At 41.9% G+C, this 243793-nt stretch overlaps 6 protein-coding genes across 13 annotated transcripts; 4 read left to right on the plus strand and 2 right to left on the minus strand.

Annotated features, from left to right (window-relative positions):
* The first annotated feature begins 4543 nt into the window (after positions 1-4543).
* On the plus strand, positions 4544-16745 carry LOC115652828 (protein FAM47E-like). 2 transcript variants are annotated; one of them, XM_030565350.1, is made up of 8 exons: positions 4544-4760; positions 6693-7071; positions 8479-8636; positions 10425-10581; positions 11175-11381; positions 12556-12708; positions 14346-14423; positions 15389-16745. In XM_030565350.1, the coding sequence occupies exons 2-8, from the start codon at positions 6706-6708 to the stop codon at positions 15518-15520; spliced, it is 1251 nt and encodes a 416-aa protein (XP_030421210.1). In that variant the 5' UTR covers positions 4544-4760; positions 6693-6705; the 3' UTR covers positions 15521-16745. The 2 variants fall into 2 exon arrangements, with proteins under 2 accessions (XP_030421210.1, XP_030421211.1); XM_030565351.1 differs by having other exon boundaries at positions 10428-10581.
* Positions 16746-18987: 2242 nt separating this feature from the next.
* JCHAIN (joining chain of multimeric IgA and IgM) lies at positions 18988-28028 on the minus strand. The gene is made up of 4 exons (XM_030565170.1): positions 27883-28028; positions 22903-23035; positions 21752-21832; positions 18988-20785 (listed from the first exon to the last, which is right to left on the minus strand). Exons 1-4 carry the CDS (start codon positions 27944-27946, stop codon positions 20584-20586), a joined length of 480 nt encoding a protein of 159 aa, XP_030421030.1. The 5' UTR covers positions 27947-28028; the 3' UTR covers positions 18988-20583.
* Positions 28029-37869: 9841 nt separating this feature from the next.
* On the plus strand, positions 37870-39497 carry UTP3 (UTP3 small subunit processome component). The gene has a single exon (XM_030565171.1). It carries the CDS (start codon positions 37989-37991, stop codon positions 39429-39431), a length of 1443 nt encoding a protein of 480 aa, XP_030421031.1. The 5' UTR covers positions 37870-37988; the 3' UTR covers positions 39432-39497.
* Positions 39498-50159: 10662 nt separating this feature from the next.
* Positions 50160-130455, plus strand: RUFY3 (RUN and FYVE domain containing 3). 5 transcript variants are annotated; one of them, XM_030565172.1, is made up of 19 exons: positions 62798-63498; positions 77258-77311; positions 90673-90846; positions 92864-92981; positions 95491-95592; positions 97449-97572; positions 100083-100144; positions 101807-101872; positions 101974-102043; positions 104923-105015; positions 105461-105544; positions 106229-106396; positions 107974-108071; positions 112010-112129; positions 114816-114939; positions 116818-116897; positions 121453-121480; positions 123451-123525; positions 127664-130455. In XM_030565172.1, exons 1-19 carry the CDS (start codon positions 63321-63323, stop codon positions 127805-127807), a joined length of 1962 nt encoding a protein of 653 aa, XP_030421032.1. In that variant the 5' UTR covers positions 62798-63320; the 3' UTR covers positions 127808-130455. The 5 variants fall into 5 exon arrangements, with proteins under 5 accessions (XP_030421035.1, XP_030421032.1, XP_030421036.1 ...); XM_030565175.1 differs by lacking the exons at positions 62798-63498; positions 77258-77311 and adding an exon at positions 50160-50240; XM_030565174.1 differs by lacking the exon at positions 77258-77311 and having other exon boundaries at positions 62836-63498.
* Positions 130456-131997: 1542 nt separating this feature from the next.
* On the minus strand, positions 131998-149288 carry GRSF1 (G-rich RNA sequence binding factor 1). The gene is given in 16 exon segments (XM_030565178.1): positions 131998-132158; positions 133999-134083; positions 134446-134581; positions 136400-136462; positions 136465-136526; positions 136639-136687; positions 136689-136754; positions 136756-136824; positions 139940-140079; positions 142348-142438; positions 142440-142495; positions 143784-143898; positions 143900-143926; positions 143928-143941; positions 146220-146373; positions 148980-149288. Coding segments are annotated over 15 exon segments (1395 nt in total). The 5' UTR covers positions 149274-149288; the 3' UTR covers positions 131998-132158; positions 133999-134024.
* A 4375-nt stretch (positions 149289-153663) lies between these two features.
* MOB1B (MOB kinase activator 1B) lies at positions 153664-230361 on the plus strand. 3 transcript variants are annotated; one of them, XM_030563536.1, is made up of 6 exons: positions 153664-153696; positions 208383-208549; positions 213982-214075; positions 225922-226055; positions 228171-228334; positions 229072-230361. In XM_030563536.1, the coding sequence occupies exons 2-6, from the start codon at positions 208495-208497 to the stop codon at positions 229147-229149; spliced, it is 525 nt and encodes a 174-aa protein (XP_030419396.1). In that variant the 5' UTR covers positions 153664-153696; positions 208383-208494; the 3' UTR covers positions 229150-230361. The 3 variants fall into 3 exon arrangements, with proteins under 3 accessions (XP_030419396.1, XP_030419394.1, XP_030419395.1); XM_030563534.1 differs by lacking the exon at positions 153664-153696 and adding an exon at positions 164071-164144; XM_030563535.1 differs by lacking the exon at positions 153664-153696 and adding an exon at positions 181049-181118.
* The last annotated feature ends 13432 nt before the right edge of the window (positions 230362-243793 follow it).

Consider the following 243793-nt stretch of genomic DNA (forward strand, 5'->3'; position numbering starts at 1 on the left):
TGAGTTGAGAGGGAGGAACTGGAGTCTGTAGCACTAAAGCAAAAGCTTATATTTTAACCGTTTTTTTTTTCTCATATGCTTTATTTTCTTGTTATATGGCAGCTTTGTCACTGGAGGTTTGCAACCTCGGCGACCCTTTGGCATGAGCCTCTGCTAATCTTTGGATGAACAGGCCTTTTGAGCCAACCAGAATACCACATCATCCATGCAAGATCTTCTTTTTCTGCTACCAGCTTTCCCTTCCAGCGCCGTAAGCATGCATTGCCCGCTGACCTGAGCACGTCCATGGGTTGCAGATAGTGGAACGATCTTCGGATATGGAGGTTCTTTAGGATATCAGCAGAGAAACCTTTCAATTAAGCAGTGTAGCAACATGATGGCATTACTAACACCTACCTATAAAATACCACCAACGTCCAAAGACAGTATTGTGACGCAACGGGGCCAGCCACCCTGCAATCAGCCTGCAGCCAAAATTCCTGCTGCTTTCTGGCTAAAAGTGAGGTTCTACACTGAAAAAGTGGCTGCAGTTGATTCTTGGGTCCTTTGTGCAGTATTAGCCCCAAAGTTACACACTGATAACCCATTATACCATGCTTCATCGTTTTCCAACAGATTATCTATGACAGAGGTCAGCAACCTTTCAGAAGTGATGTGCCGAGTCTTCATGTATTCACTCTCATTTAAGGTTTCGCGTGCCAGTAATATATTTGAATGTTTTTAGAAGGTCTCTTTCTATAAGTCCATAAAATATAAGTAAACTATTGTTGTATGTAAAGTAAATAAAGTTTTATAAATGTATAAGAAGCTTCATTTAAAATTAAATTAAAATGCAGAGCCCCCCGGACCAGTGGCCAGGACCCAGGCAGTGTGAGTGCCACTGTGGTCTGAAGATCCTAGGGAAAGGAGTTCTCTGCTGCCATCTACCGGTAGTCTGGAGGAAGAGACAGAATGAGCCAGACCTCGGTTGCAGGGTTGACAGTAAAGCTGGGCAGAAAATGGTTTTCATGTCCCAAGTGAGGTCCTTGGCCTAAGAATACAATAATTCAACAGAGATTTGTATGGCACAATATCCAGGAGCGTAGATGTGGGGAGGGAGGAAAGCAGGATATATCTTAGGAGTTCCAGTTACTGGTTTTATCTTCCCCTGATTCCTCTGTATTTCATGGGCGTCAGGAAGACCTGCAGAAGCCGCCTGAGAGCTGCTTGGAGGGGCTATCATCACTCACAAGCAATTACAGCCATCACCCATATGGAGTAGGCTTCAGTATCTTCTCTCAGTACCTTTGGAGGCAGCTAAGTGTTCAGTGTTGTACAATTTCAGTGACGTTTGAGAGGGGATTTAAGTGCAAGTTAGTTAGTCCCCGGACTTTCCCAAACCATTCCTGCTGGGCACCTTCATTCCCAATTAGAAATTGTTTTTAATCATGGAAGTCACTCCTTGTTCTGACATGACACAGGGAACTGCGGGTGTCTCAGAGGACTCTGAATTCTAGCAGGTAGGAAGCTGCACTTTGCTTTGTCTTTTTCTGAAAGAAACCCCCTGTGTAGAGAGTGAGATGTCACTCATAGACTCATAGGTCAGAAGGGACCAATATGATCGTCTAGTCTGACCTCCTGCACAAGGCAGGCCACAGAACCCCAACCATCCAATTTTATAACAACCCCTAACCCAGAACCGAGTTATTGAAATCTTCAAAATTGGTTTGAAGACCTCAAGCTGCAGAGAATCCACCAGCAAGCGACCCTTGCCCCACGCTGCAGGGGAAGGCGAAAAACCTCCAGGGCCCCTGCCAATCCGCCCTGGAGGAAAATTCCTTCCCGACCCTAAATATGGCGATCAGCTAAACCCTGAGCATGTGGGCAAGACTCACCAGCCAGCACCCAAGAAGGAATTCTCTGCAGTAACTCAGTTCCCATCCCATCCAACATCTCCCCGCAGACCATTGAGCAGACCTATCTGGTGGTAATCCAAGATCAATTGCCCAAATTAACGATCCTATCATAACATCCCCTCCATATACTTATCAAGCTTTGTATTAAAGCCAGAAAAGTCTTTTGCCCCTACTACTTCCCTCGGAAGGCTGTTCCAGAACTTCACTCCCCTAATGGTTAGAAACCTTCGTCTAATTTCAAGTCTAAACTTCCTAATATCCAATTTATACCCATTCGTCCTCGTGCCTACATTAGTACTAAACTTAAATAATTCCTCTCCCTCCCTAACGTTAACCCCCCTGATATATTTATATAGAGCAAGCATATCCCCCCGCAGCCTTCTTTTGGCCAGGCTAAACAAGCCAAGCTCTTTGAGTCTCCTTTCATAAGGCAGTTTTTCCATTCCTTGGATCATCCTTGTAGCCCGTCTCTGAACCTGTTCCAGTTTGAATTCATCCTTCTTGAACATGGGACACCAGAACTGCACACAGTATTCCAGATGGGGTCTCACCAACACCTTATATAACGGTACTAACACCTCCTTATCCTTGCAGGAAATACCCCGCCTGATGCATCCCAAAATCGCATTTGCTTTTTTAACAGCCGTATCACATTGGTGACTCATAGTCATCCTGCTATCAACCAGTACCCCAAGGTCCTTCTCCTCCTCCGTCGCTTCCAACTGATGCGCCCCCAACGTATATCCAAAATTCTTATTATTAATTCCTAAGTGCATGACCTTGCACTTTTCACTATTGTATTTCATCCTATTTCTATTACTCCAGTTTACAAGGTGGTTCAGATCTTCCTGAATAGTATCCCTGTCCTTCTCCGTGTTAGCAGTACCCCCCAGCTTTGTGTCATCCGCAAACTTTATTAGCACATTCCCGCTCTTTGTGCCAAGGTCAGTAATAAAAAGGTTAAATAAGATCGGTCCCAAAACCGATCCTTGAGGGACTCCACTAGTGACCTCCTTCCAGCCTGACAGTTCACCTTTCAATACGACCCGCTGGAGTCTCCCCTTTAACCAGTTCCTTATCCACCTTACAACTTTCATATTCATCCCCATCATTTCCAATTTAACTAACAATTCCCCATGTGGAACCGTATCGAACGCCTTACTAAAATCTAGGTAAATTATATCTACCGCATTTCCTTTATCTAAGTAATCCGTCACCTTCTCAAAGAAGGAGATCAGATTGGTTTGACACAATCTACCTTTAGTAAATCTGTGTTGCAATTCATCCCAATTACCATTGACCTCTATGTCCTTAACTACTTTCTCCCTTAAAATTTTTTCCAAGACCTTACATACTACAGACGTCAAGCTAACAGGCCTATAATTACCTGGATCACTTTTATTCCCTTTCTTAAAAATAGGAACTACATTAGTCCTAAATCCTAATGTCATGACATTTCCCCCACTTTTCCATGTTGGTACCAGTATTAGTCTAGATAACTTCTGCTCCATTATTTTCCTTCCATTGGAAAATACAGTTGGAGGTGACAGATGTGTACTTCTCTCGTGTCATAAAGATTCCTCCCTTAAACACCTTTTGAAGGGAGAGAAACATCTGAAGTTGCTATCCTTGTCCAAAGATATTATGGCATTAGATGCTGACTGGATCCGATTGTGCTCTTGCAAAACATGTTGTTACAATGTGCTGGTGCATTACTAGAGCACATGAAGAACCATTTCTTGCTGTAAAACCCCTGATGACTTACAATTCCTCTGGACTGTGGTAATAGTTTGAGTCAGTGAAAACCCCACTTTCAATCAAGCTTGGTCGAAACAGTTGCTATATGACATGGAGCATTTCTTCAGTTGCAGGAATCAGTTGTTGCTTCTAAATTGCAGCTTCATTCAACTGATGCATGTCAACACAAAAATGAACCTCTGAATGTTAAGGAACTACTATTCAGTAATCACCATATGCTCATCCACTCTGGTGGCGCTTTAAAGGGCCCGGGGCTCCGCGGTGCTTTACAACGTTATATCCGAATTCGTGTTGTATCGGGTCGCGTTCTATTGGGGTAGAGGTGTACTGATTTTTAATTATTATAGGTCACATGATTGTCTAGTTTCTACATACAAGGGGATCTGCAGTGGTCAGGAACTAGCTGGATGTGGCCTAATGCCAACTTAATACTCCCTTTGGGCTTGATTCTGTGACATTTGCTCACAAGAGTATCCCTTACTTACACAAGTAGTTCCCATTTAAGTCCATGCGTCAGTGATTGCATTTTCCCTTGAAGTCATTACCGGATCAGAAATTGTTTGTTTTATTCTTTAAATGAACATTCCCCCACATGTGTGGAGCAACACTGAAGACAATTTAGCATAATCGTGTGAAGCAAAACATCACTGAGGGAGAACATGATTTCATTTTATAAACATTAGGGACGAATTGCTAGTCAAGTTTTTAATTATAACACTTCATGCACGAGAACCCTACTGGTGTGATGAAATCAAATTTAGCTTTTAATTCTTAAGTTGCATTTCACAATAAACTGTTCAAGAATTCTCTGTGTGTGTGTGAGAGAGAGAGAGAGAGAGAACACTTGTAAGTCTATGGGATTTGGTTTCCACAACAACCAGCTCCAAACATGCCTGCAGTATGCAAGATGCACTGGGAGCTTAGCACTGGAGCTTGCCTGCCCTGAAGCAACACTGCAAGAGTCTGTATATTTAAAAATGTAGCTACACACATATTTGCACTGTCATTGAATGGGGAGCATTTTATAAATCCAATCCATGCATCAGTGACCGAGCTAGATGCCATCTTGCATGTGAGAGTTTTACCCTGAGTTGTGCAACACGTAAGGTATGTATTTTGATTTTTGCAGTTTTAGTTCACAATCAAATTGCAAATACCATGGTATTCTAGCTAAATATTTTAACATACTTCTGGAATTAAACTGTCTGATGCTCAGAGTAAATTGCATGTTTCCTGGAAACTTTTGGTTCTGCCTGAAGTGACACTGTGAAACATCTCAATCACTCCTCTAAAATTGAGAGCTGATGCTTGCCTCCCTCTCAAAATGGGGCATGAGGCCTTCCTCGGTATTAATGGTTGTGAAGTGCATTGAATTATTAACACCAGTCTGTTGAAGAGGAGAGTCTAGTAGTCAGGGTCTCCTGGTTCCCAGCCTAGTAAACCTTCCCCTAGAAGAGAGGGGAGCAGGAGGTTCCATTTTGTCTGTATACTCTCAGAAATGTCTGTAGGGCTGATGCAGTCTCACTGGGGTTTGAGAGCATGCATAGTGAAGATTAGAATTTAGAAACAAGCCTCAAATTCATATGCAAATAGTGATTTTCTGGGTCTTATAACTTAGCCAAATCTGGTGGATTTTCATGGAGATAGCAAGAGACACCTCATACCACAGGACCATCTTCCTGCCAAATTGCAAGTTCTGTTCCAAACCATGGAAGCATTATGGGCAGCAATTGTAAAATCACTTACCTCATTAAAAGTTACTGGCACTTAGGTTCCTCATTGTCTAAGTCTGCTTTGAAAATGGGACCTTGGTGCTTTTGAAAAAAATTGCCCTAAAGCTTTTAAAAAAACAAAAACAAATAAACTCTAAATTGGTAAAACTACATGTTTATCCTGATCTCGTTCTTAGAAATGACTAAATCATTTTCAGTGAAAGTTAAAAAAAAAACCAGTTTGAGGCATAAACCATGAGTGAATGATTTCTGCAGTTAGATTTTGCCAAAGTTCTGGGCAATTGAAGTTGCATAGTAATGAGCAGTAATGACAACCTGAATAGTAGAACTGGTCAGAAATTTTCCAACCAACAGTTTTCCATTTAAAAAAAATACATATTTGACAAAATCTAAAAGCGTCATGGGAATGTGTCAATTTCCACAAAACTTTTCTTAGAATTATCACAACATTTCATTTTGACTTTATCATTTTGGTTTGACTATCACTTCAATTTTCATAATAAAGTAGAACCTCAGAGTTATAAACATGACGGGAATGGAGGTTGTTTGTAACTCTGAAATGTTCATAATTCTGAACAAAACGTTATGGTTATTCTTTCAGAAGTTTATAACTGAACATTGACTTCAAACAGCTTTGAAACTTTACTATAAGAAAAATGCTGCTTTCCCTTGAATATTTTTAGTAGTTTACATTTAACAGAGTACTATACTGTATTTGCTTTTTTTTTTTTGGTCTCTGCTGCTGCCTTGCATACTTCCAGTTCCGAATGAGGAGTGTGGTTGACTGGTCAGTTCATAACTCTGGTGTTCGTAACGCTGAGGTTTTAGAGTATATAATATACTATACATTAAATAAATCATAACATACAAACCATAATATATCAGTAGAAATGATAAAGTAGAAACAAAATGTTTCAACCTTATCTAAATCAAGGCTTTTGATAAAAATGAAATATTTCAGAATATTTCATCTTGCAAAAAATTCCCAGATTTGACTTTTTTTTAAACCAAATTTCAACATTTCCCCAGGATGGCAATTCCGTCATTTGGCCAGCTCTACTTCATAGGATCACTACCAGCTTCCCCTAGAGCAGTTCTTAGGGCCAGGCTTTTCTCTGAGGTTGAGTGATGGAGCAAGCATGCCTCCTGGACAATGTGTGCCAACGTGGTGGAGTTGCATAGTGATTTGGAATTTGAATATTTAACAACACTACAAATAAGAACACCAGAGAGACTCCAATGATGTTCATGTGCGTCATTAAAAGCCCCATTACTTTCAGCACTGCCCAGAAATGTTTGCTTTCAGGTACCAGAAGAAAATGCCGTCTAAGTACTTTCAAGAACACAACAAACGGAAGTTCTCAGATTCCCTTAACAGCCAGCGTTGGAGATTCTTGAAAAGTGGCCTGGATGATTTCAGAAGCGGCTTCCCTCCACCGTCTGACAACATCATCAGCTGTGGCACAAAGGGGCCTGTACCGATTGTTCTGCGTAATCGAGCACCTGATGCTTCACGCATGGCCCAGCAGAAGGGAAGGAAAAAGTGCACCAAAACCCAAGTCAGTCCTTCCAAGCTCAGTCCATTGCAGAAAGCCAGACGGGATCACATTGCACAGACAGAACACTGCCTGAGCCTGCACCCCCTAGCACTCTACCCTCACCTGGAAGAAAGCATCCCTCCTGAGGTAAAGTCCCCATCGTTGCTGCTGTTCTTCTTTCAGACAAGTGCCTTTCTGGCAAGTTTAAACACAAAAATAATTCAGTTGTCAGCTGTTCCCTTCTGAAGATTTTCTGTATGACTCATCATGGCAAGATGAATGATCTTAAACATAGCAAGAGAGCTGAACTGGCGTCAGTTTTGAGTTTTGTCACATTATTTGCAGTCAGTGAACCTGTCCCCATTCATTTGTCAAAATGTAACATGAGACAGCATTCTTTTTAAAGGGCTACTGTAGAAGTCAAGCACATGGAGCTGTATTTAGGCAGTGTGTGTAGCCAAAATTAAGTTATTACCAGACATCAAATATAACAGGATATTCCATGACAATGTCTCTGCTCAAAATTAAAGAGGTAAGAGTTTGACCAAGACACCAGAGTGAGTCCTGACCTGATCCAACTCCCATTCTTCCCCAGCCTGTCTCTCGAACAGCCCCATCTTCCTCCAGCCTCTGTCCCTACCCATTCTCTGCTTCATGCAAAGAAGCAGCAAAGAGTAGTCAGCACACAGTTCTACCTCTGGTTTGGGGCAGGGAGCTTCTTTTACAGAGCTCAGAGGGACTCTGTACTAAGCTGGGGGCAGACAGTGAAGGTAAGTGGGAGAGTTAGCATGATCATTTGGAGAGGAAGGGACCAGGCAAAGGGACAGGGTTAGTCTTGTGTTGGGAGAGAGGAATTCATGGCAAGCATACTCCTCGTCAGGGCAGAATGCTATGAGGGAACATACTGGGGTAAGGATAAGAAACAGTAAGATCATCAAGAGAGTGTATTTAGTGTGTCAGGCAAACTCTTTGAAATTTGAGGGGTAAATGAGGAATCTTGGGTGTGATCAATGAGACCCCAGGTCACAGCGTAGACTCAACTTCTGTCCTTGGGTTATGAAACAGAGGGACTTTTGATGAGATTAAAGGCAGTAAATTCAAAACCAATGAAAGAAAAATATTTCTCACAATCTATAAGTAGACTGTGGAACTCATTGCCACAGTATACTGTTCAGGCCAAGAGCTTAGCATGAGTCAAAGAAGGACTGGACATTTATATAGATAACTATCCGGAGATACAGTAGTTAATGCTAAACAAGGTTTTGGAAGGGATGTTAAACCTTGTGCTTCAGGTATGACACCAATCTCTAACTATTGGGGGATTGTAGGAGTCCTTCATGGGGAGAGATTATCCCACATCTGCCAACTCAGGGGTTTCTTGCACCTTCCTCTGAGGCATCTGGTGTCTGGGACAGGTGAGTGGACAATAGGACTGATTCCATCTGTTCATCGCTATGCTGTCCAGGAGCTCTGTTTGTAATCTGTCCCCTTATGCTGTCTCCATGGGAACTGTGCTGGTGTGAATACTGTGCTCTGTTCTTGTTTGGCTCTTAGCTTTTCAAAGAGGTTGTGGGCATCCTGGATCCTGAGATGTGCTTGAATAGTGAAGGTCAATACAAGGATTGTGACCAGGACAGCCACACCCCTCAGCAAGTGCTGTATCAGCCGGAGGATGGGAAAAGTAAAGAAGCATGTCCCAGGTCATCAGCCCTGTGAGTACTGGACAGGACAGAGCGAGTAACACCAGGCCACCTGAATCCACCTTCTGCTGCTGGGCCTGGGTTCAGTTCAGTCCAATCTCTCTCTTCTGAATGTAGCTGTATTGAAAGAGAGGAATTCCCAGTTTCTAAGGCTGGGGGTACTCCATACTCTGTGCCAATTCACCTTCAGAGAGTCTTGCCTGTCACAGCATGTTTCACAGCCATGCGGAAGAACTGGGTCAGGGAGTGACTGTGGGAACCCATGTTCCCCAGATAGGTGGAGAACAAACATGGCCAACACTTGACTTTTAAAGTGTCTATTTACACAGGTGATATGGTAACAATGCCAACTAGGGCCAGACACAGGTGAATTCTCTGCTGATGTACACCCCAGGAAACGCTGACAAAGTCAGTGGTGTTTCATGGGACAAAAGTCAGCACAGAAACCTGGCACATGGCGCAAAGCAAGTTTCCCCACATTACTCTCTTCTGCAAATACATCTTAATCCTGACACATAGCCCCCGGATATATCAGTCCAGGTACTTTCCTGTGCAGAGAAGGACAGTTGTCACATTTCCTTTCCACATTTGTAACCTTTGTACTGTATTTTGACTGGTGTGTCCAAAAAGAGTTTGGGAGTCATCTAGACCTACATAATATAGCTTGAGGTGATCAGTGTTCTGAGAAACACCTCGTGTCTTTTACTGAAAAAATATTTATTGGGTCAACCTTTTCAACAAAATCTGATACTAAAGGGACGGTATTTTTAGTCTTGCTTTGAGCAGGGGATTGGACTAGATGACTTCCTGAGGTCTCTTCCAACTCTGATATTCTATGGTTCTGTGATCACAAAATACCCTTACCTGCATCCTTCAGATCAGGGGTCGGCAACCTTTCAGAATTGGTGTGCCAAGTCTTCGTTTATTCACTGTAATTTAAGGTTTCGCATGCTAGTCATACATTTTAACATTTTTAGAAGGTCTCTTTCTCTAAGTGTATAATATATAACTAAACTATTGTTGTGTGTAAAGTAGATAAGGTTTTTAAAATGTTTAAGTGGCTTCATTTAAAATTAAATTAAAATGCAGAGCCCCCCGGATTGATGGCCAGGACCCGGGCAGTGTGAATGCCACTGAAAATCAGCTCACGTGCCACCTTTGGCACACATGCCATAGGTTGCCTACCCCTATTTCAGATTATACCGAGTATAAACTGATGTCCTAGAATACACTAGTTAGTCTTGCCCAGAGGCCGCTATCAGGAATGTGATCACATTGTGCTGGGTGCTGTACAAAACCACAAGGAGACAGTCCAGCTCCAGAAGAGTTCACAGTCTAAACCAAGACAAGACATTCAGTAGTGATACAACAAGCAGGTAAGGGAGGATGAAGGTTCCAGTGACAGAACAGTGTAGTGACAGACATGTATCGTGCCAATTTGAAGCGTTGTTTGTTTTTAGCCAGATTACCTTTTTCCCTCCAGAAAAATGCAGATCTGAACATAGGCCTGGCCTTCAAACCATGGGACTTTCGATAGGAGCAGGATAGGTGGCTTCCCTATGTTTGTGAGACCAGTTTGAACCAAGTCCTCCAGAGGTGAATGTTTAATGCATGAAATCACCGTGCTATTTTAGTCCCAACTGTACAAGTCATTTGGACCATTTGTGAGCCAAAGCAAGATAAACACAAGTTTTATGTGCCCCTCTGTAGTAGTGACAGTGCCGTGCCAGTTATTACTGGGTCTTGTTTGTGCTAACCAAAGACATTTTAGGTGTTATTTTATAACATAAATATCTTAAGCAGCAAGGAGTCCAAGGGCAAGAATCCGCAGTACACCTACCTGTCCAAGAAAGAGGTAGCAGCAAGGGAAAAGGAGGCCAGTCTGAGCTACGTTCCACCCCTGGATGAGAACGTAAAGCGAGTGACTAAGGAGTTTTGTGACTGGGTGGATTCTTTGGTAAGTAAAGAACCTGTAAAACCCAACACTCTCATTCCAGAAATGCAATGATCAAGACTGAGGCCAATGTTCTCCAGACTTGAGAACCTAAATATGACTTTGGATGCTTAGCTTCAGGCACCCAGGTCTGAAAACGTTCATCCTAATGTACAGGAACGTTTGGGGCGTAACTGAGGTCAACCAGTTGGAAAGCAAGCAAACAACAAGTGACTTATTCTGGAATACTGTCAAGTCAATTTGTTTACTCAGAGCATTTCTCTGCAGGAGTGGGACATAGTGTACTTGTCAGATTTCATGTAGCTGCTCCATTCTTGAGTCACATCCATTTATTTGATCAACATTAGTTCACCAGTTCATGGATGGTTGTTAAATCAACTTTAAATGTGCCTACAGATTACTATGACGGGCACATGTTAAACATGTAAAAATCAATCGAATCAGCAGAAACCAGCTGTGGCTCAAGAGATATACCTTGGTTGTCCTAAGGAAGATGAGGTCTGGGGATATGAGTGCTGGGCTAGCAAAATAAGAATGACAGGGAGAAAAGCCACTTTTTCCCACTCTTATGCTGTGCAATTGGGTTATTACTGCAGGGAGGAGAAAAATACAAAGTGGACGAAGCCACCATTCTGAGCTTATTTGACACTGGATATGAAACCAAGCTGGTGCTGTCTGTGCCCATCCATGTTGTGGAACTAAACAATGTGCCAGCAGAACTGAGAAAATATATGGGTGTTTCACTTCCACCAACCACTGTCAAGAGTCCTCTTCAGAACAGCTGCCGCCCGTGCCTTGCCAAGGTAAACAGGCCTAGACCTACATTTTCAGATGTTTCTACTTATTTTAGGAGCCTTAATTTTTGGGTGCCCATCTTGATACATTAAAGGGGCCTGGTTTTCAAGAAGTACTGAGCACCCGCCTTCTGAAAAACAGGTTCCTCTAAGGTGTTTGAAGCTGGGCACCAAAAATTGAGGCATTCACAATCGCTGTCTGTTTTGAACATTTGTGACTCACAAAGTTTTGCTTGTATAAAGTACCTGATCCAACACCCGCTGATGTTAATTGAAAGCCTGCAGTTGAATTGAGTAAGCTTTGGATCAGGTCCAGAATTGCAGGATCCCAGCCAATGGGCCAAATTCAGCAGTGGTGTGAGATGGTATATGTAGACCCTCTTAAACCTATGCTGGTGTAACTCACAGACTGAGGACTGGGGAGCAAGTGCAAGTTAAAAGTACAGGATGACCACCTTTTAACTTACAAAGTCTTGCCTCTCCTGTTCATGGCTTTTCTTGCTACACGCGTTCATCTTAATCACCTAAAACTTGGGCAAAACATTATCTACTAGCCACACACCACTTGTGTCAAACCTGAAGAGGAAGTGACATTTCTGTCAATTTTAGGGGAGAGAGCAAAGTTGGGCTAGATCTAGGCTTATATCAGAAAGCAAATCACAAACGTAGCTACGTAGAGATTACTGCTTCTCCAAAATTGTTGCTAGTTTTGCTTTAAAGACTATGATGGAAAGACATTCACTAAGTCAGTGACTCCAGAGCTGTGATCCTCTGAGACATCCTTGGTCATCCACAAAATTAACAAGTCTGAGATGAGAACCAAGCAGTGGTTGCCTGCCTGGAATGAAGGGAGAGGTTCTGTGAGAGGATTGCTGTCTTGTGTGGATCCTTGCCTAATGCTGTTTGCAATACAAAGAAAAGTCAGTGCAAGCTGGTAATTATTAGAGATAACCAATGAAACATTCACACTTATAGCAGGGCTAGGACTTATACCTGCTGTAGAGATCAATAGAAGACATGATCAGCTGTACTCAATCCATCTCACATTCAATGAGTGCCGGACCCCATCCATTCATAAGGTCTGACATTCCACCCAGAAAAAAGCAGTGGTTCACATACATGTGGTGGGAGGAGAGGCAAATGCAAACATGACTAGAGAGTATTACCAATTATCTTTTTACAGGATCCATCCCAACCAAAATGGGAGAAGATCAGGTTTGGAGCCTGGTACCTGGAACCAAAAACATGGAGAAAACAAAGAGCAAATGAACCTTTAGAGGATCCAAACACAGCAGTGGATACCGTTCAGAATTTAAGGAACCAGTTTAGTGAAAAGGTACCGCAAGCACCCCTGGAATCTCTGTGGTATAGTTCCCAACCAAGTGAATGGGCTTAAATTGTTACTGGAATACGCCTGCACACCATATATTGTCTGACGCAGTCACAGTGTGGGGAATGGTTTATATTATCCACTCTACTCCCAGTTGTGGTCCAGACATGGCAGTTAATTTAGCCCACACTAAATGGTGGAACAGCAATGCCTGTACGTGGCCTGCGATTGTAAAAGGCAGCTACACACAGACCAGCAGTTATTCTGCAGGATTTTGTTTTAATTCAAGTGATTCTTTAATGCAGATGAGAGTGTTTTGCTTCATTAAATAAGCAGATTAACCAGATATTTTCCAATGTGGCAAAAATTCATTCCCTGGGAGGGATCAGGCATGTGACAGGTCAGTTCAGAAAGCATTGGGTTTTGGCTGCAATATCCACCTATAAAAATAAGGGCTCAAATTCATCACAGATGTAAACAGACAACTACCCCTTACATACATTAGGGGATGTGATGAGTCGTAAAAAATCCTATGATGAAGTGCTACAGAAGGTCGAGCATTATTATCAGACTGATGGTGAACAGCAGAGGGGCTCATTCTGCAACCACTGCATTTACGTTTTGTTCTAGCAGTAGCAAACAAGTGTCAAAGTGGTGCTAACATCCCCCAGATTCCCTAGATTTATGCTTAAGGAACAGTAAAGATACTCCTGGCCCACTAGAGGGCAATGCTTCCGAAGTTCAATCCAAGAGTTTAGCAATTGCTCACTGTGAAAGAGGGGACCAGATTTTTAAAGCAATGATTGTTATACAATCTTGGTTTGTTGAATTACAGTGAATAAGTGGCAGCCTCATTGTTTTCTATTTTAAAGCTATCAGAAAGCATCAGGTTCTAGGACCCAGATGCAAAGGGCTTCGTTTGACTCACTCTGATGTCAGACCAGATGGGTTCTGTTAGCTTCAGACCAGGAGTACAAGAGGGTTTGAATGTCTCTGAGAATGAAGGTTAGAGACAGAGGAATCCTGCAAAGAAAAATTGGTGGAGACAACCAAGTTCAATAGAATGCGTAGGTGGAGAATAAGATTTGGGTTTGTCAGTACTGTTTAAGATGATAAAGGCAAAGCCTGGGGAGAGGTAAGTTAGAAACAGATCCTGTGTTGGGAGCAGGATGGGAAATCTGCTTCATCCGAAAGCTTTACAAAATCTGTTGATCCAATGAGGCATTTCTTGAAAAAACAAGGTACCGTGCAGTTCAACCACACGTTACTGGGCTCGATAGTGTTCACGTACATAGTAAGGAAGAATAATTTCCTCTTCTGCAAGAATTCCTGGGTGAGTTCTATGGCCTGTGTTATACAGGAGGTCAAATTAGGTGACCGAAATTTGATTATGATCTGTTTTAAAAAATCACACTTCAGGGTTGTGAAGTAACCGGATCTCTATAATAGCAGCAAATCAGAAATCAGTTAAGCTAATTAAGATACTTAATGGTTAATTGGTGTTTGTTGTAGTGATGAGAATGTCACAGAAATCCCCTTGTGGTTGACTCAAAGAGGGTGTAAATAAAAATAAGTTTCACAAGCTTGTTTTAAGTTTTCCCTTCCTATGAAGCTGTTCAAGTCTCTTTTGGAAATTCCCCTAGGAGGCAGAGCTCATGCAGCTCCATGGAACACATGCTTTTAAGGAATTCCTCGAAACGAAGGGCTACCGGAAGCCTGAGGTAAGTCAGTGAGAGTGTTAACAGCTGGTCAACATGATCGCAACAGCATGGGCTGTGGTGCCCTAGGCCTGTGCACTCAGGAATCAGAGCTGTGCTTGCTGTAGCTCTGTTCAGGCACCGTTGTTTCTAGCACTGGCTCCCTGGCCCACATGGACAGGGATTTTTAGTCTCAGACCCATACAAGAAGCTGGTTATACAGCCTTTCTAGCACAGGCTCCCTGACCCACATGGACAGGGATTTTTAGTCTCAGACCCATACAAGAAGCTGGTTATACAGCCTTTCTAGCACAGGCTCCCTGACCCACATGGACAGGGATTTTTAGTCTCAGACCCATACAAGAAGCTGGTTATACAGCCATGCTGTGCACTAGCTAAGGGTGTAATTTATAGGCCTCATCCACACAACAAGGTGTAACATATCCAGGTACCATGCTTTAGTGTGGTTTGGTTCTGCTCAAGCAAGCCAGGAACAGTGCTCTTAGCTTGGGGGCCAGATTCAAAATCCTGATGCAAGTTTATGCCATTCCACGCAGCCAGAGTGCTAATATCAAGACTGCATTTGTCCTCAGGGCAGTTAACACAGCTTGGATAGATCAGTTGTCATTAAGAAAATGAACTAAAAATACACCCTGCTCAGGGAAACAGCTTAAACCCATCTGTTAATAGCTTGTTGGAACAGTGCTGCTGTCATTTGGACAGGATTGTTAAAAGGTGTAAGCATAAGGGAAGCTTGCACTTCTGTTGTTACCCATATGGTAACCGTGCATATACAGAACATCTCATTATCGTGGGGTATCAGGCACCATTCCATCAGGTCTAAACTGCCTTCATTAAAAAAAATCTCTATGTAAACACAAATCACATTGGTTTCTTGATCCCCTGCAATTCCTTTAAAATATTTTTGTATTAAACAGTCAGCCATTTAAGTGCATTGCTAGTAATTGTGTGTGTGTGTGTTGTTTTAGTTCCTCCTGCAGATGCTGGCTGCAGGGGATGTTAATGGAGCACAAGAGCGAACTTCAAAAGGCTACAAGAAAGAATCTCTGAAGAGACCCGAGGGAATCAGAGAAGGATCTTCCTCCACAATTGTTAATTAACACAGAGTTCTGACTTTATTCACAAGAAACAGAAGCACTAGTGAAACTGCTCCTGGAAGTCCCCAAAATAGTAATCTCAAAGATAGGTTGATTGTTTCCTTCTTTAGAAATTGCTAGTCAAATATAGTTTAAAGAGATCTACTTGGATTTATGAATTCCAGACGCATGCCAGCTGTCCTGGCAGCTCAGCCATGGTACAGGCTGGCTGGGACACCTAGCTCCGTACTAGAGATTTCGGCTCGACTCTACTGCACTCATTTGGTTAAGAATCATGGTCTGGTTTGTTACTTGCTAAGCACCAATGTTATGCGCAGTTCTGTGTTGTCCTTTCCCTCAAGGAGCTTGCAATCCAACAACTAGATTATTTCTTTAGGTGCATAAATGTTACCAATCTAGATGTCCCCAACAGGCATAGTGTCTCAAACCAAGTCTACACCAGAAAAGGTTTGCCTTCCGAGGAAACCCTCCTAGTGCTCTTGGCAGTGTAGCTTCTACCATTCCCCAAGTGAAATAAGCTTTACGGCAAAAGCACTTTTATGACACTGTCTACGCTATGGCTTCTGCTGGTATAGAAATTCATTTTAAAAGAAAAATCACCTCCTTTAATCAATGTTGTTATATCAGCAAGAGTTCTAGTGTAGACCTGGCCTCAGAGCAGCATTTCTTCCCTGATTACTGTTTGCACCAGGCATAGGTACTGGAAGGAGGAGTGCAGGGGGTACTGCAGCACTCCCAGGTTTTGCGCCCACCGGCCCCGCACCCCTGCTGCCCGCCATCCCAGTCACTGGCCCCTGCCACCCGTCGTCCTGGCCACCATCCCCGCTGCCACCCGGGGGCTCTGCTGCCAACCCCAGGTCCCACTCAGCCACCCACCCCAGGTTCTGCTCGGCCACTGGCCCCATGCCCAGGGGCTCCGCTGCCGGCCCGGGGTCCCGTTCAGCCACTGGCCTCAGGGGCTGCACTGCTGGCGTCAAGGTCCCACCCGGCCACCAGCCCTGGATGCAGGGTCCCAGCCGCTGGCCCCAAAGTCCTGTCCACTGACCCCTGGATCTCAGCCATTGGTCCCTGGGTCCTGGCCACCAGCCCTGGGATCCTGGCCCCTGGCCCCACGTGAGAGGTCTCAGCTGCTGTCCCGCTGCCTGGGGCTCCGCAACCGTCTCTAGCTGTGGCCTCAGCCTGTCATAAACAGATAGCTAAGGGTTAATGTCTCTTTCACCTGAAACACCTGACCAGAGGACCAATCAGGAAACCGGATTTTTTCAACTTTGGGTGGAGGGAAGTTTGTGTCTGAAGTCTTTGTTTTCTGGCTGCCTGCTTTCTCTGAGCTTTGGAGAAGTAGTTCTGCTTTCTAATCTTTTGTTTCTAAGTGTAAGGACAAAGAGATCAGCTAGTAAGTTATATGGTTTCTTTTCTTTGGTATTTGCATGAATATAAGTGCTGGAGTGCTTTGATTTGTATTCTTTTTGAATAAGGCTGTTTATTCAATATTCTTTTAAGAAATTGCCCTGTATTGTGTCACCTTAATACAGAGAGAACATTTGTATGTATTTTTCTTTCTTTTTTTTATAAAGCTTTCTTTTAAGACCTGTTGGAGTTTTTCTTTACTTCAGGGAAATTGAGTCTGTACTCACCAGGGAATTGGTGGGAGGAAGAAATCAGGGGAGATCGGTGTGTATTGAATTGGCTAGCCTGATTTTGCATTCCCTCTGGGGGAATAGAAAAGTCCTTTTTGTTTCCAGGACCGGGAACGGAGAGGGGGAGTCACTCTGTTTGGATTCACAGAGCTTGTGTCTGTGTATCTCTCCAGGAGCACCTGGAGGGGGGGAAGGGAAAAAGGATTATTTCCCTTTGTTGTGAGACTCAAGGGATTTGGGTCTTGGGGTCCCCAGGGAAGGTTTTTCAGGGGGACCAGAGTGCCCCAAAACACTCTAATTTTTTGGGTGGTGGCAGCAAGTACCAGGTCCAAGCTGGTAGCTAAGCTTGGAGGTTTTCATGCTAACCCCCATATTTTGGACGCTAAGGTCCAAATCTGGGACTAAGGTTATAACACAGCCTCAGCCCCCTTATCCCTGTCTGCGTCCCCCCTTCCTGAAACCATGGCCCTGCTCCTGGCCTCAGTTCTAGGGGGTGGTGAGGGGCACAGACAGGGATAAGAGGGGTGCAGCTCTGCAACCCCACTCCAAAAACTGTTCCAGCCCCGCTGGCACCGGAAGGAGGGGAATGTAGAAATTTGTGACCAGCCTATATGTCTGCAGCTCCCAGTGGGGCACTGTAGCTCGGCATCACCTCCTGTGTTTTACAGGCACATTAGAGGGAAGCAGAGGAGGGAGAAGGAAGGAGGAAGGAATAATTTTGTGAGGGGAAGAAAGCTGGAAGCAGGGCCAGCTTTAGACCTATTTCACCAATTCCCCGAATCGGGCCCCACGCCTAAGAGGGCCCCACACCCAGTGAGAATCCCTTCCCTGGCTAGCAGTGCCTTTTTAATTGTTACTCACTTGGCGGCACTCTGGGTCTTCAGCGGCACTTTGTCGGCGGGTCCTTCGCTTGCTCTGGGTCTTCGGTGGTGGGTCCTTCAGTGCCGCCGAAGACCTGGAGAGAGTGAAGGACCCGCCGCTGGAGACTCGGAGCACTACCCGGTGCGTACAAGCCCCACATGTTTTTTTACATGTGGTTTGTTTGTTTTTTTTTAGTCATCCCTGCCGGGGCCCCATTGAAACTGTTCAAATTGGGCCCCGCACTTCCTAAAGCTGGCCCTGGCTGGAAGAGCAGAGTAACTGGTTGAGGGGAGCTCTGGGGACAGAGCTGAATGCAGAATGTGCATTACATTATAATCCCTTAATGTGCTTTTTCCTTGCAGATTTTTCCTGCCATCTGGCCTGGCCAGCCTTGGTTGATCTCTGTTGTCCACACTTGGTTTGCTGCAGTCTGGCAGCGTCTTTGAGGAGCAGGACCCTATTCAATTAATCTTGATGTACATTTCACTCTTTACTGCAGATTGTCCAGCCAACCCTGCTTCCAGCTTTGGAATAAGTGTAGATTTCCCTTTACTGAAAAGGTCTCTAAAAAGATAGCAAAAATCTCTTTCTTAGTCTCAAACTAGTGGGAGCAGCACCACACAGTTACAAATTAGAATGAGGACAACAAACTCACCCCCCTGGAGTATTTAGAGCAGGTGAGCTTAGGACACCTTCAGTTTGTTAAAAAGCCAAGCTCTGAATACTTTGTGCAGTGTCTAGGGACAAAAATGCTTGGGCGTCCCTGGGATCAGCCACACTGGCCGCCGCAGAAATCACAGAGGTCATGGAAAGTCACGGAATCTGTGACTTCTGCTACCTCCGTGACAGAAACGGAACCCTAACTATAGTCAGTTATTTAATGCAAATTCTTCTTCTTCACCTGCAAGATTGGAAGAAAACCAGTACAGACCAGACTCTTCCTTTTAATGCCATTTAAATTTCACACACAGATAGTTGCAGAAAAATCTATTTAATTACTTCAATCTTGCTAACAAAGCTGAAATCATGGATACATGGGTCTTGCTCTATTTTGTTGCAACATGAAATATGCCAGGGTTTCTCAAAATAGCCTAGGGATGTGCAACCAATTTTTATAACAGGGAGGAATGTATCAGCCTTCTCAGGGGTAATGCTGCACACAGTTTATGGACTTTCATACATGACTGCTTAGTGAAAACACAAGGGATGATGCACTCAAATGTGACGAACAGTGCAATGCAATATCAGCCTCTTTGATGAGCGAGAATTCCTTCTACAAACAAGAGGAAGGAATCTAACTAGGGCCCCATTCTTGCAATCAAAGTCGTGCAAACCCAAAGGCTGCCAATGCACTTCTGAATGCAGAATCAGGGCCTAGGCCATTTATTTATTTAAACTGAAAGAAATAATTTGTTCTCCCCAGTGTTGGATGAATTGGAGAAAATATTAATAATTGTCAGTATGGAAACACAGAGCAGTGAAATATCATTGGTAAGTAGCTCAATCTCAAATATATAGGGAAAGAATAATTTACCATTCCTGTAACACATGGTATTTTGGCACCATTTAAAAATACTCAAGAGTAGCAGCATCCTCAGTCTTCTCTAAATATGCAGGGATACACTGAGAATGTAATTTTCAAAGCCACATACGGGATTAGGATGCCCATTAAAAATGAATAGAAACAGGGTTTCCAAATCCCATAGACATTTTTGAAAGCCCCATTCTGAATGACCTCCTTCTCAATAATCAGAGGAGTAGCCGTGGAAGTGGGTATTCACCCACGAAAGCTCATGCTCCAAAATGTCTGTTAGTCTATAAGGTGCCACAGGATTCTTTGCTGCTTCTCAATAATGGCACTGATTTCTATTATGCTCACAGGTGGGAGTGTAACAGTATGGTCTTGTGTTACTTAAAGTTTGTGCAAAGAATTATTTTAGATCATTTAAGTGGGGTTTTCCAAAAGAGCACAAACAAGGGGCCATCTCAACTGGCACACTGATATTTTATGTGCAGGAATGCTGTCTCTCTGGGCTAAAAGGTATTGTATTAACCAAAAAGACCATGACCCTGGAGAAGTTGCTTTGGAAAACATAATCATGGAAAGCGGAATCCAAACACTGGCATGGCATTTGGATGTCACTGTTTCTGTATATATAGAGAAGAACAAATCCTGTCCTTATTACTAGGGCAAAACTCCCACTGACTTTAATGAGAACCTCATCTGAGGCAGGACTGAATGAAGACTGTCCAAGCAAGATCCCCCGCTGGTGTAAGTCAGTGTAGTTCCTTTGATTTTCAAGGCACTTACATTGATTTATACCAGCTGAGGATCTGCCTCACAGTATAGGATTTTGCCCACCATGCATAATTGGCTGAGTTATTCAGTTAGATTTATTACCACCGGGTGCTATAGAAGGAAGGCGTTACTTTTCACGTAGCTAGCATGTTAACTGTGAGGCGCTGATATTTCAGACACTGTCTTTCTTACCATGCTAATATAAATGTGTTTTAGTCTGTGGGGGCAGATGACAGTATAACAAGGCACTCTAAGAGCAGTGGTTTAATCTAATCAGCGTAGCAGGATTCTGGAGTCAAGGCTGCTTGGACGGTGTTGATCTTCCCGTCATAGAAAAACGGGAAGGTTTTGGTGTAGCATTTATTCCTGTCATAGGTGTAGCAGGTATCGGAGCTGCTGCAGTTGTTGCTCTGCTCAGCAGTCACTATTCGGTCACCCAGCTCCACTTCTATGGGATCACATTTTTTGCAGCTGGAAGACAGATAGGATGGAATGCATGTTAGGCAGAAGTCACTGAAAGAGGACACCACATGGGAGAGGGCTCAAGTCCTCACTGCTACTTTGGCAGTCACACGTCAGTCGGGCTTTGCTGTCTCTTTAGGCTCTGGAGCAGCTAGGGCCTATCCTGATTTAAGAGCAAATGGCCCAATTCTCTGGCACCAGGGCCCAGCCCCCAAACCTTCAAAAATGATGAGTCAGGTCCCCAAAATGATGAGCTTGGTTAGCAGTAAATGTGAGGTTCTTTTTATTTGCTTTCCGGTTTTGAGTGTGCACTTGAGTGACTTCTTCGATCTTTTCTTTGCAACCACGAGGGCTAGAAATTCACTTTTGTCTTTAATGAATTCTGGGATTCCCTGTAATCACATGACTCCAGGAGCTGCGACTTTACTTAAAAGATGAAATATTTCAAGACTCAGGATAAAATCATGAGTTAGAGCAGCAGAGAATTTGACCCAACATCTTACATTTACGTAGGGTGAATCTCACTCACATTGGATTAAGCCTCAGCAGGGGTGAGATTCCTGCCAGCTTCATCACTGTTTATGCTAGTAGTCAAGGTCTTGTTTTGCCCCATGAGCTCACATGGGTATTGGATTTTAATGTATTGGTGCTATATGCCTCATGGCATTATTTTAAAAAATGACATTTTATGAAGGGATTTGTTTAGTTTCTACATCTAAATTCACCATGGTAAATCCTGAATTTCCTCTCTATAGGAAGGACAGGCGTGTGGTTAAGTCACTGGTGTGGAGGTTGGGGATTCTGTTCCCAAGCTCTGTAGCAGAATTCTTGTAACCTTGGACAAGACACATAACTTCTGCCTGAATTCCCATATCTGTCTAATGGGATGTGGTGAGGATTAATTCATTGCTGTTTGGACAGTAAGAAGGAAGGGAAAAGTGCTCTGAAATTAATGCAGTAAAGAAAATTACTCACAGCTCAGACAGCCGGTAGACAAAGGTGGTTCTCACTGGTGAGGTGGGATCAGAGATGTTCTTTCTGCTCATCAGGGGGACTCTAAGGGCAAAAAAAAAAGAACAGGACTGTCAAGTGACCACACATTGCTCTAACGAATTCTGCAAGCTCCATAATGTGTCATGATTATTCTGATTTATCTTGTTCTGTGTTCAGATATTTTTATCTCTTCCCCTTCCACTCCCCGTGATCTGTAGAATGGATAAGTGTTATACCTGGACTGAGCCTTCACTATCCTGTAGAGCGACAGGGTCTTTCTTGCATCATTGCCAGACACCACCAGGGAAAGACTGGAGGGTGTCAAAGCACTGCATCATGTTAGGCCACTAGTGAGTGACAGAACGAGTTCCACAAGTGCTACTTGCCACAGATGATGCTTTCAGTAATGACATTGTGGCACTGATGTTCCTCCTGCCCTCTCTTGAGCTGGTGGAAACCAGGACACAACACATATGAGACTAGCTCACTTTCAGATGGGTGGGTGGGTGACTGACTTGCTCACTTTCCTGAAGTGATCTCTTCCTGAACTCCCATGGCTCCAATGCTGCCCTTCATACTCAGTCAAAAGATCCCTCACTCGGTGAGAGTAAAGAATGCAGAATTAGTCCCTGTGAGCGGACAATTAACTAGCTAATTGCATCATGGGAGTTTGGCATTGGCCTCTCCCAGGGACAAAATCTCAGACTTGCTGGACCAGGGGTCCACTCTGGAATGGCAATCCTGTGCCAGCCAGTGTCCCTAATTATCAGGAGAAAGGCTACTCTTGTCTCCGTCAGTGTATCTTACAAAGCTACTGTCAATCCTTCAGAAACATTTCTGAGCTGTCTTTTGGACTGATAGACGAAGCACCATGCAGCTGGAATGCAGCAACATGTAGTGTGGCATGGGCCATTTTCCACTAGTGTACAGCACTGTATGCTACAGGCCATTGGAGCACTAGGTGGGTGTCAATTAAATCGTCATTACTTACACTATGACATGAAAACCGGGACATAATGAAACCCTCTCATGTCCCTTAACTAATATGCTGAAGTGAGACAAAGAAAAGGAACCTGCTGTGCCGTGTCACCTCATCTTTCCCTGCTTCAAATCAAGCATTGTTTGCCACTTACATGACTCGTATGTTTCTCACCAGGACTTCTTCCTCAGGATTGTCTTTAGAAGGGACAAACTTTGAGGTCACCCTCGCACATTTACACTTGTTATCAACTAGGACATGCTCTTCCGCCTCCTCATCCTCATAACCTGGGAACACAGGATGGGTTTTAAAAGGATAGAGAAACAAGAGAAAAGAAAATTCTTGCCGGTTCCTGGAATTGACGTACTGTATTTTTCAGGCATCTTATCAACCACTCAGTAATGTACAATGTGGGTCTCCTCTAACATCTGCTCAGTCATTGCAGGCCCTCCTGCAAAACTGAATCCCCCACTGCTTAGCCCCAAAGTCAGTGTGATCTCCTTCCATCACTTACTCAAAGAGCTGGGTCTGAAAGGGTGGGGCAGTAGGGAATGAAGCCACAAATTATGCATAGCTGGAGAGGGTCTGAGAGACAAAAGGTGCAGGTTTCTGGTTAAACAGGAGTGCAGAACCTGTGCCAATACCCCAGCTTGAGCCAAGGAAGATGTTCTGCTCCACACCAGGCAACTCAAGGATTGTCTTTTGTTCCTTATGCAGAATACAAAGGAACCACAATGCACCAAGTATGGTCCAAATAACTGTGTATCCTAAACATAAATAACATGCAAGGCCTAGCCTCATGTATACTTTAGCTTATGAAACAGAAGACCACAAGGGCCAAAAGAGAGCTCATAAGCTATTTAAAGGGAAATCACTACCCCACTTCTATGCGCTATATCAAGTTAGCACCAACACAGAGCTCTGCCATCCCAAAACATGAAACATGAAAATCCCACCAGCTCCTCAGGGTGGTGGGGTCTGCCCAATGCTGGGCAGCTTCAGCAGCATTGTCAGAACCAGTCCTGACTTCATAGTTACTCCTCCAAAGCAGAGGGAGAACACAGTGGTCAGTGAGGAGTTCCCACTGGCAATTCTGAAACTCTTCAACTAAAGTTTGGTCATTTTTATAGTTCCTAAGTAGTGACTTTGTCTTTACACAGCCAAATTCACCCATAGCAGAAACAGATCCATAGACTTGACCCTCCAACACTCAGGGCCAATTCTCCAAAGGTAGAAACCAACTTCAGTGCAATAAAATCCCTTGGTTTGCATGTCCCGCCAAAACTGCAAACCTGTGTGCAGACTGGCGAAATACAGCTCCAGATAACTAGCCAGTTTGTATTTGGGCACCTCTGGAGCATTCACTGGGTTTGAAAGAAGACTCTGGCCATTGGGGCTGAAACTACTTGGTTAGAGTCAGCCTCAGGAACCTTTCCCACTCCTAGTTTGTTTGGGATCAGGCAGGAAAATGAAAAAATTCAGATTGGCTGGGTGGGAGGGAAAGCCACTATAAAAACAAGGACCCAGCATTAACAATGGACCAGCTGGGAGGGTTTGAGCCAATGAACAGAGGTGGGTGGCATAGGGAATAAGAGTCAGACTGAGATGTGGAGAGAGAAAAGAAAGAGCTGAGCACCACCACCATCCTCCTGAGTTGGGGAGAGACTGAACCTGATTGAGTTGCTGCTTGGAGAGCTGCTAGCTGCTGCAGTATGCTAAAGGGGACTCTTCCTGACACACAGCATGGAGGTAGCAAATCTGAAACCACAGGGCAAGATACACCAATCCATGTCAGCCTCAGAGTGCGTGGACAGGTTTGACTGGCCCCAGAGAGGAGAGGTGCAGGACAGGAGGGGTGCAGATGTGTAACTCCTACCAGGGAGCCTGACCTGGGTCTTGGTGCTTGTGCCGGGGGTTGACTCCCAGCCTCCTAGGAGGGAGGTTTATTGCTGTCTGTGCAGAGGCACATGGCTGGGACTTGAGACCCCTCCCCCAACTCTGGGAATCCCCCACCTCACGGACTGTGCTTCCTAGCTGAAGCAGACAGACCTCAGATGTGCTAGCTCAAAAATAGCAGAGTGGTGGCCACACCAGCGCTGCTGGCAGTTTGTATCTGGGCGGCTGGGCAGGTGGGTAGTCAGCCGGCCAGCCCCTGCTAACCCTGGCCACACCGCTATTTTTTAGCGTGCTAGCTTGAGCAGAACTAGCACGTCTGTCTGTTTGAGCTGGGAAGCAGCTGCAGTGTAGATGTACCCCTTTGGTCCCACTTAAGCCCTTACTTTTTCATGGGACTGAAAATCTCTGTAGTCCCAAAGTGGCCCTGTGAATATGGGAGAACTGCATTTTTTGAGTTACCAAAGAGCTAGCTTCCTGCGGGGTCCCCATTTTGCATACAAAGTTTTGCACTTGAGTGCACCTGCAGGAACGTTTTGTGCACTGTCACTGGCTAACACAAGTAACAAATTCTATGGGTGGCATGTGCATGGGCTTGTACTCAGTGTGTGAGTGCAAACTTAGAGGCAGCATCTGATTTCAGATGCTAAGAGTTGCCTGGGATTCAGAGCTTCCCATTCCTGCACATTCCAAAGACTTTCCTTTCTTAACTGCCCTCTGATGCTGTTTTTAATCCTGACTGAAGCCTCTGCCAGGCCATCCCTCACTAGAAATAAAGGCGCTGTTATCTAGCAGCTAGAGCACTTCCCTGGGACTCAGGAGTCCTGTGTTCTGTTCCTGGCTCTGCCACTGACCTGCTGTGTAACCTTGAGATAGTCACTTCTCTGTATGCCTCAGTTTCCCATCCCCACCCCTGTGCAGTCTATTTAAGCAGTAAGCTCTTTGGGGCAGGTATTGTTGTGAGAGAAAGCACCTAGTGCAGTAGGGCCGAACTTACTTAGGGACCTGTAGGCACTAATGTAAGGCAAATAATGTAGGTAGAGTATAATTCTGCTTACACTGTACTCCTCTGATGCCACAGTACTTTCATATCCCCTTACTAAGGCCCAAAAAATACAGAACTCCATAATCGTATTTGACATATAACTATGATTCAGGTTTCATGGCCCTTTTCCTTCTCTGCTTTCTGCTCCCTCCACAATCTAGTTAACTGGTGAAACAAGAATCCTTTTCTCTGAAAGAATAGACCCTTCCTGTGTCTCTGCCTCAGTGATTCTTGATCTCTTTTCAGATTTCACCTCTAGAGCCTTTTCTTCTTCCTCTCCATCTCCCTCTGCTGTTCTGTAACTGTGTTATGTATTGCGTATGTAACTGTCCTCTCCAAGGGTTTCCTCCAAAGGCCATTGAAGTCAGTAGACTCCCACTGGCTTAGCGAGGCTTTGGATCAGGCCCTAATTCTGTAACTATTATTCAAACCGCATCATGTCTTCCTAAATGTTCACTAAAGACTATTATGGTACACTAAAAATAATGGGCCACATTCATCCCCGGTGCAACTCCATTGACTTCACTTATAATAATAATAATAGCAAATGTAATTATGTTTAATAATTGCTCTATAATTTTTGTAAAATTTAAAACCTCTTATAAATCACAAAAGTGAAAAGACACCATCATCCCAGGCTCTTCAGCTCTATAATAATATCTCCATGTCCCGGTGAAGCAAACAAAGACTCCTTAGGAAAAGCAAAGTTTAGCAGGGGTTAAATAGCGCATTGGGAGAGCTGCTTATGATGCCTGGAGGTTGGATAAATCTATTCTGCATGCGGCTGAGTGTAAAATGGATTTTCATGAGAAATGTCTCACTTAACATTGGGTTGTCATGTAAAATGCCATGATATTTGGATGTGGCATTCAATAAAATCAATAAATAATCATCTGCAGCATATTAAAGAAGCAAAGAAATTGCAAAATGGCTGCTCACATACTGCTGAATTTTAAACCATTTCCATTATTAAAGCAAGAACAAATTCAATTAGACACAAAATGGATTCATTTAAAAACAAATGGGCCAAATTATGCTCCCAGAGAGGCGCTTAGCTCACATACACCTCACTGTGAGTTGCACGCACATTAGAGGCTGTAATAATTACAGTGAGAAGAAGCAAGTTCAGCTCTTAGTTGACCTGGTGCATATTTGACAATTGACCACTGTCACCGATTCCTGTACACTTCTGCAGCCAAATTCTGCACTCAGCTACATCGCTATGAAATCAATACTTTTACAGAAGTTATAAATTAATGCAAAATGTAGCCCTTAATGTTATCAAGATTAGAGAAAATGCAGGATGTAATGGACCCTGGCAGTGTACTGTTCCAGTTAACAGCAGAATAGAATACAGAATAGAATTTGACCCAAGTTACACCACTGTATAAAAAAGTCACATAAATAGTCAGTATGTACTACCTGTCAACTATTTTTACTATTCTCTATGGACAAGATTCTTATCTCACTTAGACCAGCGTAACCCAGGAATATCTCCATTTAAATCAGCAGAGTTCCGTGGTGTAAAATTATAATGAGATCAGAATCCCCTATTTTAACAGCCAGATCCACTCAGAAAGAAGTGTTTAGAAGCCTTTAATTCTAGCTAGGCAAAGTCAGTCTTGTGAGTTTCCTGGGTAGGAGGAAGAGAAAACACCTGGACTTTCAGCTCATTGATGCAGAACCTCTGATTAAAAGAGGGGTTCTCAAACTGGGGGTCGGGACCCCTCAGGGGGTTGTGAGGTCATTCCATGGGGGGTCATGAGCTGTCAGCCTCCTCCTCAAACCCCACTTGCCTCCAGCATTTCTAATAGTGTTAAATATTTTTTAAAAATTAATTTTTAAGGGGAATTGCACTCAGAGGCTTGTTGTGTGAAAGGGGTCACCAGTAGAAAAGTTTGAGAACCACACAGCTAATACTAAGGCATTCCTGAGTAGTTAGCGATCACTCTCGTAGCATTGCAATAGGGATTTTTCAAAACACCACTCTTTAGGTGCAGAGACAGACAAAGGCCCCAAATCAAGTCTGGTAAAGACTGATTTCAGTGGGTGTTGGGTCCGGACCTAGCAGAGGGATGCTTGTCTTGCCTGCCTATTAAGATCACTGTTGCCAGGTGGCTGTTCAGCCGAGCTACCCAAATGCAAGTTTATATTTAAGCATCATTTATAATGGTCTTCATTTCATTTCACACCTACCTGCCACAAGAGCAGCCCCCAAGAAAACTGCCAGGACTCCCCACAGTAACAAAGAGGTCTTCATCCTGCCTTCCCTTCTTTTGAAGAACTTGAGTTTAGAGGAGTGTCATCTGCCTATAAGGGTGTGTGCAAATGACAGAGCTATTTGTTTCCTAAAATAACGGCCCAGAGTGCTAGCTCTCTAACACCGCTGTAAGATGTGGTTGGGCGTGTTGAAACCAGACACTGCTATTGGTTTAATGCTCGAGTGAAGATTTTGGTTCTTTCAGAGATCTACTGATGGGTAGAATCATTGCAGCACTTTTAACTCGGTGTGCTGCCAAGCAAGCAGTAGGACAGCAAAGGATTCCAAAGGGCCACCAAATTATGCTGGCACTAGGGCCAGGATGGATCATGTTCATTCCTAGACCAGTGACACGTTTACAGGCAGTTACGCAGAGGGCTAGGAATGGGTGTGGGGCGGGAGTGATTCCCAGATTGACAGTGGAACGCCACTCTTGCTTCTAGTCCTGAGATGTCCTGAGAAATCTGACTTTAAAATCACGTGTTCGGGCTTCTATTCTTTGTACTGTAGTAGCAGCTGGAGGATTCAGGCTCAGAGCCCCATCGCACTTGGGCACTGTGCAGGCAGGGGCAGCTCTACGTATTTTGCCGCCCCAAGCATGGCAGTCAGGGAGCCTTTGGCGGCCTTTCTGCGGGAGGTCTGCCAGTTCTGCGGATTCCGCGGCGGTTCAGCGGGTGATCTGCCGGTCCTGCAGATTCTGCAGCGGTTCTGCGGGTGATCTGCCGGTGCTGCGCCTTCAGCGTACCCGCCACCTAATTGCCGCTGAAGCCACAGGACCTCCTGCAGAAAGGCCGCCGAAGACTCCCTGACTGCCGCACACACACCCCCCCCCGGCTTGCCGCTCCAAGCACATGCTTGCTGTGCTGGTGCCTGGAGCTGCCCCTGTGTACGGATACATAAGAAGAGCCAGTCCTTGCCCAGAGAGTTTGTAATCTAAATAGACAAGATGAAGGATAAACAGAGGTGAAGTGACAGAACTGGAAATAGAACTCAGGTTTCCTGAATCCCAACTTGGTGCTTTATCTGCTCCAGAGCACTGCCTCTCTGCTTAGGCAAGCTAAGAGATGAGTAGGCATTAGTAGTTGTACCTTGCCTGGCCTGTTAATGTCTGCATAGGCAGACTGGCGAACCCCTGTTCCCTTCTGATGCCTCCACAGGATACCAATGCACCTCAGTTATGGGGTGTATATCCCATGATCAACTCAGTGACGGGTGTAATTTCAATGGGTGACTTTATGACAACAGTGTCCATCTCCTCTCCTGCACCCCCATTCCACAGACTTAGGGTATGTCTACACTACCTGTCAGATCGGCGGGCAGCGATCGATCCAGTGGGGATCAGTTTATTAGTCTAGACGCGATAAATCAATCCCCGAGCGCTCTCCCATTGACTCCTGTACTCCACCGCAGCAAGAGGCGCAGATGGAGTCGACGGGGAGCAGCAGCAGACGACTCACCGTGGTGAAGACACCACAGTAAGTCAATCTAAGTACGTCGCTGAAGTTGCGTAACTTAGATCGCTCCCCCTCCCCAGTGTAGACCAGGCCTAAGTGACGTGTCCAACCTCATTTCATTCACAGGTCTCAGAGCATCTTACAAAAGAGATGGTGAAAATTATTCCCCCACCTCCACTTTACAGAGGGCAAAAATGAAGAGCAGCAAAACAAGTGAATAATAGAGCCATGAACAGAACACCGTCCAATCTCTTCACTCCCATTTTAGGCTGTACCCACCTGACCTTGCTGCCCAGGAGATCTAGATTTAGTGTTTGTGAATGGAATGTGTCTTGGACATATACTGCCCTAGGTAAGATAACTACTCACATGCTCTTTTCCTTCACTGTACATCTCACTAACTGTGACCCGGATCCTGTACCTATTAGAGTCAATGGGAGTTTTGTCATTGATTGTAAGAGAGGCATGACTGAACACAGATGCATCTTGGGACACTAATACAATGCAAAGAGCATTTGTACTGGACTAACAAGTATCTTTATGGAAGGCTTCCCCAACGGGGGGGGGAACGGGTGGTTGTCAGTCACAAAACTTCTACAACAGAGGGAGGGATAGCTCAGTGGTTTGAGCACTGGCCTGTTAAACCTGGGGTTGTGAGTTCAATTATTCAGGGGGCCATTTAAGGATCTGGGGCAAAAATCTGCATGGGGATTGGTCCCACTCTGACCAGGGGGCTGGACTAGGTGACCTCCTGAGATCCTTTCCAACCCTGATATTCTATGATTCAGTTTGTCACCATTCTTTTGGCTTAGTCCCACTGTGTCTCAGATCTTTGCAGCCCCCAGTACAGTCAGTCAGTCAGTGGGGCTGCCTGTCTGTAAAAGCAGAAGTTGCCCTTCTGTCTCTTCTTCTGTATACCAAGATATCTAGAAAGCGTTTCTATCTAGATGTTATATGACACTTTCTTATGCTATCGGATGCATGCTGAGCTCCACCTTTAGCACAGGTTTAAAAATAAGCTTGAGTTAACCATGAGGGAGTTTCTGTTCGCCAACTGCTATTTTTTTCAGTCATTTGTTCCATAATCCAAAGATAGGTTTTAAAAAAAAAGAAAACGAATGCAGCAGAAAGCAGAATATGCAAAGAAAGCTAATTCTGGCCAGCTCTGCCTAAGCAGGAGGGTTTAATTAAAAAAAAAATCAAAGCTCAACATCCATGAATATTTTAGAACTATGTAGTCCCCGAGGGCAAAATTAGGTGCTGATTTACATCCTGGGTGATCCTGTTGAGTTCAGTAGGCAGCACCCCTGGAAATCAGGCCTCATATTTAGGAACCTAAAGATGGATTTAGGAGGCTAACTTTAGGCACCCTGGCAAATTACATTCTTGAGAGCCTAATCTTGACTGCACGCATACCCTCTCCCCTCCACCCCTTCACACTCAGATTGGACCCTTATTTTGGGATTAGACTCTTTCATCTGCATGCCAGGCACTTTACTTTTTAAGTATTTACTAGTATCCTAACAGCTTTGCCTCTGAAGTGAGGAATGTGATTATAGGAGAGTCTCAGCTTTAATTTTTTTTTAAATTGAAGTTTCCAGCCTTCAGGGTTGCAGCAAAACTCTTTAAAACATAAGCCCTAAAGGATCATGAAGCAAAAAGGCAAATAAGATGAACCCAACCTTTACTGATTTATTTTTTTAAAAACCTCAAGATTTTGGAAGCCTGACTCACAATTTTTGAGTTCCTGGGACTGGCAGCATTGCAGTGTGGGCCATATAGGGGCTGATCTTTCTCCCACTAAAGCCAGAGAGTGAAATCCAGGCCCCTGCCCATTGACCCATCCTGATCATTGAAGTCAATAAGAGTTTTGCCATTGACGTCAATGGAACCAGACTTCACCCCCTGGTTTGTTCTGACTTCAGTGACAGAAGGCTCAGGCTCGCAGCTTTTTTGCCAGTAGGGCCTTGGTTCTCTGCAGGCTGTAAGAGGAAGTCCCCAGGCCCAAGCACAGCCGCATGGGACCCACACTGATCATGGCACTGACACGGGCATGGTGAAAGCAGGGGCTGCTCAGCAGCTGTTCTTCCATCCCACCATGAGTGTAATTGGGCAGCAGGGGGTGGGTTGGAGAGAGGTCAGAGCCTTGGCTCCATGCCCCTCGATGTGCCAGTCAGTGAGCTGGCCTGGTGCGAGAGAGGAAATAAGCAACACCTCAGTTCATGGTGCTGCCACCTCCTTCCCACTCCAAGCAGGAGGACTTTGTCGCAACTGTACCCCCTGGATGCTTGCCAACCCTTACTCGGGAAGGTGAGCATGTGAAAAAAGGATGATAACAGAAACTGTTTTGCAACCTTAACTACTAGCATCCACTATCGTTATTAGACATAAGAAGAAGATGGGAACATTTAGCTTGTGGCAAAGTGGGATGTAAATCTACCCCACGTTAGCCTGCCATGCATTAACTGTGTGTATGGACCCCGCTGCCACGCACAGCAGTTCCTTAGTGCATGGCAGCTACCTCACTTTGAAACAGGGCTAGATCAAAATCCACGAAGGAAGTGTTAGCACATGTCAGCAGGGGCCACACAGCCAATCAGTCAGTGGCAGCTAGTGTGGGTTAGATTTACACCCCTGTTTACTAGCCATTAAATGTTTCTGTAGACAACCTCTGAGTGAAGGCTGGAGTGTCAACCTGAATTTTCAGCCTTAAATCTATATTACTGAATCTTCTTGTCTAAGTCAACTTTAATGTTAATTTGAAAGGTCTCGTTTTCCCCCCGTGGTTAAATATTTATATTAATAAGAAAAGCTGCACCTGTTCCGTGGTTTGGTTTTTAAACAAACTAGCACCTGCGCTTGTTTCACATAGAACTGTTGCTGGATATGGTATGTGTCAGCTTAACTCACCAGATCAGTTTCTGAGTGCATCAGACATAATTTACTATGACTCATTCTGCCATCTGACACGCCTTTCTGCATTTGTTAATGACAGAATCACTTCAGTCAGTTTGTGTTTGATTCCCTCCCATCCTTTGAAAAGGGTGGGAGAATAGATAAGCTGCCTCTCATGACTGAGAGTGGAAACTATAAAAGGAAACATTCATGTAGACAAAAAGGAAAATAAAGATGGCTTAAAAATTGCACTGGCTAAGGGCCACATCCTTCATTGGTGTTAATCAGCATAGCTGCATAGACTTCAGTGGAGCTATGCCAGTTTACACCCACTGAAGAGCCAGTCCCAAAACAGAATTTGTTCAAACAGTGTAGCTAAAGTACGCACTGAAGGAGTCTGGGCACTGCCCATGGAACGCCACGTTAGGCCCACTGCATTACCCAGTTATGCCAAATTTTAGACACCGTTGTATTTTGTAAATTACATAATAGAAACAGTGGGCCTAATCTGGCATAACTGCTGAAGTTAGTTATTCTAGGTATTCCTCTTAGTGTATGCACAATGTACTCCAGGTGGTTGAGACCAGGATTCATCATCACTGAATTTGGCCCACTGGTTGCATCATTGGCTTTCCCAACCTGGGCCGGGTACTGAGGGGGAGCGTGACATGAACATTGATCTGTGCTCCCCATTCTATTACTTTGTTCTAGTGTCTCTGCAGGTGTCCCCTGGGCAGGCTATGATCTCACAGGCTCTCATAAGCTAAGCACTGCTGGGTCTGGACAGCATTAGGATGAGACCTCCAGCACCAGAGAGGAAATATCAGTGTTGCAGAGGTAGTGTAGCAGGTGCTGGCATAACTTGCCCCTGCGTAGGGATGGGGTGCTATCCTGATGGAGGTGCTTTCTTTCAGATGAGAGTTAAAATGGGGATTCTGATCTCTCATGACAATAAAGGTCCCATGGTATTTTCACGAAAGTAGGGATGTTTCTTGGCCAAAGTCCAGCCCACAGTTGCTTATAGGCATCCTCCTAACCAGTCTCTGCCATCTCAACTGGATGCAGTATGCTTCTCCACTCCTGTCCTACACTGCTGTGCTTGCTTTGCCAGGTGCTGTGCTGGTCCCCAGAGCATTTCAGTAAGGGGTAGAGGGTAAAATTCACCTCTGTGCATGGGTAGCACAAGGCCTATGCACCACTTACATCTCTGTTAGGTCCCCAGAATAAGGAGGCTTCCGGAAACAATCACTAATGAACCTTTTCAACCAGTGAAGGATTGTGTGCTAGGTGCTGTAAAAAAGAAGTTAAGAGCTAGAGAGGGATGGCCTTCAGGACACTGCTTCCTGACCTGCACTCGGCCCCTGTCTCCCTACATCAGCTACTCACAGGATCCTCTCTGCACCTCCTTTCATGTGGCTTCCTCCCTCCCGCAGCTCATCTGCAAGGGACCCTATCCTGCCTACTTTAGGGTTCTATGCTGCTTGCAGTAGACTTGAATATGCATTCTCTCTTTGCTATTCCCCTTCCCCAGTCTCTGTCTTCTTATCTCTGTTCCCTTTTAGATTGTGAGCACCTTGGTGAAGGACTGCCCCTTCTTGAATGTTTGGAAATCACTTAGCATGTAGTGGATGCTACCATAAAAATAAAAGCTTGATAATACTTATATATATAACATGCATGCAGTGCTGCAGGAAATCCAACATGCACAATTCTTCTCTCGCACAAGTTTTACCACTTCATTCCATTGACTTCCATGGAGGTACTCCTGACTTACACCCATGTGCAGTGAGATGCAAAGCAAGCCCATAATGTGTTACGGCACCTTTGGCAATGGCCAGTCCTAACTTCTCCATAGCTTACAGCGTTTAGCAAAGAAAAGCAACAACATGTTAGGTGAGTTACAATTTGAGAAAATAAAAATTCCTAAGAGGTCAACTTTATGTAATAGTTGCTTCTTGTTTCCAGTAGTACCTATAGCATGCTAGGTGATGTACAAATATAAATGAAGGCACAATCCCTACCCCAAAGAACAAAATCTACTACCTGAGAGATCTAAGAAGGTGTATATACATACAGAAAAAAACATAGAAAGGAAAACTTGAATTGCAGGGAGCATTCATCATATCTATTGTAAGAAGCATTTACATGTAAATAGGGGGTCTTTCTAAAGGGCAAGAGGTCAGGACAGTTCTTGTTTTGTCCCTCTTATAAGTCCAGATAATATTTCAAGTATTGTCTTGTCCGTCATCTGTGGTCTTCTAGAGTGTGAGACACTTTGGCAGTCTGGTTACAGACAATCTGGCAGAGAGCAGTTTCAGTCAACACGCAGTCAGATGCCAGGTGCACTTCAGATCTTCCTCTTTCTGTTAGGCTAAATCCCGGGAAGCTATTGCAATGGTTGTTACCAAAAGGCAGCTAAAAAATGAGCATGTACTTTTAACACCAAGGGGGTGGGGAACTCGTTTCCTCTTCAAAAATCCCCCTCCACGTGGCAGCATTCATTGCGGATCCCTGCAGGGTCACAGAGCTGCCAGCTCTAACCACAGTTGAGCATTTTTAGATCAGTCATTCTGATTAAAAAGGATTCCTTTTATAATAATGGTGTTAGTTACACTCTAGAGCAACCTGATAATGATTCCATACCTGATCTAGTTACTACTCATCCAGCACAGATGAAGTTTCATTTCAAGACATTATAAAACTTAACTGGAGAATTAGCATTTCATAATGCTTTCTTAGAGTTTGTATCACGGATTCTGCCCTAAGGGAATACAGCTTATTATTTGTATTCTGGTAATGCTTGGGAGCCTCAGTCAGCACCCAGGACCTTGTTGTGCTAGGTGCTGTACAAACAAAGAAGAAAAAGAATGCCCCTGCCCAAAGAGTTTACAATCTATGGAACCTTCCTTAATATGCAACTTTAGGGCCATATGTTTAAAATATGGTCTTGAATATTGTGTGTGTAACTTACGCACACACATATGTAGCTGCAGTCACTACACTGGCATTCAGTTACTTGACATATGAATGCAAAACCTGCACACTCAGTCAAATTTTAAAGCTGGGCTGAAGCCATCTGAAAATTTGACCCCTTGCCCCCTTGTCTGCCAGATGGAGAACATATATAATAGAAAAGATTAACCAGTTAGTGACGTCCCTGCATGGTGTCTAGGCTTACTGATGGCCAAATCCTGCTTGTATTACTTAAACACAAAGCGTCCTATTGATATCCCTGGATCTACTCATTTGAGTAAGGTGAGCAAGATTTGGCCCTGCCCGGGCAACACACCCATTGTCACAGGCAAGACTCAAACCAGGGCCTTCATAGCATGAAAGCAGCTTTTATGAAGTGCCCTTGGGCCAAACTGGACCATTCCTCTGGCCAAGTCAGGAGGTAAATCACTCAAAGTCCTGCTTTCCTTATCTTACAGCAGTGTCTGATTTTCAAATGAGCTGTCATCTTCTAACCAATTTTCCACCTGTATTAACTGAGCCGCAAGGTCGATGGGTGGCCCATAGCTGACCAAGAGGAATGGGAAACTCAGCTCAGATTTGAACTCTGAATTCACCATTCACAATTAGGGAGGACAAACCTAGAGAACTCTGGCTTCTGTCTACAACGTTCATTGAAGCTAAACACTAATCAAAACCTTTCCCCTGTGCTCAAAAGAGTGAGTCCTAGACCACAGGCCTTTTCTGAACTTGCAGCATGACACAACAGTGTTGTACTTCAATATCACAGTGTTACATGAGCTGAATGAACCTCCTGTATGAATGATGGAATGATAACTGCAGCCAATTCATTTTCTCACCCCTACGGTTCATCCAGTGCTATTTCCCTCTGTAATTAATGCATACCAGCACTTTTCAGGAGAAAGGAGGGTAAGATAGTGGCAAATAAACCAACTATCCAAGCATAATGAATAGCTTCATGCAGCTACAAACTGAACATATATTACTGCTGTCAAGTATCAGAGGGTAGCCGTGTTAGTCTGGATCTGTAAAAGCAGCAAAGAATCCTGTGGCACCTTATAGACTAACAGACGTTTTGGAGCATGAGCTTTCATGTCATGCTTCTGAGGAAGTGGGTATTCACCCACGAAAGCTCATGCTCCAAAACGTCTGTTAGTCTATAAGGTGCCACAGGATTCTTTGCTGACTGCTGTGTATCTGGAATGCAGAAAGCATGTGAGTGGTGCTCTGCTGAGAGATTTGAATTTATTCCTTATTCACTTAAGCTGGCAAACACAAACAGAAGTTACAATAATGTCTTAAATATCACATCTGGAAGTGGCTTTACTTCATCAGCTTGGTTTCACTAGCAATGGCAGCGGTAGCTAACACTAAGTACACTTGATTGTATCACTTGACATGTTGAAAGTACTTTGTGCTGCTATGATGGAGATGCCTTAATGACAAAGTAGCTGCCAATTTCTTCTACAGTACTCTACGTCATATTGATTCTACATCATTTCATTGGTTTGTTTTTTTTGGCACCATCTGTTACAATTATGTCTCATTTTTTGCTTTTCCTTAGGATATTTTAGTTTCATTATTACATCTTGAAGAAGTCTGAATTTACTCTCTCATATCCATACACATTATTGGAGTAGCATAGTGTTAGTAACGATAGAAAACCCTCCCGGGCCAAATTTATCCCCACAGTAATCTCATTGAAGTCAGCGTTTTCCAGTTTTCCTCATTGATTGAGCCATCCTGACCAAATCTGGAAATACACAAACTCTGTTTCTAGTATGAGATCTTTGTTATTAATTATACTTAGGACTCCTACTAGGTCTGTAGCTCTCAAAGCACTACACAAAGGTGTGCAAGTCTTGTTATTTTTATTTTACAGCTGTGGCTAGCTATGACATAGAACAACAGAGTGATTTAGCCAACATCACATTGTGGCAGGGCTAGGAATAGAGTCCAGGCCTCCGGGCTCCCAGGCCTGTCCTCTAGCCATTGAACCAGCCCCTCTCCTCTCCTTTTGCTGTTGTATTTTGTTAGCAAGATCTACAGGGACTAAATTGGCCCAACTCTGCTGAAAACAGCCCTCACCGCCCGGGTGGGCACCACGTAACATTTCCTTTTAGCTGAGCTGGCTACAGCCTGGGCCAGGCTGAGGGGCGCCCCTGGGGGCCGTGACCCCTTGTGCTGCCAGAGAACCCCGCCAGCCAGCGCTGCTGGAGTCACAGGAGCCACTGGGGCTTTGGGGGGGCTGTTCGAGCCGCTCTGGGGCGCCGAGTGCCTGCCGGGGCCAGGCCCGTCTCCCCGGCGACGCCCCCCCGGGAGTAAAGGCACCACACTGTCCGCCGCTGGCTCCTGCCTGGCCAGGGCGCAGAGGCCCACGAGTGGCGTAATGGCAGAAGAGCGCTTGGCCCTGTAGGAGAACGCGGGGCAACCGGAAGTGGGGAAGGAGATCGCGGCGGCACCACACTAGCGACCGGAAGAGAGGAACAGCATCACTATGGCACGCGGTGCGCTACCGGAAGTGGCCCGAAGAAGACGAATGGTGACGACGGTAATCGCTTTGGCTCAGGGCTGGAGCCGGAAGTGGGGAAGGGAATGGCGGAGGCGTACGCTGGGCCGGAGCCGGAAGTGGGGAGGAGAATGGCGGTGGCGCACGCTCTCCGGTGCCGGAAGTGAGGAGGAGAAGCGCTGGGACAGGACGCGCGCGGGCAGCACGCAGCATGGGTAGGCCGCGCCGGGCTGCACCGCGTCGGAGGCTGCCGAAGGTGGAGGAGGATGCCGGGGAGGAGCCCGCCGGGCCTGAGCCGGGTCCGCTGGCCTCGCAGAGCTTCACGGACGAGGTGGACGATTTCCACGAGGCGCAGTTCGAGGCGGTGATGGGGGCGCTGGGGAGCGAGGAGGAGGCAGAGGAGGAGGAGAGCGAGGAGGAGGTGCTGGGCCTGCAGCTGCCGTCAGAGAGCGAGGAGGAGGAGGAGGAGGAGGAAGATGATGGGGACCTGTCTATGCACAGTGACCTGGAGGAGCCAGTCAGGGGCTCCGACCTCCCCCACGAGCTCGCTTGGGGGCAGCGCAAGCAGGTCTATTATCAGACAGACTATAGGGGTGCTGCCAGGTCGAAGAACAAGAAGAGTCTCAAGGAGGTCGAGGCCGAGGAGCTGGAGGAGGAACAGGAGGCTCAGGCCATCCAGAAGCGTCTGGCGCAGGCCATGGGCGAAGACGACTACGGGCTGGACCTAGTGCAGGCCTACGCTGATGAGCAGCGCAGCACCCAGCTGCTGGAGACGGGGCCGAAGATCGCCAAGGATTTGAAGACGCTTTCCAGAAAAGAGCAACTGAAGCTGCTGAAGCAAGAGTCACCCGAGCTGCTGCAGCTGATTCAGGACTTTGAAGCCAAGTTAACTGAGCTCAAGGATGAACTGGATCCACTCATGCACATGGTCCGGAATGGGATCATCCCGAAGGGAAAAGGTAGCCGTTACCTGCAGACCAAATATCATCTCTATTTGAATTATTGCACCAATATTAGCTTCTACTTGGTTCTGAAATCAAAGAGGATTCCAGTTCAGGGCCACCCTGTTATTGAAAGACTGGTTGCTTACAGAAATTTAATTAATGACTTGGGGATTGTGGATGAAAAATTGTCATCAGAAGTCCAATGGCTCCTTAATGAGCTCCACAATACTGAGAGAAATGATGTAGGAGGAAAGAAGAAACCCACAATGCTGCTTCAGAGAACTGTTAATAAAAATAAACCAAAATCTGTTCCTAAGATTTCTACTGTTGAGGCTGCTGCTAAGGAACCAAGAGATGATTCAGACTTAGATGAAGAGGCTGCCTTGAAATTTTACAGGGAGATGGAGGAGAAGATGAAACTCAAGAGGAAGAGAAGAGAAGATCAGAATGCTATGGAAGAGGGAATGGTTCTCGAGGAAGATCCAAATATAAAGAGAGGTATAACATATCAGATTGCCAAGAATAAAGGTCTTACACCCAGGAGGAAGAAAATTGATCGTAACCCAAGAGTCAAGCATCGTGAGAAATTCAGGCGTGCGAAGATTCGTAGAAAGGGCCAGGTTCGCGAGGTTCGAAAAGAAGAGCAAAGATATGGTGGTGAACTGTCTGGCATTCGTGCTGGAGTTAAGAAAAGCATAAAGCTTAAATGAGTCCCTCTGTGATTTGTGGACCTGAAGATAGTGGATGTGAACACAATAAATCATTTCTAAATAGAACATTGTGGGTTTTTAAATACTTATTAATGTAGAAAGTGTGTGTGTGTGTGTATATATTTTAACAGAATGTACAACCAGCCCTTTAATTGTACACCTCTCTAAAAATAACCCTTAACACTCACTCCTGTGTACAGGAGCTATTCCCTGCATCACTGTATCTTACTGTAACTTTCCCTGTATGGTGTCATTCTCTGAGAAGCAGAAAAGGTTGTGAAGGAAGGGAGTGAAATGCAGATGACAGGGTGGGAATCAGGTTGGGTAGGACTTTACAGAAGGTGCCAAAGGATTTGGCAATTGGGAAAAGACTTGGCAGCATCTGCAAAAAGATTCTGTGTGGAGAGGGAGTTGGGGAGTAAAATGTGTGCAGCTACCATTGCCAACTCCTTTACCTATTTTGTTGCCTGTTTCTCTGGTTCAGTAACTCTGATGAGCAGTACAATTAGGTGACTGCTATGGTAGTTCCTCTAATGGCTGCTATACTTTGCTCCCACCTTTCCTGTGGTTCTTTGGAAAATTGTAGATGAGATAAGAATAAGATGATAATCTAATTATACAAGGGAATGAATCACTACAAAGAAAAGAAAAACTTAGATCTAGTAAGCAATAATTAGCAATTCAGTGGAAAGCTGCGACCTACACAAGCTTATGTATTTTCTATACTTAGTGGGCCAATTATTTAGTGGTTAAACACTAAACCCATTGGAAGAAAAGGAGTACTTGTGGCACCTTAGAGACTAACAAATTTATTTGAGCATAAGCTTTCGTGGGCTACAGCCCTCTTCATTGGATGCATAGACAAAGTGGGCTGTAGCCCACGAAAGCTTAGGGTCAAGTAAATGTGTTAGTCTCTAAGATGCCACAAGTACTCCTTTTCTTTCTGCGAATACAGACTAACACGGCTGCTACACTGATACCAGTTTAACCCATTGTTACCGTATTTCTTTGACCTGGGCTGTACTACCATTTTAGTAATTGGTTGTCAGCAATCTATTATTTGCATTGGTGCTGAGCACAGTTGAGGTATAAGCAGAGACAAGGGCAAATTGACCAGCACCAGTTCATTTAAAATCATTAACCTTTGCTATAAACCCTGCTCTGATTTGTCCTTGTCTGTACTTATAGCTAAATCATGCTTACAGCAACTTTCAAAGTCTCCTATTTTTCCCATGCATTCTAATGGAGAACTGCATTTCCTGTGTTTTAATCTGACTGAAAGTCCTGCTGGGAAGTATCAATAAAATGACTATCGTTTGAGAGACCACTCACAGTTCTGGTTATGCTAAAGTAGTGACAGGTGTTTACAGGGTCTCATTTTCAAGAGAGATTTATAATTTGTACCACTGTGAGCCATATCCTGAGAGATGCTGAACATATACAAGTCCAGTTAACTTCTAGTTTTGGGTGCTCATATCTCAGGATGGCAAGTCTGGCTTGATTTTTGTCTCATGTTAGCCGTGTATGAAAGCCATTATCCAGTGATTTATGTGAAAATGGTGGATTAGTGGACATATGTCCACATTACAAAATCGCTATTGTAATTAGTAACCTTGTGACAATCTCCATAAGGAATCCAAGATTTGAAAGTGCATCCATAACTAAAGCAATATTCTGACTTTTAGGCTGTGACAGGTTAACAATAATCTAAATATATGAGCAGTCCATAAATGGTATATACAGCATCACTGAAATGTGTAGCAATGATGCACAATGGTAATGTGTCAGTGATGCAAATCTGTTTTGCACACTCATTGGCATAGTCTTTGGTTATGTAATAATACTGCAGAGATGACACTTTCTCTTAAATATGTGTGTTTGAGTTCAGCTCAGTCAAATTGCTTTTTCCTAGAGGAACAAGTTCAGAAATTATGTGCCACTTACTTCTAGTGACCAGTCGTGTTTCCCTCCAGAGTAATGTACATAAGCTTTTCTGAAAGGAAAAAAAAAAACAGGTGGGAAAACAAGCATAGCAGAAATATAATCAGACTGGAACATATGAAAGGAGATTGCTTTCAGCTTGTGTACTAATCACAGAAATTACTGCAGAAATTGGAGCTATGCAGTGTGATTCTAAAGACAGAATTTATCTCAGTATGTGGATACACAGGGACAGATCCTTGGTAAATCCATATAACTTCATTGCCTTCAGTGGTGCTGCACGTGTTTGCATCTACGAATGGTTTGGCTGATGATTAAATGCAGCACAGGAATACATGTTTACACCATACAAATACCATTCATATCATATAGCAGCATTCTGAGTAGAACCAGTAGTTAATTTGACCTTGGTAATGAACTAGTATTTTTGTGTTTCAGTAGTGGGTATGACAGAGAGAACTTGAGCTTGATCTGGCCACTGAGCAGTGGCATCTTAGAAGCAGGATGAGAGCCAATGCAGACTACTCCAGAGGGCCAGGGAGCGCTAGTGGCTGGCAGCAGCGGGGGCGATTTTCACACCTCTGTCTTCTCTGTGAGATTGGGGTCCATGCTGCAGCAACATCTCAGAGAAAGAGGGAGGACTGCAGGTAGGTGTAGGAGTGAAGCAAGGGATCCCTCAGATCCTGGAATGATTATTTGTGACCCTGTGCATGTTTTCTGCTGGTACAATCCACACACAAACAGTTTACCAAATTTCCATTGAAAAGGGTCTTGTGTAAAAATAGGGTGACCAGATGTCCCAATTTTGTAGGGACAGCCCTGATATTGTTTTTTTTTTCTTATATAGGCTCCCACCCCATCCCGATTTTTCACACTTGCTGTCTGGTCGCCCTATGTAAAAATCCCAAATATTAGTGGATTGGGGGTGCTATTGAGCCAACAAGTTTCTTCAACTCTGTTTCTTATGAAAGATGCATTTATTACATGTTTTATAGAATGGGATTTTCCAAGATGCTCGGTGGCCTAACTGCTGCAGTTGAAATCACTGGAAATTTCACTGTTGGCCATTGACTTCAATGGAAGAAGAAATGGGCCAAACTGCTTTTGAAAATCTCACCGTTGAAGGTATTCTGGCTCTGAATTATGTCCTCTAACATGGCTGTACATTGTAAAACCTGTCTGTATATGAATGGCAAATGCTTGGGCTGTACACTCAATCCTTGTAGCGTCACTGCCAGTGGGATTGAATAAGAATAAGTTAATGTCAATAGTGAGCAATTTGAAGTCCTTTGCTCTTGTAGCAGACACAGAAATGTCTCCTTTATTTAGTGTTGCTCATCTTAAGCCTTTTATGATGGGAACCCAGGTTTAGCCTTAAATATGGAGGGAGTGTAGTTAGGGTGACCAGATGTCCTGATTTTATAGGGACAGTCCTGATATTTGGGGCTTTTTTTCATATGGGCTCCTATAACCCCCCACCCCCTGTCCTGATTTTTCACACTTACTATCTGGTCACCCTAAGTGTAGTGCACCTTCATAACTTACCTTTATTTACTAAGTGTGCTGGGAGCATGATAAAGCAAAAAAAAATCATTGGCATTTCACAGCTGGTATTGTTTCAGTACATTAGCTGCACTCCTGGAAAGACCTCAGTTATAGGTGACTTTTAGGATTTTTTTTTAAATAGGCCTGTATCCTTTTGGAGGGAAAGGGGGGGGTGGGGAATGGGGAAGGGAATATCAAAACCGCAGCCCAACTGGGTGATTATTACCAGTTGTGTAAAAAATTTGAAAACAAATTGATCTTATTACTCAGATAGCCACTAACTGAAATGCTCATTTCCTGTAAAGTTGATTTTCATATTACCATTCAAGGTAGATTTGATTTAAATCAGTAGTAGTCAGGAAGATCATGGTTTTCTACATAAAAGTGCATTCTTGTGAAGAATAAGTATTAAGGTTATAACAGCCCACAACTCAGAGATAGATGTAAGTTTAATTTTTAGAAGGTACATACTATACATTTTTAAACAGTGATTTATTTTGAAAACTTTACAGATTCGTTTTACAGCTATATCAGAAAATGAATGATTGTTTGGTTATTTCATTTACCAAAGGTAATTGAAGCAGATATTTATGAAGTCATTGGGAGGTGAACTACCTCCAGTTCAACCAGTTAATCATTAATATTTGGAGGATTTTCTTGCCATGCTGTATCAGGAGCAGAACATCACCAGACAGACATTTAAATTGTTTTATTTAAGTAAAACAACAACATTAAGCATTCTAGATTTTTTCTTCAACAGCAAACATAATATTTTAACAAAACAAGCACATGTCCCTCGCTTCTCACATTTATCTCCAGACTTCTCCTTGTCCAGATCTATTCCGCCCCCAACAATCTTCTGTTTATTGACAGTTTCTACGGAAAAGGATAAATGGACACAAATCAGATATTAGGAATGGCAATATACAAAAACCTGTAGGAGAACACTTCAACCTCCCTGGCCACACAATAGCAGATCTTAAGGTGGCCATCCTGCAGCAAAAAAACTTCAGGACTAGACTTCAAAGAGAAACTGCTGAGCTTCATTTCATCTGCAAATTTGACACCATCAGCTCAGGATTAAACAAAGACTGTGAATGTCTTGCCAGCTACAGTACCAGTTTCTCCTCCCTTGGTTTTCACACCTCAGCTGCTGGAAGAGGGCCTCATCCTCCCTGATTGAACTAACCTCGTTATCTCTAGCCTGCTTCTTGCTTGCATATATATATCTGCCCCTGGAAATTTCCACTACATGCATCCAACGAAGTGGGTATTCACTCACGAAAGCTCATGCTCCAAAATGTCTGTTAGTCTATAAGATGCCACAGGACTCTTTGCTGCTTTTTTGAAACTTTGCACTTTTAGAGAGGGTAAGGGATTTACTCAGTGTACACAAATTTGCACAGGGACAATAGAGTTGAGATCTGTTATTTCTCACCTCTAGATTTTATTTATTTATTTAAAAACATTTTTGCTGTTAACCAGAACGTTACCTCTGGAGGCACAAATCCACAGTTTGAGAACTGCAAAACTAAGCATCTCTGATGGTATCTTCTAGACTGAGCACTGAGTCCCATTGGGTAGATAGAAAGATTAACCTAATTCTATACAGAAGCCTGTGGAACCCCATAAAATTGGGTCCCTAATCCACGAACTATTGGAACTCATTTACAAAACTTTTCTTAAACATTACATTACTATATTCTCTCATACTATAGAATTAAAATTTATAATCCCTATTCCATGATCATATCTGAGCTATAATGTATCTTAATTAAAACTATGTTTAGATAAAATGTTTTTTGAGGAAAACTATCAAAAAAATCTGATTTAAATTAAAAAAAAATTGCTTTTTATCCACCCTTTTACCATTCATATCCTTAAAGGTGTAGAACATACACAGCTAACAAATTAATGTGCAAAATCTGAGGGCAAACAAAGTATGCAGAATGCTGTGTGATAATGTATAAAATTGATGGGCCTTTGACAACAAGCAGATGTATGGAAACTGATGATAATGCATTTCTCCCTTTTTCAATATCAAAAATGTCTTTGCCTCTAGAAATGGTAGGCTTATAACTTAAGCCAACATTAATTTAGCATACTAACTTTAGCTTGTACCTTTAGTCTTTCAGGAAATGTTATACCACAGTCCAGACAGTAGATGGTGCACATAATCTTGTAGACTTGAAAGTAGTGCCAACCTGTTCAACCTGAAAATTAAATCTCTTGGGATCTTATTTACAGTTTGCTAATTCAGAACCTAGACAGTCTTCATTTTTTAAAGATTAAATATTTTTAATAGGGGCTTTTAAATATATTGAATAAGGAAGGGCTACTGAACACTACAAGGCAAGTAATGTAATTATGTCTGTAAGTGGAACTAAAAGACATTTCTAGCAGGCTACTGATGACACTGATGGTAAATGATTTTAAATACCTCATAAGAGAGGATGTGTGTGATGGGTTCAGTCACAGAGACCCCTTGGGACTGTCCTTGATGTGCTGAAATTACCTATGACTCAGGAAGGAAGCTTGGGAAGAAATTAGGGAAATGCTTTACAGTGACAAAGAGAGGCAGTGGATTTATGGATAATGTTTTCCTTATTCTAATGAAGTTCCTTGTTCTCAGAAAAAACTGACACATCTAAATTATCGTTGTTACATGACGTTATACCTCTGTCACAAAGTACGTCCGCTTAATGATTGGCCTGATGCACTGCTTAGGAAGGAGTTGGGCCATGAAACAGCATGGAACTTCGGTAAACTAATGGCAAATTTTGCAAAGCCCTTGCCTTACTGTCTAGTCACCACCTGTTCAGCAAACAAGATTTTTAGTGAGGGGATTCATTGGGGGCGGGGGGAGGCTTTAATATGTCTTCTCATCCAGCTGTAATTTCTGTGAGTAAGCTGGACCAGATCATTTGCAAGTTCTAATAATCCTTTATGTTCAGGAATTACACACTTGAAGCTGCATGACTCACCAGAACTTTTCTTTTTAACCTTTTTACAAAAATATATATTTGAAAAACACTAAGACCTGTAATACCACCATCTAGCAAGAGGGACAGGACACCAAAGATTCTGGTAACTTCAGCCAGAAAGGAGACCAGCACCTATTGTGGTTGGCTTTATTTTTGTGTGTGTCTCCTTGGCTACTGAGCATATGTTCCCCATTGCTAAGACAAAGTGAGCAAGAGAAATATACAGATAGGTCTACCTAGATAGAATTAAACCTTCTAAACATCCACACCCCTCACTCACAACAACCTGTCTACTCTCTTGTTAATTATTCTATAGGCATCCAGACAGCATCAGCATTTGGATGTGTGAACAGACAATACAATGGAGGGTAGAAACCCAACAGACCATTCTAAATCAAGTGTGTAGGGAAGTAAAAGTAAACCTGCGGCTGCCTAAAATGATACAAGTGCATTGCATCTTCTTTCTATGGAACTTCTAATAGAAACAAAATATCAGGTACACTCAGTGATGAGCTGCCAAAATATTAACAGGTTCCCTCCTCCTCACCCCATGAGGGGGTTGTGGCTGCTCCCCCGGAACTCCTGCCCCCTCCACCCCTTTTCCCTGTCCCCTGACTGCCCCCTGCTGTCCCATCCAACCCCTCCTCTCATTCCTCTTATTCCTTTACTCTTCCTATCACTGACAAAACCCATTGAAAACTCTGCCATACTGGGGTAGCAAATAATTAGTGGCAGCACTAGAAAAAAATTAGTCTCCAGGAATGAGTTGTCTTGAGGTTGCCACTTTTCCAATTTTGTCCTGTGGGAGAAAATAATATTACATTGCAAAATGACATGATGTTGCAACATGATGCAAAGAAAGATTGTAGACAGGATATTTTTCAGAACCTGTGAATTAGTGTGGCAAGATTCAAGAAAAATGAACGAAGTTGGTAAAACGTGGGAATCCTAAAATAGCAGCAACATTTATTCCACCTCTGAAAATCGTAATAAAAACTCTTCATGCCCACCTTTTACAGCTAAAATTTTCTGATTAATATGTGAGCTAGTTATTTGTCTTAGATAATATAACTTTGCACTTCTGTCCAAGGATCTGAAAATGCCAGATAAAGAAAGCTTTGCTACACTCCTGGAGTATATATAAACATTCCCATTTTGCAGCTAGGAAATTGAAGCATAAAGCAGACTTTCTTGTAGTTGCATGAGGATGTCTATGACACAAATAGAATGTAGATCTTCCCATATAAGAACTGATACAACAAGGTGCTGAGTGTCTTCAGCTCCCACGGAAGTCATTAGGAGTAGATGATACTCAGCACCTTGCAGGATTGAGCACTAGATTATCCTTTCCTCCTTATATATGTTAACCTTTGTTTTGGGAAGACACACTAGAGTACACATGAAAGGACAATGTTTTCTTTTAGGTTGCTGTTCAAGCAGCAAGCAGTTAGGTGATGTCCTTTTAACAGGAGAAAGGAAAGGGAAGTTGGTATTAGCTTTTTTGTCAGGTGTTGGTACTGATTAAAATTTGGGCACTGGAGAGAGAAAAAAGTAGGCACTGCAGAAAATCCTTTCTTGAGGAGAGAGGCATTTAACCTCTGCTTCAGTTTCTCCATTTGCAAAGTGGTGATGATCAAGTCTTCCCTACTTCAGAGAAGAAAACTGAAGATTTACTAATATTTGTAAAGCCCTTTGAAATCAACAGGGGTACCATGAAAGGTTATTTATTGTTATCAACAAGTGCAGGGGCAAAGGAAAGGTTATTTATTATTATTATTCCAAATAAAAGCTAGAGTTGATTGTTTGTTGCAGGCTATATAAATAGTATTCTGTTCTTAAAGTAGATTTATGTAAGTTGTACAGAAAATCTGTTGTGCAGAATAGAGCCTAGATTGCCTCTCAACAGCAAGTCCCTTTTGTATTTGTTCTTGTGGTAAGGTATGATATGTGTCTTCTGTAAACATGCAGGATCCGAATCAGCTGTATAGACTAACCAGTGAGGTTCAGTTACACCTCTACCTCGATATAACACTGTCCTTGGGAGCCAAAAAATCTTACTGCATTATAGGTGAAACCGCGTTATATCAAACTTGCTTTGATCCACCGGAGTATGCAGCCCTGCCCCGCACTGCTTTACTGTGTTATATCCAAATTCATGTTATATTGGGTCGTGTTCTATTGGGGTAGAGGTGTACTTTAGTCAAGATGGCACACCAACTTCCATAAATCTACTTTAAGAACAAAATACTATTTATGTAGCCTACAACAAACTTATGAAATGCTGTAGAATAAAAGTTTAGTTTGGTGTGGATGTTTTGAAAAATAGAAAATACATCTTGTTAGATTATATTGGAAGCTTCTTCACAAACAATCCATAATTGTGACCTACAGCTGAAGACTATTTTGTCTTTTGGAATTGCATGTTTGTATTACTCTCTGTTCTCATCTTATTTATACTAGGTACTGTTTGTCTAGTTAATTAAATGTGTAAACAATCAACTCTAGCTTTTATTTGGAATAGAGACATTGGAAATTCAGATAACTTAGGCAGAAGTTAAACCTCCCATGTCACTGAAGTTTTGAAAGTAATTCTTAATACTTATGTAGTATGATAGATGATACAAAGGTAAAAACTTGGTCAACAATACCTCTTGCTATTAGTCCTTAAGAAAAACCAGTATTGGTAAATAATGTATGAGAAAAAATAACCTGAGGCCTAAATCTGCACAGTTTACTCATTCCTCACAAAGGGGGAAAACTCCTCATGTGACAACCTGCACAAATAGCAGTTTAGTCCCCTGGTTTGAAAACAGAGGCAGTGCTAAAGTTGTCATGTTTATAGTTCTGTTGTAATTTGAATGTTTGATACTGTTTTAGGAAGGAAATTAGTATTTATAATGTGCTTGGAAAACAAAAAGCTTTATACATGTGTGTTATATATAAGTATTATTCAGTATTGTGTATCTGTCAAGAAAAATGGAGAAGCAAAGACAAAATAGCTATCAGACATGGTGTCATATACTACAGTGATGAGGGCCATGTAAGCACATTAATATATTGACAGAGAGAAAGAGGTACAGCAAACTCAGCAGTCATTTTAGAAATGTACATATTTAGGAGGAAAACAGCATCTGCTAGGTTCTGCTCTAGTAAACTAAATCAAAATAACTGTGCTGGAAATCATCTCTGAAATATGAATGGAGAGCTTCTCACTATAAAATAAGATCTATGTACACTTGTTAATTAATACTACTTAGTAGATGCAGTGCAACTTTGTTTAATAAAGCAACTTGGACAAATTGCCCTCTCCCACCCCAGACTTCCAGCATTAAATCACACAATGAAGAAGTTAAAGGCTAGAAAGGGAAAAATACAGGCCAGTGAGAAACCTAGATCTTCGCAGCACCAAGGAGTGACAAGTTTAGAGGAGGAATACAGAGGGCGTAACAACTTTTATAGAGGTGGATGAATAATGTCCAAATATATTTGTCCAAAAAATTGTAGAATTAATTTCATGAAATGAATTAAACCAAGGGGAGAGGGAGAGAAACTGGACACCAATGAGTGAGAGAGCAAGTGTGCCGAGGGGTCAGTGGGGCCGGGAGCCCCCCAGGAGAGACTTTCTAACGCTCTCCCACCAGTGTGTGGGGAGTTCAGACACCTGAATGTGCGGGGGAGATGGGAAGGCGACCCCCCCTTGGAGTTGAACCCCTCAGGGGCTGGGGTGCAGAGGGGTCTGTGGGGGGAAGGGAGGCGGTTAACAGTTAACAGCCTCAGGCGCTGGGGTGGTTGTGGGGACGGGAGTGGGGGTGAGAGGCCAACCCCTGAGAAGTGGGGTGCCAAGAGGAGACGGGGGTGGGGCTGTGAGGCTGAATTAGCCCCTGCAGCGGGGCGGTGCTGGGGTCTAACCCCCCGGAAGGGGGGGTAGTGCGGGTGAGGTGAGCTGGGGGCGGGTCCCCGGGGCGGGCTGCGGGCGGGGCCGGCCGTTCCGGGGCGGGGCCGGTGTCCATGGCGGAGGCGGACTCGCAGCAGCCGCTGCGCCCCCAGGTCGGCCGGGAAAGTTGCCCGGACGGAGCCGGCGCGGCGCGGCCCCCTGCCATGGAGCCGCGGGGTGGGCGCAGCCCCTCGGCCCGGGCGCTGGAGGCCGCGGACGGGGAAGCGGCGGCGGAGGAGGCGCCCCCCGAGTCTCCCCCCTATTTCCTGCTCTATCCGGGCCATCGAGGCGCCGGGCTGCCGCCGCAGAGCGTGTGGAGCCCCCCCGGCGGCGGCGGCGCCGCCCTGCCCGTGCTGCTGCTGAGCTCCCCGGGGCCCGCGTCCGGACAGGACCGAGCCGGCACCCGTGAGTAGCCAGCACCGCCTCCCCTCGCACCCCCGGGCCGGCACCCCCGTCCTCACACCGCACCCCGGGGGGCTGGTGCCCTGCCCGTCCCCAGCATTGCTCCTCCCTACTGCCTGGGAGTGTCCCCCCCAGCTCCCCTACACAGGGATCCCCTGATCCCTTCTCGCCCCCAACCCCAATTCACGGCCCCAGATTCTCTCCGCCCCAAACTGCCCTGGACTTGAACTTGGGTCTTGAGAGTGGTTGTAGCTGCAGAACCTTCCTTCCCCCTTCTTCCCTCGGGCTTACTGGCTCCCTGTCAGCAAGGGGGGCTCCCAACCAGAATCCCCTTGGCCAGTGATAAACCCCTGGGGCATGGGGATGTAAGTGGCAGAGAGTGAGGTAAGAGGCAGGGGGGTTTGGGGTTCCTGCTTAAACGAAAACTAGTTTATTTGCCAAGGAAGGAGGTAACACAACTGGCCAAGGTAACTTATATTCAGCTGCTCTCTGGTGGAAATGTTTGTACTTTTGTTTCTGAAAAATATATTGACTATTATATAGCATGGTGGGCTGACTGCGGTACTTTGTAATCAGAAGAGGAGATAGCTGCACTTCTGGAAATTATTTTTGATTTATTGCTTTGATTCATTCCATTCAAATTTGTATGAACTCTGGGGATCCGTCATTTCTGGCAGGGAAGAGTTAGCAGTATCCAGAGAGTAATGACTCCATTGGATATGGGGAAATCACACCAAAACTCCTTTGAACTTGGTGGCCGAATCTTCAGAAGAAGGTGGCATATAGTTCTCCCTCCATCATATTACTGTCATCACCCCAACAGGCAAGTGAAGTGTGTGTATCTGAGCTGAGGGCGGGAGACAGGAGGACTGTGATGCGGCCTCGAAAGTTGTGGAAGATACATTGGAAGGAGATGCTTCGGTATGCGTGCCTTCCTGAAATGCTCATTCAGAAACTCAGCTACCACATTAAAAATAATCACAAGCCTCGCTCTCCACTTCACTCCACTCTGCTTGTTCTGGGGAAGGAGCTCTCAGTCCTTTTGAAGTTTTAATTGAGTAGCTACACTGCCATCCTGGTGTAGAGGATGGGTATGGGTTCTCAGGGATAGGCTGGCTTTGACTGCCCACCTCCTGCCACTGTGTCCTAAAGCAAAGTGGTATTATATAGGGTGTTTTTCTCCACTTGACATGGTTATGTAACTGTGTGGGGTTATTTTGCAGTCTGTTTGTGACAGGGGATAGGTTATTTGTGTATTTTAGCAAAGACTGGTTATAGGATGGAAGTGTCTAACCTGCCCTATTGCAAGCATGCAGTGTTTACAAAGAGGAGTTTAGCATACTCCAAAGTTTTCTTTTTCACATGTAGCATTTTATATAGTGCTTTTAATCTTCAAAGTGTCTTGCAAACACTAATTTTTACAACACCCTTTTGAGTGGGTCTCTATTGTGCAAATGGGGAAACTGAGGCAGGGAGCTTAATAGGTTTGCCCAAGCCTCAGGGAGTCAAAGCGGGTATAAGAACTCAAGAGTCCCTAGGTCATTACCCTCCTCTCTTCCTAAGTGTTGCTCTGCAACAGCTGTTGGTAATACAGAAGTCTTTGGAAGAAGCCTAGTAAAAAACCAAACACATTTTTTATATATATGGTGCACTGTGCTTCTCTACCTGCACGGTGATAGCTGTTTATGTGATAACCTGTGTCAAGAGTTGGATTCCTGCTCACTGACTGAGAGACTGATATAGTGACATAGTGGGAAGTAAAGCAAAGAGGAAATATAAATTGTTCCCATGGTGCTGCTTGTCTGCTTCTCCTGAGTCAAACTTGCATGCAGGTCAGCATTCTTCATCCTCGCTCTGTCTCACTTTCTGCATCACAGGCAGTAGCAACACCTGCTCATTCATTGTCTGGGCAGTAACAGCAAACTTTTCTGCTAGGTCTCATTTCTTTTATTAACAATAAACCATTTTTTTTCTGAAGGGATTTATGTTTCAGTTCGGGGACTAGCCTTACTTACCTGCAGATTCTGTGGCCTGAGAGGCTTCACAGCTTCTTAAGGTATCCCTGAGTAGCTATAATTATTATAGTAGAGGTACAGTGCTCTGTGAGGTGGGTGTATTTATTGATGGGGTGGTCTATAAAGATGTTGTAGGAATGCCTTGAATGGTGGGTCTGGCTTTCATAAAACAATTCACACGTGCTTTCTTATCTAGCGTGAAATAAAAGTTTTGTTTGTCCTCTCCTGAGCTGGAAAAGGATGTGTGCCAAAACATTCCAAACATAAAAATCCCAAAGTCAACATTCAGGTTCCCCAGCCAGGTTTCTTCCTCCAGTGTGCTGTGCCAGCATAGGAAGCTTAACTGCCCCAGCCGGTTCAGGAGGCCAGTAGTTTGCAGTGTTTGATTTACACCCTCCCCAAATTTAGAAGAGCTGTTTTTATCTTCTCCTGATTAGCCCAGACTCTGCTTTCCTCATCAAGCCTCACTTATGCTTTCAGGATTAAACAGCGTAATTAGTCCCTGTCTCTTTCCATCATTTCTTTTTAAGACCACCCAGTTGATTCCCAGGTGTCAGGACACTCTGGTGCTCATTTGTTTCCCGAAAGAAAGTGAGAAAGGAACTGGAACAGAGAGAGGCTTCAGCATAAATATATATAAAGCAGAGGGAGGAAAGAAAAGAAAAAGATGATCTTTGATAAGCTATTTGTATCAAAATCATACAACATGCAATATGAGTTTTATAGACTACAGAAACCTCCCCTAACATATATACCCCACAAAGCAGCAGGCCATTCTATCCCAAAAGACCTCAGTGTTGATAATAGGAGAGTCCATATGTGACGGTGAGCTCCAGCCTTGTTTCACTGAGACTTTTAAAATATCTTATTCATATTATCATGGCTTGAGGCAGCCCCTGCATCAGACAATAATTTTATGCCTTACAATTCTACACAACCAGAATTGAAACTTTTGCTTGCGTGTGTCGTTCTCCTGGGTTTCCTAACCTTTGCTACCACTATCATTTTAAAAATTAGGTTAAACTAAGGGGTAGTAAGATTACTTCTATATTTTGCATTTACAGTGTCTTTCAGTCAAGAATCTAAAAGCACTCTGTAAATCTTAATCCCTCTTGCACAGCAGTAAAGGGGGAGAAGAGATTTAAGTACAACTAATGGGAATGGTATTTTCTGGCAGTTGATGATCATGGGAGTTCAGGGATTGAGATGTATAAAGGACCCTTTTCCCAGCAATTAATGATCAGCTAGGGTATGTCTGACATGGAGGTAATGATTGTTATAAACAAGAAAATAACTAAATTTCAGCAGAATGTACTTATGTCATGGATATGGCATTCTGTGTACATTATAAGGCTCTTACTAGTAAATGACCAGTTAACAAATCATCAGAAAAACTGTACATTTAATTCTTGGTATTCATGTTGTATTTAACTGTGTTCTTTCATATAGGAGTCCGTTGGTGGGAGGAAATGGTTTTTACTTTATAGTGAGATGTGTACTAATGAAGGGGGTAACTTTACACTGGTCTGCAGTCAAGCTGGAAATTGAAATAGCCCGTAGCTTTGTAAATTGCATGAAGGAATGCTGTAATACACTGGTTTTCAACCTGTGGCCCATGTACCCCCGAGGGTCTGCAGGCTATGTCTAAGGAGTGCATGAAAGGTTGTCATTGTGATAGAACAGTGGTTTTCAAACTGTCACATTTCCAAAGTGGTCTGCATCTCCATTTGAAATTTTTAGAGGTCTGCAAATGAAGAAAGGTTGAATAGAAGAGGGAAGGATGTAGATAGTGTATTTTATCAACTGAAGAAAGTGAATTGTATGCATTGAGATGAAGGGGGTTGGACTAGATGACCTCCTGAGGTTCCTTCCAACCCTGATATTCTATGATTTGAGCTGAGAATTGAGTTGCAGTTCAAGTAGACATGCGTATGCTAGCTCTGCTTGAGCTAGTGCCATGGGCAGTGGGTGAACTCCCACTTTGGGGAGACTAGCCCACTGGCTGCACCCCCATCTGTCTGAGGCCCTGCCCCCCTTGAGTCCCGAACACACACCCCATAACAGGAGGAGCCCAAAGGCCCTCTCCCTGTGACTGGAGGAGCCCCAGACACACCTGGTCATCCTCGAGCGCCAGTCTGGTCCCAGCCACACGGGGTTGAGCCACCATCCATGCCCCAGCCATGCTGAGCTGAGCCAAGCTGAGTCATTGACTATGTCGGGTGGCATCGCCGAGGCGAGCCACCGGACCCCCACCTGGCCAGCCCCAGCATATGGCTGAGCCACCTCGCTCCCCGGGCAGACCCTCCCACCTACTGCTGGCTTGTAGCATTACTTCCTCACTCCCCCACTCCCGAGGACGAGGGACACAGTGAGCTATAGCAGGCGGGCAGCAGCAGACAGTGGAGTTCTCAGGAAAGGGGCAGGGCCACCACGGCCCAGGTGTTAGCCTTCCCCGGCTCATTATACCTGCCACCCATGGCTAGAGCCTAAAAATAGCTGCGTGTCCATGAAAGCACAGATGACCGCCTGGGCTAGCTGCTCCAAGTGCAACCCTGCCTGACCCCTGGGTACATGGTCGGGTGGCTAGCCGGAGCCACTGTGGGCACTCTGCTATTTTTAGGTGCTAGTCTAAGAAGAGCTGCCATGGGTACATCTACACAAACTGGGAATCAACTTCCGTCTCAATGTAGATGGGCCTAGTATGAATGGAAAACTTGAGGAGACTGGGGAAAGAGAGACTAATAAACTGTAAAGCTACTTAAGTTTAGAGTTGAAAATTCTGAAAATATGAAGTATGTTCATGATTTGTAAATGACTATAGTCTTGGTCGCTGTTTGACACTGTAGTTATCTAGCCATCATGTACACAATATACACTATGCTGCTACTTTTACAAATAAACTGAACTGAAGCATGGGCTATGTAGGCTCATTAATTACACTGGTCTACAATTTTTGAGAAGTCGTCTGCTTCAGAGATAACGTGATATTTATTATGTATTTTGATGTGCTGAATTCAAATATGACAATTAAAACAACTGGCTACTGTTTCTAAGATATTTAAGTTTTTACATTTTATGTCTATGTATATTATGTAGATAGTAGAGTTTTAATCATAAATTGTAAACCTAGGTCTTTTCATGTGTTTGTGGTTGCTTTACATGATATTATTTCACCTGTCCTGTTTATGTAACACTTTAAAAATCAGCAAAAGGGTTTTATAAATTAAATGTATTATGAAACAAAAGGCAAAAAATTATTATGTACATAGTTTAGTCCTATTCAGTGTCTACTCGGTGCTTCTTGGCTTGTCTCTTGTATTCATTAAATGGAGCATCTCTTGTCACTGTCCAGCAATAGTCTGCAAGCATTGATGGGCTCCATTTGCCCTGATAGCCTGCCAGGAGATTCCACTGCTGTAGTCTGGAGCCCAACAGCTCTGCCTTACTCTTGGGTAGTTCCAAATCCCTGACAAGGTCATTCAGTTCACCTTGTGTTATGAGCTGTGGTTCAGAGGAGGAGGATGGGAGAAAATGTGGGTCCTGTGACATTGATGGTTCAGGACCAGAAGTTTCATCCTCTTCCTCTTCCTCGTCTGACTCAAGTGAGAATGATTCTGGTGCATCAGGAACCGGCAGTCCTTCTCCGTGGGGTACTGGGCGTATAGCTGATGGAATGTTTGGATAATGCACAGTCCACTTTTTCTTCTTTGACACACTTTTCCCAAGTGGAGGCACCACACAGAAGTAACAATTGCTGGTATGATCTGTTGGCTCTCTCCAAATCATTGGCACTGCAGAAGGCATAGATTTCCTTTTCCTGTTTAACCACTGGCGAAGATTTGTTGCACAAATGTTGCAGCATATGTGTGGGGCCCACCTCTTGTCCTGATCTCCAATTTTGCAGCCAAAATAAAGGCGATAGGCTTTCTTAACCATAGTGGTTATACTGCGCTTTTGTGATGCAAAAGTCACTTCACCACAAACATAGCAGAAGTTATCTGCACTGTTCACACAAGTACGAGGCATCTCTGCTCACTTTGGCTAAACAGAAATGTGTCCCTTTGCAAAATCAAACACTGACAAATAAGAGAGCACGACACTGTATGATTTCTAGAGCTGATATAGGGCAATTTGTTCAGCAGAGTGATGTAAGCTTCGTTATGATTGCATCATCCATGACTTCTAGGAATAACAGGATGCAATTCATATCATGTACCAGCTTCAGATTGCATCATTCATTGTTTTGCCTAAAAACCAAGTACTGTCCAAACCCAGTCGTAGATTTATTCATAGATCCAGTCAAAGATGTATTTTAGTCATTTCTGGTTCAAATTGAGATCCCTTCCCTTTATAACTCACTTCTCCTCCGCCATTCCCAAGTCAAGGGTCATATATACTGACCCAATAGCATATCTTGAAAACTAGAGCCAATCAACAATTTTAAGCATCATTTTCATTCTCAGTGACCCAGAATTAGTAAAGTTGGACTACATTTATTTCAGAAGCATTTTGGCTGTAGAGCAGTGTTATAACATAATGTTAGTAATACCAGAGCTGCAGGTCTGAACTCCATGCTTGCCATGTGCTGATAACGTTGGGCCCATGGTGACAGGTGTGCTCAAAATAGCATGAAGATATTCAGAGATGCTGAAGAACAGACCTGAAGAATTTATCATACGGTATAACAATTTTATTTTGTGTAGCGACGACTTCTTCTCATGTCTTTGTCACAAACTAGATGTTTTTCCAAAACCATGTACAAGCAATGGCTCTTTCCATTGCAGCTGTGAGGTCCTCCTGCGTACAGGTCTCCCCAAGGAGTAGGCAAATGAGCAGGTGCTCCGTTGTCAGCGCTTCACTGCACTCACATATATGTGTAGTGGTTTTTTTGTTGGTTTTTTTAATTCAACAGTAACATGGTCTGGGATACAATATGTACAAGTCAAGTGTAGTGACTTACACATATTGTATCCCAGACCACATTGCTACTTTTTTTTTTTTAATTCAACAGTAGAGTGAGAGAAACAGTAAGGGCAAAGAAAGGCAACTTATGTCTTCTGTTGAAACTTGAACTGAGATGAAGACTTAAGACAGATCATGAAAGCTGTTCATGCCAACAGGAGCTGCTCTTGGATGAATGCTAGTGACACTCTTCCTCCAAGAGGCAAAGATGCAGCCAGTGTTAGACAAGTGGAGAGAACAGGTAGGAGAATAACATTTCTTTAGGAGAGGTAAGTTGCAGTAAATCTATAGAAGGTTTTTAAAGACAAAAACTAAACCTGATTGAGCTGCCTTTACTCTGCATAATTCCTGTTAGCTTCCAGTGGGAGGCCATCTGATCATGATGGCTCTGGTGGCTTCTTCCTTCCCCTTTTTCAGTTGTACTTTTAGTAACATCGGTATTCTAAATTCTGAAACACCTTTGTTGCACAAAGAGAAAAGTCTGTCTTTTTCCTTGAGCCTAGTAATGGAAGTAATGGATTCCATCTTTTTCCTTGAGCCTAGAAAATTCTTCACTCCTGCCCTTTTGTATTTTTAACCTGCTGGACTCAAATTGCAAGAGACGTACTTCATGTGTGCCTCCTATACGGAAGGTGAAAATCCTGGCTACCTGTCTGACTGCAGCAAAGAAATGAAGGGTTGGATCCTGCCTATGCCCCCATTCAGGGTGGAGGCTGATTATCCTGCAGTATGTCACCTGTAGAGCGGGTTGGCTGGTGAATATTTTATACAGAAAAGAAAGTTTTGGGGAGTGTGTGTGTGTAAGATATATTAACTCTTGAACTGGGAGCGAGGAGGGCATGCTGCCATTGTCATTGAGGTACAGCATTGAAAGCAGGAGCAGAGATATGAGGGAAATCATCATTTTTGCCACCTGCCTTTCTATATCTCAAGTTAAAAGGTAAAGGAAAAGATACTGGACACTAGGAACAGAATATCAAGGTTGTGGTTCCATCTGCAAGTGGCATAGCTGGGGAATAGGGAAAACTGGTTATCAGGATTTATTTAATTTGGAAACATAGGAGCTGCCATTTTGGATCAGACTGATGTCCTGTCCAGTCCTGTAGCCTGTGTGTGGCCATGTAGATTCATCAGAGGGGGACACAAGAAACCCTGTGGTGAAAAGTATGAAGTTACTTGTCTGTAGGGGAAACTTCTTCCTGATTCCTGGCAGTTAGTGGTTGGCTTTCCAACTCTATGAACCTTGTAGACATATATGCTGCACAATTTTATCCTGTTGTTTGCAGTGTTGCCTGGGTCGTCTTTCGGAGTGGTTACAGTTAATTTAGAACCCATTATTATGTATATGAGTACTTTATCTTCATTGAATCTCATCTGTCAGTGTTGTATTTACCTAGCGTTGGTCGGTTGTTTTGTAATTCCTCAGTCTTCTCCTGTCTTGAATAACCAAAATAATGTTGTCATCCCAAAACTTTGCCATTTTATTCTACACCGTTTATGGCGAGTTGGTAGGCTCTGTATGGTTAAGGCTGTAACTCAGTTTTTATTGCAAGCCTGGTTTTTGGCTTCTGAACTAAAAGTTCACACTAAGTATTGCCTTTAGAAGTCATATGTGAGGTCTGTGCGTAAGTTAGAATTTATTCCTCTACATCAGGGTTTTTCAAACAGGGGTCGCTGCTTGTGCAGGGAAAGGCCCTGACGGGCCGAGGGACGTATTGGCCGCCGCTTCCAGCAACTCCCATTGGCCCGAAGCAGTGATCCGCAGCCAGTGGGGCCGCGATCGGCCGGACCTGCGGATGGGGCAAGTAAACACACCGGCCTGGCCCGCCAGTGGCTTTCCCTCCAGAAGGGGGCGACCCCTGTTTGAGAAACCCTGCTCTACACCTGAAGTGGACAATGGATTCCTGATTTGTCACTTTAAAAGTAGAGGTTCTTACTGGAGTTTAAAAAGTTCTTTTTTGTCACTTTGTAATAAAAAAGAAAGGACAAGAAAGAAAAATATTGGCCTGACCTATTGGACTAATCTAGTTGATATTTAATGCACAGGATCAAAGTTTAAAGTAAGTCCTATTATCTAAAGTTAACATTTTAAATAGTAATGGTCGAATGAATTGGCTTGCTTTCAGCTATTTGATTTATTTAATAAAATTGAACTTAATTTTTAAATTCTTGTCTTAAATTTTTTTACAGAACTGTGTTTGTCACTTGCGTAAATCTTTGATCTGAAATTCCTAGCTTTCAAATATTTTGATAATGCCAGCATTTTTGCAGTACTTTTAACATATTATAGCTACTTGCAGCTTAATGAAGTGATACCCACTATTAGCCTCCTTCACCATTTAGTCCTATACTTTTGTTTTCATAGAGTCATAGACTTTAAGGTCAGAAGGGACCATTATGATCATCTAGTCTGACGTCCTGCACAACACAGGCCACAGAATCTCATCCACCCACTCCTGTATCAAACCCCTAACCTATGTCTGAGCCACTGAAGTCCTCAAATCATGGTTTAAAGACTTCAAGGTGCAGAGAATCTTTCAGCAAGTGACCCATGCCCCACAATGCAGAGGAAGGCAAAAAAAAAAAGAAACGGGGCCTCTGCCAATCTGCCTTGGAGGAAAATTCCTTCTCAACCCCAAATATGGCGATCAGATACACCCTGAGCATGTGGGCAAGACTCACCAGCCACCCAGGAAAGAATTCTCTGTAGTAACCCAGATCCCACCCCATCTAACAACGCATCAGGCCACTGGGCATATTTACCATTAATAATCAAAGATCAATTAATTGCCAAAATTAGGCTATCCCATCATACCATCCCATCCATAAACTTATCAAGCTTAGTCTTGAAGCTAGATATTTCTTTTGCCCCCACTATTCCCCTTGGAAGGCTGTTACAGAACTTTACTTCTCTAATGGTTAGAAACCTTTGTCTAATTTCAAGTCTGAACTTCCTAATGGCCAGTTTGTATCCATTTGTTCTTGTGTCCACATTGATATTGAACTTAGATAATTCCTCCTCCTTGACCAGTTTCTGAACCATGATTAAGTTTTACCTCTTGCCCTGTGATTGCTTTGTTTTTTAATATCAAAGTGTTTATGGAAAAACAAAAAAATATTTCTCTAATGTTCTCTAATAGCTTTTGAGACGCAATGTTCGTATACAGAAGCCATGTTTGCCTCAATTTTATTGTGTGAACATGTTTGTTTTATAACTCTGTTTTTAGTTGTTTCAACCAATTTTCCAAAATTAAGGTTCTCTGGGTGGTGAATCCCAGGATGTTCACCCCTTAGTGCTCTTTTAAAGATAGCAACAGTTTTTGCTCTCCAGTATAGTAGCTGATTTTTGTCATACAGCACAACATATACTTTTGGTAGCAGCTTTTCCATGCTGTTCTTTCATGTTGAATGTTGTCGATGTCAGCTTACACTTAGAATATATTTACAAAGAAAAGGCCTAAACATTTTTTTTTTAAGTAAAAGGTCAGGACTCAACCAGAACTTCCATGTATACCAATTCCAGAGAACGCTGAAAGAATTCAGAGTGGTAGCCGTGTTAGTCTGTATCGGACTAAAAGAATTCTCAGCGATTCAAAAACATGCATCGAATACCTTTAAAAATAACTTGGCCAACCTTTCAAATAGAATACTCAAAGGGTCCATTCTTTGTCGAAGATGACTGGATAAAATTAGAGTTTCTAGGTCAGGCGTAGCTGAGATTGTTTTAAAAAGGTAGGACAGCTTTACAAAGAAGAAAAAAAAAAGATCCATTTTACAAGTGGCACGTTACAAGTGCCATTTAAGAACCACCATTGGTCGAAATTCAGGTTTTGTATTAAAAGAACCAACGAAGCATAATTAGGTTTAACAAAATAAATTTATATTGCTTAATTTTGAGAGGCTTTTGTTGTTCAAACATTCTGCTCTGGTATTTAAAGTATAAACATTGAAATATTATGATATTGTATTTGAACTTGAAAACAAGACTGACTAAATAAAGAGACTGACCCATCTAGTTTCATTGTCCAGGGTGATGGTGGTGATAAAATCCAAACATTAAAACTGGAGATACTTGCTGAGGTTCTTATACTCTTTCATCAACATGGTAAACTACTGTTAGTGTTTTTAAAGAAGAGTTGCTTTCTCTCAGAAAGCTACCTGTACTTTTTGCCATGAGTGCTGTGCGTATTATATTACTGTAACAATACACTGGAGAACTATTTATTTTACCTTAAATAGGACTGCATACATATTCTAACTAATCAGTTGTCACACTTCTGGTCAATATCGGTAAGCAACTTCTTTTCTTTGCCTGTTGTTAGAAGTAACTGCTGTAAACTATTGCTGACTTCCCCCACAGTTCCATAAATACAGTGAAAACTAACTTGGTGACTGTTTTCTGTTCCCTTTTTTGAGTCATACTTATTGGGGAACTGAATTTTGTAGTGAAGTGTCATGTGATTCTGCCTTTCAAACTACTAACATTTCTGTGCATCCAAATACATCATTCAGGTGTTTCTGTTTAAATTTGATTTTCGAGGTTGGGGGAGGGAGGGCAGTTTTCTATGTAATACTTTTTTATTAATGTAGTTTTCAATGTAAAATGCCTCTAGGTTGCCCTTTTGAGTTGATGTGGGGGCAGTTCATTCATCTGTAACATTGCAATCACTGAGGACTAGAATTAATATAAATCTTATTTAAAATTATTAAATACCACATGAGGTTATTGTTTGGTATTATATATACCTTAAGTGGTGGTTATGTAGATTACCGTGGTTAGGCAGTGACCTTGAGGTCACTGGTTTCTTGAGGTACCAACTTGGGTAGAAGGTGTCAGGCACAGAGCAGACTGCAATTCTCATCTCACAGGAGGCATGTTAAGGTTAAGGGCACCAGCAGTCAAATTACCTGAAAGGTACCAGGCAGGGTTACCAGTTTATTCTTTAAAAAGTATCTTTCAATTTTTACTTCGTTCAGTGGCAACAGCTTTTATTTGGATTTATCCAAAGTTGCACCAGTTCTTAATGGATAATTTTAATTTTTAGTTAGCAATCTGATCTTTATAATGTATAATACCACAAAAAAAGCAGAGGCTAAAATCTGAGTCAGTGATGCACTGCAAACACTTCAGATTTGAACAAACTTTCTAGGTGCGTGTGTGTGTTGTTTGTTTGTTTGTTTGTTTGTTTGTTTGTTTGTTTGTTTGTTTGTTTGTTTGTTTGTTTGTTTGTTTGTTTTTTACTATCTCAGAGGGTAAATCCATGTAATATTTGTTTAGTTGGGAAAGTTCAGTTGAAAAGGTATTTTTTGAGAAACTTAAACTCACTGAAAGCGAGATCTCAATCATAATTTGCACACCCAATTTGATTTATATAGAAGCACCTAGGCACATGAACGGAATACAAATCTCTCTTTGTAGTAATCAAATAGACACTCCACTCCTTTGTACTATGAGAGGAACTGATGAGAAATATGTGTATTATGTTGTGCCTGATCGCAGATTGACTAGCATAGTCTGAAAAGAGGCTGTGGATGGTGAGAGCAAGATCAGCCTAATTGCTCTCCCTGTATCAGCAGCATCTATATAGCATCCTGGGAATTGCTTGCCCTACGATCTGAGCAGCTGGTCACATGAGTCTGAATTTTCAGTTCAGTTCATTAGTCAGCCATTTTGGTCAACACCCTGCTTGCTGCGCACAACCAATCCTATTAGCACTCTGTGTCCTGGCTTCTCTGGAGGAGAAAGAGACTAGTAGTGATTCTAGCAATTCTGGATAGCTGTTCCTATAGACATATATTATTTTGGTTTTTCTTTTCTTAGTTTTGGTAACGAGCAAAGGAAGCTTTTTCTTTTATGCAGTGACCAGGTTTTCTGTGGTTGCTTAGGATTAATAGCATCTAGCACAGCTGAAGAAAAAGATAGTTGGGGAAGAGAGGAGGAGGAGACTGAAGAGGAGCATCATTTATACCTTGCTGTATATATGAAAAAGCTTTTGCAATTTGTGTGATTTGAGCATATTTGTTTCTACACAGCAAGGTATTTCTTCTTATCTTCCTCAGAAGGCTTTTCCTTTTAGTTCTTTTTTGTTGTGCCAGCTGAGTCATCATGTCTGCCTTGACGCCTCAAAGCGATATGCCAACCCCCACTACAGACAAGATCACGCAGGCTGCCATGGAGACCATCTATCTTTGCAAATTCCGAGTGTCTATGGATGGAGAATGGCTCTGCCTGCGCGAGCTGGATGACATCTCACTTACCCCCGACCCAGAACCTACCCATGAAGGTATGGTCCAATTCTCTACCTTGAGAGCCCTGCAGCCATCTCATTGTTACAACTACAGAGTGTATGTGTATGGGGCAGGAGGGGCTTCACCATTCAAGTGCTTACATAATCTGGAAAACATGGCCAAAATTGTATCTGCCTTAGCCAACAATTTTTATAGATAAAATTCTGACAAGATTTTGAAGTATCTTTTAAAATCAGACTTCTTTCTAGAGGGTCATTGTGGTGGTGGTGTTGGGTTTTTAAATTTAGAAACCCAAAATTGCATCATAAGAGATGAGGATCTGTATTGTCATATCTGCACATAAAATAAAATAACCTTAGTATTTTTGTTAATGACACATTTTATTTTGATTTCCGTATTTAAACATTGATTATTAAGAAATTTACAGATGTCTTGTAAATAGGCAGAGTTAAAAAATGGAGCACATCAACAACATTCTGATTAATATGTGATATAGGGAGAATTTTGACAAGCCCCAAGGAATTTTGCAATACGGCTCATATCATATGATGATACTATCAGGAATCTTGTGCCATTATTTAAGATGGCTTTGAAGCCTGCAATATGGATACATAAAACACATTTCTCTCTTTAATTTTCTAAGGGAACTAATGATTCTTTGTGGTCTAGCTGTGATGAAAGCAATTTAATGTACAGGACAAGTACAGTGAACTTGGGAAACAGAAAGAACCAATGTAAAGCTTTGCAAGAATAAAAAACAAACCAAAACCCCCCCACATTCTCTTCCAAAAAATAATAATAGTAAATAATGCGTAGAAGCATTTTACTCTGCTTACTTGTGATCCAGTAGTCACTTAGTACTGAATCCTGCAAAGTGCTGAATTTCTGTTGAAATGACTGACACCAATTGGCATATACCTTTCAGTATTAGGCCCCCTATTCAGTAACTATCATGATGTAAATCCATGCCAAGCCACTTGACATTGTCATTGTCAAATAGTAACATCATCTTTCTTTGATATTTTGCTAGATGGGATTTCTTTTGTGTGGAATTGCTCTTGAAATTAAATAAGATTCTCCTTGGTTTAAAAAAAATATAATTTGAACTTTACCTGTCAAACGATTTCAGGGATAAAAATCCATTAGCTCAGATTTGCTCACAAAGGCAAAGTAATTCAGCCTGACAGTAGTAAGAGGCTTCAAAATAAGAGGCTGAAACTCCATCTTAAGTGTGTCCCACTGTGCTTAGGTGCTGCAGCACGCACATTTGAGATTCCTACAGTATCTGAAGTAATACAAACAATGGGAGATGTAAGAATGAACAGATGTACTTGACTTGGAATTTCCTTACTGTTGTTTCTCTGTATGTCAGCCTTAACCTTACTTTAATATTCTTTGAATTTGTTTCATTTTTTTCTTACGGTATTTGCTTTTCATAGAACATTCTTTGGAGTAGTGTGGGTTGGTGTGTTTAAAGTATCGCTACCTGTTTGAGCTGTTAAAGTACATTATCTTGATGCTGTTTTGGAAAACTTTGAGTATTTCTAATAGTGGAGATGGAGAAACAGGAGGTTGTTGTGGCTTTGGAAAACCTGTTCAATCAGATCTAGATTCTGTAAACTATAGGTTGTTTAAATCCAGGTCCCACTGCATAAAAACCCCAAAGTTAATGATGGAGTAGAATTTGAATTATTTCAGTTTTGGCCCTCTTCTGCTTAACGAATTTCATATTGACTCAATAGTACCATTCACAGAAGATGTTGAAAATATATCCTACTTACCTAATATGATTGTGTACTAGTTCAAACCATGTAAATATCTCTAAAGACAACTTTAAGCATTAATACCAGGAGAAAAACCTTCTACCAATGTAATTAATTTGCATGCATAGTAAGTAATCTAGTTTCTAGATCTAGTTGTTATGATAGCTATCTTTTAAACATCAGAAGCTATTAGAAAATATTGTGGAACATTCCACAGACACATTTGATTTTTAAAAATCCTTTTTGAGATATGAATTAATATATCATAAAACTAGCATTACATAGATGTTTATATCTCTATGATTAAAAAAGGCTAGTTTATTTGTTGGGGGATGGACACTTTGTCTGCGCTGTCATGCCTTACTACAAATAAAAGTGGGTAGTAAATCCCACCCTGGTCCAGATACTTTAGGCTTGGCACCCTAGAACCAGGGATGTGCTTCTATCCTGGCACCAGACTGCTTCTCCAAGGCCATTTTATCTCTTTGCATCCCTTCATTGGCTCCCTCTTATCTATTGCATCAAACATAAGCTACTTGTCTTCACTTACAAGGCCCTTTGCACTCTATCCTGACCCTGCCCATCATCTGTCATTTACTATTGAAAGGTTGCCCTCTGCCTCCCAAGGATGCCAGCATCCCTCGCTCACTTGTTAAATATTCAAACAAGCACCTCTGTGGTTTTTCCATGCTGTCCCTCACACTTGGGAGGAGCTCCCCATAAACATCCACAAACTACCTCATTATCCTCTGTCCAGGCTAATCCCCATTCTGTCACTTTGAGTACAGAAGGTGGGGGCCCACAAGGATTCTAAAAATTAATACTTGTCACTCCAGGCTTGAATTAAACTCCCAAGGTTACAGCTTTTCTCTGACATTGGCTTGGTAAACACTGCCACCACCCAAATGCAAAAATAACCTCTTGCACCCAGGAAGGAACACCTGCGAATTCCTCCCTATGGGGTATCCTCCAGCTCTTTCATCCACCCCACCCCCAATGTGGAAGAGCTGAGAGAGAAAACAAAGGAAATTAGCTGTGCTATCAGCTAATCAAACAACATGCACAAACCTCCTAAGACACCAAAAATCCAATCTTATTCTTAAAAAAGGTAAATTTTATAAAAAAAAAAAAAAAGGAAAAAAATACATCTGGAACTTAGGCTTTTGCTAGATTTTAAAAGAGCAATTCCTAAAATTAAGCACCCAAACTAGCTTTCTTGGAGGTTCATATTAAAGGTTACAAGCAACCAAAAGCATCAGGGGTTAGCACAGAGCCACAGGCCAAAATAAGAAATAAATGTGATTTGTGTCTGTCTAAATATTCCCTATCCAAATAATTTCTTCCAGGTATGGAAGATACTTTTTCATACCTGGTTCAAACCTTACACAGCGTTGTTACTTATAGCATTGCTTCTCCGTGTCCCTGCAGCCCAGAGAACAACAGACAATGGGAAAGTTTCTTCCAAATTTTTAAAAGTTCTAGCCTTCCCTTTGGTTCTTTTGGTTAGGTGCTCACTTTTTTAAAAAAACCTAGGGGACTTTTTACTTGCTTTACTTGTAAAGGATTAGAGCTCGAAAGGCCATCATTTTATCTAGATGCAAAGAATAAAATTAGTTTTAGCCATTGTTGTTTTTTATTTTGGCAGAACAGTAGTAGGTCACTGAAAAATTGGAACATGCTTTTTAAGCAAATAACAAAAAATAATGAGAGAAGCAGCTACAGGTTTTTTTGCTGTTTTGTTTTCAATACAGTCAACCTTTTTATGGGTTAAAAAGTAGAAATCATTTGATTTTTAATGACTAATTTAGAAATGTGCATGTGAACAGATAGTATTCAAATGGAATTGAGAGTTGAGCTTTCGTGGATAATTGTAAAGTGCAAAATAGTCATGAATTTTCATAAGGATAGCTGAAGATGAGTGCATCTGAGGTGGAGTGAAAGTTCTGTTGAGTTTCTCCCCTCTCTCTTGAAAGACATGACTTCACTAGCCGGAGTTTCACGTTAGGTTAATAATTTTAGTACTGATGGGATCAGTTTGTAATTGAGAGCATGAGCAGTATGCCTCACAGCCTTATTATATGAGACTTATTTGATATGAGAGAATTTATTGTATCAAATACACTACTTCACTTATCTTTAAAATGCTATATTTAGACAGCTGAATTATAGTGATTCAGTTTCATGGTAAAAGGGTACATCTTTCATGTTAATCTATTTTTTTGGCAATTTAACATCAAATCAGGATGAATCTTTTTCTTGCTTTTGGCCAGGGGTTTTAAAAGTTATTAATGCATTTTTGTCTGAAGAAGAATTTATGTAGATAGTTCAAAAATAAATGCTTTATTTAAATGTTGCCCATATATTATTACTCCATTAACATAGTGCACCATGTATTGAGCAACCTTTTTAAACTGAAAATAGTTTTTCTGTAGTTTCTTTACTAGTGTTCTTCCATCTTTTTAAATTCAAAATAAAACAGTATCTATTACTTACTTTATCATTACAGAATCTTCAAACCAAGTAGCATAAAAGGATGGGAGTTGCCTTACCAAGTGTGAGCTCAGTCTAACGAGACAACTGTCTGAAATGGGCTACTCTCATTACCACTTCAGAAGTTTTTTCTCCCTTGGTATCCTGCTGTTAATTGATTTGTTTCATTAGACTGACATTACACTTGGTAAGGCAACTTCCATCCTTTCATGTATTTATACCTGCTTCTGTATTTTCCACTCCATGCATCTGATGAAGTGGGTTCTAGCCCACGAAAGCTTATGCCCAAATAAATTTGTTAGGGCTTGTCTACACTTAGATTTTATAGTGCTCTAACTTGCTGGCTCAAAGGAGTGAAAAATCACCCCCCTGAGCACAGCAAGTCTGAGCACTTTAAAGCACTAGTGTAAATGGGCTCCAAGCACTGGGAGCCGTGCTCCTAGCGCTCGAAGCTAATCCCCTTGTGGAGGTGGATTATCAGGAGCGCTGGGAGAGCTCTCTTCCAGCGCTCGTATGTGATCACATTCACACTTCAAAGCACTGCCACGGGAGTGTTCCCCTGGCAGCTCTTTGAAGTTTCCAGTGTAGACATACCCTTAGTCTCCAAGGTGCCACAAAGGCGCCTCGTTTTTTTCCCCTCTACTGTTACTCATACCTTCTTGTTAACTGTTTGAAATGAGCCACCCTGATTACCACTACAAAAGTGATTTTTTTTATCCTGTTGATAATAGCCCACTTTAATTGAATTGTCTCGACCCCCCCCCCCCACTTGGTAAGGCAACTCCCATCTTTTCATCTACTGTGTATATACACCTGCTACTGTATTTTCCACTCCATGCATCTGATGAAGTGGGTTTTAGCCCCTGAAAGCTTATGCCCAAATAAATTTATTAGTCTCTAAGGTGCCACAACTACTCCTTGTCCTTTTTGTTAGGACAAAAAGGGGGGTTAGTGGGTTATAGATTGTTGTAATAAGGCATAAATCCAATGTCTTTATTAAGACCATGATTTTTAGTGTTTAGCAAAGTTATGAATTTAAGCTCCCAGGCTCATCTTTTGAAAATGTTGTGCATTTTGAGGATGAAGACTGATAGGTCAGATATAGAGTGATCACTTTGAAAAGTGTTCGCCCACAGGTGATACTGTGTTTTTGTCTGTTATAATTTTCCTGTGTGAGTTCATTCAAGAGTGTAGTGATTGTCTGTCTGGTTTCATCCATGTAGGTTGCTGTTGTTGGGGCATTTAATGCACTGGCTGAAGTACACATGTTGTGATAGACATATACAGGACCCATGGATCTTGAAAAGTATGTTGTGGTGGACGTTAATTGTTGTAGCAGTGGAGATACGTCTGCAGGTCTTGCATCTCTTGTTGTAGCAGTGTCTGATGACACTTTCCACATGGAGTGTCCTAGTCTGTGGGGAGCTTGCTTCTGATGATGAGATTGGAGAGTTGTTTGAAGGCCAGAAGAGGGGGTTCAGGGAAGAGTTATTTCAGGATGGGTTCCCCGTCAAATGTGGGTTGTAGTTGTTTGATACCCCGAAAGGGTTCCAGTGTGGGGTGGTAGGTTATAACTAGGGATGTGTGGTCAGAGGGGGTTTTATTTCTGTATTGAAGCAGATTCTCTCAGGATATTTGGGTTGCCTGTTCCATAGTGCAGTCTACTTCTCTGGAGCATCCTAGTTTGGTGAAGGCAGCGTTAAGGTGTGTATTCCAGACTTTGTCCTTGGACCTTATTGTGTGGTATCTGAGTGCCTGGCTGTAGATAACAGATTTCTTGGTGCGTTTGGGATGGATCTGTGAAGATGTGTGGTGATCTGTGGGTTTCTTTTATATATAGTTGTCTGAAGGGTTCCATTGCTGAAGCTGATAGTGTTGTGCAGGAAGTCGACGCTAGGGTGGGAGTGTTCCAAAGAGAGTTGAAGTTGTTGTGGAAATCTATGAAGGAGTTTGTCGTCTGTCCAGAGGATGAAAATAACATCAATGTATCTCAGGTATATCACTGGTTTCATGGTGCATTTGTCCAGAAATTCTAATGCAAAGTGGTCCATGAAGAGGCTGGCATATTGAGGAGCCATCCTCGTATCCGTGGCTGTTCCCATGGTTTGGACAAAATGTTTGTTATTGTTTGTAAAATTGTTGTGGGTGAGGATGAAATGGATGAGTGGGGTGTTACTTGGGGTGAATATCTGAGGGTTGTTCATTGTCTTGTAAATATTGGAGTCAGGCAGCTATGCTATCTTTGTGAATGATGTTAGAGTATAGACAAGTGACATCCTTGATGGCAAGGATGGAGTTCTGAGGGAGGTTCTTAATGTTGCAGAGTTTATGGAGGAAGTTGGTTGTGTCTTGGAATAAGCTGGCCCTTTGTGTCATCTGTGGTTTAAGGATGGTTTCCATGGGTCCTGATAGTCCTTCAGAAAGAGTGCTGTGGCCAGATAGGAAGTGTCTGCCTGGGTTGCCTTGTTTTATGTATTTTGGGAAGCACATATAAGGTCCCTGCGATGGGTTCATGGGGGATGAGTTTGTAGAGTTTCTCTGGGAAGCTCTGCAAACTAGAATGTGAAGCAAGGAAGATGGTTTCAAAAGTCTCTGGAGAAAATGGTACAATGGCTAGGAAAGCAAAAATGGTTCTTTCAGAATAATGGCATGAGGAATAAGAAAAAGATGCCTGTGTTGCTGTGGTAGGAGGAAACCTCTGATAAGATTAACTCTCATCTGTGGAGGCCAGATTACACCAGGGTCAAATAATGTCAGCAAAAATGTAGCCACAGTGCTACAATGGGAACTGTAAGTTCCCAGATCCAGGGGTTTGGCTGTGACAGATGTCTTGTTTCCTTTTGTACATTGCTACTTTTAAAGTTTAGTTTAGTATTCAGATATTAGCTTGGTTGATGCAGTGATGTTTGCTTGGAAGGAGTTTTTGTAATTGACACGTTGTGGGCAACTTTATGATCTTTAAGGCATTTTTCCTTTTTGCCCTTAATATATGTGCAGGAAAGCTTTAGATTTTTGTTTATGAAATTCTCAGTTTTGTTTATACAGTCTACCCTTTCTGGCCTGTTAAGACATTTTTACTAGTGTTTTTGATTATGTAATTTCCCCCACTCTGTTTCCAATCTTTTCCTTTTGTTTTTTATGATTCCTTGCTGTGAAAATGTAACACAACAGTTCACAGTTTATAGTACGCACAGATGTTGAATGGACAAATGGGAAATATTCATAGATAAATGCAAAGCAGTTCAGACTTACTTCACTTTTTATTGCAAACAGGAAAATTAGGCCCACTTCTGAGAAAATTACTTAGGGTTATAGTATCTGAGATTATTTTTAAGTGGAGAAGGGACCAATTTGAGGCATAAGATACGTTTACCTAGATAACAGAAATTAATATAGTTTCATATTTTAATACAAAAATAGGTATTTTTTCAGTATTGTGCATAAGTTGAAATGAGAGGACAAGTTTCACTTGATGTGAAAAAACTTTTTAATTTTGCATTACTCTAATGCTGAGCAGTCTGCTAGGCATTAGAGTATTTCCATCCTGCATATGGTTGCAAAACGGAAAGAAAAGGAACTGAATAACACCAAATCTCTTGGATTTTTTTCAATCCCTTTATTTTTCCAACCACTCTTAGTGTGAATTCTGGTTGAAATGAACCTAGACGTGTTGTCTTCTGCAGCTTAGTCCATAGATTCCCAGATAATTTTTGTCTGCAGTATTTCTTTAATCTTGTATACATTGGTTATTGGTATTTTAAATTAATGTTTCCAGGTCAAGCATTTCATAGTAGGTAACAACAAGCTGGTTTAAAGGCCCTCAGATTCACTTTTGCTTAAATCCCGCATCATGTTCATTTCATTTTCCAACATGATGATGGGTGGTATTTGGTTTGTCCTTTTTAAACATAGCATACCTTTCTGGTTCTCCTTAAGTGTCTATTAGGGTCATAATAGATATGTACAAAATATTTATTTCCATTTAAAGCATGTTCAGAGGAATGAGAATCTGACATAACGTTTTAAGGCTGTGTAACACTTTTTTGGTGAATTTCCATGAGGACTCCAATTCCACAAATGCCAGACCATCGTACTAAATTATGGCAAGCCATTCTCTTACATCCGCATAACAGAATGTTAGAAAATACGGTGAGCCTGGGCAGGTGAGCTATGGAAAATAGAAAGCAATAGCAAATCATTGTGGAAGTCACAGAGCCCAGTGCTCTAACATGTGGACTTAGTACAACAGTGGGAGCCTGGCTAAAGGTCCTGTCACACAGTGTGCTGAGCCCCCTTGATATCTTTGAGTAAGAACTCAAGCAGAGAATGGTTATCTTGTGCCTTGCGTTAGGTTTTTTAAAACTACAATTTTGAAGTCTGCTTGATTTGAAATATATACACATATACTCGTTCATTAGCCCATTTGTTTATAAGCCAATGCCTCAAGATGGTTAGGTAAAAATAACAAAAACTGTATGACCCTTTCATAAGCCGACCCTATATTTCAGGGGTTGGCAAACTTTGGCCCCCGGCTGTCAGACTAAGCCGCTGATGGAGTGGGACGTTTTGTTTACTTGGAGCATCTGCAGGCATGGAGCCCCTCAGCTCCCTGTTGCCACGGTTTGCCATTCCTAGCCAGTGGGAGCTGTGAGAAGTGGCATTATTTCCCTCATCTCCCATTGGCTGGGAGTGGCGAACCTCAGCCACAGGGAACCGAGGGGCTCCATGCCTGCAGATGCTCCAAATAAACAAAACGACAATGTATTAGATATTCAATTCAGTGATTCCATAGAGTTTTTAAAATCATCAAATTTTGATGTAGACCCATTTATAAGCTGACCCTTGCTCTTTGATATGTCATTTTTTTGCCAAAAATATTCAGCTTCTGAACGAGTATGTATGGTAGGTATTTGTGTGCAATTCAGTGCTATAGGATTTTACTCCGCTTTTTATGAGGAGTATAATGGGATATTTAAATGAAGAAACTTAAAGGAATACCTGTCCTAGGCTTGATGCCCTGTTGCTGTCCCTTTCCTCCCATCAATCAGAAAAACATGTAAATCAAAGCAGATATTTCATTTAACTCTGGTTCTTCTCACTAAGTCACAGGATACATTCCCTCCCCCCGCTTCCTTAATTTGTAGTTATGTCATTCATGTAGTGGGGGGTTTTGAGGCTGTGCAGTGCTATGGAATCTCACTACATTTTCCCCCCGTGTGGTCTTTTTGACCAGTTTCTTACAACTTATGTTGTCTCTTCTTCACAGCACACAAGCCAAGGTAATGAGTGGTGGGTTTGGGAAAGCATTATGCTAAAGTAGATAGTCACAATGGGCTTGGGCCTGGGCACTGGCATCATAGTGCTCTGGACTTAAAATATTTTAAGGGGTTTCTATGTCAACCCAAGTCTGTCTTCATCATAATTTTGATTTTTAGAAAACTGTACACAGCTGTTATGTAATATTTCTCCTCACTAATTGCTTTTAAAAAATTGGTATGTTAGCAGTCAACAGAGCTGTTAGAAGCTTATTGGACACTCAGCTCCTTTTGGGTTTTTTTAATCTTATTTGCTTACGAAAAAGCAGCTTTTTTTAATGCCCTAGTATTTTCTGCTTTTTAAGAATTTTTTCTAAAGGCCTCGTCTCATACAGGAGAACACATGTATGATCAAGTTCCATTATTAGCTGCACTGCTTACTATGAGTTTTGGTATACGTGACCTTTTAAGTGTAGTGTCTGCTTTAGAATCTTAAAGGAAAAAATTGCAAATTTGAATGATCACCCCCATAAAGGCAAGGGGGGGGGCAAAGGATTTTTTTTAATGGAAATATGTGCAGACCCTTCAGGAGTAGCTACCATTTCACAAGATTCTTTGTAGCAGAAACGAAATGGTGGCACAGAGGACATCTGCCCTGTTATACACACTCATTCTGTCATTGCCTATACATTTCCTTGCTCGTTCAATCAGTGTTTATGAATACTTTTTAATCAAGGTCAGGTAGAATTTACCTAAAATCATCCTTATACACTGGACAGAACTGTCTTTACAAATTGTATTAAGTAACTAAAGGAAAATTTAAAAAATGCAGAAGATTCTTTGACACTAGTGTAAAGATACTTGGGGGGGGAAATATTTCTGATGAATGCAGTACTGTGTACTGCAAAAGAGCCACTTACTACTGACTAGTAAGCAAAGTATATATATTAAATGTACACACACTATCAGAAATAATTGTTTGTGTCTGGGGGTTGCTTCAGTTCATACAGCCTTTTAGTTTTCTAATTTTTTTTAAGCAGCATGCATGTGTGTTCTGTGGCACAGTAACTTTTACCTCATACTTCTGCTGTGTATTATAAGTAGCAACACCTCTCTGATTTGGGAAATAGATGAAGACAGACTTACTTAAAAATAATTTTTTGTATTTATACAACTTGTAAAAGTCACAGTATTTTTCTCCTTAAAACACAGGCAGCATTGATACTCAGTATATTAGATGGTTTTAATATGAATTTGTCCTTAAAGTTTTTTTCTTCCTGCACTTTTCCGAAGAAAAGAAGCTTCACAGTATGCTTATTTTTATCTAATATTAAAAATCCATAACATTAGACTTTTCAAGATTTTAATTTGAACTGTGAAACTTTTTTTTCCCCCAGTCTTGAACTGAAGTATTGATCTTTCTATACTCTGAATTAGGTTGATATACAGTAATTAAGACTTGGAACATTGATGTTGGCAAAAGCAGAATCAAAGTTGGAAATGTTGTTAGAGATGCCATGAAGATGAAATACTTTCACGTAAAAATGAATTTTAAGTATTTTCACTTACTACAGCTGTCCCAGCATTTACAATTTTGAGTGTTTCCCCTCTCTCTCAACAACAACAACAACAACAACAAAAAAGTTTCTGTTTTTTGCTGTGTGAGAGACCCACACAAATAGGAGAAAACTGATAACACAGAGTTAACACAGAAACTGACCATACACAGAGTGCTGTCAAGTGAACTGAGAAATAAACAGGAAACAAATAAAAACATTTTGCTCTAAATTTGTTAAACTGATGTTGGGTGTTACCTGTAGTAAGAAGATTTTAGACAAAAGTGTAACTTGGAAGTTGATTCACTTTCTCTTAGTACCAGTTTTCTTTCACTTGCTCATTCACTCACATGCTTTTTCTCATGAATTTGGTTTTATGCAGCCAATGGTCCCGTTAGCCTCAGCTGTCAGCTCAAATCTATGCAGCTCCTGTGCTGCTCCCTGCTCTGAAAGTGAATAGGATCGATGCCTATGGTGGTGTGTGAAAAAATTCCCTGGAAATCTGTTTTAAAAACCCTAGCTCAGGGATATCAAATATATGGCCTGTGGGCCAGATTTGGCCTATGTGATGCCCGGCAAAAGGTTTCTTGCACCTTTCTTTGAAGTATCTGGTACTGGCTAATGTCACACAGAATAGTAGACTAGTTGGACTTTACTGATGTGACTTGATATTGTGATTCATATGTTAGAAACTGTTGGCCTTCAGGGATATTTTTGTGCATTAACAGCTAAAGAAAATGGTGGAAATGTTAGAAGGTCACTGTAGGAAGGCACACTACAATATCTAACTTTTAAAAAAGTGTTAAGAAATCAAATTTGTTGTTTGTGCAGTCATCAGCAGGCATGTAGACCAGACAATCATAATAGCAAAACCTCAGGTTTGGTGGAAAATACCTTATGATGTCGTGGGGGTCCATTGGGAAGAGAGAGGATGGGGGAAAGAAAGCAAATATAGAATTGGAGATTCACAAGTGTCTTGTACGATACATTTGTTAGATGTGGGGGGATGACAAAAATCAAAGCATAGGAAAAGGAAAAAGTGTATTATCAATCTGCTGATGCCTAGTGGGCGTTTTTCTTAACCATTGTGTTTGGAAATTTTTTAACATTGTGGATTTTTTCCTCATTTATTCTTTTACCATGAACATTTGCGCGAAGAAGGAATGAATCTTTGTTTAATCATCTACTTCTGATGGTGATGTGTTTGTGACTCAAAACCTGTGGAATTCCTTTACGTGTATGTAAATAAGGATTATGGAATTATTAGGGGCTGGAGCTAATTCATTACCCATGCATGTAAATCCTATTAATTAACAAGAATTACTAGACCCTTTTATGATTTAAACTCCAAAACTGTATCCAATAGACATTAGGGACTCTTATCTTAAATAATTTCATTATAGAAAGTATTTCCCACAAATATTAAATTACTGAATGACATTAGCTTCAATACTTACAAAGATTCTGTCCTATGAAAATGAAATGCAGTTTCACTCTATTACTCTCAATGTATGCAACAGATTTGCTTTAGAATAAGAAAACCTGGACATCTGGAAAATACAAGAATTCAGGTGTAAAACTAATTTCCAAAAAATGATTAGAATGAGCTGGTTAGTTTTAGAATATGAAGGATGGTCAGTAAGAATATGTTATGGAAGATTTACCTTCTGCTCAATAATTTTAGGATCTCTATCACATTTTCACTTTATTTTATATGCAGGGTATGACTGACAAATCAACAATTTCTTTGGAGGAGAAGGTTAGCTGTAGCTTTCTTGGAGGTGGGGGCGGGGCAAGTATGAGATCTTAGTGGAATGTGTACTTTGCTCAGTACCTTGCCGGAGTTTGGCATGTAAAAGAGAATTCAACCTTCCTTACCCGTCGAACACCCAATATAACTGCAAATTTGCTCTAGGAAAAACTTAATGTAAGTATGAAGCCCAGAATCATGTTGAGTTTATACACTCTTGTTTGGTAACTTTGTTTTCTGGTGTTGATAACAGAATTACTGAGCATGTTAAGACAGGCTTCACCCCACCCCCCTTCCTTACATCTCTGTCAGGATCTCTATCTCCACCCCCTTAACTATCAGCTGTCTGCAGAGACTTTTTATTATGGCGCTGTCAGTGCACCCTCATTTGTGTGACAGAATTTAAGCTGTGACATGATAGAAGTCATCTTGGACATATCTGCAGCAACTGGAAATCTGAGTTATGGTCCTTTCTAGCCTAATTGGTTTTACATGCATTTTATTCTTTAAAAAAAAACCCAAAATGCTAAACAGGGCTTTTTTCATTTGTAGGAATATTTAGGTGGTCATATGGAAAGAGGACTGAGGCAAATGCTGAAGTTGCATAAAGTTAAATATGATAACTTCAGTACTTAGATTTGTATAGTTCTAAAATAAAAAGATATGGCTTTCTTGTTGGATTTTTTTTATTAACAAACGCTTACAGAAATATCAGCCTTCAGGCTTAAACAAACAAATCTCCAAACCTAACTATGCAATAATTGCTTTCTCTTCTATAATAAAGCTTTGCTATATTACTTTGTGCAGACTAACAAATCCTCTTGAATTGCAAATCTCTTACTACTGCAAACTGAGTGTTGTATTACAGAAATCTCTTTTCTGTTTTCCCTTTCTTATATCTTAATTTTGATTCTTTCCTTTAGATCATGGCTTGCATGACATTTTATCTTTCTTTTCCTTTCTTTTTGCTGTTTGCAAAGACTCTTGGGAGGATTTGACAGATTTGGTGGAGCAATTGCGTGATGATACTGAAGGTGCGTGCCACACCAACATCTTTCAGCTATTATTTCCTCTTTTAATTGGCTTTTAATATGTTACTTTGATTCTGAGCACCAGCTGCAGTATTCTTTTGCAATGGCAATAACTGTGGCTCTGCAAATATGCTTGTCTGATTGAACTGGGTTCACAGTCTGAATATACTGGAGTAGTTGCTTTCTGGTATTGATGTGTAGTTACTACTGTTAGAGTTTTAAAGAAAACATCTTCAGTCACTATAAGCATATGTGCATGTATTTTTAAGTTTGACTTATTTACATTTTGAAAAGATATTGTGAAGACTTTTAGTTCCAAATTTGCTCTAACTTGACGTCGGTCCCATCTGGATAGTCTTGCCTTCTAAATTCTTTGTTAATTTATTTTTTTTTTAAATAATGAAAAACAAAAAGCAATTGACATTGCTTAGTAATAAATTAGTATCTGTCATACCTCTCAAACAGCTACAGTTCCCATGTGTAAAGACTTAAAATGAAGATCTGACAATAATGGAAACTGTAAATGATGTGGGATTAACCTATTTATCTTGATGAATGCTGTTTTTGGCTGTCATCGTCATGAGCAAAGAGTTGTATTACGTCACCCACTTTCTCTCTCTAATATCCTGGGACCAACATGGCTATAGCAACACTGCATATAACCATTGTAATGTAAATTTATAGGGTAGAGCAATATAAATCAAACCAGTTTAAATAATTGATTAAAATCACTTGCATTTTAATCAATTGTGGATTTAAGTCACTTGAAGTTTTGTAAAACTTGTGCTATTATATAACACAATTAATTACAAATGCTTTTTAAAAATATAGTAGTAGGGTACCTTATTTGGATGTTATAAAACAGCTATCGGCAAAAAACAAAATAGTAATATTTTCTTTGTGGGTAAAATCTTTGTAACTTAAACCAAAATTACTTCTGTGTTAATTTTTTTTAGACTTTAAATACTTTAGCACAATAATTGTGAGCTCTTTTATACACACAGGCCAAGTTTTTGAAACTAGGAGCCTAAAATTAGGCTCTTAAGCCCAAATTTAGGCACCTGAGGATGGGATTTTTAAATGTACCTAAAAGATTTAGGTGCTCAGATCCCATTCTTCAAACTGCAGACCGTTATAGGTAAGTATAGCCTTGTCGAAGCATTTTAGCTTTCTTGATTTATGAAGGGATGCTCAGTATAATATATGGAGATATACCTATCTCATAGAACTGGAAAGGACCCTGAAAGGTCATCGAGTCCATCCCCTTTTGCCTTCACTAGCAGGATGAAGTACTGATTTTTGCCTCACATACCTAAGTGGCCCCCTTAAGAATTGAACTCATAACCCAGGGTTAGGCAGGCCAATGCTCAAACCACTGAGCTATATTGAAAGGTAATGTTGGTTGCAAATATAGCACAGGCTGATTGCTTATCAGTGTTGTGTTTTGATTGAGTTTGCGGTGTTCTCATAGTAAGGATGTTAATGGGATCCTGGATTTATATTTTACAGCATAGATGAGCATTTTAAGTGTGAAATCTACAATCTGAAATTCTACTAACTACTAGGAAGCTAATTAAAGAAATGTATAAAATATCTAGTTTAGCAGTTTAAGATTTAAAATAGGAAGAAAATAAAGAACTTTTCACAGTAAATAAAATCTCATTAAATAAGAAAAATGATTGCCAAGATTTTTATCTTCCCTGATAATTTATAGTAGTGAAGGCAAGATACCAAGGCAAGCTTGATGAGAGATGGAGATTATGCTTCTTAAGTGTGTAACAATGGGTTTTTTAACTTCTTTTTTGTTTTTGTTTGTTTTAGGAAAATATTTTATTGTAAATGACCCAAAATATCAATAGACATTACTATTACATTGACTGGTACATATATGGGTACATATCTTAATACAGAATTTACAGTATTAAGTAACCTATATTGATCATTGTTGTTTTATTAACATTTCCCTTTTTAAACAAGATTATTTAAACACAAACTCAATGTGCATGTGCATATATGTGTGTATATTACACTAGTGGTTCTCAACCAGGAGTATGTGTACCCCTGAGGGTATGCAGAGGTCTTCCAGGGGATACATCAAGTCATCTAGATATTTGCCTTGTTTTACAACAAGCTAGATAAAAAGCACTAGCGAAGTCAGTGCAAACTAAAATTTCATACAGACAATGACTTGTTTTTACTGCTCTGTATACCATACACTGAAATGTAAGTATACTATTTATACTCCAATTGATTGATTTTATAATTATATGGTAAAATGAAAATGTAAGCAATTTTTTAGTAACAGTGTGGCAGTGACAATTTTGTATTTTTATGTCTGATTTTGTAAGCAAGTAGTTTTTAAGTGAGGTGAAACTTGGAGGTACGCAATTCAAATCAGAGTCCTCCAAGAGGTAGAGTAGTCTGGAAAGGTTGAGAACCACTGTATTATACCATTGACATACACTTTGGGGGGGTGGGGGAGAGTTGAACATTTTCCTGAGGAGGGGATGGGGTGGGAAGAAGAAAAATCTAATGGGGTCAAAGGGGTTAATTCAGTTGTTACCCTTTCTATATGTCTTCCTTGAATATCCTCTAGATATAGGATTACTGTGTCCATATCAAAGTATCTCAGTTATTTCAATATTTCTGTTGTATTGTTTTCATGCATAAGGTATACTAAACTCCTTTTAAAAAAATTTTAATGTAAGGAGTTCCAGTTAATGTAAATCCTTTCAGCTATCCGGGAAAGTCAGTTTGAGACACAAAAACATGCACAGACTGCTTTTAATGATGTATCGTACCCTCTGTGAATAAGGCTTTCTGTTAAACTGTTGCATTTTGTTATATGCTTTTGTTTTTAACTGCTTTGTATTCCAAATACAGTTGTCTTCTCCTTATTATGGGAAAAGTATCACACCGTAGCTTTAAAGTTATTTAGATTTTGAAAGTGTTTCCATGGAAAGGATATTCAAAGTCATCTGCAAAGGAAAAACATTGTCTGTTTTTTTCATCAGGATGTGAAAAAGAGAGCCTGCAGTACTGGGCCCTTTAAATCACCGCCTGCTAAGCTGGTCCAGTCTGGCACGGTGTATCGGACCAAACCCAATATAACGCAGTCTCTCTTATAAGGCAATGAGATTTTTTTTTGGCTCCCAAGGACCATGTTACATTGGGGTAGAGGTGTAGTTAAAAGCAGCATTTTTTTCTGTAAAGTTTCAAAGCTGTATTAAGTCAATGTTCAGTTGAAAAACCACCATAATGTTTTATTCAACCTCCATTCCCAAGGTGTTCATAACTCTGAGGTTCTACTGTAAATAGAATCTCTTGGGGTAATTGCCTTGTTGTTCCATGCTAATTTGATCAATGGATTCAAAAAAGTATTATGACATGACAGTTCAATATTGCAGCAGTGTTTTGGTGTTACATTGGGAATATCACTGAAAGAGCTTCTCTTGTAGCACGACTGTCTGATTGCAAAGATAAGTTTCTCTTTACCTGCAATAGCTTGGTAATCAGTCATTCCCAGTGATGGGAAAGGAATTTAAAAAATGTAATGAGATTTAAGTCAAATGTAGTATATTCGTTCCATATAGGGGTGGCTCTTTAAAGGAACCTCACATCTTGTTCAGTGGTGAATCATACAACTGGAAGGGACCTCGAGAAGACATCTAATTCAATCTCCTGTACTCATGGCAGGACTAAGTATTATCTAGACCATCCTTGACAGGTGTTTTTCCAATCTGCTCTTAAAAATTCCCAATGATGGAGATTCCACCACCTCCCTAGACAATTTTTTCCAGCACTTAACAACTCTGACAGTTAAGAAGTTTTTCCTAATGTCCAACCTAAACTGCCCTTGCTGCAATTTAAGACCTTGTCCTATCTTCAGAGATTAAAAAGGACAATTTTTCTCCCTCCTCCTCATAACAGCCTTTTTATATACTTGAAAACTGTTATGTCTCCTCTTAGTCTTCTCTTCTGCAGACTAAACACCCAGTTTTTTCAATCTTCCTTCATAGGTCATGTTTTCTAGACCTTTAATCATGTTTGTTGCTCTTCTCTGGACTTTCTCCAAATCTTTCCTGAAATATGGCACCCAGAACTGGACACAATACTCCAGCTGAGGCCTTATCAGCACGGAGTAGAGCGGAAGAATCACTTCTCGTGTCTTGCTTACAAGACATCTGTTAATACATCCTAGAATGATGTTCGCTTTTTTTGCAACAGTGTTACACTCTTGACTCATATTTAGCTTTTGATCCACTATAACCCACAGATCCTTTTCCGCAGTACTCCTGCTTAGGCAGTCATTTCCCATTTTGTATGTGTGCAACTGATTATTCCTTTCTAAGGGGAGTACTTTGCATTCATCCTTATTGAATTTCATCCTATTTACTTCAGACCATTTCTCCAGTTTGTTTAGATCATTTTGAATTTTAATCCTATCTTCCAGAGCACTTGCAACACCTCTCAGCTTGGTATCGTCCACAGACTTTATAAGTGTACTCTGTATGCCATTGCTGGCATTCACTATTTTAGATGTTCCATCGCCACCAACCTTCTTGGTGGAAACCAAAACAAAGAAGTCATTAAGCACCTCTGCCATTTCCACATTTTTTGTTATTGTCTTCCCCCCCTCATTGAGTAACGGCCCTACTCTGTCCTTGGTTTTCCTCTTGTTTCTAATGGATATGTATGTATAAAGCAGTACATCATCTGTTCAATTCCCAGGTGAGGCAAACTATAAGAATCCTGTCCATCCTTGGTTTCAGAATGGATTTAAATAGTACAAGTCTGTTTTCTGTAGTTAAAACATTTTATTTATTTTATGGCTCATACAGAAAATTCATGTAAAGTACTGTTTGTTAGCATTTTCCAGAAGCTAACAAAAGGAAAAATTCAGAGATATTAACTCTGTTTTAATTGCAGTCACATGCAGTATTTCTTTACAATGAGCAACACTTATATTTCTGCCTTTTTTTCTACACTGCATTTTTAGTATAGGCGATTATCCTGCACCTGCACTGTCAATTTTATGATTTAGCAATCTATGCAATTTACAAACCAGGTGAATTATTATATTAAAATAATAGTTTTGTAAAGGCAATCTATAAACCTTATTCACTAAAATAACTCCTTTATTCAAGTCTGGCCTTCTGTGAGAGTTGAATTCTTAAATTATTACTTTGAAGTTAACTAAAATATATTAAAATAAATTACAAATGAATTTTGTTTTTTGCAAATTCCTTGTTTTAAGTCCTTCCATGTTCCTGGATCAAAACCACAGTATACTTGGAGATTTTACACTTAGTGGAATAACGAACACTACAAGGAAGTTATTTTATCAGTCCATCAACTGCTTGGGCAAGGACCCAGAAGAAAAACTGACTAATGTAGCTGAATTTGACTTTTACTCTGGAGACTAGAAATAAAAACCTATTACAACAATCAATTGCTTTCTTAAATAGGGTTTTCCACAGTATAAAATGAACCTTGAATGGGTATTATCGTAAGACTATTCACATGCATACCAAGGCTTCCTTTATTCCTTTCCTACCATTCAGAAAGGAAAATACAAATTTCTTAGGAACTTTCAGCAATGGAATCTTAAACTTTAGGCTTTCTTAATAGTGAAAGTTAACCATTATTTCCTCCTTTAAAATAAATCCAGACTGGTTTATCTTAACTTAAATATTCTTCTCTCATTCTTCCCTGTATAGTAGTAGATTTTCTGAGCTTTGAGTTTTAGAAGAGAGAGGATTTTTCGTATTGTGCGCACACAATTAACTAGGAAAAGCAAAGCTTCTTTCCCTTTCCTCTTCGGTTAAATTCTGCATTACCTTATCAAATTCCTGATCAAAACAAAAATTCTCTCCGTTGTTTGAAAACCCTTATTCCTTCTGGTGTCTAGCTGCTAGCCTTATTACATTCATGGTCTCCTGAGCTGCTTATCTGGTCAAACCACCTCATGTAACACTTTGCAGTACGGAGGAGTATGCTTTATATTCAGTTCCAGATCTTTAGCAGTTTTTGTCCATTCACATCTAGGGCTTCTTTTTTTGTTGCAATGACAGTAACACTTCAGTTATTAGACCAGATCTGTTTCTCTCTAGTTCTGCTCACCTCTAATAATAATCTTAGGTATTGCCTTCATTGGTTTGTTTGATTAACTGTGGTGTCAGTTTTTATGCTGCCTTTTGTCATCCAGCTTCTCATCCAGTTAGTCTAGTAGACATTAGTCATGTCTTAGCCTCCAGAGAGCTTATAGAAAGTTGTAATTTATGTATGTTGGAGAATTTGCATAAATGTTAGTATGTCAATGTAGCCAACTGTAGGTGCATGTGCATGTGAGACCAGAGTTTAATGGTAGGGCCACGCATGCACCCTGTGCTTCCTTGTGCTCCCCTGTCAGGGCATAAAGGTCAAGGTAGTTGTGCGCACATGCACACCCTCGTTCCCTGTTATTGCCTGTGGCAGAGAGATGGAACCTGGCGAGTGTCTGATGTGCTAGTTCCTATCTTTGGCTAAACCCTCTCAAATTTTCTGAAAACATCCAGGACTGTTCTGATTATCTTGACTTACAACTGTTGTGATGCATATTAACCTGTCTGGACTGTGTGGTGACCATTAGACACTCCCTTCGTCCCAAAGTACAGACTGTCTCTGTGCAGGACTTCTTGACATGGCAGACTATGAGCTATAAGCCCCATCGACTCTCTAAAAGGTGGACATAGCAGGTGTAGCTTCTGTTTAGAAGAGTCACATATACCAAAAGGATGTTGGGTGTGCTTGTTGTTTCTCTGCAAGGATGCATGTATCGAGATGTGAGACTGAAGCTCCATTTTCTGGAACAATCAATTAAGGGCTTGTTAAACCCTGAGGAGATGAACTCCAGAATCCTGCTAACAAGCAATCTAGCATTGTCCAGCACTCCAGCTAGCAGACCAGCAACACTGAAGACTAGCCTAGAAAGACGGTACTGAGAGAGGACCTCTGGCAGTATGCTTCCCAGGGGTCAGCAGTGACCTAGCAGGCTTCCTGAGCAGGCATGCAGTGGTCAACCATGACTGATCACTGCAGAAGTCCATCATAAAAGCTAATATTTTGTCAGTGGGGGATTCTTACAATAGATCTGTTTGCCACAGAAGGCAACACCAAATGCTCAAACTATTGATTCAAAGAGGCGTGAGGTTGGGCTCATTACTAGATGCCTTTCACCTTTGGTGGTCTTGAGGATTCATATGCCTTCCTATGATTTCCCTAGGATAATATCAAAGATCCGACTGGATTAGGCTACAGTCATTGTGATAGCATCTTACTGGCTGAAACATTCTTAGTTGTTAGACCTCTTGCAGATTTGGTTTTATAAAGCCAGAAAGGACCACTGTGATCATCTAGCCTGGCCTGCAGTTCAAACAGCCTCTCATACCTCCCAACCTGCCCAGACATAGCCTCTCAGAGCCAAGGTCAGATCCTGCAACCAGATCTGATGGCTTGGATGTTGACTAGTTGAGCACTATTGACAGAGACTGTATTCTGGAAATTCTCATACAAAGCAGGAACTTTCCACAAGGAATGCTCCTCAAAATGGAAAAGATTTTTCCATATGGGCATTGCAAAACAATATGGACGCAGTAGAGGCCTGCAGTATTGAAGACCCTAGACTATATACTGCTGCTGAAACTGGTGGAACTGGAATTTAACTCTCTCAAGGTCCACTTGTCAGCAATATCAGCATGACATGCTCTGGTGTAAATCATGTGGCCTGCCCCTCCTCCCCCCGTTAGGAGTCCTTAGCAACATAGGCTCTAAATTGCAAGGGAACTAAGGATTATGGCCATCCTGTCCTTTATGCCCTCTGTGGGATAATAGGGAGACACAAGGTCACATCCTTGATCCTGATGGACAGTGCTATTCAAAACAAATTCTGGATATGCATGCATGAGGCTTATGCATACATACAGTGGGATGTACACTGACCTCAACATCTTGAAGAATCACAGTTACTGTCGGGTAAGTAACGGTTCTTTATTTCTGAGATTGCTAACACTTCCCTTCAATTGCAAAGCTCAAGACTGCATCGATCCATCTAAAATAGGGAAGGCCACAGACTGAAACATATTTTCAGATATGTGGCTTTGTTTTTAGGGGTTGTTCTGATAGTCTCAGTGTTCTTAGTTGGCATTTGGATTTGTGGTCCTGGTGCTTGGATTGGAGGCTGCCATGTGTTTCTACTAAGCTTTGCTCTTTTGAAAATAATTTTGATGGAAGTAACAATAGTGAGGAAAAATAGTGTGTGAGGTACATTATAATAGCTGCTTTTTCCTTTTGTGTGTGTGAATTTAATACTTGTGAAAAGTGTCAGCTATGAAGCCTTCTACCCACAAAACAGGCCCAGTACAGGTAATGGCAGTGCATCTGTATCCTCCCCAGTTCATAAGTGTAGTTCAGCCCTGACATGAAGAGAACATCTCTTGGGTAAAGAAGTAATTTGGTTCCTATGCCCATTCAATTACTGTTTTGCAGTAAGTGTCAGTTCATACTTATAGCAGTGTCCACTGGGAATTAGAGTGAGATCTGCTAATCCTTAATGTTAAGAAAAAAAAAACATAACTCCATTCATTCAGAAGGTTTTTATTAGGTCCGATGCGGTGTACAAACCCCACACTGGAGAGGAAGGGGCCTAGGAGGCTGCTCTGAGCCCACGTCACACCTGCAAGGCATGCACCGGCTGGTGGAGGAGCTTAAAAGGGGAGCAGAGTAGCTCACTTGCAGGAAGCCAGTGGAGGTGACCTTTGCGCTGAACTCTGCAAAAGGAGCACTGTGGGTGGCCCAGCTGCCAGAGCTCCTGTCCAATGGTGGTCTACCCAACTTGCTGAAGGAAAAGGACTAGATATTTGCTAAGCTGAATATTTCTTTGATGTATTTTGTTTTATATGTCTTTGCTGTTCCCGTTGTGTGGAACTCCAAAATGCAGGACTCAGTGACCTACCTTTGGACACTACATTGCAACCTGGAGGAGAGGGTAGGCTCAGGTTCCCCTACTGACCCCTATGGGGCTGGAGGAAAAAAATCTCTTCCTGATACTAGAGACCGAGGACCAGAAGACCCCACATTCTAGAGAGTCCCACCTCTGGGAATTTGGCCAGGTGAAGCCTAACGCCCCTTGTTGGTCATCAAAACTAGCATTTGTTGGATTCTTTACATACCCCAGAAGAGATGGATGCAGCTTGTGGCCCAACCAGAGGTCTGAGTCTCAGAAGGGGGCAGATGACTGCAGGGCTGGAGCAACTATCAAGAGTCGGGCACCAAACAGAAGAGCGCCTGTAACGCCTGATCACTGGGCAGCACCTTTGGGGGAGCAGAGCCTTTCACCTAGATAACAACATGAAAAATACATTTGCTCTTTCATTAACAGGTCTGTTCCATACCCACATTCATAGAATCAATCATAGAATCATAGTATATCAGGGTTGGAAGGGACCTCAGGAGGTTATCTAGTCCAACCCCCTGCTCAAAGCAGGACCAATTCCCAACTAAATCATCCCAGCCAGGGCTTTGTCAAGCCTGATGTTAAAAACCTCCTAAGGAAGGAGTTTTCACCACCTCCCTAGGTAACCCATTCCAGTGCTTCACTACTCTCTGAATGAAAAAGGTTTTCCTAATATCCAACCTAAACCTTCCCCACTGCAACTTGAGACCATTGCTCCTTGTTCTGTCATTTGCTACCACTGAGAACAGTTTAGATCCATCCTCCTTGGAACCCGCTTTCAGGTAGTTGAAAGCAGCTATCAAATCCCCCCTCATTCTTCTCTTCTGCAGACTAAATAATCCCAGTTCCCTCAGCCTCTCCTCATAAGTCATGTGCTCCAGCCTCCTAATCATTTTTGTTGCCCTCCATTGGACTCTTTCCAATTTTTCCACATCCTTCTTGTAGCGTGGGCTCAAAACTGGACACAGTACTCCAGATGAGGCATTACCAATGTCGAATAGAGGGGAATGATCACATCCCTCGATCTGCTTGCAGTGCCCCTACTTATACAGCCCAAAATGCTGTTAGCCTTCTTGGCAACAAGGGCACACTGTTGACTCATATCCAGCTTCTCGTCCACTGTAACCCCTAGGTCCTTTTCTGCAGAACTGCTGCCTAGCCACTCGGTCCCTAGACTGTAGCAGTGAATGGGATTCTTCTGTCTTAAGTGCAGGACTCTCCTGGAAGTGCATAGATTACTTTGGTGTGTTGTACTAAATTCATGTTGAATTTTTGCTCTGTTTACTTTATGGACGATTCCAGTTTCTGTGTTATCCACTGGTTAAGGAGAAAATGTGAAATATGGTTTTACCCTCAGATTTCCTCTTCCTTTTGAAGGAAATGTAGCATGAAATTTGTAATTTGGAATATTAATGATATGCATTATAAGAGAGAAAATAGTGTTTTAGACTTTGTTGCTGCTGCTTAGGGTTTTTCTGTCCAGATACTTAAATAGCTTCCATCACCATATGTAGCTGAGCAGCTGTCAGGTATTTAAGCATAGAAATACATCATCTTGCTTCAGTTTCAAATATTTGTTTTCTTCACTTGCTTGCTGAATATGTGCATGCTTCTGTAGGGCATGTCTATACCATTCTGTATAGACACTTAGTGATCCTCAGTCATTTCTGTCACTAGGTCTACTAAAACTACTAACAAATGTGGTGAATGGGTAGATTGCATGCTAAGTGGTAAAGGGTAGGTCTACCCTGCAACGAAGAACCCATGGCTGGCCTGTGCCAGCTGACTCAGGCTCATGGGGCTGTTTTCATTGCGGTGTAGGCTTCCAGGCTTTGGCTGCATCCTGGGCTCTAAGACCCTCCCACCTGGTAGAGTCCTCAAGCCTGAGCTCCAGCCTGAGCCCAGAAGTCAACACAGCAAAGAAACAGCCCTGTAGTCCAAGCCCCACGAGCCTGAATCAACTGGCAGGGCCAGCCGCGGATGTCTAGTGTCTGTGTAGACCCACCCCTTGTGCACATGGAGCTTTATAGCAGGTAGATTGTGCCTTACAAAGAATGGAATCCCTTGCCCTGGGGAGCTTTTAGTCTAAAATAATGAGAGTACAATTCAAATCATACAAACAGAGTGGTGGTTGATCATTACAGCTGGAAAGCTTTGCAGAAAAGATGTATTTCCAGAAATGTTTTGAAGCAGAAAAGAAGAGTGCTTAGGGACATACGTTAGTCGGTACACCATTCCAAGTAAAAGGAACAGCATGTAAGAAGGCAGAGAGACAAAGGAGTAGTCAATGGGTGGAAAGTAGGCAGCTGGAAGGGGGAGTGTAAGAGAGCTCATCAAGGAAGTGATGTTGGCAGAAAAGGAGTTGTGAAACACGTGATTGCTTTTCCCCTTATTAAGGCACTGTCTGTGCTAATATATAATAATTGAGGGACCCAGTTACAGTAGTGAAAGTAATACTGTAGACAGGACTGAAATCCATACATGGGCCAACACTTTAGCAATCCAGATTTCCTGCGTAGTGGTATGTGGCAACTTTTCATCCTTCTCAGGGGAGAGCCCTGTCATACGTAAGCTCCCTGGCTTGGTTTTTTATTTTTTTATTTTTTTTAAGATTATAGTGTGGATGGTGGTCTAAAGAGATGGGCAGAGTGACAAAAAAGATACTGTTTGAATTAACATTTTGGATGGGCTGGAAGGAGGAGAGGAAGGTAAGGGGAGGCCTGAAAATAGGAAGTTTTAGTAGTTGAGGTGGGAAATAATTTGTCCATACTCTGGTTCTAGCAGTGAGAGGAGAATCCATCTCATAGGCGTTAAGGACAGAAGGGACCACGTGATCATCTAGTCTGGCCTCCTGCACATTGCAGGCCCCGGAACCTCACCAACCCACTCCTGTAAAAGACTCCTAGCCTCTGGCTGAGTTACTGAAGTCCTCAAATCATAGCTTAAAGACTTCAAGTTACAGAAAATCCACTATTTACACTAGTTTAAACTCGCAAATGACCCATGCCCCATGCTGCAGAGGAAGGCAAAAAAAACCTCAGGATCTCTGCCAATCTGACCCAGGGGATAATTCTTTCCCCACCTCAAATATGGCAATCAGACCCTGAGCATGTGGGCAGGACCCTTCATGCAGATGCCTGGGAAAGAATTCTCTGTAGTAACTCAGAGCCCTCCCCGTCTAGTGTCCCACTGCCACCAGCTGGGGATTTTTGCTAGTGGCAGTCACCAGTGGGCCACATGCCATTGTAGGCAGTCCCATTGTACCATTTCCTCCATAAACTTACCAAACTCAGTTTTGAAGCCAGTTAGGTTTTTTGTCCCCACTGCTCCCCTTGGAAGGCTGTTCTGGAACTGTCTTTGGTTATAAGATAAAATAAAAGGCCTGAATGCGATGGGGATGGAAAGGAGGCATCTGAAATTAACTGCAGTTTGACTAGTCAGTAGTCACAAGAAGGATGCATGTTAGTAACATTGGTGTGATGGAAAGAGTTTTGAGTGGGAAGCAACTCAATTTGGGGTGTGTTGCAGTTGAATTAACAAGAAGACATCAGAGTTGGAGATGTGAGACAAGACAGAGGATGATAAATTGGTGGATCAATCCTTAAGAGGAAGAGGAGCATGTTTGCAAATATCAGTAGTGCTCAGAGAAAACAGGCTTTTTAAATTTTAAAAAATTCTCTTAAGTCTCAACTGTGTAGTGCTTTTGATTATTCTATGTGGGCTCAAACTAAAACTTGAAGGATCAGCACAGTACCATCCCAAGGCCTTGCTGTTCATATTTTGTTTTTGTATGTACAATATTTTGCTTTTTCAAAAAGATTAATTCTCCTATATGTGTGTCACTTATAGTTTCTGAATTGAATTTAGAATTCCTTGTCTTTGAGAGAAGAGCAAATTACAAGTAAAGTACTCTTGGCATTTAATTGCCTGCCCTCCTTCTATTTGTTCTTTTCTGGATGCAACAAAGGTACAACCTTCTGCCAGATTACGTGAGTCCTTAGGGCAAGTGAGGCTGCCATGACATTTGGTAATGCATTATAAGACATTAAGTAAACTATTAATGAATGTCTTTCAACACTGTTCCTTTTAAGGTTCATTTAACTAATTAAATATCAGGGCAGCCTCAGCATGTGCCTGGTTATCTTCCTGTCTATATATAGTTTTCCAACTTTGCCAACTTGGTCAATTCCGATAGAGAGAATTTTCCTCAACAAAAGGCCTGAGTGGTGTGGCTCAGGTTAAACTGGGCCATTGCCACTTGAAAAATGTAGCCCTTAAATTCCTTAGTTTTGAAGACCAAGGAAATAGAAAGATGATACACTGTACTTAAAATAACTCTTGTTACCAAATGCTGTCTTTTGATTTCTTTTAGATCCTAATTATCTCATGGCTAATGAACGCATGAACCTGATGAATATGGCTAAACTGAGTATAAAGGGATTGATTGAATCAGCACTTAATCTGGGCAGAACACTGGACTCTGACTATGCACCTCTTCAGCAGTTCTTTGTAGTGATGGAACACTGCCTTAAACATGGCTTGAAAGGTAAGAATGTTACTGTAAATGCCTACTTGACTTCTCTGTGTTGTGTATAGGGGATATGAATGCCAAGGATAGTAGTTTTCAAAATCTAACTTTTATAATTTTACCTTCCAAATCAGACTAAATAAAAGACAGATACTATATTGCTACATTTTTCTTAAGCAATGCTCTTAAAATAATGTACCAGTTTTATAGGTAAATAATAGCACAATCCCTTTGGAATTATACATTGCAGCCTATGTGATAAATTAATCAGTCATGATTGATGATGTTATGGTGAATGCCAGAGGCATTCATTCCCATCAGCTATTTATTCTAGTAATAATAATGAAAAAGTTGATCATTAAGAAGCATAAGGACTGATGTCCTACAAAGACATGGTGTAAATGAAAGTGACTTCAGAATGTCCTGTGTTATGGAGTTTCGGTATGTATATAGAGCCCTTGTAGTACATAAAATAAAATGGACTGCTGCTCTAGCATATTTCTGCTTTCAAGTTAGAAACAGAAACAAACTAGTTAGGATTTTGAAAATAACCATCCAAAAGTAACCTGAGTATAAAGCAACACAGTGTTGTCTTCCCAACTTTGCAGAAAGACAGCTTCCTTGAATCGAGTGCTGTCCTTAGCTTTGGCATTAACAAATTTTGGATCAGTTTCACTGCTGCTGCTCAGAATCCTATGAATAGTTTTGAAATTGCCAGCCAAATTAATTTCATGCTGTTGCTGCTTGAGAAAGCTATGAGCAAGAGTGGAGGCAGGTGTTGGGAAGAAGATATGAAGGGGTAGAGCAGTGAGGACCCTGCCCTTGTGAAGGAGTGTTGACGGCTGAACAGGAGAGTAAAGAGACACAGTTTCCAGTAGCTAGAAGGGATGGAGTTGTTACTTACTAGCATGATGCTGATCTGACAGATGCTACCCCACACCCAGAAGAAAGGCCCATGACAACATCCTGGTAGAAATTCTAGCCCAGAGGCTGCTATTGGTGAAGAGGCTAGGGTGCTCACCTGTATGTTGTTCTGGCTCTCGCAGGTGGGCCCCTGGGTACCATATTTGGTACCTGCCTTTGCTTAGGAAGTGTCTGTTTCAGGCCCTGAGCAAGTGCAGTGTCCTTATACCTACTGATACCAATATCTCCTATGCGTGAAAATATAAAAAGTAATCAGTCACACACTGGGCAAGTAGTAAGTATAATTTTCTGGTTCTGAATCTATCCCTGAACCCAGCTGTTTACAGGAAGTTAAATATAAATTTCAGGAGAGCATTGTCAGTAATAATTCTGAAACCAGAACTTTCTAGAGGTCTGGACTGGAGCACCCTCCTGTAGCAGATTGTGGCATGACTGGCATACCTGCCTCAGTTTCCTCCCCTCCCTGCCCCCAAGTTCCCAGAAATAGTCTGTGGAGTCCTCCCAAGTATAAACATAGTCCTTGTGGGGTTAATTTATTACAGAAGTTCCATGAACATAAATCATAACCAAGGTCCCACAACAATAGTCCTTTCAATATACAGCTCCAGTGTCCTTCACCAAGCCTTGACTCTCCAGCACAGCCCTTCCAGCTGGTCAGCAGCCCTGCTCTTCCCAGTGGGAACCCTCACAGACTCTGTGCTGGGAGCATCTCTTACTCCCCGAGCCCCATCATGGTTCCTCTGAGTCCAGGTCTCTGGCCCTGGTGGCATCAGTGGGTAAGCTGCATAGCCTTTCCAGCTGACGTGCAACCCCTGCCATCAGCCCTTTCCAGCTTAGAGCCAGCAGCTTTCCTGAGAGACCCTCTCCTGAATGATTCTCACCAGGGCTTTCACTGACCTTACAGCCCCAGGTGTCACCTTGCCCTCTTAATTTGCCAAATGCAGCCCCTGTGCTAGCATAGGAGAGCTCACCCTGCTTCATTTACTGGGCCAGACTCCCTGGGTCAGTCTCACTTCTGCTTTTAGTTCCACTTTGAACAAATTTAAGAATACATTTAAGACAGTGCAGATGCAAGAGAAACTAATCGTCTATTTATATCTTCTTGTTCTAGCCAAGAAGACTTTTCTGGGACAAAATAAGTCATTTTGGGGACCTCTGGAGCTGGTAGAGAAGCTTGTTCCTGAAGCTGGAGAGATCACAGCAAGTGTTAAAGATCTGCCGGGGCTTAAGTAAGTGAAATCCTGCATATGTCTACACTTCTTCAGTAAAACACTCGCAGCTGGCCCATGTCAGCTGGCTCTGGCTCACAGGGCTCAGGCTGTGGGGCAATAAAATTGCAGTGTCGATGTTGAGGCTGAGGCCTGGATTCCGGGACCCCGCAAGTTGGGGAGGGTCACAGGGCCTGGGCTCCAGCCAGACTCCGAACATCAACACTGCAACTTTATAGCCCCAGAGCCTGAGCCCTGCGGGCCTGAGTCAGCTGCCACTGGCCAGCCGCAGGTGTTTTATTGCAGTCCCCTGATCTGTTGCTTTCCAGGCAGAATCATAGAACCATCAGGTTAGAAGGGACCGCAAGGATCATCTAGTCTAACTCCCTGCCAAGATGCAAGACAGATGGCTATCCAGCCTCTTTTTGAAAACCTCCAAACGAAACATACCCAGTTCTTTCAGCCTTTGCTTATATGGCTTCCATTCCATCCCTTTAATCATCTTCATCTTTGTCACTCGCCTCTGGATCTTTTCTATACATTGGTGACCAGAACTGGACATAGTACTCCAGCTGAGGCCTAACCAGCGCTGAGTAAAGCAGTACTGACCCCTCCATGACTTGCATGCTATGTCTCTGTTAATGCAATCCAAAATTGCATTTACTGCCCCCCCGCCCCCCAGCCTTGCATTGTTGACTCAATACTGTATGGTTTAATTGTAAGTAAGAGATAAAAGTGAAAGCAAGTAATAGGTCTTTTTCTGCAGCTTCTAACCAAAACAAGCAAAGGAATTAGTGATGGTGAGGATATTTTCTCTTTATATAAAAAAGCAATGGGGCTTCCTGAACAACTGAACGCTTAGTACTGGCAATAAATAAATGATATCTGGAGGGACCAAAAACAGGCCTTATTGAATCTTTTTCACTCTAGCTCAAGAAAAGTGGCATTAAAGAGGGAGGGATTGAAAAAAGAGGGAGATCATTAGATAAGAATTTTCTGTGATACCTTGGAACACTGGAGATACAGAGGTTGGTTGACTTTTTAAAATCTTTTTCTTTTAATTTAAATAAAAGGAAGACTTGTTTGCCATTTTGGTCACTACCAAGATGTTAGATTGCATTAGGGAAACAGAATAGTTCTGGAAATAAAGAACCTTTATATTATATAGCAACCTGAGATCCTGTGTTGAGTTTTGCCGTCCCTTTTGAAAAAGAATATAGCAGAAATAGAAAATAACTACAGAAGTGCAACACAAATGAATAGAGGCATAGGGGGGACTAAGTATTAAAACCGCTTAGTTCAGAGAAGAGATGAATAGGCAATGTGACAGAGGTACATAAAATAACAAATCATACAGACTGTCTCCTGTATTCATAACTGAAGCTCTAATCCTGAAAGTTGTACGATGTGGATAGAGCCTCGTGCCCCCTGATTTCACTGGAGTTCTATACAGAGTCTGCCTGCATGGTATAGGTTGTAGGATCAGGGTGCATTATTTACCCTTTCCTTTATAAAAGAGCAAGGAGATAAACAATAAAATTAATAGGCAACAAAATTAAAACAGATTAACCAAAGAACTCCAACCTTTGTACACATGTAAACTGGTGGCATGAAATGTTAAAGAGGCCCAGAACACTGTAACATTAAAAAAGAAAACATACAGGGATAACAAAAATATCTTAGGTTACACTAGCTGGAATAAGAAAATTAAGTCCTCCACATGCTTCATGATACAAGCCAGTTGACTAAGTGTTGGGAGGTGAAAAGTAATTTCCTTCTAATCATGCTACTGTTTATATGGGGGATTTACACCTTCCTTTGAAGCATTGGCCACGGGCTGCTCTGCAGCATGTCAGACTAGGTGAGCCATTGCTCTGATCCAGCATGTCAGTTACTACATTTCTAGAACGGTGTACGTTCACTTGCTGGCCAAAATGGGCGAAGGAGGAAAGTGTGAAAGATTAACTATCCGAACCATAAAACATTCTTGTTTGTTATGTTCAGAACTTCACCTAGCATTGAGAGAACCATATTTAATCAATACTCCAACTCCCCTCTTTAGTTCTTGAACAGGCTGAGGATTGGTTACCTGAGAGATATTTGGGCACTCACACTGTGTTAAAGTCCAGAATGAATGTGGCTGAATTGTTCTATTAACTTGCCTAGTATAACAGTTGCGTTTGACCCATTTCTATATCCATGCCCCATTACTTGATTTCTCCGAATGTTTCCGATAATCTTTGTCGAGATAAGTACTGCTAGTTCTCTCCAGAAACACCATCCAAGAGGAATAAAAAGGGAAGATGGGAAATAGAAGAAAAAGACAAATGATTGCATGGATAAACACTGTATGTGGACGCTTGCAGTTTCATACCCAAATTTCCACCTACAGTAATTGCTGAAAGCTGCACCTTTGAGATGATGTGTAGATTGCAGAGATTTCAAGCAGAGTAAGACGTTCAAGCTTTGTGTGAATATATGCGTTATAATATGTGAGTAATTTCTTTGTTTTGGTTCTGGGCTTTGGTAGGACACCTGCGGGTAGAGGAAGAGCCTGGCTTCGCCTGGCCTTAATGCAGAAGAAGCTTTCAGAATACATGAAAGCTTTGATTAACAGAAAAGATCTTCTCAGGTGAGCAATTCTTTCTCTCTTGAATCTGAGAGTTTCATTTCATTCTCTGTCCTCAAGTGATGTAGGTCCATTGCACTCAAAGGGCATTTTATAATGCTATATTATTACTCCGCAACACTGGAGTAACAGCTGTACTTGTACTTCTGGTTTGGGACAGCGGCACTGGTGAAATCTAGAGCTTGTTTTGAGGGATGGGGAACTGTTCAGCTTTCTGCTTGCAGTGCAAAAGCTGTTGTCTTCCACTGTTGTTATAACAGCATGCAAAAGATCCAGACATTTCATTTATTATAAAGAGGTGCTGTAACACAGGTAACTGGAGTAAGGGGTCTGTATAGTGGGTAGGTAGTGTTGTTCAGTGGATAGGGCACAGGGCTTTTGGCAATTCACTTCACTTCTCTGTACCTCCGTTTCCCAATCCATAAATTGCAAATTGTCACAGGGCGCGCCACTCACTGCTCATCTGGCCCCACCTCCTGGTCCCTCTGGGGATTAGCTCTCGAGGTCAATGCCCCTTCTGTGGTTTGCATGCCATCCCTCCATTCATCTCTGGTCTGCAGTTCCTCTCTCTCTTCAGGAACCTCAGTGTTGTCCTCTTCTTGACTCAGCCCTCCATCTAGGTCACTCGGCGTTTCCCACCACTACCACCATTCTGGGGTACAATCCTGCAATTCTCTGTCACTTCCACAGTGACCCAGGCAGTCTTCCCATTCATTGCCTCTCTAGTGCAACATCCCCTGCGGCAGGTAGGACAGCCCAGGCCCACCCTCTACTTCGGTTTCCAGCCAGGGAACCCTACAACACACAGCCAAAATCTCTCAGTCCCCAAACTTGCTGTGTACTCCCTGGGATGCTTCCTACTCATGTGGCTCACCCTTCCTTCTCCCAAGGTCTGCCAGTTTCACACTCCCTCCTCTCAGGGAGCAATGCTGGCAACCTCCAAACACTCCTCCCTCTTCCCAGGGAGTGACTGCCCTTTCCCAGCAGCCCAGCCCCGTGTGTTGCCAGCTTCCTGGCTTTGTAGGCCCAGCCTCTTCCTTCCCAGCTGAGCCTATTTACAATCGATCCCTGCTCCCTGGCTCTTCCTCCAGGTGCAGGCTGTGGAGTTATTAGGTCACCCCATCACAGCAATAATGATACTCTGTAAAGTGCTTTGAGATCTATGGATGAAAAATGCTAAGTAGTATTGCATAATTGCATGCCTATTTTTCTTATAAGTTTTAGTATTTTTGGCTTTATGAATATTCATTTTTTTATTCCTTCAGTTATCTTGAGTGGGGGTGGAGAAGCTTGAAATTACCACTAGGGAAATGTAGGGTGGTCTGTTGTCAGAGGGGAGGTTTATAACAGAGAAAAATTAGGATATGCAACTTTTTAAAAGTTTTAATATTAGTTTAGCATTCATGACTCTTTTGCTTTTAATTGGAAAAATAAATGAGTGCTATATTACATCAGTCAAAGCTGGAAACCCGAGACCTGTCTGCTGTAATTTACCGTGTGCAAGACATACCTACAGAGCTATCAAGCCTCCCTTATGTTGGGCCTTTGTCTCACATTCATGGTGTAGCAAGTTGAGAGATCTTTCTTTCTAGATCTCTCTCAGGTCAGAGCCAGCAGTATGTTGATAGAGCCATGTACAGCTGATGTATAGATTGTGCGCTAGCGGCCGGCTGTCTAACCAGGTACGCGGGGAGGGTGTTAACGCTTTATTGTTGTCTTATAAGATCACAGGGAAGGAGTGTAGTGGCTAATAGAGCCCATGCCAACCTATCTGTAAGTGCCTCTTTGAAAAACAAGTTGGAGTTTGAAGATTTTAGTCATGTAACACTTACTGTTTTTTTTTTTGGTGCATCTTGCAGTGAATTTTACGAGCCTAATGCTCTCATAATGGAAGAGGAAGGTCACATAATTGCTGGCCTCCTAGTAGGGTTGAATGTCATTGATGCAAACTTCTGCATGAAAGGAGAAGACTTGGATTCACAGGTATTGGATATTAATCATAATAATACCTAGCTGTAATAAGTGTTTCTGGGATGAATTGCACTCACCAAAATTATGCTGGTTTTTGATTGTATAGTTTTAGATTATACCAATTAGTTAAACAAAGGGAATACTGTAAGTATTTGCTTCTGGGATTGTATTGGCTCCAAATGGTAACACTGGGTTTTGCAGGATAAAAAGTGTATGTGTCTTCTTTGCTTTTTTGTTTGCTATTCGTTCCTCCTACTTAATATTTGCCTTTGGAGGTGAACCTTTTGTTCTTGGTTTCTATATTTAGATGTAACATCGTTTGTGCTTAGAAGTGCTGACAGAACACTTTCCGTGGCTACCTATTGTGCAGCAATGATCTGTCTCTACACTGGCAGAGTGCCACTGCCTCTGTTCCCTTTGTTCGTTTGTTTTTTTTTAAATGACCAGCCTGAGAGACCATCCCTTCTGTTTCTCTTTGCTGCTGCTCCTCATTGTGATCTGCATACAGGCCATAAATAGAAGAGTGAAACTTACTACATGGCAAAGGAGGAGGAAGTGAAAACTAAGAAATGAAGCTGGAGAAGAGAACTGAAAAGAAGGGGGGAATGCTGCTCTGACCGGGGTCAGAAGTATTAGTTTTTCTAAAAGCATATGTCAGGAAATCGTTTATAAATGTTAACAAAAGGGAAGTAAGTTAACATGCATGTCTGATTCGGCTTACATAGCTGATGTGTATAGGAGTCACCAGGGCCTGATGAAATGCATCCTAGAATACTCAAGGAGTTAATAGAGGAGGTATCTGAGCCTCTAACTATTATCTTTAGGAAATCATGGGAGATGGGGGAGATTCCAGAAGACTGGAAGGGGGCAAATATAGTGCCCATCTATAAAAAGGGAAATAAAAACAACCCAGGAAACTACAGACCAGTTAGTTTAACTTCTGTGCCAGGGAAGATAATGGAGCAGATAATTAAAGAAATCATCTGCAAACACTTTGAAGGTGGTAAGGTGATAGGGAATAGCCAGCATGGATTTGTAAAGAACAAATCGTGTCAAACTAATCTGATAGCATTCTTTGATAGGATAACGAGCCTTGTGGATAAGGGAGAAGCGGTGGATGTGATATACCTAGACTTTAGTAAGGCATTTGATACGGTCTCGCATGATATTCTTACAGATAAACTAGGAAAGTACAATTTAGATGGGGCTACTATAAGGTGGGTGCATAACTGGCTGGATAACCATACTCAGAGAGTAGTTATTAATGGCTCCCAATCCTGCTGGAAAGGTATAACAAGTGGGGTTCCGCAGGGATCTGTTTTGGGACCGGCTCTGTTCAATATCTTCATCAACGATTTAGATGTTGGCATAGAAAGTACGCTTATTAAGTTTGCGGACGATACCAAACTGGGAGGGATTGCAACTGCTTTGGAGGACAGGGTCAAAATTCAAAATGATCTGGACAAATTGGAGAAATGGTCTGAGGTAAACAGGATGAAGTTCAATAAAGATAAATGCAAAGTGCTCCACTTAGGAAGGAACAATCAGTTTCACACAGACAGAATGGGAGGAGACTGTCTAGGAAGGAGTATGGCAGAAAGAGATCTAGGGGTCATAGTGGACCACAAGCTTAATATGAGTCAACAGTGTGATACTGTTGCAAAAAAAGCAAATGTGATTCTGGATTGCATTAACAGGTGTGTTGTAAACAAGACACGAGAAGTCATTCTTCCGCTTTACTCTGCACTGGTTAGGCCTCAACTGGAGTATTGTGTCCAGTTCTGGGCACCGCATTTCAAGAAAGATGTGGAGAAACTGGAGAGGGTCCAGAGAAGAGCAACAAGAATGATTAAAGGTCTTGAGAACATGACCTATGAAGGAAGGCTGAAGGAATTGGGTTTGTTTAGTTTGGAAAAGAGAAGACTGAGAGGGGACATGATAGCAGTTTTCAGGTATCTAAAAGGGTGTCATCAGGAGGAGGGAGAAAACTTGTACACCTTAGCCTCCAATGATAGAACAAGAAGCAATGGGCTTAAACTGCAGCAAGGGAGATTTAGATTGGACATTAGGAAAAAGTTCCTAACTGTCAGGGTAGTTAAACACTGGAATAGATTGCCTAGGGAAATTGTGGAATCTCCATCTCTGGAGATATTTAAGAGTAGGTTAGATAAATGTCTATTAGGGATGGTCTAGACAGTATTTGGTCCTGCCATGAGGGCAGGGGACTGGACTTGATGACCTCTCGAGATCCCTTCCAGTCCTAGAGTCTGTGAGTCTATGAGTGTGTTGATCAAGATCTGCTGTCCTTGCCTCCTTCCAGTACTCCACTTACATTACAAAGGGTAGCAACTTGACCTTCTACTGGAGCTCATCCTTTTGATCAGGTCTGGGTCGATTGTTGGTATAATGGGTTTATTGAGCTTATAAACACACCAATGACACTGAAATTGTGTAGCTAGAAAGAGTAATATTTAGGAAGAGTTATACAGTCATATGTAAAATACTAAAATCTTCCTTTGTAGGTTGGAGTTATTGATTTTTCAATGTACTTGAAGGACACAAACAGCAGTAAGGGCAATGAAGGGTAAGTACAAAGGGAAACTTGTCCCTTTTTTTTTCCTGTGGGGGGAGTGGTTAATTTGGTTTTTGAGAAGTATTACAAGTTGCCCCATAATCCTGTAGTTTTAATTAAAACACTACAGTCATGCTGAATTCCATTTTTGTTCTAATTGTAGTTCTGGGATGGAATTCAGAAAGCTGACAAAGGAAAGAGCAGGAAAGTATCCAGAATCTCAGGGTCCAGGAGTTGCTTTTATTGGCTTAACCAGCAATTAAATCGAAGCACATTTTACAAAGCAAAAAGGCACAGCAGTCAAACTTGTGGTGGGCCATTTTCTAGAGCTCTTTCAGTTTAAGAGCTGCGTGGTTTGGGATTTTCTTTTTCCAAACAATTACATGACCAATAAAAGTGTCTTCAATCTCTAGCATCATAGTGGGATGTATAAGAAATTCCCCACTGCGTAAATGAACCAGAATGTACTTATTGGATTAGTTTGAGTTCTTGTAACTGCATATATGCAAGTAGATGTATAACACTGTATAGGAACAGGAGATGGAAAAATACAGGACTATATAATACATACAAATATGACTTGCTGTACTTCTGAAATCCATTAACTCCTCTTCTTCATTGATCAGAAGTTCTATCATTTTCCATTCATTTGGCGTTACCTTGGTTCTTCAGAATGAGGTAGTTTACGCTTTTTGAAAAATAATTTGTTTTTATTTAAATTTTCATGCTGGAAATGCACGAAACAGTCTGTTTTCAGCTTTTGTTGAGTGGATCGTAGGGGGATGACTTTGTTTTGTTAAGCTTGAAGGCAGTACGCAGAACAATACTGGTACTTTTGTTTGTTTGTATTTTCTCTTGCTAATCAAAATGTCTTCCATTGAGCATTCAGCTGTACAAATTATACAAACTTAGTCCTGCTAAAGGTTGTACTGACAACTTGTCTGAAGTCAAGGGCTGTAACTAATTTATATAAAGGCACAAATTACAACTGCTCTCATCTTTCAATATATGTATGTGTCACATGGAGGAATTCAAACTCAGTCCTGTAGACTCCATCACAATCCAAATAGCCTTCTTCTCAAGTACAGATAGTTCTTTGATAGCAATGTTGTCTGCACTGACCTGTCTACTCTGAGAACTTTAAAGATGAATATCCTTGACCAGAATCTGAAGTTGAGAGATGGGAGCAAAGAGAAATGTTTTCTCTTTCTCCTCTCCCCTTCATCTGCTGAATGATCCCACACTATATTCTTCTTTTGGCCCCATATAAGCATTTTGAAGTGACAGCATGCTTGTGTTACCTCTGCCTCAGACAGCCCCATTCATCATGGAACCACTTTAGGCTGCATGCTAGGAATCCCTCCCACTTCAGCGACAACCGAAACAGGTCAAGATGGAGGGGACATTCTTGGTAGGGAAGGTTGGATGAGGTAGAACTAGCTCTCCCTGGCAGTCCTGGCCTTTCCTCCTAATGGTAACAAACCTTCCTTTCTGTAAAGAACAATTGCCTCCTAGAGGCCTCAGGAAACACCACAGAACTGACCAGTATCTGAAGGATTAAAGATGAGCTGGCTATGGCCTGTGCTTTAGCCATTCCTATAGTTCCATGAGACAATTGTTGGCAGAGAACTGTATATCAGGAAGCACTGATTATTCACTATGTCTGTTTTTCAGAGATGGTCAGATAACTGCTATTCTGGACCAGAAAAATTATGTAGAAGAACTAAATAGACACTTAAGGTAATAAGTTCTTTTCTCTTATGATATGATCTAAGAGACATAGAATGGTTGTTATATTTATTTTTCAAGTAACCAGTAGCTTTTTCTCTTTAATTTGACAGTGCCACTGTAAACAATCTGCAGACAAAGGTGGATGCTTTAGAAAAATCCAACACTAAACTTACTGAAGAGGTAGGTATAACAGAAAAGGGGTGCATCTTCATTGCCCTTTGAAATCCTGAGTTAAGGCAGAAGCAATACCTGATTCCTGATTTAAGTTATAATGTCTAATGTCTGTTAAAGGTGAACTGGAAAGTTGAAATGAAAACTGAGTTAAGCACAGGGTTGTTTTGTTTGTTGCCACTAACTAGGCATGAAGGACCCTCCGGAAAAGAAAGCATTTTTTAAAAATTAACTATTTAAAAAATTTTTCTTCTCTCTGAAATCTTATTGATACTTTCTGCTTATTGGAAGGCATCAGAATGTGTCCCAGAATGCATTGTATGAGACATCTTGGCTTGCCACCACACAACATTTTGATTAAAAAACGAAACAGGATGATACAAAATTATCATGGTACACATTAAATGGATTAAAAGCTGACTAACTGATAAGTCTCAAAATGTAATTGTAAATGGAGAATCATCAAGCAGGTGTGTTCAATTGTAGGCCTTTCACTATTTACGCCTCCCCTCCTTTTTTTTAAAATGACCTGGAAGATAAAGCATAAAATGATCACTGATAAGGTTTGCAGATGACCCAAAAACTGGGGGAGTAGTAGATAATGAAGAGGACAGGTCACTGATACAGAGTGATCTGAATCACTTGGTAAGCTGGGCACAAGCAAACAATATGTTTTTATGTGGTCAAATACAAAAGTATATATCTGAGACCAAAGAACGTAGACCGTGTTTACAGGACAGAGGACTCTGAACAAAACGTGAGGGTCATAGCGGATAATCAAATGAACATGAGTGCCAGTGTGACACTGTGGCCAAAAGGGTTAATATGATCCTTACATGTGTAAACAGGGGAATCTCAAGTAGGAGTAGAGATGCTATTTTACTCCTCTGTATTTGCACTTGTGCAACTGCTGCTGGAATAAAACGTCCAGTACCGGTGTTCACAGTTAACGAAGAATGTTGTTCAATGAGTGAGAGTTCAAAGAAGGAGCCACAAGAATGATTAAAGGATTAGAAAACATGACTTAGACTTGAGTTCCTCAATTTATCACCATATTTAGCTTAATGAAGAGAAGGTTAAGGAGTGACTTGATCACAGTCTGTCAGTACCTAGGTGAAGTACAAATTGTGGACGATGGGCTCTTTTGCCTAACAAAGTCAAAACTAGACCCGTTCAGACTGTGTACATTTTTAAAGGTGAGGGTAATTTAGTCACTGGATCAATTTATCAAAGATTGTGGTAGATTTTCCATCACTAGCAACTTTTAAATCAAGATTGGATCTTTTTCTGAAAGATTCTCTCTTGTCCAAACAGGAATTATTTGGGTTAAGTTCTATGGCCTGTGTTATACAGGAGGTCAGACTAGGTGCTCTCAATGGTCCATTCTGGCCTTGGAACCTGTGAATCTATGAATATCTTCAGTGAACTGGGAATTTATGAAGAAATTTTCAGAGGATATTTGTTTAAAAATGTATTCATTTGGTAAATATCTGCTTCTGTATCAGCTCTTCCTTGGTGTTGTCACAGTGTACGTTGAAATGTATAGAGGACTTTTTCCTGTATCTGCTCAAAATTTGCTGAAAATAAATAAAAATATCACTCTGCAGAAAACCCCGACAGACAGGTCACTTAGGTCAGTCAATACACAATTCTAGGTATAACTTTTTTTTTTTTTCATTTTTGCTTTGTAGTTCACCTTAAAGCCAGAAATGCATTCTAATTTTCCCCGTTCTATTGCAGGCCTCCTGTATGACTTTGGACATCTCTTTGCCTCAGTTTCCCATGTAAAATGGGGAATAACGAGTTTGAACTCTTGTCTCTTTTGTCTGTTTAGATTAGGTGCTCTTTGGGATGTAGACTGTCTTAGCACAAAGGGGGTCTGATATTAATTAGGATCTCCAGGTGCTATGATAATACAGATGAAAATATCTCTGGAAAAGGACCGTAATGGCCTTACATTTTTCATGTTTGCTCACTCCAGATAACTTTATATGTCTGGTTAGTGAATGGTTCCAAAGATACATATTCAGATGGTCCTGTTACAAATGTAAAAAGTTATGCAGTCTCTCCGCTGGCATCCAATTTCACTAGTGGATCTGACTGTCTACTCGTGGGGGAGGAAAAAAGGTTTTGTTATATTGTGCAATTAAAAATTGAGTACTTTAAAAGGCAGCCTGATTATGCTTCTGTTTTTAGTTATACTGTAATAAATGGCCTTTTGTTTAAAGCCTGCAAAATTCATATGCTGCGCTAATCAAACATATTCATGTCTCCTACCAAATTAATTGCAGTACTTATCAAAGTATTTGTTTGTTTTCTGGTCACTCAGTGGAGTCTCCATACTGGTTAAAGTAATAAGTGATACTGTAACAACTCTGCCCACCAAAACTATTTGCTGCACATAGCTAATTACTTGTGTTGCATGTCACATCAATGAATGCATTTTGCATGAATTGTACAAAAGAATTATGGTCTTGTCAAGATCTTTTTTATCCAGTTTTGTCATGTCATATGAAACCACTCAACCAACATCTTGCAATGTCATTGAGCTTTTGTTGAGTGGAGGAGGTTACATAAGTTTTGATTTACAAAGTAATTCACTCTGTGGAAAAGTTTTTTTCCAAGTTACTTTGGTTTGCTTCTGTATTAAAATAAGTAATCGGTCATGGATGTCTTTCTCCCAGGAATTCCAACATGGAGCAGGACAAAGAACCACTGCCCCAAGTGGGCCAGTGAAGATCTTTCTTCTGTTACGATTCTCATATCGCACCCATCACTGTCTTAGCTGAGTGCCTGGGCACGTTGGTATCCAAGTAGTGTAAATAGCTGTCCATCCAGCCAAGTGAAACATCAGCATCTAAGTTACAAGTCTCTGGTTTTGTTTACAGCTTGCAGTTGCGAACAACAGGATTATAACACTGCAAGAAGAGATGGAACGAGTTAAAGAAGAAAGTTCTTACCTCTTGGAAAGTAATCGTAAGGTCCGTTATGAATCTTTTGTTTTTATAGTGGGACTCTCACTTACTTGTGCCATTGGCACTGTCATTACTCAAGCCCATCTTTTTTTCTACAATCAAGGGGAACTCCATAGAACTGTTTCAAAGATTTTACTTGACCAGATAAAAGATGTTGGTATCCACTACAGAATCTATTTCTACTTTTTGAAACTTTAAAGAGATTTCATCAGATTTTATAAATTGTTCATACTTAAAATCCTATTTTATACATCCTGCAGATGGCTAGACTGATTATACATGATTGCATTAAATAACGCTTGTTGGCGGAGGGAAATAGTAATGTCACAAGGATGTTACTTCTGTATTAACTTAATGAAGACTATCAATGTTTGAAAATGGCAGAAGCAAATCAACAAATATGAGGATTCTGATAGTTTGCCATCTGATTTGTTCTCTTTGTTAACTGTAGGTAACTAAGCAAGACAGAACTGCAGATGGACTTGCACTGAGTGAAGCACGGAAGCAGTTAAAGGAGGAGACTCAGCTACGGCTGGTAAGCTTGGTCTAAATTCAGAATTCGGTAAGGTATTATGTTTTATATAGTTATTCATTGTCTAACAATTACCTTTTGCAAAGGGTATGTGTTATGTATGGTCCAAGATGCAAGTAAGGGTATAGTATTCCAAAATATCTTTCTTAATAACCATTAATAACTTTGCCTAATAACTTCATTTTGTTTTAAAACAATCTACCAGAAGTAATTTTCCTGTTTCACAGCAGAATACTTACCAGATTTGGGTTAACATCACACAAAACATGCATTGAGCTTCTGTTTTTGTATTTAAGAAATTTAAATGATGTCCTTGAGCTACAGCATGGATACCTGTCAACTATTGTCATACAGCACATGGGATAAGGGTGGGGGAAATGGTTGAAAAGGATATTCTTGTGAAATAAGAGGTCTACAAACATTTCACTAATGAAAAATATAAATCTGGCCCAAATAGAGTTTTCTGATTGGTTGCCAGTGAAGCCATATACATAGCTATAATACTTGGCTGTTATGGCATCTGTTTTCCTTTATTTAGTTTCTAAATTCTATTTATAGTGGCAATAGGATGTTTGTAGTGCAACATGATTAATAGTATGTGTTGATGGGGTGGAGGGTAGGGTGGATTATCACACATTAGTTCAGTCGTGTTCTAGTCAGACTTGTTATAAAACGTGTGTGTTTCAGGATGTAGAAAAAGAACTAGAGGTGCAAATTGGAATGAGACAAGAGATGGAGCTGGCCATGAAGATGCTGGAAAAGGACGTTTGTGAGAAGCAGGATGCACTTGTGGCGCTCAGACAGCAACTAGATGATCTCAGGGCACTAAAGCATGAACTCTCCTTCAAGCTGCAGGTAGGGAAGGAAGCCAATGAAATGAAATGGTCCCTTTGTAGATATGGCATGTAGGAACCAGCTAGACTACTTTTTTTCTTATCAGAAAGTCATTTGTGAGGGAAGAAGAGGATCACTTATATACCTTTTCTTTTCCTCCCTGCCCCATCCTTCCCCATCTCCTAATCTCGCTATGGATTCCATTTGATTCCTTCTACGCTCAGCCTGCATTGAGGCTAACCTTTCTAACTGAGGAAAGCTGAACTGACTTGGTCCAGAAGCAGTAGAGTCTGTAGAAAGTCAGAGTCTGTTCTTGGATCCTTCATGTAATCTGTGGTTTGCCTGCACTACAAGGCTGGCTCATACCTTTTTAAAATAAAAAATGCTCATCAGATGCAGGGACTTAGGAGGAAAAAGCATCCCATGATATCTAAACACTTACCTGTTGAATAGTAAGACAGTAATTTTCCCCTAATACATAGCTGTTTTGAGAGTTGTTGGGTAAGGATGTCTCAGCAGCATGCTTCCAATCATCTGATATTGTTTTTGGAGCAGCTTGCATAGCTGGTCAGCGTTCAGTAGTTCCACTTCTGTTCCCGTCTTAACATGCTGGAAACTAAGGATATGGATATTTTCCAATACTTATGGGAGATGGTGTGTGGGCAAACTCCCTTTCTGCTGCATTTCACTTTTATTAGTGCAAATAACTGTGTACAACTGTGTATCATCTTCTTCTGCTAGACTGGAGCACAAGTTTTAAGTATCTGTAGAAGCAAGGATGACACAGCACCATTTTCAGAATCCGTAGCCTCTGGTTTTACTTCCTAATTTCATTTGCCAATTTAGACTTGGGCTGTCCTCAGTCACAGCCTATATGAGGTTTCCTTTTGTGTTCTCTACTGTAACGCACAAGGTATCACTTGCTATGGTATATAATGATAAAATGAAATCATTTGTACGAGTCACCATGGACAGAGACAGGGTTTCAAAATCGTAGTCGTTATAACTTCTGCTTCTAGAGAACCATTTGCAGTATAAGTGAAGTCAGTTCTAAAGAAAAGCTCTAATGATCGAACCTAAAAGTAAACATATAACTGTAAAACCCACGTATTTATAAAAACAAAACCATGATAGCATCTATTTAGTAAAATCTATTATTTTAATGTAAACGGTTTCACTTGTCACTGAAATCCACTAGAACAGACTACTCAGACAAAACCAGACAGCTAATGCCCAGAGAAATAAGTATTCAACTTAATTTCAAAACCATAAATAGATTTCGCTGACAGACAGTTGACAGTTCAGGCAACTGGCACTCTTGTGCCACACAATTGATGGCGTAGTATTGATACTACATCAATCTGTGCCATGTTGTTCAGATGTGATACTTTATATATAAAATAAAATTATTTACTTCTTCAGTTACCAAGACATGGGGAAATGCTTGTCCCTACTATTAATCTTTGCTTCTGATCTTTGCCCTTTGGATCACTCCTTCTTACCTGTTTTAGTATCACCAATTCCATTTCATTTTCCAAAATAGTTTATTTCCTATTTACCACTGCTTACTGAAGACATTAGGTAACTTTCCTTTCCAGAGTTCAGACCTGGGAGTGAAACAGAGGAGTGAATTAAACAGCCGTTTGGAGGAGAAGACAAATCAGATGGCTGCTACTATTAAACAGCTTGAACAAAGGTAAAAATTAAATTGGTTTATTGCAAAATATAAATATCTCCCTGTGGGGTGTGGTATACTTTTGCAGGTGCTAAAAATGCATATTTTTATATAAATTTGTTACACAGAGCTAAACAAATATCCCAGACACACCAAGTGCTTATTTCTAAGAGTCCTTTATAGATATTTTTTTGAAATGTTAATGTTATCTGAGTTGCATTCAGTGGCCTAGGCCTGCTTTCATTGAAGTCAGTGGCAAAATTCCCATTGAATAACATGGGAGTGGAACTGGGCATTACAGCAGTAGGTCAAATCCTACTGATCTTACTCACCTCAAGAGTCCCATGGAAATAAGTAGAACTATTCAGATGAGTAGAGAGAGTAGGACTTGGCCCTACAGCAGTAATTCCGTGATAGACTGGTAGCTAGGCTCAGGAAAATCCTCCATAAATGAGAACATCCTGCTAAAATATAAATTATTGTAGATGCTTGTTTTATACACACAAACAGAGCATACATGTATAAAAGCTGATTATTGGAATCCTTGTCAGCACTGTTGTATGTGAAGATGGAACACCGGGTAATTAATTGCCTATTGTTAATTTAAATAGGTCTGTACCGCACCACTAACACTGTACAAATGGATGATTCACAGAAGCATACAGTCTATATTAGACACAAGATGGTAGGGATGGCAATACAGTAGTGGGGGCATGAAGGACAAGGATTACAACAGTCAGCGCTGAAATAGGCTTATTGTTACATAAGACTCTAGTTCTGTTTTTAAAACTATCCTATATTAAAATTGGAACGTCCATCTCCATGAAAACTGAGACCCGTGTTTGTTTCTGGGAGGTCTGAAGTGCAAGAAAGCACAGTGAAACTAATTTGGAGGGTGGGACTGAAGAGGACTATTTCTGGCACTTGGAGCTAGCAGAAGTGGTGGATGGGAACAATATCCATTAGTGCCATGAGCACACACTCTCAAACACCTATCCTAGTGAGACAGTGCTGACAACCCACTACCAACTCTTGCGCAATTGAGATGGACTCCGAGGTCAGACGTAAAACCACTCACTCCCATAGGAGGATCTCAGGGGGTTGCATTCCTTTTTCTTTAACATCTTTGGAGCTGGCCTCTTATAGTTGCTTTCACAGAGGGTTCAGCTAGTGTGACTTGACTTCAAATGGAACTGGTACTTATTTAGTCCAAAGTGTCTCCACCTATGCATCCATCCCCTTGTTATGATCCTAAATGATACTAGCGAGCATGAGAGGTGCATTTCCTAAAGATAAATGCTGTTTTACTTGGAAATAATAAAGACAGAAGTAAGGGGAATAGTTACGATGTTTTTATAATTATTACCTTATTCAGTAAAAGGATGATTATTGTAGTGTGTGTAACTTTCATCAAATTCTTCTGATGTGTTTCTGTAGTCTTTTGAGTGGCTTTTTGAGGAATATTTGCCCTTTCATAATTTTATACAGACATATTATATTGAATGTATGACAGTATCTGTTCAGTTAACTGATTTGAACTTTTCTCTTACTGATTTTATTTTTTTTTCCATTTCCCCCCACATCATCATTCTGACATTTTTTCATATAGTGAAAAGGATTTGGTGAAACAGGCAAAAGCCTTAAATAGTGCAGCAAACAAACTGATCCATAAGCACCATTAGGCATTTTTGCAACTGGTCACCTCACAACTCTGACATTGAAACTTAGTTATGAGGGAGCAAACCTTAAGAATAGTTAAAAGCAACTATTAAAATGTTAATTGTCATTTAAAGTTGATTTGGAATTTGCTGATTTTTTTTAAAACCTTTGGGCTTTTTTTCAGAGATAGAACATTTGGTAGAAGCTCCCTAATTTGCCATATAAACTTTGTTAAACTACAGAGGAGTTGGTCAATAAATACACAAGGAAAGCTTGAGGAATGAGAGATTTATGGCTCTGTACATACCTTTGATACGTACTGTATACAGCACAAGTCTTCAACATGAATGGGTATTAGATGTGTGGTTCTGTGCCAATATCCGATTGGCCAGTTCAGGGGAAGCCAAATTAGTTTTCTCTGTTACCCGGTTATGAAGTAGACAAAGAAAATGTGTCCCTGGAAGTAGCTGAAAGTAGTTGTGTGTATTCCCAACCATTACCCTTTTGCTTTTATTCTTTGGGTTTAACCCCATAACAAGGACAAATGGGCGTTACATCTTAATATCTTGTCACCATGAAGATCCAGTCCTCATTAACCAAGACTAATTGCAACAATTTTGCCTTAGTAACTTGCGGTGGGGAGGTAAATCAACCATAGATTCCTTTAAACTTCATGAAGACAAAATTAGTAACTAGATGTCTTAGAGTAACGTTACAGTAGAACCTCCTTATCTTTTCATTGCCTTCTACCTCTGCCATAATTCCCTCTAGAAATGTACTGCAGTTCTTCCTAACTGAAGGAAGCTGAGGAGAGACAGTTGTTTTGTTGGTCTCTCCTCTTCCTAGAAAAGGAATAGTTACACAGTTTATAAAAATATTCTGCTCTTTATACTTTGGGGTTAAAAAAAAATGAGAGAGAGAGAGAGAGGAAGGAGTGGATCAAGTAGTAGGTTTTTTGCTGGCCAGTCCTTGTCTCAGAGTAGCTAGCCTATAGCAAATAAAACAAAATAGCTGCCTTTCACTGTTACACTTGTTGCATTTGCTTCTAAGTTTCTGTTGCTTGATACAAATAGGGAATTTGCTGAGAATTCTGGCAAAATAATGAAAGACCAACTAAAGCTTAGAAATGGTTCTGAATAGGAAAAATAATCATAAGCGTAACATCTCACTTCAAATTTTTTTAAATTGTAGATTAAAATATTGTAAGTTAGTGTCCTCTTCCCTATGGTCGCAAGAGGTCACCATGCTGGTCCCATACAGGCTTTAGGGTGTAAATAATTCTATAAATACTTTGCTTCAAGAAATCAAGGGTTTTTTCCCCTGTGTTTAATAGTTTTTTGTCCTTGTGAATTGCTTGCAAAAATGCTGTCTCATGTAAATTTCCCACTCTGTCATGTAGAATAGGACTCCTTGACACGTAGGAGGAGACTTATATGACTGTCATGCATCTGGAAAACCTATTTATTCGCACTGGACATACTTAAAAATCTGTGAGGCGCAATCTTGCCCTCCAGTACACAAGTGGGTATCACCCCTTAGCTTGTAAAATTGATGGCTGCACAATGGCAGACTTTATAAGACTCCCTGGAAAACTACTAAGTATTGGAGGCTGGCTATTGAGTCACATGTTTGAAAACACAACATTAACCTTCTGACGTTTTATTCTAAATTCATTTGAATTGTCTGCAGAATAAAAGCTTTCATCAGGATATCCAAATGGCTAGTTAGGATTGTTACAACCCCTTGCGAAATTCTTCTTGTGGACAATAAACTTTCTCCTATCACAGCAATGCTATAGTAGGATTGAAGACTTAAATATCTGGCAACATGTCGAAAATTTGATCCAGAGTATAGGTTGCTGTGGTGTAAATGCCCGTGTGCTTAATCTGATGTGAAAGTTGTGGAAGAGACCAGGAAAATGCACTAATTCTAAATATAGTAGATAACCTATGTTGCAAGTTCCAGTTACATGTGTAAAGCTGAAATGTAACGTACATTAAAATAAAATTTGACTTAAAATTCTGTGTACTTGAGGTTTGCTTTGAATATGGATAAAATGTTTTGTTTATCATCTAATAGCTGTAAACTGTGGTAATAGAATAAAAAACCATTGAAAATCAGAGTTTCTTCTGCCTGGTTCACCTACATTTGTCTTTCTTTAGAATATTTTCATCCTTCCCATTGTTTTACCATACAATTTGTTTTCCTTTTTTGGGTTTATTTTTGTTTTGTTTAAATTCAGTCTTCCTCCCCACCATGGCTTTTGTTTTTTATCACAAGTTCATGTGGCTCAAATCCAGATTGCGACAGGCAGAGAGAGAACGTCAGTCCGCCGAGGGGGACAACCGGCTCTTCAAGCAGGAATTTGGTGACAAGATCAACAGTCTTCAGATAGAAGTGGAACAGCTCACCAAGCAGCGGTGAAGACAGTTTTCTAATGTATTTATTGGGTGTGCTTTCTCTGCCAGGTCAGAAATGTCTGGGGAAAACCCATAGTAAATGGGGGAGTGTGTTTATCCTAAACACAAGCAGAGTAACCTTAGAATAGGGAAGTGCTTTGATATGTTGTGGACCAAATTTTCAAATGTGGACATCTGAGTTGCAACTGCATTTTTAAAAAAACCTAACACTTTTAAAGAAAATTACAAAATACGTAATCAGGAAAAATGACAAGTATAGTACAAGTCCAGTGCACCGTCGAATACTAAAAGAAGAAAAATCTTGTTAGAAAAATAATCTGTGGAACACGATGGTTGGGAATTAAATATAAAAATGTTCTTCAGGCAGTTAAAAGTTCATAAAGAGAGGCTGTCAGTCTGCAGTTCTGCTCTAATAATGTCATTTGTATTATAGAATATAAACCTTAGAGAGAGACTAGACAGCAAACAATGTGATTACTCATAATCAGGAATGCTAGCGCTATTATCTACAGTTTCTTCTTTTTCACCAGTAAGTAAATCTATTATTTTAGGAGACTGAGACAATAAATATCTTTGGGCATCAACCTAATAGATAAACCTGTGTTTTTTTGAAATCCACAAACAGCCTTAGTTTTGGTGAGAACCAAAAAAAGACCTGAAAGTCCAGGACAGAAAACTCAGCATGAAAAACTGTCATACTCCTCTTCCAGAGTTGTCAGTTTACCAACAGCAGGAAAATACAGACCCTTTTACCATGAAATAGAAGATGGCTTCTCATTTTGCATACACGATACGTTCTCCATTCTCTGTCCCATGACAACGTCACTCTGAATCATCATTGAATAAAATATATTGTCTCATACTGCCTTCTTTGACCTCTTTCCCTTTACTGAGGACCCTCACACTTCTTTTTGCCTTAAAGTATCTGCTAAAGTGAAGTGATACAAAACAAAATGTTTACAGTGGGGAGGAGAGTGTGATGGCTGAGGGGCTTTTATTAACAAATATATGTAAGCTCCCATTTGTGCACACAAAGGACACAACTGTTCCCACAAACGCATCATTTTATGTGCCTGCATTTGAAAATTTTGCCAATAGTATAATTAGACTGCATCCAACAGGATGAAAATGCTAGTTCTTATATCTTTGCTGCTAGCAATATTATCAGGTGCAAAAGGGGCTTTAGGTCTTGTCTACACACATGTTCCACTGATTTAACTAAATTGGTTTAGAAATTAATTCAGCTAGATCAGTGCAAGCACCTTGTGTGGACACTCTCTTATCACTGTATTTATATTGATTTCTAAGTCAATTTAGTTAATTAAGTTCAAATTATTTTGGTAGACAAGGCCCTTGAGGTAGCAATATTGGTGGTAAACTGCTTCCTTGAACTGAATTGCCATATTAAGAAACTGTTTTTTTCTCTGATGAGTTTTCATACAATCTTACAGGTAAGACCGCTCTGACTTGTATGATATTGAGTGCATCAGTGGGCACCGATCCATGCATGTCAAGTGATTTTCACCCAGTTCTGTTCCCCGAGGTCCTGGGGGTGCTCTGGAAACTTTGGGCTGTTACTTTCATAGAGTTACATTAATGGAGTTATTACCTATCTGCACTGAGGGCTCTCTTGCAGTTATTCATAGAATCATAGAATATCAGGGTTGGAAGGGACCTCAGGAGGTCATCTAGTCCAACCCCCTGCTCAAAGCAGGACAATCCCCAACTAAATCATCCCAGCCAGGGCTTTGTCAAACCTGATCTTAAAAACCTCTAAAGAAGGAGATTCCACCACCTCCCTAGGTAACCCATTCCAGTGCTTCACCAGTCTCTGAATGAAAAAGTTTTTCCTAATATCCAACCTAAACCTCCTCCACTGCAACTTGAGACCACTACTCCTTGTTCTGTCATCTGGTACCACTGAGAACAGTCTAGATCCAGCTTCTTTGGAACCCCCTTTCAGGTGGTTGAAAGCAGCTATCAAATCCCCCCTCACTCTTCTCTTCTGCAGACTAAACAATCCCAGTTCCCTCAGCCTCTCCTCATAAGTCATGTGCTCCAGCCCTCCAATCATTTTTGTTGCCCATTTTTGAGCTGATGTGCTCTTGCTTAACAGTCCCTAGACTCAAACACTTGGGACGTGCTGGCAGGGTACTCTCAGTGGAGAACCCTCTGCTTGAGAACTCAGTTGCTCCAACATAGCCTAATTTTAATCTTCAGCCACGGTGCAAAGCACCCTAGTGACAAAGGTTTTGTGTGAGAGGCAGGAAGGGAAGCGTCTTTAAGGATGTCCCTGGAAATTGAAGCTGTTGCTTCTGATTTCATGCTATTTTGACTCTGGCAGTTTGTGTACTGTTGTTGGCAGTATCATGTTAAAAATATGACTGTATATTTTAATTAAGAACCTGCAGACTTAGTGAACAGGTGCACATTTCATACCTCTAAACAAAATTAAGCTTGACTAGATTAGATCCAGAAGTTATATTCAGACTTTATGCATTGTGGGCTTGTTAAACGTACGTTGGGATAATTCATTCAGAGGTGTACAGTTTTGAAAATTCTGGTCATGGAGATTTCTTTTGTGCCCTTTTATGCTAAAAACATAAATCACCTTTTTAATAGCTGTGCGTATTGAGTGCTGTAGAATCAGATCACTTATCCACAATTTCCTTTTGTTATCCTGTAGGGATCAACTTGAACAAGAATTGAAACGGGAAAGAGACAGATTGTCACCAATCCACCGGGGTATCCGAGAAAACAAAATCACAGTAGCCCAAGGCAAGGGCTGCCAGAAGATGCAATTAAAAATGGTAGTGTCACTGTTCACATTTAAATATGGTTTAATTTTAGCTACTGTCTTACCTTGAGCTGCTTATTACTGCACATATGCGTTGCTGCTATGCTGCAGTAGTAAAGGTATGAGGGTAGCAATCAGGATAGGAAAAATTCATGTCAATTTTTAATTAATTCCCACACCATGAAATTGAAATGGTTCTCCTTTTTCAGCGTGAGAGGTCTTTTTAAAAGCAACAAGTTTAATTGTAATATAAGAGTGTACCCTCTCTCCCAGCTGTTTGACAGAATCTTGAAATTGATTGTGTTCATCAGCACTATTTACTAAAGAAAAATGCAATATAAAAGATACTCTAATCAATACATCTCATTAAGAGTAAATCACCTTTAAAATAATTTCACATCATTGTAAGCAGGAAGTTACCATGCTGACAGTCTGAGAGAGAGTAAAACTCAAGAAATGAAGCTGGCTTTTTAATGCATAAGAGTGCAGCATTTCAAAGTTGTAAGTTCTATTCTTGAAGAAAAAATTGGTTTTCATGTTAACTAAACTTGTCTTAAAACAACTTTGAAAATCTGATCTCTCCCTGCCTTGTTGTACATCATTAGACTTGGCTGTCTCCTGAGAAGTGTCAGTAAAAGGGCAGCTCTTCCAGAGACACTAGCATAACTCTCAAATATGAAGACAGTGAAATAGACAGGGTATTTCTGTACTCTGCATGTACACTGCAGCACTTGTTCTTTCAGGTGGCTAATCTTCGCTGGGTTTCCCCAGGAGACTTTAGTAGTACTGCTGTCTCCCTTGAGGGCTTCTTTAGTTCTGCAGTAATTTTTTTTAACCAGTAGCACTGATAACTTAAAAAATAAACGAAAAGGTTAGCAATGCCTCTTAATAACTTAATTGTCAAAAGCATTGTCTCTATGAACAGCTGTTACACTACAATAACAAAAGGTGTCAGAATGAAAAATTTATTGCAGCTGGCTCTTAAAACCAGCTACTGTTTGATCTTTCCAAACCAAAGCAAGCTATTCAGCTGCAAGGCAAAATAATTCTTTTCTCTCATTGTACATGTTACAAAATCAAACCCTGAATCAATGATTTTCTGATGCGCCCTTTTCTTCATGGGATTACCCTCCTCCATTTGTGTGTCATTGTGGAACACTCACTAGAATGGGACATGCAAGTCCTTGTCTTGGGAACAAATGGGTTTAATTTACAGAAGTATCTATTTATGTAACAGCTGCTTCTTTTATTGTGTCTCGTGGTCTATGGATGGTTTTTTTTTATAGGGGTATATCATTTTAACAGCAGTTTAATGCCCTGTCCTGGCTGTAGTTCAAATTTCTAGCAACTCTCATAGGCATGGATCGTGCTGATAAAGTTCTAACACATTCCCACCGTCACTAATACAGATAACAATTTATTTTCTTAGTCGTGTTGAAAAGTAATGCTGCATTTGGTTGGGGATTTGCCTTTGTCTCACTGATATTTGTAGAGTAAATCTATAAAGTAATATTTACCCTCCCTGCTTCTGGTATACCAGTTGAGGTGGCTGGGTTATGCTTCCTCCTTCCCAGTTTAAAAAAAAAAATTTGTTAGATTACCTCTCCGAAAATCTTAAACCAGCTTGGACATTTCAGTTTTTTTCTGCCCATCAAGAGGAAGGCAAACAGCTAGCGTGCTTAGATTGGTGCTCATGTACCACACTGGTCTGAGAGTCAAAGGGTCGATTTTCAGAAGCACCCGTGTGGTTTAGATACAGATCCCATTGAAAGTCAGGGGGACTTGTGTTCACTAAGTCATTTAAGTGGCCTCGGAAATTCCGGTCTAAATGTGCAAAGTGCAGCCAGTGAAATACTCAAAGACTAGTATGTTTGTTTTTTTCTTTTAACAGGATGGAAAGCAGAAAATCCAGGAAGAAAATGCCAGACTGAGAGAACCTGGAAGAGGGGAAAATGCTGTTCTTCCAAACAAGTATGGACTGAAAGATATCCCCTTTCCCTTTTTTCTCACTTTCGCTGTTCCTCCTCCTGTCTCTGTTCGCTGCAGTGTGAAAAGCAGGTCTGTTATGCTCTCAGCTAAAGGTATCAATTACTGTGTTGGTGAGAACTTAGTTTTGTTGTGGGCTTACCCTTTCTTTCACTTAAAAGGCAGAACAAAAAACCAACCCTAAATAAAATGTTAAAATCTTCTAAGTGAAATTTAAACTTTTCTGTTTGAAGAAGTGAAGACACTTGCAATTTGAGATTTTAAAGTTCCAGGGTGGTAAGATCTGCTCTTCTCAATTACACAGTAACCTGGGAGAGAAACAGGGTTCACTTTTAAGTGTGGGAAGCTGGCATTTCAGGATTTTAGGAGAGGTTTTGGTCCAAACAGGAGGGACTTGAAGTTTCCTGTTTTAGAGGTTGTTTTGGGCTGCTTCAGTTGCAGTCTGCCTCATACAAGGAGGTCACAATATGGTTTATTTCTCAAACTGTTGGAAAAGACTCTCTAGCACTGTCTTTCCCACTGTGCTTTTTTTTTTTGGGGGGGGGGGGAGGGGGGGCAGGGATTGTAAGGGTGTGTAACACACTCAGGCCTGGTCTGCACTACGCGTTTAAACCGATTTTAGCAGCGTTAAACCGATTTAATGCTGTACCCCTCCACACGAGGCCCTTTATATCGATATAAAGGGCTCTTTAAATCAGTTTCTGTACTCCTCCCCAACGAGAGGAGTAGCGCTAAAATCGGTATTACCATATAGGATTAGGGTTAGTGTGGCCGCAAATCAACGGTATTGGCCTCCGGGCGGTATCCCACAGTGCACCACTGTGACCACTCTGGACAGCAATCCGAACTTGCATACACTGGCCAGGTAAACAGGAGAAGCCCCGCGAACTTTTGAATTGCATTTCCTGTTTGCCCAGTGTGGAGCTCTGATCAGCACGGGTGGCCATGCAGTCCCAAATCCAAAAAGAGCTCCAGCGTGGACTGTACGGGAGATACTGGATCTGATCGCTGTATGGGAAGACAAATCTGTTCTATCATAGCTCCGTTACAGAAGATGAAATGCCAAGCATTTGAAAAAAAGTCTCCAGGCCATGAAGTCCACAGCACAGTGCTGCGTGACAAGCGTAACGGAAAGCCAAAGAATCAAATGGATGCTCATGGAGGGAGGGAGGGGGGACTGAGGACTCCAGCTATCCCACAGTCCCCAGCAGTCTCCGAAAAGTATTTGCATTCTTGGCTGAGCTCCCAATGCCCGTAGGGTCAAACACATTGTCCGGGGTGGTTCAGGGTATATCTCGTCAATTCCCCCCCCCCCCCCCCCCCCCGTGAAAGAAAAGGGGGAAAAAATCATTTCTTGACTTTTTTATGTCACCCCATGTGTACTGAATGCTGCTGGTAGACATGATGCTGCGGCAGTGAAGAGCGGTATCTGCTCCCCTCCCCTCCTCGGTGGCAGACGGTACAATATGACTGCTATCTGTCGTCATAATCAGCCTGAGAGTGCTCTTGGCTGGCCTCAGGTGCGGCTGGCTGGGGGCGCCTGGGTGAAAATAGGAATGACTCCTGGTCATTCCCAGTAGATGGGACAGAATGGCTGGTAATCATCCTCATCATAGCAACTGGGGGCTGAGCTCCATCAGCCCCCACCCTTTCCTGTGTAAAGAAAAGATTCTGTACTGCCTGGACTATCATAGCAGCGGGATGCTGGGCTTCTCTCCCCCACACCGCTTAATGTCCTGCCTGGGCTATCATAGCAGCTGGAGGCTGCCCCCCCCCCCCATTTTATCTCAGTAACAAGTCAGTGTTCCTTATTCCTGCATTCTTTGTTACTTCATCACACAAATGGGGGGGGGGGAGACACTGCCACGGTAGCCCAGGAAGGTTTGGGGAGGAGGGAAGCAACGAGTGGGCATCTCCTAGAATGCCATGCAGCTCATCATTTCTGCGGGATCTGACATGGAACGGCTGTGCTCTCTGGTTCTCTGATACACTGGTTCTCTAGTACACTTGCCCCATATTCTAGGGAGGACTAACTCTATTTTTAGATACCATAAAGGAGGGAATGACCCGGGGGGGGTCATTCCCATTTTTGTCTCTGCGCCCTCAGCCAGGGGCACCCATGACAGCAGCAGACGGTACAGAACGACAGATAACCGTTGCTCCTGTGTAGCGCTGGAGTATCACCTCTGTCAGCGGCATCCAGTACACATACGGTGACAGTAAAAAAAAAAAGAAAAAAAAAGAAAAAAAAAAAGCTGAACGGGCTCCATGGTTGCTGTGCTATGGCATCTGCCAGGGCAATCCAGGGAAAAAGGGCGCGAAATGATTGTCTGCTGTTGTTTTCCCGGAGGAAGGAATGACTGACAACATTTACCCAGAACCACCCGCGACAATGATTTTTGCCCCATCAGGCACTGGGATCTCAACCCAGAATTCCAAGTGGCGGGGGAGACTGCAGGAACTATGGGATAGCTACGGAATAGCTACCCACAATGCAACGCTCCAGAAATCGACGCTAGCCTCGGACCATGGACACACACCACCAAATTAATGTGCTTAGTGTGGCCGCGTGCCCTCGACTTTATACAATCTGTTTTACAAAACCGGTTTATGTAAAATCGGAATAATCCCGTAGGGTAGACATACCCTCAGGGACTTGTCGAGTACTGCAGTTCTCCTGTCAAAGGTTTGCAACGGCCTTTGTGCCCATTGTTTGAGGTTCTCCACTGTTCCTATTTCACAGCACTGAATCAGGAAACAGATTCTGTTGCCAGGCATCAGGTGTTTTGCTTTGGAATGTGGGAGGTGATGAAGAGATTCCTGTTACTCTCCCAGCTAGCTCTGAGCCACCTGATATATAGCTGTAATTCTTTTTTCTTCGTTTGGAGAATGTAATCACTTAGGCTGACTTTTAGGCATTGGCAGGGTAGGAGCTCTGCATTTACAAATCTGAAATTGCAAGGACACACCCCTTTGGTATTAGTGCTTCAGGAAAAAGCCCTGTTCTTGTATTCGATTTTGGTATAGTATAACGTTGAAGACCAAGAACAAGGTGTACTGGAGCCTAAAGATGGAGGGGGGGGTGTTTGTTTTTTTGGGTGGGAGGCGGTTTCTAGAGAGAGATGGCTTCTATAATAAAATAAAATACTTACAAAAATACTAATGTAGAAATCCCATTCAGGTAAGAGTTTAGTTTTTTATATGTACTAAAGTGAATTGAACATCACAACAGAAAATAAGCCTATGTTGTTTTGGCTGGGTTTTTGTTTATCTGGAAGATTTATTTAAAAAACAAAACAAAACAGGAGATGAGGTAAAGACTTGTGTTCAAACAGGTAGACATTTTAAATTTGTATTTCTGTAGTCGGGAACCAGGTCTATAATCAGGATTTTGTTCAAAGCGTAGTAACAGACACTTATGAACTCCTAAAAGCAGCAAAGAATCCTGTGGCACCTTATAGACTAACAGATGTTTTGGAGCATGAGCTTTCGTGGGTGAATACCCACTTCCTCAGATGCATGTAATGGAAATATCCAGGGGCAGGTATATATATGTGTGCTAGCAAGCAAGCTAGAGATAACGAGGTCAGCTCAATCAGGGAGGATGAGGCCCTGTTCTAGCAGTTGAGGTGTGAAAACCAAGGGAGGAGAAACTGGTTCTGTAATTGGCAAGCCATTTACAGATCCAGACTAACACGGCTACCCTCTGATTATGAACTCCTGTCTTCCCTGGTTTTGCAAGAAGAATCTAAGAGGAAGAATATTGTAAGCTTTCACGTTAGTTGAAGTTGTGGGGATGTTGAACCTTTGACTAAGGCTTCTTTTCTCCAAAATGTTAACTAGTTCTTGAAGCGAAAGAGATTACCAAAAGCCATTTTACACAGTCTGACTAAAAATCCCTTCTCCTCTCATTTCTCTGTTTTTGCTCTAGGCTCTTGTGATGCTATTTCACTAGTTCTGATCATAGTCTTCCCAGACAGACATGATCTACATTTCTAACGTAAAAATAATGCTGAGAAGAAAATGTTTTGAGGGAGGGGGGAAAACCTTTTCGGTTTTCATATGTCATAAAGGAGGGAAACGGCATGACCCAAATTGTGTATTTTTCTTATGCAGATCATCATTAATATATATTAAATGCATGCTGGTATGGTTAAAGGTTATATTAGCATGAGTTTGGGATGGGCACCTGACACTCAGGTTGCAAAGTGTAATTAATTGATGACTTTGCCACTAATATATAAGGAGACCATCCCACATTCATGCTGGTAGGTTTTCACACCACAGTACGTAATCATGTATTCCCGAATACGTATGTGTTTATGAATGGTTTTACGTTTTGCAAGCATTTGGAGTTCAAAATAGGTGCTTTTTATAAACCTCAAGAAAAAACAACAAAAATAGTGTGGTAGTGTGTGTTTAAAAAAAAACAAACAAGAAATGACTTCAGTGAGAATGGATCTGAGACTCCAGTGGTTTTCTTCTGGGAGATGTGGATAAAATGATACTACTAACTTACCGTTTTCTTTTTTTATTGTAGGATACAGTCTGTCATACAAGAAGAGCAGGTTAGTATTTCTTCTGCTTAGGTTGAAACCCTAAAGTACAAATGTGATGAAAAGACTTATGGATTCACAATTTCTTCTTCAATCCACGCACCCTTAAGATCATAGAATCATAGAAGATTAGGGCTGGAAGAGACCTCAGGAGGTATCTAGTCCAACCTCTTGCTCAAAGCAGGACCAATCCCCAACTAAATCACCCCAGCCAGGGCTTTGTCAAGATATTGAGTATCAAAGTTGAGTCTTTTTCTACCTTCATGTAAATAATGTGCCTGGTAAAGCACAGTTAGGATCAGAAAATTGATTATGAAAATGACATTATTAGTTTCCTATTCTGTCTGCAGTGACTTCAGGGTCAGTCAGGTCCTGTTTACAATTAGAAAGATGGTTTGGTTTGAAACACACCCGCGCGCGCACCCAAACTCCCAGGCTTGCAGACATGTTCTGGGCTCTGAATGCCAAGCTGTGTTCTTCCTGGCTCATGCATCATTGCCAGTGCTAAAGATTCTGCAGTTGGAACTCAGCTGGCAGTGGTGTTTGTACATTGATGTCTGAGGCTAGCTCACTCGTCCATGCAGTTTTCACTCTGCAGGGATAATGTCTGTAAAAGTATTTTCTGCTGGGAAAGTAAAATATGATTTGTTAACACACTGGGAGCAGAAATATTGACTAAGATGGTGCCATTTTATAGTCACTTTTCTGATCATAAACATGCCTTAAAGCTAACAGAACAGTAGAATATTTCACTGCAAATAACTTCAGCCCTGTAATGGTAGCGTTACATCCGGGGTAGGCAACCTATGGCACGCATGCTGAAGGTGGCACGAGCTGATTTTCAGTGGCACTCATACTGCCTGGGTCCTGGCCACCTGGCCAGGGGGCTCTGCATTTTAATTTAATTTTAAGTGAAGCTTCTTAAACATTTTTAAAACCTTATTTACTTTACACATAACCATAGTTTAGTTCTATATTATAGATTTATAGAAAGAGACCTTCTAAAAACGTTAAAATTTATTACTGGCACACGAAACCTTAAATTAGAGTGTCTAAATGAAGACTCGGCACACCACTTCTGAAAGGTTGCTGACCCCTGACTTACATGTTAGGAATGAGGGATTTCTACAAAGGTTTGAATTGACAGGAAAGAAGTTAATTAAAAATGTGAAATAAATGCCACAGTGTAGCTCGGTTGTAGGATAAGCATCAGTTATAGAGACCTAGTACAAGTGTGTTTATCATATGCATATGGATAAGTGGAAAGCCAGAGAAAGTGAAGCAAAACAAATACTACTAGGATGTGTAACTGTTGACAGAATGGAGCTGGTAAGGATTTCAGTGTTGAGCCAGATCCTCCCAGACCCCACAGCCCTGGCATTCTCAGAGTACAGAGAAACAGTCAGCGCAAAGGTTGGGCAGGGAGGCTGCAGCCTGAGCACCAGCAAACTAGACTAGACAGAAGAATGGCTGCTTTACACTTTGCATGAATTTGTGTAAAGCGTTCAGACATCTTTGCAATGAGTGTGGTGCTGACTGAGTGTGTGTGTGTCCCTAACCCATCTGCACAGGTGCCCTCCAGGTTAGGAGGACAGGATCAGTCTTCCCTAGCAGCCTTGTTGGTTTGCTGCATTTAGTCCCTCCAGGACTCGGTGCCTGGAGTGTGAAGCCACTGTTCAGGGAGTCAGTTACACTCTGTGAAGTGGATTCTGGATGTTGATTGGCCAGAGTTAAATACTACTTCCCAGAAGAGCACTTTGTCTTGCGGTTTTCTGAATGGTTTGAGGTCCTGTTTGTGTATGTGCACAAATAAATGCTTCCTGCAGGTTGCCCGCTTCCTGAGCAATCCGACTGTGCTTCACATTGACTAGGAAAAGGGAAAGCTGCATTGTGAGGGCGGAGGGGAGCAGACACTAGCAATAATACTAAAATGGAGGTTGCAGGAGAAGTAATGCTGAGCAATTGTTTTCTCAATGATTTAGGAACTGCCATCTGGACCTGGAAAAGCACAGATATGCCAGCTGTGCCAAGAGGAAGGCAGTCTCACTAAAACAAAGGTAACTTCAGTTAAGGGGAGGCTTGTATGTCTTGGCCAGCCTGAGCACCAGGAAATACATGTTTGTCCACCTTCCCATTAGGACAAAGCTGTTAATCAGAGAGGGATTCAGGGTCCTTCATGCCACCTGCTGTTGACATTGGAAGATGATAAATGCTGGTATGCTTCCCTCCCCCCAAGAACTGCCTTTAATTCACACCCGGGACACAATCAGCCCTCTCCCCGTTTCTGTCAGAGAAAGTCAGTAGTGACCATGTGAACATATGGTTTTCATTTCATTTTTCCACTTTCTTTCCTGCCACCTCCCTCTTGATTCTCCTTTATCTTCACGTTTTTCTCGCCTCTCTCTTTTCAATAGGTCACTCTTCTTCCCTGGCCCTTTCGCCTTTCCAGAATCACAGAAATGGTGCGATACAATGGGCCCCATCTCACTTAATTTAATTAGGGCTTCATTTTCTCTAACTTTCCTTTCTCAGTCCCCCAACATGCCTGCTGCTAGGGCTGCCGGGTTCTCTCTGTCATGTGGAGCCACTGAACTCTTCCCAATAGCACTGAGAGAGCTAGATAGGAAAACCCCTGTCTGTGAGGTGAGAAGGGAAAGCAGGATGTGATTGGCTGAAGTAGAACTGAGTTGACATGTAGGTTCTAAAGTTTTACGTTTTATTTTTTAATACTTTTTTGTACATAATTCTACATTTGTAAGTTCAACTTTCACAGGATCCTGCTGTCCTACTTCCTCTGGCAAGCTAGTAACATTGCTGGGAGACCCACCTAATCCCTCCTGCCTAATTGGTGTTTTTTCTGAGATTTGCTTATGTTCCATGAAGATTTGTCCCATGTTATGTAGAGCACTAGCTTATGGCTCTAAAAATTACCACTCTTAGAAGGCAGCGTGGGTCACATTTTCATTATGGATACTTTCAGGGAGAACTTGAAAGGCTTTTTAGTGTATCTGCCAAGGCCTGAACTGAGGGGTTCTGTGTTTTCTATGCAACTATTGAGTGTCACTGGCTCAAGGAATTGAGCAAGAAGCTGCTTTCTTGGCAGTGTTGGGTGTCAAGGACACCAGCCCTTATGGCAAGAGAGACACAGATCCCTGAACTCCCATGTTGGCAGGTGGGTAAAGCAGCGACTTAAAACATTTGGTGTAAACCATATCCTTCTTATTTTTGAGTACATGCTGCTCATAGTGGGGAGTTTCAAATATTTCTCTAGAAGCTTTTCAGCTTGCCTTTAGGAAGCACACCAGTTAAAAGGACTGCAAATTCCAGCACATCTTATACCAGCTTTTTATAAATCCCCAAATATGAGAGTGGTGTTTGGTTGTAGATATGTCAGTATAACTTATGCACATACATCCCCATACACGTATATATTAGGGTTGTCAAACTATTAAAAAGATTAATCAGTTTTAATGGCACTTAATACTAGAATACCAATTTACATTTATTATAAATATTTTTTGATGTTTTTGTAGATTTTCAAATCTGATTTCAATTACAACACAGAATACAAACTATAGAGTGCTCCCTTTGCAAATATTTGTATTAAAAATAATGTAATATAAAAAAGATGAAACAAAAGAGCAGTCTACAAGTTGAAGCATGAAGGGGTATATGAATGTTATATGGCATGTAAATACTTTGCAGCACTGGCTACAATAGTGCTATGCAAACGCCTGTTCTCACTTTCAGGTGACATTGTAAATGAAGCGGGCAGCGTTCTCCTGCAAATTGTAACCAAACTTGTTGGTTTAGGTGATTGGCTGAAGTAGAACCGAGTTGATGTGTAGGTTCTAAAGTTTTCCGTTTTTATTTTTAATGTATTTTTTTGTACATAGTTCTACATTTGTAAGTTCAGCTTTCACAATAAAGAGACTGCACTATGGTACTTGTATTAGGTGAATTGAAAGATACTATTTTTTTTTACAGTGCAGATATTTGTAATAAATAATATAAAGTGAGCACTGTACACTTTGTATTCTGTGTTGTAATTGAAATCAATGTATTTGAAATAGGGCTGTAAAGCCATTAAAAAAGTTAACTGATTAATTGCACGATTAATCAATAATACCATTTATTTAAATATTTTGGATGCTTTCTACGTTTTCAAATAGATTTCAGTTACAACATGGAATACAAAGTGTACAGTGCTGACTTTATATTTATTTATTACAAAATTTGCACAGTAAAAAACAAAAAGGTATTTCAATTCACTTAATACAAGTACTGTAGTGCAGTCTCTATTGTGAAAGTTGAACTTACAAATGTAGAATTATGTACAAAAAAGTATTAAAAAATAAAACGTAAAACTTTAGAACCTACATGTCAACTCAGTTCTACTTCAGCCAATCACATAGAGCAACAAGTTTAGTAACAATTTGGAAGGAGATACTGCTGCTTGCTTCGTTTACAATGTCACCTGAAAGTAGCTACAACAGTGCCACGCGAACACCTGTTCTCAGTGTCGGAAGGTATTTACGTGCCAGATGCGCTAAAGTTTCATATGTCCCTTCATGCTTCAGCCACCATTCCAGAATACATGCATCCATGTTGATGACGGGTTCTGCTCAATAACAATCCAAAGCAGAGTGGACTGACACATGTCCATGTTCATCCTCTCAGCAGAAGGTTGATTTTCTTCATGGTTCAGGTTCTGTAGTTTCTGTATCCGAACGTTGCTCTTTTAAGTTTTCTGAAAGCATGCTCCACGCCTCATCCCTCTCAGATTTCTGGATGGCACTTCAGATTCTTAAACCTTGGGTCGAGTGCTAAAACTGTTTTTAGAAATCTCACATTGGTACCTTCTTTGCGTTTTGTCAAATCTGCTGTGAAAGTGTTCTTAAAACAAACATGTGCTGGGTCATCATCCGAGATTGCTATGACATGAAATATATGGCAGAATGCCGGTAAAAGGAGTTCAGTTACAAATTTAACGCATTATTTTTTTTAATGAGCATCATTAGCATGGAAGCATGTCCTCTGGAATGGTGGCCAAAGAATGAAGGGGCATATGAATATTTAGCATATCGGGCACATGAATATCTTGCAGCACTGGCTGCAATATTGCCATGAGAATGCCTGTTCTCGCTTTCAGCTGACATGGTAAACAAGAAGTGGGCAGCATTAACTTCTGCATTTGGCTGAAGTAGGACTGAGTGGACTTGTAAGATCTAAAGTTTTACATTGTTTTATTTTTGAATGCAGTTTTTTTTGTACATAATTCTACATTTGCAAGTTCAACTTTCATGCTAAAGAGATTGCACTATAGTACTTGTATTTTTCAATTCACCTAGTACTATTTAGTTTTTTACAGTGCAATATTTGTAATAAAATATAAGTGAGCACTGTACACTTTGTATTGTGTGTTGTAATTGAAATCAATATATTTAAAAATGTAGAAAACATCCAAAAATATTTTACAATTTTCAATTGGTATTGTATTGTTTAACAATGTGATTAATCACAATGTTTTTAATCGTGTTATTTTCAGTTAATTGTGTGAGTTAACTGTGATTAATTGGCAGCCCTAATTTGAAACTGTAGAAGACATCTGAAAATCTAATAAATGTAAATTGGATGCTGCTGTTTTAACAGTGTGATTAAAACGGATTTTTTAAATGGAGTTAATTGTATGATTGACAGCCCTGCTGTGCATGAAATTAAAAATACACGTGTAGTTCTGATGGATAAGACTTTTTCTACTAGGGTTTCGTATGTAGCTGTGTGTTCTGATTAACTAGCATTTGAATTTTTAAGTATTGATTGCTTAAACTGACTCTTCCCAAGTCACATCTGGGTACAGTTTGCAAAATTTGCTCCAGCCTGTTCTTAGAGTTTTGATTTTTACTCTCTGGGTTTAGGAACTCTGCGGAAGTAACATTCTCATCCTTTGAGGGACAAAAGGTTCTTTCCCAAAGGTTGGAGGAGGGGCCAACAGGGAGTCTCTAGTGATGGGTGAGGGATAGAAGCTTCCGGTGCCCTTTGCAGGGACAAAGTAGTCTTTTGGCCAACTGAATGTTAGTGAGAAAACCTGGTTACTTCATGTGGTGTTATTGGGCCCCTTGTGATTGGCTGGCGCGGTCTCTCTCATCTCATTAACAGTAGTTTCCACTTTTCGTTCCTCTTTCCCTTTTTTAGAACATTTGCAAGAACTGTGGCGGAATCTTCTGTGAGGCCTGTTCAGCTAATGAACTGCCCCTTCCATCCAGCATTAACCCAGAGCGTGTTTGCAACACATGTCACAAACAGCTGATACAGCAATATTCCACAAGCCCATTGTAGGACTCCGCATGTGGGTCAGTGATGACCAATCAAGGCGTGGTCCAGCTATGAAATCTTGTAACTTAGGTCTCGGCTCTGAAGCTCTTCAGGCGAGTTTCTAGAGAAGAATCTCTTGTCCTTCTGCTCTTGCAAGGTCAGAGAGCGGAAGTACATTATTATGTTCACATTCTCTCTCAACTGTCAATTTAAAATGCTGGTCCAAGCCTTCCTTCAGGAGAACACGCCCACTTTCAGGCATGAGCTGCTGTGCAAGGAACTGTTCAGTTTCATGTCAGAGTAGCCTTAATACATGTACCATGGCAACTACAAGAAGAGGTAAAAACGCATGTACAAAGGTTTACTTCAGTGCTTTGTTTGAAGGCAAAATGTAATGAAATGAATGATGATTGAAACAAAGAACAAGAAGGTATTTTTTACCTGCATGTGTGGCTCTGCTTAACAGCTCTTTTGCTTTCCCTTCTGTCCTTGGCAGTGCTAATGAACTGTGATGCTCCAGTTCAAACAGAAAAATCCCACAAAAGAACTGGGAATTGAACATGTGTGGGGCACATTGTTACTCAGTTCAGTCCTCTCTTGGGCTCCAGTTTGGTTGTGTGGAGTAACATCAACAGTTGGGAGGAAAGATTTAAAAGATTTGGGGGTTATTTTTTTGAGGTGTGTGTGAGATGAGAACTGAATAGCAGCCACTTCACTCAGCACAATACACTTGAAAGTTCTCACAGCAAAATACTCAAATATTAACTACAATTTTTTTTTGTAAAACAAACACCTTTGAACTTTATAGTGGAGGTTCTCGTGACATTCTAAAGACTATAAGTCTGTTTTGTCTTGACCTGATAATTAGAGGATGGATCTTGATTCCAAAATATTTAAATTTAAATATATATATATATATACTGGTCTGTATTTAAACAGAATATTTAGGGGCATGTTTGCACATACTGTTCCCACTAATGTTGTGCATGTTAATCAGCTGTTCAAGCAGCAAATGTGTTGTTTTTTTTCAAAATAGTCATAAGACTGATCATTTTGTAGCCACAAGAAGTGGTGGTTGCTAACAGGAGGCTCAAATGTGCTAATTTGAAATTCACTTTCAAATAGATTTTACAGTTCATACAAAGATAATCTGACATAGTAAGATGTCATATCTAAGGCTTCTCTGCTACCCCAAAGACACTACCTTCTTTCTGAAGTACACAGCCACTTGTACCTCTCTATGTAAGGGCTCCAGCATCCCCCTCTGCCAAAGTGCAAAATTACAAATGCTAGTATGCATCCCACCCCAAAGAGAGGGGCTTAGGTTATTTGGCCTACTTTGTATTGGAAACCTAACTGAACCACCAAGACCACAGAATGTATTGTAATTTTAGGAAACTGACATGTATATTTATATGTATTTGGGGGGGTTGCACTAATTTTGTACAAATCTATATTTAGGGAAACCTGGTTTATTTCTCTAAAGGTGATTATATGCAAATTAAATGTTAGAATTACATTGGAAGTGTGTAGATGAGTTTAGACCACTTGATTGGGCCAGTGATGATCAGTATATAATCTAGTCTGACTCTCCTGCTGCTGACTGCAGGGAACTAGCAGGGACTCTTTCACAGGAGCCAAGAGGACTCAGGAAAGTAAGGGGAACAGAGAGGAAAACATTACAAGATCAATTTGAAATTTTCTTATTCTAATATTTCCCCCTTTAAAATAGTAGTTATCTTCCTGCTATTGACTATAGCAACTTCTCAGGAGGAATTAAAAATAAAGTAGCTTTGTGTTTGGAATTCAAGTGGGAAATATGGTGCTTTCATATGTTCAACTTTTCTATTTTCCAGGAAGACAGTTTATTTAGGGGCACCAGTGCAGAGTCAGGGACAGCACTTTGAGTGACTGGAAAAGATACTTGACTAATGGATATTTTATCTAAGGTGAGGTTAGTGGCTTTTGCAGGGAGAATAAATATTCAATATGCAAATACTGCACAAATCTACAGGATTTTACATCTGCTAGTGGAGTTGGTTTTGTTTTTTGCTAGTCAGAATAGAAACTGAAATGTAAACCATTCTGAGAGCATTTGGATATTATAGTACTTAATTTTAATGTGTAAATGCTGACATTCCCTTGTGAGTGTGATTAGAAGCTCTGAGATAGTAGCTGATTCCTTGGTTGCCTTATACTTTCTTTTGATCTTCACAAAAAGGAAAATGCTGCTACCCTTTAACGACTAATGCTGCAATTCTAAAGTCTCTATTTTTAAAAGCAGGATAAAGTCACTTATAAACAGGTTCTCTAAGTTACTTAAAATCCACTGTGCTCAACAACTTAAGTTTACTTCAGCCATGAGGAGTTAGTAACATATTTGTATACGTCTGAGATTCAGGAAGAGAACTAAAATTATCAGAATTACAATATGATTTCCAAGATGGCTCCTACATAGGTCCTCTAATGTTATGCTCAATATTAAAGGCTTGTAAATGCAGTGCTGGCCACATTACTGTACACAGTGTTGAATACCACCTCTAAGGGAAATTCTTCAAGCATGTTTGCTTTGATATTGGTTGTAGGTGTTGTCCTGACAGCTAAGTGGGAGGGGGAAGGTATTTTCTGGCAGTGTTGTTCCACACAAAATAAAACTGTTTAAAGAATACTTTCTCTATCACTGTTGCTTCTCATTTCTGCTTGTGGATTGTTCTTATGCACTAGTGGAGTTGTAACCTTGTAAATGCATCACTACCTGGAAGGTGGCACTTGCATTAAAAAGCACTGTTTGCTAGCTCTGAACATTACCATTTACACAAGTGGCACCTTGTTCATCAGTTTTGTGCACTCACCTACTTAATTACCTGTTTTTACTGGCCCTGCGGCAGTATGCAGCTAAGAGGGAGTTGGATTCCGTTTCTCCTGGGGGGGTTAGCAGCTGTCTGTTGAACTCCCATGTTACTGAAGACAATGTGGATTACACACCTGTAAATGTAAGGTTATTTTGGCCTCTACCACTTATTACAGAAGGTAATCTGTGAAGGAACTCAGGAGGAGGTCATAGAGCTGTCATGAAGGGAGCAGTTGAACCAGAGAACACTGAAATATAAATAAAGGGCCTCTTTTCCCCCCCTCCCAAAAAAAAAAAAAACCTCAAACACTTCGTTTAGGGACTGAGTGGTTATGTTGGTAATGTAATCCTTTCTTTCCCAACTGGAGCATTCTTGTGTAGACCTGCCCTTTGTCAGAACACGATATACTACCCTTAAGCAGTTTGTCCATTTGGAAAGTTGATGCTTTGAAAGGTGAGAGATACTATAAAGAGGCATTAATGCTCTTAAGTATTATCTACTGTAAATTCAATAACAGCCTAACCAAGGGAAAGTGGAGAAAGCCTTACTCAGAATATGGGAAGAGTACAGAACTTGCCTCACCCTATATAAGAAAAAGGGAAGTGAAATTAGTTTCACCATCACAATAAAAGCTTAAGCTTAAAATACCTTAAGCTTTTTCCAGCTGTGTACTAAGTCTAGCTTCATGTAGCTATTGCATCATGCTATGCCTTTCAGTCTCCCAACAAGGTAACACGGGAGAGAGAGAAGCAGTGCTATTATACAATATACAGTCTAGAAACTACCCAGTAAAAGCAAATGTGAAACATCCTTGATTAAACATTTGGGTAGGTGCCTTTAAGTACTGTACAGAGAACAGTTACCTTTAACCCCACAGACTGTATGTACATTGTAGAAGTTTAAGCTTAGACAATTTCAAAGTGTTTACTCCATCCTTAAGCACAATGAGAGAAGAGGTGCTAGTTTTAGATGACAAAGGAAAGCAATAGGTAAGCATTGTGGAACCATTACAAAATCTATTAAACACATTCTTACTGTGTTTTAGACTCAAGGCCATGCTTTTGCATTTTATAGGATATTTAAATTAAACAAGTGCCCAACTACCTCATAGCTTTGTAAAGTTATTGTCCAACTATTGCTGGAATCTCTAAACACAGGGTTCTTATCTACTAAGAACTGTTAAGCTGCCTATGTCAAAAATAAGCTGTGGAATGGTAATGCAACCCAAGTAGGTGATATTTCAGTGTCTCTGCAACAACCTAGATCAGAACTTACCCCTGCCTGTACTGTAGCAATTACTGTAATACAAGGACAATTAATGGATTCAACCTAATTCTGTTTTTAGACAAATTCCACAGTGTGAACACTGTTATTGTGCGCTTATTACACCAAACCCATACTGAATAATTTTAGATACAGACTGAATTGCCTTGGAAAAAATGTCTTATGGTTTCTTTGCTACTGAACAAGAGCACCTGCATTCTAGCTCCAAGAATGATAAGCAAATGAGTTCTTGCTTCATCCTGAAAAGAAAAAGGAAAAAATGTTAGGGATTTGGATCTCAGCTCATTTGCCAAATGCTAACCCCTTGTGTTGTTAGAGTTCTCTACTGTACATAGTTCTCAACAAGAACGACTACAACTCTTCAGTTGTGAGGAGCACTCAAAGCTTACCTAAATTAAGCCACCACTAAATGAGCAGCTCTTTAAAATGGTATGAGCAGGTTCTCTTGACAAGTCTGCTGAAGTGGAGGAGATCCAAGCACAGAGCTGATCCAAATCACGCTCTGCAAATTAACCCATTTTCAACCACTGTGCTCACCACCATGCACAGCAGAGGTCATATATGGTACTAAATACTCTTGTAAGACTTCATAGGAGAGGTGTAGTGCAAATGCAGAACATTTACTGCTTCCTCAAGTAACAAAAGCAGTAGTGGAGGTTGTCTTCAAGCTATGTACGGGATAAAAGTGTCTGCTACACCTGGCAAGGAAGAGTAAAGCTTGAACTCAGCTAGTCCCTTACCTCCAACCTAATCAATGTACCACTTGAGAGGGTTCCCATCTTCCACTGCATTTACTAAAGCTCAGACTAGGAAAGCGAAGGGAGGGAGAGATGGGAACCCTCTTCTATGCAGAGAATACTCAAAAATAAGTTATTTTAAAAAAAAAGCCAAAATTTTTATTCTGCAGAAGACATTTAAGGGAAGAATCTACAATTGTCTCTGACACCTATAGCCTGAGGACAAACTTCCTGCAGCAGGACAGCAGCCCCCCGTGTTCATTACAGGCAACTACATTTCATCAGGTTAAATAGGCTTCAGTCAGCAAAAACTTCAACTGCATGTGTTTAATCTCCACCCCTTTCTTGGCTCAGATGATCCAAGTATCATGCTCATGCTCCTGTGGAGCATCTTGTTTTCTCCCACCTCAATGCTAGAACAAAGCTCATGATGGTTCTCTGTCAGGTGCACTTTACATAGCAGGCTCCCAGTCCATGCACAGCTACAACATGGGCTTTTAAAGGATGACTGACAGAAAGCCAGCTGTTACCATGAAAAGCTTTAAAAAGAGATTTTCTTAAGTAAACAAATTTTGATCCAGCTTCCTCAGAATCTAGTCTGTCAAGATTGCTCCCTCACATACATTCTCTCATTTGCCTAGTTCCAGCACCCATGATGTAGACGACGTGTCTCCCATGTCACTCAGTAAGTCTGTTGAACAAGTCAGCTATTTCAAATGCAATCAAGGGTTACAAGGTTTGTTTCTCATACCACTCCACTGCTGTAGAAATGGTCAATACATTTTTCAGTTACACCCAGCTCACAAAAATTGGTTTCACAACTGAGAAACTCATGAGCCTAGACTTGCATTTCACCTTCCACAGGAGTCAGAGGATGGGGGTCTGGGGGGGGACCTTTAAAAGCTGAATTCCAGCACAAGGTCACTGCTTAACTGGAGAGTCTGATAAATGTCTGTCCAGCTGTAAACAGTCCGATGTACCACAGCATCCCACTCAGTTCTATCATGCTTTACTGACTGTTTTCTAAATGAGGGCCTGATCCAACTCCATTAATGTGAAAATGTTTTCAATAGGAATTGGATGGGGTCCTTAGGTCAAAATATTCAAATCTGGGTGCCTGCGATAAGACATCTATGACAATACTTTATAAATTTAGATGCTTAACTTAAGGTAGGGTTGTTTGAAATTTCTAAACTTAGATTTTGACTTTAAGCTACTTGTCTTCAATAGCTAACGTTCTGCATACTGGCACAGTGCTATACAAGTAAGCCTATGAAATAAGGGTCAAATTGCACATCTTTGGAAACAGCATACCAAGAGGGAAGGATGGTTAATATACTACCTAGTTTGGGTTTGTGCCACTGTTCACTAGCAATCTTTGTTTTCTTTTGGAGATGAATTCAGGAATAATTCAATATATCTATGCTCTGGGGAATAATTACAAAATGTTTGTTTATAAAGTTTCTGAATAATAATAAAGTTAAGTCTATATAGTGCATGTAACAGTCACACTGAGTAGAGTCAGACATGCATCCAACGAAGGGTATTCACTCACGAAAAGATCATGCTCCAATACGTCTATTGGTCCTATAAGGTGCCACAGGACTCTTTGCTTCTTGAGTAGAGTTAATCATTTCAGGCCTGAACAATTCAAGGCCTAGAAATTGAAAGGTATTCTGTACTGCATGATCAGTAGACAGCCCACGGCCTGACAAGATGTTCCAGATGACTGGCAGTACCAGGCTCAACAGCAATAATGCACAGCAGAAAAGATGCAGGCATTACTTACGCGCGTATGACCTATCCTTGGCCATAGCAGCAACTGCATCTTCATGAGTCTTGAAATATACATCTGCTTCTCCTGTAGCTTTCCCACTGGAATTATATTCCATGGTGATTTTTGCAGGTTTCAGTGGCGCAAAAAACTAAAGAAAACAAACCTACGTGAAATATCAAGTATATGCGGCTAGCAGTTAAGAGTCAAACAAAGGTGAGATGGAAGCAACAGGGAGGAGATAAGCTATGTAGTTTTAATTTTACAAGTTTATTGCAGTGGTAATATTTCAACAACTTTGGGAACTCCTATTTGATAAAGTTAAAATGTTTTACAGTTGGTTACCATTTTTTTCTTCCACTATATACAAGATTCCTTCCAGCATAAAACTCAGCTGACCATTTTGTTACAACTTGGCTTCTCGCTATAAAGGGAATACCCAAGTTGAAATAAAATGGTCAGTTAAATTTGATGCTGTTTAGATAAATGATTGTGCTTATCTGAACCTATTTTATTCTAGACTAAATTTGCTAATGTGCCCCAACAGGTATCACCTTGCATTGAAAAGTGTCCTGCTTGTCAGAATAAACTCCATGTCTCCTACCTCTATTTAGATGAACTGTATTCTACTTCATTTTGAGGAAGTGCTTACTTTTGTTTTTCCCCCAGGAAAAAACCAAATCATCAGCTGTATCCATTGCATAGCCATGCTTACAGCTAAACAGGAGGACAAATGCCAGTTATATCGGACAAATCTTATCAAACCCATTCAGTTTTAAGACAAGATTTTTTGATTGATCTGTAGAGAAGTTTATTTAAGATCTGCCATGAACATGTACACAAGAGCAGTCACTCACAGTGGTTTGCCTTAAGCTATTGTAAAAATCTGTTCTTATAGTTCTAACAAAACACCTGCAAGATAGAATGGGGAGAAGAAAGCATAATAGTCTATTTTGTTTGTAATGTCTTTAACCCAAAATATTCTCCTAGTGAAGCTTCACATTCTGCTGTTCTTGTTGCTCGTGGAATTCAAATTAGTTTTACTTTCCCCCACGGCCTTTTGCTAATAGCAGTACTAGTTCAAATAATTTAGCACAAAACCAAGCCCTGGCAGCAATTTAGAACAGGTAACTTGAACAGTGCCTTCCACAATGGCACACCAACCTAGCTGAGGCCTCTAGGCTCCCTACTGCTGAAAGGTTGCCAACCCCTGGCCAAGTCTTCATTTATTCACTCTAATTTAAGGTTTTGCGTGCCAGTAATACATTAACATTTCTAGACGGTCTCTTTCTTTGTCTATAATATATAACTAAGTTATTGTTGTATGTAAAGTAAATAAGGTTTTAAAAATGTTTAAGAAGCTTCATTTTAAAATTAAATTAAAATGCAGAGCCCCCCAGACCGGGGGCCAGGACACACGTAGTGAGTGTGCCACTGAAAATCGGCTCGCATGCTGCTTTCGGCACGCGTGCCATATGTTGCCTACCCCTGGCTTTAGGCTCTACTCAACCATAAATGTTAAATAAAATATGCAAGACAAAAGACTCGGCTATGGAATAACAACCTGTATTACAGCCTCAGATACCACAAGCCAAGTTACTTGTAACAGAGTTAGAGGAGTTTTTAGGATTGAAAGTTCACACTCCAAGCCAGAAATTCTATGTGTATTTACCAAAAGTTAAATTCACAGCAGTATATGGGGCACTTTAAGTATACGTATTTAATTACCTATTGAACCTGTTCAACACACCCATCCCTTGACTTCTGTGCCCACCTGCCATCCCCGACACTGTGTCTGAATTTTGTCCTTCCAACTCTTTAAAACATCCCCTGTTTCCACATGCAATCCATCTGGAAATTAGGCAGCATTAAAATATTTATAGCACAAAAGGTTGATACTCTTCCAAAGTGTAATCAGGGTTAAATTGTCACCAATGCTGTATATTCATGTGTTCATACTGTAACGTACATTTACAATGTCTTGGGCACTAGCTTGGAAAGGCAGACCTCTCAGATGGACAAATGCAGCGGTGATGATGAGGTACTCCCAAATTCTGAAGCATCCCGAGGCTTTTCAATCACTTCTCTATAAGATTCTTCACAAGTGAACAAAAGTAGCATTAGTACTTGCAACATTACACTTCCATAAAAACGTTTGTATGCACGACGATATGCTTCAAAGAACAACTGCAACAAGCAAGAACTTACCATTTTCTTTTTCACTTTCACGAGCTACAGTCAGTCCTAGGGGCTGCTTTCAAATCATTTTCTTCAAAGACTGATTCTGATTCTTTTATCAGTTTAGTAGTTGGATAAGTATTCGTTCTTCTTCCCCCTGTACAAACCGCTATGGCTTCGAACTTCGCTCCTCCTAAATGGAAATATTTCTATATACTCTAGATTTAATAGGAAAAAGGATTACATGTGACACAGCCATAGAAAGAATACAAAACTCTCGAAGATATTCAATTACTTTCAAGTGCAGTGCTATCACAGTTCCTAGTGGATGCTGCTCTGTGGAAGCTCGAAATCACGCATCACAACTTGCAGCTACCCTGAGATTCATTAAGCAGCAGAGATTACTGAACCATCATCTTAAAGCTAAGTTTTCAATTGCACCCTAGTAAGCCTGACTCTGCAACTTAATCTTTTAAAGCTTCGGAAAACTACTTGTGCTTTGCCAGAGTAAATCCAAAATCACCACAGTGATTTCAAGTGTTAATGGGATTCTAAAACCTGCAGTTGACTTATGTAGCCACTTGAATGGTCTTAACATTTGCAACCACTCCTCCAGACTAGTTCAGTATTAAAAACAGCAGAATAAGTTAGGAAAGCATGAAGAAGAAATGTCATGATCAATACATCATAAGCACGGTTCCAAAGAGATGTGGATGAAACAACTTTCTTCATCTGATACAATTGCAAGCATGGTGCTCCCAATGGCATGCAGGGATTTCATAATGAAATTTACATGTAAGCTTTCAGCACAGTCTTGCCTACAATTAAAGTTTAGCTAGAAATACTGAGGTTTTGATACAAAACTGGTTGCACCATAAACAGTGTAATTGCAAAGGATCCAGAATCAAATTAATCAGGGTAAAAGATGCAAGCATAAGATGGACAAGTGTCTTATCCTAACTAAAATCTACTGTAAAATTACAGCCCCTCATCCTTCAATGAACAAATGCACCAACACCGCTCAGTGTCCATCCTTCCATATTTCTTTACCTGAATAAAACCATGAAAAGGCCCCCAAGCAAGCCTTTTAGCCATTCTGGATCTTTAAATCTTACAAGCTTTTAGGTACCATGCAATCAAAGGTACTAAGTCAGAGCAGTTAAAGGGAGTGCTGAGATCAGGAAATGGCAATCAAATGTGCTGAGCCCCTTCAGAAGGGGTTTTAAGAGACAAGAAAAAATATTCAGGAAGATGAGGGAGCCATCAGAGAAGAGGACAACCACATTTCTGTGCAACAGTCATGATGATATAAAACCACAAAGAACATCAATTTGGTGTGGACAAGATCTTTAGTCTACAGTCTTGTAAAATGGAGTCTACTTCAGTGTTTAAAAGGATGGCATCAACTTAATTCAGAACCAAAATTTACATTTTGTTGCAAAATAAGGAATAATTTGCATTTTTTAAAATGCTTTTTAAACTTGGACTTCTGCAGCAGCATGAATTCCAGTGGATCAGCACTGTACCAGTGCCGGAAAACAAACCCATCTAGTCTATTTTCAGTGGCTAAACCGAGACATGCAAGCTGCTATGGACAGGGAAAGTCACTTAGAACTGTCCTTTCTCTTTTAGTAATTTAAGGTCTATTGGATGTAACACAAGGAAATATTAAAAGGAAGAAACAATTATTGAAACGTAGATATACAAAATTAGGGATCGAGAACAGAGCGGAAGATGAGTGCCAGGAAGCCCAATCTTTAAAGAACTGAGTGAAAATGAATGGGATAACACAATTTAGATAAATAAAAGGTTTCAGAAAAACAGACCAAGATGAACTGCAACATCAAGGCACACTAATAGGGCCCCATTTATATGAAAGGGGACGGGGGGAGTTATCACAAATTAGCCTAGACCTCTAGGTAGGTTACCCTTTTATTAAGAGCCTAATTAAATCCTGATTTGGTCCTGTTCACACAGGCTGGACTAAACAGTATTTAAGTTGGCCTCAACAGTATTTAACTACAATTGCTAAATTAGTCTGTTCTTAGTTATAGCTGGGGATATAGAAAGCAATAATGTGAAGGAAATTCTAGGGGAGAGAAAGGATGAAGGATGTCAAATTAGAGGCTCTCAGTATGCCGAAACTACAAAAAAAGAAACAAAAGCAAAAGCAGTTACCCTGATGTGTTAATAAGGATTTTGTATGTAATGACAGAGGCAACAATCCCACATTGGTGAAGCCATGCTCAGTATACAACTAAGATCTCTTCATTACAGGTAACTGACAACAGTGCAGGAAATGCAAAGGAGAGCAAAGACGATCGAGGTTTTAGCACGTATTATTTACAGGTGAAAATAAGGTAACACAAAACCCAGAGACCAAGATAGCTATGACAACCATCTACAAATACTAAACAGAAGGAAAATGAAATATGTTAAATATTAGGAAAGAATTTTGATAGAATATACTTGACAAGCCATGTTCTAGATAAAGGGGAAGCAGACACCTCCCAGTTTGTTACTCCTCCCTCTTGATACTGTCTGGATACCTCTGACAGGGATGACTCAGACCTCTTTAAAACACATTTCAGAGGAACATATTTTTTATTTGGCATGCACCAGATTCCACCTAACTGCAGACATCAAAAAAATTGCCTCGGAAAGACTATCCCAGCCCAGCAGATGCTTTACTCATCCTTCTGCAAATTATTCCATAATGTTCTCATTGAAATTAGATGGGCACTGTTAAAGCCAGAATCCCAGATTAGTGCAGAGTAATGGACTACATGTCCCAGACAGAGGCAGCTCCAGGCACCAGCATGCCGAGCGCGTGCCTGGGGCGGCAAGCCACACGGGGCACTCTGCCAGTCGTGGAGAGGGCAGCAGGCAGGTTGCCTTCGGTGGCTTGCCTGCAGAGGGTCCGCTGGTCCTGTGGCTTCAGTGGACCTCCCACAGGCAAGCCACCGAAGGCAGCCTGCCTGCTGTGCTTGGGACAGCAAAATACCTAGAGTTGCCCCTGGTCCAAGCAGCTTCTTTCCACCTTCACTGTCTATGAAACATCCAATTCCCTTAAGAATTCTAAATACTACATCAAAAAATCTCACCAAGTCTCCACTCTGCACAAAAGGTTTCAAACGACACTCACACTAGCATGTATAACTGGGGAAAAGCAAGGAGGGGGAATTAAAGAGCATACGGTCAATGAACAATTTGGAACAAAAAGGTAAACAGTTATGTTTGTTCACTGTTTATATCCACAAGCTTTAAGTTATTCTGTATCCTTAGATTAAAATCATAATGTACACAAACACTTAGTTAACCACACAAACACATACCGGTTCCCAATTTCCTCCTTATGCTTTAACAAGGCTTGATTTGCCATTTCTGGTGCTGCAAACTGCACAAAAGCTTCTCCTGTTTTCCTTCTTCCTCTCTGATCCATGACAAAAGTTATCTCAACTATATCCAAACCTTTGGGGGGGGAAAAAAGCATTTTCTATGTGAGCTGTAGCACGTGCAGTTTTCCTTCTCTTGTTTTAAACAGATGAAACCGTACCTACTTCTGAACTGACAGTTCACGTTACCCTGAATAGAACTGATCAAATACTGAATGTTTTGGATTTTTTTTTAAACTTATTCCTTTTCTACCTTTTCCTTGATTTCTACATAAATTTACTTTTATATGAGCTTTGCTCTCTGAATGTTGGTCTGCCTGAGTTTTCAAAGGAAAATAGGTGACTACTACAAGCTTTTAATTCTCTACATTCTTCCGTTTAGGTTGGTTGTTTAAGGACAGAGGACCTAAAGCACATGAACAAGTTATCCCTACTCTACAGCTGGCAGGTGCTCAGCTGAAAGGAACTGTCTTATTCTCAATTTCTAGCAGCCCACACAGAAGTCAGGGGAAGTATTCAACCATGCTTAAATTATGATTAATCATTTTTCCAATGTGCAATCCTTTCTGCCACACTCTAGAAAAGCCAGAGATACAATAATCATGTCGTCTGACAGACCCTAGAGCGTCTAAAACTCCACACTATCTCTAAGCCAAGGCTTGAAATGGACCAAGTTGGGCTGAGTTGCTCACCCGATTCTTTTTTTTTTCCATTGGAGGACAGTCATCTTGTTCTCCATTATATTCGTTAACAACTACGATATCTAGCTGTTATGACTTTAAACACATTCTGTTCATGTTTTAAAGGTGACACAGCAACATCTGCCTGAGTTTGCAGACAGCCTGAAACAGTGGCTCTGAGAATGTCACATCCATCTCAACCATGTGTTAACTAAGATACCTAGTGAGGATCATTTAAATCTCAACACTTAACTATTTCAATGCTCAAACTACATTAGAAAGGAGTGATGATATTATGAAGAGGTGCACAATATACTGTCAGTGACATTTATTTTGGCACCATTTTATCTATTCTGTGCCTTAACTTTTGCATCTTATTTTCATCCTAATCTTGGCTCTACAAAGTGGAAGCCAATCCTGCAGAGCCCAGAAGGGAAGCCAACTCTCTCTCCAGTCAGCCAACCCTCAGCAGCAGAGTTCTGTATTGGTTTGGTGCTGGGCATGCATCCCCAAGTCCTAATGGGTGCTGCTCCTCCCTCTTCTAGAAGCTGTCAGCAGAATTTGTAATTGCTGCGCTGTTGCCATCCCCTCAGCCCAGATTTTGAAGCTTTTCTTCACAACTATGAGGATGCCAGAGCAGCAGATGTGGAGTTGCTGTGTATGTGTGTGTTAACAATACTGTAGGTGACCTAGTGACTGGGATAGACTGTAACTATAGTAGGGCTAGTGAAAGGTTTATTATACACCTATACTGGTTTAATTCAGCGACGGCACATCCCAGCACGCGCTGGAAAGACAGCAGGAAAGATACTGGCTTCAAGGAAACAACCTTGTGTTTCCTACAGAGCTGCAAGGCTTGTTTTACCAGGACTGGGAGCTAAAAGATCAAAGGGTTATAAACTGTTAAAAAATGACTTAGCAGCTGTGTAGGAAGGTGATCAAAAGACTGAGCAGGATGACACACTGGCTGAAGTAAGAGGTGAACTGGTTTGTGAGTTAAGGGCAGAGACTGCCATGTAGGGGTGTGGGCAGGAAGCTTAGACCTGCTAGTATCCCCATGCAGAAGGTTGTCAGACAAGTGTGCAGTCAGTTTATTGTTTTAAGATCTTTTTCTCTGAAATGCTTCTGGTTTCCTATGCTCTGCCTGTGGCACACAGTGGTTTATTCTCCTGTGGAATGTAACATTTTGGTCTTATTTTGGCTGTTGGGTTTAGCAGACCGGTGCTGGCGGCCTGTGATATACAGGAGGTCAGATGATGATCTGGTGGTCTCCTCTGGCCTTAAACTCTGTGAAACCGTTTGTTTAAGAAGGCTGTCTGGTCACAGCCCTTGGAGGGAAGAAGGCAGCAGGTTCTGAATTTAAATCGAACCTGCCAAGTTAATTATGATTAGTACCAGGGGACTGCAGCCAAAGGCTTGGTGTGAGAGTGGGAAAATTGCGTGATGCCACCACGCCTGAAAAGGTGCGCACTCAGGACCAGGATGGGTTAGAGGTGCAGTTAGCCCAGAAATTGTGACAGCCAGAAGTATCAACATGTCCTGTAGACAGCATGAGATATCACATCACCATATTGCACTTGTAAATTTGAGTTGTATAAATTCTAAATAACATCTTCTGCTTAGCTGATGAGAAGATATTAGCTGAAAAGAAAGTCTTAAGTCACCTGCAAAGAACTCTGAAATGTCTGCTTCAGTACAACTGTAAGGAAGGCCTCTGAGGCGTACCACTCTATCATTAACTGCAGGGGATGATGAAACTGGACTGCAGACTCTTCAATATGGCATCTACATCTTCATTGTGTATTTCAAAAACTGCAAAGAATACAAGACAAGACTAGACTTTTTATTTTCCTTTGCACCCCAACTCCTCCATATTCACCCTGAAGAAACATTCTTTTCTTGGTTTTGGGCTGAAGCAATATGATTCTTTCAACTTTAACTGGAGTTTTTGCTTGGGTTTCCTGAGAAGTTTAAAAAATGTTTGACTTTCTATGTGATGGGGAAAGGCATCACCTTTGAACCTGGAAACCACACAGCAACTGATAGATCTTGTAGTGTGAGAGTGGGGATGGCTGAGTGTGGTCACAGGGGCAGATGAAGACAGGAGCAGCTATGCTTGGCTGAGTGAAGGTGCAGGACTACATGAGAACATGTGCAGATATGCCTGGTTTAATGGGGAGTGGCAGTGCAGGAAACACAGGGGGACAGGGGCAGATGTGCCCTGACTGAATAGGGAGTGGGAGTGCAGGGACACATGGAAAGAGGGGCCTGACTGAATGGGAGAGGCTAAGGGTCAGCCAGAGTCTGCATGTGGGAGGCTCAGCAACCCCTTCACAACTCGTCCCGGCTCCAAAAAAACGCAAAATCCTGTTCCATACTTCTCCCACCCACACCTAACAACTCTCCAGGTTGACTCCCTGGCTTCTTTCCAGCAATTACTTCCTTCTCCCTTGGCTCACCCATCACCCCTGTCTCTTCAAGCCTTAGCATTGTTTCTGAGGGATGCAGGAAATTCTGTATGCTAGTTTAAATGAATTACTCAACGTTCTATATTAATATACCTAGTAACGAAACTATTGGTCAGAAAACATCTCCCTATTTTGTTTTTTTTTTTGTTGTCTGTATTGTTACAGACACTTGCTGACAGGTATTTTGAAATAAAATTACCAAAATAATTGAAAATGGCATGATTATATTGTGTTATTTTGACAATAAAATATGTAGAATTCTGCAGAATTTTAAAATATTGTGTGCAGAATTGTTGGGTGCAGAATTCCCTGAGGATACATAATGCACTGCAGCCATTGTGAAACGCCACGACACAGTAATATCTTGAGTTTTGCTCCGAAATATTCTTTGCCTGTTTTAATACACCTCTACCCCATTATAACACAACCGGATAGAACATGAATTTGTATATAACATGGTAAAGCAGTGCTCAAGGGGTGGGACGGCTGCACACTCCAGCGGATCAAAGTAAGTTCGATATAACGCAGTTTCACCTATATCACGGTACGATTTTTTGGCTCCTGAGGACAGCATTATATCGGGGTAGAGGTGTATATGTAGGTTACTTTCAAAACAGATAGATTAAACGTACCTTCCACATACCGCTGACCCATATATTTCCAGTGCTTTTCCAAGGCATTCTGCACATCCTGTTGTGACTCTAGTTCAATCAAAGCATCTCCTCTGCGTTTGCCATCCCTGTTTAAAAAGGAAGTGTATCCCCCTCTCGCCATTTTCGAATCCTGCAGTCTAGAAAGTTACACACAAAAGATACAGTTAAGGAAACAGCACAATATTGATTTATAGTGTTTCTTCCTTACCATAATCTGCTGGTCCAATTGAAACTGAACATTCTGATCTTATATAAAAATTTCACCTAAGTAGCACATTAGAGTGTATCAAACACAGGACAGTAAATGCCATACAGATGCTATTATGTAGAGAGATATATAGATATCTCCACAATCACACAACTAGGATCATACACTGCCTTAATTTCAACGGGTTATCAATTTAAGGCCTTGATCCTACAATCTGTTCTAAACAGGTGAACATTTATACCCAGGTGGAGTGCCATAGAAGCCGGCAGAGCTCTGCATGGATGCAAGGATCTACCCACTTGGATCAGATTGTAGCATCAAGGACTTATCTGGTTGGCAAATTTTTATTTTTTGTTTGTAATTCAAATAATTTGAGTGTATTTTAAAATACAACTAAAAATAAAAAAGTTAAATGATTTATTTGTACTAGACCTGCCAATTAAGCACAGTTAATTCATGCGATTCACTCAATGAATTGCTATTTAAAAAAATTAATCGCAGTTTTAATTGCGCTGTTAAACAGAATATGAATTTAAATTTATTAAATATTTTTGGATGTTTTTCTACATTTTCAAATATTGATTTCTATTAAAAACACAATACAAAGTGGACAGTGCTCACTTTATATTTTTTATTACAAATATTTGCACTGTAAAAATAGTTTTTCAGTTCACCTCATACAAGTACTGTAGTGCAATCGCTTTATCATGAAAGTGTAACTTATAAATGTAGATTTTTTTTTGTTCGTAACTGCACTCAAAAACAAAACAATGTAAAACTTTAGGGCCTAAAGTCCACTCAGTCCTACTTCCTGTTCAGCCAATTGCTAAGACAAACAAGTCTGTTTACATTTACAGGAGATACTGCTGCCTGCTTATTTACAATGTCACCTGAAAGTGAGAACAGGCATTTCCATGGCACTTCTGTAGCCCGCACTGAAAGATATTTACATGCCAGATATGCTAAACATTTGTATACTCCTTCATGCTTCAGCTACCATTCCAGAAGACATGATTCCATGCTGCTAATGCTCATTAAAAAAAATAGGTTAATTAAATTTGTGACTGAACTCCTTGAAAGAGAACTGTATGTCTCCTGTTCTGTTTTACCCGCATTCTGCCATATATTTCCTGTTATAGCAGTCTCGGATGATGACACAGCACATGTTCATTTAAAAACACTTTCACAGCAGATCTGATAAAACACAAAGAAGGTACCAATCTGAGATTTCTAAAAATAGCTACAGCACTTGACCCAAAGTTTAAGAATCTCAAGTGCCTTCGAAAATTTGAGAGGGATGAAGTGTGGCTCATGCTTTCAGAAGTCTTAAAAGAGCAACGCTCCGATACAGAAACTACAGAACCCGAACCACCAAAATAGAAAATCAACCTTCTGCTGGTGGCATCTGATTCAGATGATGAAAATGAACATGCGTCTGTCTGCTCTGCTTTGGATCGTTAGCGAGCAGAACCTGTCATCAGCAATGGACACACAATCTTCTGGAATGGTGGTTGAAGCACAAAGGGACATATTTACGTGCCAGATGCATTAAAGATTCGTATCTTGTAACAGTGCCCTGTGAACGCCTGTTCTCACTTTCAGATGACACTTTAAACAAGAAGCAGGTAGCATTATCTCCTGCAAATTATAACCAAACTTGTTTGCCTAAGTGATTGGCTGAAGTAGGACTGACTGGACTTGTAGGCTTTGAAGTTTTAAATAGTTTTATTTTTGAGCGCAGTTATTTTTGTACATAGCTGTACATCTGTAAATTCAACTTTCATGATAAAGCGATTGCACTACAGTACTTGTATTAGGTGAATTGAAAAATACTATTTTTTTTACAGTGCAAATATTTGTAATAAAAATATAAAATGAGTACTGTACACTCTGTATTCTATTATTGAAATCAATATTTGAAAATATATAAAACATCCAAAAATGTTTAAATCTATTCTATTAACAGCATGATTAATAGTGATTAATTTTTTATTCATAATTAATTCTTTTAGATCGCTTGACAGCCTTAATTTGTACCGTTATGAGACAGAGAGAGACTGAACACAGAATAAATAGCTCCACCATATCAAATATTTATAAATATATAACTGAACAGTAAACACAGGATTTATGTTTTAGAGTAAGTCATTAATATTTAAAAACACATTCAACCACATCGCATCTCTGTACAAAACCAGATGATATACCAGCAAAAAAGCTAAGCACATCTTCAACAGTGCAAGAGTATGGCAATCCTTGGGCTCGGATAAGAAACACATCATCTTCCTCTCCTGTCTTGGATGGAGTTGGTTCATACTCTGAGAGTGGAGGATACTCATCTTGAAATGAAGAACTTGAATCCTTTGAAAAAAGAGGAGAGAATTATTTTTAAAAATAACAGCTGCTCAACTACTTGCTTCAGTAATAGTTCCCTTCCTGTTAAAACTATTAAATGAATATTGTGCTGGCTATCACCAGAGTTCAGAGAAATAAACAGAGATAAAAACATCTGACGAAGTAGGTATTCACCCACGAAAGCTCATGCTCCAAAACGTCTGTTAGTCGATAAGGTGCCACAGGACTCTCTGCTTCTTTTAGAGATAAAAACAGTCTATCAGATTACCCAGTCAAACTGCAGGATTGCTCTTAATAAAGATTTTTTTCAGTCCCAGTTGTAGTAAATGACAAACAAAAAACTATTATCTTAAAGTCTGTTTTTCAGGGTCTCCACCACAGATAATGCCCAAGGATTGAGAGGTGCCTGGAATCTTTGGAAGAAAAGGGAAAACTACTTGGATTATTCATATTTTGTTACAAACTCAAACAGACCCAGTTTGTGTGAAAAATTCATTGTTTTACTTTAAGATTAAACATAGGATTGAAAAGTCCACACCCTCCTCACTGAAAGGATGGAAAGTATAGTGAAATCAATGAGCTAAACAGGTAATAAACTTAATTTTAGGTATCCTGAGCCAGTTGCCTAATGGCAACAGGATATCCAAGACTTTCTTCTGAAAACCATTTATGCTATGCTACAAATCTAGCATAACTTGGCAATTAATCATTAAAAAAAGTTCATTATACAAATCTCAGTATTCAAGAAATTAGACACAATACAGGAAAAAAACTGTATACAGCGGTTCACAGTCATTTTACAGACGAATAGTATTCTAGAGAAGTTACTTATACAAAAAAAAAAGTCTGTGGTTTCTAATTTGCTATCTTGACAAGAGACTGAGGCCTTGTCTACACCACAAAGTTGCAGCGCTGGTGAGGGAGTTATAGCGCTGCAACTTAGGAGGTGTACACATCTGCAGGGCATCACCAGCGCTGCAACTCCCTGTTTGCAGCGCTGGCCGTACACCCGTTGAAACTCGGGTGTAGAGGATCCAGCGCTGGTCATCAGGTGTAAACACTCACTAGCATTTTTCTTGACCTCTGTGGAATAAACAGGTATCCCAGCAAACCAGAGGAAGCCTCTCTGGTAATCAAGCAGGTCTCCTTCCCCGCGGTTTGCAGGGGGGTTCGGGGAACGCGAGAGCAAACCGCGGGGAAGCAGGTCTCCTTCCCAGCGGTTTGCTCCGGTGTTCCCCCGAACCCCCCTGCAAGCAGGTATCCTTCCAGCGGTTTGCTCCGGTGTTCCCCGAACCCCCCTGCAAGCAGGTCTCCTTCCCAGCGGTTTGCTCTGGTGTTTTTTGAACCCCGTGCAAGCAGATCTCCTTCCCCGCGGTGTACTGTCGCGTTCCCCGAACCCCCCTGCAAACCGCGGGGAAGGAGATCTGCTTGCACGGGGGTTCAAAAACACCGGAGCAAACCGCTGGGAAGGAGACCTGCTTGCACGGGGGTTCGGGGAACGCGACAGCACACCGCGGGGAAGGAGATCTGCTTGCACGGGGGTTCAAAAAACACCGGAGCAAACCGCTGGGAAGGAGACCTGCTTGCACGGGGGTTCGGGGAACACCGGAGCAAACCGCTGGGAAGGAGACTTTCTTGCAGGGGGGTTCGGGGAACACCGGAGCAAACCACTGGGAAGGAGACCTGCTTGCACGGGGGTTCGGGGAACACCGGAGCAAACCACTGGGAAGGAGACCTGCTTGCACGGGGGTTCGGGGAACGCGAGAACAAACCACGGGGAAGGAGACCTGCTTCCCCGTGGTTTGCTCTCGTGTTCCCCTAACCCCCCTTGAAGCCGCCCAACAGCGCTGCAGTGTGGCCACATCTAACACCACTTGCAGCGCTGGTTGCTGTAAGTGTGACCACTCTGCAGCGCTGGCCCTATACAGCTGTACTAATACAGCTGTAACAACCAGCGCTGCAAAATTGTAGATGTAGACATACCCTAGGTATTTAACACCTCAGATAAGGAACATCCTCCCTGCCCAGGCCTGAAGGAGAAGACAACAGAGGTGACCTTCACCACTGGGCAAGGGAGTTCTCCCAAGGGTGACAGCAGTTTCTTCTTAACCCTATAAGGGCTCCAATAAATTGATTTTTTTTTTTACTGACCTCCTGGGTATAAACAGAAGCAATGGCCAATAAAGATTAAACAGGAAATACAAGAACATGAGGGGGGAAAAACAGCCTCTCTCCCCTGATAATCTCCTATCACCCACAGACTGGGTGCCAGGGAGAAGACAGTGACCCCAGTCAGTGAGAGACTGCCCCTAGAGAGGGGTGAATGGATGGAAAAGGGAAGGACCCCCACCCCGAGGCTAGGGAGGGGAGCAGATTTAGAGAGACTGGGGCAGAGATCTGGGAGCAGGGGGGGATGAAGCAACACGCACAAGATCCGCCAGAGATTGGGGGTCAGGGTCACGGGGGGGCAGTTACCCTCCCTTTGGGGTCCCCCAGAGACTTTAAGACAGGACGTCAATCGGGGGAGGGGGCAGGCCAGCGGCCCCTTTGGGGTCCCCCTCCAAGGTGGGGGGAGGAGGTCCGGGCCGAGGGGGAGGTGGGGGGCGCCGTACCTGGCCGTAGCTCCGCCCCGGGTGGGCCTGGTGCAGCAGCGGGCCCTGCAAGGCCCCGAACCCGGGCCCGGCCGGGCTGGGCAGGCTCCTGGCGGCCACCGCCACTTGCAGGCCCCGGCTCTGCGCGGCCGCCGCTCCCAGCAGCAGCAGGAGCCGGCGGCGGCCCGACAGGCCGGAGGCGGAGGCCGCGGCGGGGCGCAGGGGCAGGCAGGCGGCCCCCGTGCGCTGGCAGCTGCTGCAGCTACAGCCGCGGCCCCGGAGCAGCGCGCCCAGCACCCAGCGCGTCCCGGCCATGGGCGGCGGCGAGGTGAGGCGGGGGCGGAGCGGGCCAGGCACATGCGCTCCTGCGGGGACACCAGGCGGCCCGGGGAGGGCGGCTCCGGCTCCGCCTCCCCTTCTTAGGAGGCCCTGGCGCGGGGGGGTGGCGGGCCCCGGGCTGGTCTGCATGGGGTGCGGGGCCTGGCCTGGGCTTGGGGCTGCCCCGGGCGGGCTGGGTTAGCTCCTGCGGTGACACCGGGGCTGGGGGGCTGCGAGCGCTCGGCCACACGGGGGTGTCGCGCCGGCTAACTCGCGGTGTGGACGCTCCGAGCCGGAAGAAGAGAGACAGACACAGACACACACAGTCGCTGAAACCCCTGGCGAAAAGACCTCGACTTAGACCGAACAAAGGCAGGGTTAGGGCTTGTCTGCACCTGGGGTTAGTCGGGAGCAGCGGCTCCCCATGACTGGGTGGAGGCTCCACCCCGAATAAGGGAGCCTGGTCGCCGTTCAGCTTAGTGCGCTTTGAAAGAGGGAGGCGGTGTTACCTAGTGGGTAGAGCCCTGGGCGAGACTCGGGACACCTGGATGTTGTCCCTGGCTAATCCACTGGCCTGCTGGGTGACCAAGGGTTTCACCTCCTGTGGCTTAGTTTTAACAATAACCATCTCCTTTGTAAAGCACATTGAACTCTACTTAAGAGAAAGGTAGTTATAATAGCTAATATATCCATCTTGCAGGTGAGTAAACTGAGGCATAGTGCACTTGGGTAGCTTTTCTAGGCTCACAGTGAGTCTAGTGGAGGTGGGAAAAGAACCCATGTCCCTGCCTTAATCATTTAACCATGTTGTCATCTCCCATTTAAATTATAGTTAGTTCCTATTTTCCCTTCTGAAACACTGCTTACTGTTTTGAAAAGCTTGGTCACTAAGGCAAAAGAAATTGTGCAACTAACAGGGTGAAGGCAGCAGGAAAAAGATTAATTGTGTCAAATTAATAAGGCCTGATCTACACTAGGAAATTAGCTCAGTATATAAATTTGTTAGTCTCTAAGGTGCCACAAGTACTCCTGTTCTTTTTGCGGATACAGACTAACATGGGTACTACTCTGAAATCGTACATTAATTTGAGGTGTCAAAAATCCACACTCCTGGCAATACAGTGAAACAGACCTCTGATGTAAACAGCAATAGGTCGACAGGAGAATTCGCCTCTTCTCAGGGAGGTAGAATTCCTGTGCTAACAGGAAGAGCCCTTTCATCAATGCAGGTAGTGTCTTGACTGAAATGTTGGAGCAGCATAGCTGCACCACTGTAGCATTTTATGTGTTACTCCTGAGAGCATTCGGCACAAAAAAAATATAAATTCTGCAAATAATGTTTTAAAATTCTGCAAATTTATTTGTCATATATATGCGGAGGCTCCACCATGCATTAGGGAGCACAGGCCACTGGTTGCACAGAGATGGGAGATCATTGTGCAGCTTCCCCACCCCAGGACATGGACTCAGTGGTGAGGCTGCACCAAAACTAATACAGCACAAGGACTGGGACTGCCACAGAACCATCCCAGGGCCCTGCCCCTCAGGTGCATCAGGTGTGGGCAGGGAGGGGCTTAGCCTAGGGGAATCCAGTTGTGGGTTGAGAGGGTTCTGTGTGGGGCAATCTGGGTGCAGGTGGCTCAGTGGGGGAATCGGGGGGGGGTGTCTAGGTGTAATGGTAACGGAACTCTGCAGAGGGGTCCAGATAAAGGTGGTTGGGGCTCAGCAGGGGAGGTCTGGTGGGGGATAGAGCTCAACAGGGGGGTCTGGGTGTGGGGAGGTCCAGGTGCAGAGGGAGTGGGGTTCAGTGGGGTGAGGATACAGGTGCAGCCGGTTGGGGCTTGGTAGGGTGGGGATCTGGGTATGGGTGGCTTGTTGGGGTGGTCCAGGTGCAGGGGTCCTGGGCTTGTGGGGGGGGTGAGGCTTGTCAGGAGGGTCTGGGTATGAGGGGGTCTGGATGCATGGGGGTTGGGTGGATGGGGGAGCAGCTCCCTGTACAGTGATCCATCCCCCTACAGCTGAGGAGCGATGGGTGCAGGAAGTGTGTGTGTGTGGGGAAGTTTACAGAGCTTCCTACAGCTGGGAGAAATCTGGGGATGGGTCTGACATAGTCCTGGATCCCATGCAACGGAAGAGGAAGTCCCATCCTCCCCAGCTTAGCCGGGTCTTCCCCAGTCTTGCCCCCTGCCCCACAGTGTTTTACTTCTCTGCCAGATGCCTTGTGCACCCAAAACATACTGCTGGGGAGGGTCGTTAGACGCTCTTGTGGCTTCCTTTTGCTTCCTCATCAAAAAGTCATTTTTCTGCAAGTAAGCAAAGAAATCTGCAGGGACATAAATTCTGCACATGTGCAGTGGCGCAGAATTCCCTCAGGAATAAAGTGTGAACAAGCCCTAAGATACATGTGTCCTGTTGGGTTGATAAATGGGTATCTCAGGACCAATTAGGGTTAAGATGTAAATGAAGGCTTGTTCAGTTATAACATTAAACTGTGAAGTGTAGTTCAGGATTTCATGTTGAGTTATTGTAGGCTTACTCCCATTGTAATAACCACCATTACAATCTTTTAAACTTTTTATTAAAAATAGACACCGAAGAAGAAGGATAAACAAAGTATTTGGAATGTAAAGCATTAATTTTTATTTTATTTTATTTTATTTATTTCTTATGCCCTCTCCCTTAAAGGAGTACATAGGGAAACCCACCATCGCTACACTTGAGAGTCTTTTACATGGTATTAATTGGTATTAAAGACAGTCCTAACTCCTTTTTTATTTTTAGTTTTTTTGGTCGGGTGGTGAGAGAAAAGGTTACTTTAGATGGCATAGAACTGCTGTTGTTGTTCCTTTAAGATGAGACAAGCATACAATAGGGGAAATAAAAGAATAATAGATATGCAGCTTCTGTTTCTGGTACTGAGTTTCACTTACATCCTCACTGTTGGAGTAATACAGGCCCAGCTCACTGTCTGATCAGCCACTCTGTGACTTGGGCATTGGGCTATTCAGGCTATTGCTGTTAGCTGGCCTTTCTGGTCACAGGCTCACAGCAGTGTTGAAAAGGTGGAGTTACCTTGGCCAAATAAGCAAATTCTTATCAGTCTGAGGCAAAAAGAAATAATGAAGAAAAGAAAAAAGGTAGGAAAGGAAAATGACACATGACGGAGGGTGTGACAGCAGGACCCTAAGGCTCACATGCAAGGTTGTCAGGATTTAGCCAAAGCTGGTGATGTTCTCTGGTTTTCCGTCTCTGACCTGCTCCGGTAGGGATTCTTTCAGAATTGGAACCGTGAAGACCCACCCTATTGTGGTGGATCCCAGGCTTCCAGAAGATGGTGAGGGTATTGGCAGCCATGATGGTGAAGCTCATGCCTTTCGGTCTCACATGCCACTTCTTCTATCTAGTGCAACCCCAGATAAACACTGTCAAAGAAGGGGAGGCAACCTCTCCCATTAAAATTAACCAATCAAAACATTTTGGTGATTTAAACTGTAAACCTTTCTCCCATTTCTAGAATCAGAATCTAGAATCAGCTTGTTATGCCAACACATGACTTTACCAGGAGCCTTGAAGGCCCCTTATCACCATTCTTTGAAAATAAACAGCCCATTTTGTACCAATCTATTTCTCTCCTAATTTTTGCTCATAAATATAAACAATTTTATGTAATAGGATGAGTTGGACTTTTGTTACCTTGGACAACAGTCCTCTCAAATGTATTGGATTTTGGACACAAGAAGTCACATATATGGATTTGCAAGGGGCTTCAGCCCAGCTTTTAAAGCTGAGCCTGTTGTTTTAATGTTCAAGTTTTTACATGTGCCAGACCTAGGTTTGCATTCATAATATGTATTTGAATATGCAGACCCAAGTTTTGCATATACAAAAAATTGAGTGCAGAACTTTGCGGGTACAATTTTAGAAGCTGCTTTTGACAGTTTGGCCTATAACATAAATCAGCTTCCAGGCCAGACAGCTTTTCTCTGCATAACCAAATCATTGATCCTCACTGACTGGCTGTGCTAGATAGATCTTATTTTCATATAGAGAATTGTCTTGAAGATTTCTCAACTGAGTAGGGCACAAAGAGGATTCCCTTCCACAATAGGTGTATGCACATCTCTTTCAACCCTCTTGCCTTCAACGTATCTGTTCCTACCCTGATGTGAAGAATATCTATGTGGGTAGTATCCCATTCCAGAACCCATCTTGCAGCTTTCAGAGTGTCTGCAAGAATACTTTTAGGAGGCAACAGTTTGTTGGCAAAACAGGCAGCCTATAAGCAATATATGACAATGATTCACGTGTATATTGCCTTAATGTAACACTGATCTCGTTCCAGGCATCACTGTGACTCCTGTAACAAAACATTTATATGTAAACCAGAATGTATTTATGAAGCAAAGACCCTACAGCTAGGGTAAGAAAAAGTTTCGTTACATATGTCAAATGCAGCTTGTATTTATTTATTCATCAGAAACCCCTGGTTAAAAGCTATCTGAAAAAGGAAAATGTTATATCTGAACTTCCCCATCAATATCATATTTGATTAAGGATTTAGAGGATTTATATTCTAGGAAGATAGCGTATTGTTCATTGTTAACTATGTTATTGGTAGCAAAGTTGTGTGTTAAAAATTACTTATACAAATCTCTTGTTTTCTGTAGCCTGAGATGCAGAAAGAAGAAAAGTCTTGAACCAGTTATGCATCAGAACAGGTGCTACTCTTCTTGTAGGATACTCTGTGTATCACTTTACCAAAGCACAATTGCTGCCTTCGGTATAGTCATAAGTGATTTGTTTTACTTTAAATGATTCAAGGAATAGGGTTTCCTTGAATTTTCTTAGGGAGACTATTCTATATTCTAATAGCCTAACCTGCAAACCCTGTACATATGTAGTATCATATTTTGTGCCTACTCTGGGCTGCATTGAATGATACTGCAAAACATCCATCATGAGACTCAGCTGCATGAGGGCATGCAAAGGAACTCCTATCACAAACACTGTGGAGATCTCTGGAGAAAGCTTCCTGCTTTATCTCAGAGATGCATATTGTTAGCATGTGAGGAAGTAGAGGCCACACACAGCATGGTACAGAAATCCATGGGATGTGTTGGAGGTAACAAATGACCATATTTATTATTCTAACTAATACCCAGCTGTAACTGGACATGCTCAGATTGAAGAAGTGTCCTACTTCTGGTTGGGGCTGAGGATATGTCCCATCACACAATCTTTTGTCATTCCTGTGGTAAAAATCACTTATTTATGCTTGCTTGTTTGTCAGGATTTGATTTAGTACACGAAATAACCTCTAGAGGTACTGACCATGGAGTCTGTCAGATATCCACTTGTAAATATTCAGTTATATTAATCAGTCATCTAGGTATCCATTCCCCTGGAGACAAATACCAAACATTAATCAGGAAAACAATACACCTGCTAAAAAAACATCTTGTAGTATACTGTAGATTTCATCCAAGATGTAGTGTACAATATTCCTAGAACCCTGGCATTAATGTACTGCCTTATATTAGTTGCAGAAGGAATGTTGTGATTAACTATACACCTTAAAAGTACGTGATTTATTATAATTTTTAAGCACCTTTTGTGCTACAAGCACCAAATGAATTAATGTGTTATCAGTGATAGAACCTGGAAACTTTCATTTGGAACCAAAGCGTTTTGTCAAGTTTTAGGGCCCTTTCAAAGTAATTTTTTATGCTTTGTGGTATAGTAGATGTGAGGCCGTTGCTATCAGGGACTGGACATGGGCACTCTGAGCTAGTAGTCAGAGCAGGAGACAGGAAATGGAACCAAGGGTCAGAACCAGTCAGAGACGAGGATCAGACCCAGGATCAAAGTCAGAGAGTTAAACCAAGGGTTGGACTCAGCAAAAAGGAGCAGGAACAGGGCAGGGCAGGACTGAAGTCGGGGACAAGGCTGGGAGTCAAGTAGTTGACAGCACACTATGTTGTAGCGGGAAACAAGGATCCATCTTGTTGCACAGATGATTTTCTGTCTTTTTCCAGCTTAAATAGTGTACCCGCTCCAGCTGGGCTGCAAAGCTCTTCCAATCAGGTTCCTGTGAGCAATACTTTTAGTGGAGCATAAGGCCCTCTTGTGTTGGTGTTGTGGATGTGGCGGTAGCCCAAGAACCCATTAGCGCTGGTGCTGGCCCTCTGTCTCCTCGTATCTGTTAGATTTAACATGTCTTTACTTGCTCAGCTGAGCAGTTCTATGCTTATGTAACATTGCAGTCTGCTGCTGATTCCGCATATCCCCGCTGTCTTGAATAAGCATCTCTACTGCCCTTAGGAATAGAAAAATGCTACAAGGCATAAAGAATACAGGTTATATAATCTCCCATGACAGTTACCAAAGTAAAGCGTCCTATAGTATACTGCAGTAAGACTTTGAAATTTAGCTTGCTACTAAAATACAACATTTTGCAGGCAGAAGAGTGCATTTGGGTGGGAGGGGAACGCAAATTATTCAGGTCAAAACCAGAATAGATCTGCATTTGCGTTTTTTCCCCCCAATATTTTTTGAGGCATAGGGCCTAATCTGTCCAGCCAACAAATGCAGAAATACCCTCTAGATACAGATTGTTAACAAATGTATTGAGGAAAATGCAATGTCATCTTAAATGGATTCTAATTACATCCCAATTCTCCGCAATAAACCATTTTTAAAAAATGTGTCTTGACTAGAGTATTAAAATATAATTATGGGTAGAGCAGGAGACACCAACCTGACATTCTGACTTAGTTTGGAACACAGAAAAAGCCGTTCAAATTTTAAATACATGAGTAAGCAGGAGACTTTCAAAGTTGTAAAGCGAATTATTGAAAAAAAAAACAACCTAGAACTTATCCTATGCAAATTTTAAAACTCTGTGTTAAGTTCTAACATCTTTTGGCAAAGTTTATCTTGCCTTACAGAAACCTTGAAGGTCTCCTGCCTTTCTTGTGTATTTCAATGCTAAGCTGAATTTTTTTGTTTGTCTCAAACTATGGCCCTGATCCTACAAGTTGTTCCACATGGACAGACTCTACAGCCACTGACGTGGAACTCAGGGATCCTGCAGCAGGCATCTGCTTGCACACAGCAACTTGTGAAATAAAGGAGTGAAATCCTGGGCCTTCTAAAGCCATAGGAGTTTTGCCATTGACTTCAAGAGGGCTAAGGTTTCACCAACAGCCAGTGTGTTTGGAGTGTGTTTTTTATTTTTGTTTAGACTAGAATACAAGCAGCAGCTGGGTGAGAGACCCACAAGAAAAGTAAGAGTCTCTTGCTTGGTCTAGGAGTTGTCTTGTAAGGTAGGGACACCCAAAGCACAGTCTAAACAGCCCAGAAATGTGGCCTGCAGCATTCTCCAGTACTTTGACTCTGATTTTATCAATTGCTGAGCACCTCTTGAGAGGTGCTGTGCACCCTGAATTCCATCCAGGGATGGCCCCTTACAATGGAATCATAGAATATCAGGGTTGGAAGGGACCTCAGGAGATCATCTAATCCAACCCCCTGCTCAAAGCAGGACCAATCCAATGGCCCCCTCTAGGATTGAACGCACCACCCTGGGTTTAGCAGGCCAATGCTCAAACCACTGAGCTATCCCGCCCCCCCCCATAAAAGAAAAGGGGGAAAAAAAAAACAGGCAATCCCCTAGAAAAGAAGTCAGTGAACCAACAGGGAGGGCAGCAGGGGTTACTGGGGCTCCTGCGAGAGGGCAGTATGGTGTGGGCCCGTTGGGTGGGGGGGACCGCAGCACACTCCTGCTTGCTCTCGCAACTGTGTTTCACCGTGCTGAGCCTTGCGTCTCCCTGGGTTTTCGGACCCCTGGGTGGTCTGCTGGAGCTGCTAAACCTCGCACGGCGGTGATCTCGGCCAGACAGCCCTACGCATGAAGGGCTGGGCACGCCCGGGCAGCCCCAAAGAGGGAAGTCCCAATTGGTCCCTGGATCCAGGTGCACGAAAAGGAAGAGGGTCCCATCCGCCTGAACACTGGATGCCCCCACGGTTGGGGTTCCTGGCCCATTAACACCTGCCTCGCCTCCCGACTATTCAATCAAAGTATAACTTGCAAGCAAAATATTACGATTATTTGCACTTATTTTTATTTCAAAATGTATCTCTAGCACTTTGCACACTGAACTCCTGTTAATGAGAGAAGAGATTACACCTCCACCTTGCTGTGGAAAAAAAGGTTGCTAGGGCAGGGGCTCAGGTAAGGGTAATGCTGGCAATTTCCAAGAAGTTTGAGTGCAACAGTTTGCACAAACTGGATTGGATTGTAACTGCCTTGATCTTTAATTAAGAGGTGTGGCCCTAACCGACTGAAGGGTTTAGCCTGGTTGGAAAGATTACATGCTAAACTAGGGTTGCTACTTGTCTTGATATTTTTAAAGCACTTGATTTCTTTCCTCAGAATTGTTGAGTGAATAGAGTAGAAATGTGAGAGCCAGCAATTGTGGGCTCTATTTCTGACAGTCACAGATTTCCTGTTTGTTGATGGGCAAATAAATAAACCTCCGCGTGCCACGCTTTCCGCATCTGTAAAATCGTGATAATGTTTTTGAGTTCCTTGAATGGAAAGTTCATAGTTTCATGATTATAAGGCCAAAAGGGACCATTGCGATCGTCTAGTATGTCCTCCAGTATAGGACATAGGAGTTCCCTTGATTAATTCCTAAACTAAAGCAAATCTTGGAACTAAAGCAAATCTTTCAGGGTGGAAGAAAAATGGTTCTATAGAAATGCAAAGTATTATGTTCCTTGCAAACCTAACTCATAGGATATTAATGGATTATTAAATTAATTTCTTTTGGTGAAGGCCGATAGGCTGCAGAATACATAATGTTATGTTGCATGTTTGTCCTGTGACATTTGTAAGTTAAAGCCATATATTTTCTCATATGGTAATGTTTCCTGCAGCTATAGTCTTAGCAGGGAGTGCTGCATCATTATATGAAACATACCTTAAAGAGGAGCCTGAACTTGGGGTACAAACAACAGAGGTAGGATAATTTCAGCGGTTTATCTGAACCACCTAAGGTAATGAATAGTACACACACAGGTTGGAAGTCCTGGGTATACAGTGTGGACTGGATTGAGTGGTGGAGGTTTGGGAGAAGGGGCTTTTGCGAGACCTTGCTCTTGGGGTGGCCTGAGTTGGGGTAAATTGGGCAGGATCTGCTGTTAGGAGGCATGCTGGTGTGTAAAGAGGCATTTGGCTTTAGTGAAGGCAAGGGATAATGACAAAATAGTATGGGAGGGGGCTTGGGTGTTTTGTGGGGCTGTTGGGAGAAGTGGGGAGAGGGAGACTTAGGGAATGTTGGGGGCTTTGGATAGATTTGCTATCTACTTAAATGTCTTTTTTTCACCAAAATATCTGAGTTGCATCACACTAATTAGTGGATTTTATCCTCACAGCACCCTCATGAAATAGGGAACTATTGTCTTTGCAGCAGATGAGAAACTAAGGCACAGAATTATTATGAGATTTACCCAAGGTCAGACATGTAATCTGTGAGTCAGTTGGGAAATGGACCCAGGTTTTCAGAGTCCCAGTCCAGTGCCTTGCCTTTGTCCACTAGACTAATTTTGTTACTGGGAGATGTTAGTGCAGAATGATGGGTGTTGGGAATGGGGTGTAGTGGGGGGGCCTTCAGTTTAGAGAAATGCTAATGGGGAGGTATCGAAGGTATATTATGAGGAAATACTGGTAGGGCTTTGGATGGGGCAAGCACTAATGAAGGTTTGAGGGAAGGTCTGAAATGCTGATAGGCTTGTTATGAGGGAAATGCTATTGGGGCTTTGGTGGAGACAGTTGTCCTGTTGCAGATAGATTCTTGGAGGTTAGGGAGGAGGCAATAGGGGGAGAGGTGGGAGGTATTTGGAGGAAGTGCTGGTAGAGGAGGTCCTTGATTGGGGAGAGGCTGTTGCAGGAGGTAGTGTTAGGTGAGTGAGGTACTAAAGGGAGGCAGTAGGAGGTTTTGGGGTGTGAAGTGCTGCAGAAATAGGGTATAGTGTTTGGATGGGAGAAAGTAGGGTGCTATGGGTGGTGTTTGGAGAGGGGGTGCAGGGGCTGCTGTGGGCAGTGTTTGAGGGGGGGGTTGGGGCAGGGTTAGTGCTGGGGGGCACTGGTATGTGGGCTTGGGGGAAGCAGTGGTAGGTGGTTTTGGTGGGCAGTGGGGGAGGCAGTGGGGTGCTGTGCGTGGTGTTTGGAGAGGGGGTGCAGTGTATAGGGGAGGCAGTGGTAGGTGCTTTTGGTGGGAAGTGGTAGGTGGTTTTTGAGGGCGGTGTTTGGGGAGAGGGTGTTGGGGCAGGGTTAGTGCTGGAATGGGGGGGACTGGTATGTGGTGTTGGGGGAGGCAGTGGTAGGTGGTTTGGTGGGCAGTAGGGAATCAGTGGTAGGTGGTTTTGGGGAGGGGATGGGGCAGGGTTAGTGCTGTGAGGAGGGCACTCGTATGTGGGGTTGAGGGAGGCAGGTAGTGGTTTTAGGGGGTGGCAGGGATGCTGGGGGTGGTGTTTGGGGAGGGGGGGTTGGGGCAGGGTTAGTGCCGGGGGAGGCACTGGTATGTGGAGTTCTGGGAAGCAGTGGTAGGTGGTTTGGTGAGCAGTGGGGGAGGCAATGGGGTGCTGTGGGAGATGTTTGGAGAGGGGGTGCAGTGTATTGGGGAGGCAGTGGTAGGTGGTTTTTGGGGGTGGCAGGGATGCTGGAGGGGGTGTTTGGGGGGGGTGTTGGGGCAAGGTTAGTGCCGGTGGGGGGGTACTAGTATGTGTGGTTGGGGGAAGCGGTGGTAGGTGGTTTTGGGATGGCAGGGATGCTGGGGGTGGTGTTTGGGGAAAGGGTGTTGGGATAAGGTTAGTGCTGGGGGGAGGCACTGGTATGTGGGTTGGGGGAAGCAGTGCTAGGTGGTTTTGGGGGTGGCAGGGATGCTGGGGGTGTGTGTTTGGGGAGCGGGTGTTGGGGCGGGATAGTGCCGGAGGGGGGGGGCACTGGTATGTGGGGTTAGGGAGGCAGTGGTAGGTGGTTTTGGTGGGCAGTGGGGGAATCAGTGGTAGGTGGTTTTGGGGAGGGGTGTTGGGGCAGGGTTAGTGCCGGGGGGAGGCAGTGGTAGGTGTTTTTTTGGGGGTGGCAGGGATGCTGGAGGTGGTGTTTGGGGAGGGGGTGTTGGGCAGGGTTAGTGCTGTGAGAGGGGCACTGGTATGGGGTTGGGGGAGGCAGTGGTAGGTGGTTTTGGGGGGGGCAGGGATGCTGGGGCGGGTGTTTTGGGAGGGAGTGTTGGGGCAAGGTTAGTGCCAGGGGGAGGCACTGGTATGTGGGGGTTGGGGGAGCAGTGGTAGGTGGTTTTTGGGGGTGGCAGGGATGCTGGGGGCGGTGTTTGGGGAGGGAGTGTTGGGGCAAGGTTAGTGCCAGGGGGAGGCACTGTATGTGGGGGTTAGGGGAGGCAGTGGTAGGTGGTTTGTTTTGGGGGGCAGTAGGTGGTTTTTGGGGTGGCAGGGATGCTGGGGGTGGTGTCTGGGGAGGGAGTGTTGGGCAGGGTTAGTGCCAGGGGGCACTGGTATGTGAGGGTTAGGGGAGGCAGTGGTAGTAGTTTTGGGGGGGCAGGGTAGGTGGTTTTTTGGGGGTGGCAGGGATGCTGGGGATGGTGTCTGGGGAGGGAGTGTTGGGGCAGGGTTAGTGCCAGGGGGAGCACTGGTATGTGAGGGTTAGGGGAGGCAGTGGTAGGTAGTTTTGGGGGGCAGTGGTAGGTGGTTTTTGGGGGTGGCGGATGCTGGGGGTGGTGTTTGGGGAGGGAGTGTTGGGGCAGGTTAGTGCCAGGGGAGGCACTGGTATGTGGGGGTTAGGGAGGCAGTGGTAGGTAGTTTTGGGGGGCAGGGGTAGGTGGTTTTTGGGGTGGCAGGGATGCTGGGGGTGGTGTTTGGGGAGGGAGTGTTGGGGCAGGTTAGTGCCAGGGGAGGCACTGGATGTGGGGGTTAGGGGAGGCAGTGGTAGGTAGTTTTGGGGGGCAGGGGTAGGTGGTTTTTGGGGGTGGCAGGGATACTGGGGTGGTGTTTGGGGAGGAGTGTTGGGGCAGGGTTAGTGCCAGGGGGAGGCACTGGTATGTGGGGTTGGGGAGGCAGTGGTAGGTGGTTTTTGGGGGGTGGCAGGGATGCTGGGGGCGGTTTTGGGGAGGGTGTGTTGGGGCAAGGTTAGTGCCAGGGGGAGGCACTGGTATGTGGGGGTTAGGGGAGGCAGTGGTAGGTAGTTTTGGGGGGCAGTGGTAGGTGGGTTTTTGGGGGTGGCAGGATGCTGGGGGTGGTGTCTGGGAGGGAGTGTTGGGGCAGGGTTAGTGCCAGGGGGAGCACTGGTATGTGAGGGTTAGGGGAGGCAGTGGTAAGTAGTTTTGGGGGCAGTGGTAGGTGGTTTTTGGGGGGTGGCAGGGATGCTGGGGATGGTGTCTGGGGAGGGAGTGTTGGGGCAGGGTTAGTGCCAGGGGGAGCACTGGTATGTGAGGGTTAGGGGAGGCAGTGGTAGGTAGTTTTGGGGGGCAGTGGTAGGTGGTTTTTGGGGGTGGCAGGGATGCTGGGGGTGGTGTTTGGGGAGGGAGTGTTGGGGCAGGTTAGTGCCAGGGGGAGGCACTGGTATGTGGGGGTTAGGGGAGGCAGTGGTAGGTAGTTTTGGGGGGCAGGGGTAGGTGGTTTTGGGGGTGGCAGGGATGCTGGGGGTGGTGTTGGGGAGGGAGTGGGGCAGGTTAGTGCCAGGGGGAGGCATGGTATGTGGGGGTTAGGGGAGGCAGTGGTAGGTAGTTTTGGGGGGCAGGGGTAGGTGGTTTTTGGGGGTGGCAGGGATGCTGGGGGTGGTGTTTGGGGAGGGAGTGTTGGGGCAGGTTAGTGCCAGGGGGAGGCACTGGTATGTGGGGGTTAGGGGAGGCAGTGGTAGGTAGTTTTGGGGCAGGGGGTAGGGGTTTTTGGGGGTGGCAGGATACTGGGGGTGGTGTTTGGGGAGGGAGTGTTGGGGCAGGGTTAGTGCCAGGGGGGGCACGGGTATGTGGGGGTGAGGGGAGGCAGTGGTAGGTAGTTTTGGGGGGCAGGGTAGTGGTTTTGGGGGGTGGCAGGGATGGGGGTGGTGTTTGGGGAGGGAGTGTTGGGGCAGGTTAGTGCCAGGGGGAGGCACTGGTATGTGGGGGTTGGGGGAGGCAGTGGTAGGTGGTTTTTGGGGGGTGGCAGGGATGCTGGGGGCGGTGTGTTGGGGAGGGAGTGTTGGGGCAAGGTTAGTGCCAGGGGAGGCACTGGTATGTGGGGTTAGGGGAGGCAGTGGTAGGTAGTTTTGGGGGGCAGTGGTAGGTGGTTTTTGGGGGTGGCAGGGATGGGGGGTGGTGTCTGGGGAGGGAGTGTTGGGGCAGGGTTAGTGCCAGGGGAGCACTGGTATGTGAGGGTTAGGGGAGGCAGTGGTAAGTAGTTTTTGGGGGCAGTGGTAGGGTTTTTGGGGGTGGCAGGGTGATGGGGATGGTGTCTGGGGAGGGAGGTTGGGGCAGGGTTAGTGCCAGGGGGAGCACTGGTATGTGAGGGTTAGGGGAGGCAGTGGTAGGTAGTTTTGGGGGGCAGTGGTAGGTGGTTTTTGGGGGTGCAGGGATGCTGGGGGGTGGTGTTTGGGAGGGAGTGTTGGGGCAGGTTAGTGCCAGGGGGAGGCACTGGTATGTGGGGTTAGGGGAGGCAGTGGTAGGTAGTTTGGGGGGCAGGGGTAGGTGGTTTTTGGGGGTGGCAGGGATGCTGGGTGGTGGTGTTTGGGGAGGGAGTGTTGGGGCAGGTTAGTGCCAGGGGGAGGCACTGGTATGTGGGGGTTAGGGGAGGCAGTGGTAGGTAGTGTTGGGGGGCAGGGGTAGGGGTTTTGGGGTGGCAGGGATGCTGGGGGTGGTGTTTGGGGAGGGAGTGTTGGGGCAGGTTAGTGCCAGGGGGAGGCACTGGTATGTGGGGGTTAGGGGAGGCAGTGGTAGGTAGTTTTGGGGGGCAGGGGTAGGTGGTTTTTGGGGTGGCAGGGATACTGGGGGTGGTGTTTGGGGAGGGAGTGTTGGGGCAGGGTTAGTGCCAGGGGGAGGCACTGGTATGTGGGGGTTAGGGGAGGCAGTGGTAGGTAGTTTTGGGGGGCAGTGGTAGGTGGTTTTTGGGGGTGGCAGGGATGCTGGGGTGGTGTCTGGGGAGGGAGTGTTGGGGCAGGGTTAGTGCCAGGGGGAGGCACTGGTATGTGGGGGTTAGGGGAGGCAGTGGTAGGTAGTTTTGGGGGGCAGTGGTAGGTGGTTTTTGGGGGTGGCAGGATGCTGGGGGTGGTGTTTGGGGAGGGAGTGTTGGGGCAGGGTTAGTGCCAGGGGGAGGCACTGGTATGTGAGGGTTAGGGGAGGCAGTGGTAGGTAGTTTTGGGGGCAGTGGTAGGTGGTTTTTGGGGGTGGCAGGAATGCTGGGGTGGTGTTTGGGGAGGGAGGTTGGGGCAGGTTAGTGCCAGGGGGAGGCACTGGTATGTGGGGTTAGGGGAGGCAGTGGTTGGTAGTTTTGGGGGGCAGTGGTAGGTGGTTTTTGGGGGTGGAGGGATGCTGGGGTGGTGTTTGGGGCAGTGGTGGAGGATGGGGGCGGCTGGGGTCAATGTCACGGTGTGAGGTGGCGCTGGGGAGGCCTGAAGCAGCGGGGATGGAGGAGCCAAGGGCGCTGCCGAGGGAACGGGCTGCGGGGATCCCGGCCCCGCACGGCCGAGGGAGGCCCCGGCTCTCCGCGCCCCGCCCCGCGCTCTCCCCCGCCCCTCTGCGCCGGCCGCTGCCGCTGGGAGCCGAGAGCGGAGCCACTTTGTGCGCCCGCTGCCGCCGCCTGCGCCATGAGCTTCTTGTTGTGAGTAGCCGGGCTCGTGCTGCCCCCGGTCCCCGCCGGGCCTGGGGTCGGGACCCTCCCCCGCGCCCCGTCTCTGCTGCTTTGCCCTGCAGCCCCCGCTCCTTCCTTCCTTCCTTCTTCCCTGTGTCCCAGGCGGGCGGGGCTCGTGCACAGCGGGGTACCGGCCCCGGGCTCGTGCTTTAGGAAGCAGCTCAGAGGCTCCGCACCGCCACCATGAGCGGGTCCCTCTCGCAGCCCAGCTCGCTCCCTTCGCCCGGCTCTTTGCTCCCCTTCCCCTCCCCGCGCCCCTCAGCTGTGCCCGGCCGACGAGCGCAGCGGGTCGAGGAGGCACAGAACAACCGCCCCTGCCACCAGCAGCCAGGGGTTTCTGTGTGGGTTTGGCTGAGGCCAGCAGTGATACAGCCCTTGCTGGAGAGACATGGACATCTTGGACAATAACACTGAGAAATCCCCATCCTCCTCTCTGTCCTGGCCCTGACCCAGCCGTACAAGGGTGTGACATGTATCTTAACATCCACCCTAGTGTTTGGGGCAGTGGGGAGGAGTGGTCTTGTGAGTCCTGGTTTTACATTTTTTTAAAAAGGGTAGATTTCTAAAATTAGAAGTTCATGATTACCTAGGACTGGGATCACCAGACAGCCTTGTCAGTATCTCTCGGGCATGTAGAGGGCACAGTTTGTTTTCACAGAGGGAAACATGTTGGCGTATTTCATTCCTAGAGCCTGTAAAATAAATAAATAAATGAAGGGAGGAGGGGGAGGTTTAAAGAAAAAAAATGCAGGAAAAAATCACTGCACTCCATTAATAAAGAGAAGTGAGACTTTCTCAAATGTTACTCTGCAGAGACTATTCTCAAATTGCTGCACTGGTAATATTTGGTACAGAGAGAGGCCAATGTTCCTTTAAAAAAAAAATCTGTAGAGAGAAACACTATGTAGGTACTAAGTTAGACTTTTTTCTTTTCAAACTAAAAAAAATATGAAGCAAAACCTTTTAATGTAAGGTATTTTGGCTGATGTGTTAATGTAAACATTAGGAATTAAAAAACAACAAAGAGTCCTGTGGCACCTTATATACTAACAAATGTATTGGAGCATAAGCTTTCGTGGGTGAATAACCACTTCATCAGACGCATGTAATTAAAAGTTAATTTAGGATTCAGATACTCCTTGTGGAAATGACTACCTTTCATCTGCTGTAAATATAGCAAGCCAGGTAGGTAAGAAGATGCTGACTAGATGGATGATAATGAGAAGGCAATTGTTTACTGCAAGGATACAAGATCCTATAGAATTAGTGAAATCAGACACATGCAATACCTATGTTCTTGCTATTCGCTTCATAGACTAGAGTGGAACTAAATTATCCTTGTTTCTCCCTTGGGAATGGAAAGAAGGTACTTAAGACAATTAATGTAAACCAGTTCAGTGACCTATTAATTAAACTGAGATGCGCTCCAAAGAAGGAAGGGGTGGAATTACACAGCTGAAAAAGATACCATTTAATAGTTAAACTTCATTTAGGCCCAATTTACAAAATCTATTGGTGCTTAAAATTAAGCACATACATAAGTCTTCCCTGGACCAGTGGCCTTGTATATGAAAGTTGGTGAAGGCTTATACTGAACTGTTAAATGCCATATGATTGGCCTAATTCTAAAGAACATGGGAGGAGATGCTTTCTTCTTGGGAACTGGAGTAGTAGTGACTCTCTCATCATGGAGAGACACTATTCTCTCTGTCATTAAGATTGATACTAGCTTTCTTTTATAAATCTAGTCATTACATTGGTTAAGTTTGCCAAAACCAACCCAATTCACCTGAAATTGCAGATGCAGTATCTTAGTCAAGGCTAGAATTGGTAGATACCTACCAGCTGAATGACCAAACTTACTAGTCAGTGGTAGATATAAAAGATTATTGGGTGGCCTTGGCACTGTCCTCATTAGAAGCTTACCTGTGCCCCTCCTCCACCATCCCAAGCTGCTGGGAAAGAGCGAGAGGGTGACACCAGAATCTCCTTGGATTCTGGTGTGTGTCTGTGAGTGGGGGGTTAGTTTCATAATCCATGGCCTCTGGCCAACTGGTGTCAGTAAAATGTGAAGCTCCACCTTTGGCTGCTGAAAGACAAAGATACACTTCTATCTCTCCTTTTCTAGAGCCTCCTGGCTTCTGGAATGGGGTGAAGCAGGTCTCTGCTATACCATTTCCCCCTAGCCTCCATTGGTCAGGGTCAACTTCTTGTATGAATAACTTCAGTGACTGTTTCTGTTGCTGCTCAGCAAAGCTAGGAAAGCGGCAAAGGTACTGGAGCTGTCTGCAGACTGTGGGGACAGCACTGCCTTTGCTTATAACTGAAAGAGTTTCTTTCAAATCTTAAGGTCTATAAACTTAAAAGTTTTTTTAAAGTTTAAATTCAGCAGAAATGTATGTCTGTTCTCTTCCCCACCTAGCTCACTTCCTACTGGCAAGTAGATATCTCAAGCATTTTAGATACACCTGTACCTCGATGTACGCTGGGTGCCAAAGAATCTTACTGCGTTATAGATGAAACCACGTATCAAACTTGCTTTGATCCACTGGCGTGTGCAGCCCCCGCACCCAGTACTGCTTTACCATGTTCTGTCGGGTCACGTTACAACGCGGTAAAGGGTATTTCAAGCATTTTCCTAAAAAGGTTAGTTATGTCTCCTCAATTCCCCCTCACCCCTCAGAATTATTTTATTATTCTGGTTACACCCATCAAAAACAAAATCTTATATAACACATGAATGTGTTTACATATTCAATATCTCACTCACTTTTTAGGCTGCAAAATAAACACACATTTTTAGACATAGCTTCAGGAGAAGGCTTAATAGCTGCTGCAGGTAACAAAGTCTTTTTCCCTCCTTCCCCCCCTTTCTCCAGTCCAATCATACAGTGCTCTTTTTATTTTCCAACTGGGTACACATTTTTATATTTATCTGGTGCAGTTTTATTATGAAGTTTTTATAAAGATGCTTCTGTTAGGTGTACCATACGGTGATGTGCCAATCCTGTACAAGTGCAGGTTGTATCTTCAGTAAATGCTGTAATTCTCCAATTTGCCACTGAAGCACAAGATAAAATCCCACGTTCTCTTTGTCAACTGGGCTTCCAAATAACACAGCATCCGATGAAGTGGGTATTCACCCACGAAAGCTCATGCTCCAAAACGTCTGTTAGTCTATAAGGTGCCACAGGATTCTTTGCTGCTTTCACAGCAGTTATGTTCATATGGGATCCAATCATGATGAGCACCTCCTGTAATGTGGAGAATATTCTCCGTGTCCATTTCTCAGACCCATGATTATTCCTTTATTTTGATAGGGTCAGTGAGTGGTCAGCATGGAGTAAATTTGCCTCATTCTTACCTAGCTATGTAGGAAGAATTCAAGGTGACATTTTCAACTTGAAAATAGTTTTTTTTTTAAATAAAAGTGTACCTATTTTATCAAAATAATATCTAATTTATCATTGAGAGAAGTTAATGAATTTTAAAGAAGTTTTATTTACTGCCTTGTATTTGACAGCAGTGTTGCATGTTGTCACTTTCACGTTTTCTCAGTATAATCAGTATTTCCCATGTTGAAAAGATCCTTGTAAACATCTGTAGGGGAGCAAAAGAGAGCTACAGAATGTACTCTTTAACAGGTCATGCTATCAAAAGCTGGGTAAAAAATAAAGTTTGACAGATTCCTTTCAAAAAGAAGTTACAGCAGAGTTTCAGAAATGATACTCTGCAACTCCAAGGAAGAAATTAAAGATAGTTCTGTAGGCGTACCATCTGGCAACTTGCTACTGCTATCCTGAATTACTAAAACTGCCTTAGCAAAAAAGCTAAATAAAAATGATTTTTAATAAAATCCCTGACATAATTCAGGATCCTAGAGTATTTATTATCTAACAATTGTGTACCCTTAAGATTATGTAACCCCCCATCCATAAGGCCAATATACAGTTTCATATTTTTTATTAAAATGAGTAGTCAGAATTGACAAGTGCAGATTTCTGGTGAAAAAGAGTTGTAGGAAACAATTTCAGGGAGTGAAGAGGGATAAGCTTATAATTGTTGGGATGTATGCATTATTTATTGGTAACATTTCTGTGAGCAATCTCCCAATAAATATCAGTGTGAATGTGACCTGTAAACAAAGGGAAAAAATGTGTTTCTGATGATATTGTTTTTTGTTTCTTCATGATGTATAAATAAGACCTGACTTTTTTGTTTTTAAATCTACTAAATTCAGGCTTCCTTTATAGATATGGAGGCCAAAAAGGGAATGTGTCTACTCTTCTCCCACCTTCCTTCCTTCAATTCTTGTATGTCCACTTCAAAATCAGAACTATAAAAATCATAAACACATTTCATTGCAGATAAATTACAGAATACATATACTTTAGACTGACAAGTACTGTCTTTTGTGCCTCCTCTAGCCCACTCAATGTTCTTGAAGAACTGTCTGGCTATTCTCTTCTTTTCTCAGCTTTGCCAGAAGTCAAGCCAGTCTATTGTTCTTCTCCCTAATAATCTCTCTCTCTCTTTTCTCCTCCCACTTTAGTGTCCTCGTTGCTGCAATTAGGGTGACCAGATGTCCCAATTTATAGAGACAGTCCCGATCTTTGGGTCTTTTCCTTTTATAGGCTCCTATTACCCCCTAGCCTTTGTCCCGATTTTTCACATTTGCTGTCTGGTCACCCTAGCTGTAATGGGGGAAGAATTTCCACTACTTTATCTGTCCTTAACCTCTATTGCTGAGGAATCCTTCCCAGTGATGCTTCTTGTAAGATTCCTAAGGTACTGCAGAATGAAACTGATCTGATTCTGGTCAGTTACATGGGCGCTCATAGGATTCCCAATAAACAGTTGTGAAAACCCACCATCTGTCAGTTTGCACTCTGCTACAGTTGGGAGCCCTCAGAGCTACAGTAAAGGCATTGGAACTCACTGTGTGCAGACTCTGAAGGACACCTGTGTTGATTACATTCTGTTTGTTTGGAAGGTTTTCTTTGCAACTAGAAGGTGCTAAAAACTTCCTTTTTTAAAAAAACTGAAACTCATGAGAGTTTAGGTTTTGCTGAAGCTAATGAAACTTAGCTGGGAAAGCATCTTACTCACTGTCATGGTATAATTCCCCACTCTGAACCTTAGCGTCCAAAAGATGGGGTACCAGCATGAATTCCTCTAAGCTTAATTACCAGCTTAGAACCTGTAGCGCTGCCACCAACCAGGAATTCCAGTGCCTGGTACACTCTGGTCCCCCCAAAACCTTGCCCGTGGACCCCCAAGACCCAGTCCCTCTGGATCTTAACACAAGGAAAGTAAACCCTTTCCCTCACCGTTGCCTCTCCCAGGCTTCCCCTCCCTGGGTTATCCTGGAAGATCACTGTGATTCAAACTCCTTGAATCTTAACACAGAGAGGAAAATTCACCTTTCCCCCTCCTTCTCTGTCCCCCTCCCAGACTCTCCCTAAGAGAGAAAGTAATCCTAACACAGAGAGAAATTAACGTTTCTCTCCCCCTTCCCTCCTTTCTCCCCACCAATTCCCTGGTGGACCCAGACCCCGTCCCCTGGGGTCTCACACCAGAATAAAAAAACAATCAGGTTCTTAAACAAGAAACTTTTAATTAAAGAAGGAAAAAACAGTAAAAATTATCTTTGTAAATTTAAAATGGAATAGGTACAGGGTCTTTCAGCTATAGACACTGGGAATACCCTCCCAGCCTAAGTATACAAGTACAAATTAAAATCTTTTCAGCAAAATACCAATTAGAACTCCTTTCAGCCAAATACACACTTGAACTCCTTCCAACCAATACACATTTGCAAATAAAGAAAACAACCATAAGCCTAACTCGCTTTATTTACCTAATACTCACTATTCTGAGCACATAAGAGCCTGTATCAGAGAGATTGGAGAGAAACCTGGTTGCACGTCTGGTTCCTCTGAGCCCGAGTGAACAACAACCAAATCTAACAGCACACACAAAAACTTCCCTCCCTCAAGATTTGAAAGTATCCTGTCCCTGATTGGTCCTCTGGTCAGGTGACAGCCTGGCTCACTGATCTTGTTAACCCTTTACAGGCAAAAGAAGTATGAAGTACTTCTTTTCCATTAACTCTTAACTCTTAACTATCCGTTTATGACGCTCACCATATGCAAGGGAAATTTCCAAGCTCTGGTGGCAGCAGTGCCAGGTCTCAAGTAAACCTTACTTACTGTGAAAGTAAAATGTCACAACTGGTTCCATATACCACAGCCTCATCCAAAGAGTCTTGATAATAACCCTCTTGAGGCTATGGTATCTGGAACCAGTTTGTGACACTTAGTTTCACAATAAGGATTTTTAGTAATTTAAAGATAATTGGATATGTGTTTTACCAAAAATCTGTTTAAACATATGTAAACAAAGTATTTTCAAATGCTGTAGCTAAAATTCTGAGTACTTCTCTTCAGCTCCTATTTTCAAAGGGTCAGGGTCCAAGGATTTGCTCCATGCTGGCAGCTCCGGTCTTTCACTTTGTATTCCTTTGTGATTCCTTCTTTGAAAGCTGTTGGAAACCCTAATGCTGAACACAGTACTAAAACCTAAATGAAAATCCCCATTTTCCTAGTTGACCCATCTTTAATATAATTTATTTTGCAATATCAGACTGTCTTGACAATGTCTTTTAAATGCTTGTTGCTATATTTTTCCCTTTTATAATCCCTTGGGAACTCAGAATAGTTCTAGAAAACTTTTCTTCTGTATTACACATACACTGCCTTATCATAGGGTTGCTCCCAAGCCCTGGGCTACTGGGACAGACTTTCTCCTTCATCAGTGCTACTACCCCTACCCTATTCATTGAACCAAAATAAGATCTGAAATAACCTCTTGATGTGGTGAACCCCATATGCTCTTACAAAGAATTGTAGGGTCTCCCCCTTTCCCCCCAAATAGATTTGTGCCTACCTTGCTTGAGCTCTTGCTCCTTCTCCCTCAGATTATTGTTGGTGGGCTGTGGAGCCAAAGCTGTGTGATACGCTCATTTGAGCTCCCAGCTGCAAGATAAAATAGTACTACTCTGGGATTGGTAGAATTATGGGGATGACTTTACAGCTCCATGATATTAGTGATGTTGCAATGAATTTTAAAGTCCAGAGATCACATCTGAAAAACTTCTGCACATAAAATTTAATTTTCTGAAATACATAAATGAAAGACTGAATGGATGCTGCTGTTGGCCTTTGTTTTTTATTTATGCTAGTGGATAAAGAAGAATTAGTTTAAAAAAACAAAAAGACATTGACAAAGAAATGCATAGTTCATTGTGGACACTTCTTATATGTTCACCACCACAATTTTAACTGCCGCATCTTAATTACTTCCTAAATATGTGCTTTTATGCAAAAATTGTTCCATATTTATAATTTCCCCTTGATGTTTATTTTTCTGAGCCTATACTACTAGCTATTATGGTTGTAAAATGAAAATAAGAACAGAACCCTGACCACTTTCAAAGGCAAAATTTCTGTGTGCAACGTTGTTTATTTTGATCCTGTAATAATATTTCTTTTGAAAGGATATTTTAAGCATTTTTCATAAGACTGTACTGAGTCCTTGAACTCAGAACTGTACCATTCTACAGGAGGTTGCGGTAACAAGACACCAGAGGCACAGGTTTTTGTCCCCTGTTTGCAAAGAGATGAAGATAGGTATTGGAAGTGATTGTATATTAACTGTTGTTGCAAATGTTACTTTTTAAAAGCTTCATAAACATGGTGATATTCTGGTACATTGATAAAAATCAGATATGTTCATGAAACTGCTTGCCTATATTAGCAAATCTTGACAATTCCATTACATGTTTAGACCTTCTCCTTATCTTCCTTTGGCACTAGACTATTGTTTCCGTTAGTACTTAACTTGCAACCTCAGTGCTCAACTTTTACTCTAAAGTAAATAATAAATTTAAATTTAACTAGGAAAATAAAATCTCTCTTGATTTTATTTTACAAAGGAAAAACTGGAAGGGCTATTTTTAATTAATTTGGTCTATCTTAGCTCTGCAGTAGTATACAATAGGAAACACTGTGGTACTGGAGATATTAAGAGGACTCTTACCAGCAAATAAAATAAACTGCAACATATGCCTTGGCATGTCTTATTGCTTAATTAACCAAAACGTTCCTACTAAATCTGGGAACAGTGAGCTTGCTGAAAAAATGAGATGTAACTGTATGAGAAACTTTACTGTCAGAGGATTAGAGCAAGGAAGGTCATCAGTCCATATTGACTCAGTTGTTGCAGAATCCCTTTTGGGAAATGAGTGAATATTCCTTTGCCACATCCTACAGACCATCTTTTATTTTCTTCCCATTACATTTAAATTGAGTGGGATTGCATGAATCCAATATTTAGCTTTGCCTTCTCATGGGTTTTTTTTACATAGCCATCTAGAAGCATCTGTAGAATCATCATTTGGCTTGATATTGCCTACTCTGTACCTGATTTTGCTTTTGTGGCAATAACACATAACTGGCAAGTGTTGCTCTAGATCAGTGGCTCTTAACCTGGAGTTCATGCATCCCCTGGGGTTTCAAGCTGCCCTTTCTGGGGGTGTGAGACATGCCAGAATTTTTTAGAAGGTAATCGTCAAAAACACAAATTAAGCACGGGCACGTAAGTACAACTACTTTGTTTACTCAAACTTATGTATTTATTAACATTATACATTTTTTAACAATTACTGTAATATACTATCAAACTCTGTCTTTTGTTCCGTAGTTGTGATATATGTAGGGTTAAAGAACTGGCCTACTTCAGCCGATTTTTGACAAGGGGTATGAGGACATATTTTGAGAACCAAATGGGTGCAGGCTGCAGTAAAGGTTAAGAACCACTGCTCTAGATCATCTGTTTCATAACACTGCTAGCGCCTTTGGAGGAGGACTACTAGAATGCATTTGTATCATCATGCTGAGTATTATCCTCTGCTCTGGGGAACATATAAGTCAGCAGAGACTGAGCTATCAAAAGATAGCTGAAAAAATCTAAAAACTCCTTTGAAAGTGTGGATGAGAGTTCTTTTGTTCCTTCTTACTTTTCTCACTGACTCCAGTGGGAACTCTTCCTGAGTAAACGCTTTGTATGACTCATCTTTTCACGGAGAAATACATTGAACGTTAAAAATGAGATTACTTCTGTAGAGAGATACTCTGAAGTATTATAGTACCATGCAGTGGTTCTGACTGAATTTTCTCAAACTGTGTGTGTCCAGCCATTTTGAGTATGGACCAATTTAAATATAACCGATTACAAGATGGATTGTCTATTCATTTAATTTCTCTACAGGAGATGCTCTTCATATGACCTGCTTTTTCATTAATAGATTCCAATGCCGAAAGGGAGATTTGTGATCATTTAGCCTGGCCTCCTGTATAAACTTACCATGGAACATCCCCCAAAATAATGACTAGAGCACATCTTCTAGAGAAACATTCAATCTTGACTTAAAAATTGTCGGTGATGGAGAATCCACCATGACCCTTGATAAGTTGTTCCAATGATTAGTGTCAGTTAAAAATTTATCCCTTATTTCCAGTCTGAATATGTCTAGCTTCAACTTCCAGTAATTGGCTCATGTTATACCTTTCTCTGCTAGATTGACAAGCCCATTTTTCAACATAACTGTCTGCTGCATTCACTTTCCCAAGACTGGCCCAGCAGCACTCCCATGTTGACACATCAGGTGCGTCCAGAACACTTTGAGGTCTGTGCAGGGACTCTGGAAATGGGAACGGAAGTGTGGTAGAAGGTAAGAAGAGCTAGAGGGTGAGGATCTAGAAACACCTGGTGGATGCTTCAAGCCCCACTTCAGAGAAACTTGACCTTACTTCTCTCCACCCCACTCCCTTTAGATTTTTTTTTCTGAACTCCCCACTCTGTTTACAAAGTAGCACTGCAGTCTCCTAGTGCCACAGAGCTGCTATAGTTTTGCTGGAGGGGCAGGAGTAGCTCCTGTTGCTAAGGTGTTCAGAACATCATCCTGATACTAGTGCATCATTCTATTCTTGTGAATATGATCATTAATTTACAGATTAGAATTCTCCTAAATTGTTAGCAGTCTCACAGTTCCACTCTCACATATTACATCATTTCTACCAGAAATTATATATTAAATGACTGGAAGTATTGCATCCAGTAGTGGGTTGAGTCTCCAGTTCTATAGCTCTCAGCTTTGTTACACATTTCAGTAGTGCTCTGTTAAATTGGTGGCTTTTCTTTCCATCTAAATGTGTGAATTTACTCAGCAGTTCCTCATTTTTTCATTGTACAAAATCATTGTCTCAAATGCACAAAGACAAAACCCCCATTCTTTTGTAATTAATGAATGTAAAAGTATTTTTTTCCCCTGAGACTGTCTCTCTAAATCTTTATAAGCAGTAAATTTTTTGATTCAGAAGTGAATGGCTTCCATTCTCTTCTCCCATTCTCTCTCCACCTGCCTGCAGGAAAAAATACAGACATTAAGAGCCTTTTGGTCTATTAAACCTTGATCTTAAATACATTGACTTATATCACTTCAGTATAACTTCAGATATCTAGAAGGCTGTAGGCATTCTTCCCTTCCCCCCCACAAAATAAAATCTCTTGTTTCCTCTTGAAGTATTTCTGGTTCCAAATTTCCCTCTGTCTTTTGTGTGAAGACATTTACTACAGTCCGCAGCTGCCATTTAGCATCAGTCCATTTATATACTTACTGTGATCCTTCCCATCTTGGTTCTCTTTACTCTAAGCAGTATAGCTTCGTCCCCTCTCTCTGAGTTATTTTTGTTGCCCTTCATTGCATCTTTTTGAATATGGCAGTATCCCTACAGGGATCGTTATCTGTGTCCTGGGGATACAGTCCTATTAAATCTAGGAATTTGCCACTTTTGGTGGCAAAGTTGACTAAATTACAGATACACTTTCGAAATCCCTGAACTTCTTGTCCTTATTACAAGTCTAATTGTTCTGTTTACAACAGGGAGAGACAATTATTCTTAAATAGTCAAGTAATTAGCTACAGTAGAGACATGCTCTTACTAATAGTTAAGGGGGATTCCTTTTGAAGTAAGAGGATTTGGGCCCAAAGCACATTCCGGTGGTCTCCCTTTGTTAAATTTAATACAAATAACCCAAATTTGGTCTCACTACTTCTGATTATAGTTAGACTTCTACCAACTTGCACTCTTCAGCTGTTGTTTTACTTCAAAGCCTCATTTATAGTCTTCCATTGTCAAATGCAGTGGTAATACTTTCAGGGTTTCAGAACTTTCCATTCAAGACCCAGAAATGAAATTGGTAGTTAGTACGCTTGTATCCTTTCTCAGCACATTTTATGGCTACACAAAGATCTTATTACACTTAAAAAAATATAAACTTTCAAATTCATCTGTTTCCACACATGAATTTAAAGTAACTTCCGGTACACTTCCTGTCCTTGATTCTGCTGGCTTATTTTCTTATGGTTTTACAATCATTTTCCTATATATTTATTTTTAAATGTTATTCTTTTCTCTGTTGCAGCATGTGTGTCAAGCAGGGGAATCTGAATAAGTAAAGAGGAAACTGACCATGTACAAAAAGTGCTGTCAAAAGCACAAAGTAAAACAGAAAAAAGAGAAATAGATATATTTTTCTTAGTCTCTTTTCTGTTATCTTGTGAGTTGTAATGATCGTAGGTAACACTAGTTCAGGCATTTGTATTTTCATTTTAACTGTATGATACTTCTTTGCAGGAGTCAAGCAATTTTAGCTGACATTACCAGGTTTCATACCATGTTATAACTATATGTTGCATTAAATATTGAGGATTATGTAATGAAGCTTTTGTGGTGGTGTAGTATATTATAGTATAGATTTTGTAGAATCTCTGATAAGTGATTCATGATGACCTCCTATCCCTTAAGTCTTTATGTTGTGCCTTGATTTTGGGCTAGTCTACCCTAGAAGCGCTGTACCCGTGCAGCTGCACTGCTGTAGCGCGTCTGATGAAGACACTTCATGCCAACGGGAGAGCTCTCTCCTGTTGGCATAATAAAACCACCTCCATGAGAGTTGGTAGCTATGTCGGCAGGAGAAGCTCTCCTGCAAACATAGTGCTGTCTACACTGGTGCTTAGGTGTAACTTGTGTCACTTGGAAGGGTGTCTTATTCACACCCCCTGTGTCACATAAGCTATACCGTCATAAGTGGTAGTGTGTACAAGCCCTTAATCTCTTGCCTCTGATTATTTTAGCCTTTATTTTATTTCCTTAAGTGAACACTGTGTACCATTAATCAACTCAGAAGTGTAATCTATGGCCTGGTTTACACCTCATAATTAGCTTGACCTAGCTACATTGCTTAGGGCTGTGAAAAATGTCATGCCCCAGGTAATGTAGTTAGGTCGACCTAACCCCCTATTGTAGACACAGCTAGGTTGACAGAAGAATTTGTCCATTGACCTACCTACCACCTTTCGGAGAGATGGATTTACTACACTGACAGAAAAAAACTTTCCAGCAACGTAGGCTGTATCTACGCTACGGTGCTACAGAGGCATAACTGTGTTGTTGTAACATAGACATACTTAAGTGTATACCTTCAGGTTTCTACATGATGTTTGCACTACTTTTTCTGGTTTTCCATGTTTGTATCATCAGCCAGTTTTATTTACCTTATAGAGAGAGGTAGAATTACAAACATGTATTTGATAGCGTGACCCTTTGTGAAATGCATCTCTTTTTTGCAAATCTCTTACCTATTTCTTATTGATATCTTAAAAAAATAATAATAAAGCTTTGAACCCTATTCTAAACCAGGGGTAGGCAACCTATGGCACGCATGCCAAAGGCGGCACGCGAGCTGATTTTCAGTGGCACTCACACTGCCCAGGTCCTGGCCACTGGTCCTGAGGGCTCTGCATTTTAATTTTAAACTAAGCTTCTTAAACCTTTTTACTTTTTTACCTTTTTTAAAAACCGTATTTACTTTACATACAACAATAGTTTAATTATATATTATAGACTTATAGAAAGAGACTTTCTAAAAATGCTAAAATATTTGACCGGCACATGAAACCTTAAATTAGAGTGAATAAATGAAGACTTGGCACACCACTTCTGGAAGTTTGCCGACCCCTGTTCTAAACTACCTAGATAGCATGGTAACAAGAGAAACTCTGCCCCTGCAGGTCAGCCGTTTGTGTGTCTGGTTGGATTTGCCTTAGCCATTCACAGAGTGTTTTTCCAAAAAGTGCTGATCAGTTACAGTTGTTTTTTGTGCACTAACAATATCAAATCAGTTCCGTAAATTCAGTTTTGTTTGCTGTTTCTAATTTGCTTTTTAATTCATTAACTTCAAGAATTTGTGTACAGTTTGGGTTCTGAAAATCCGTGCTTCCTGCCCCCCATTATGTTGTGTCTAAATAGATTTGAAGGATATTAATATCACAAAGAGATTATTTAGGCTGCAAAGGAATATAACTAGAAATAATGACATGACATTAAGAATAGTTTGGCTTGAAATTTCTTATTGATGAGATCTGTATAATTATAGAATAGTATCTCAGTGGAAAAGGTAGAAACCTGTTGTATGAAACATTTTCACCTTGACTGGATAACGAAAGTGTGTGTGTGGGGGGGTGGAGTATTGTAGTGAACACTACAGCACTGAGAAGTCAAAAATGGGAAAGTCTTGTTAATCATCTAGCCTAGACCTATATGAGTCTGTAAATGACATACAAACATTATTCCTTTCTTAATGTTTCTCATATCTATTGTGTAGCTGCAGTCAGATTTGTTATCAAAAGTGGGCTTGGTGTTTTGGGTGTTTTTTTTTTTTAATTTCTTTGGAATCTACATAACTTTATGATCAGTAATGGTGATTTATAATATTCATGTCTGATCTCTTGTGGACACTGGACATATGTGTTGTGTTGTCTGTCTTATTTGTACCCATTTGTCCTTCATCCCATGACCCCACCACATTACTGCTTTCTTTGAAACACTCCACTGTCTCACTCTTACCATTTCATGAAGTGCAAATTCCTCATCCTCTCAGATCCCTACATGTCTGTGCACATGCTTGTATCTCTCAATCTTCCTGATTGCCTGTCCCTCTTGTCACTTCACCCATGCTACTCTTGTATGGAATGCCTTTCAAAACATTTGCCAAGGGTCCTCCCTCTCTACATTTGAATCTCTTCAGAACAAACTTCTTCTACAAGACTTTTCTGTCAAGACTTCTGAAAACATATTGACATTATAATCCCACAAGCAGTCTAGACCTTCTTTCTACACTTTTTCTGTTCTGCATGTTTAACCTGTATGTGACCAATCTAACAGAACTGCTGTCTAATATTTAGACTATATAATCTGCAGAACAGAGACTGTGTTTTCTTCCATGTTCTATACAGTACCGATCATGTTGTTGGTATTAGTTAACATTATAAAAATACCGTTCTGTTTCAGGGCTCTACTTTTACTGACAACTAATCTTAGTCTGCCATTGCGTAAATTGCATGGCATTTGGCTATTCTTGCTGCAAGATGCACTTGGAATCTTTCTCAGTGGCATATGGACCTTTTCTGATGGTCTGATATTTGCAACTGTATTCTGCTCTGCTTCTGTAAAGGGGAATGCACTTTACATTCAAGTACAGTAGAAATATTAAAGTATTCCAATTTCTTTTTTAAGGCCCAATTTTATGTTTAGGGAAAGATGGGCTTCACAGAAATCTGAATGATTTATTGCTTAACCTTCCTTGGCTGATTTGTTTAGCATATTCAGACATTACTGAGTGATTCCCAGAGTCCTCTACTATGTTTGCATGCCCAGATACTTGTGGTGGAAAAACTTGACTATGTTTAAACTTTTAATTTTTGAAACCTTTTCAGTGAAATGAGGGAGAAACCTTGTTCTGAATATTTTAATACGTACAGGTTGTCAAGGAAGCAAAGATCATCCAACTCTTTCCCTCTAAGTAATTTTGAAAATAAAACTGGGTGAAAATTTAACTCTTGTTTTGAATATGCCCTGTGACTATTTTAAAAGCAAGTTAATGCTAGTGAAAAGACCTCTGCAAACATAGAAAGTGGAAAAAGTAATACTAGGGAGAAAGTAGTCCCATTAATTATAAGTAGAATTAAATTAGTGACTCAGACAATTGAGATGTTGAACTGCTTCTTTACATCTGTCCAAGAAAAATATCAAACTTTGAACAGTAGATTAGGAAGGCCAAGTCTGTTCATATATTTAAAAATAAAAAAGTTACTATCAATTTTAGAGTAGGTAAATGAATACTTGAAAAATATGAGCCTACACAAGTGGTCCAATGTATTTTATACATCCTAGGATATTAAGAAATTGTCCAACAAATTTATTGGATCACTGACAATTCTATTTGAAAAATCATGGAAATCTTCAAGAAAGCGAAGTACTGATTTTTTAAAATTGTTTTCAAATCCGCAAAGACTGATCCTGGCAGTTTAACTTCTTGCAAGTCTAATTTCACTTGGTATTTTTCCTCATTTTACTACAGATAGAAAAGTCACTGGACATCTAAAGAGTAGTGAAATCATGAACAGGAAACATGAAGTTTGTAATTAAGAAATTATGCCAGACAAACTTGATTTGCTTTTTATAATAGACTTAGTGGAAGGGAATGCAATAGATATATTTAGACTCTAGAAGGAATTTGGAACTGTCTCACAGGTTTAATTGAAAAATTAATTTAAACTGTCTTTGAAAAAGTTATTCCAGGTCATTTTAGAAACTGAAGGTCCGTAAAGAAAAAGTAATGACAAATAGCAATTCATTGAGTTGGGGCAAGAGGTGTCTAGTGAGCTAGAGAAGGGTCAGTGGGAGAAGTGGTCTGTCTTAATATTTTCAAGTGTTCCCCCTCTTCCAGAGCATACATGAATTTCATCAACATGCTTGTAGATTGGGAGGAATTGCACATATCAGTAAGTATAGCGAAGTAATGAAAAGGGACTTAGATGTAAGTATACTAGATCAAATTGAATTAGAAAGTTATGTAGTAACATTTCCCGAATAGCTTCTTGTGAGGGACTTTGTCAAAGACTTCTTGAAAGGCCAGATAAACTGGCAATTGGTTCTCCCATATTTGCTATTTCTGCACCTATTATAATGCATTCAGTGGTGAACACTAATATCTTAGACTCTAAGGGAGACAAATAAGTAATATGGCCATTTTTTCACCCCCCTCCTTCCTCTATACCACCCGCCCCCTTCATTTCTGCTTGTCTGGGTGATCTAAGTAAGTAACGTCAAACTGAAGGGAATTCAGAGAAGAGGCTGGAGATATTGACTTATGAGGAAAGTACAAAAGAGCAAAATACCTATAGCCTGGAAGATAACTACAGGGATGTAGGAAATATTGCATCATTTATATGTCTGTTGACTTAAACATCAAAGATGGTTAGAGACTCAGTCTGATATATAAGGGTATTGCTAAGAGTAAGAGTTCGCAGTTACGAGAGAAACTTCCTGACAATGAGATTTATTTAGCTGTGGAATAACACAACTAGGGAAACTGTGGAAGCCTCATGACTTGGAACTTCTCAGTTTGGCTCAGACTGGCCAAAACCCTAGGAAATTTACTGTAAGGAACAATCCTGTACTAGCAGGGAGATGGACTAGGTGACAAGTTTCTTCTGTTTCTAACTACTTTGAATCTATAAGGTATTATTCACTTTCTAGTGCGAAGTAATAGAGGTACTGTAAGAAATTTGTTTCCTGTAACCAGTGAAAAGTATTTCCCCCACCCCTCTTGCTCTGGATGCTTTTAGAGATTAAACTTGTACTTGTGCAACCAGTTGTTTGATTCAACCTAGAGCACTTGCTGCTCAACACAAAGCAACAAACACTGAAAATTTGAACTGTTGTCTTCTCCCCTTCCTTCAGAATACAGGGAAATACCGTAAGCTTGTTTTATTTGTATATGACAGTTTGAATTGTAGATCAGTTTGTTTTGGGTGAGAAGGGCAGCATAAATCCTACTTTCTGTAACAAAGCCTGTGGGAAGCTTGAATTGCTTTGGCTGCTAGAGCAGTTTCAGGGGCCCCTTGCTCTCTTCCTGACATGGCACCCAGCCAACTCTTTGATGTCGTGGTCTATTGTAGTTCTTCAATGTGTGTTGTGCCAAAAGGAAACTTCATCTCCAGGTTGTGATTGATTTATCTCCTGTCTCTCTTTTTAATCTGTGACAACTGCAGCACCAGGAAGCAATTGACTAAGTGCTCTGCCGCTGCAATATTTGCTGTGTAGAGACCTGCGCTGTTGAAAGGCTTTACTCCCTATTGACTGCTGCTGTTGAAGGCCGCTTGTGGCCCACAGGCTGCCCCTTGCCTGTTAGGCTTTGTATAGTGTGTGTTAATTAATGAACAGGCTATTGCTGGTTTCCTTTTAAAGCTGTAGCTAGTCTGTTGCTATCAAATACTAAATTAAAGTCTATGAAACTGAATAGCCACTTGTTTCATCTTAATGTACAATGATGAAATATATGGTACCTTTTAAAAAATAGCCATAATAACCATTTGATCAGTAATGTTATAATATTCTTGTAGGGGAGGCCATGAGGAAAAAGCTGTGGAAGACTCTAAGGGAGATAAATAAGTAATGTGGCCATTTTTTCACCCCCCTCCTTCCTCTATACCACCCACCCCCTTCATTTCTGCTTGTCTGGGTGATCTAAGTAAGACTGTAGCCTTTTTCATTGTAACCTGCTGTCTTTTTGCCTTTTTGTTCCCAGCTCCTCCCTGTTGAATCATCCTGTCAGCTTCACTTTCTCTGAGCTCCTCCTTCAGTGCTGCTGTTTGTGCTACTGCGGACAAAGCTTTATAAAGTTAAGCCACTGTCACAACCAGTAGGCTCTTCCGGGAGTCAGTTCAGCCGTGTTTTACAGTGTATAGAACTTGGTACAGTAGTATCCAGTAATTCCAGCTCTGACTTGCATTGCTCTCTGAAGGTTCCCCAGAGGTCAAAAGTGCATGAAATGATGACATGTAAAGACATGGATGTGTTTATTTCAGGGTGTAAGCATATCCAACCTTTGCCTATTTCCTGGTTTAGAAGCCACACTTTGTTTGCATTGCACTGTGAAGAAATGCTGCAGCAAACCCTGTAAATTCCTATTCATACCACAACTCTATCTAGGTACTTGTGACCTCCTATTACCATAGTAACTGTGAATATCACAAATATTGATGACAGTGTTCTGAGAAGTAAGGGAAGTGTAATCCTCCTTTTGCAGGTTAGAAAACAGACACAGAGACTAAGGCTACATCTTCTCTACAGCCTGGGGGCCTGAGTCTCCTGCTCGTGTACACGTTCACACTAGCTCTCAGTGAGCAAGCACAAACATAAATAGCAGTGTAGCCATGGTAGCAGCATTAGCTGTGTCAAGTACATACCTTGCTAAGTTTGTACTGCACTGCTGTTTATGCTTGGGCTAGCTCATTGAGAGCTAGCATGGGTATGTGCACATGAGCAAGGGAAATCACACCCCTAGCTTGTAGTGTAAATATAGCCTAAGTGATTTGCTGCATAGGAAGCATATAGCCAAGCCAGGAGTTGAACCTGGATCTTCTAAATCCCAGTTCCTTAACCACAAAGCCATCCTTCTGCCCTTGTTTAAGATAAGATGTTCAGTAACCCAGTATTAAAGACAACACCTGCTCCTTCTTTCTATGTAACACAGACTTGTTCTTTCTCACATTTGTATGTTCATTAAATTTCTGCTAGGTGAATTCTAGACTTGGGGTTTGCTTTACATCAGAAAAACAAAGCCAAAGTCTAGAATTCACCTAGCAGAAATTTAAGAAGCGCTTCCATAACAAATAACATCTGTTACTTTGCCAGTGTTGCCAACCACAAGTGTTCAAAAAATCATAATTGGCTTAAAAATTATAAATGCAGGGTTCTTTTTATTTGCCTCAAAATTTTTGAGGCTTTAGAGTTGACACATTCAAGTTTTTCTTAGCAATCATGATGGCTAGAAACTAACTTCTTTCGTTGAAATTTGAGGTTTTCAGAATCCCATGACTTTGAGGAGTTGGGGCTTTAAGAAAAACATCAGAAGACTTGCAATAAAATTGCAAGCGTTGGCAGCATTTTTGTACACTTTGAAGTGTACCTAGGAGTTGAACAGGCTGGAACTGGGAAGCAGGAGTTGCTGAATATACACACACACTCTGAGTATCCTGACCAGCCTTTTTTTTCAGGTTGCATAATGTAACATTCCTCCTTGACCTAGGTCTTGGGCACCAAGCCAGAAAGAAAGATGTGGTCATGCATTGTCTTCGGTTTAAAGTGGGCAATAGCGGGCTCTCAAACCAGGAAATGAAGCTCCCTTCCTGGCACAGTGGGGTCAAACAGCAGAATCTCCAGGAAGCATTTCAAATGAGAATTTGGAAAGCTGTCTTATTTTGAAGTGTGCAGGAGCTGTGAATGAAATACAGTGTGATTGAGTATCGGGGGTAGCCATGTTAGTCCGTATCCACAAAAACAACAAGGAGTCCATTGACATCTTAAACACTAACAGATTTATTTGGACATAAGCTTTCGTGGGTAAAAAAGTCACTTCTTCAGATGCATGGAGTGAAAGTTACAGATGCAGGCAATGTGATTGAGTTTGTCTGAAAATGTTTGGAAGCCAAATGAGTATTTTCACTGTAGTATCACATAGTTATTGTAAAGGATTAGCCAGAAGGCTCATTGAATAACACTACTACAACAGGGTGGACCTATCTATGGGGAAAATCTTAATTTTTGTTGTGTGGGTTGCAAAATTTGACAAGTCCTAGGGAAATAGTTGGGAATGAGGAAGAGGTGCAAGCTGGTGCAAGTCTTCCGTAACCTCAACAACTGGTTGAAGCCTTGGTGACAGTAGACGTGCACCTCGCATGAAAGGATAAAAGGCATTCCTGAATGACGAGATTATTGAAAACTCTGGTTGCTGCTGTCTCTGGTTAAGAATACTATGTTATTAGCCTTGAGAAGAGGAACAGCACATCTTCCGTCCCCCAAACAATAACTTGTTTGAAGTTTAGAGCTCCGACATTTTATCTTAGATACAATGGTTACGTTTATACCAGATATCAGCAGCTACGGGAAATGGCAGCTTTTCAAGACATTTATCAAAGGGCTTGCAGTTGCCATTTTATTTAATGGCAGGTGAAACAATAAATAGCAACTAGACTGTATCCAGAGGTGTGTGTGTAATAGGAAGGATGCTGGATACAAGGGATTAAAAATTAATACCAGACTTTTGCCAGTTGCAGTTTAGAATAAAAAAGCATTTATCCTTGAATTACATTAATGTAAAAACAACAAACAGTGGTGAATGGAAGGGATGTCTAGGTGAACTCGTTCGTAACTTGCATAGTTTGGCATTCTGTTCATTTCCACAGATGTTCCCCTTCTCAAGCCACTTCTCCAAAATATTGGGATGTGTTTTTGACAGCTTTATGTCATAAATCAAAAGTTTCCATTGGCTGTTTTTTCTTGGCATATATCTTACATCTGTTTGTCTCATCAGTTTAATGCCACTGCTTGATGGGAAACAGAAGGAAGTAAAACTGACACTTCGTACTGAGTCTGGAAGCAGAATAAAACGATCATGCATGTGCGCTATTTTTTCTAAATATTTAAGGAGAGTAGTAAGAGAATACAGTAGGCTATTCATTTGTCATCTTTGTAAAGCTGGATTCAAATACTAATTGGGTTATAGGTGAAAATGACTTGGGATTTTGCAACCCGGGTCCAAATGTATATTGCTATTCTGAAAACTGCTGTACAGTTTGATGCAACTGGGAGTGTCCCTTCATTAGAAAGTCCAGGCCTGGAATAGCAAAGGGGCTATCCCAGAGTCTATTTTAGTGATCAGAATATGGGAGGTGGGAATTCTGAGTTATTTTCTAGGCTTTGCTGCTTTAATCTGTGTGTGATATTGGCAGGATCACTTAACCTCCCTCTGAAATGGGACTGATGTATACTTTCCTCATGGTGTGGTATAAAATTCTCTGCTTTTGGTGGAAATGTGCTCTGTTAGCGAGGAACATTTATTAATATTGCTCAGGATGGCGATATAGTGGCAGATGTCTGAGGAACCCCGCATGTTGTCTGAGTAGGAAGGCTTTCCAAGTGAGAGCTATCAAAATTTATGCAGAATCTAAGCATTTACTACACCTATCTCTTTTTTTCGTGATCACCACACGAAATAGAATTTTCTGACCCTGAGAGTTATGGTGAAAACCTTCCGAACATGAACTGAGTGTAAACCAGTACTGTGCTAACTTCGTGCATCTACAGACAAACACTTTTTAGTGCCTTAAAAAACAGAGGCTGGGTAGATTAGCGCAGGTCCTACCTCCTCCCTGAGCAGCCTGGAAACTCTTAGGTTAGGAAGCAGGACTACAGAGAGAGAGAATACCCCTTCTGCAGTGTTGTTGATACTTGTTTTGTCATGTCTTGCAATATTTGATTTTTTACATAAAAACCCAGCACATAAAGAGAGGAGATTATGGAAGAATCCCATCTTTCATTTTTTTTAAATAAAGCGTGTTTCTAGACTTCATGGTTGGAGAAAAAAGCTTGAAAATGTGATCTGTGTGTACCCTGAAGGCTCAAATAACAAACAGCAAATGAAGAGCCCAAAATATATTATATACCTCTACCTCAATATAACGCTGTCCTCGGGAGCCAAAAAATCTTACCGTGTTACAGGTGAAACCGCATTATATCGAACTTGATTTGATCCGCCGGAGCGCGCAGCCCCACCCTCCCGGAGCGCTGCTTTACCGTGTTATATCCAAATTAGTGTTATATCATAGAATCATAGAATCATAGACTTTAAGATCAGAAGGGACCATTATGATCATCTAGTCTGACCTCCTGCACAATGCAGGCCACAGAATCTCACCCACCCACTCCTGTATCAGACCTGTTTCTGAGCCATTGAAGTCCTCAAATCATGGTTTAAAGACTTCAAGGTGCAGAGAATCTTCCAGCAAGTGACCCATGCCCCACGCTGCAGAGGACTTCTGCCAATCTGCCATGGAGGAAAATTCCTTCCCGACCCCAAATATGGCAATCAGCTAAACCCTGAGCATGTTGGTGTTATATTGGGGTAGTGTATTTGTAAAATCTCATGAGTTTTGTTTAACTTGACTCATCCATTTTGAATGCTTGGGGTTGGCAATACTGCTTCCAGCAGCCAAAAGGGAAGGAGGATAGGCTTCAAATTAGTCAGACACTTTGTATTTAGAGAAAAGATGTAGCCTCTGGCTATTCTTTGTTCATCCATTTTTCATGTCTTGCACATTGTTCATTTGGTCTGTGCATATGGTCAACCAGCCTTATCAGTTTTTAATTTTCAAGGATGGTTCTTCAGCAAACTAATCACAAACTACTTTTTTTAGACTGCTTTGGATTATATCGGGAACTTCTCCAACTACAGACAGACCTTGCCCTTGAAACTGTGATAATCCAGAAACAAATGAAACAACAAAACTGCTGTTGCCTTTTGCACCATATGCTCACTGAGTGGTCTGCTTCCCGCTGTCCAGTTTCTGTTTGGTAAAACTGGGGGCAGATTTTACATTGAATATTCATCTTGACATCTGAGACTTGTAGTAGACTGTCTTGATTGCCTTCAGTCAGTGCACTGACCCAGGACATTGAGAACAGACTGAGTGGCTGTTGAGGTGTTGTAGTTGATAATAATGTATGGTGAATGTCAGAGACTTGTGCAAGAACTATGTCGTGTTACTCATGTGACTTTGTCCTCGCGAAATGTTAAATGAATCTTCTTTTGAATCCACATGATTTAAATTGCTGACTTAATGCGTGGTGAGATTGTTACATGTGGAATCAGTGAATCAAACAGCACTTGCTGCCAAGCTTGCCATTGCAATAAAAATAATTTATTTGGGATCTGGATCCACAAGCAGTGTAGTAAGTATAGTATAGGGGTCACATGCTTTCATCAGTCTCTCTTTTTGCCCAGAAGGTAGGCAGCATCATTTTATCCCAACTGGCATTTCTGAGTGACTCACACAGCCAGTCCCAACTTGTGTGTGGTACTACAAATCTAGAGGGGGCAAAAATGTGCGTTACTGTCCATGTCTGAGGTGAACAGGTGCGCGCGCTCTCTCTCGGGCCTAGCCAAGGATTGAGGAAGTCATTCTTCTATATAACTGCTGTATGGTCCTTTACGAACACAATGAGTCTAAGAAGGCCTTGAGACTCCAAGTGATGTCCAGTTTCCAGAAACTCTAAATCCTTCCCCCTCTGCTCTCTTTTTCCAGTCAGACCATAACAGAACTAGAGCCCTGCTTTTGGTAAGAAGCTACATACGGAATTAAAAATAATACTAGCCTACAGAAAGATTTGGGGTGAAATGTTGCTCTTCTCTCACTTGTTCCATTGAAATGAATTGTAGGCATTACTTCCATGTTTTATGGCTTAATTTTCTCTGTTATTTATAAATAATAGTTTTACTCCAAAAAGGGGTTTGGTAGGAAAATTACATGTTACAATTCATGTGTGTGTATGTACGTGCCCCATCGTTTAATGTATGTGGGTGGATTGTTAGGTGTGCACAGGTGGCTCTGCCCGACTCCCAGTTGTCCCCCTAGTCTTTGGGGGTTGGGATTGTCCCTGCCACTCTCCAGAGTTGCCCCAGATTCTTAGAGGGGTGGGAGAAACAGCTGAATCACCTTCCCCTCTCCTATGATTTTTGTTAAACGCTGCTGCCTCTTCAGATACTGATGCTCCCACTAGCCTCTTCCCATTGTGCTGTAGGAATCTACCTGATTGGGGGCGGGGCTTCAGCATGCAGAGAGGAAGTGAAAGAAGATCAATTGCAGGACCTCTAAAATGCATTCAAAAGTTTTAAAAATGTATATTTTAGGTCACATTTTGCCATTTGATGTTCCTTTTTAACAACTATTTATTCAGGAAGTTTTAGCAATTTACAAATCACTGCCATGTAAATATCAGAAACAATAGCTTTGTTTAGAGAGAGATTGTGCATTAATAAAATCAGATCTCTCTATATAACAAAGTAAACAGGGGTTCTCAAACTTGGGGTTGAGATTATGATGTGGGGTTCGTGAGCTGTCAGCCTCTGCCTAGCCTCCAGCATTTATAATAGTGTTAAATATAAAAAAATGTTTTTAATGTATAATGGGGAGTCACACTCAGAGGCTTGCTATGTGAAAGAGGTCACCAATATAAAAGTTTGAGAGATATATTAGAGTGAGCCTCTTTACATCAACCAGGATGTGTTGTTTCTGTGGATTTTATCAAATTGAGTGAAACTACTGATTCTACTTGTATCGTCTATTTAATGTTAATATTAAAGAAAATTGGACAGGGATGCTGTGTTTTTGCAGACAAGTATACTCTGAATATTGAATAAATGGTGACCAAATAGCTAAGCATCTAATTGGCCTCTGTTTTGCTGGGTATGTAATGGATGTGTTGTTTTTTCCAAAAAACAACAGCCTCACATAGTTTTTGGAACCATTTCTGTAGTTTTGGACTATTTCTCTTTCTAGTGAGAGGCTACTGCTAGTCTGGTGGCTACTAGCCAATCAGAGATTAATTCTTCATTTCTTTGAGTGTAATTCTTTCTGCTAGGAAGTTTGCCAGAGGATCTTTCAGTAACAGATATCCAACAATTTGTAATATTTGGTTGTGAATTGCTTCGTGATACTCTCTAATGGCTAGACATGTCTACCATATATGCATAAAATTACCTCTGTCACCACAGTATCTCCAACATTTATCTTTATTAACTCTCTGTTTTTAACCTTACTGCCATGAGGTGCCATTTAAACCGTGTCTTTAACGAAATTTTATTTTATCGTGCTACAGACTGAGGTTGCTGGTCCTCCTTTTCATATCAAAGTTCATTTCTCTGGGGTAATTTCTCTGTCCATAATCTTTTCCCAGTGTGTTGTAATATGGATATTTCTTTTAAGAAAGTTTCCTCCAAAGATTGATATAAATTAGTTATACTTTTTTTTGTTTCTTCATCAACTAGAAACCATTGCTTATATTAAAGTTTTCTGGGAAGCTGAAAAAAATGCCTAACTTGAAGGTATTGGTACCATAGGAGAAGTGGGCCAGTTAAGGTTAGCTTGGATTTCTAAATAAACTAGAAAAGCTGCTTTGGTGAACAACTGGTCAACCATATGTATTCCATGGCTCTCCCAAACTTTAAATTCTGTGGTTCCAGATTTGGATAAAAATCTGGATGATTTGCAATGGTTGTTACTAGGGAGAGAAAGTAATTTATCTCTAGTTCTATTTCAAACCCACAGAGTAGCCTTTGCTAGAGGATGTATATACATTTCTAGCAGTTGTGATTTTTTATATATATTTATTTTTTTAATCTGTGGTAACCTAGCAATATTTACACTGCCATCATTTTTTGTTCTATAAAGATTTAGTGTTTGACTAGATTAGTGCACCCACAGTCTACTATTGCTTTGAGTTGGCTGGCTGGGTACTACTATAATGTTTGGAACAGCTTAATCCGTCCTGTTTAATGTTCCTGTTCACTTTTATTAAAAGTTATTGGTAAGTAAACCCACACATCAAATATTATCTGTGTAACTTAAGTACATCTGGATTATTGGATACCTAGTCATACTGAACATAGTTGAAGAATTTTTCATGACTCATTGTTGGGGACAGCATGTTAGAAACATGCATCTGAGGACTTCGTGGTAGCTAGCTCCAAGGTGACTGCTATAAGAAGCAAGTGATTGCTGCTTCACCGTGTCCTTTTTTCTTTTTAAAAATTTGTCTCAAGAAATGCTGCGTGACGGCTAACCAGAGGAATGAATGATTTGTAAAGTTAGGCAGTGGTTCTAATTTCTTGCATTGAATTGCTACATCCAGATTAAAATGGCCAGATGGAACAATTTAATTTAGCATGTAGGAGCACAGCTAAAAAATTAAGATTTCTGTCTTTGCAAGCAGAATAAAGTGGCTTATAATGAACTAAATGGAAGCTGAAAACACCTGGCTCACTTACCTTTTCTCTTCAGAGTAGAAATGTTGTGACACATCAGTGCTATGAATAAAAATGTTTACGTTAAATTCCTAAGTATAGATTTGAGCATGTAAAGTTTTTCTTTCCTGCTGTCCTTCAAATATACCTTCATTGCCATGGAAACAACACATCCAAATGCCAAACCTATTGATTTATTTTTTAAAAGATATTAAAATATTTACCCTATGCTGATATGTTAGTTATTGCGAGACAGGCTAACATAAGTTATTTTGGTGCCACTGGAAATAAATGACATTACTGTCACAGCTAACCACCATGGCAGATGAAATCTCCATCTCTTTTGCAACAAGTAGAAAGAGGTACTGTACCTTCAAAGACTGTCTAGATTAGTAAAGTAGATGGAGTTTTAAAATATGTTAGCTAGCCCATTATGATTAACATGTTTTTGAACGCCACTTAGCAGCTCAGGTAGAAAGGGTTTAACACTAGGGTTAAAAACACATTGAGTAAAGCATGTTGTCTAGTATGTGTTAAAATATCACTTATTTACTTCATCTAGACAGGACCTAACATTTTCTCCAATATTGAAGTGTTTGTTTGGCTATTTTTGGCAAAGCTGTATAATTTGAAGCCCAGCATGCTTCATGTTTGATAGTCTAAAGTGGTTAATTATCTGGAGTTTAGTTCTGCCTGTCTAGTGTTTTTGTGCATCGCTTTAAAAAGAAGCACAGTATGAGTAATGGGACTGGGAGCCAGGAACTTGAGTTCTAATTTTGTATTTAGCGCAAATTTCCTCTTTGGAGTTGGGCAAATCACTTGGGTATGTGCAGTACCCTGCAGTAAAACACCCACAGCTGGCCTGGGGCAGCTGATTTGGGCTTATGGGGCTTCAGCTGTGGGGCTGTAAAATAGCAGTGTAGACATTTGGGCTGAGGCTGGAGCCCGGCCTCTGAGACTCTGTGAGGAGGAAGAGCCCGGGCAGCAGCCAAGCCCAAATGTCTGCATTGCAGTTTTGTAGTCCTGCAGCCGGAGCCCTGTGAGCTTGAGTCAGCTGACCTTGGCCAGGCTAGTGTAGACATACCCTTAATCTCACTACTTCAGTTTTTCCATCTGTAAAATGGAGATAATGATGCTTACTTCAAAGGTATGTTGTAAAGATTAATGAATGTTTATAAAGTCCTTTGAAGATGAAAAGCCGAAGTTCTAAGTATTATTTCAAAACCAAGCTGTCCAAGCCCCAGGTACATGTTCTGTGAACTGTCTGAATTATGCTTATTCAGACTGTGTCTAACTGTCACAAATATTTGCTTAGAAAGCTATTTTGAGGGACTCACTTTAATTGTACTGCAGTAATCTCTCTTGAGAGTTTTTTTTCCTGAGTTCTGCAGCTGGCCTGGTTGAAGTTGGTATGTCTGACACTGCATCTCTGGGGAGAAAAGTAAAGATTACGTTGTCCTCGCAGCAAATCATATACACAAATCAAAAACACACAAGTACCCAGAGTGACACTAGAGAAAGTGATATCACTTAGTCCATGGACTGGATCTGGCCTGCTTAAAGTATGCTGATGGCTGCTACAATAGAATCAGATTCTGCAGATTTTTAAAAAAAAATTTTTAGAGTAAGTTTCTGGTCCTTATGATTTCAAAGAAAACTTTCTGAAGATGGAGCGTGTAAACGTGTGCTGTCGGGGTTCGCCCCTCTCTGGGGCTGCTGGGAGCCCGGCCGCCTCACTACCGGGGGCAACAAACGACAGCTCAGGGCTCAGGCCCACGGGCAGGGGCTGAGCAAACAGTTCAGTCTATTAAGCCCAGGCTCTAGGTCAGGGCGGGGCACAAACAATAGTTCAGGGGCTCAAACCCTCAGGCAGGGCTGAGCAAACAGTTCAGTATATTAAGCTTGGGCTCCTGGGCCTGAGTGTCAGGGCGAGGGGGAGACTGCCACCCGTGAGTGGGGTTGCAGGGGGGACGCAGGCCCTCCCACTCCTCTGCATCCCAGCCGGGAACCCTAACAGCAGCAGTCAGCCTGCTGCTGTGTCAGTGGGGATCCTGGCCGCAACACACTGACATTGGCTCTGGGTGTGCTGCAGCCAGACTAGAGTCGGCTGCCCCCAGGCTACTTCCCAACTCCCCCTCTACCGGTACCTCTATCTCTGCAGTGTCTTCCGCAGTGTCCCACACCATGGACTCCTCAGGATACTGAACGAGGGGTAAACAGAACAGCTCCTCGGGGTCCCTTTGTACAGGCCAGCCTAGGGGCTCTTCCAGCGCCTGGTCAGCGTCCAGGCTCCGCGGGTACAGCCAGTCCTCGGGTCGGTCGCAGGTGGCAGGAGTCTCCCCAGTGGGAGCTAAGGCACCAGCATGTGGCCTCTCCGGCGGCCAGGCGGCTTCTGAGCCCTGGGGCTGGGCTTTTATACTTCCTGCCCTGCGCCTTGACCTTTGGAGCGTGGGCACAGGCTCCTGTGGCTCTGCCCACTTTGGCGTCTGTAAGGGCTTGTCCCTCTTGGGGGCGGCTGGGAGCCAGGCCGCCTCACTACAGAGCTCCTTGAGGATTAAAGCACAACGAACCACAGCTACTTTATTCCAGAGACTAAGCACCTCATAGGGGTTTAACATGCTTTAATTTCTGTGCATTGACTTCACACCTTTAGTTGGTTCGCCTTAACTTTCTTAAGTCTCTCCCATGTAAATATACCCTAAGGATGCATCTTTACTACAGAGTTAACCCTGGTGATGAGAACCCAGGCTGGAACATGCTGGTTAGACTACATTGGGTGCAAGCCATACTTGAGTTACAAGGCCCACTCTGGTGCTGTACTCATTCATGAGTAGCACTAGGACTTCTGGAACTTTGGGATGTATTCCATGGTGGTTCTTTGAGTGCTTGCTCATGTCCATTTCACATTAGTTGTGTGTGCTCACCCCATGCACTGGTGCTGGAAGTTTTTCTCTCAGCAGTATCGGTAGGGGAGTGGCTCTGGCACCCTTTGGAGTGGTGCCCACGTGGCGTGGTAAAAGGGGCGCCACCGGCTGCCCCTACCCTCAGTTCCTTCCTGCCATCAGTGATGGTGCACAGAATGTTCGCTGCTCTTACTATCGTTGCTTAGGCTTCATTCGTACGAACTAGAGTTCTTGTAAAGTTAGTGTACGTAGTTAGTAGTTGAGTTAGTTAGCCCTTAGCAGTCGTTAGAATTTTGTTAGTCCCATTGGGGACTTAGCCAGGGGACAGGGCATGCCTCGCTCCCCAGGCTTTAAGCCCTGAGATCACTGCAACCGGCCCTCCTTGGCCACTACGACTTTAATATGTGGCAAGCCATGGCCAAGTTCGAGAATGCCCTCTTGGAAGGTTCCCGTAAAGAATTCCAGGGAATCTTGGATGAGGGCACGGCTTCTGCCAGGGTGGCCCTTCAAGCGGCGTCTGATGCAACAGACTTCGCCGGCCGCACCATGGTGTCTGCCATCTCCATGCAGCAAACGTCCTGGCTGCTCCTCTCCCGGTTGTCCTCCAAGGCTCAGCAGTTGATTCAGGACCTCCCCTTTGATGGCCAGGCCCTGTTTGTGGAGCAGACGGACAACAAATTACGTGGGCTGAAGGACTCCAGAACCACTCTAAAAACCCTGGGGCTCTACTTTCCGGGCTCTGCACATAAGCGGTTCAAACTGCAACTACCCCAGGGGCAAGAGAGCCAGCCCCGGCTGGACATGCCTCACAAAAAGCCTGATGGCTATAGACGGTGCAAAAGACACCTGTCCCCACCCTCTGCCCAGTCGGGCTAGACCCGCTCCAAGCAAGGAGCTAAAAAGTCATTTTGAGGGTATGTGTGAGGGCAACCTACCAATTTTTTGCAACCGCCTTTCCTTTTTCCTCCCAGCATGGTTGGCGATAACTTTGGACCGCTGGGTCCTCAGTACGGTGGCACATGGTTACACACTCCAATTTATTTCCACCCTTCCTCCCACCTCCCCTTCCCATTCCCCTTCAGGCACCTTTCTCGTAAGAGTCTTCTTGAGCAGGAGGTTATGGGGCTCTTACGGCTGGTGGCAGTGGAGGAGTTCCCGCCTCCTTACCAGAACAAGGGTTTCTGTTCCTGGTATTTTCTGAATCCCAAAGGCCAAGGGTGGTCTGCGTCCCATCCTGAACCTGTGAGACCTCAACAGATACCTAAAGAAGGTAAAGTTTCCCATAGTCTCCCTGGCCTCCATTATCCCCTCCCTGGATCTGAGAGACTGGTATGCCGCCCTTGACCTGAAGTACGCATACTTTCACGTAGCGATCTTCCCAGGACGCGGACGCTTTCTCCATTTTACACTGGGTTCGGCCCACTACCAGTTTGCAGTCCTTCTGTTTGGCCTGGTTACAGGACCAAAGGTGTTTACAAAGTGCATGGCAGTAGTCACCAGACGTCGGGGTTTCCAAATTTACCCATACCTCGACAACTGGCTGGTCAAAGGCAGCTCCAAGGCTCAGGTCCAACATGATGTCGCAGTACTATAAGCCACTTGCCGCTCCTTGGAACTACTGGTGACCCCCAAATGTCCATGTTAGTTCCAGTTCAAAAGATAGAATTCATCTGGGCCGTTCCCGACTTGACGTGGGCAAGAGAGTTCCTGCCATTAAACAGGTTTCAGGCCCTGACGGACCTCATCATGGAAGTGTCCGCATTTCCCCTGTCAACAGCGAGAGTGTACCTGCACCTGCTCGGCCACATGACAGCTTGCACATATGTGGTCAGCCATGCCAGGCTCTACATGCAGCCCCTGCAACAATGGCTGGCATCAACCTATTCCCAATCCAGGGACCACCTGGAGAAGATTGTCACCATTTCCCCAGCGGGTCTCACCTCACTGTAGTGCGGGACTGATCACAAGAAGGTCCTGGAAGGAGTTTAATTCAACAGGCCTGCTCCATCTCTCGAGCTACTGTTGGATGCTTCGGACCTCGGTTGAGGGGCGTACCTCGGACATCTCCGGACCCAGGGGATATGGACCCTGGAGGAGGCAATGTTACACATAAATGTCAAGGAGTTCAGAGTGGTCCGGCTGGCTGCGTGGTCTTCCTGCCACACCTATCGGGCAGAGTGGTGAGAATCCTGACGAAGAACACAGCCTTGATATTTTATATCAACAGGCAAGGAAGAGTATGCTCGTTGGCTCTCTGCCAAGAGGCTCTCCGTCTCTGGGACTTCTGCATCAGCCCCAGCATCCATCTGGAAGCTGGTCCCCTCCCCGGCATCAGGAACGCCATACCAGATCACCTCAGCAGGGACTTCTCTCACCATGAGTGGTCGCTCCACCCACAGGTGGCCTGCATGATCTTCCAGAGGTGGGGTATTCCCCAGTAGATCTGTTTACCACCAGGCGAAACAGAAAGTGCTATTGGTTTTGCTCCCGGCGGGGCTTGAGCAAATGCTCCCTCTCCGATGCCTTCCCCTGTCGTGGTCCAGGGTCTGATGTACGCATCTCTCTGATCCCTCTGGTCAGCCGGGTCCTAGTAAAGATCAAGAGGAACAAGGCACAGGTTATTGTGACCACCCCTTCATGGCCTTGCCAGCACTGGTTCGGCATGTTCATGAACATGGTGGTGGCCTCTCCCTGGCCCCTTCCCTACTGTCCAGACCCACTGTCACAGGATCACAGTTTGCTCCTACACCCCAACCTCAAGTCTCTATACCTCTTGGTGTGCATGTTCCATGGTTGAACCCGGAGGAGCATACCTGCTCAGAGGAGGTCCAGCAGGTCCTCCTGGGAAGTAGGAAGCCATCCATGAGACTAACTTACCTGGCCAAGTGGACGAGGTTTTCCCACTGGGCATTGGAACGCAGCATTTCTTCCTCATGTTCTTCAGTGCAGTCCATCTTGGACTACTTACTACAGCTCAGGAACCAGGGTCTGGAACATTCTTCCATCAGAGTGCACCTTGTGACCATCTCTGCGTTCCACCAGCCGATCGAAGGTCAGATGGTCTTTTCTCATGACATGACTTTCAGGTTCCTGAGGGGCCTTGAGAGGCTTTACGTGCAGGTACAGGCTCTTGTCCCGCAGAGGGACCTTAACCTGGTCCTCTCCAGGCTCACCAGCCTGCCTTTCCCGCCGCTGGGCTCCTGCTCTCCTTCCTACTCTCCTACTTGTCCTGGAAGGTCACTTTCCTGGTGGTGGCGACATTGACGAGATGAGTCTCCGAGATAAAGGCCTTGACCTTGGAACCGCCTTACACAGTGTTTTATAAGGACAAGGTCCAGCTGCGGCCCCACCCAGCCTTCCTGCCAAAGGTGGTATCTTGCTTCTACATGAGCCAGGACATATTCCTGCCTATGTTCTGTCCCAAGCTGCACAAGACCAGTGAGGAGAGGCATCTGCACGTGCTGGACATCTGGAGGGCCTTGGCTTTTTATTTGGCGCATGCCAAGCCTTTCCAAAAATCGATCCAGCTCTTCATCGCTACAGCGAATAGGATGAAGGGCCTTTCGGTTTCTTCGCAGAGGATTTCCAACTGGATCACCTCTTGCATAAAGACCTGTTATGAGCTAGCAAAGGTCCTGCCACCGCCGATCGTCAGGGCCCATTCAACTAGAGTGCAAGCATCTTCGGCAGACTTCCTGGCGCACATCCCGATCCAGGACATCTGTAGGGCCATGACGTGGTCCTCGGTCCACATGTTCACATCTCATTATGCCATTACTCAGCAGTCCAGAGGTGATGGTGTGTTCGGCAGAGATGTACTACAGTCTGCACAGCCGTGAACTCCTACCTGCCTCCACGGGAACTGCTTGGAGTCACCTAATGTGGAATGGATATGAGCAAGCACTCGAAGAAGAAAAGACAGTTACCTGTTCTGTAACGGGTGTTCTTCAAGATGTGTTGCTCATATCCATTCCACGACCTGCCTGCCTTCCTTCCCCACTGTCGGAATTTCTGGCAAGAAAGAACTGAGGGTGCGGAGAGCTGGCAGCACTCCTTATATCGCACCATGTGGGCACCACTCCAGCAAGTGCCAGAGCTGGTCCCCTATGGATACTGCTGAGGGAGAAACTTTCTGCACCAGTGCACATGGTGAGCACGCACATCTAATTTGGAATGAACATGAGCAACACCTCTTGAAGAACACCAGTTACGGAACAGGTAACTGTCTTTTCTTAATGCTGCAGTAAGCCGAGCTGCTCTTATTCTTTCCAGTGAATTGTGGGAGATCTTATCTTCCTTTTGGGCACATTTGAGGAATCGTGGGAAGGCACTAGAGGACTACTAGCACTTACGTGGTTTAGTGTGTGTCCTCACTGCAGAGAGGGCAAGTTACTACCCTGAGTGTAAGTGGCACTTGGGTTTCAGCCTATGCGACAGTATGGGCCAGACAGCCTGTAAAGGCACTACCACACCCACGTCAGAGGGCTGTGTGTGTGAATGAGAGTTGGGTAGAAGAGGTAACATCCAAGCAAGAGCATGAGTTAACTCTGCAGTGAAAATGCCCTCGAAGTATTAGTTATTGCATAAGGCCCAAAGATTTTCCTCAGCCACTGTGCAAACCTCCTTGGGTGTACTGCAAGTAATGAGTAGATGGCCTAGACTCTTAAGACCCAACCCATGGAACATAATTAAAATATAATTGGGCATTTTCACTGAATGAGTCTGACAACCCTTTTGTAGAGTTTTTCCTTGGAAGTGAGATGTTTTAGGTAGGCATTCTTTTTGGTTGTCCCTTTCCAGTGTTAATTAAGGATAGCAAGAACTTAGGTTAAATACTTAGTACTTGGATCTTGATAGCCTTACCTCCATCAGATATTGAATCTAGATTACCTCGGTAGGCTATCCAAGTGGTTTAATGGATTATGACATTTGATGTTTGCAAGACACCCTGAGAATATTGCTTTTCAGATATGTAGAATCATATTTCTAGGAGGAAAAGGGTGTAGGCTCTAGCACTCAGACTTCCCCATCAGTAGATGATTTGGTAGAATTGCATCTGTGGAAAGTTAGCCCTTGACCACAGGAATGTTGTGATGATTTTGCCAAGCAATAAAGTGGGTGAGACTCTGAGACAGTGGGAAGAACTTGTTTGGCTGAGGGGTGTGGGCTGCCTGGTGACTTTTTGGCTAGTGAGTCAGTTGCCTAACATTCCACTAGACATATTGCCTGGCTCAGTCATAGATAAATCTACTTCTGGAGGCTGAATCTCTGCAGTTATTTCCAGATATAGAACAGGTTGAGAAATGTTTCTAGAAATGTTTGAGGTGGGAATCAAGTGAACTAAATGTACTTAAAACCTCAAGAATGTTTAGAAATTTAGGTCAACTGAGAAGAAACTCATTAAGTTAACTGTGACAAATATTGGGGAGGACATGATACTCGGATATGTTTCTCATTCTTTGATGCAGTTAATATGGTTACTGAACAATTATTTAAAGAAAAATGGAAGTTTTAGCATTATATTTACATGAGAAATTTCTTTTCCTTTTATTTCTCTTTTGTCCATGAGTAAATGTCATGCCCCTGAGTTTGACAGTTTAGGGCAGGGGACGGCAATCTTTCAGAAGTAGTGTGCCGAGTCTTCATTTATTCACTCTGATTTAAGGTTTCGCGTGCCAGTAATACATTTTAACTTTTTTAGACGGTCTCTTTCTATAAGTCTTTAATATATAGCTAAACTCTTGTTATATGTGAAGTAAATAAGGTTTTTAAAATGTTTAAGACACTTCATTTAAAATTAAATTAAAGTGCAGAGTCCCCTGGACCAGTGACCAGGACCCGAACAGTATGAGTGCCACTGAAAATCAGCTCAAGTGCTGCCTTCGGCACACGTGCCATAGGTTACCTACCCCTGGTTTAGGGAATGAAACAGGCAAGGGGGAGTTTCACATACTGGCTCACAATGAAATAATCTTAAACCATAAATTGGGACACAGAAGAAACTGGCTTTATTTTTATATAATACTTGGTTAGCACAATGATGATAAATCTATCATTTCGGTGGCCACCAAACAAAACACTCTGTAGTCATATACTTGGTTATTTGTGTCTACGGATTTAGGGAAGCTGACATGAGACAATAAGAGTTTTTATAATCTCATTTCACACAAACCAATTTATAACAAATAGAAGGGGTTAAGTGGATTTTTCGCTGCCTCCTGTTGCTCAGTTTTGGAAAGCAATATAGTGTGGGCAAGCAAAGACTAAGGTGGTGGTTTTTACCGTCTATTTTGACACTGCTTAATTTCATAGAGGAAGAGAAGTTACTGTCAAAGTTAGACTCAGTTTGTCAGACCACTCTGTTTTATTAGCACAGCGCTCTGCTAATAACACCCAGATAATGTGAGCACCATGCAAGACACAAACTATCTTATTTATACAGATAAAAGGGTGAGCTCTTAACAAGATAACAAAGGAAGCAGAATCTGATAAGTTTACCTGGGCTAGGCATGCATATCTTATTTCCTTACTATTACCGATCTTCTGTTAATGTTTTGCCATTAGCACCCTTGTTTATGCCTAATGTTTCTTTTCCTGGCACCTGTATTTCAACATTTCTTATTTCTGCTTAAAGGTATATACAACATTTCTTTAATCCATTCTTATTTTTACAATATAATTCATTCTACTTTCACATTACTAAGCGTGGCAAACGTGTGGGGGTATAATTGAGTAATGTGATGAAATTAAGAAAAGGCTGTATTAGTGTAATTAGGAGAACATCAGGACAGTTAAGTAGTCAAAACTGTGTCAGTAGTGACATTTGAAACCAGACTGGACAAAGCGCAAGAAAACATCTGGCATTGAACAAACTTGTCCTGGAGGGGGGTTGGCATAGAGATGCTGTACTAGGTTCTTGCAGCTCTGAACTCTTCTGTATGTGCAGTATGAGACTTCATGAATCAATTGAAAGACTTGTGTGCTTAATCTCCCAATTGCATGGGAATGATAAACCGGCCTCAACGTTATAAATATTTCTGTAGCGTTTTGTGACCACTGTCCTGGATTTTCCTTCCTCTCTTTACCTCATGGCTTTGAATCTTTACCTTTTCTCTCTCCCTGCAAATACTACATTACACCATCTCTTGCCATCTGGAAATAATTGGATTGTGTAGTGGCACAGAGATTGTGGGTTGGAATGGGAGAATGGCAGTGCAGAGTCTGTAACTCAGGGAATTGATTGTAATTAGTCACATAGGCATAAGGACCATGTTTATCAGTGTGGTTTTAGACCAGCTTGGTAGGCAGGGGAAGAAACCAAGATGTGATTGTATGTATTTGAACGTTGAGGGTGCATATTTGGGGCTAATGTGGGGATTGGTTAATCTTTTTTTTTCCGAGTCTACAGTTCTGTACTTTTTTTCATTTAAAGAGACAACTGACCAACATAGCAGTTTACTGACTCAACCTGCTACCTACTGAATTGCCAAAATGTCCTACTTTTCCATTTTTTAAAGAAGGTTTCCCATCCAATGATTGAACAGGCCTGAGCCTGTGTAACTTAGCTGTTGAACTCTCATCCTGAACTATGTATGGCTGCAGTCCCTTTTTAGGATTCCGCCACACCCACCTACCCACCATCTTTTATCTACACTTGCTCTTTCCTTGTCCCGGAAGCCTCACCTATGCTTTGTACTTATTCTAGGATTATGTAAAAGCAAACAGTTCATCTGTCCTCTCTATCAAATATTGAATTTCTTTGTTTCTTTGTCTGTTCCCTTCCCCTCCAGCACAAAGATGAAGTGGGACATTGAAGAATTTTATATACCTTTTGGACAGCTACCTTCTTTGCTTCTAAATCTGCCTGCCAAGCTCCACCCTTTGTATCTTAAATTACAAACCAGAGTTGTTTACATCCCACAGAGATCCATCTGTCACATGGTCTATATAACTAGGGTGTACATTCTGCCTCAAGCATCAGATTAGTCACAGCAGTTACGGTTTTTCAGTATTAATCATTTATATTGGTAAAACAGCCAGGGTTGCAGATCAGGGTGGGTGAAGGCACCCTGCAAAGAGTGGATGAGTAGTCTTGCTCTCCCCACCCTTTTTTGTTGTTGTTTCTTGATGCTTTATGATGCAGAAGGAAGACCTGAAAGGATGGTGGTTTGTTTGTTTTTGTTGGTTTGTTTGTCTTTCAAAAGGCTTTGGTTTGGTTTACACTAGAAATATCAGAATTTGGCTTCCTTGTCCATACTGGAGAAATAGTGGGCTGATTGGCAGCATGCGCCTGAAACCTGAGTGACTGAGAGGGGAAATATGTGGGCACTGTTTAACACTTAACACCTATTTTAATCATCTCTTGTATTTTGGATCCATTACTATCAGGTTATCCTGTCCACTTGAGCTCCTACAGAAGCAATTGCCAGGAGCTTTTTGGGATGTTTTGCTTGCCACTCTCCCTGTTGGTATGTTGACTGTACAGCTTGTGAGAGATCCATGTACTGTGGGGAGCATCAGCTTCCTCTTCTTTCCTGAGAGCACTCGATTATCAGGCCTTTTTGGTGCCTTTTCCATCTCTGTTGCATTAGTTTGAACCCAATTTGGTTGGCAATAAATGAGGGTGGAGGGGTGCCCCAGCAGTGGTTTCTCCTCCTCCTCTCTGCCCATGAACAGCAGTTATCTTATTTGAGATGAGATTCTCATACCTTTACGCTCTAGGTGAAACATAAATATTATTGAATGCCTTTTAGAAGTGGTCTACATCAGAGCCACCTGTTTCCTGTTCCTACTCTGTGACTCTTAATTGCAGTAGCAGCCAGCTGTTGCTACAAAAGTGTCCAATACCTGCTGCAGTTTGACTCCCCTGCCACATCTGCTTATCCCTCCAGAACCTACCACAGTGCTTCCCAAGCTAGCAAATAAGGTCATTAGCAGGGTACGGAAAAGCTCTGGGACTCCAGAGACAGCCACATTAACAGGCTCCTGTTGCCTTTCATGCCCAAGGGATGGCTCTGTTAGCAGTGCTTGATCCTCTTCACAGTCTCCCTCTGTATGTCCCCAACTTCCCTACACCCTCTAAACTTTAGATTGCTCAGTTCAGGAGGGTCCCAGGGGTTTACCTTCTCTCACCAGTTTTGTACCCTGAGCCTTTCAAACAAGATGTTCAGGTACCTCAACAGCCTCTTTGATTGAAAGACTTGGGTGTTCTCATCTTTCCTCTTGATCCAATCACATTTGGGGTTATTCCGTATTTTCCATTTCATGTTTACAGATTCCCATCCATACTTCTTCACTCTCCCTTAGAGAATTCTCCCCCTCTTCTGAGACCCAGTTATCTATTTTCATCATTTCACAGGAAACAGGATTCCTCATCATTCTCTTTTGAGCCTAATGGAGAGAAAAAGGAAGTCAAACAGAACAATTACAAGCCCAATATCCCCTCTTACAAATCTAGGCACCAGTGGAACTCCTGCAAGCTAGCACCAAAACCTCCATCCAAAGAGGGGGAGCCCTTAAAACATTCTGATTCAGATGAAACAGGCAACCTCTGCAGTGATAATGACTGGATATTTTAGTCAAGCTGATCCACTCGACCTTGGCCATCACAGAGCCATCCATGTCTCTCCTGAATCCAGACAAGAAAAATTTCTGTAGTGATACAAAGTACCCCATTACAAAGGCCATAAGTTATTCTTGGTACCAAAGATGTTTTCCTTCTTTCTGCACTGAAGTTAGTTTCTAGGGGGTGGAGCATATGTTCTTATGTATTTTTTTTTAACTATTAAAACTGAAAGTTCTTGCAAACTTGGCTTTAGATACTCCTCCATGGGTTTGAGAGCTGCTGTAGTATGCATGCTTACTGTATGAACAGTTCTTTTATAACCTTCTGTAGGATTACACCCTTATAAAAGTCTGTTTGACTCAAGTGCAAATCCGGATCCCTCCTCCTCCTCCCAGAATACATTTAAAATCCATTAATCGCACAGATGTGTTGAGTTGGCCAGCGTGGTATATTGTGCCCAAATACAGTTCCATGGTAATTGTATATATTTTTAATCTACATAATTTTGTTATTAAAAAAGGGCTTTTCCAGAAAAGAGACATATATGCCCCATGTGCTATCCCTATCCTTGGTAATTCAGTTCTTGTCCTGATGAAGGTCCAGATAAAATCTTCCTAGTGGGCCTTCAGACAATAAGGATAATAATTATTCTATTCCATTTGGGAATTCCAAAAAGGCTGGTAATCTCCAACAGATCAGGAGAGACTACCTATCCCAGAATCTCATCATCAGCTTGCTCAAGTTAAGTCATCAGGAAACGTTATTGTAATATTGTTCCACAAGATAATTTTAAGAGAAGAAGAACATAAGAATGGCTGTTATGGATCAAACCAATGGTCCATGTAGCCCACTATCCTGTCTTCTGACAGTGACCACTGCCCGGTACTTCGGGGGGAATAAACAGAACAGGGCAATTACGTCCCCTGTCGTCCAGATTCAGCTACTGGCAGTCAGAGATTAGGGACACCCAGAGCATCGGTTTGCATCCCTGACCATCTTGGCTAACAGCCATTGGTAGACCTATCCTTCATGAATTTATATAATTATTTTATAAACACAGCTCAAAGGAAGAACTTTAAGCAGTTACTCCCAAACTAGGAACTTGGGTAGGGAGAGCCCAACAGTCAACAGCAAAATAGCTGACACTTTATTGTGAGAAACCAAAATTACAGGAAAGGAAACTAATTTTACCTTCAGGAATTTTTAATTAATCATAAAGCAGCAAGAAAGGGCAATAACACATTTTTTTTGCAAGCCACCTTTAATGTTAAAAGTTGGAGAGTGACAAAAATATTTAAATGTCTTAGTTTTATGAATCTCAGATTATTTTTAAAAAGTTGTCACTTGTGGGGATTTTAAGGTAGAAAATTGTAGCTTTACAGAAAAGAAAAGCAGAGTGGTGCCACACTGTTTAGGGCTTAGAAGCCCAAGTCACGTTCAGTGTAAATGTTCAAATATCCCAGGGTTCTTCTCTTATTTTAAGAGGCTTCCCGTTCAACAGAATTTAAGCAACTGATTAATAAACTCCAATTTCAGTAACTTGCTTCTTCCCCTTCCCTTGTTGAGATTTAGCTGCTAAAAGACCTAATGACACAGTTGGCAATTTATCATATGCTTGCTACATAACAGCATTAAGTCCCTGTAATTCCTCGCTCATCAAACTCATTAAAAATGTATCTTCATTGCAGTCTTTCATGTGCATGTCTCTTCTTAATACTTACCATTTGTAGAAACAAGCGTGTGATCTTTCATGTTTGTTTGTTTTTCTGTGATGCTGCAGAGTGGGGAAGTGGGGAAAATACAAAGGAAAAGAGACAGTTTATTTACAATGCTTTAGGTGAAAATGTAGCCAAACAAACATGGTTCCAAGCATGAGCCCTGCCTTGGCAATGGGCAGTCTCATCTTTTTGTGACTCCTGTACCACGCAAACACCTGCATAACATTAGTTTGCACTCTTAGAAAATTTTGAAAGCCATACCCCTTAACAGATGGTACACTGAAAAATTAGAAGGGCTTTCTTTTTTTTTACAAGAGAAAAATATTGGGTGGTGTTTGCTTTGGATGCTCCATAGTGTCTGGATTTAACTTATTCACCCCCCACGTTCCCGGTCTGGTCACTAGAAGCAAAAAGAATGTTAACTTCCCTTTCCAACAGAAATCTGCTCTAAATTCACTTAGAAATCATTTATGGTTTCACATATTGGCTGTTCCTATGAAATCCACTTCTGCAAATGTTTGGAGCCTCACACTTTGGTGCATTTTTCTAACATTTTGGAAATTAATATGCAATGCTGGCTCATTACCCTTCTTTAAAACTGAAGTAACTACATTTCCTCTAATTCTATCCAAAATTTCTTTCTTAGGCTTGTTTGTTCAGCAGCACATGCACACCAAGTTGAAAGTTTTAAAAAAGCCGTTTGTAGTTATCCAAGCACAAACATTAAATAGTCTGGATTTGTATGAAACTGAAAAAGCAAGAATTTTTGACCTAGAATTTTTTTTGACTGTTGTAAAAATTTCCAGCCAAATATAACTTCTAGTCTGAAAGAATATGTGAAAACCCTTCATGAAATCCATAAAGAAATGTTCTGAGAAATATATGGAAATAGGGGTTGGAAGTAGAAGTGTCAGCTCAGCTAGAACTATAGCACTGCAGTAGCAATTCGGTGGCTAAGTATATTTTAATACTTTAATAGTGATCCAAACAATAGTAATTCTTTATAAAGTATAGTTGGAGCTGCTGTGTGAGATTTACCATCTGTGACCAGGGTCCCAGTGGGGGCCAGCTATGGTCACTCAACTAGGGTGAACTGCAAAGAATGGGGCAGACAATCCCCATACAGCTGGTGGTTATTCCAATACTTAGATTTACCAAGGCAGCATAAAACAGCTTCTTTACCACCTCACTGGTTATTCAGAAGTCCAAACAACACAGTTCCCTAAAAGTGATCCAGCCTCAGGCCTCCATCCAGGTACCTAAGTCAAATATGATGATTTCTGAAAATCTTATTTCATCATATAAAAGAAAAGTTTCTACCAATCCCAAAGAATGGGACACATTACCTCGCAGGTTAATGAATGTTTCAGATCTTACCCAAATACATGCTACAGCCAATTCTTATTAACTAAACTAAAATTTATTAAAAAACAACACAGAGCATATGGGTAAAAGATAATATACATACAGTCATGAATTCAATTCATTGAGGTTCAGATTCATAGCAGAGATGGTGAGCTTCGTAGTTGCAGAGTTCTTTCAGAAATAGTTCATAGGTTATAGTCTAATGTCCAAATATCATATTCAGAGCTTATCATCATAACTGGGACCTCAGTCTTGCAAATCAAACTTCCTCTGATGAAGCCTAAGCAGATCTGAGATGACAGAATCAGGACCCAAGGATCTTTTATACAATTTCATGTCTTTTGACAAGTTGGGAGTTTAAAAGGTAATTAGCATGACTTTGAAGGAGATCCATCATGGGTAATTAGCTATAGAATTAACATAAGACAATTTGCATGTTCCTCCACCATTTGCAGCTTATTTGCTATACATTTCAAAGAGAGATGAATACGGAGATCTCCTGTGTTTACAATTCATTTAGACGATGTTCTTTTGACCTCTGATTTATCAGAATACAGCATAGACAGGGACTGTTGATTACATTGTCTGAGGACCCTACTCATACATATGTAAGAACACAAAACCACAAACATTATCTCCCCACATGTCTTTTGAGGGTTGTTTATTTTGCAGGATGTTTAACCCTTTCTAGCCATGCGTCACACTATCTTTTTAGGGAAGGCAAATATTTGCATGCAAATAGGTTGACGGCAGATTAATATGACCATTGCACTGTTTTAAATCATCTGAGAACCCTTCATAAATAACAGCACTTCAGTGGGATGTACTATATTTTCAGTGAGCCCTATACAGTGAAACTACAGTTGGTCCTGAACGGGCTGATTTTAGCTTTTAAATGTATTTTTCCCAGAGTTGTTCAATGTTATCCTTTTTCCAAAGTGAAAGAAAGTATTTTAAATGTAATGGTTTTACTATCTCTCCATTCTTCCTTGTCACTCCCCCACCCCCAAGCTGTCTCCTCAGTAGAGCTAGGCAAAAAAATTCAGCAAAAAATGCATTTTTCGGGGTCTGAAACTGTTTGCTTAATTGGGGGAATAGCGTCAGGGGAAAAATGTCAATGTTTCAATTTGACTTTTTACTTTGAAATGATATTTCAATTTTGAATCTGGCCAGTTTAAAACAACACACACAAAAGGTAAAAAACACCCCAGAAGGCTGAAATCAAAACAAAAAACTTAAAAAAAAAAATTGATTGGATTGAAATGTTTTGGGTGACTCAAAGTGAATATAAAAACTGAAAAAATTTCCTTTTGCGTCAACTTAAAACATTTCTGATTTTTTCAAAATCAAATTTTTACAAGTCTTCTGATTCAGTGAAAAACAAACATTGGTTCAAATCAAACTGGAATTTTTTTTCAGTTTTTCTTGTTTGGCTCCTGAACCGAAAAATCTAGTATTTGTTCAGCTCTACTCATTTAATCTTTGGGAGGTGGGAGAGAATTTCTTTTTGTGGCTTTAAAATGTGGTCATCTTGATTCTGGTAAGGTGCTTTTTAATGTTTTGGCTTTGACCCAGCTTGCAATGAGATGGATAGTAGGATGGGTTTCCCCTTTTTCAACTGGCTCAGAAATAATATTAATAGATGAGAATACAGTGAAATAGGAAGTAATCTGAGTTCCGAGCAATTGTTTAACAAATATGAGTCAGTTTTGTAATTTGTAGCTCTTTATTTTTGTAAACATCCTGCTTGATCTAAATAAAAATTGGGAGTAGGGGAGATGTTCACACTCGGTATTATTTTCACCCCTCTTAGCCAGAAGGCCAAGAAGCTAACTGATTCTTAGGCCATGTCTACATCTAAAATTTTGCAGCGCTGGTTGTTACAGCTGTATTAGTACAGCTGTATAGGGCCAGCGCTGCAGAGTGGCCACACTTACAGCAACCAGCGCTGCAAGTGGTGTTAGATGTGGCCACACTGCAGCGCTGTTGGGCGGCTTCAAGGGGGGTTCGGGGAACGCGAGAGCAAACCGGGAAAGGAGACCAGCTTCGCCGCGGTTTGCTCTCGCGTTCCCCGAACCACCCTGCAAACCGTAGGAAAGGAGACCTGCTTGTTCGGGGAACGCAATAGCAAACCGGGGAAGGAGACCAGCTTCGCCGCGGTTTGCTCTCGCGTTCCCGGAACCACCCAGCAAATCTCAGGGAAGGAGACCTGCTTGCTCGGGGTTCGGGGAACGCGAGAGCAAGCTGGGGAAGGAGACCAGTTTGATTACCAGAGGCTTCCTCAGGTATGCTGGGATACCTGCTTATTCCACGGAGGTCAAGAAAAGCGCTGGTAAGTGTCTATACTTGATTACCAGCGCTGGATCACCAGCGCTGGATCCTCTACACCCGAGACAAAACGGGAGTACGGCCAGCGCTGCAAACAGGGAGTTGCAGCGCTGGTGGTGCCCTGCAGATGTGTACACCTCCTAAGTTGCAGCGCTGTAACCCCCTCACCAGCGCTGCAACTTTCTGATGTAGACAAGCCCTTAACTTCTCTGCTCCTTGCTCCTCCCCTGAAGTCCTACAAGTTCTTTTAAATCTTTTTTTTTTGTTCTTCCCTTCACAGTGGTAGTCGCTCTTCTAAAACCTTTAAACCAAAGAAAAACATTCCGGAGGGGTCTCACCAGTATGAGCTGTTAAAACATGCAGAAGCCACGCTTGGAAGTGGTAATCTCCGGATGGCCGTTATGCTGCCAGAGGGTGAAGATTTAAATGAATGGGTCGCAGTTAATAGTAAGTTGACTGACCATTTTTACATGAGGTGGGCAGTGATGTGTCTGATAATGGATAAGGACAACTGCATAGCTGTCTCGTGCAGTGTGTGGTTTTTAATGCACTGGTCAGTCTGTGTTGTACTGTAATTGAAAGAGTAGAACCCTGGTGTCTGTTAGCATTCGCAGCAGCTAAGTGGCTCAAGGTAAAAACCCCTCTGTTCCATGTGGTGAAATTATGGGTTTTTCCAAAACAAATTGCTTCTCTTTGTGGTTAAAATCTCAATGCTCGTTCACAAATCAGATGAGCAGTGAAGGGGAAACACCAACACTGTTTCTAGCAAATAACTAAGTATCAATTTAGGGTGTTTTACTCCTTCAGATTCCAGCTAGTGGTGTGTTTCTCAACTGTACATGCTTCTCCACACTGAGTTTCAAACATTTGCTTGGATGAATACTACTCAGGGTCAAGTCTAAATGGATGTGAAGATTATAAACGTGTAAATATAGAATGTCTTTCGTCTGCCCTCACCAAATTCTAAGCATTTTCTTTACATTTCCAAAGCTAATCTCTTCCTTTTGTTCCTCCCAAGGCGTTAGCCTGTGTTCTGGTAACTTCCTGACTTGGTTACTATAACCTTGTCCTCGCTGTTTCTCCTATCACTTTCTTCCCATCCAATTTATGCAAAAGAGATGCCCAAATTATCATCCTTTCTGCCTGCTCTAACCATGTTTCCCCTTCGTCTTTCTCCCCCTCTGAATATTTACACTGGCTTTCTCTCTTCTGTAGTAAGTTCAAGGTTCTCCTCACTTACAAAGCTCTCTTGAATACCATCCCTGCCTACAACTCCCATCCTTTATATTTTGCACATGCCTCTCCTGATCACTCATTTTATCTCCTTTGTACTGCCTTTCCTGGTGTCCCATCATCTTGGAACAAACACTCAGGGAGCCAGCCCCCTAAATTTCATGGAGAGTTTTGGCTGTAATAACCGGATGCCCCGTGTAATTTTGATATTCTACCTGTTGTGCATTTAGATTGTAGAATCTTCAGGGCAGGAACTTGGTGGTTTGGTGTGCTTCCCCTGTTGGACAATGTCGTATACATTGGTGTGCAGTATAAATAGTACTTTGGATGAATGTATATTTTAAACAGTGTGTTTCCTTTCCACATTTTATGCTGCGTGGACAGTAAAGCAATACTGCCCACCTTGACCTTCTAGTTCCCATGCAGCGACACGATGCTATGATATGAGTTTCCAACGTTACAAGGGAATATTTAAATAATCGAAATAAGTCTTTTACAAAATTTAGCATTAATCGATTTTTTTTAATCTGTCTAAAAAGCAAACTAATTTTTCTGACTAAACATTACCAAGGATGCTTCATATATCAATTATACTACTCCTGCTTTCAGTTGCTCTCCAGTTTGCCACCATCAAAGCTATTAAAAATGGCCTGTAAAGGACAAACATAGGGTTTGTTACCTTTTTAGGATATATAAAGAAGGCCTAATGTTGTGTGCCCTCCCTAGTAGAAGGGTATGTTCTCCTCATGCTGTAGGCACAGCTGTACAAGTAAAGCCATGTGCTTCCGTCTGAGGGAGCAGAGAGGGCAATGTTTCAAAACTGCTGGGCAGAGAACAATGGAGGAGAAAAATGGAACTTAGGAATTGCCCTTCCAGATCAGAATGGTGCTGTGTCTCATCTGATGTCATGTCTCGTGCCTGTGGCCAATATTTGGTAATTCAGAAGAAAATGGTAGGATCCCTGAATTGGGTAATTATGGAGTTACTTACCCATATAAGTTTCTTCCTTATCCCGAACAGTGGGTGGGATGGTTGGCTGATGCATGAGGGTTTATGTATCGTTGAATGTAATTATAGATTTTCTTCTTATCCATATAAATGCCTAACCCTTTCTGAATCTTGCCAGACCTTGACCACTCTGATGGTTTGTGGCAATGGGTTACGTAAGTGTGTCAAATAATTGATCCATTTTACAAAATAGTTTTATTGTGGGAACTTCCAATGAAGTTGAAAGGCAAAAAAAAAAAAATATTAATAAATTATTGGGTTAAACATCCTACATGTGCTATAAACATATGAGCTTCAGAATCCCCTTATGAGAAGCCTGCTATTCTCTTTTTTTCAGAGAAGAAAGAAATCGACGTACAAAATTTTAAATGTCTTCCCCAAAGACACCAGTGACAGATGTGGAAATAAAACCCACAAACCTTGGTTCTTTACTTGTTTTAATCAGCAGACAACACACACTTCCATAACTGTAGGAACTGCTTTAAAAAAAACAAAACACTACAACCTTCAGCTCTGTGACTGAAAAGGGGAAATTAACAGGCTAAGGCACTGCATTACATATGTCAAAAATGGATGGCCCACATTATGCTTGTTTGCCACATGCTGATGAATTTGGAGGTTGGGAGATGTGCTTCATAGCCTTTTGAAACTCAGAGTGTGGGCTTCAAAGCAATAACAGTCACACTATCAAAGCTGGTGTGGTTTTGGGCATGTCTGCATTTAAGGAGACATCGGGGTTAGTGGGATTTTAGGGGAGTGAGAATTGGAAACCTAATTAACAGCTCTTGAAGAATGGAAAGTTAAAAATTGGCTGCACTATACAAAATCTACTTGTAGTTCTTTTGATACTAAAATTTCCTGTTAAGATTTTAATAATTTACAGTGTGTTTTTTTCTTTTTTTTTTTTTAACAAGTATTAACAACCCTTCCTTTCCATGACTACCTCCCCCTTCTCTTTCCCCTTCCCCATCCCCGAATGATGTCTTGCCATTTGCTGCTACTGCTGCTCCAAAGACTGTGCACTAAACACACGATCCACCAGTCTTGAGCTGATTTGCTCCTGGGTGATTGTGCTTGCACAATGCAGTTTATAGCCTGTGTTTACTACATCAGCTGAAAAGTGGGATGAACTAAAATAACTGGCAGGAATTTGCTGGGCATACTCTGCATATAGTCTATGAAGTAACTTTCCTTAAGTGTCATTTATGGAGCCTAAAGGATCTCTCATGTCCTCTCCCCTACTTCAGATACTTATATTGACAATCCTTGAGTTCTGGGTGTGGATCCCTTTTCCATGAGGGGATTGCCCGAAAGAATTCCCTTTAGAGCAAGTTCAGACCTTTCACTGGGGGTTTGCTACTGAGCAGGGCAAGTTATTTTCGTAGTGCCCTGCCTGAAGCTAGAGTGACAAGGTGTCCTGATTTTATAGGGACAGTCCCAATTTTGGAGTCTTTTTCTTATATAGGCTCCTATTACCCTCCACCCCCTGTTCCGATTTTTCACATTTGCTGTCTGGTCACCCTGCCCCAGGCTCAACCCCAGCCTTGGATAACAGGTTCAGTGAGACTGAAATGGCTAAGCATGATGTTTCATGTAAACACTGCAAGACCCACAGTGCTCCCTAGCGGTCTGCAGATTGTGCTTGTGAGAGTGCTGCATTTTGTAACTGATAGCTCTGTAAATGTCACCTTCTAGTGAAGGCCATCAATACAAAAATGTCTGTCTGAATGCTCCAAAGATGAGCCAATAGAATATCAGCTACTTGTGCATTGGGAGCGAAGAGCCTTATTCTTAGCTGAACACTCATTTAAATGGCATTTAAGGACATGATTTGTTTGTCAAGCTCACTGAATTGGGGCATTAATTGAGTATTTTGGGGATCCATCTCAGCATGACACAGGCATAGAAGCGGCCCTAATTTGGTTTCACATACCTTGCCCCAACTAAGAAAAATAGTGGAAGGTTTTAAGTCTGTTAGGGCTTGTCTACACTGCCACTTACAACGCTGAAACTTTCCTCACTCCGGGGGGTGAAAAAACACCCCCCTGAACGATGCAATTTTCAGCGCTGTAAAGTGGCAGTGTAGATAGTGCTACAGTGCTGGGAGCCACGTTCCCAACGCTGGGAGCTGTTCCCCTCACAGAGGGGGTGGGTGGGTTATTTTTTTGTCTACACAGCACTTTAACCTAAAGGTACATCTACACAGCAAGCAGCAACCCATTGCAGAGCCCAGGTCTACAGACTCAGGCTTGCACTAAAACTCTAAAAAGGCTGCATAGATGTTTGGGCTTGGGCTCTGAGGCCTACCCCCATAGCTGGGCATCAGAGCCTGAGCTCCAGCCATAGCTCGAATGTCTACACTGATGCCAAAGTGCAAACCCCAGGAGACTGAGACTGTAGACCCAGACTCTGAGACATGCTGCCTCGGGCTGCTGTTTCCTGTGTAGAAGTATCCTTAGTGCTTTTCTTGAGTCTGCAGACAGACGGAAACAAAACTAACTGTGCATCTGTTCACATTGTCAAAACTAGCCATGGAGCCAAAAGGGCTAGAAACTTCATTTAGCAGTGACAAAATGAAATAATAGATTTTGTAAATTGTGGCTGTATCTGTCTAAATTTCACATCCTTTTTTGGTTTGTTTTTTGTGAGTAAAATATCATAGACCATCTTTTCTTGTGGATTTGTATTACTTGAGCCCACCAGCAGAGACTATAACAGTAGCTGGATTCTTCCTGGGTGGAAGGCAGATGGGAATAATTGCGGAAAGACAGATGGAACCTTTATCCCCATGAAGTGTTATGCATAGAACCGGAAGTATTTAATGCTTACCAATCACAGATTTGTTCCATGTGATTGATTCCCCTGCTTTAATTTTGCCTGAAATTTACATTGAACTGAGACAAAATATGCTCCCAAAGCATTACTTTGGGTGGCATTGGAGCAACATAGAGACTGCCGGCTGAAATCAGGATCAGTCAATAGGGGGAAAAAGTAAGCTTATTTTTATAAATTGATTACAGAAGCCAAGCCTTTCAAAAACAAGAGCTTAAAGTTAGACTCCTAAATAAGAGGCCTGATTTTTAAAAAGCAGTGAGTACCCAGCACCTCCTACTGAAATGGGAGCTGCTGGGTGCCCAGCAATTTTGGGGGAAAAAATGTTTAGGCTTTATTTTAAAAAATGTTAGCCTAGATAGATTATATATGGTAACTGTTTTCCTTCATTGCGAAAGGTGCAATATTATTAAATATTTCAGACAGCTCTCTCCCAGAATGTGTAATAAGTATTCCCCCAAAATAAACAAAAGCTCAATGAAATGCACTGCTATATGAAATGCAATGTTTTTAAATACATTAAAAGGCTAAAACATAAATTCTTAATAGTTGGCTCATAACCAGCAGAACAGAAATCATTGTATGGCAATGGACTTTAATATAACATTTATACGCAATTGTCTATTTTGTCTGTGCCTCACATTTCCATTGTAATATTTACAAAGCAATTAACAGTGAGGAAGCTTCATCACAGAACTCTATACAGCTGTTCAGCAGTGGGCATTTTGTAATTAGAACTGCATGAAGTTTGCACTGTTGGTAGACTGTTACCAGACTGCTAACTGACCTGTTCACATTCTTTACAGCCGTGGACTTCTTCAACCAGATCAATATGCTTTATGGTACTATTACAGACTTCTGTACAGAAGAGAGCTGCCCAGTGATGTCAGCTGGCCCAAAGTAAGAATACTTGTTCTATATCACTGAGAGAGTACAACTTTTGAGATCAATCTCTATTTGCAAACGTGTGATAATGCTCAGTTTCTCTTGCATTAAAGATGACTTACAAAGATGGAGAAAATATTGTGCCCTCTCTTGTTGCTTTATGATATAAAAACAAGACCTGACACTATACGGGGACAGGGGGGACACTGAGGTTCTCCCCTGCCCCCAATCTTAGAACTATCATGAATGTCCAATTTGATCTTTCCCAGTGAGTTCTCTAACAAAAAAAAGTCTCTGTAAGGCAGACTGGTATCCATTTAACCCCCTAAATGAAGGGTTGGAGATATGGAAAGCTTTTTTTTTTTTCTTTCATGCATTTTAGTTAACTAGATATTACAAAAATAATCAACCACAGCTTTAAACAGTCTGACTAGAAATCCCTCCCCCTCTCAATTGCTGAAGTTTGAGTTACTTGATACATGTCATCTTGTACTTCTGCTAGTTCTGCAGCTGTCCAGTGTCTTCCAGAGTGGAAAATACCTAAAATTCTAATGGAAAATAAACTTGGAAACAAACCTTCTGTATATTGAAAAGAGCTTGATATTACTCATAAATATTTTATAAAAAAGTGTGCGTGTGCATCTTTCCCCTCTGTCTGCTTTTACTTCCATATGCAGCATGAACTCTGAATTTGTAATGTGTTGTTAAGGAATACAGTGAAACTATTCATCTGCGATACTGTTTATCTGATTAGAAGCAAGCATGCTGTGTTTACTTCGTGGGCTTAAGTTAGTGATAAAGATTTGGAAGAGGGCTTGTCTACCCACGCAACCAGTCTCGTGTGGTGCAATTATACCAATATAAAAGTGCCTTCTGCTAGCAGAGTTTATTCCCCTTTCCATATGAAAATAAGGCCTGGTCTACACAACAAAGTTAGGTTGACATAAGCTGCCTTGCGTCAATCTGGTTGCACATGTGTCTACACTTATATTTGTTTCCCGCTGATGTAAGTGCTCTGTTACAGCCAGGCAGTATTAGCACCTCCCCGAGTGGCACTGGGTCATCACTGTACTGAGGTTGACACAGTATGAGTGTAGGCACCGCATTACCTGTGTCAACCTGAACAAATCTCCAGCAGCTGTCCCACAATGCTCGACAGAGACTGCTCTGGTCACAGTTGTGAACTCCACTGCCCAGGGTTCACTGAGACTGGAAGGCCGCCCTCTCTTTTAAAGCCCTGTACATTTTTGAAATGTCTTTTCCTGATTGTCCAGTTTGGTGAGCATGCCTAGCAGCTCTCCATTGTTGTGTGCAGCTGCCCAGTTGACCATGCTGGCTACACTCTCCAGACATGCTCTGGCCTGGAGATAATTGTCTCTCCTTGGTCTGTGTGGAGAAGATGCTGTAGAAGTGTGGGCATCTACAAGTAGAAGTGGTACGACAGGGATCAGCAGCAGTGCTGCGTGAAAGCAAAGAAGCTGTGGCAGGCATATCAGAAGGCCAGGGAGGTCAACAGTCGATCTGGTGCTGAGCTGCAGACCTGCCACTTTTACAAATTGCTGCATGTCATTCTTGATGGAGACCCCAATACCACCCTGTGGACTACTCTGGATACCTCTGAGGAGCTCAAGTCATTGGCCCCTGCTGTGAATAGTGAGGAAGAGAGGAGAAGAAAGAGCAGGAGGATGGGGGACATGTGACCTGGGGCTCCAGTTACGACACAAACCAGGGCCTGTTTGAGGCTCCACTATAGTCCAGTCAGTCCCAGCAGCTGAGCATGGGCAAGCCTGATGCAGTGGAAGGAACCTTCTGTAAGTGTTTTAAAGTATTTCCCATTACAATGACGTGCCCCCAGCCTAACAAGACACACCTATTGACTTTTCATTAATTTACTCATACCAGAAGAGGCAGTGGTACAACAAGAAGAGGTAGAGTTATCTGCTTTTCGTTCCCCTATAGAATTAGGCAGGAAGGCCGTGCAGCGCAGTTTGTTTGTGTGTACCAGGATGTCTCCTGAATCCTTCTGAGATCTTGATAAAACTTCCATGGCAGTATTCTGCAATCCTCTCCCAAAGGTTTCTAGGGATGGCAGCCTTATTTCTTCCTCCAGGTAGAACTTTCCCATGCCAGTCAGCAGTAACTTTGGTAGGCATCGTTGCAGGAAACAGGGTAGCAGCATACTGGCCTGGGTGGCTTCGGGACACCAATAGCAGCTGTGCGCTCCATGCCTTTGTTACCCTGAGAAGTGAGATATCAGCTAAAATCGCCACCTGTGGAAAACAGTGCCAGTATTCAATAACGTTGCCCTTTACCCATAGTTCCATGCAACGAAGCAATTCTCTCTTCATTTCCCTTCTCCCTAGTGGGACATACTCACTATGACTGGTGCTGTGAGTGGTGCCGATCATAAGCATTCTGAAGCAGAAGTGTCAATAAGCATGTCTTATTTAAAATTCACGGGGAGCGAGGGAAGGGGGTTCTGAATCTTAACTTTGGCTTTCCATTGTCACTATATTGACAATGGTATCTCTGGATGTTTTTAGCTGCTGCTGTTGCAGCCTTGAGGGTTTTCCTCTTCCACTCCTCCCTACAGGAATGTTAAGGAGAACCATAGCTTCACATCCACTGACATGTGAAAACCATGATTGTGGTGTGTAGCTAAAATGGACCTGAATGTTTTTTCCACTTAAGTTCTGTTCCATACATTTATTAAGGCTTTAATGCAATTGCCTTTAATTTGCACAGATTTTTTTTTACAATATTTGCCTTACTCAATAAAATTGTATTGTTTGGAAAATAATTAATCTTTTACTTCCCAGCATATGCTACAGAATGCCTAATGGTAGTGACAGCACCCACTTGCTGTATGGTCTGACACAACTCACTGGATCAGTGACAAACAGTGTAATAGTGAGAAATGTACAGCGAGCACCACAAAATAAATAGGTGCATTGACACTGTTATATTCATAAATGTACACCAAGTACAGTACTCCACAATTCCTAATAAGCCCCAAGACAGCAGGGCCCAGGTAGAGCACAATGCATCACAACTCATTACTGTGGTTCTCTATCAGTGTTTTTTTAAAGCCTCCCAGAGCCATATAGCTGCATGTTGAGCTCTTCTAATAGCCCTTGTGTCTGGCCGTTCAAACTCAGCAGACAGCCGCTCTACCTCTGTTCCTCATCCTGGCAGCAACATTTCGCCCTCTGCTTCAAAGATACTGTGCAGGACACAGCAGGCTGCTATAACCATTGGGATATTTTTCTCACTAAGATCCAGTCTTGTGAGAAAACAACACTAGCTTCGCTTCAGTCTGCCAAAAGTACATTCAACTGTCATTCTTAACCTGCTAAGCTGGTAGTTGAATCTTTCTTTGGTGCTGTCAAGGTGGCTGGTGTATGGCTTCATGAGCCAGGAGAGTAAAGGATAGACTGGTCTCCCAAGATCACTGTTGGCATTTCAACATCGCCTGTGGTGATCCACTGGTCGGGAAAGTAGGTCCCTGCTTATAGCTTTCTGAACATTCCTGTGTTCTTAAGATGCGAGTGTCATGCACCTTCCCTGACCAGCCTACTTTGGTTTTGGTGAAGCATCCCTGGAGGTCCAGCAGTTAAAAACTAGCCCTTTCTGTAGATATACACTGTGGCAAGGTGGTCTGGTGCTAGATGGGGATATGCGTGCCATCTTCACTCGACTGCGGTTTTGGAATCCTGCTGCTGCAAATCCATCCACCTAAGTCCTGCACATTGCCAAGAGTCACAGTCCTGCAGGAGGCGATTAATGGCCCTGCACGCTTACATGACATCAGCCCCCAGAGGGGATTTTCCAATTCCAAAATGATTTCCCACTGACCGGTAACAGTTAGGCATTGTACGTTTCCACAGTGTGATCGCCACTCACTTCTCCACTGTCAGTGCAGCTCTCGTTCTGGTGTCCCTGTGCTGGAGGGCTGGGGCAAGCTTAGCCCACAGATCCAGGAATTTGGCATTGCACATCCAAATGTTCTGCAGCCACCACTCATCATCCCAAACCTGCAGTACAATGCAATCCCACCAATCAGGGCTCATTACTCTGGCTCAGAAGCAGTGCTCCACCATCTGCAGCTACTCCTTGAACACCACCAACAATCTTGAATTGATTCTCGCTGTGTCCCACAGCATCTGCCTTCTACGAAATTGTCATGTTCTCTGCTGATTTGGTTCTTCTTGCAGCTCTGCAAATACCCGAGGATCAGGCATCCTGTGCTTGCAATTTTCAACTCAACAGTGCAGGCTCCATGCTTCCGTCAGAGATGTCGGACAGCGAGAAGGGCCACGCAGGCTTGTGGGATTTTTTAAAAAGGTGGGAAAATTATGGGATATAGATGACCTTATGGGACGGAGAAAGTTGCTTGCCTGGACGGTGACCCGTTTTTCCCAGGTCACCTCTGCGTGACTCATTTCTGTCTGACAGTGCATTGCCAAATCTTCCAAAAACGCATGCACTGAACAGTGGGACCAAGCACCTACATCCCACCAAAATGGAATACCCGCACCGCACAGAGCATCAACACACACACTCCTGAGTGCACGCAGTGCTGACACATGGAACCAAGTATGCATGTGCCCAAGTGGTATACTAACTGCATCAGCTTTATGCCAATGTAACTTGTGTTAGCAAAAGTTTGCTATGTAGACATGGCCTAAGATATGCCAGTATAAGGCGCCTTTATTCAAGTATAATTGCATCCATACTAGGACTTTTACCAGTAAAGTATTGTGGTTAAAAATCCCACCTCTAATCAAAAGTGATATGATAAAAGTCAAAACTATGTAGGCCATGTCTTGAAGTTTTTTCCTTCAGGTGGGTCACGGTCAGAGCTGCTATTTCTAATAAATAAATAAAATAATCTGAAGGATGTGAGATCTGCCTCTAACGTTCTGTGAATGTTATATGTCTCTGATTGTTAGCGTGGTGCTTATGTTTCCAAAGGGTGGAGGATGTACTCTAGCATGTTGGAATTATTAATAATGTTAGAAATTATTAATATTAATGTGGGAGACCTCTGGACACTAGTATAACCATAAATTCCTTGATTAAGTCAAAGGCCGGATCATATTTTATACAATTACTCTATATGTGCCTTATGGCCTAAAATAAGCATTCACTACACCCAATACCGTAACAAAGGGCTGCTCTACGCAACACAGTAAGGTTGACATAAGGCAGCGTTCTTCGACCTGATTGTCAGTGTCTACACTACAGCCTTCCTCCTGCTGATTAAGTGCTCTGCTACACCAACATAATAACTGCATGTCCACGAGGGGTCAAGGCCTTACTTCAGTGTGGTTAGGGCAACACAGTGTCTGTGTAGACACTGCATTATTTACATCAGCTGTTGGCACTTTTGTCAATTTTGTGGCTAGAGCCCAGCTGTCTCCCACCAGCAATTCCCAGAAATGAGGGTGTCCCATCAGCTTGGTCTACCCATACTTTCAGTAAGACAGATACGCATGTAGGCTCTTGAGTTAAGAGCCCTTTGCTATTATTGTGCTTTGTTCCTATTGATGAGATTAAGTAATACTTTGTTTTGGAAGGGCTGTTTTATGTCCCTGTTCTCCCACTGGTCATAGCTTGCGAAGGGAAGAATAGTGGGGCTCGCTGCAGAATCACAGGTCGTATACAGGACCCAATCTGAGAGTGGGAAAATTGCAGGATTCCATCCCAGAACAGGTGAAGGCAAGAGATCTTAACTTTTAAGAGGGTTGCACTTAGGAAGACAGACAGTAGTCAAAGGTACAATTAGCTCTGAGCTGTGACAATGAAACAGGAGTATTGACAAAAATAAATAAAGCAGAAGTAGATCTTCATGGACCATGAGTCTCATAAGCTGAAGTGAGCTAATTTGAGAAACTTTTGCCAGGCACCTTTTTGTTGGGGGAACGGAGGGGAAGATGGAGAAAGGTTGGGGAGAGAGAGAGTGTGTGTGGGGGGAAGGAAGGAAAGTTCTTAGAATTTAAAATGGGGATGATACTTACCGATAGTGTAAAGCACTCTGAGATCATCAGATGTAAAGCACGATATATGCTAAGTATGTATTATTACTGCTACTGATATTTATTATTTAAATTTGGTTTATATGCAACCTTCTAGTTAATCACTACAAAAATACATATGTTAACTTCCTGTGTCCTGCTGTCTGGTTGCAAAATCCTTCTAGAAAAACTGAAAAGTGCAGGATATGTAGATTTTTGCCATAAATTTTTGACAAGATGGGTGTAGCACTATTTTGTTATATTAAAAGGGAAACAAATATCTGATTAGTGATGCACAAAAAATGTAGCATATAAATGGTTCACTGTTGCAAATCACTGAGACATCCTGTCAGTTTTCAAAGCAAAATCTGAAAGGTTTGTTTTCAGAAGCTTATGAAATATGTAACCAGACTGAAGATCCACTGTTGTGTGAAAATAACCTTCCCTCTGGCATGGGCATGGAGTCTTGTGCATCTGCTGAACATTATTAGGGTTTAGTCTTTGCAAATCCAAAGATAAATATTTGAGGTAACCCCCTGGAAGTGACAGATTGGGCTAAAGCACTTTTTTGACATGCGGAATCCTACCTTGTGTTCTGGGCAAGCCTTAAACGCAAGCAACTTCCGGGCTTCTGTAGCTGGGGTCTCTGCAGCTCACACTCACTACCTCTTTCCAGCAGCTATCTTGGGCCTTGGCTACTCTTGCAGGTTAGCGGGTCTTAAGTCAGCTCCGGGCACCCTAACTCCTGAGGTGTCCACACTGGCATGGCACTTAGAGTGCCCGAACTCTGCAGCTGGAGCCCTCCTGGTAATCCACCTCCACAGGAAGCATAAAGCTTGCTGAAACGCCCGGGTGTCAGTGTGGACGATGTGTTGCATTACTGCACTGTGATTGGCCTCCAGATATGTCCCATAATCCCTTGAAGTCAAGTGGCCACTCTTGTCAGTGTTTTGAACTCGGCTGCAGGCATGGGGATATCCCCTTTCAAAGCTCTGTTTCTAACAGCCAGCATGCTTATCTGCTCTGGGACAAAGCAAACCATTACTGTGGAATGCTGCTGCTGAGGCAGGCTGTGTGTGGGGAAGGGGGGGCGGGGGCTGATGGAGTTCCCCCTGCTGCTGTCTGAACTTCCAAGACAGCATACTGACACACTCCGCCCCCCAAAACACACCGTCTCCCCCCCCACATTCACACTCCCTGTCACACACCACCCCCTACCCCATTTGAAAAGCACGCTGCAGCCACTTGCACACTGTGATAGCTGCCACAATGCACTGCTATCTGTGACGTTGCAAGAGCGGCTACTGTGGCCAGGTCACTGTGCTTACAGCTGACAGTGTAAACACACGGCAGCACTTCCCCTGCTGCTGTCTCTGAGAGCTGGTTTAACTCCTGGCGCTCTACATCTGCAAGTGTCGGAAGGGACTGTTAAGTACAGGAAGTTTATTTCCTAGGGTTCTTTGCATACCTCTCTGGCCTGCGATCTTGCTTGGAGATGGGGAGCTGCTTGCAGGTGTAAGACTGGAATGATTTCTGTTATTAGCCAAGAGTCAATTTATGTTCTTCACATCTACATACCATGCACTATGGGCTCAGTCCTGTTCCTGTGGCTCCGGGTCTTCACTGGAGGTTTTGCCAGACTAGCCCTTTACAAACATTTTAGGTACCTTGAGCAAAGGGCAATCAATTAACTTGGGTAAAAATTCTAGTGTAGGCATGCCCGTTGAGTCAGTAGCAGGAGCAGTCCTTATGTTCTGCCTTCCACTACCCAGTCGTCCATTTTATGGCTTGTTGTCAGAAAAATAAAAACAGGGAAAGAAAATAGTAAGTTTCACTGACTCATGTCTTAAAATAGTGTTTCCTGTTCATACCCATATTCTTTCCTTTACCCAACCAAAACGAGCTACACCTGCTTTTCAGTTGTCAGTCCTCATTACTATGTTTGCCACATCAACTGTCATGTAACCATAAACCGAACAAGCACATTGCAAAGTTATGAGTCTATATAAAATTTATTGTTAAAGTACTATGTTTACAAGGTACTAGGAAGGAGGGGAAATTGAGTTCTTGCTTCAATTTCCCCTTTTGTCATTGGTTTTCATGCCTGCCAATAAGTACACACTGGAAAAAACATGAAGGCCAAAATTTTCGCATCTGGATGTCTAGGGTTAGACTTCCAAGTCCAAATTTTGGTATCTTCATAAAAGTGGCCTGTTTTTTGCTGAGCGAGCACTTGAAAGATCCCTTTGACTTCATTTGGATTTATGGGTGCTCAGCACTTCTGTGTTCAGGCACCTAAACAAAAGAGGCCTGACTTTTAGAAGTGAAGAGTATCCACAAATCCCAATTTTGACCTAAGCTCATAACTTACTTAAATATGAAATTTCTGTTCCTCTGCTGAGAGAACAGTTATATATCTTCATTTGAATCTGTCTCTTTAAATAGCTCCTCTCTCTCAGCAGTGTGCTAACCTACTTTCCTTTCTCTGGCCTCTTCTTTTGCTGCAGTGTCCCTTCGCAAAACTGAACACAGTATTTTAAACTGTCAAATTAATATCTCTTCACTGGGATTTAAAGATGTTACATATAAAGTTCCTATGTATATTATAATACCCTTAAAAATCTTAATCCTAGCCTCTTAGCATGGGTGCTTTGCTTAACGAAAGTGATAGTTTTGTTCTACAGCTTTCTCAAAGGTATTTTTATTGGAAAGAAAAAGTGTACGTGCATTTATAAATGTGAAAATATGCCTACGCACTAAAGAACAAGACCAACACTTTTATATATATATAAAGAATTCTATGGAGGAGGCGTTGGTCTTGTTATCTTTAGTGCATAGGTATATTTTCACATTTTAGGTAGAATCATTAGCATATGTGAATAGAAAGAACAATTAACTAATCTATCTCAATCCTGGTAAATCCTAACAATGTCATTTGGGGCTGTTTGATCCTACAGTTAGTCACTGTAAATGTTATATTTCCTACTCTACCCACTAAATATCATTTTGTCTCTATTTTAACATAATCCATGAGCATTATAGGGGTTGGGGGTTTTCTCTCTTTTTTTCAAACAAGAGCAATCCAACCATAAGGTTGAGTTTTAGTTGATGGCAATGGCATGGTATGTTTGTTTTACTACTAGAGATGTAGGCGCTTCCTCACTCATTTGAGTCAATGTGTGAGTCTAGTTTTAATCTTCCATAACTGCCCTAATGTGGCTGCTCTAGATTTTGGGAACCCTCTACAGAAGTTTCAGTCCCAGAATAATGTTTTCATTAATACATTTAATCATACAGAAAACACTGATTTTATCAGCTTTGTGACCCCTAAAAGTACCAAATGTAATACTGCACCCAGTATTCTCACTGATACCCACACTTTATTGCTGCTATAGATTAAACCATCTCAAAGTTTTACTCCAGTTTCTTTTATGAAGCCAGACGTGGGGATTGCCAGAGTATTTGAAGATTATCTCTACATATTTCCACTTATAGTATGTGTTGTGGCAGAGAGTATATCTTTACTGTTTCTTAGAAGTCATACCGCTTCATACTCCAAGGTTGTCAAGTCATACAAGCTAAGCAGGGTCAATCCATGCACAAAAGACCTCAGAGGAACAAGGTGATGCATCAAGAAATGGTGTGGGTCACAATATGACAGACTGACGGTATCCTATGTTATCCTGAATGAACTTCATTGAATTAAGTTAAACCTTTCTGAATTAGGGTTGCTCTCTTTGGGGTACATTATATTACAAATGCAAATGTTTATGTATTATTGTGAGATTAGCGTGGAAGTGCTTTAGCAGGAAGATGAGATTAATGCAATTTCTGGAAGGTTTGAGAACTTCAAAGGACTTTTTGGGACAATACCCATGGATTAGATTTCCTAGAAAGTAGCTGGGGAATGCAATGACACACTTCGAATCCACTCTTTTGAATGTATGCCTGGGGGAAAAAACTATTGTTTACTAATTGCCAGCTCCTGAAATGAAAGGGTAAACACGTCATGATTGTGCCTGTTCTGAGCTGAAGCTGTGATGAGCTGGTAACTACCCCAGGTCTCCCCTAGGGCTGGGGTTGCTTAAGGTCTGCTCTGCGAGAATCAATGTTCGGACTGGGCAGTTCTTGGTAAATTCATTAACATGCAAGTAGACTTTTTGATTGTTTTTAATATGTTTTCTCTCTATGCTAGAACCTAAGAACGGTCATACTGGGTGAGACCAATAGTTCATCTAGCCCAGTATCCTGTCTTCCGACAGCACCAATGCCAGATGCTTCAGAGGGAATGAACAGAACAGGGCAATATCTAGCCAATCCCAGCTTCTGGCAGTCAGAGGCAAGGGGCACTCAGAGCCTGAGGTTGCTTCCCTGACCCTCTTGGCTAAAAGCCATTGGTGGATCTATTCTCCATGAACTTATCTAATTCTTTCTTGAACCCAGTTACAGTATAGTTTTGGCCTGCACAACATCCACTGGCAGAGAGTTCACAGGTCGACTGCGTTGTATGAAGAAATACTTCCTTTTGCTTTAAACTTGCTGCCTATTAATTTCATTGGTTCTTGTGTTATGTGAAGGAGTAAGTAATACTTCCTTATTCATTTTCTCCATACCATTCATGATATTTTAGACCTCTATCATAGCTCCCCAGTCATCTGTTTTCCAAGCTGAAAAGTCTGTCTTTTTAATCTCTCCTTGTATGGAAGCTGTTCCATACCCTTAATCATTTTTCTTGCCCTTCTTTGTACCTTTTCCAATTCTAATATATCTTTTTTGAGATGGGGAGACAAGAACAGCACACAGTATTCAAAGTGTGGGCGTACCATGGATTTATATAGAGGCATTATGATATTGATGTCTTCTTATCTATCCCTTTCCTAATGGTTCCTAACATTCTGTTAGCTTTTTGGACTGCTGTTGTACATTGACCAGATGTTTTCAAAGAACTATCCATGATTTGATAAACCAAGAGAGATGTGTAAATAAATGTGTTTAGTCTTGTTTACTGCCGTAATTGATCTCGCTTCTAAAAAATATTGAGAAAAGATTCTCCTAGTTGCTGATTTAACTGACAAAACACCTTAAATTGTTTAAAATAGGCAGTCTAATTAAATTATGTCCACAATTTTGCCCTTGTGTAAAACATATATTTTAAACATATTTTACAAAGCTGTATGACCAACAAAATTGTTCTCATAATTTTAATTCTGGAGGAAACATTTTTAAACAATCATTCCTGCTGTTTGCCACTCAAACATCCTGGCATTCTGCTATTGTGTTAAGAATAGAAAATGAAAGTGACTAGGCTATTTTCAGTCCATGCTGAAAAAAATGAAGAGTAAACTTAAGCTCTTTAAAAGTTAATAAGATTTATTAAAGTTCTTTCAGTTCTCATAATTTAAGATCAGATTTGTAGGATAGGTAACGATGTTTTCTCTGAAAGCACATTGTTTTAAACTGGCAGTATCATTCTCTTTTGTATTTAGAGGAATATAATATAATATTTAGAGGGTGTGTGTGTGTGTGTGTGTGTGTGTGTGTGTGTGTGTGTGTGTGTGTGTGTGTGTGTGTGTGTGTGTGTGTGTGTGTATAATATATATAAAATAGCTCATTGGTTCCTTTGGGAGAACTTTAGCACTGCAGCACTCAGCAGTCCTTTTCATCCTGGGTTGGCAGTATGTACACTCCCTTGGTGATAGGGAAGGACCGGGAGTGAATGTCTCTAAAAGCATTATAAAAATCAAGTTTAATCCTTAAACAGAAACAAAAAAAACCTTTCCAAGGCTTTTGTATGAATGACAGTTGTGTGTTCAAGAGATGTCTTTCCTTTCTGTTCCAATCCAGATACGAGTATCACTGGGCCGATGGGACAAACATAAAGAAACCAATCAAGTGTTCAGCACCAAAGTACATTGATTATCTGATGACTTGGGTCCAGGATCAACTGGATGACGAAACACTATTTCCATCCAAAATAGGTAAAAATTAACAGTGAAATCAGCATCCTGTTGTACAGGACTATTAAGATCTCTTAGCATTGAAAAGCATGTGTAGCTTTGTGTCTGAATTTACAGGAAGGAAAAAATATCGATTCAACCCCAAAGGAATTCAGCAATAAATAAAAATAGTGAGCTGTTGAATATTGAGTTGTTTCTTAAATGATTAGTGACTGCTGTAGGACAGTTAAAGAACAATTTAATAGTACACTGAAAGGTACTTGCATCTGTTAAACAGGTACAATTTGTTTGCCTGGCTATCAGACATGATACATAATAGAGCAATCCTTAATAAAAACCTGTTAAAATTCAGGATGTAGAAAAAGGGTGTTTCTGTTTAATAAGCAACTGTATTTTCATTGAGTCTTCAGCTTTTTCCTTTTAAAAAGCAGGGTGTTGCTCCTAGAGAAATGGAAGAGGAGGAAAAGTCATTCCAACCCCTGTACTGTATCCTCAGTATCTTTTTGCAGAATATTGTGTTTTCCCAACTACCAAAATAAGTTTCTGTGCAGGAAAGAAGCATAGCCCCAGGAGGATTTCCCCTACTGGGTCAGCATTGATCGTGAATACAGAACTTATTGTTTACAAATACATTGGGAAATGTTTTATGTTTTAAGGAGGCTTCTTTAAATGCATGGCACTATTAAGCAAGCAGCTAATGACAGCCCATTTTAAAAAAATGGACCATCTGTCAAAATCAAGTGGCTTTTGCTTTTACTTGTTCATGATTTTAGTCAGGTGCAATGAACCTATAATAGGTTTTGTTTTTTAAGTCATCCCTCTTCCCAGCTATCCCCTGCTTAGTAGGTGGCAACGTAGAACCTGTTAGCAAGATGGCATTTGCTTTAGTGCTTCAGTTGAGAGCTGTTGGGCACAGCGAGTGGGGAAGAGAAAAGCTGCTTTTATTATTATTAACAGTAACGTTAAGGGTGTTTTTTAATTATTTAATATTGATCTTACTGTAGTGCACAGAGGGCTCGGGTCTCCATTTTGTTTGGCCCTGTTCAAGTATATATGAAGACATTTTTTTTTAATAGGATGGGGGACTATATTTTGGAAAGCAGTGACTCAGAAAATGACTAAGGGTATGGCTACACTTGAAATTTCAAAGTGCTGCCGCGGCAGCGCTTTGAAGTGTGAATGTAGTCGGAGCTCCAGTGCTGGGATAGGCTCTCCCAGCGCTGCACGTAAACCACATCCCTTACGGGTGTAGCTTGCAGCGCTGGGAGCCGCGCTCCCAGCGCTGCGGCACTGATTACACTGAGGCTTTACAGCGCTGGATCTTGCAGCGCCCAGGGGGGCGTTTTTTCACACCCCTGAGCGCGAAAGTTGCAGCGCTGTAAAGTGCCAGTGTAGCCATGGCCTAACAGGGTCATAGGGGATAACCAAGTGAACATGCACTGCCACTGTGATGCAATAGCTTAAGAGAGCAAATGCAATCCTTAGACATATAAGCAAGGAAATACTGAGTAGGAGTAAGGAGGTGTTTTTACCCCAGTATAAGGGATTAGTGAGACCACTACTGACATACTCTGTCCAGTTCTAGTGTCCACAGTGTAAAGGGTATGTTGATAAATTGGAAGGGGTTCAGAAAAGAGCTACAAGATTGATTTGAAGTCTGTCGTACGGTGAGACGCAAAAGAAGTTCAGTCTATTTAGTTCATCCAAGAGAAGGTTGAGAGGTAACTTGATCATAGTTATGTACCTATATGGGGAGAAGATTTCTGATAGTAGAGGACACTTTAATCTTGCAGACTAAGGCATAACAAGTGGTTGGAAGCTGAAGCTAGACAAATTCAAACTAGAAATTAGGTGCAGTTTTTTTGACAGCAAGGCTAACCATTGGCACCATTTACACAGAGACGTTGGGGAATTTTCCATCTTTTGGAGTTTTTAAAGCAAGAATGGGATCTCTTTCTTCAACATATGCTCTGACTCAGATAGGAGTTATGGGCTTGATGTAGGTAGGAATCACTGGGTGAAATCCCTGGCCTGTGTTATGTGCTCAGTGATCATAATAGTCCCTGTGGCTTTAAAATCTATGAAGACACAGTGTTGTTGCCCCAAGGAGCTTACTCTACATTTGTTTCTTTTTAGGTGTTCCTTTCCCAAAGAACTTCATGTCAGTGGCAAAGACCATTCTAAAACGTCTCTTTAGAGTTTATGCTCACATTTACCACCAGCACTTTGATCCAGTGATCCAGCTGCAAGAAGAGGCACATCTTAACACATCCTTCAAGCACTTTATTTTTTTTGTTCAGGTAAATTAGCATAAGAATGCGATGGTAATGGTTGCCTTCTGCTCTGAAGACAGCATATATTAAAATGTCGATGTATAAAAATACCATTCTTTCTGAGTTTTCTAGGAGTTGGTATAGAAGCAGGTGTTTTTACATAATTGGGCAGCTCGAAGCCCAAGATGCTACCTTATTGGTAATGCAGTGTATAATTATTGCTGTAAGTATTAACAGATTGCAACAGCGAATTATGACATGTTTCCACAAGACAGACAAGTACCAAAGAAAACCTTAATTCACAGCCGGTAGAAGAAGAAAACTGAAATCAAGCTGCAGAGTGCATTTACTGGCTGCAACTGTTTTTCCATCAAGGAAGTGGCTGGCCCTTTAGAAGTTATAAAAGGGGGAAAACTGTCTGAGCTGCATTGTTGGATGGCTTTAATGCAGAACAGGGTCTGAGAAGGGTGTTTACTCAATGTGAAGTAAAATCTTTTTTTTGGAATATGAATCTACCAGGCACTTTATTGAGCACGCTCATTCATTTCACATAGGCTGCTGAATAGCCTTCTGATGATTGTAACCATGTTTAGTCATTAGTGACCTAGATTGGATTTGAACCAGCTATCTAGATGTTGAAAATGGCTAACAGGTAAGCCTGACCGATTGCAAACTGCAGGGTAACTTTATAACTAAATGTAAAGCTAGTACTAACACTGCATTGTCTGTTCAAGTAAAATGTTGTTTCCCCACCCTTTCTACAGGAATTCAACCTTATTGACAGAAGAGAACTGGCTCCACTTCAAGAACTGATTGAAAAACTGACCTCTAAGGATAGATAAAAGGAAGTGGATTTGTGGAAATAGCAAGCGTGTGGTATTTCTGGGGTTTTCGTTTGTTTGTTTTGTTCTGTTTTGAAAACAAAACAAAACCTTGTTCTGTTCTTACAGGCAGCCAAGATCCATTCTTTGTGCTTGTATTAGGGGAAATCTTTGTCTTTTAGTGACATGCAGTAAATGGCTTTTTTTTCTCATTGTGGATTTTTAGTAGATTTTGAGTGTTTAAAAAGGAAATATGCTTGTTGGGGGATTTGACACTGCTGATGGATGGGTTCTCTTTTGTGTCAATTGTAGCCCATTCTCATGAAGTCCCTAAAAGACTTACATTCTCTAAGTGCCTTGGCAGACTCGCTTCTGAGGTGCAAAGCACACACAATACTGAACATTGCTGGAAACAGAAAATATAACCTACCCAGGACACTTACTGATGCTTGGTTTAGAATATATATGCTTAAAGTACAAAAGCCATAACTTACTTAAAGCAGTGATCTCCAGCTTTTAATACAAAGTATCACCATTTTTTAAAGAGATGAATATAAAGCTTCTCAAAATTAGGTATTTCTAAAAAACAAAAAAAAAAAAAAAATTATAGTGATGGTGACACTTCACATCATGTCCTAGTCACCAGACCTAAATGATAAAGATTTTAAAACCACGGATGACCCAGGATAGCAGAGGGTTGGCTCTCCATTCCACTGCAGTTTTGCACTGATTGTTACATATATTTATTTTGTTAATATAAAAATCAACTCAAGCCAGCCTAATGTACTGTAAGGTACATTACTTCCTTTAATAAAGTTTCCTAGCATTTCCCAAAGGAGCCAACCAATTTGCAAAAGTATCTTCAGTGAGAAGGAAAGATCTATTTATTCATCATCAAAAATGACACATAGGTAATATTAAGAAAGACCTTGTTTTAAATCCACTAGAGTGATGCCATTTAAACATGAACAGTAAAAAGCTAACTCAAGATTAGCGCTCAGATTCTCAAGCTTTTTCATAAGAAAACATCTCTTTGTGGAAAGATTGTCTTGTGGACCACTTTCCATTTGCAATCAGAAGGTCCACAGCCCATCTCATTCATAATTGTATGAGGTCTCTGTGGTAACTACAGCAATTGTTTACATGGGGAAAGTTATATTAAGTAATACACCGCTACCTCAATATAACGCCACCTGATATAACATGAATTTGGACATGCTCCGGGGGGGCGGGGCTGTGCACTCCAGTGGATCAAAGCAAGTTCAATATAACACAGTTTCACCTATAACGCGGTAAGATTTTTTGGCTTCCAAGGACAGCTTTATATCAAGGTAGAGGTGTATTTGTATATTTTTAGCTGTTTTTAGCATGGCAAGTACTTTTTTTCTTTTTGAGAAAACAATCTCACAATCTCCTTTTTCTTTTATTTCATCTCTCCCTCTGTTTCTGGTTCTGTTTCTCTCAAACTGGAAACTGGGAGAACCAGTAGCATGTGACAAGACGTTTCCATTGACCACCTGAAAGTGGTTCACAGACTACTATTTGGACATTTCTGTGCTATAGTTATGTGAAACTCAGGGAGTTTCCATCTCAGAAATTTGTATGGAATGTATCTTTGCTTTCAATCTGTGTATCTTTGTACCTGTCAAATTTTGGCTTCAAATACATTTGTCTTACACATTTGTAATGTGCCATCCCCATAGTATCATCAGTATCTAGGTGCCAAATCTCAAAATGAAAAAGTAGCCAGTTTTCACCTGCTTTTGCATCATAACTTAGCAGAACCACAGATTTTACATGATTTTGATGCAAAGACGTAAATTGAACCATGATACTGACCTCCTGTGTAAAGCACTTTGAGAGCTAAAGATGAAAAGCACTGTAAAAGAACTAGCTATTATTATTACGCACTACCATGGTTCTTGAACCTTGATGATCTTTAGATTTTTACAGTTTGTGACAGAACAATAGAAGTGTTGCAGGATATCCTGAAACCATGCGAACATTTCACACACCTCTGCTTGACACACATTTTTGACTTTGATAGTTCAGAGTGCCTAATTTTGTATGGAAAAACACAATTACACATGCAAAGAGCCTGCAAAATTTGTAACTGGCCATTTGTGCTTGCAGATGTAACTGGTATTTGCATAAACAGATACACACTTAATTTTGGAAGTCAGGCCTACGTTCTTGAAATAGGAAACTCCATTGTTTTATTATTACTTATTTACTAAGCAAAATCATCTGAGGCTTGAAAAAACCTGTTTTACCTAAACATATATCCTCCAATTGGGCAAAAGATTTCTAATGTAGCAAAAGCTGATATTAGCTGACTTTTTGTTTGCCTCACCGATTACTAATATCGTAACCTTATTTGTTACTTGAACTGAGCATAGCTCTGGGAATCCAGCTATGGACTAGCAGACTGCCTTGATGGTCTGTTCATTGCATCTCCTTTATAGAAAGACCAAGTTTTAGATAGCTGTTACCTGAGCTTCCCTTATTAATTTGTAAGCCGTGCTCACATTGTATCTTACAATTGATTAGTATGGCAGCAATAGTTCGTAGCAGTGAAGTTAAAATTTAACATTCGGACATTGTTCTTTCAGCTTCATCAAGAAATACAAATCCCTTGCATGTCTGTTAGCTGATCTACGTCTTGGATTTATAGGTAAAATTACAGCACAGGGCTTTATCGACCTTAAAAACAAGCTACCAAGGGGTGGGGGAAGCAATTGGGTTTGTCTTTTTTTCCTTCTTTGTGATATATCTAGGTCTGAAAGATCTTCCCAAAAAATGGGGTGAAAAGGAGAAGCTGCTGCCATTCTTTTGTTCTCTTATATTAGAAATGTCAGGTCTCGGCTTTGTTTTTTCCGGGAGCCTCCGTGAAAAACTGGAGTGGGAGCTTTCTGAGCCCACAGTTAAAGGGTCAAGATGTTTGAATCTTTCACACAGATTGATTTTCTTTCAAGTATTTGAACAAAAAATAGGTTTAAAAAGTCAGACGAAAATCCCCTCCCCTCTCAATTACTGATGTTCCAGTCTCTCATGTGAAAAAACCAAACAGAATCCTTTACCTGCTTTTGGGAAGATCTTTGAGATCTTCGTACATCAGAAAGAAGTAAAAAGGGTACGGACACCATTTGTTTTCCTATAACTGGAATATTCACACCCAACGTTTTACTAACTCACTGTTCCTAGAGTTTGTAGGCTCTGGGCCAGTACTACTAGGAAGAGCATAGCAATGTGTAATTTACTTCAGGAGTCCACAGCAAGGGCAGCTTGGATGTGCTTCAGACAGCAGTGCATACACTAGCTGGCTGTACATCTGAATGCACTCCCTAGTATCAGAACATGCCCACTCTGGACTGCGGAGTACTGTCTTGTGCAAGAACCAGTCCCCCCACCTCTCATTCAAGTGTTGGAGAAAGAGGTTCCCTGCCCCACCCCCACCCCAGCAAACTGTGCTGTGCACATAAAAGGGGCTGGTTTTGGTCTCCTATGTTAAGTAAGTTCACAGGGAACTCGATACTTATCTGGGCTGAGCTGCACAAGTCGATGCCTGAGTATTGGTCTTAATACTTTATTTCCTTGCTTTTGGGGGATGGGATGGGAAGGGATAGACAACTGATCCAGATACTAAATCCAGTTTCAGAACTGTAGCTATAATTACCTGTAGATCTGTTATGGTCCGAGGGTCTTTTTAGTTCCTGGATAATTACTCAACAGACTAAATGGTGCTGGCATCCATCTGACTGTTCAGAAGGCAGAGTCATCTCCCTAAAACTTACCTGAACAAACTGTTCTAATGCACTTCAGATATGAAGAAAACTAAATTTTTAAATTGCTCTTGTGGCTGTGGCCTTTCATGCTTCGCTTCAGTCTGAAGAACATTTTATAGCTGAAATTTGGGGGCTTGTAATGGAAATACACTGACAGGCTTTTAATTGTATGGAGGCGTAAATTGTGCTGCTTTTAATAGCTAACGGCATCTGCATCGTTAATTTTCATTTCCACTGAAAACTGCTTTGCTGAGCTTACTGTAATCAGTATTGGTTTACAGGCTAGTGTGGGTGTATAGTGTGCAGATTATGTTTCTGGCAAGATGAAAAGATTTTAATAGGTAATAATTGGAGATATACCAATCTCCTGGAACTGGAAGAGACCTTGAAAGGTCATTGAGTCCAGCCCGCTGCCTTCACTAGCAGGACCAATTTTTGCCCCCGATCCTTAAGTGGCCCCCTCAAGGATTGAACTCACAACCCTGGGTTTAGCAGGCCAATGCTCAAACCACTGAGCTGTCCCTCCCCCCTTTTGACCATTGATGATCTTCTCGCATCTCTAGAAGGCACTAGACATTGGCCTGGTCTACACTACAAAGTTATGTTGACAAAAGACATCATATGTTGACCTCGTTGTGCAAATGTCTCCACTTAAATGTGGCTCCTGATGACATAAGTGCCCTGCTATGCCAATTTAATAACACCCCCTCCCGAGCTATGACGTAGAGCTATGGTTGATGATTAGGTCGATGCATTGCCATTGTAGACACAACATTATTTACGTTGACTCTTACTGTCCTCCAGCAGCTGCCCCACACTGATCACTCTGGTCACTATTGTGAATTCTGCTGCTCAGGTGGCACAGAGGCCAGAAGCGTCTCTCCCCCACTCCAACCTATTAAAGCCCTATTAATTTTCGAAATTCCTTTTTCTGGCTTGGCAAGCACACCTAGCAGCTCTCCATTGTTCAGTGCAACTGCTCAGCTGATGATGCTGCCTACATGCTCCGGATGTGCTCCTGCCTGGAATACACAGGAGGTGTTGGATCTCCTGGGCCTTTAGGAACATGAGGCTGTGCAGGCACAGCTCCGAACTAGCAGTAGAAATGTAGACATCTATGAGCAGATTGCTCAGGGGATGCAGGAGAAGGGATACATCAGGGACCAGCAGCAGTGCCACATGAAAGGCAAGGAGCTGTGGCAGGCATACCAGAAGGCCATCAACAATCAATCCATTGCCAAGCCATAGACCTGCTGCATTTACAAATTGCTGCATGCTGTATCTGGTGGAGAAACCACCCCCCTCTCTGAAAGCACCATGGATACCTCTGAGGAGCTTGAGTCACAGACCCCCGCCATGAACAGCGAGGAGGAGGTGGTGGACGAGGAAGAGGAGGAGAAGTATGGGGGACAGATGCTGGTGGGGATCCAGCTGCACAGCAAGCCAGGACCCTGTTTTTGACTCCAGCACAGTCCAGCCAGTCCCACCAGTTGAGCACAGGAGAGCCTGATGCAGGGGAAGAAAGCTCAGATAAGTGTGTAGTTTAATTTTCAATAACAGAGATGCCCCCACCTCAAAGTGGCAGGGCACATCTTTTGAGTTATCATTAATTTACTTGTGCTAGAAGAGGGTGTGATACAACCAAGAGAGGCAGAGTTGCTCTAGAGTTTGTTTATGTGCGCAGGGATGTCCCTTGAATCCTCTGTGGAGAGCTCAATGGAACTTTCATGGAGGAACTCTGCAATCCTCTGCCAGTGGTTTCTAGGGATGGCTGCCTTATTTCTACTTTCCCACGCCAGTCAGCGATAACTTTAGCTGGCACCATTGCAGTACACAGGCTAGCAGCATACAGGCCTGGGCAGCTTCTGGACACCAGCAGCAGCTCTGTTCTCTCTGCTTCTGTTACCCTCAAGTGAGATATCAGCTATGAAAATGGTGCCCGTATTCAGTGCCCTGTACTACTAGAATCATAGAATATCAGGGTTGAGAGAGACCTCAGGAGGTCATCTAGTCCAACCCCCTGCTCAAAGCAGGACCAATCCCCAACTAAATCATCCCAGCCAGGGCCTTCTCAAGCCTGACCTTAAAAACCTCTAAGGAAGGAGATTCCACCACCTCCCTAGGTAACCCATTCCAGTGCTTCAGCACCCTCCTAGTGAAAAAGTTCTTCCTAATATCCAGCCTATACATCCCCCACTGCAACTTGAGACCATTACTCCTCGTTCTGTCATCTGCTACCACTGAGAACAGTCTAGATCCATCCTCTTTGGAACCCCCTTTCAGGTAGTTGAAAGCAGCTATTAAATCCCTCCTCAATTCTTCTCTTCAATTCTTCTCTTCACATCTGCATTATGATGCAATCCCATCAGTCAGTGCTTGTTTCTTGGGCCCAGAAGCAGTGCTCCACGATGTGCAGCTGCTCCATGAATGCCAACAAGAACCTTGAATTGGTTCTTGGTGTCCCACCGCAATCTGTCATCCAAGGAATCATCATGTTCCCCGTATCTCTTCTTGTGGTTCTGCAGTTACTTCAGGATAGTGCACCCTGTGCTTGCAATACTCATTAAAATAGTGCAGAGGTGTGCAGATCCATGCTTTTGTCAGAGATGGCAGACAGCAAGGAGAAACACACAGGTTTGTGGGATTTTGAAAAAAAGTCTCCAAAATTATGGGATACAGATGGCGCTATGGGATGGAGACCATTGCAAACTGGAAAGTTGACCCCATGCTTCCAGTTACCCTGCCCAACTCATTTCTGCCCCATCAAACATTGTCAAAACTTCCTAAAAAGTGCACTGGATGATGGTGAGTTGCACAGTGGGATACTTATCCATGGTGCACCACAGTCTGCGTCGATACAAGTGCTCCTGGTGAGTACATGCTCTGCTGACAGAACGAGCCCCGTATGCACTCACTCAAGTGATTTACTAACTGCAGCAGCTGTATGCTGATGTAAGTTTGTAATGTAGACATGGCCCTAGTCAATGCTTTGCTGTATATCTAAATGAGAACGGTGTTAACCAGAAAGCCCCTTTAAAAAACAGTTTACTTGTGATTATTTGGATTAGCATTCTCTATTGAGAGTCTGCAGGCACGGTAAATATTTTTTTTAAAATGTATGGAGCACTAAAAGGTGTTTTTATATGATCTAATCAGAAATAGATTAGAAGGCTTAAAGTACTGAAGAATCCAAAACTTAAAAGCAGGGATTTGCAGACTGTAGCTGAGCAGTAGCTGTATTTATTTTGACAGTCTGCCTCCTCACTTTGGATATTTGATCTCAATTTTAAAACAGCAGCTATAAAAATTCAGGACACACTCTTCTGCAGTTCATACTCTAATATATTAGAAATTAATATCTAGAATTCTAGGCTTGCATGGGCTTCTTATTCTTCTGCTGTGTTTGTTACTTGGCATCTAAAAGGTCATTAATTCTGTCACTGTTCATCTAGATAATTTTGGCTCTTAAAACTACATCTTTGAATAGAGAAGACAAACCTTTTGAAGACATGAGTAGTGTACATGAAATGTGGACTGTGAAAAATAGTTGGTGGAAACCTTTAATACTAACTTCTAGATATGTAATAAAAGCCTGGAGATCACTGTCAGAAATAAAGCTGTTTGAATATACTTTAATTATACTAATCTTTGAAGATAGCATCTAAGATACTAAAGCAGTGCATGGGATAGAGTATCCCTTTTTGTATTATACTTGCAGCTTTTAATTTTCAAATATTTTAGCAAAAGACTTGGGACCAGAATTGAGTGTGTTTACACTTGTAGAGCATGGGCACATTAAAATATTAAGCAAAATTCATCTTGGTTTTTAAACTCAGCTGGACTCTAGTAAACTTGGTAACAACAATATCTTTTAAAAAACATAACAAACCATAACACTCATCTAGATCCATGTTATAAAGGGATACTCTGTTAGCTATTTAATTGTTTTGATATTAAACAGTGGCACGTTAGGTCTTGTTGGCACTCGGAGCAGAACCATGCAAGCCACACCTGATCTGGTTATGCTCCCAGTATAGGTTAAGGCTTTACAGTTTAATAAAGTTTTTAAACAGGTTTTGCTATTTTTCAGCTACCAGCGTGTTTGATCATATTGGTGATTTGTGTGGTAACTTCAGGAAGTAATGTACCTTGAGATGAGATCACGGTTGGCATACTGTACTACTTCTGTTCTGCTATCTTATGCCAGAGGTGAATTTGGTCCAGGGAATTTACACAATTAGGATAGTAGATAAATTTTAATCACAGACATTTTTAAGTCTTTCATAGTCAAGTCGGGGGTTCAAGTTAACTGCACAAGTGGAGACGATGTGCCACATCTGACTTGCTGGTAGCTGAATTGATGCCCAACATCATAGAGGGGGAGAAAGAAGAAAAGTTTTAAAAGGGGGCAAATAGCCTGTTTGCAAGTGTCTCTAGTTTCTTTTACTGCTTACTATGCAATGTAGAACTTTTGCGTTTACCTGGATAGAAAACAGAGAGGTACTGTCGTCTATTTAATATTTTGGAACTGAACACTCTCTCTGAAACTCACTTCACAGGTATAAGATGCCTATTTGCTGCTATTGACTTTCTTTACCTTCCAGATTCCTCCTTTTTCTTTCTTAGCCCCCTTTCCCTGAATCACTACACAAAGTTGTATTAAAAATATTTCATTTAGAGTGTTTTTTGTGTCACCCGACACTGGAGTGCTATATTACTGTGTGTAAAACAACAGTTTTCAGCTGGACTGTTAAAGGGAAAGCATGAATATAGACCTGCCCGTTTCTTCCACTAGAAAATTCCCACCGTTATTTAGAGCCTTGTTTTTTTTGATTGGTAGCTTCATTGGAATTTTCCACACTGAATCACTAGCACCTCTAGTGCTGAGGTTTTAAAACTGTGTAAAAGTTTTGATGTTTTATCTTGTTAGTTGATAACTAACATGGACATTCAGAGTGTTACACACCTTGTTTTCTCCTTATTTTAAAATATAATTTCCTCTTAACAATTGAAGACTGCAAAATGACTAAATTTCAAAAAGCTCATTTTTGTTCTAAGAACTGTCCTTCAATGGTTCTTCATTGATTACTGTATTTTTAGGGGAAATTAATTTTTATAGCCATTAAACTGTACTCATTATTTTTGTACATGTGCAACTAGGGACATTTTGGGACACAAATCTTGAAGGGAACACTTAATTCTTTGCTGTTTTGATTCTTCCTATATGCTGGAGTTGTATTGCTAAATACTACCACTGGAAGCAATATCTTGATGTGCAATGGAGGTGAGAGAAGAATGCAAAAAAAGTGAATGAGGTTTGAATAAAAATTAATTGCTGGAGGCAAAAGGACATTGCAAAAGCAACACTGTGTAACCTTCATATTCACTTCTTTATACATCTTAAAGCAGCTGGAAGAAAAAAATAGGTGTAAAATATGAAATGCAACATGGGAATCCGTACTGTAAGCTAACCGTGCCAATATTGCTTCAGTTTGTAGGCTTTATTGATTGGTATTTTAGTTTTAGATCAAAACAGCTTTTGATTAGAAAGAAAAAGTTGAATGTCTGAAAATCTGCAACATGTTTATTTGAGAGATGTAAATAATGTATACAGATTGCTGTATGTGATGGGATGAAAAATATTTAAATTCTAGGTTTTTTCAGTAAGAAACTGAATGCTGTTTATAAGAAGAAAAATAAATAGCTATGTTTGACCATGATTGTCTTTTTTTCTTCCTAGAAATGTTTTAACTTATATTTCTGATTTGTAGATAGAACTCAGTTAGTTCTATAGCTGTATATTGTACACACATGAACGTTCCACCTCCAAATTAGATTTTTGTAATTACTCCACTTGAATTTGTGAATATTTGTATTACAGGCAGACCCAATAGCAATAAAAGAACCTGATGTCCTCTCCTTTCCTTATTTTGTGGTTTGAAATGGTAACTTAGAAAAAGTGGGAGAAACCTGGAATGCAAATTGGACTCAGCACTGTACCACTCACCCATTATCTGAAGTGTTGGCATCTCTACTGGGGTCATTATGAAAACTGTTACATGGATTATTTTATACAGATTGTCATTTAAATCATAGCCATGCATTTTATACCAGTTAGAACAATACACATTCCCAAGAGGTATTCAGTTTGTACGCTAAGCTGAGATTTAAGATTTTACTTTTCGTAACACCTCTACTCCGTACAAGCCACAGCGCCTCTCCTCTGCCCACAGCTAAGTGTGACAGGAGCCATATGTCTTGGGTTCCAAAGCCTAGTGGCATCCTTCCCCTTGCAGTACTCCATCCTCCTGGCCACTCCGCTCTTCCCTACCCACCCATGTAATCCCAACTAACAAGAATGTTTCCCTTCCTCTGCCCTTTGTATTGGCTATTTACATTGTAAACTCTTCGAGGTAGGGATTGCCTTTTACTGTGTATGCATGCTGTCTAGCACAACGGAGCCCCTGTCTCCTGTGGAGTCTCTAGGCACTACCATACTACAAATAATAAATATTTCTCAAATTAGAGTTAATTTTAAAAGAATCAGAATAACAAATCACAGACACTAAAAATTAAATGAGAAAATGACTAATCAGCCCATATATTAACTAGTATTGGTATTGTACAAATAAGTTGGTCACCTTAAGTGGCTAGGCAAATACATTCTTATGTAGTTCCTTTTGTACACCTGGGTTTATATAACGTTCTCAAGAAACACTTTCAGAAGGAGTTGAATATTTTCACGACTAACCGCCTGCATGCAACTCATGGATTCTAGGATTTGTCTTGATGAAGCATGAGTGGTAACTGTATGACTGCCCCTTGGAGACATCCTTGATCATTCCATGCTTTGAGGCCATTGTTACATTGTCTACAGTGCTCACAATCATGAGTGCCTACCTCATGGCAGACTGCCAAAAGCAGGGCAGACACTCCAAACTGGTGATATGTTCTGTAATTAGATTTCCCCAAGACAGTAACAAATATGAACTCCTAAAGTCTTACAATAATTTTATAATGGAGTCACAGACAGTCCCCTTAGATACTCCAGTGTGTCTTGCCATCCAGGCAAGGTGGACTATGTGATAAGTTGTCATTTACACATACAAAATCACAAATATGCCAGGTTACTCCCACTCCCAAGAGACCAGTTACGCACCCAGATTGAGTTGCATTCTAGATCTCACACCCAAGACAATGCTGGTAGCCAATTCTACACTAAACTAACTAAAGGTTTATTAGCTAAGAAAAAGAAATGAAAGTTATTGAGAGGTTAAAGCAGGTAAAAACATGTACAGGTGAGTTACAGTTTCTCATCCTAGATGGTAGCAGAGAGATAAATCTGCCAGTTTCCCAAAAGTCTCTCAGGGCTATCCAGAATAATTCTGGGGAATCTCCATCTTCTCATTCAGTTATTCTGCCCTGTTAGGCCTGAAATACACTAGGGGTGGGGGGTCGATGTAAGATACGCAACTTCAGCTACGGGAATACTGCAGCTGAAGTTGACATATCTTATTTCGACTTACCTTCCGTCCTCATGGCACGGGATCGACAGCCGCGGCTCCCCGTTGACTCCACTGCCGCTCGCTTTGGTGGAGTTCCAGAGTCGACGGGGAGAGAGTTCAGGGATCAATATATTGCATCTAGATGAGACGTGATATATCGATCCCCGATAAATCGATCACTACCCGCTGATCCGGTGGGTAGTCTGGACATACCCTTAGAATCCAAACAGCCCAGAGATGAAAGATTTTCGTTTATATCCATATTTATAGCTATCACATCATTTTTTTCTTTGGTGGTGAGAGAGAGGTTCTTTAAAGTCTTTGAATGCTCCACACTGACCACTCACTTTGAAGTGACCTTTCTGATAAGAGTACAGTAACTTCTCCCTTAACATTGTAGTTATGTTCCTGAAAAATGCAACATTAAGTGAAACAACATTAAACGAATCCAATTTTCCCATAAGATTTAATGTAAATATGAGGGGATAGGTTCCAAGGAAATTTTTGGGGGGCAGACAAAAGACATTATATACTGTACTGCGGTTTGGAAGTTCCCCAGGCTTACCTCACACAGGCACAAGGATGCTAGGAAGTACCTTTGCAGCATCAGCGGCAGCTTCCCCGGAGAAGAACAGGTGCCGACTTTGCCAGGGGATGCTCCAGGCCTGCCACTTCCTGTCCCTGCTCCACTCTAGGCCCACCTCTTCCTACACTCACTCCACCTCCTCTCCAGAGCAGTCGCATCCCCGCTCCTTCCCACCACCCCCAAAGTCCTAAGGGCTGCCAAACAGCTGCGCTTCCCTGCTCCTGCCCCTCCCTCCCTCCCTCCCAGAAAGTCCTAGGCGCCACCAAACTGCTGTTTGGCAGCAGGGAAGTGCTTGGAGGGACGGGGACAAGATGGAGAAGAGGAACTTGTGCAATGCTCCCTTATAAAGTTGCTGGACAGAGCAGGCAGCCAAATGACCTTATAAGGGAGCATTGCACAACTTTAAATGAGCATGTTCCCTAACTGAGCAGTGATGAAACCTTAAGCAGGAGGATATTAAGTGAGGTGTTACTGTACTTCATTTCCATTACACAAGGTTTCTTTCACGTTTGGAGGGTTATTTTAGATATTGGGGGTCATATACCATGCAAAATATTAACAAGGTGCAGATAAGTGAAAATACAGCATAAAAAATCTCATTAATTTTATGAAGTTTAAGTGCCAAACACATTCACACACATTTAACAGCCTCTTTTGATCTGCTAACACACAAGTGGATTGGCCTGACTTCCAGCTGAGAGTTTCAGTTTTCAGGTGAGCCAACTGTTTTGATCAGAGTGGACATCAGCATCACAGTCATTCATTAGGAAACAAAAATTTTCTAGAGCAAAGTCTGCAGAGCGTTAGGGATTTTAATGTTTTCTGCAATGACATTCTGTACAAGTTTAATTTATCTCATTTTGTTTGAATCCAAATTGTGGTAGATGCTCAATTTAAATTGTTGTATATACTTAAGAACCCTAACCTGTAAGCTTTAAACTAAAGGCTACATGGAGGTTTTTTTCAAAAAAAGCCAATATGCAACCATTTAAACAGCTTTCATAGGAAGTATACAAGAGAGCTACTTAAAACCATAATGCTATTTTAAGCCATCTGTGTTTTTGTAATCCCTTCTGTAAAACTTCCTTCTGTAGGAACCAATTGCACATAAGCTTTTAGCATTTAATTTACAGACTTCAGCATCTGGATACATCTCCCAACAAATCCAACTATTGGGGTCAGCAAAAAAACTGCAAAAATAAATACCTTCCTGAAAAACTGCATGAACAGGAGGCCAAGTATTTTATTCCATTTTCAGATCCTATATCTTCATGGTGATGTATCCAAGTTAACAGAGAGAATAATGTTACAAAATTTTGAGATAAAATCTGCAACATTTCTTTGCTAAGAATTAAAAGACTCACTGATAACATCTCAACTTTTGACACTGATTTCAAAACAGGTCACACTTGTATTTTAAGTGGCCTATCTAGGAGCATTTTGGGACACTAAGAAGATCAAATGCGGTAAAGTAATCTGTGTCCTGAATGAATCGAAGCACTAAAGATTTACTGTATTCCAAATGCTCAAGGATGATACCTTAACCATAAAGCCAGATTTATAATATTAAAAAAAATCGTCTGAAACAGTAACACACACATGTAGAAATTGGAGATAAAGTTCTTGACACAGACAACATGATTTAAGTCCAGCTGCTAGATTTGTAAACAGAACTTTCACACTTGAACAAATTTGGAAAAAAAAAAAGTGACCAGTGTCTTTAATGGTTTCATAAGCAAGCAGGAGTCATTTCTATTTAATCACTTGAGCACTTGGCCAAATCTCAGCTTGATCAGGCTTCTGGAAGCATTTAGTTCCCAATGGACAAGTTTGGAGGTTTAACATTAGCAAAGTCACTTCTGGCCTAGTGTAGTTGCTGTTACTATTTGTATTACCATAGCACCGAGGAGGCCAAATCATGGACCAGGAGTCTATTGTTCTAGGTTCAATATTGCAGTCCTTAAGTGACATTCCCCTCTTTTTTGGAGCTACTCTAAATTCTGTTATTTAAGGCAACACTAACTTTGAAATATTAAATAGTTTGTCACTTAGGGTAAAATTTTCAAAAGTGACTTTAATACCATTTTAAAAAACAATTTAGGAGTGGAAGTGCCATTGACTTTCAAAAGTACTTGTGTCACTTTTGAAAATGTGGTCTAGGCTTCTAAATCACTAGGTGTTTTTGAAAAAACAATGCCCTTATTAACAATGTATGCATTGCTGGGTTTTTGAAGACACAGTTGTTAACCTGAGTTGTTCTAGGCAAACTATATTGTGACTGATTACAGCCAGGTACAATTTTGATGGTTCAAGTATACATGAAGGTTCTGTAATCACTAATACAGAATCTTTAGAAGAATTTAGTTTTTACTTTTTTTCTGTTTCATCAACTGATATTTGTTATGTCTACAGTACACCTCTACCTCGCTATAATGCTGTCCTCGGGAGCCAAAAAATCTTACCGCATTATAGGTGAAACCGCGTTATATTGAACTTGATTTGATCTGCCGGAGTGCGCAGCTCCGCCTCCCCCAGAGTGCTGCTTTACCACGTTATATTCGAATGCATGTTATATCAGGTGGCGTTATAACGGGGTAGAGGTGTATTTCAAGTAAATCTTGATTATTTCCCCATTGCCTCTGATAGTCTGTTTCCAAGGCTGACTCTCTTCCAAGGATTATGACTCTCGAGGACTGCCAGTTGTTATTGTCAGTCCTCATAGAGACTGGCTGCCTGGCAGGACAGTGACTTATTAGGTTTGCCATAGTAACATTTTGTTTTTCCTGCCT

This window comes from Gopherus evgoodei, chromosome 5 (assembly GCF_007399415.2).
Source record: "Gopherus evgoodei ecotype Sinaloan lineage chromosome 5, rGopEvg1_v1.p, whole genome shotgun sequence".
Classification (NCBI taxonomy): Eukaryota; Metazoa; Chordata; order Testudines; family Testudinidae; genus Gopherus; species Gopherus evgoodei.

Excerpts from the sequence above, each read along its gene's own strand:
- RUFY3 (XM_030565172.1), top strand. The coding sequence starts at position 63,321 with ATGTCTGCCTTGACGCCTCAAAGCGATATGCCAACCCCCACTACAGAC. Across the intron at positions 95,593-97,448 it reads AACAGAAAAGATCTTCTCAG|TGAATTTTACGAGCCTAATG; the intron begins GTGAGCAATTCT and ends TGCATCTTGCAG. Across the intron at positions 97,573-100,082 it reads GAGAAGACTTGGATTCACAG|GTTGGAGTTATTGATTTTTC; the intron begins GTATTGGATATT and ends CTTCCTTTGTAG.
- LOC115652828 (XM_030565350.1), top strand. The coding sequence starts at position 6,706 with ATGCCGTCTAAGTACTTTCAAGAACACAACAAACGGAAGTTCTCAGAT. Across the intron at positions 7,072-8,478 it reads AAGAAAGCATCCCTCCTGAG|CTTTTCAAAGAGGTTGTGGG; the intron begins GTAAAGTCCCCA and ends TTTGGCTCTTAG. Across the intron at positions 11,382-12,555 it reads GCCGCCCGTGCCTTGCCAAG|GATCCATCCCAACCAAAATG; the intron begins GTAAACAGGCCT and ends ATCTTTTTACAG.
- MOB1B (XM_030563534.1), top strand. Across the intron at positions 226,056-228,170 it reads ACTATTTCCATCCAAAATAG|GTGTTCCTTTCCCAAAGAAC; the intron begins GTAAAAATTAAC and ends GTTTCTTTTTAG. Across the intron at positions 228,335-229,071 it reads ACTTTATTTTTTTTGTTCAG|GAATTCAACCTTATTGACAG; the intron begins GTAAATTAGCAT and ends CCCTTTCTACAG.
- JCHAIN (XM_030565170.1), bottom strand. The coding sequence starts at position 27,946 with ATGAAGACCTCTTTGTTACTGTGGGGAGTCCTGGCAGTTTTCTTGGGG. Across the intron at positions 21,833-22,902 it reads GTGAGAAACATACGAGTCAT|AGTCCCCCTGATGAGCAGAA; the intron begins GTAAGTGGCAAA and ends TTTTGCCCTTAG. Across the intron at positions 20,786-21,751 it reads GTCTACCGGCTGTCTGAGCT|CTGCAAAAAATGTGATCCCA; the intron begins GTGAGTAATTTT and ends TCTGTCTTCCAG.
- UTP3 (XM_030565171.1), top strand. The coding sequence starts at position 37,989 with ATGGGTAGGCCGCGCCGGGCTGCACCGCGTCGGAGGCTGCCGAAGGTG.